Raw genomic sequence first — 244,716 nt, 5'->3', positions numbered from 1 at the left:
GTGGTTCTGCAGGTGGTGACCACAGACCACAGACCACTTCTCAGTTCCTATGCTTCCTGGCTGATGTTTTGGTCACTTTTGAATGCTGGCGGTGCTTTCACTCTAGTGGTAGCATGAGACGGAGTCTACAACCCACACAAGTGGCTCAGGTAGTGCAGCTCATCCAGGATGGCACATCAATGCGAGCTGTGGCAAGAAGGTTTGCTGTGTCTGTCAGTGTAGTGTCCAGAACATGGAGGCGCTACCAGGAGACAGGCCAGTACATCAGGAGACATGGAGGAGGCCGTAGGAGGGCAACAACCCAGCAGCAGGACCGCTACCGCCGCCTTTGTGCAAGGAGGAGCAGGAGGAGCACTGCCAGAGCCCTGCAAAATGACCTCCAGCATGTGTCTGCTCAAACGGACTCCATGAGGGTGGTATGAGGGCCCGACGTCCACAGGTGTGGGTTGTGCTTACAGCCCAACACCATGCAGGACGTTTGGCATTTGCCAGAGAACACCAAGATTGGCAAATTCGCCACTGGCGCCCTGTGCTCTTCACAGATGAAAGCAGGTTCACACTGAGCACATGTGACAGACGTGACAGAGGCTGGAGACGCCGTGGAGAACGTTCTGCTGCCTGCAACATCCTCCAGCATGACCGGTTTGGCGGTGGGTCAGTCATGGTGTGGGGTGGCATTTCTTTGGGGGGATGCACAGCCCTCCATGTGCTCGCCAGAGGTAGCCTGACTGCCATTAGGTACCGAGATGAGATCCTCAGACCCCTTGTGAGACCATATGCTGGTGCGGTTGGCCCTGGGTTCCTCCTAATGCAAGACAATGCTAGACCTCATGTGGCTGGAGTGTGTCAGCAGTTCCTGCAAGAGGAAGGCATTGATGCTATGGACCGCCCGTTCCCCAGACCTGAATCCAATTGAGCACATCTGGGACATTACATTTAAATTTTTGTCATTTAGCAGACGCTCTTATCCAGAGCGACTTACAGTTAGTGAATACATATATATATTTTTATTTATACTGGCCCCCCGTGGGAATCAAACCCACAACCCTGGCGTTGTAAACGCCATGCTCTATCAACTGAGCTACATCCCTGCCGGCCATTCCCTCCCCTACCCTGGACGACGCTGGGCCAATTGTGCGCCGCCCATGAGTCTCCCGGTCGCGGCCGGCTGCGACAGAGCCTGGATTCGAACCAGGATCTCTAGTGGCACAGTTAGCACTGCGATGCAGTGCCTTAGACCACTGCGCCACTCAGGACATCATGTTTCGCTCCAACCACCAACGCCACGTTGCACCACAGACTGTCCAGGAGTTGGCGGATGCTTTAGTCCAGGTCTGGGAGGAGATCCCTCAGGAGACCATCCGCCACCTCATCAGGAGCATGCCCAGGCGTTGTAGGGAGGTCATACAGGCACGTGGAGGCCACACACACTACTGAGCCTCATTTTGACTTGTTTTAAGGACATTACATCAAAGTTGGATCAGCCTGTAGTGTGGTTTTCCACTTTAATTTTGAGGGTGACTCCAAATCCAGACCTCCATGGGTTGAAACATTTGATTTCCATTGATAATTTTTGTTTGATTTTGTTGTCAGCACATTCAACTATGTAAAGAAAAATGTATTTAATAAGATATTTTTGAGACATGTTCAATGTATTTTATTCATTTCTGCTACTTCCATTGTTTTTTTCTGCTATTAATATGAGTGTAATATGTATATGATATGATTGAGAGGTGGGCGTAAAAACTGTTCGTTTTTATTAAAATTAGAAGATTCATGGAGGTCAAGTAATTTATGATTAAGGGGAAAGGTAAGACCGAGAAGGACAACATGTTACTTTATGCATGTCTTGCTCACATGCCATCTTCAAAAGGTAATGTGTGTAATTGAGCAGGCAAGGCTATCATGGATGTTCACTTTAAGGCAGCTGTTCAATCATTGGGGTAATTGAATCCTACAATCTGATGCATAGATTACATCAGGTCCCTGTCTATTTAGTTGAACAATTGACACTCAGAGCAGACCACAGTTTCTACACCTGCAAAATCTCACTTTAATCCCTGTGGAGAGGATCAAACAGACTGTTTAGCATAAGAGTCATGACAGCACTGGATGTAGGACTAGATGTAAACAAAAGCAATGCATGCACTTGCTCTGACCCTTTCCCCCATCATACCCAGGTATTAAATCTGACAGCGCTGATTAACACACTGCCTCCAGTTATTATTCATGTAACTGCGCCTAAAATTACCCTCTTTCAACCGACCTCAAAACAGGGTCCGAACCGTAACCCTAGCCCTCTCCAGAGGTTTAGGTCTCCGAGCTCTGCAATACTGCTCACGCTAAATTTATATTCATCTTACACCTAGCTTTCATGAGGACTGGTTAGATTTGTGGTTGTTACCAGGGAGGGCTGGAAAGGGGTCTGCGATGCTGTATAGTCTCGTGCTTAGTTTTGTAATTCATTTTCTTCTGAGGTAGGATAAGCAGGATGTCAGGAGTAGTACCACTGAAAGTGGGAATTGTGTGTTGAAAGCACATTTGAGATGCTGTGTTGTGTCTCACTTTTCCCTCTCAAGGGGCCTCTGACTGTCAATCCCATGTCTCTGACTTTGTAAGTTCCACGCCACACTCCATTACCACATTACGCACTTGTTGAGGTGGACTCAGCACAAACTCACTTACAGAAACATTTCAGAATCCTGATGTCATCCCCAGTACCGCTCACTGCACTGTAGATACTTTGTTACTGTTCTGTTGTCTGAGGTCAACAGCACTATGTTTTGTTACAGGACACTGCCATTGTAAAAAGGCAGAGCATGGTCATTATTGGGCAAGTACAAGTGCACAAGAGGACTATAAAATGTCATCATCTCTGTCAGGGATACAAAAAATAACATTATGTGCGGTTGAACTTACGTTCAGCTCAAATGATCCGTGGACTTGTAATTTTCAAGTCTGCACATGGCAGTCAGTTGATATGTGGTCGGGTTTTTGCTGGAAACGAAAATACTGAGGCGACCACATTAAAACAAGCAAACACTGTCCTTCGGGGTAACGGGCTTTCCCTTCTCTGCCAGGGTACTGTTAAAGGCCAGGGCCCTGCTCTCTTCCCGAACCTGCACCAACAACCAGAAAAGACGTTGGGGCCTGACTCAGAGGATGAGAGGCCATGATGGTAAAGGCCCTCTGTACTGTGCACAGGTTTAACAAGCTGTCTTTAACGTTGTCAGCATGAGATGCAGCTGTATCTGGAGGTAGTGAAAAAGAGAGGGTCACTCAGCTAGAATGAGTAGAGATCAATAGCAACCGTCCTGAAAACCCAAATTGTGCTCGACTGCTGCTTACTTAGGTTTTCATGCTCCGAGAGCCCCACAAATGGCACGTGGGACAGGCAATTCACAGTGTACAAAACCTTAAGAACAACTTCCTAATATTGAGTTGCAACCCAAACCGGTGTGCCTGGCACCTACTACCATACCCCTTTCAAAGGCACTTAAATATTTTGTCTTGCCCATTCACCGTCTGAATGGCACACATACACAATCCATGTCTCAATTGTCTCAAGGCTTAAAAATCCTTCCTTAACCTGTTTCCTCGCCTTAATCTACACTGATTGAAGTGGATTTAACAAGTGACATCAATAAGGGATCATAGCTTTCACCTAGATTCACCTGGTCAGTCTATGTCATGGAAAGAGAAGTTGTTCATAATGTTTTGTCCTCTGTATATATATATATATATATATATATATATATATATATATATATATATATATATTTCCTTTCAGTCTCCTTTCCTTGTCTTCAAAAAGACAAGCTTACAGTAGAAACACTGCACAGGCATTATATTTTGATTTCTGACAGAAGCAATCAGAGTTGGCAATCACTAAAATGAACAGTTACGGCCTGAAAATTGATGTGGAGTTTAGGTGCTCTGCGGTTTTGAAACAGTTCCTGTTAGTTTCCAGCCTTTTCTTTTTCACTGGTGTCATACGGTTGTGGAAAATGAAGACAGATGCAATTAGCAACAATGTTTGGGCTAAACCCTCTGGAGCCAGCTGTGCTGTGTTTGCTTTGAAAGCTGACTACGACCCCTGTCTGACCAAGTTGCTTTCAGCTCACCGCGAATCACTCTCTACAGATGACTTCAGCACACGTTGCCTCTGATGATCTTCTCTCCGTAGCACCCTTTGACCTCACCCTTAGCCTGCGTGAGAGGCCCAGAGCGGGAAAACTGTGGCCCATCACAATTTAGCTACCTCACTCTCTCACTCCCTCTCCCTAGGTTTCAATGCCAAGAACAATATTCAGCTCAATGTCAGCCCCGCACAAGTAATTAACGTTACTCACACAGTTAGAAGCTCAGGATGTATGGCTCCCCTGACACCTAGTGTAGTAGCGTGATTGCTCATAGTGGAGTAGTGTATTACCACATACAGTACATTATGTGTTGCTGGATTGGATTCAATGTCCACCGTTCTTTCTCATTAAATTCATTTTAAACAAGTTTAACATCACCAAGCAAGAGAAGACTCTCAAAAGACTCATTCCCCATGTGTGTTCAGATGTGTTCACCCACAAGTAACCCACTGCAATTTAGGCAGGTATGAAATGTCCCATCATGATATGGGTTGAGGTACAAAATCAACTACATCCCTGACTAAGTATTAGGCTTGAAGCTGAATTCAGATTTCCTTGACTTTATCCTAGTAGTTGAGCACTCTAGCAGAGTTAACAATAGTATGAGAGAAATGTTTTATTATCTTTCAATGCCAACCTGTGGAGAAAAATCACACTTTGTTTGAAATAAAAAAAAGGTGGTTGATATTATGCTGCAACATGGAACATTATTTATTCTATATCAATTACTGTAAACTTAACGAAAGGATACAGATTCACTTTGAATTTTGACTTCTCACGCACACATGATATGCCATACAGTGACCAATCTGTCATCTACTGTAGATGCCCTCTCATGTTTGGACGTTGATTTCCTCATATAACTTTATACTGGCACTGATTAAGATTAGGGAAAAAAGTTTAATCTGAGTAAAGCCTAAATTTGAGTCTCCCTTAAGAGCTAGCCTCACAGATGGTGGCCCTTCTCAGTAACGGTATCCCGAGCAGTAGTGGTCTGACCTTTAACCCCAAGCTATTGTTACAGCTTGAAACATAGAACACTTCTACATCCTCCCGGGGGTCCGAGTTGAGGTTTACCATTTAGAGAAGTTATGGCCCTTGTTCACTCTCATAATTACTTTCCTCCAATTGTTTTGAGAGTGGTTTTCTTCAGAGCCTTCAACTAAGTTACATAAATATATGCAACTGCAATCATTCCAAAAATTCTGAATCCAGATGAAGAAGTATAAACAAATCCCATCCCTTCTTCGGCGGAAGCCATTGCTAAATAGCATGATCATGGAGTTATTGGATTTCACATTTATTTTCCAGTAAGAATGTCCATGACCAGCCTCCCGAGTGTCACGGTGGTCTAAGGCACTGCATCTCAGTGCTAGAGGCGTCACTACAGACCCGGGTTCGATCCCGGTCGTTATCACAACCTGCCGTGATCGGGAGTCCCATAGGGCGGTGCACAATTGGCCCAGCGTCGTCCGGGTTAGGGGAGGGTTTGGCCGGGGGGGCTTTACTTGGCTCATCGTGCTCTAGCGACTCCTTGTGGCGGGCCCGGGGCCTGCAGGCTGACCTCGGTCATCAGTTGAACAGTGTTTCCTCCGACACGTTGGTGTGGCTGGCGGGCGGTGTTAAGCAGCGCGGTTAGGCAGGTCATGTTTCAGAGGACGCATGACTCGACATTCGCCTCCCGAGCCCGTTGGAGAGTTGCAGCGATGAGACAAGATCGAAATTGGGGAGAAAAAGGGGGTAAAATACAAAATAATGTATTGTCCATGACCACATATTTTGAGATAACACTGTATTCCCTGTAATGTCATGTTTTCAGAGAAAATTGCAGAGGGGAAATCAAGCTATGCATATCATGAGGAGTGAGCATGTAGGGTTGGGGCCAAGGGGGGTCAAATATTCTCTCTCTGTTTGCTTAACTCTTTTTTTTTTTGTGGATAATATTACTGAAGTGTACTAACTACAGGATTACAGCATCACATGAACACACATATACACTTCTCCTCTATGTTTCCTAAGACATAATATGACACGTGGCCATGTGAGGATTCTCCGGGGTTAGAAGGACTCTTGGTGTAAAATGTTGACATGTGCTGTGCAGATGTTCTGCCATGCTTGATGCAACTGGGTGCCTTGCCTGTGAGTTTGTATTGTTTTCTGGCCCCCTGGCTCGGTTGATAACCCCGATCCCACTGCCATCGAATCGGACACTGCTGATGTCAGCATTGGGCTCTGGATCAGGAGTGTGGGCTGCTGATTTATAACCTGAGGTGATGCATATCTAAAAGAATAATTGAAATTCATATGAGATACTGGCATTCAGATTGAGAGGAGATGCTAGGCTTTGCAACATCCAGCACAGAGGCATTTGTCTTCAGATCGTTTTGATGTATTTTTTGACAGATATTAGAGAGAACAGAGGCTGGTGGTGGGTGTCTTTGGCAGTGTCTGTCTTCATCCCTCTCTTGGAATCGTTGACGGAGGAGGCTTTCAGAGAACTAGAGAGCTGAGGTTTTTCATGGAATCCCTGGTTTATCACTATTGGCCCTTTAAGTTGATCCAGTTAGGAAAAGCTGAAAAGTATTTATCCTCTGAAAGACACACACATCAAGAGATGGATCCTTTTTCTGCATGCTGAAATATGTTTATGTTTCTGACAGCATCCTTTTATTGGACTGGGATATACTGACAGATGGATCATGTGTGGCCACAAACCCACACAGTCTCCAAAGGCCTCCGCCTATAGCGTTCACAACATTTTAATTTTAATTCAAGGAAACAGAAATGAGCAAGTGGGTCTGTGTATTTACGCCAGTTATCGGTATAGTGTTTTACAAGGCTCCACTCTGGATCACTTTCTTCATTAGCATGACTGTGTGATGTTTCTGGGTCTTGCTGGGATCTCCTCATTAGTTGTGTGTTTTTGCCTTTCCAACATGGTTTGGTTGACCGAGAAGAACCTTGGCAGTGGTCGACTAGACTAAGGTACAGTCAGAAATATATCCCAGCCGCCATAGCTAATTTGGAGACCACCCTGCCTCCCCCACAGAGATTGAGTGTGATGCAGAACAATGGGGAGGGGGAGGTTCAACTTTGTGGTTAAACAATAACTCCCCACAGCTACAGACTGAACTGAGGCGCATGCAGTGGGGTCTTGCAATACACAGACAGAGAGTGTGGTGTCAGGCCCTCCAGCTGGAAAGGTCTGATTTGGGTTGACCCAAACCTCCTGGTGCGGTCTCCAGTCTGGCTCCAAGGTTCCAGTGTCTATTCTAGTCTGTCAAGAACTTGGACTAGGCCCTCCGGTTCTGGACGGTCCAGACTGGAACCCATCTAATGAGAGAACAAAATAAAATCAGGGGTAAATTGTGTGTCCATGTTTATGTATGCTAACACCTCTCAGTGTCAAAAAGGGGCAGAGTGCGTAGGCGTGCATTCTGCATTCACAAGTACATTCTGAGGAGTAGTAAAAAAGTAGCAACATCCGGAACTACCAGGGCTACTATTGAAAACAGTTCTGCCTTCCGCAATCATGTTACCACCCATTTCCATACACAGTGAGTAAACACAACATTCAAGAAGATTCCAATATGATAGGCAAGACCACCTTAGTTTTGGGTAGTACAGCACTTTAAACCATTGTCGCAGCAATCCCGCCAGTGAGGGCATATATCTTTGGATGACAACTGTGCACACATGAGCATGGGCTGTGAGCTATGAGCTCACTCAGCGCATCAGTAAAGTACAGTAGCCCTATAAAAGAATAACATTCAAAATGGGGTCTGCCCTGAAGTCTATAGACCTCAGAGCGGTGTTCAGGTCCAAGAAAGGGTCAGGTTCAGTAACCTCAAATGACTAACGCGGGCAGGTCCCCTATTTACTGTGTAAGTGTTTCCCTCCAGTTGGAACCTCGATGTGTTAATCACTTTAGCTCTCACAGTTTCCTAAAACTTCCACCAAGCCACAATTAGGTATGATTCACCGTAAAACACATAGGCCTAATTCTGCTTTTCAGAGTAGGGAAATAACCAGCTGAAAGGATCCAGCAAGGGAAGGTGATCACAGCTTTTAGTGTGACTCTGAAACCTGATAGATGTTTATTTGGGGTAAATTGTGTAGTTCGTGTGATGACTTTTATCAAATGAAATTTGCATAATTCAAATACAACACAGTAGCCCCTTAGAGTCCTACTAGGGGGAAATGTAAATAGCTCCTGAAATAAATAAAAATCCCATCAACCGAAAACGAATTCCATCTTAAGAGGAGAGAGTATTCCCATGCTTGGATTTTTCCAACATACTCCCCAGGGCACCTTCATTAAAAACACTGGCTGGATGAAATAAGAGAAACCAAAACAATTTGGCCTTTGAATCAATCTTTCAAACACAATATTCTTTGTCAATTATAATTTAGCTTGTGGTATTTAACCCATGGTTGAAAAATATTTATTGGCTGTTTTGCAAATGTTAGGTTTTGCCTTCTCCAGATTAGTTTGTACATTTCTGTACCATGGTGTGTTTTGTTGTTGGAATCTGCTATCAAAGTTGGAAGAGAAGCACCAATCCTATCAGGATTTGTTGTCATAATATTTACACTTTCACTTGGCAAAAATATATCCCCATATCTTATGATTTAAAAAAACTGAGGAAGACAAATCTCAACAGAAAAAAATATTAAAGACTAAACAGTGCACTTCTTCTGGATAAAACCAAACCACTTAGTAATAGCTGGTAATTTCTTAATAATAAACCATGAATAATCGTTTCACAGGCATTTTCATGGACGGACTCCCAAGTAGTAAAACTGCCAAATAAGTGAATATGCCAAATTTGTCAAAGCAGTAAGCAAAAGTAATTTGGCGCCATTTTCACAAAAGGAATGCTGTTCAGTCAGTGGTGATCCAAATGCTAACAAAGGGTAGGCTATATCATAAAACAAAAAAAGCAATTTCCAGAGTGAAGTCACTGCTAGGCCTACAAGTACAGTGGGGAGAACAAGTATTTGATACACTGCCGATTTTGCAGGTTTTTCTACTTACAAAGCATGTAGAGGTCTGTAATTTTTATCATAGGTACACTTCAACTGTGAGAGACGGAATCTAAAACAAAAATCCAGAAAATCACATTTTAAGTAATTAAATTTGCATTTTATTGCATGACATAAGTATTTGATACATCAGAAAAGCAGAACTTAATATTTGGTACAGAAACCTTTGTTTGCAATTACAGAGATCATACGTTTCCTGTAGGTCTTGACCAGGTATACACACACTGCAGCAGGGATTTTGGCCCACTCCTCCATACAGACCTTCTCCAGATCCTTCAGGTTTCGGGGGCTGTCGCTGGGCAATACGGACTTTCAGCTCCCTCCAAAGATTTCTATTGGGTTCAGGTCTGGAGACTGGCTAGGCCACTCCAGGACCTTTAGATGCTTCTTACGGAGCCACTCCTTAGTTGCCCTGGCTGTGTGTTTCGGGTCGTTGTCATGCTGGAAGACCCAGCCACGACCCCATCTTCAATGCTCTTACTGAGGGAAGGAGGTTGTTGGCCAAGATCTCACGATACATGGCCCCATCCATCCTTCCCTCAATACGGTGCAGTCGTCCTGTCCCCTTTGCAGAAAAGCATCCCCAAAGAATGATGTTTCCACCTCCATGTTTCACGGTTGGGATGGTGTTCTTGGGGTTGTACTCATCCTTCTTCTTCCTCCAAACACGGCAAGTGGAGTTTAGAACAAAAAGCTCTATTTTTGTCTCATCAGACCACATGACCTTCTCCCATTCCTCCTCTGGATCATCCAGATGGTAATTGGCTAACTTCAGACAGGTCTGGACATGCGCTGGCTTGAGCAGGGGGACCTTGCATGCACTGCAGGATTTTAATCCATGACGGCGTAGTGTGTTACTAATGGTTTTCTTTGAGACTGTGGTCCCAGCTCTCTTCAGGTCATTGACCAGGTCCTGCCGTGTAGTTCTGGGCTGATCCCTCACCTTCCTCATGATCATTGATGCCCCACGAGGTGAGATCTTGCATGGAGCCCCAGACCGAGGGTGATTGACCGTCATCTTGAACTTCTTCCATTTTCTAATAATTGCGCCAACAGTTGTTGCCTTCTCACCAAGCTGCTTGCCTATTGTCCTGTAGCCCATCCCAGCCTTGTGCAGGTCTACAATTTTATCCCTCATGTCCTTACACAGCTCTCTGGTCTTGGCCATTGTGGAGAGGTTGGAGTCTGTTTGATTGAGTGTGTGGACAGGTGCTTTTTATACAGGTAAGAAGTTCAAACAGGTGCAATTAATACAGGTAATGAGTGGAGAACAGGAGGGCTTCTTAAAGAAAAACTAACAGGTCTGTGAGAGCCGGAATTCTTACTGGTTGGTAGGTGATCAAATACTTATGTCATGCAATAAAATGCAAATGAATTACTTAAAAATCATACAATGTGATTTTCTGGATTTTTGTTTTAGATTCCGTCTCTCACAGTTGAAGTGTACCTATGATAAAAATTACAGACCTCTACATGCTTTGTAAGTAGGAAAACCTGCAAAATCGGCAGTGTATCAAATACTTGTTCTCCCCACTGTATGTGGGCCAAATGGAGGCATGTTTGTCTTTTTGAAAGATGGGTCTATTCTTTGGCAAATATTTTATCCACCTCAGAACTGGCTGGGTAAATATAGTTTACCATTGGCCAAAATATTGCTAAATGATCTGTGTGTCAGTTATTGATGATTGTGAGAGCTCAACATAAAATGTTGAAGGAAATTAAAGGTTTAAATCACTCTCTGAACAAAATAACAAACTAGCGAGCATCTAGAGATCAAAATATAGGGACATTTGTGAAATTAGTGCAACAACAATAAAATTAACAATACAATTAAAAGATCTGAAAGATCCTTTACTCAAAAAACCTTACTCAAAACTCTTGGGCAGAGGACACAAAGGAGCAGTTCTGGTGTTTTTCTCCAACTTTTTTTGATTCTTCCTCGAGTTTTAAAGAGCACAGACTTTAAGCCAGGGCTGGCTGTGTCTGAAGCACCCAGTAAAACAGCATCGGCCACGGTGAGTGGTGTCTGTTTATGACTCATTTCTACCTGCAGTCAGAGGGCAGAGAGAAAGAGAGAGAGCTTCACAGTAACAAGGGGCAATTGTTTGGGGCTATAGGACAGTGCCATGTGGTTGTCAAGCAAACACGGTAGTAGTGAAACCTATTAGAGATGGACCATTTAATATCTGATATTGGCTCTTCACTGCTGGGTATGGCCAACACATGGGCATCTTTATGAGGCATCTACTGAAGTGAGGAAAAAAGGGTTTGCTTTTGCTGGGTAGTCAAGACCCTAATAACTTTGTAGGCAGGCAAAATGTTGAATTAGCCTTATTATTATTTTAATAATTAAAGGGAATAATTAATCATGTCTATGTTTATTTAAATCTCTGTATTTTCCCATGTGCTTTATTCCATTGTGAAGAGTCACAGTCTTTGAGCTTGGTGAACTCTATTAGATACTTCTCTGTTGGAGAAATATTGATGGGTTCTGAGGAGGCCCAATGTTTTAAATTTCATCTAGTTCACTTGGCAAATAACTCCCTCTTCATAAATGAAATGTTTCATTGTATCAACACTACAGTGAAATTATGGGAGTCTTGAAAGGTTTACTACATAGTCATGCTTCCCTTTGAGTGGCCTATGCAGGAGAAAAGCTGAATATACATTTCCATTTGAGCGTGCACATAGTGCACTCCACATTATAAAATATCTTAAATGAGACAGCCCTGCGAGTCACAAGAGAAGGACTTGTACACTCACAACAAAAGTTAAACAATATTAACTAATTGGTTGCCAAAGGGATAACTTAATAATACTCTAATTGCAAAGTCTACTTAGAAGAAAATGCCTTTATGCACATGCCATTATCAGGAACAATTAAAAATAAATAAACTAAATTAGGACTGGAAAATTGTGAGACAGTGTTTGCACTTCCCATGAGGTACTTTATCAGTGTTGTACATTTGTTTTATTAGTTGAAGGCTACTCAATCCACTCATTTATAAAAAAAATAAAATAAAATAAAATGTATGCACTAACTGTAAGTCACTCTGGATAAGAGCGTCTGCTAAAATGACTAAAATGTAAAAATGTGTTTTATCTTGTCTACAAAAATGTCTAAGAAAAAATTACATCTTGAATATGAATCTTGAATGCTACAATGAATCTTGAATTCTACAATGTGCCTCCAATTCGCTTTGTTGGAACAGCCAGGTAAGATAATGTACAGTATAATTAGACATGGTCATTATCGTCGTTATCTTCATTAAAATAGTGAATAATCAGTAGTAGTTAATATTTGTTAATAATCAATATGGCCAATCCGTGCAGGTACTGATGCTGAAAGTGACGCTGATTGGTCATTTACGTAACACGTTCTCACTTCCTCCTCTCTCGCGGTGAAAATGGCTGAGTACGACCTCACCACCAAAATTGCCCATTTTTTGGACCGACATCTCGTCTTTCCTTTGCTGGAATTCCTTTCTGTCAAAGAGGTAAATGCGTGTGATATGTTAAATTGTAAATACAATCTAGGTTTTCGGTAGAAGTGTGTAAATAACCCATATAAAAAATTTAAACGCCACGTGCGTGAGTCGATATAGCTAGCTTGCTAACTAGCATATGCGTCTTCTGTTAGCTAGGTGACTAGCTAGCTATATTGGTGATTTAGTAAACACTATGTTGGTGTCAGTTTGATTTTATATTAACGTATTGCATAACGTTAACGGCAGCACGCTAAGTAAACTAGGTAACCTTAGCTAACTTTATTTTTAAACCTAGCCTAGGATGGTTAGTTAGCTAACTTCATTTTTAAACCTAGCCTAGGCTAGTTAGTTAGCTAACTAACCGGTAACTGTTACTGGCGGCTGCTGCTTCCCTAAATTAAACTAGTTAACGTTCTGGCTAGCCTAGTGAACAAACATTTGCTACATGTATTGAGCTTTTATTTTTCAACATTAATATCTACAGATCTTGGTGACATGACTCCTAGATGCTAGCTAGATGTTCGTCTCGATAATGTATTTAACTAGTCTGTCCTTGTCAACTAGCAAACGCGTTAACTGTTATTAGTTAGCTAGCTAGTAGTTAGAAAGGTTGATAACTAGTTACCGATAAACACTAGATATGCATTAAAGTAACGTTACCACAAAGCAATAACAGAAATTCACGATGCCCAGAGTTTACCCATGACGTTGCACAACGATTGAAGTGAATAAAGGGCCATCCACACCAAGGACGATAACTATAAACCATCCACACCAGCGGATCATTGTGCAGGACACCTGCCAATCAATCAACGCATCCTACTACAAGCTGTAGGCCTATTAATAAGGTGTTAACACGACCATTCAGTGCTTCAGGGTGTATTCAATGTCCATAGTGACAACTGCACATAATACTTCAATGTACATGTAATATAGAAATTTAAATGTAGTAATTCAAAAACAACATGCTGTTTAGCCTACGCAACTTTAAAATCATGACATTGCTTGCCTGTCTCTCGTGGTTTGCAAGTGATTTCCATTTTTCTAATGATTGTCAATTTGTTTGTATATTTTTCGCTGTGCTCATGTCTGACCTGTGTGACAGATCATTTGGCCTAGGACTATTTTACATTTAGCGGTTAGAAAGAGCAAGCCTCCTTCTCTCCAGGAAAATAATATTAGGCCTAGTATAAAAAATTCTAAACATAAATATCCTATAGCTTTTCCTGGGATTTCACGTGAAGAGGAATAGCGGAGAGGCTCGCATAGCCTATTGCGCACAGAAACAGCTGGAAGAGAGGCTAGATATGTGTAGCCGAAGTAAGAAGCTAGATATTAGGCCGTTCATTAGCTAAATAAATAGTAGGGATATAAATATTTACCTGTCAAAGTGCAAGAAAAAAAAGTTTACAGATGGCAGTTCTGTGCATTCAACCAGGCTGCGCTCTGCAGTCCTGGAATCTCAAAGCTCCACTATTGATTAGGCCTACGTTTTTAGACAGTAAAATTATTCTACCTAGGCTACAACAACACAGTGGAATGTATTATTGTTATCAAGTGAATGCACAATTGTCTAGGGCTGTAAACTGCAGTGATGTAGGCTAATTTGAATAACCGCTCAAACATCCTGTTTTGAATGCTTCATGATGAAATAACTGCGTACAGCCTAGGCCTGATTATGCAACCATTTAGATCAGTTATTGGTTTATTCTCCACAGTTTAAAGGAATACTTATTTTGGCAATGAGGTCCTTTACCTACTTCCCCAGAGTCAGATGAACTCGTGGATACCATTTTTAGGTCTCTGTGTGCAGTTTGAAGGAAGTTTCTAGCGCAATTGCTAACTAGCGTTAGCGCAACGACTGGAAGTCTATGGGTATCTGCTAGCATGCTTCCTCATACTGGTCACAGACATAACAATGGTGTTCATCTGACCCTGGGGAAGTAGATAAAGGGCCTCATTGCCAAAATCCCAAAGTATCCTTTTAAGGTCCAGAAAGGTACATCAGCAAGCTACTCATATGGTGTATTTTGGTCACACCATCACTCACACTCTCTCTCTCCCCTTTCAAACTCCCCTATTCTACATTCAGTAAGCAAGAGCAAGCTGGAATCACTCCTAGATAGGCTAGTAGTAGTAAATAAAATGCTTGAATTAAGTATACTACAAGCTATTGTAGTCTAGCTTTTCCTGGGACTCCAAGAACATCTCTAGTCTAAGTTAGAAACGGATGCAACCCAGCACTCATTAGCTTTTACTATTATGAGTTTATTAGTCACATGCACAGGGTTGCACACGTACAGTGAGGGCAGAAAAGTATTTGATCCCCTGCTGATTTTGTACGTTTGCCCACTGACAAAGAAATGATCAGTCTATCATTTTAATGGTAGGTTTATTTGAACAGTGAGTCAGAATAACAACAACAAAATCCAGAAACGCATGTAAAAAATGTTATAAATTGATTTGCATTTTAATGAGGGAAATAAGTATTTGACCCCCTCTCAATCAGAAAGATTTCTGGCTCCCAGGTGTCTTTTTATACAGGTAACGAGCTGAGATTAGGAGCACACTCTTAAAGGGAGTGCTCCTAATCTCAGCTTGTTACCTGTATAAAAGACACCTGTCCACAGAAGCAATCAATCAGATTCCAAACTCTCCACCATGGCCAAGACCAAAGAGCTCTCCAAGGATGTCAGGGACAAGATTGTAGACCTACACAAGGCTGGAATGGGCTACCAGACCATCGCCAAGCAGCTTGGTGAGAAGGTGACAACAGTTGGTGTGATTATTCACAAATGGAAGAAACACAAAATAACTGTCAATCTCCCTCGGCCTGGGGCTCCATGCAAGATCTCACCTCGTGGAGTTGCAATGATCATGAGAACGGTGAGGAATCAGCCCAGAACTACACGGGAGGATCTTGTCAATGATCTCAAGGCAGCTGGGACCATAGTCACCAAGAAAACAATTGGTAAAACACTACGCCGTGAAGGACTGAAATCCTGCAATGCCCGCAAGGTCCCCCTGCTCAAGAAAGCACATATACATGCCCGTCTGAAGTTTTCCAATGAACATCTGAATGATTCAGAGGAGAACTGGGTGAAAGTGTTGTGGTCAGATGAGACCAAAATCGAGCTCTTTGGCATCAACTCAACTCGCAGCGTTTGGAGGAGGAGGAATGCTGCCTATGACCCCAAGAACACCATCCCCACCGTCAAACATGGAGGTGGAAACATTATGCTTTGGGGGTGTTTTTCTGCTAAGGGGACAGGACAACTTCACCGCATCAAAGGGACGATGGACGGGGCCATGTACCGTCAAATCTTGGGTGAGAACCTCCTTCCCTCAGCCAGGGCATTGGAAATGGGTCGTGGATGGGTATTCCAGCATGACAATGACCCAAAACACACGGCCAAGGCAACAAAGGAGTGGCTCAAGAAGAAGCACATTAAGGTCCTGGAGTGGCCTAGCCAGTCTCCAGACCTTAATCCCATAGAAAATCTGTGGAGGGAGCTGAAGGTTAGAGTTGCCAAACGTCAGCCTCGAAACCTTAATGACTTGGAGAAGATCAGCAAAGAGGAGTGGAACAAAATCCCTCCTGAGATGTGTGCAAACCTGGTGGCCAACTACAAGAAACGTCTGACCTCTGTGATTGCCAACAAGGGTTTTGCCACCAAGTACTAAGTAATGTTTTGCAGAGGGGTCAAATACTTATTTCCCTCATTAAAATGCAAATGAATTTATAAAATTTTTGACATGCGTTTTTCAGGATTTTTTTGTTATTCTGTCTCACTGTTCAAATAAACCCACCATTAAAATGATAGACTGATCATGTCTTTGTCAGTGGGCAAACGTACAAAATCAGCAGGGGATCAAATACTTTTTTCCCTCACTGTAATCGCAGGGTACAGTGAAATTATTATGTTCCAACAGTGCAGGTCACAAAAAGGAAGTGAATGAGACTAATACGGTCCAGAAAGGCATATTAGCAGGACAGTCATGGTGTGTATTTTGTCAGGCTGTATCAGTGTTAACAGATGGGGTTACCATCGGCAAATCTGGCCTTCTGTTTGTTGTGGCTCATCATTTTTTTGAAGTCGTCCTATAATTAATCTGGCCACAAATATGCTCACACATGCTTAGTTATTCAGGAACGCTTACCGTGCGCTCTGCCTTATCTCCTCTCGGGGCAGCCTCGTGCAGCTAGAACCAAGAACGCTGCAATAGAACGCATTTTTGATTGGTTGTCATTGTTTTATCGTCTGAGGAACAGGGAAAAAGTCGCTCTGAAAGTGATCCCAAAAATAGCTCTCGTTATCGTTCTCCGCTGTTTTTGTAGTTATCGTTAGTTTGAACGCTCCTGTTCATTTGAATTATAACTTACATTTTTTGATAATTATGGTCCTTGGTGTGGATGGCTCTTAATAAGTCATAATTTTTTAGTCAAAGTATGATGTATTTGGGCTTGAAGTGGGAAATCCGCAGTGAGGACTTAGGATGTTTTCCGTGTGTTTCCTCATGATATGATGTGCTAATATTTTTCAGTCCATGTTTCTTTCCATGGTATTGTTATATTAATCAGAAACACCTGCAAAGTTCTTAGTCGTCGCAACTGAGCAAACAGCTTTTTGTAGTAGCAAAAAGCAGAGCCATGTAGCAAATTAAAATAGGGGGTTCATACTTGTTTTAGCACTTCCACTTTTTTTTTACCAGATTTTACATAATTCATTGGATATTTTATCCACTTAAAACATTTTTTGCTAGTCTGTATTTAGAAAAAAGACACATTACCATTTTGTAAATGTGTGATATGATTGCATTTTACAACCCTGCTCCCCCCATCGCCCTAAGATGAATGATTTTGACCACTAAAGTATTGCTTCAATGCTTTAATTGGTGCAGCTAAACCACAAGTGTCTATCCTATAATGAACACGCACCCACAGTTGTCAGTTCTACTATTTGTTGATGTTTCTCCACTCTACGTGGAAATCACCACGGCGTTCTTTCCCACCTCCAATTCGTGAATATGTGCAAGTAGCTAGCATCATTCTTCGGAGGTGTAAACAAAACAAGCATTTCCGCTCTAGGGCAGGAGTTACGTAAAAATGAGTGTGGCATTGCCCTCTGGTGGGCGCCTTTAACAACCAGGCATCCATTACAGCTAAACACGTTTTCTTCTAACTTTGTTAGTCAGGTTAGTAGCTGAACTCCTTACATCTGTCATTGTCAGCTGTTCTCTTAAACTGTGTAGTCCAAGTTAAGGATTTGAGACTGTATATTCCACAATAACCCAATTTCCCACCTTTTAACCATTTCTACTTTTAGATCTACAATGAGAAGGAACTGCTTCATGGAAAATTGGATCTCCTTAGCGAGACCAACATGGTGGACTTCGCCATGGATGTTCACAAAAACCTTTTCCCTGAGAAAGAGATTCCCGCCAGTAAGTAGACTGCACACTGCGTAGTCTACCTCCTAAAATGTTGTTCAAGAAACCTGTACAGTGATATAGATTATGCATGGTTCTGTATTGTTTACACTTATTGATGAAACAATCACAAGATGGCGGCAGAACTGATTGCACACCATCCCCCTCACATTTGACAGTCATGACTAATACAATCCTCACTGTCCCAAAAACGAGTATAAACAGACAAATCTTTTCACATTAAATGTAGCATATAATCGTATTCTCCTGGGTATTGCCTTGGTCAAAGCCTCTGTTTTCTCTCTGTCCATGTGAAGCCCTGAGGGAGAAGAGGATCACTGTGGTGGCTCAGCTGAAGCAGCTGCAGGGTGAGACCGAGCCCATTGTGAAGATGTTTGAGGACCCAGAGACCACGAAGCAGATGCAGTCAACCAGGTGAGTTAGAACCTCCTGCCCACCATTTGACTGACGGATGTTTTAGGAGTTGTCATTTGCATTTATAGATGGTCCATCATTGGCTTTTTATGACATGAATACGGCCTATAGCAATTCTTGAGGTCCCAGAGTAGTGGTCTTGCTGTCTGTGTAAGATTCTCTAACTTTGCAGGCTTAACGAATGAAGTTCAAGTGGCATTTAATTGAGATAATGTTAATCAAAACATTGCTATGCCTTGACAGTGACCATTTCAGTAGACTGATTAATTATTGTACAGTATCTTAACTCTAGAGCAATCCTTGTACATATTGCACATGTTTAAAAACCACAAAGGGACAAATGTGAATAAAACAAAATTTGATGTACATGTGCGTATCACATTTGTTATGAAATGGACTCTAATGTGGTATAAATGTGCCTGTGCCAATTCTATTAAAAGTTGCTTCAGGCAATGATGGCTGGTTGGAGCTTCAGGCTCCTCAGCCTATTTAGGTCAGGAGCCTACAATTGCATTTATCGAACCTACTGTCATGGAGAACTCATGAGGTTGTGGGTTCGATTCCCACGGGGGGGCCATTATGGAAGAAAAAAAAGTGTATGCACTCACTAACTGTAAGTCGCTCTGGATAAGAGCGTCTGCTAAATGACTAAAATGTAAATGTACATTTTGGATACAATTATTTCCCTAGAGTGGCTTTAGGGGGTTACATCTTGCAAACTCAAACGAGGAGACCGATACATGATGCTGCGGTCAATGTTAAGGACATTTAGTCTGCGCTGACTTTAACCAAACTATTTTAATCACGGCAAACTCAAGTCCTCATTCTTTACTTGGCTTCTTGGCAGGAGTGAGTTCAGTTCATCAAAGGACACTTCATCCACTTGCCAATCTTGAATTCTTTGTTTAAAGGTTTTGGTTTGAGACATGTTTGTTTATCAAAGCAGGCATCTTATACTGACCATTACACCATTGTAATGGGAGTTTTGAAGCCTCGTGAATGTAACTTAAAACTTTTTGGAGTGTAGTCTGTTGTACTGCTATTTTCTATTCAGATTTACGTTCTGAGTAATCTCTCTTTGTAGGCAGAATCATGTTTCTCTCTCGTTATGCGGGGATTCGTTTTTGATACCATTTGGATTTGTAAAACAATACAAGACTTGTCCCGGGTCACCAAAAAACTGTCTTCACAAAACCAAAAGGGCAAGCCATGCCAATTTTCGCGTACCACGCAAATATCATTAAAGTTACTCTGGATGGGGTAGTGTGTTTTTGATATGATTTTGGATTTATATAGCGGATCATCCCTGACTGGAAATGGCAGAGGTTCAATATTTGAATCCCCTAGTCCTCTTGGGATAATACTGTGTGATGTAGAGATAATGATTTGTGTTGGAGAGTGTCTTTTTGCCAACATGCCTCATAGGAGGCCTGCCCTCAACTTACTATCTCTAGGAAGCAAATCCAATATAGACTAGGCCTAGCCAATACATCCTTCAAATGATCTGTCATTCACTTTCTGAATTATTATTCCCGTCATGTTTCTCGTCCATGTTGATAGGTTGAGGAAATTAAACAATTCTATGGATCTTGAGTTTGTCAACATCCATTGCTTCTTTGCTCTTTTTGGTGCAGAAGGGGGCGTAACAGCCCTAGTCTCCAAGACCTGCCCCAGGTTCTAACATCCACAACTGCCTTTCAAGCCACAGGGACAACAGCAAGATACCCCACATACCTTTTGAAAGGGTATTCAAGGCACAATGTAGACCTCTACATTTTGGTATGTGGGGTATCTTGCTGTTGTCCCTGTGGCTTGAAAGGCAGTTGTGGATGTTAGAACCTGGGGCAGGTCTTGGAGACTAGGGCTGTTACGGTGATCATATTACCGCCACACCGGCGGTCACAAGTCGTGAAGGCAGTCAAATTCCGTTTAGTCACGGTAATTAGGCTTCTCCAAGCTCTGTTGCATTTACATTTAAGTCATTTAGCGGACGCTCTTATCCAGAGCGACTTACAGTTAGTGAGTGCATACATTATTTTTTATACTGGCCCCCGGTGCGAATCAAACCCACAACCCTGGCGTTGCAAACGCCATGCTCTACTGAGCTACATCCCTGCCGGCCAGTCCCTCCCCTACCCTGGACGATGCTGGGCCAATTGTGCGCCGCCCCATGGGTCTCCCGGTCACGGCCGGCTACGACAGAGCCTGGATTCAAACCAGGATCTCTAGTGGCACAGCTAGCACTGCGATGCAGTGCCTTAGACCACTGTGCCACTCGGGGTTGCTGCTGATGGTCATTAGTAGCCTACCAAACTTGCTAACTGCCTGGTACTCAGCACTCTATTGTCCCTCTAATCACTCTGACACCAATGCAAATGTGATCAAACACTTCATGAGAGCTCATGTTGCGCAACATTTCTATAGGCTATCCCTCTGCCACTGTTTCGATACAGGTGTATAATAATGGTCCATTCTAAATCAAAACAAATGTCACACATATATGTAAAGATTTAATCAAGAATAGTCTGATTGGTGAAAATATTAGCCTATCACTTGTGAATTATATATTATCAGTTGTGAATGATGCCCAGGGTAAGGCAAGAAACAATGCATACCTTTTTTTTACTTTTTCAAATCATAGTCGCACACCTATCCCATAGGCCTATATGTTTTGTTAAGGTTTGTATCTCAACTAAAGTGGCCAAATAACTTCTTAAAATTAAGCACATTAATCCGCTTTACCAAGGGTGTAGAGCCTAACTAGCATACATATGCAGCGCGTGAGTTTGGGGAAGAGAATTTTCATAAAAGCGTTACATGCATAATTGCATTTGCGGTCACTTTTGGTAATGGTGTTTTCCAGCTAATGGAACATTGGCGCTTATAGCCTACTGCCGTGTGCGCTTTCTAATGTGAAGAAATAGCCTAATGTAAACTTCTGACCCACTGGGAATGTGACGAAATTAATAAAAGCTTAAATAAATCAGTCTCTCTACTATTATTCTGACATTTCACATTCTTAAAATAAAGTGGTAATCCTAACTGACCTAAGACAGATTTTTTACTAGGATTAAATATCAGGAATTGTGAAACTGAGTTTAAATGTATTTGGCTAAGGTGTATGTAAACTTCCGACTTCAACTGTACATACATACAGTACCAGTCAAAAGTTTGGACACCTACTCATTCAAGGAGTTTTTGTTATTTTTTTTCTCCCTATTTTCTACATTGTAGAATAATAGTGAAGACATCAAAACTATGAAATAACACATGGAATCATGTAGTAACCAAAAAAGTGTTAAACAAATACAAATATATATTCAAATAGCCACCCTTTGCCTTGATGACAGCTTTGCACACTCTCGGCATTCTCTTAACCAGCTTCACCTGGAATGCTTTTCCAACAGGAGTTCCCAAATATGCTGAGCACTTGTTGGCTGCTATTCCTTCACTTTGCTGTCCAACTCATCCCAAACCATCTCAATTTGGTTGAGGTCGGGGGATTGTGGAGGCCAGGTCATCTAATGCAGCACTCCATCACTCTCCTTGGTCAAATAGCCCTTACACAGCCTGGAGGTGTGTTGGGTCATTGTCCTGTTGAAAAACAAATGATAGTCCCACTAAGCCCAAACCAGATGGGATGGCGTATCGCTGCAGAAATTCTGTGGTAGCGATGCTGGTTAAGTGTGCCTTGAATTCTAAATAAATCACAGACAGTGTCATCAGCAAAGCACCCCCACACCATAACACCACCTCCTCCATGCTTTACGGTGGGAACTACACATGCAGACTGCACTTGAAGAAACGTTCAAAGTTCTTGATGTTCCGTATTGACTGTCTTAAAGTAATGATGGACTGTCGTTTTTTCTTTTCTTATTTGAGCTGTTCTTTCCATAAAATGGACTTGGTCTTTTACCAAATAGGGCTATCTTCTGTATACTCCCCCTACCTTGTCACAACACAACTGATTGGCTCAAACGCATTAAGAAGGAAAGAAATTCCACAAATTAACTTTTAAGAAGGCATACCTGTTAAATGAAATGCATTCCAGGTGACTACCTCATGAAGCTGGTTGAGAGAATGCCAAGAGTGTGCAATGCTGTCAATGGTGGCTATTTTGAAGAATCTCAAATATATTTTTGATTTGTTTAACACTTTCTTTGGTTACTACATGATTCCATATGTGTTATTTCATAGTTTTGATGTCTTCACTATTATTCTACAATGTAAAATATAGAAAAACCCTTGAATGAGTAGGTGTGTCCAAACTTTTGACTGGTGGTGTGTATACACACGCACACACGGTACCAGTCAAAAGTTGCTTTTGAAGTACAAAGGAGCAGCTCGAACTGTTTTGAAAATGAAAGACCCTTGATTTGCCCGCAACTCTAGATCTGCTACAGTCCAGGAATTGAAAAATTACATTTACATTTTAGTCATTTAGCAGACGCTCTTATCCACAGCGACTTAGTTAGTAAATTAGAGCTGAATGGGGCTTAAAACACCCAACATGCATCAGCCAACTGGTTACTCCAATGAAACAAGGCCACTAACTGAAATTCTCTTGCTCTTTTTCAGGGATGGACAGGCCCTTTTTAACTATCTGGCGGAGAAACACAGCGTAAGTTTGGGCCGCTTTGCTGACGTTTCACTTCTAAACTGCATTTCCCATGACCCCTGTGTGAACCCGCTGTTTGGGGGGGGCCCAAGCAGGGAGACTTCCCAAAAACCTTAACTCATTTTTTGGGGGGTTTCGGCTTGCAGAAAATTCTGTGGACATTTGCATTCTGTGGTGAATTGTTAAGAATAGACAGCTCGGGACACATGGGTCTGGCCGCAAGAATGCTGGGGAGTCTATATTTGGCGTGACACCCCCCCGGTTGTAACCATCCCACCCCGGCATCCCGCTGACCTGCACCCTGTCCTCAGTGCGCCTCCACAGCCCATAGGCCACTCGGCTGTGGGAAAGGGCGGTCTCCCTCCGCATCGCAGCGGCTAGTAACCACTGCCTGTCAAAGCCACACTGCATCTGTGAGACTGGCCTCGGTTCAAAAACTGACATCAGCACGCTGTGAGATGTCAGGAGTTAGCAGGAGTGTACCGTTCAGGGTTCCGTTAAGAGATATTCTACCCCCCCATGATCATTTACCCTGACCCCACCCCACATGGCCATTTATCATTGCTACAGTGTGTGTGTACTGATCATAAATATAAATATAAACACAACATGCAACAATTTCAAAGATTTGACTGAGTTACAGTTCATATAAGGAAATAAGTCAATTGAAATTAATTAATTAGGCCCTAACCTATGTATTTCATTGACTGGGAATACAGATATGCATCTGGTCACAGATACCTTAAAAAAAAGTAGTATCTGGTATGACCCCCGTTTGCCTCATGCAGCGCGACACATCCCCTTCACATAGTTGATCATGTTGTTGATTGTGGAATGTTGTCCCACGCCTATTCAATGGCTGTGTGAAGTTGCTGGATATTGGTGGGAACTGGAACACGCTGTCGTACACGTCGATCCAGAGCATCCCAAACATGCTCAATGGGTGACATGTCTGGTGAGTATGCAGGCCATGGAAGAACTGGGACATTTTCAGCTTCCAGGAATTGTGTAAAGATCCTTGCGGCATTATAATGCTGACACATGAGGTGATGGCGGTGGATGAATGGCCCGGCAATGGGCCTCAGGATCTCATCACGGTATCTCTGTGCATTTAAATTGCCATCGATAAAATGTAATTATGTTCGTTGTCCGTAGCTTATGCTTGCCCATACCCCACGGGACACTCTGTTCATAATGTTGACATCAGCAAACCACTCGCCCACACGATGCCATACACGTGGTCTGCGATTGTGAGGCCGGTTGGACGTACTGCCAAATTCTCTAAAACGATGTTTGAGGCAGCTTATGGTAGAGAAATTAACATGAAATTATCTGGCGACAGCTCTGATGGACATTCCTGCAGTCAGCATGCCAATTGCACGCTCCATTTTGTTGTGACTAAACTGCACATTGTAGTGGTCTTTTATCATCCCCAGCACAAGGTGCACCTGTGTAATCAGCTTCTTGATATGCCACACTTGTCGGGTGGATGGATTATCTTGGCAAAGGAGAAATGCTCACTAACAGGGATGTAAACAAATGTGTGCACATTTGAGAGTAATAAGCTTTTTGTGCGTAGGGAAAATGTCTGGGATTAAATTTTTTTCAGCTGATGAAACATGGGACCAACGCGTTACATGTTTGTTTTTGTTCAGTTTATTGTTCTCCATATTTCGTCTCTTTCACTTCTCATTTTATATATTGTTATTTTGACCTGCACTGTTGGATTTTCACTGTACCCTGTACATGTGACTAATAAACTCAATCTAACGCTTGTAACGGCGTGCTTGTCGCACATGGCTAGTCGAACGCCGGACTCTTCATTGAGACAATGCCGGAACATCAATCCATGGGCAAGTCGGTGCCACATTTTCATTTGTGCTGAGTTCTTGCGTATAAAGCAGGCTATAGTGTGAAATAGAGTTATCGTTAATGGAGTCTTTGTGCTTATCAATGCATGAGCACCTTTTCCCCGTTCCTATCGCTCCTTCTATCTGTGGATTTTTTTTTTGCGTTGTGACCATAGACAATTTGACTTACTCATGGGTGCAATGGCTGCCAGTCTTGACTTCAATGGGAACTGCCTTCTATGGTTTATGTCTATGGTTGGTTGTGGCTGTCAGTTTGCCTTTTGCAAATTTCTAAATACAACCACGTGAAAAACTTAGTTTGGAAAGCAAATAATGTCATTACTAAATGTGTAAATTGATAGGTATTTTAACAATTCTTTTTACACACAAAGCATGTATTAATAAAATATTTAATCAGTTGTCTGTCTCGTCCCCATCATTTTGAGGAAATCTTTGCGAGAGGCAGTGGATCTGACTTCATTGGTCCTCAATTAGTGGCTCAGACACTAGATTCAAGATAAATTGGCCCCGAGTTAGCCTGCCCTGGAGCAGGTTAGTTCTGAAGGATTTGTAGCCATAGAAATATACCTGGCTAAAAGGTGATCCACTTTCATGGTACCGGTTAAACGAAGTTGACTCACTAACTCCTCAGACCTTATTCGTATTACAGGTCTCAGGTCGGTTGTTGAAGGCGTTTCCCAAAAAGCCACAGGTGACAACGTACATGACAAAGTAAATAGGCCTACATGTGGTGATGTTGTAGCATTCCGTATGGGATGTTGACAGAGAGGTCCTTGTACACAGAATTCCACACTTAAATTGCTCAAGGGCGCAACAGTATCTAGGATGATACCAGCAACCCTCTGGTTGACCATGCACTCCGCACCATATTTTCCCATCTGAGCAGGGATTCGAACTGGAAACACTCCCGCTTCTGTTAGCTCTTTTAACTGGTCTTGGCAGCAGCTAACGGGGATCCATAATAAAAACAGATACAAACTGCTAGGCTACCTGCCAACCCCATTGATCAGTGATGGTAATCAAACAGAATGGGCTCTGAAATCGAACATGATTCTAGAATTGCCCTCCTTACTCCAGCCACTCTGTTCCCTGTGGTCTGGCATTGACTGGATATAACACCATGGCTCTAGGACCATAATCTTACATGAGGCTTACGAGAAAGCTGACCAATATGGTCATCAAATAAGTAACTGCTTGTGTCAGGTGTCTATGCTCTGAATAGTTATCGGACAAAACCATTGATCAGCATTTGTTTCTCTTACAGTTCCGTCAGGAGTACCTGGACACTCTGTACAGATATGCCAAGTTCCAGTACGAGTGTGGAAACTACTCCGGGGCTGCCGAGTACCTCTACTTCTTCCGTGTCCTGGTGAGTCTAGTACCCCTCGTTTTCAGTATTAGGCTTATGAAATATCAAACTGGCGACCTTGGATACACAGCAAGTTAATAGACCTAGAGATGTTGTTTTACTATTTAGATTCTTGCGGATTTGTACCCTTGCAACTTCATCAGTAGGTTTTGGGATGACAACTGGACCACTCACAAATGGGCACTTTATTGGGCAGTGCTTTATATTAGCAAGCTCTTTAAGGGCAAACGGTTTGGCGATGATTGAGGCTTCATTAAGAAGTATTAGTTTCTCAGGAACGACTCCCATTTTGTGCATTAATCACTGTCGTTATGTGATTTTTTTCCAGCAGTGGACCGTGCCAAACGCCATAAATTATGAGCAGTATACATCCACTTAACATTGTATTTTTTGAATTAGGCACTGTTTCCGCTGATGTATACTCTTTTGGCTCAACGAGTTTTCTAATGAAAAATTGAATTTCCTACTTCACTGCTCGGTTGTTTGGCCAGGGTTCTTTCATTTTTCAAAGGGCTAGCACAAGAGGAAGAGGGAAAAAACACCCTATCAGTAATTGCATGTGAAAAGCTGCCGTCATTCTCTCCATTCAATTCCCCACACGTCTTCAGTATTAGGATGAGCTGATGTTCAAGGACGTGGGTAGGATATTCTTATTTTATTTACTTTGCCAAGTGTTCAGCAGCAGACTTCATTATCTGTCTTTAGTCCTCTCGCTGGGCGGGCTGCAGTGGACGGCTTATTGATTTGAAGCCAGATAGCTCCGTGTCAGGCTTCAGAGTGCTTATGAGTTACGTAACATGTTCTGGTGGGCTTCGAGAAGTCATATATGCACTCAAATAAAGAATCGACTGTTACTGAGAGCAGGTTTACTAAACAAAGAACTAGCCATCCACTTAGGATATACATTTGCTAAGACCACTCATTTACGCCTATCTTGTTTGAATTAGGGATATACGTTTTGTTCAATTTTGTTGCAGACTAACCAACCCCGGTTAAATTAAATCAAATAAAATGTTATTTATCACATGCGCCGAATACAACAGGTGAAATGCTTACTTACAAGCCCTTAACCTCTTCAACACTAGGCACCTGGCTAAAGTGTCTGCCTCCAAAATGCATGCCCAAATTGAATAGAGTATATCTCCAAAACGACAAGGGCTATAAACATAATCTTGGTAGCAAAAGAAAAGTAACACATGTGAGATGTATCTTGAAGTGAAATAGTTAATGTGGGTATTACTGTGTCAGAGTACATGAAGCTAGAACACAGCATGAATAGGGAGGTTTTGATTCTGCCTGAAAGGAACTTCAGGTTTTATAGGGAATGCTTTATTGGACTTATGCAGCTGCAGCCCCTAAACACTATGGGACCATAGCCCAATATCTGATGAGTACTTATGTGAAGTTTGATGCCAATAAAGTGAAGTAAACCAAAGTTGTAGGGGTTTTAGTTGAAGTATGTTTAGTGACATTTGGGTAGATTTGGGCACCATCAGTGCCATTTGACTTTAATCAGGTACCAGACAGCAAAAGTCATAATTTCACTAACATATCACTATATGTGTACATTCCATCAAAATACAACTGTTTTGATGTTTCCAATGTTCTCCCAGACCTCTATACGTGTTGACTGAAGTGATAATTCAGTGACAAGAAATAATACACATAGCATTCTATTGTCAGTAAACTTGCGTGTGGTCCTCTATTTAGCCAATAAAAGTTTTATCATACAATAAACTGACTCGAGTGTGATCCTTGCAGGACTAGCTAAGCTAGCTAGCTAAACTAAGCTAGCAAGAGAGCTAAGCTAGCTAAGCTAAGCTAGCGCTAACTTACGTTGAGCTTCAGTTACATTCTATAATATCTATTTGAGTATGTTTTGTACTCATACAATAAATTAGTAATAGTAGTATTAGAAGTAATAAACAACAATGGGATTACATACTCTTCTGATTCTTGAGTAGGGCCCTGGACACGATAACCTTCGTTCTCGTCGTTGGGGTCTGGTTCGTCCGGTCATCGTCCGATTCAGAGTCAATTTATTTCAATCAATCAATCAATGGGGATACATGGAGTCCAACTTTCATCTGTTACAATTGCTAACGCCTCTGTAACTGTATATTTCTTACTAGAGCCTGCCATATTTTTATAAACGTTGTGTTTTCCCTCTGAAATTCAAGTGCTGTTGTGCGCTCTGCGTAACCGTGCGTAATGCAGCAAGTCAACTAATGTGATACAATGAGGTGCGCACATGGATATTTCAACAACCGGTTGGTCGATTTTGACATGTGACCCCTCTATCGAAAGTTCTGGATCAGTATAATTAGATTAGCACAATTGCAAGCTACTGGGATTGCATTATATATCCAGAAGATGGTGACTAAACAGTGCCTGTTGTGATTTAAACAAACTACTGACTTCATCTTCAAACACATTCTTGGCCATGTAAAACGATGGAAACTCATTGAAATCGACTCGGAATGAGAGAGACACTAGAGTATCTTTTCAAGTGGTTTTATTCGATCAGACACTACTTTTGGTAACAAAAACAACAAAGGTAAGACCCAGTTTGTTGTGATAAAAAAAATGGAAGTTTGTTATTGACGTTCTTTGATTAATAGTTTAGTGAGTGTTGGTTATAGTGGAACACGGCTATCACTGTTGGAATCTGTGAGGTAGCAGATTATACGGGCATGCACGGTTTCATAATACAGTACTGGTTTTGCTATATGCTTATATATTTGCTTGGAGTCTGAATATTATTTCATTTGGGCAACAACAGTTTAGCTAGATTCACAGTTGAGGCACTTCTCGTTCCAGTAGTGTATAACATTCAGGTATTCACACATGTTTAAAAACCGTACTACGTCATTGTTTGAGATTGCGGGAGGAGTACTCCGGATATGGGGAATCTCGGGATGAAGAGGTTAACCAACAATGCAGTTGGTTAACCCGTTAAATTAGTTCCAAACAGTAAAATGATGTGACCAACAGAAAATACTATGCTGTTTTTTAAGTGGACCTCAACTCTGCACAATGACTGAATTTCACTTCAAGCAGCAACCAGCTGTTTGAGGAGCTGCCTCTAGCTAAACTCTGTATGCGGTACCAATTTAATTCCACTAAATAATGCAAATGAACCTATAGACTGATAAGCATGACCAGTCAAATGTATTTTTGGTTAACCGTTAACATCCCTAGTTTTGAATGTCCTGCAACTAATTCCATTGAGTGTCTCAACCTGTACGGCTACACATAGATTTGTATTGTTTAGGCTAACATATGAGAGACAGAGGTGCATGGAGGAGGGATTAATTAATTTTCACCAGCAGTGAAATACTTTGGAAATCAGATAATACCAAAGAGGGTTGGGGGGGGGTAATTACAGTTCACTGAAAGTACTGGCAGTATCCTCGTTACACATGCGTACTTCTTATTTCCTCTATAAACAAAGGGATCATTGCTCAGGCTCTGGTGTTTATGGCTTCTCTCCCGCTGCCCTCAGAAATTAGTGAAAGATGAACTACACAGAGAATGGCCAAGGTGCAGTAGGACTGTGTGCACTGCTGTCTAGAGAGTGGGAAACCTCTTAGGCCTAGGGGGGTGGTAAACTGACTGAGAGGGGCGGCCAGAGGAGTGTTTTGTGTCACAATAGAGTGGCGTAACACTAGATAAGTCCTGGGAATGGACAGCCTGTGACCCCAGTGGAAGGTGCCACCAGATCTTCAGTGCTGCCTTTTTGTTAGTCACTCTCCAGGACCAGTGGCTTGTAAGGGCTACTCTGGGTCTGAACGCTCGGCTGACCTTTTGTGCTATCGTTGGTTTTAACAAGTTAAGTCACCTAATGTTCTTCAGAAAGCCTATGCGTCAAACCTAATTTCCAAACACAAATAATCTGTTGGCCAATTAGGTTAATTTCTACTGTAGTACCAGTGTTGGTGCTTTTGGTCTAAGGTGTGTTTATATTTCTATGGTCTGACTGTGCACCACCACTACTGCCCCCTTTCAGAAGCCTATTAAGTTTCTTTTTTGGGGAAGTTGTTCACAAATGTGATGAACAAACACTCCTATGTTTTTGGTGGTAGATTTCACCATTTGTTTTTCCAAAGCCAGTGTTTTACCATTTCATCTCTACTATCAGTGTCCTGTAATTCCTCCAACCAAACAAGCACAACCAGTGTTTTCCAAGTCTTATTCAATTGTTTTAGTTTTTCTGTTTGCGTCTGTCCTCCTTTGAGCTCTGCGGTATAGAATGGAAATAATAAAATCAACATTTTACATTAGAATGACAAACATTACGACCAACTTAGGTTTCCCATTTTAAATGACATTTAATACTCTTCCTCTGTCGTGAAGATGTCTGTGATGAGTCATGCACATTGGTGATGCTTGTGTCCTCTCCTGAAAAACCGTCTTGGCAGAGACTCTGAGCAACGAGCCCTACTCTCTGTAAACAGCCTCTTAACCCAAAGCATTTGGGCTCTTCATTTGATTGATTCTATGTGATGCACTCCCATTTAAGTATACTAGCGAGAGACATTGAAGACCAGATGATGGCGACTCTTGATTGAACATGAGCAAATTGATTGAACCCCTGGTTTTTAGCTCAGTTTAAATAAACCCAAATTGCTCAGTTATGTTGCTTAATCTCAGCAATGGGAGTCTTTATACTTAATACCTGCCCCCCTATTTTTCCCCCTATTGTTGTGGACCTCCCATCTCCTCAGACTACCACCGTAAGGTAGAGGTGAGGCTCCATAAGTCATCGAACGTGGGAAAGTCAGTCAATTAAACAGAGGAAGCCAGGCTTGCAAAATCTAGGCCTCGGGTCATGTTACAGTGTAGCCTAGCGCGAAAAGAGCAACTTATTCATATCATCAGTTAATGCAGGTATTGGATGTTGCGAATAAAGATTGAGTGTCCCGACGGCTCTCCAGCACAATAAATGTATTGTTGCTGGTCAGTCAGTGAAAATGTGCCCCGTTTCACCAACCAATGGAAACTCTAGGTAACTGCTGGAAAAACCCAGGTATTGAAACTATTGTTGCGTGGCCACTAGTGAATGCCAGGCAGTGTGTAGAAAGCTGCCATAATGACATGAAGGTCCACCAAACGTATCAGGCAGGGACTTCCAAGGCAGAAAAAACAACAAACAAAACTCCTTTTAGAGATGAAACGACAACCTTTAAATTGGCAGCGTGGCTGGCTTTTCTCCTAAGTTATAATGCTGATCTTTCTTATGAGATCTCATTTTCAAAGTAATTTAAAGCAGTCCTAAGTTTTATGATCAAAGAACCCCACTGCCCCTCTTCGTGTGTTTTACTCTAGAAGACTACCTTGTCGCTGGCCGCTGACTTTCCCCACTTGTTTTTTCCTACCAGAATTTATTTCTACCTGTCATGCTCTCTTTATGTAGCAGTTCTTTTAAAAGTTACTGTGTAGTCTAATAAAGTCTTCATGTAGCCAAGCAGGTAACCTAGCGTTTAGAGCGATGGGCCAGTAACCGGAAGCCGACAAGGTAAAAAGCTATGTGCCTTTGAGCAAGGCACTTAACCATAATTTGCTCCAGGGGCGCTGTACTGCTATGGCTGACCCTGTAAAATGAAGTGCTATGATGAAACCGTCTCTCATGAGGACCACCACAGGAAAGGAAGACCCAGAGTTACTGCTGCTGCAGAGGATAGGTTCATTAGTTAACTGTACCTCGGGTTGCAGCAAAATAAGTGCTTCACAGAGTTCAATTAACAGACACATCTCAACATCAACTGTTCAGAGGAGACTGCGTGAATCAGGCATTCATGGTCGAATTGCTGAAAAAAACACTATTAAAGGACATCAATAAGAAGAAGAGACTTGCTTGGGCCAATCAACATGAGCAATGGACATTAGACTGGTGGAAATCTGTCCTTTGGTCTGGAGTCCAAATTTGAGGTTTTTGGTTCCAACCGCCATGTCTTTGTGAGATGCAGAGTAGGATAGAATTCAAGGCACACTTAACCAGCATGGCTACCACAGCATTCTGCAGCGATACGCCATCCCAACTGGTTTGCACTTAGTGGGACTATCATTTGTTTTTCAACAGGACAATGACCCAAAACACACCTCCAGGCTGTGTAAGGGCTATTTGACCAAGGAGAGTAGTGGATCAGATGACCTGGCATCCACAATCACCCGACCTCAACCCAATTGAGATGGTTTGGGATGAGTCGGACCTCCGAGTGAAGGAAAAGCAGTCAACAAGTGCTCAGCATATGTGGGATCTCCTTCAAGACTGTTGGAAAATAATTCCTCATGAAGCTGGTTGAGAGAATGCCAAGAGTGTGCAAAGCTGTCATTAAGGCAAAGGGTGGCTACTTTGAAGAATATAAAATGTATTTTGATTTGTTTAACACTTTTTTTGGTTACCACATGATTCCATATGTGTTATTTCATAGTGTTGATGTCTTCACTATTATCCTGCAATGTAGAAAATAGGAAAAATTAAGAAAACCCCTTGAATGAGTAGGCGTCAACGTTTCACTGGTACTGTATGTATGTATCCTTTATCGTGATAATCTGCTTTTCTCAATTACTAAGAGATCCCAGCTGTGGCTATACAGCAGACACCCGCCCTCACTTCCTGGTTGACTCTTGTCACTGACTGCGTTTGGTGTTTTCGTGAGCTACTGTGGACCAGAGGTTCCCATGAGCCGTAGGGTGGAGCTCAAGCTTTGATTAAGAACAGCATCTCGTGACCTTTTGAGGATGGCTGTCCCCTCGACTGTTTCTTGTTAGCATCAGTTCATATATCAATGCATTTAGCTTGTGATAATGGAGGAGTTGTGCTAAGACTTTATAGGTAACATGATTCAAAAGGATGTGTTCCTTTTGTGTTAATGGTAGGGGATTATCACAATTATATTTTAACATGCTTAAAACGCTTTAGAAGTTATTGAAACTTTCCTCTCAAAGACATGCAGTTTGTACAGCAAACCAAAATTAAGTGTCCTACTGGCAATGTACCAGACAGACTTTGGAAAAGCGTTTTACCTGGTTAGGACTGTTTTTGAAAAGCTTGATAGCCAATCAGGGACATTTCCTAAGGGCATTAACAGATTTGTCTTTGATGCCCTTTTTCAATCAAGCATCCAAACTGTCATTTATCTAGACTAGACTGATTTACCCTGGCTCGGAGTAAATGATGAACACCTCCAGATGGTGTTGAGAAACCAAGACTGTTGCTGTTCACAGTGCATCTAGGTTTCTGTGGCCAGAGCAGGACCTCCGTTGTTGGTGAACAGTCATTTTGATTACTCTGCCTCTACTGCAGGCTTCTCCTTGTAGCCTTGTTGATCAAAGCTCTCGGACGTTGCACAAAACCACCACCAGAAGTAGTAGCAGCATACACACTTCATTAAAGTCCTTTCAGAGAGGGGCATAAGACCAGACTGTTTTCAGTAAGAGGGGATTGACCGGAGGTCAATGCAGAATCAGAGGAACAGCAATGGGGTTTTCCCTCGAAGATGCTAGGTGTGCCCTGCCCTCCCTCCCCCAATCTACTCTAATTTGCTGGTATAGCTTCAGTGTTCTTTCCAATTGCAACTATTTTACTGCTAAGTTAAATATCCAATTGAGGACAGAAGTTATTTCAAAGGAGTGATCTCGACCCAGAGATGTGAACTCAAGGTATCTTCAACCATAATTTCCTTTTAGATAGAATGACCCATGTAATTGTGGTATAATAATAATATGCCATTTAGCAGACGCTTTTATCCAAAGCTACTTAGTCATGTGTGCATACATTTTTACGTATGACCTTTGACCTGCTGACCGTGCCTAAAAAAAAAAACGTCACAACCACGGGGACTAAGGTGGTAGCTTGAGCTAGGCAGCACTAAATTAAATGATACCTTCCATTCTTAACTCTATAGAGGAGGACCAAAGCTGAAATGCCCTAGGCCTATCTTTAGTAATGTGTGTGTTGTCTTCCCACGGCTGTGTGCCACCCTGCACATTTTAAGAGTTGCAGCATTAAGTAAATAACAGTAACCAAATGTTTTCGCACTAGCACATTGTATGGCGAAGCTCACATATGCTTCAAATGTGCTCCTAGTTACGGTGGTAATCTGAAAGGATCGCAGAACATCTGCAATGCAGAGGTTGCCCTATCAAAAGTGCAGCAAATTAGGTTTTATAAAAAGCTAAACATCCTTTCATGATCCATTTCTCTTTCTGTCAAGCCCCATTCCCTCAAGATGACATAATTTAATCCGTTTATCCAGTATAAATAAGAAAAGTAACTCCACCGAACAGTTTTGCCTGCCAAAGCCAAGCGGCGGTGGCAACGGCCACTCCTTCACTGACTGTCCCGAGCATGCGTGTGTGCAACTGTTTGTACACTGAGGCATTTATCAGGATTAGATCTGCCAGTGCCTGGTCATTTTGCAGATGGGTTGAGTTCTGCTGCTTTGTGATGTGATGCTGTGTTTCAGGTCCCGGCCACAGACAGGAACGCCCTGAACTCCCTGTGGGGGAAGCTGGCCTCTGAGATCCTGATGCAGAACTGGGAGGCTGCGATGGAAGACCTCACCCGCCTGAGGGACACTATCGATAACAACGTAAATGCCCCACTTCTCAGAATTTGACACTGCACTTGGATTCCCTTACATAGATTAGACTCCCATATTGACCACCTGACTCCAGAGGAACTGCAAATTGAGCAGTTATGTGGATCTAGTTTAATTTTTAATTGGATGGATAGCTGGGAAGGGAGCAGGGGTGCGTGCTTTGGCTTGGAAGGAAAACGTTTTGAAGGGAACCGAGAGGGAGAGAGATCTCTTAAGTTCTGAAAGTACTCTCTGAACTTTTTAATTGTCATACAGCATACTGTATTGTCACCTCAATCAGAACTAGTAAATAATGACAACTCTCTCTCTCTCTCCTGTCCAGTCGGTGAGCTCCCCTCTCCAGTCTCTTCAGCAGAGGACCTGGCTGATCCACTGGTCCCTTTTCGTCTTCTTTAACCACCCCAAAGGCAGAGACAACATCATTGAGCTCTTCCTGTATCAGCCCCAGTAAGTACTTTCAGCTCTGACACACTGGATTTCTTTATATTAAAAGACTGTATGCTTATTTAGATCTGATGACTAACCCTCCTTAACATATTGACCTGTAGAAACTGCCACCTCTACAGTCAGGGAGGGGGGATTATCCCTAAAGAAGAGGCACAGTAGAGGGCTGGACCTCATCTGAACCTTGGGCCCCAGGGTTTGCTGCTGGCCCAGGAGAGACCCAAAAGTGGTTCAGCTGGCAGCAGCCTTGGTCAGGTCCTGCTACATGTGGAGAAACTACTCGTTTTTATTAGACTAACTTGATTTTGAAAAAGAAGCCATTTACTCTTAATAACTTTGGGAAGGGGGCCGCTTCAAAATCCTACTCTGGGTATTTTTTAAGTGGTTTCAGTCCGTTTATTTTTGTGTGGTCTATTTACTGTCAAAGCTGCGAGTCAGTCCATGTGTATTGCAGATCGGAAACTCTGCACTACTTAAAATGTACACACCAACTATTATAATGCATCCCCCCTCCCCTCCCCCATTCTGATTGCCAGTTTGTGTAGTTGAACAGATGATTGTAGTCTGAAAGTATGACATGCCACCACCACATAGCAGATAGGGATGTCTGGTTCTCTCTGAGTTTGACTTAGTTTTACATTTTATTGCAGATAATGAAGGAAAGGCTGCCCAATAATTAGTCATGAAAAGCTCACCCAAATATCTGTTTGGACAAACTTGAGGGAGTTTCGTGTGCATTGCAGTTTCACAGTCAAGAAACCACTTAATTCCACAGTGAGGCTTTGCCTCATTCCCTCACCCCTTGACCATTACTTCCTTTGGCCAAAGTTGGTGACCAGTGGCTAGGCCTTATTTTAATGTTTGACCTCTGTTACCCACACAGTCAGCTAAAATTGCACAAGGCCTTCCTTGTTTGTATTAATGAAAACCTGAGTTCAAGGGCACCCATGGTGAGAATATTGTCATGCAATGATGTAGGTGCAACGGGGGAAAATAATACTGTAGTAATGCTATCCAAGCACTCGAAGTCGGTTCAGAGTTTCACTTGCTTTACATTATTCTGTCATTCTCAGATGGGCAATGAAATTGGAACTTCTACCCCTCATCTTCACCCTCCTATCGTGTCTCTCTCCTAGTTACGCTCTCTCTCTTTTTCTCTCACTCACTCACTGGGTCGAAATTGTTTTGATTTTGAAACTAATTCTTGCTTCAATTCTTGTGAAGCATCCTCTGCAGCCAGTACAGCGACGTTGTTGCCTCAAACTCCAAAACGAGTAGGTTCCCTCAGTGGGGTCGGGTGAATGTTACATTTTTTTTGTTTTTTCTCACAGCTAGTCCCAGATATGACTGCATGACTCGTGCAGGATTGCTTGCTATTGGAGACCCCCTGGAGAGAGAGTAGGTGTAAGTTAATCAGGAACTGAGCATGGAGTGTTGTGGTCTACCACTGAGTCAGACAACTACAAAGGGAGAGGAGAGGAGGCTTCTCTAACCGGGTTGATGATCGCTCACCGCCTAGCCCGCCTGCTCTCTGCTGTTTTTAGACCCCAACATCACAAGTGCCACAGGCCCCCTTGTCCCCTTTTTTAATTGTTTCAACTAATTAAACCGTTGTCAGCGGTGCTCCCTCTTTGCTCTGAACAACATTTGTTTCTCCGTCCTAATCTATCAGAGAGCTGAAGGGGCTGGACGTGGCAGGGAAACTCCACTTCCTCTTTTGAAATGTAATTTGGTCGGTGGAGGATTATTGAATGGGATGGATGGGGGGGGGTGTCAATGATAGCTGTTCAGATAAGGATGAAGAGAAGTTATACAATTAACTCAAGTCGAACACTCCTTTTGACAAGTAATGGGGTTGTATGTGTGCAAGTTGTTTTTTCACGGAAACGTGTTGGGAAAGGACTTGAAACACTTGCAGAGTAAGAATGTTGTCTGGGGTTCTAATCGGCTTGTAACAAGGCCCTCTCTCGTGCTCAGCCCTTAGCCAGTTGACCTGTGGCTGAAAAACAAGGCCCTGATGGATAGGGTTTCAGCTACTGGGCAGGTCCCCTTCTCAGTGATCTGTATCTGCTGCAAAAGGCCAGGGTTTCTTTTCCTCCTTCCCTCCGCTCATACAGGGGGTACTGAAAGGGAGTGTTTAACCTATGTCATGCAGAGAATGCGCTATTACGGACTTATCTGTTTGGTCGATAAGGTCAGCCATCCAAAATGCCATGGGCCTAATTGCTAAGTTACTTGCGTACAAAAATAGACCTTTATGCCCTTAAACCTATGCATACACCAACACAAAGTTGATCAACTTTGTATAAAGGGAAAGGGGGATACCTAGTCAGTTGTACAACTGAATGCATTCAACTGAAATGTGTCTTCCACATTTAACCCTGAATCAGAGAGGTGCGGGGGGCTGCCTTAATTGCCTTCACCTCCATAAATATCAACTCGCATCATGTGCCATTGCTTTTTTGCCATGTAGTTCCTCCAGTCCTTAAGACCCCTGATTATGTGTTCTGGTCGTGACCTTTTGTTTTGTCATTTCAGGTACCTCAACGCCATTCAGACCATGTGCCCACACATCCTGCGTTACCTAACCACAGCTGTCATCACAAACAAAGATGTTCGCAAGCGGCGGCAGGTCCTGAAAGATCTTGTCAAGGTCATACAGCAGGTAAAACATTTCTCTAAGCACATTTCCTACAAAGTTTCTCACTGTCTGGACAGTAACATGTTAGCCAACCTTAGTTGTCAGACAGTGTAGGATTGGCCATTTTGAAACAAGATGGCACCAACTATTAAAGGCCAGAGAATCCACACATCTGTGAGGAATGTAAGGCCTTTGCTGATAAACTTGCTGCTCTTACAGAGTATACTTCTATCAGAGATCTGGTCCCGGCTAGAGAGGTCTTGAACCCATTACATTTGATAAATGGCAGCAGAAGGTCTGATTTGTAGTGTACCAATTTTCTTCCCCAACCCCAACATCGGTAGCTTCTTCAGAGATCAAATGGCTCTGAAATCTGAACAAGCGCCATCTCGGTGGCCTCTGTGTAATCACTAAAACATGTGCTCTTTGCGTGTTCCGTCTTCTGGATCTGGGTCTTCTTGGGTCTTCCCCCCCCCAGCATGGTTTGGAACTGTTTAGGTGACTTTTTGAATCTGCTTTTATTCACTGCTGGTTGCCATGGTTCTCCCACATTTATAATTTTTTGGGGGATATTTTTATGGGTTAGGGGGCATGCTGCCTTGCCTGTCGATAACCTGTGCTCTGTCCACTGCTGGAAAAATAAAGAGCTAGCCACGCAGGCATGTGCAAATTGTTAGAAATGTTATTTTCCATTTCCAGGAGTCCTACACCTACAAAGATCCCATCACAGAGTTTGTGGAGTGCCTGTATGTGAACTTTGACTTTGACAGCGCTCAGAAGAAACTGCGGGAATGTGAGTCGGTAAGTCCCAGCTGTCCCCCCCACACACACACACACACCACCAGTCAATGTGCAATAGATTTTGAATAATTTGTCCTTTTCAGACCTCAGTTTAAAATTTGGTAATAGTCGTTCATTGTGTCCCGCTCTTTATATTCCTTGGTTTACAGAGGGATTTGGATTGGCCAACCAGCCCTCCCAATGTTCCCATGTAGCTAGCACAGAAGTAAACACCATTAGTGATCATGCAAGATTGGCCGACCTTTCACACTTTCTCACAGCCATGGACTTTTTACATGTTTTATATACATATATATATTTATTTTACATGGGTCCATACATATTGCCCGATGGTAGAATTGCATTCGGTCATTTGGGTGATACAGAAGAGCTCTGGGAAACCCAATGACTCATGGGTCTGGACAGATTTTTATGATGGCCTGTAATTGTCCATCAGCCTGGTAGTTAACAGTAAAAGCTTTATAAGCAAAGGTCTATGCAGAGATATTCAGACGCTCATTTAAGAGACGTGTGTCATAGACAGCCATTGGGATCATTTATTTCCTTTTTGGTTTGTAATGGCTTGGTGTGTACTACCATTGAAGTAACTGTAGTGCATCAGCTAAAAATAAAGGCTGCACTTTACTTCCAGCGATGCCTTTGTCCAGCTAGGCTTAGTTCTCAGTAACAAAACAAGGTAATAAGAACAAGTCAGCTGTTCGTCAGATGTGTTGGCTCGCGGTGGACTGTGAAGATGACATTTTCAAAACGTACCAAAACGAATCTCTGGCCAACTCCAACCCACCATTTTGTGATAGGTCGAATTAAATGGTGGGAGTGTTACCGGTGGTTGCTGCTTCTAGCAGAACTTTAGTAGGTGGTGGACTTTGGTATGCAGAGATGAACTATCTGAACTCTCTGGTTTATGATCACACAAACAGTTTTCATAATGATTGTTAGCGATCTTCTTTCATGCTAACTGGTTATTTGCCACTATACAGGTAAAAGTCAGTAAATTAGAATATTTTGAAAAACTTGATTTATTTCAGTAATTGCATTCAAAGGTGTAACTTGTACATTATATTTATTCATTGCACACAGACTGATGCATTCAAATGTTTATTTCATTTTAATTTTGATGATTTGAAGTGGCAACAAATGAAAATCCAAAATTCCGTGTGTCACAAAATTAGAATATTGTGTAAGGGTTACATTTTGAAGACACCTGGTGCCACAAACTAATCAGCTGATTAACTCAAAACACCTGCAAAGGGCTTTAAATGGTCTCTCAGTCCAGTTCTGAAGCCTACACAAACATGGGGAAGACTTCAGATTTGACAGCTGTCCAAAAGGCGACCATCGACACATTGCACAAGGAGGGAAAGACACAAAGTTATTGCAGAAGAGGCTGGCTGTTCTCAGAGCTCTGTGTCCAAACACACTTAATAGAGAGGCAAAGGGAAGGAAAAAACTGTGGTCAGAAAAAAGTGTACAAGCGATAGGGATCACCGCGCCTAGTCAAGATTGTGAAAAAAACCCCATTCAAAAATGTGGGGGAGATTCACAAGGGTGGACAGCTGCTGGAGTCAGGCTTCAAGATCCACCACCAAGAGACGCTTGAAAGACATGGGTTTCAACTGCCGCATACCTCGTGTCAAGCCACTGTTGACCAAGAAACAGCGCGCGTCTCACCTGGGCTAAGGAAAAAAGAGCTGGACTGCTGCTGAGTGGTCTAAAGTCATGTTTTCTGACGAAAGCAAATTTTGCATTTCCTTTGGAAATCGAGGTCCCAGAGTCTGGAGGAAGACAGGAGAGGCACAGGATCCACGTTGCCTGAAGTCTAGTGTAAAGTTTCCACCATCAGTGATGGTTTGGGGTGCCATGTCATCTGCTGGTGTCGGTCCACTCTGTTTCCTGAGATCCAGGGTCAACGCAGCCGTCTACCAGCAAGTTTTAGAGCACTTCATGCTTCCTGCTGCTGACCTGCTCTATGGAGATGGAGATTTCAGGTTCCAACAGGACTTGGCGCCTGCACACAGCGCAAAATCTACCCGTGCCTGGTTTACGGACCATGGTATTTCTGTTCTAAATTGGCCAGCCAACTCCCCTGACCTTAGCCCCATAGAAAATCTGTGGGGTATTGTGAAAAAGGAAGATGCAGAATGCCAGACCCAACAACGCAGAAGAGTTGAAGGCCACTATCAGAGCAACCTGGGCTCTCATAACACCTGAGCAGTGCCAGAAACTCATCGACTCCATGCCACGCCGCATTAATGCAGTAATTGAGGCAAAAGGAGCTCCAACCAAGTATTGAGTATTGTACATGCTCATATTTTTTCATTTTCATACTTTTCAGTTGGCCAACATTTCTAAAAAATCCCTTTTTTGTATTAGCCTTAAGTAATATTCTAATTTTGTGACACACGGAATTTTGGATTTTCATTTGTTGCCACTTCAAATCATCAAAATTAAATGAAATAAACATTTGAATGCATCAGTCTGTGTGCAATGAATAAATATAATGTACAAGTTACACCTTTTGAATGCAATTACTGAAATAAATCAAGTTTTTCAAAATATTCTAATTTACTGACTTTTACCTGTATATAGCTAGCTAGCAAATCCAGTTCATTTCTATGATGACACAAACAGTTTTAATAATGATTGTTAGCGATCTTCTTTCATGCTAACTGGTTATTTGTATGGGTGGTCCTCTGTAGCTCAGCTGGTAGAGCACAGCGCTTGTAACGCCAAGGTAGTGGGTTCGATCCCCGGGACCACCCATACACAAAAAATGTATGCACGCATGACTGTAAGTTGCTTTGGATAAAAGCGTCTGCTAAATGGCATATTATTTATTATATTAGATATAGCTAGCAAGCAAATCCAGTTCATTTCTAAGAGTTAGCTTAACAAAACCAAACAAGTCTGGTTGATTTTGTTTATTGCAAGAAATGATTAGATACCATGTTGTAGAAAAGTTGGCTGGTTAGCTAGCTAGTAGTGCTGTCACACATCAACTCTCTCACCAACAGAATCTAACGCATAACACCAATCATTCACAGCGCCATCTACTGTATTGCAGTGTCCCAGACACACTGAACTGGGAGTAGTTCTGTCAAATGTACGATTCAATTCAGAATCCTCGAGTTTAGATGGAAGACTAAAACACTCCGATTTAAATGCTGTAGAATAACACTAGTAATACAACATTGGTATTGATGAGAATTCATAGGTTTTTGAGTGTTGAGAAATGTCCCTGTGAACATATTTACAACTTGTGGTCAGATATTCATCATAATTGTGAGAAACTTAATCAGTCATTTAGGGTAAATTATGTGGCGCTTTGATTGAATATGCCCAGGAGATGGCTCATTTACTGAAGAGGGGCTGGACAGGTTCTGGAGACTCAATCACTGGACAGCAATCAGGTTTAGAGACAGAGCAGGTGTGCTAATTGGTGCAGTGCTCTGGGTATGTTCTCTGAAACCCAATCTCCCAGCCTCATTCTTTGCATACAAGGGTATAATTGAGATTTCCCAAATGATTTGATAATTTGGACCCGCAGAGAAATAAAAGCTAAACTTTGGGCTATTTGGCCCCCTTTTCATCTTTGCTTCTTGACGATAAATGCTCTGAATGAAAAACATCTGGCCTGATCAAATGGCTCTTTCACAGAAGTAAATCATGTCAGCGGTTTACTGAAGGTCCCATTTCATCCTAATCTGTTTTTAAGATATAAAAAGCCTCTAGCTCCCCCAGTCCGCTTCTTAACGAATGAGGAACCTATAGCTAAACTCATTTGTACAGAGAATATTTTCTACTTTGATAGTTTTGCTCTGCCAAATCTGTGCTCTGACAGAAAGTACCCAAAGCACTGCCTTCCGAAAATGAGATATTTCCTGTGCAAATGCCTTGGCGGGGGGCCGCAGCAATCGCTAAATGACGTACTACCAACAATATTGTAACTGCATCCCATTTCAGCGAAGACCTGACACATGCCCTCAATCACCAAGCTCGTTGAACACTCGCACATTTTTAAAGAGCCCTCTAGGTTGGTCTCGACTTCCCTGCTTGGGGTGTTGTTTACAGAGACTCCATGTGGTTGGAGCAGATGCTGCTCCCTGTTACTCCTCAGGTTGGAGACCAGTTCTCCTCGAGGTGCGTTAGCAGCATTGCCTTGGGAGTAGTGTCCTGTCAGTCTTCTCAGTGCAGGCCCAGCACATGCCCTAACCTTTTCGCCTGTGAGTTCCAAATATCTCTAACGGTCGCCCCAGCGTGAGTTCTTTTTTTAATGCGCATGTCAGAATGCACTCACTGTTCCAAAATGTGATTGTTACGCAACAGGACAGTTACCCGCACTGCCCTCAAACCAAGACACGCTGCCTGCTAATTATCTATAGGCTATGTTTCAACTTGTCAATTTTAAATTATTTTCTAACAGTTTGAGTTGAGGTGTGTTAGTTAATTCACAGAAGTAGCCCATTTCATTTTGTTGCAGACAATTTGTTTGTGGCTTTACTGAGCCTGACAAACTTCTCTCTTCAACGAGAGCCCAAGCACTTCCCCAGTATTTCCCCAGATCAAGTATGAAGACATTGTGCATCTCTAGTTACAACAGTCCTTGCACTAACTTTTTCCCCCTGGCACATTTTCTGGCTGGCGCCCGCATTGCCTTCATTGTTGTTTTCCTTACAGATGATAACTTTGGACGTGTGCGTTCCTATCAAAGTGCCTTATTTTCTGTATATCGTGAATGTCGTTTCTACTGTATCATACCGTATGTATGGAGCATAATGCATTTACTGTTTTTATTCACTTGTTTTCAAGTACTGGTGACAAATCATGCATTCCGATTATTGCATAGATTGTAATGTACACATATGATGTGTGTAAAATTACTTTTTTGAAGGTTGTACTGATAATGATAAGCTATTTGACAGCTATCTGTGGCGCCATGTTTGCTGACATCATACAATGCAATCTGGGTGTCACGTAAACGTCTGTCAGACCAAAGATGTTATTAACAAAACAAGGTGAAGAGATGGTTCACTCGACTGACTTATGGTCAGTCGAGTGAACTATTTGGGAACTATAGTTCCCAGTTGTCTTGAACGCTCGGAAGTAGGAGATTTCCAAGTTCCCAGTTGTTTTGAACGCGGCATCAGATTGTAACTATGGTACCTCAGGGTTGCCAGCTCAGATCCCCCTTTCCAGGGGGTTTATTTTTATTTAGTGTATAAACTTCTGTGTTTGCCCCCCATTTATTGAGAAATCCCCACACAATACTTTCCCCCATTTCTACCCCCCATGGACAGACTGCCTGTCTGTTGAGGTGGGTGGCTGTGCAACAGTTGCGCTGCTGCACCTTAAGTGCATTAAGTGTGATGGGTCTGCAAACATTTTCACAAAATGGTGTCATTTGAAAGCAATAAAGGCAGGGGGGTTTTGCAGACGGAGACGCACGCCATGAAAAAGAACATCAGTCAAGGGTTAAAGGATATTTTGTGGAGTGATGGTTGAGAGGTAAAAATATATTCCTTTGTGGATGGGCCTTTGTCTTGATGAGCATGTGTAATGTATTGGTTTGGAGTCATTGAGGAGAGAACAAAGGGACTACATTACTCTGGGTGATACCCACCTATTTACTGATTGCTGTAATAGTCATAGCTGTATTATTTTCCAACTTCTCTGTCTTCACTGCAACCTTCACAACAGTGAGTGGCAATTGATTTGGAAGGTGAAGTGGGGAGTCCAGTCTTATTTGAATGCACCCCCTGTCATGGAAGTAAGCGCCTGTTATTTTTCTGCTTTCAGGGTTTTTGTCCCCCCCCAGCTGGAATCGCTGTCAGATGTTGGCGACTTTTGCATGTTGAAGAAAGTGGGGGAAAACACCTACCTTAAGTTTAGCTCATCAGATTGTGCATAAAAGGCCACTTCAAGCCCTTTCAAAACTTGTTTGAGGATCTTGGGCCGAATCCCAGATGACAGTGATTAGGGCACTTAGCTGTTCAAAGTTGATCATCCCTAGATAAGCATTGTCATAGCTGAAATGTGGTGTTGCCTGATAGCGCCATGTAATTGGGATTTCTTCAAGCAGAAATGGAGGGAGAAAACAGCTCTCTAAGCTTTAAGCCAACAAAGTTGTGAGTTCTTGGAGTACATTTGAAGACCGAGGTCTGTGACGTGAACTAGGAGTCAAGACAGTTGGAACGCCGTAATAACCACAAAGGAATGTAAGCGTTTTGATGCAACGTTTGAGTGCAAAATGGGGCCATGAACACTTCAAGTACAACTGTCTAAGTGCTATTTTATGGCGGCGTAAACTTTTCAATTTAGCTGTAGCCCATCTGTCAGTGTAGCTAGAAAGCCCCTAGCCCATGTGTTCTAACGTTGGGCAGAGGGTGTTCTCGCCCCTATGGTGGCTGTAGAACCCCTGAGAGTGTGGTGGCGTGTAAATTGGTTGCTCCCGCTTGGCACAATTTACCCTGCACCACTGGGCACAGATGAACGGTGATAAGTCACAGTGGCTGGCTCCATTCTTGCCTCCCGTTTTCATGTGGAGGCAGCGGAATTCAAAGATTTGTGGTCGATTTTGGAGCACCCCGAGTGGCCTGGGATTACTTTTTGCAGATGGGGGTTTCTCCTTTTAAGGCTTTTGCCAAAGTAAATCGTTCGGTAACTTAAATGTGGCTAGAGCAAGACCCCCACCCCCCTTTTAGTCTTCATGTATTTAATTTATTTATTTAATTTGACAGTGAATTGGGTTTTCCCACAATTGAATCAGTGCTTCAATCCCAAATAAGGACTGCAAGGGGGAAACCTGTTACTGCTGTACTTTTATGGTTCTCCAGGGCCATTCAGTCAGAAAACCCAATCTTGATTGCAGTAATGAGTTTACGAAAAAGCTCAACTCTCATGAACTGCTTTACTTTCCTGAAACCCTGCGGTGGTCTTTTATAGAAATGCATACACGGATACAAATACTCACTATAATATTTGTATTACTGTTACTTAACTTTTATTTCCCTCCATCTCTTCCAGGTGCTTGTGAATGACTTCTTCCTGGTGGCTTGCCTGGAGGACTTCATAGAGAATGCCCGTCTGTTCATCTTTGAGACTTTCTGCAGGATCCACCAGTGCATCAGCATCAGGTGAGAGCAAGGGAGTGACGTAAAGCACCAGTTGGGGAACTGACAGGAAGGAAAGGCGCTGCAGGACTTAAGGATGGTGAACATTGCAAGAGATCAGTCTTTGCTACACCGCTGTTCGCCCTCACTGTCCAAATGCTAAGATGTGCACCATGCGCTACAGTGGCCAGCTCAGACTAGCTAAAGACGTACACAGGAAGGACATGACAATCTGTCACCAGCCAATGAGCTCGCTAAGCAGACCAGCTGGAGGAAGAGGGTGGATATGTGCAGTGATTACAGGAATGCCCCCCCCCACAGATAAGCATTTATTGCCCCCTTCCCCAGTCAAATAGACTCATATCTCCACATACACATTTTAGGGATTAGGCAATGGGAGCTTTAACTGCTTCCTGGTTGTTCTGCTCACTAAACTTTAAAGACCACCTGAGTGAGAGACCAAACCAGGGACAGGTTTCTCTCAGGGAGAGGTCAGGGTTTAGATGGGCTTTGATGGCTTTAGATTTTGCTAGCTGCTGCTGCAGGGGAGAGGGGAACAGCGTAGCTCCACCTCTGAGTCGTCCTGGGTCAGGGTGGCTGGGGTTCAGAGGGTTCTGAAGTTCTCCTTTTCCCTCCTCTTTCTTTCCCAAGCCTTGTTACATCCACTACAATACATTTACCTTGGATATTCACCAAAACCAATACATGTAGTCAATGCTAATTATGTTGAGCATTAGGGGGGGAAAAGGTAATGGTCCACAATTTAAGAAGGATTTGGCTGCCTCTTGTGCATCAATTCTAGAAAATAACAAATGTATAGCTATACAGATGTAGGCGCATCTAGTGCCCAGTCTACCATTAGACCTCATCTTACTGTGGACTTCGCTCACTCTAGTCTAATATAACAGGTGATATACTACTTTTTTTATTTTAACCTCACTGCTTTTACTGTACAGTGAACACCTGGACTTGTGGAAATGCATTTAGAAAGACATCATATTAACTGTACTGTAGTAAGGAAAAAATGGTTCTACTCAAACTTTGAATGGAATATTTGGAATATGCTGTCATGGACGTTGAATGGAAAAGGTAAATGAATTATAACTTTTGACAGAGAAATTATTGCACTGCCTGTTATACAGAGCTGTGGAGGTATGTAGTCAAGGTTGATCCATAGAACACGATAGGGCTCTGTCGAAATCTCCAGTTGCAGATGGTCTGGAATTGATTAGGAGTCCCGGCTCTTTTTTTTGGCAGACTTGCTGCAATTGGATACATTTACTTGTTAAAGACCACAAAGGTTAGTGGTAACAGTAGGAAGTTGAATTGTGATGTTTCAAATTTTTTTCTCCTGTGTTTGTAGGTCTTTGTTAGCTGAGATTGTAAAGGAAAGGTACACATACAGCAGCGCTCGGCAGTGTCAGGGATTTCCGTGTTTATTTAAAGCCGTTGCGATGACATTGGACAGAACACGTCTATTTTTGACAGACGCTCAAATTCCATGTCATTAGTCTGCTACCCAGAAGCCCTCTGCATCCAAGCATGGACTCAAATGAATCTGATGCCTGTTTTTTAATGAGGACATTTTTACAGCTGTTGGCAATGAAGGTTTCACAGATATTTAGCTTGCTTTTTGCCCACGGCGTGGGACGAAAGTAGACCAGAAGTGCAGGTAATTGAGTTACTTTATGCAGAAAGGCTCATGTAAAAAAGGTGGTGGTGAAAATGTGACCCCACGATTTGAGCTTACACTCGTAATTGCATCCACTTATCTTTTTGTCTGGACTTGGGTATGTTATTTCAATTTTGTTTAACTTTTTGTAGATTCACAAACGTAATACTACCATATTTGACATTCTTTGAATGTTGATAGCCAGTCATATTTCTAACCTTGACCACAGATGGTACACTGTCCAGTGACTTTGTTAGTACGTACAGTGAGGGGAAAAAAGTATTTGATCCCCTGCTGATTTTGTACGTTTGCCCACTAACAAAGAAATGATCAGTCTATAATTTTAATGGTAGGTTTATTTGAACAGTGAGAGACAGAATAACAACAAAAAAAACCAGAAAAACACATGTCAAAAATGTTATAAATTGATTTGCATTTTAATGAGGGAAATAAGTATTTGACCTCCTCTCAATCAGAAAGATTTATGGCTCCCAGGTGTCTTTTATACAGGTAACGAGCTGAGATTAGGAGCACACTCTTAAAGGGAGTGCTCCTAATCTCAGTTTGTTACTTGTATAAAAGACACCTGTCCACAGAAGCAATCAATCAATCAGATTCCAAACTCTCCACCATGGCCAAGACCAAAGAGCTCTCCAAGGATGTCAGGAACAAGATTGTAGACCTACACAAGGCTGGAATGGGCTACAAGACCATCGCCAAGCAGCTTGGTGAGATGTGACAACAGTTGGTGTGATTATTTGCAAATGGAAGAAACACAAAAGAACTGTAAATCTCCCTCGGCCTGGGGCTCCATGCAAGATCTCACCTCGTGGAGTTTCAATGATCATGAGAACGGTGAGGAATCAGCCCAGAACTACACAGGAGGATCTTGTCAATGATCTCAAGGCAGCTGGGACCATAGTCACCAAGAAAACAATTGGTAACACAGTACGCCATGAAGGACTGAAATCCTGCAGCGCCCGCAAGGTCCCCCTGCTCAAGAAAGCACATATACAGGGCCGTCTGAAGTTTGCCAATGAACATCTGAATGATTCAGAGGAGAACTGGGTGAAAGTGTTGTGGTCAGATGAGACCAAAATCGAGATCTTTGGCATTAACTCAACTCGCCGTGTTTGGAGGAGGAGGAATGCTGCCTATGACCCCAAGAACACCATCCCCACCGTCAAACATGGAGGTGGAAACATTATGCTTTGGGGGTGTTTTTCTGCTAAGGGGACAGGACAACTTCACCGCATCAAAGGGACGATGGACGGGGCCATGTATTGTCAAATCTTGGGTGAGAACCTCCTTCCCTCAGCCAGGGCATTGAAAATGGGTCGTGGATGGGTATTCCAGCATGACAATGACCCAAAACACACGGCCAAGGCAACAAAGGAGTGGCTCAAGAAGAAGCACATTAAGGTCCTGGAGTGGCCTAGCCAGTCTCCAGACCTTAATCCCATAGAAAATCTGTGGAGGGAGCTGAAGGTTCGAGTTGACAAACGTCAGCCTCGAAACCTTAATGACTTAGAGAAGATCTGCAAAGAGGAGTGGAACAAAATCCCTCCTGAGATGTGTGCAAACCTGGTGGCCAACTACAAGAAACGTCTGACCTCTGATTGCCAACAAGGGTTTTACCACCAAGTACTAAGTCTTGTTTTACAGAGGGGTCAAATACTTATTTCCCTCATTAAAATGCAAATCAATTTATAACATTTTTGACATGCGTTTTTCTGGATTTTGTTGTTGTTATTCTGTCTCTCACTGTTCAAATAAACCTACCATTTAAAATTATAGACTGATCATGTCTTTGTCAGTGGGCAAACGTACAAAATCAGCAGGGGATCAAATACTTTTTTCCCTCACTGTACAGAAGACAGAGCCTGTCAGCCAACACTGAAATGTGGCAAGGTAGTTGGACAGGTAGTTGGACTTCTTTTCCCATCGCCACATTTTCTTCCTGAACACTTAAGTTCTCTGATAGTTGGAATAGTGTTGTTGTGTACTTGGATGTAAAATGGAAGATCTTTCCACTTCACAATTGAGTCATTAGAAAGACCACACGGTCATTTTCGGTTTGTCTTGAAAAATCTATTTTACCCCAACAAGCCGAAAAATCGGGGGTTGTTCCAAATGGCTCGGAATCTCTTAATGCTATCATATGGTAGTGTTTAACAATGCATTCGTCTGAGCCCGACCACTTTAAGAAGGGGGCACTTCTATGGGAGTTTTCCCTCTCTAACACAGTTATCCTGCCCCCCACACGCCTGGCCTCTCTCCCCGAGTGTGAGGGTGGTTGAGAGACTCGCAGGAGTCCATCCCCCAGCCTGAAATCGAACGCTAAGGAGCCAGAGTAAGTAAGGGGTCGGAATTAAAGCAACCCCACCCCTCAAGGAACAGGGCTATGGCTGTGTAAAACAAAACCAGTCAGGAAGGCTGTCTAGTTGGCTTAAGGGCCAAGGGATATGTCAATAGTTGAGCTTGTAGGTCAACTCCCCCCATCCATCCCCTGGCCCCTCACTCTTTTCTTCCCCTTCCATTCATATCCCCTTCCCCATCTTCCGAAGTTCCAGGTTAAGGTAAAAGTTAAGACCTGGTCTATAAAGGAGATCAAGCAAAGTCCTTTGTAAAATATGATACATGAATGCTCTTCCCCAGGAAAGCATTGCCAGATTTCCCTTTATGAATTCCATTAGAGTAGGTTGTTACCCCTGAAGTCATCCTGGGTGCAGGCAGGGGCACTGCACGTTACTGTGGTATGCTGGGGAGATCACATTCTGGAGGGTGTTTGGGCCGAGGTGAACTCCCTGTGAGGAAACGGGATCATGTTTGTTTTTGATCTCGGATCTGAGTCTGGATTGGCTGACGTGCCCTCCGCTTGATCGGATTGCCAAACAAACACTCTATCCGTACCCCTCTGCAGCAATCACAAATCTCTGGGGTTACAGTTTGAAACGGAACAGTTTGTTTGCCGTGGATCAGTTAATGAAATTGTAGCGAGCTTACTGAAGTGTCAGGACTAGAGTGTTCCGACACTGAAAATGGTTTATCCACCTACACCGTTTCTTGACAATATTTACTATTTTTTTTACTGTCTAGTTTTGCTGAGCAAGGGATTGAAAAGTTGGATAACGCCTACTACCGTTAGACTTTGTTAAACACAGATTGTCTGATGTTTTAATGAATTGGCTTTGGCTGTGAAAAGAGCTGTAATTATCCATCAATGCCAAATTTACGCTTCATGAACATTCGTTATAGACCTACACCACCAAGTGCTCTGCGCCAAGTCATTTTGCCCCAACTGTCGCGCCCCGTGGGTCTCCTTAGTGTTGATTGTGTCACTCCTGGATGGCAGACACATGTTAGCCATCACGACCTAAACTCACGTGAGCAGACAGCTGACAGTTTTCGTGCTCGTTAGGTCCTTCATAATGAGCCATAAGAGCAATTTCGTTTTCCACAGCATTTTGCTGTAATCGGCTGTCCGGCCTGAGGCATGTGGGGCAGAATTTAGTCATTTGGGTGTGAGTGACAGGTTGATCGGCCCCCTCTGTGTCCCCCTCCACTCCTCCAGCCCGTGGGGATTCAACGTTAATCAATCCATAACTAGTGTTTTTCTCTTGTGGTATCCACCTCCTCCATCACTTCTGTGGTGAAAGTGGTGATGGATCATCACGCTCTGTTACTTGGAATGCCCCGAGGCAGTGCCTCTTTATGCTGAGGTAATGCTGTTTATTATTTGTTGGGTTCTTTTTAATGCCCCTTCCAGACACTGATGTAATTTCAACCCCCTCCGTACGTGGTTTTGCTACGTTTTTCAAAAAAGACGACAAGCTGGGTCAAGAGAGTGGCGAGAATGTGTTTTTGCTGTCGGGGCCTTGAGGTAAGGCAAACATTATCCCAAATGAGGTTATTTCCAAATGGGCATTTACGAGGGAGAAAGTCTTAAAGAAGTCAGCGTTTGGGAAGTGACAGTTGAAATGGGCCTGCTGGTATTGGCGACTATTGTGGGCTGGGTCTGATCCCATAGCGTGTGAGGTGGTTTGGGGTGGCGAGGGTCTGGCTTACTCACAGGTCTGTCTCTCTCCGATCCCCGTGGGGGAGAAGAAACATGATTAATGTAGCAGGAAATGATAATTAGTGGGGTGCACTGTTTTCATACAGGCCTCATAACCCCATGGTCCCACACAAAAACACACACACTCTAGTATCTATGTTGGCGAACGAGTGTATTAATGAGGTTTGTTCAAAGTGGAGTGTATTTGAGGTGTGTGTGTGTTAGGTGACTGTGCTGTGGGATGAAAATGAACTAGCTGTACTACTTGCAGTGGTGGAAGAGGAGATGGGTATATTTATAGACCCCTAATATGAAATGGGGGACCAGCAGGAAACGTGGGGGGCGGGGAAAAGGGGGTCTAGATGGTGGTAGTAGTATTAAGGGGGTTTAGATTTTTTTCAAAGCCGCAAGGGAGGCCAGCTGCACTGGAAAAGGCTTTGAATCAAAGGGCGCCAGCCACCCCCCCCACTTCCCTCTTTCCCTCGGTGACACATCCATGTCCTACCGCTCTATCAAAGAGCAACCCGGCAGCAACCTGGCTTTCATTTGGGGACAGTAGCAGGTCCCGCTCTGTCACGGCAGGATCTGGACCAGGTGTTGAGAACGTAAGTGTGTGTCCAGGAGAGGACATCAAAGAGTAAAGTGACTGGCTGGGGAGAGAAACCGGGATTCTCACTGACTACTAATTGAGTTAGCCTGGGGAGTCACTAAATCTTCTGTTCTTGTTCATGTAAGACCATTTGCACATGTTCCCCTGATCGGGTTGCTTTGACATGTCATTGTATTTTACTTTTAGCCTAAGAATGTGTATGACTTGGTAATGTGTTAACATTGTCCTGTTATTAGCTTTGTTACAGGCCTAATGCAGACCATTCATCATATTGAGTAGTGTCACAAATGTAGAGGTATGGCATCAGACCGCCACTGAAAAGGATTGTCATATACACGAAGTGTACAAAACATTAGGAACACTTTCCTAATATACGGTTGCACCCCCTTTTTGCCCTCAACAGCCTCAATCCGTCGGGGCATGGACTCTACAAGGTGTCGAAACCGTTCCACAGGGATGCTGGCACATGTTGACTCCAATGCTTCCCACAGTTGTCAAGTTGGCTGAATGACCTATGGTTGGTGGACCATTCTTGATGCACACAGGAAACTGTTGAGCGTGAAAAACCCAGCAACGTTGCAGTACTTGACATCCTCAAACTGGTGCGCCTGGCACCTGCTACCATTAAAAATCCTTCTTTAACCTCTATGGGATCGGTGTCCCGTATACGGGACGGTTGAGCTAACGTGCGCTAATGTGATTAGCATGACTGTCGTAAATAACAGCAAACTTTCCAGGACATAGACATGTCTTATATGGGCAGAAAGCTTACATGCTTGTTAATCTAACTGCACTGTCTAATTTACAGTAGCTATTACAGTGACAAAATACCATGCTATTGTTTGAGGAGAGTGCACAACAACAAAAAACATATCACGGCAACTGGTTTGATACATTCACCTCTGAAGGTAAATGATGTACTTACATGCAGTAATCTTGCTCTGATTTGTCATCCTAAGGGTCCCAGAGATAAAAATGTAGCATAGTTTTGTTTGATAAAATCCATTTTTATATTCAAATGTAGGAACTGGGTTCTACAGTTTGAACCCCTGCTGTCTCTGGCTCCACACCCACCCCGCCCGGCCATCTAGATGTGTGAAAGTTAGTGTAGAAGCTAATGATCCATCATGTATGACATTCCTGGGAATTTGTATTACCATATAATTTTTGTATGTTCTCTATAGTTATGTACTTGAAAATGTATCAATTGACCAATTCGGCACATTTGGGCAGACTTGATACAAAATAGTCCAGTATTGCAATGCTTCACTGGATCAATCAGAAACTTTGCACACACTGCTGCCACCTAGTGGCCAAAATCTAAATCGCGCCTAAACTGTAATATTATATTGTGGCCTTTCTCTTGCATTTCAAAGATGATTAAACAGAAATAGAAAACGCATGTTTTTTTATTTGAATAATTTTTTGCCAGATCTAATGTGTTATATTCTCCTACATCAATTTATAATAATAATAATAATATGCCATTTAGCAGACTCTTTTATCCAAAGCGACTTACAGTCATGTGTGCATACATTTTTACGTATGGGTGGTCCCGGGGATCGAACCCACTACCCTGGCGTTACAAGCGCCATGCTCTACCAATTGAGCTACAGAGGACCATGGAATTTCACATTTCCACAAACTTCAAAGTGTTTCCTTTCAAATGGTATCAAGAATATGCATATCCTTGTTTCAAGTCCTGAGCTACAGGCAGTTAGATTTGGGTATGTCATTTTAGGCGAAAATTGAAAAAAAGGGTCTGATACTTAAGAGGTTAACATGTCTCCTCCCCTTCATCTACATTGATTAAAGTGGATTTAACAAGTGACTTCAATAAGAGATCATAGCTTTCACCTGGTCAGTCTGTCATGGAAAGAGCATGTTTTGTACACTGTGTATAATCTTGGCTTTTTTCCATGAGTGGATGAGTGTTCTTTTCTGCTGTTTGCTTCAGTACATTAGAGGCTATACTGAACTTTTGCCCCTGGGCAAAATGGCACAAAAAGGGTCCCCTGAATGGACAAATATTGTCCAGAAATGATCTCATTGGACAGAGAGGGGAACACCTTCCCACACCCCAATTGATTAATGGGATATGTGTATATGAACTATATACTATATGTTTCTCCTCAGCATGCTGGCAGACAAGCTGAACATGACACCCGAGGAGGCAGAGAGATGGATCGTCAACCTTATCCGCAACGCCAGGCTGGATGCCAAGATAGACTCCAAACTGGTAAGACTGACGCCCTGTCTGTCTGCCTCGTTAATCAATGACCTCAGCGCCCACGCAATTGATTAGTCAGACTTTTTTTTTTTTTCAACTCTTTCCTAATCGTGGAGCTTATTCTCCGGGGGTACCTCTAGATGCAATATAAGTACATAACTGTAGAATGACTGAGACGAGAATACCAATGCATGGGATTTGTCTGCCATTATCATAATAGGAGGGTATACAACACAGTATGAAGTAAGCAACCACAATACCGTACCCTTTTTAAGTCCTTGTTCTCCTCTGTACAGCTCCATATTGGGTCTTGCATGTTTTGGCGTACCCATCACGGCGCAGAGTTCTCTGTAATCAGCTAATCATACCCTAGCCACTCTGCCTGGAATGACATAGAATTACTTAGATGTGCACTGAGATTTGCATAAATGTGTCCCGAGAGGCTGGCGGTTGGCGAAACGGTGGTGTCTGTGAGACCTGATGTGATTGGTTCTCCCCGCTGTGTGATTAGGCCAAACTGTGCGCCCCTCACCCTGTCCTGTTCTTATCCAGGGTCACGTGGTGATGGGGAACAACGCTGTGTCGCCGTACCAGCAGGTGATTGAGAAGACAAAGAGCCTGTCCTTCAGGAGCCAGATGCTGGCCATGAACATCGAGAAGAAGATGGCCCACGCCAGCAGGAACGAGGTACGGGAGTTGTCACACCACTACCCACCCTCCCACACCCTGTCAAACACTACCTATTCCCTTTTCCAACTGACTGCGTCTCTTACGTGGTTGACACAGTTCAAAGCCCTCTCGAAATGATCAGCTCAGAGAGAACAGGGCTAGAAGAATGTCGAGGAACCAGCTTCAACAAAAAGCTCCTCTTGACACGGAATCGGCCAGTAAGAGCACGTTTTAACGGAGCTAGCTGGCGCTTTCATCATCCCATTGATCTTCATAGGCCTAATGACAAGGTAGATGTCAACGCCGCCGTAAAACAGGGCCTGTGCCCTGTGACTCAGCTACCCCTGCGCAAATAAGGTGGATTCTCACACTAGCCTCACTGAACATTACTCAAACGACGGAGTTCCCTGCACTTAGTACAGGTCCCCACAGATGTTTGGCTTGTGGTCCAAATTTCAGTCTGTTTTGATCTTGACTGTGTGTGAGTGGTATGTAAGACTATTCCACGACGGCAATCCTCAATGATCACACACATCCCTGAGCCCAACCCTCTCTCCCCACGCCATTAAAATAAAAATCACAACGGGGCCAAGTGCCCTTTTAATGTCCCCCTTTTTAACTGTCCAGTTCTGAGTAGGTACAGTGGGGGAAAAAAGTATTTAGTCAGCCACCAATTGTGCAAGTTCTCCCACTTAAAAAGATGAGAGAGGCCTGTAATTTTCATCATAGGTACACGTCAACTATGACAGACAAATTGAGGAAAAAAAATCCAGAAAATCCCATTGTAGGATTTTTAATGAATTTATTTGCAAATTATGGTGGAAAATAAGTATTTGGTCACCTACAAACAAGCAAGATTTCTGGCTCTCACAGACCTGTAACTTCTTCTTTCAGAGGCTCCTCTGTCCTCCACTCGTTACCTGTATTAATGGCACCTGTTTGAACTTGTTATCAGTATAAAATACACCTGTCCACAACCTCAAACAGTCACACTCCAAACTTCACAATGGCCAAGACCAAAGAGCTGTCAAAGGACACCAAAAACAAAATTGTAGACCTGCACCAGGCTGGGAAGACTGAATCTGCAATAGGTAAGCAGCTTGGTTTGAAGAAATCAACTGTGGGAGCAATTATTAGGAAATGGAAGACATACAAGACCACTGATAATCTCCCTCGATCTGGGGCTCCACGCAAGATCTCACCCCGTGGGGTCAAAATGATCACAAGAACGGTGAGCAAAAATCCCAGAACCACACGGGGGGACCTAGTGAATGACCTGCAGAGAGCTGGGACCAAAGTAACAAAGCCAACCATCAGTAACACACTACGCCGCCAGGGACTCAAATCCTGCAGTGCGAGACGTGTCCCCCTGCTTAAGCCAGTACATGTCCAGGCCCGTCTGAAGTGCATTTGGATGATCCAGAAGAGGATTGGGAGAATGTCATATGGTCAGATGAAACCAAAATATAACTTTTTGGTAAAAACTCAACTCGTCATGTTTGGAGGACAAAGAATGCTGAGTTGCATCCAAAGAACACCATACCTACTGTGAAGCATGGGGTTGGAAACATCATGCTTTGGGGCTGTTTTTCTGCAAAGGGACCAGGACGACTGATCCGTGTAAAGGAAAGAATGAATGGGGCCATGTATCGTGAGATTTTGAGTGAAACCCTCCTTCCATCAGCAAGGGCATTGAAGATGAAACGTGGCTGGGTCTTTCAGCATGACAATGATCCCAAACACACCGCCCGGGCAACGAAGGAGTGGCTTCGTAAGAAGCATTTCAAGGTCCTGGAGTGGCCTAGCCAGTCTCCAGATCTCAACCCCATAGAAAATCTTTGGAGCGAGTTGAAAGTCCGTGTTGCCCAGCGACTGCCTCAAAACATCACTGCTCTAGAGGAGATCTGCATGGAGGAATGGGCCAAAATACCAGCAACAGTGTGTGAAAACCTTGTGAAGACTTACAGAAAACGTTTGACCTGTGTCATTGCCAACAAAGGGTATATAACAAAGTATTGAGAAACTTTTGTTATTGACCAAATACTTATTTTCCACCATCATATGCCAATAAATTCATAAAAAATCCTACAATGTGATTTTCTGGAATTTTTTTTCTCATTTTGTCTGTCATAGTTGACGTGTACCTATGATGAAAATTACAGGCCCTCTCATCTTTTTAAGTGGGAGAACTTGCACAATTGGTGGCTGACTAAATACTTTTTTTCCCCACTGTATCTTTTGATGTGTTCAGTTATCACCTCCGTATCGTTTGAATATCTGCAGGAAGAGAGCCGCTATAACTCTGTTCAGTAAAAGCAGAGGCCCTCATTAAGGAATTTCTGTAATAAGACAAAAGAGGCTGCAATCAACAGTGTCATTACATCCTCCTGTCCTCAGGGCTACAAATCACACCTAATACATTTACTGCCTGCCATCTGGATGGGCTGTTGGGGGTGCATGCGTACACACACTTGCGGGCGGACACACACTTGCTCATATTTAAGTCAACTTCAAGTGTACAACTACATACACTCATGGGGATTTCTACGTTTCTAATTCATCACAGAATTGATTTGTAATGTGGACACAGAATTCCTTAAAGCCCGGAAACAAAATACTGTATGTCTGTCAACTGATAGTCTAACCTCTCCTCCCTTTTCTCTCACATTCTTTTCTTCAGACACCCAACTGGGCAGGTCAAGAGACTGGCTTTTAGCGAGACACCATAGAGAATGTTTTAATTCCGGTTTCTACACAGCATTCCCATCCAGCAGCATCATCCTGTTTTTTCTGCTTGTCCCTCAAGGAGCAGAGGATTCTTTTTGTTGCTGTTGGTTCAAGTCATCAGTGATCCAATAAAAGAGGTGCAAAAACCATTTTCACCAATGATTGCTTTATTTCTGGACATTACAAATAGCGGTTGAGGCTTAAGTGGTCTGACTTTTTTTGCATTGGTAATACTTGGAAGTTTTAATGTGCGCATTGAGTCACTGAGTGGGACAGTTAATACTGTTTTGGGTGATGCGGCTCATGTATGCGCTGTGATGATGAATGAGTGTTTAGTCTATCGGGTTTTATGGTGTTTTAGTGGCAAGAAGTGAGAGGAGGGGGCAGACAGAGGTGATGTACAGTTAACAGTGGTCATATTCTCTGCCAGTCATCTTTCCCTCTGAGGACATGAGGGACTCATAAACCTCCATTAGCCAGACTCAATCATTTTAATGTGCCTCTCGCTCTCTACACCTCCTGCTCCCCCACTTCTCTCACCAACTCTTCCTTCAGCTTCTCCTGTGTCTTTCTCACGTAACTTTCTTTCCCTTTACCTCTCAACTTTACCTTGTTCTAGAAGGGGAGATGGTTTCAGGTAGGTGACTGGTGGTCCTTCGGTAGGCTGAAACTTTCATAGGCTGCTGCATCTGGAGAGAAAAGAAGAGGTGCTTCCAGCTGCCATGGCTCGCAGCCAGACGATTCAAACACTGACGTCACCTTGGACCGGGCCAGCGCGAGCGGGGGGGTAAAGTGATTGGTTTACCGGTCCTTCGCCATGACGCATCATGAAAATAAAAGTTATCCTAGCCCTTAATTATCATATTCACCTTACCAGTGCACTCTCCCGTGTTGTTTTGGTAGGATGTCCAGACCAATACCAGACTTGCCGCAAACAGCCCTTTGACCACAATGTCTGTCACCACTCGAATAAAGAAATAAACAGTCAGGCAAAAGGTCACTATCGGTTTTGGCCGGGAAACTTCCATGGTTCTGTTTTTACATATTGTCCGAGGTTTTCCCACCACAAAAGGTTTGCAAGCGGACCCAGTGATGAAATGGAAAACTTGCATTGTGTTTTTATTGCTTGAGGTTAGAATGCTCTCCCTCCTTCTCCTGTGTCTTGTATAAAACCAGTGTGACAACAAAATGTGTAAAATTAAATATGTCATAGAAGGTCTCTGGTTTTCTCTGTGGGGTGGTCCTATATGACACTGCTCCTCCTTCCATTGTCTACAATATTTTTTATCGTGCTCTGTTCCATGGCTATATTTTTATGTTTTCATAACCCCATGCTTGATATTTGTAAATACAAATCATTTTAAATAGTTTTATCACTACAATATGCCTTTAGTAGTGATTTAAAACATTCATTATAAAAAAATATTTTTACCGTCTGGCCTTTTTTCTAAATGTTCTTGTTGACAGGTCAGACTGAATTCACCTCTGGCTTTCCAAAGAATACATCCAAGGTATAGATGTGTGCTTTCTGTACCAGGACTACCTATGGAGCATAACATATGCATTACACCAATCTGTAACCCCTGGGCTTTAGTAATTTCCTAAAACTCTACCTCTTAATGTCTCCGTTTATTTTGAGTGTAGAATATTGCTTCCCGTCTGGGGGCAGACAATTGTGTCCTGATAAGTGCCCGAAACAAACTAATTTCCTAGAATAAATAGAGGATTAAGTGCCACACCTAGTGGTCAACGGGGGTAGAGCATTTACAGCATATTTCTGCCAGAACAGGCAGTGAACACTATGATGGACCTAGTGGTCAAATCACCTTACATTCTCCCAGAGTAAGGCCTTTGCATCTTTGAAGTTGCATGCATTCTTGTTTCTTGGGAGCAAATGACGAGAATGATGGCAACGATGATGAAGGTAAAACATTGATGATGATGGTTATGATCGTTGTCTTCCCAATTTATCCATTGAAATTAGACCATTCAATACATCTGAATCAAGGCCATACTACTCTGTTTCCTTCGAAATCCTAAAATGAGAATAACTTGCACTGTGATTCACTAGCTGAGTCAAGAATACGCCTATTTGTCATATTTAGGAAATAACAGTTTAACCATACAGGTACTATTCCCGACAAGATTTACCGTTGAGAATAAGTTTCCTTTTGGTGTTAAATGTGATCGAAAAGGTGCACGCATGTTGGTAATAGGCCCATTTTGAGTAAGACTTATTCTCATTGGTCAATTGTTCATAATTGAACGACCAATCAAACTCCGTTCCCAAACCCCATAGAAAAACTACTTTTAAAAACGTAAAGTACCGTAATATTTTGATAATTTGGAGTTTGGGAGAGAGTCTGAGTCATTCAACTTCGGGACTAGGGGTGATAGGCTACAACAATACCCCACTCAAACGTCACGTGTTGTGCCTAATTTCACACGAGAATCAAAACGTCTGCGATTGTTTTGTTTCATGCACTAGGACCTTGAGGGAGCCTCGGTGTAGTGTGAGGACCTAGGCAGCTAAATAGCATATGTCATCTTCATAATCTAAAATAATAAGAAAGTACTTCACTCTGGTCAAGGGGCTTCTAATTCTGAGCAGCCCCACATATCTAGAGATCTCCACGTGACAGGAGCAACTATATGAGAATGCAACCAAAGCATCAGGACCAGTAGTAGCCTACCACTTCATCTCAGCTCGACGCGCAGATGCAGACAATCTAGAGGAGAATCTACTGGCTTTGTATCCTTTGCTTTAAACCCCAACGTAAAACGGAACATCCGAATGGTATAGACAAGTTTGTTTTAGTGAAAAGGGACAAGCTTTCACCGGGGAAACAGGTATTATCGGAATAATACTCGCGTGCGTCTCAAGGAGAAGGGAGATCACTCGGACCTCTCTTCAGAATCACTTTTCATACAAGAGGGATGCTGTATGCTCCAAACCCACTGTGGCTTTCTGAAGGAACTTAGAAGTACTGAAGTGGATTTAGACTGTCACATATGCAGGTATGTTTCACATTGTGTTCATTGTTAAACACAGTTTATTGTGCTCCTTATATTGGAAGGTTATTGCTTGTTTGAGGGGCGCAACAGCCACGTTAGAATGTAATGCATTCACTTAATGCCAAGCTCTTTTGTCGAGAATGGAGCGTAAATTAACACGTGGGCAGAATAAAGTTTCATTGTTGCAGTGTATTTAAATACAGTAGGCTTAGCCTCCGAAACTCCTTAGATCAAGTATTCTTCCCATGTTTGGATAGATGTTGATTTCGTCACATTTGTTATCACAATAACCCATATCTTTCTTTTTACAGCACACAAAGGGACACTTGTGAATGAAGGATCCGTGCACTTCATAAAATGATATTATTCAGTGGTGAGATACTATGTTGTCGCTGCTCGTTTAATGTGTGACAAATTGGAATCATTCAAGAAACTGGAGGACACGAACCAGATAATTCATCCCAAACACCATTGGCACTTCTTATTCGAGTCGGAACACCAGCCGTCCAGATGCAGTTTCGACTTTTCTCATTGGCTTTAATCGTGTTGAACTGTATGGAGTACAGCAACTGTCAAACGCAGTCAAATCGCTGGAGGAGGAACAAAAGAGGTAAGGGAAAAATCGTATATCTATGCATATAGCATCCTTGACAGTTGAGAGCGAGATACGTTTTGGATAGTTTCTGAGACAGCAACATTAGAAAAATAAAAATAGACATGGCTGGACAGCCAATATTGAAATCAAATTTTGAGACCAAGAGTTTAATCAACATTTGTTGCCATTGTATATCCTGTTCTGCTTATGATGATGATGTCATCATAAGCATGATCAGATAATTACCTTGCCAATTTATTCAAACATAACTCGTTGGCATGTCGCCTACACATTGACACTATCATCGCCCTGAGCACGGTGTATTGATTAGGATACAGTGAACAACTTAAATTAAATAGGAGCCTACAGTGGTATCGTGCTTTATCTCCTGCATCAATACAGCGGGTCCCGACCGTCCAGCATCCTGTAGACTATGCGTGGCTAGGCTATTTGAGGTGATGCATTTCTGGTAAGTGCGCTCGTGAGTTCCTGGATGACTTCTATGCACTCTGATATTATCAGCCGACAGTCGCTTTAAGATTAAAGGAGCAGTCAAAAAATAGATTTGATCCACCTAATATATCCATCCCCCCAAGACGAAAAACCTACCGAAAATCAAAGTCCCACAGTGGTGTAAAGCAGTAGCCGAGTCTGCCCAGACTTTGGGTATATTTTATGAGTCAACTATTCGGGACTTCAAGAGTTCAAAGAGGAAACATTTTTTCTAAATTGTAACAAATTGGTGAGACTTCACCACGCAAAGACATTGTTAGTTGTATTACTAGATTACACGTAATTCTTGAAGTTATGTTTTGGGGACATTTTGGCAAATGCGCAAAATGTGCATCTTGGACACATAACGGTCATGGTTTGCCAACGCAAAATATGCCTGATAAGATTTGTGATATTGTTATCTGCTTCGTGGTCCTTACACAGTTGCTGTTGTTGAGTCCTTTGGTCAAATAGCCTAGGCTACCCCACATTGCTTCGGGCTCTCTGTGGTTTTACCTGTCAGACTGTCTGTGCCAACAAAGAGAGAGGGCTGTGTCTTTAATTAAATGTGGTACTGCTTAGTAGGATACTGCGACTAGACAGTAAAAAGCTGGTAGTGCGGCTATGTCTATCTATTGTGGAGCGCAGCGGCTTAGGGGGGCCTATTGTGGGAGTTTTAATGAATAGATGCGGAACCCCCTTCCCCTGGCATATTAATACGACCTCTCCAACCTCCTAAGCTGGTTTTAATTGATCTCATAACCACAGAGTTATCTTTGAACAGTTGGTACACGCATAACAATTGCCTCTGGGGATGTGCAGGGATTTAGCCCATTGGTAAATACAGCAGCGCTGAATGAATGAGCAGACGGTGAAAGCAGTGTGCCTGCTGTTAGCAGCACCCCCCTGGATCCGTGACATAAGCAAAGTCCTTACTCCAGTGGTGGCAAGAGAGAGAGAGGGAACACTGCTTAATCTGAAGCGTGTATGCTATTCCTTATTGACCCCGTGGTAAACTGGTTATAGCACAAATACCCTAAACAGAACATGTTAGGTCTATACAGTGTGGTGTTGAGTACAGTAAGAGGATCCTCTTCTCAATGCACATTTTTGGGGGCTTGTAAATTGTAAGGCAATCACAGATTTAATCATATGCCAGGGGGAACCTCCACTCCTGGCTGCAAGCCTTCCACTACCCATCTGCAAATAATCAAGCAATCACTGCGGGATACTGGCACACACACACATTTCTCTGCTCCTCTATTTTTCTCTGGGGATTGGGGTGATCTCAGATGCTCCGTAATATAATGTTCATAATGGGATCAAACATTTTGGCACAGAGTGGAACTGGTTAAGTTTGAGATGTTATAGGGAGAGAGGCAAATTGATAATGGCATAGGTGTGTGTGTTTTGTCTGTGTTTCTGTGTTTGTTGTTGAAGTGGTTGAAATGCTTTTGGCTACCAGTCTAAAGGTGTAACCCTTATGTGTGTGTGTGTGTGTGTGAGAGAGAGAGCGAGAGAGGGGGGGGAGAGAGAGAGAGAGAGATGGGGGTGAGAGAGATGGGGGTGAGAGAGAGAGAGAGGGGGGGGAGAGAGAGGGGGGGGGAGAGAGAGAGATGGGGTGAGAGAGAGAGGGGGTGAGAGAGAGAGATGGGGGTTAAGAGAGAGAGAGGGGGGGTGAGAGAGAGAGAGATGGGGTGAGAGAGAGAGAGGGGGGAGAGAGAGAGAGAGAGATGGGGGTGAGAGAGAGAGAGGTGGGGGTGAGAGAGAGAGAGAGGGGGGTGAGAGAGAGAGATGGGGGTGAGAGAGAGAGAGATGGGGGTGAGAGAGAGAGAGGGGGGTGAGAGCAAGAGGGTAACTCATACATTTGACCATGAGGACGGGATTAGGCTGAGCTGTACACACATTACCGTAAACTCTCTGAACATCTCAAACTGGATGCTCTAGCCCTCAGCCATGTATGGGTTTTATACAGATTGTTTTTTTGAGGGGAAGGTGGAGGATTGGTTCCTGTTGTTTTGGAATGGAACGGTCCAACTGAGGCCAAAAGCGACATTTAGTATACACTGGCAGGCAGCCAAGCTTTAGGTTTTCACTTCCTTCCTTTATTTATTATGGTTATTGAGAGAGAGATCACTGTTCAATAGGCTCTGAGAGTGCTGAATTTGTGTGCCTTGCCCTCAAGGTTCACTATGACAGCTCTACATACAGTATGTCTGGCACGCAGCAGTAACATAGGGAGGTTTCCAAATCAGTCTGGAGTGTTGAGTCCCAGACACATTTTAAAAACTGAATATGGAATTGGCTACGTTATGCTCCCCAGGCATATATATTTTAATGCGTAAAGAAAAGTATCCTGTGCGTAGAGGAACAAATGTCTTTACCTTTAAGGCTGAAATAAGTTCAATTAAGTTGGCTGAAATAAGTAGTAGAGCCTTTGCCGTTGACATACAGTATATTATTGGATTAGCTAGTGAAGTGTATGGGAAGGAGATGGGTGTATAATAAGAGGATGCAAGAGTGAAAAGCTGTTCTAGTCGGCAACAGTCTGTGTTCAACGGCAAACTGTAAGAGAGTCTGGCTAAATTAAGGGAATCTGTGGTGTAAATGGTTTGATCATGTCTTGCAAGCAGCTCCCATACTCTACTACATGACTCAATCCTCTCTTCCACTGTAGTTATTTTCTCTTCATATAAAACAGATGATTTACACCTCCTTAATCCCCCACCCCACCCACTAAAAAAGGGGAAGTCATTACATTTACATTTCAGTCATTTAGCAGACGCTCTTATCTAAAGCGACTTACAGTTAGTGAGTGCATACATTATTTTTATTTTTATTTTTTTCATACTGCCCCCCCCCCCGTGGGAAACGAACCCACAACCCTGCCGTTGCAAACGCCATGCTCTACCAACTGAGCTACATCATGCCAATGAAGCCTGCTATGATATCATTGAGAGACTCAAGGGTATTGGTTTTCATGTTTATTCTCTGGCTAATGATGCCACCTGCTGACTACATAAAAACAGGCTCAAGTACCAATGTTGCCTGGAGGAAGAGATGCACCATGGGTCAGGGGAGTTTGTAAATCCACTACTAGGAAATGGCTATAGTAGTGAAAGACTGTACAGCGCTGAAGAAATTAACCCTTCATGTTTTGTAATCATTCCAAGGTGAACTTTGATTGTGTAGGTCTACTGTGTCAAAAGATAATAGAAGTGATATGGTTTTGAATGTCCCCACAATCAGATTTTTTACAATAATAAAATAATCCGAATCAGATGAATTCAAATAATAATCTTCAGCTATTTTTCCAACGCTGCCCGAGGAAGACTCAAGTAGTCAAAGTGCGTTTTGCAGTTGTGCGTCCTGATGTACAATGCTGATTGCTCCTATATGTATTATTTTGTAAATATATTCTGTTAATAGTTCACTAAAGTTATTTGCAATGTACTGGCCGCCTACTCTTCTTCTTTCTCAAAATGAAACAGATTTTGAGATTAAGATACTTAAAGATGTACTCCAGTATCTTAAGCAAAACAAATTTGTAATATATCATCCATACGAATTGCAAAAAATATATAATAATAATAATATTTGCAGTACGTAACTGGTTCCAATCCCCAAGCCGACTAGGTGAAAAATCTGTCGATGTGTCCTTAAGCAAGGCACTTAACCCTAATTGCTCCTGTAAGTCGCTCTGGATAAGAGCATCTGCTAAATGACTAAAATGTAAAAGTAAAATGTACCCAATTTGATGACATAGTACACAAAAAACAGGAACCACTTTTATCTCATGAGCACTACTTTCTAAACTACTGGCTGAAATTATACAAAAGTTTGAGATTGCATCTTTAAGTAACTTTGTAACCACTAAGTGATAATAAATTATATGAATTGTGTCAAAGTCTACTTGAATATGGAGAGGTTTGGGCTTATTTGAGGAACCAGACTCAATTTATGTGAAATAAGATGAAACACACATTATGCATCTAATGGGAAAAGTTATTTAGAACATCCAATATACAGATCGGTTAGTACTGAAACCTGCTGAAGTCGTGTTCATTAGTCACCAAACAGAAGAAAACGGACTGAAACAGCGAGGGACTACCAATAAGAAACACTCATTTTTGTTTTCCGTTACTAAACATTTTCTGTTGCTTGTAGAATGAACACACACATTCAATACAGATTTTTCACCTAGCTGGCTACTGGCTCAACGCTCTTAACCGCTAGACTACTTGCCGGCCCTGAGAGCACTCAGACCGCACTTGCTAAATCTCTGTATTTTCAGTGAGAGAAATGGATACAAATATCATGACTGTAAGTCGCTTGGGATAAAAGTGCCTGCTAAATGGCATATATTATTATACATTAATAGTTTATGACTGTCTATTAAATAGCTTTATTGTTTGGTGGACATGAAGCCATTTTTAACTGACTGTGTGAGTGAGAGAGATGTGTAGGAGTGAGTCAGAAGGTTTGGAATTTAATTTGGAGATGATTTGGAGAGAATGAGTGTGTGTGTTCGAGTGATACCCCCCCCAACAGGGAGAGGGAATGCTCCACGAGGCCACTCTTAAACCAGCTTTGCCACTCTGCCTTTGGAAAAAGTGAAAAGGGGCCGCAGATGGCATGTCTTTTAACAAGGCTTTTCACATAATGCCACTCTAATCCACGGGATGGGTGCCCTGTATCCTGCAGTGCTAGTGTGTGCGCTCTCTCCTAAGCCAGGAGGACTGTGTGACTTTTTAATTCCACAGCAGCAGTGCGTTTCTCCTGGCTGGTTATGAAGGAGCCCTGTACACTGTGCACCGGCCTGTTCACCGCGCCAAGCGGCGCATGGAACGATAACTTTACGGAAACGCTGAAAAGCGATCCGGGGTTCGTGGTGTGGAATAGCAGTAGCCCCCATCCTCCCAAGTTCTGCTCCTTGCCGAGGGGGCTTTTAAAGATGAGAGGGGGGTGGGGGGACGGGGACGGGAGAGAACATATTTAAGCAGATCAACTGGATGTGGCTGAATGTGAGCAGCATCACCTGAGAGGGATTACTGCTCGCCAAGTCCTGACCTGAGTCCCGGCTACAGCGTCTAAGAGGAACTGTGTTCCCTTTCTCTTCCCATCAGCCAAGCCGTTAATGTGTGTGTGTGTGTGCGTGCGTGCAAGTCTTTATGCAGGTGTGTTTTTGTGTCTGGACAGTGGCAATTTTGTGGAAAATCATGGCAGGTAATTCAAGTTTTCAGCTGCATTCACAAATAAATTCAGTAACAAAAACTAAATCTGTGAACTACAGTAACTGGTGTGGTGAGGTCAGTCTGGTGTGACCCACTAACCCAAGCATGTCCATCCTGTCTGTCTGTAGTGTAGCAAGACCTACTAGGTCTCAGTCACAGCCGTATCAAATGAAGCCAGTGAAAGGGTCCTCAGTCCTCAGTGCACCGATTCCATTCTACACAGGTGGAAATCCCCCCTGAGAAAAAAACAACACAGGTGTCATGAACTTGTAGTCAGGCTCAGAGAGATTCCTCGGGACCCAGGTGTCATTTTCTCTCACCACAAAAAAAACATTGTATATTCACCCTCTGCCTATTCACCCTTCACCCTATAAACTAAATTAGCCCTAATTCATTTAAATTGGCACCAAAACGTTGCTTTCGGATTTGATGGCGGTGCAGTAGGTTTGCGAACTAGAGGGCTTAGGTTTTCCCCCTTTCTCTCTTTTTTTTGTGCGCTGTTTGGTGTCAGAGCGCAGACTGAGGAAGATCCATTTCACACAGAGGAGAAGGCTAGTTTTGTAACACTTCTACACGTCTCCATTTATCACGTCACGGCAGAGAAACAGTCATTGTGTGGATTTGGTCCCTGTTTTTCTTTTTTTCTCAGGGCAATGCACAAGGGGATCTTCTCTTCCACCCTCAATCATTGTCATCAGAGGATCCCATATGTTGGCATCGCTAAATGCCAAACAGATGTTTTTCTTTCAGGCTACATTTTACCACACTGTAAAAGTTCATTTTCGGAAATGTGAAATAAAATGGACTTATTATATAAATCTTATAATACACTCCATATTTCCCAGTGGTGATTGGAAACTCCAGAGCTGCAGACAAAAGGTCCAGTGTCCCTTTCGAGTGCGAGGAACATTTTGTAACCTTCACCTACGTTATTCTCTCAATAGCACGCCTGCCTACAGCAATTACACCTTAATACGTTTTCGTATAAAGCTACTAAATATGGCCAGCCAGTTTGGTTCGATACTCTTGAGTTTATTGGGCCGTAAAAGTCAGAATGTGGGAATCGTTTCTAAGTGGCGCGCATAAAACAACAACACAAAAGAAGCAATTAAACACAAAAGTGAGTCATGCGAGGGCTTCAGAGGTAGGAGAGTGGACCAGAGACAGAGAGAGGGAGGCCCTCGTCAACTAACCTCTCACTATACTCACGTGAAGAACAACACTCAAGCATTTACTCAGCATTTACTGAACATTTACTCAGAACAGTGTATTGATAATAACGTGGTGATAACTGGTGTGATTCTTAAGGTATACTATAAGTGTTGGGATCAGAATAAAAAATGTAGGCATATTTTAAGAGGTTAAACTCGTCGACCAGCAGTTTAGCAGTCGTTGGGCTACAGGTGATTAACATCACCACTCCTAGAGTCATAGCTGGAGACACAAGGGCAGGGAGGGAATAGGGGTGGTCCAGTGTTGTGCTACTGCAGTGAGCCACATATCTGACTCTTGTTTGCCATGTCTGAGTGTGTTCGTCTCTGTGTGCTTGCAGACTACTACCTACTTTGGATCGATCGCTGCAAGGCCCTGGTAACTTGAGATCACTGACACCACACACACACACACACACACACACACACACACACACACACACAGAGGAAGGCAGGCAGGCGTGTGGGGTTGGTTTCTGGCTCTGCAGAGTATTTACATCCACGCCTGCTCTAATGGCTGCTACAACTACAGACAGGGAGGCATGGTGGAGCTGTGTGATCCGGAGAGCAGAGCAGGGCTCCCTCTACCCCCTCCACCCTTTAACACACGACAGATGGACATGCCTTCTTCTTCCCCCTCTCTGCTTTTATTGGACCTCTAATTATGCTTACACGCCACATCAAAATAAGGCTCAGCATGCAATGCCTTTTGTATGGGGAGGAAGTGAGCTGGTCAGATGCAATAAACCATCTCACTGTGTGGAACTCGCCTGTAATTTAGGAATCCGCCGGACATGGATGTACTGTCCTGTAGGTGATGGTGGTGCTCCCGAACCCACCCACCCACTGCGTGCTACCCTGTGTCCGGAGAGTTCATTGTATCATAGAGAGGCTGCTGGATTGATGAGTGCAGCTGGGGATAGGGCTGGGCTGCACCTGTGGCTTGACTGGGGCTGGGGGTAGGGCAGGGGTTGGATCTGAGGCTGGAGATATAGGACTTGGACAGAGGCTTGACTTGGGCTGAAGCTTAGGCTGGGATATTGGGCTTGTGCTGTATGGGGATGGAACTAGGCTGGGACTGGGACTACTCAGCTGGGGCTGAGGCTGGAACCGGGGCTGTATTTGTATTTATTAAGGATCCGGGCACGAGGTTGGATCTAGGACTAGGTCTCGGGCTGGGGCCAAGTGCTGGTAGTCATTACAGGGCCCTGATGCTGAGCTTATTGTCTCTCTCCCTCTGGGGGGGGAGAGAGAGAGAGAGAGAGAGAAATGAGATGCCTCATCAATCATCTAATTAGGCTCACTGTGTTGCTGCTATTAACAATGTTGACAGTTGACAGTCCCATACTGAAAATGACTGTCAACACAGCACCGTCATTCTGCTCTAACAGAAGTGAACAGAGCATTCTAGCCATCCAATGAACTGGCATTACATATAGTATGTAGTTACAGAGTTGTAGATAGAGAGTGAACAGTGCGATATTCTCACCAAGTGCTGAATATGAAATGCCCCATTTAGATGCACCAAGTTACTTTCTCTGGAAGATTATCCTGGCAAGAACCAAACCATGGTTCCTAGTCCTGTGTACTTGGGCCTTCAGATCAGAACAAGCGTTCTCCTCTCCATCAGACCTTGTCAGAGATGGAATGCATCCCGAGTCATTCCACATGGGCCCAGACATAAGACTGTCTGTAATATAGCTTACTGCATGGTTGGGTTCTGGTCAGTGTGTGGTTGTGGTCATTGTTGTTGTTTGTCTTGTTGTCTCTGTTGACTCAAGGCCGTGCACGTTTGTGTGCTTTGCTCTGGCTGCCTGCGACACAGCCAGGATACACAGAACAGACAAAGAGCGAGATATGGAGAGAGATAGAAAGAGAGAGAAAGAATGTGTAATGTAGGGAAATTTACAAGCTGCATTATGTTTTGAATGTCGCGTGTGGCTCCCTCACATTTCCAGCTTGTTTGTTTACTGAATATCCTTTGTTGCGGTACTTTTATGCATTCTCGACTCCATTCAGTTTTTGATTTTTTCGCTAACTTGGTTTAGGGGTTACAGTGGAACAAAACTGCGGTAGGGAAGATTGGATGAAAAAAAAGTGAAAGGAGAAAAAAAAGAAAATTCATTAAACATTTTTCAAATTCCTTTCTTTCTTTTTCTTAAAGTTATGCGCTTGTATTACATCTTGGCTGACTTTATCCTTAACTCAATATTATTATTTTTTGAACACCGCCAGGTCTCATGAGAAGACTGTATAAACAACTGTCACAGACAGGAGCCCTAACTAATAGGTGTAAGTAGGCAGGGGTCACATGTAGTTTACATGTTTACGCACTAATGGGTTTCGAGATGGCACGGCCATGATGCCATAATGGACAGTAGCAAAGTGTAATGGACAATTTAGGGCTGGATATCATCATTAAAGCATAGTCGCTCGTACATGCACAGTACACACGCACACACTGTACAGTATGTGTATGGTTTTAGCAAGCAGTGTTTGGTTGAAAACAACACCATTTTAAATGTAAGAGCCAGAGGAAGGATGATACCTAAAACCCATCAGCTTTTAAGGATGTAGTGAAAGGATGTAGAGAAGGTACACTCTTAGAAAAAAAGGTGCTATCTAGAACCTAAAAGGCTTCTTCGGCTGTCCCCAAAGGAGAACCCTTTGAAGAACCCTTTTTTGGTTCCAGGTTAGGGTTGCAAACCTACCGGCAGGGGCGGCCTGTTCAATAGGGCGATATGGGCGACGCACTGCCAAACGGGAAAAGGAAGGGATTTTTTTTCTAATCAATTATATCACGGCAACAGTAGTTATCAGTGTTGTAATCTAGACGTCTGATCTGCCACAGTGCCACACTGCCACTAAATGTCCAATTGCTTCAAATGGCCACCCCCCCTTTTGGGGCGATTTCAGTCAGGTTGAAAATCGCCCAGAAGTCTGTCATAGACTCCCATGTAAAATCTATTTTTTTCAAATTTCAGAGCTTTCAATACAATCTCTATGGGTGTCTGAGGGCTTGCACTTACGCGCTTTCGTCATACGTAACGTAACCATGAACGTAACAACTCGATTGTGTCTTTGAAAGAAGTTCCTTTTTGTCGGCGAACAAATGAAGATAAATTGGCAACGAAACAATTAGGACCTCCCAGACCAAATTTAATAATTCAACAGGTTTCTACTAAAGGCGGAAAGTCCTACACCCGAGGATTTTCCAAAAATTGGTACGAACGAAAAAAGACATTGCCACTCAACTGGATGAGGGATACAGGCTAGCTGTCCGCCGCCACAACGATGAGGTTAGTGTTGATAATCACAAGTTTACTGGAGAACTGAGACCAAGTAGAGACTTTGGACAGGGTGGATATGGTATAATAAAGGCAGTTTATTCAGAGGTAAAGATATCTGGAATCGCGTGCACGGACCCGTTCGTCAAACTCTTAGGGAGCTATACATTAAGCCCCATTACTTACCATATCAGATAAGAGAAATTGCTGCAGCTACATATATTTTACATCCTGGCCCTACATAGTTCACTATTTGCATCACTTACCAAAATATTACATGTGGTCATATATGCTTGGAAAGTGGAGATGCCATAGAACGTCAAAAAAGTAAACATTGCTGGAGACACATTGCCGTTTTGGAGAAGACATCGCGTTTGCTAGCGAAGAGATTTGTTGTGGCAAATGAACTTGGGCTGGGAATTGCCAGGAACCTCACGATAAGATATATGCATTGCGAGTCTCATGATTCTATACGTATTGCGATTCGATACTGTGATTTTATTGCGCACCATATGTCTGTTGCAGAGGGATCAGAAAGCCATGAGAACGAGTTTTGATCAGTCATGGAAATAAAAGTGCTGAAAACAAATTGGCTCCCAATGTGAAAAGATTGAGAACAAGCTATGAAGGAACAATAATGGTGTTTTGGTGCAGGTACAGCCAACTAGCGCTAAAATATTGCGATATTGTCAATACAGTATATCGTAAAGTATCACTATGTAACTCGATTTCTTTCACCCCAATCCCTCAAATTAATGGTAAATAACTGAATTGTTTGCCCCACATTTAGCTAAGATGATTAGCTAGCCAGCTAAAATGTTTTATTTAGTTAGCAGTCGCATCTACAATAGTTTACTGTCAATAACATGTCTCCAAAAATGACGTGGTGTCTCCAATTGTGTTGACATTTTACAATTGCGATGCGCATCCATGAGTATCCACTTTCTGTAGCTCAGCTGGTAGAGCACGGCGCTTGTAACGCCAAGGTAGTGGGTTCGATCCCCGGGACCACCCATACACAAAAATGTATGCACGCATGACTGTAAGTCGCTTTGGATAAAAGCGTCTGCTAAATGGCATATTATTATTATTATTATTATTATCTGAAGAGAGCCCCGAAACATTGTGTGCAGACATTTTATGCAATAAATGAAGTAGGTTGAATCTAGTAGTTCTGATCTTCTGATTGGTCCTGATGAGTTGGGCGAGGTCCCCTCCAGGCTACTGTCACTGTTGCATTGGCTCTGAGTCGGGTTCTCTGTCTTCAAATGTTCAGCCTAAGAGAGGGATTTTTGTGTGTGTGTGTGTGTGTGTTTAACAGTGATGATGTGTGTGTGTGTGTGTGTGTGTGTTTAACAGTGATGATGTGTGTGTGTGTGTGTGTGTGTGTGTGTGTGTGTGTGTCCTCAGAGCAAGAACTCGTGAGTTGGAAGAACTGAGAGGCCTATGGCGTGGGTGTTGTCCTTGGCCACCTGCTGACAAGGCTGACAAGATAGGACCCTTTTGTCCATTGTTATTGGATAGGAACAGAACTTATAACCAGCTCCTGACCTAAATAGATCTTAGCACAACATTTTACTCAACATATCATATTCCATATTCACTATAACAAATATATTTACTACGACATTAGCAAGAACCGCCACATCCTCAGCCGGCTAATCCAGTGTGTGAAGTTTTGCGGAGTGTTTGAGTTAGCTTTGCGAGGCAAAGATGAAACTGAGGGCTCCACCAACCCTGGTAAGCCAACACTTTTGAGATCAGTCAATAAATGCTTCTGGTATTGACTTATATGCTGCCCCTGTCTTCATGTTGTTGCTGGACATATCTTTTTTAAAATGTGTGTAGGTCACCTAAATCATCAGAAAAATTGCCCCCCCTGAGAATTTTTTCAGGAGCCGCCACTGCCTACCGGTAAGTTAGCGGAATCTTGAGTAATTTTGATAATTAACAGAATCTATGGTAATCTATCATAACTTTGGTAATTTATAAAAATGTATTCATATACAGTATTCATTTATTATATATGTCCATATTTTCCATGAGTTTCTAGTAGATAGACCATATGGTTGAAGAGAAAATAGCCCAATTAATGAAAAAAGCATCTAATCAACAATGGCATTGCTTTCGATTAACTCTGCCAAATCTTCCATCTATTGAATCCACCAGTTTAATGCCAAAACATTGACAACAAATACATATTGACATAGTAAAATATAAATATATATAAAGGATATTTCATGCTAAAACCCTCATATTAAACACCAATGGTATTCACTAAATTGATGGTTTGTATTTAAAATCATCTTATATAATTATTTCATATATTGTACATGTGATAAGGCCACACAGAGGGACAGCGATTATTACAGACACCTGTGATAATCTGAAGTACCCAAAAGGGTCACTAGATGTCTTGTGATAGACATAAAATACTTGAAAGATACCACAATTCTGGTAGTTTACTGGTAAACTTAGAACATTTCCAATAATATACCCTCCCTTTGCAACTCTATTCCAGGTAGAACCCTTTTGGTTCCAGGTACGACCCCTTTGGGTTCCATGTAGAACCCTTACAGAGGGTTCTACATGGCCTATTTACTACAAACTCATGAAAAATATGGAAACAAAAAGGATTCTAACTGGAACTTAAAGGGTTCTCCTATGGAGACAGCAGAATAACCCTTTTTTCTAAGAGTGTAGTTTTCTAACGCCGTATGGTAACTCTACCACAACAGGGCTAGGAATTCCATCAGGCAGGACTGTTTAGACAAGAGAAGAGACTCCTGCGGTTTGAGTTATCATAACTCCTTAGCACGGCCAGTGCCTCGGGGGCTTGGGTAATAGCATAAAAACCAATTTGTTGCTAATTTGTAACAGTAAGTAGTGTGGCATGTTGACACCTGCCAGGTAGGGACTTAGCCTACTCTAGGCTGATGACTTCTTTGTAATGAGACACTTAGGACTTACATACCACCCATGTCATTGGATGGAAGCCACCTCCTAATTCACACGTATCACATGAGCTATCCTATCTGACACGTCTTGTTTTGTTTTGCTTGTTTTTTTTTTTAGGAACTCAGTCGGGGTCTCAACTTACTGTTGAGTTAGAATAGTAGAATACACAAGGTGCAATTTAGATATTTGGTTGTGCATCAGCAGTTTTGTTCTTGTTATGTCAGTCACTGACAGTCACTCAATTAGCCTGTGTCAGCTAACAGTTTTTAGATTGATAAGTTAGTCTAGCCAGCTATCTAAACGTATAGTAGTCATGGTCGAATTACTGACCGATGGGCCCCCATTGATTTTGTTAGTCACTCTCACTCAGATATCATATTCAAAACTGTAAACATTTCTCTTCACCCTATGGCAAAATGTGAAGAATTGCAGGAAATTAGCAGTAAAACTGTAAACATTTTCCACATTTCAAACACATTTCCTTTTCCACTTAGGGCCCTCAAAAGGCATGACTGCATGTGTGGGTACGCAGACCCGCGAGCCACTGCGGCCCCTCATGATGAGTTCAGATTTTTTTTGGGCCTCCACCCCCATCAAAGCTGCCCATCCCTGCTCTAGTATGTGAATTAGACGTACGGTTCACTATCCCAATTGGAACACCTATTGCACATACCATACTGCCCCTAGAAGTGTGGAGGGTTAACACATTTTTCTGTACTTTGCCATCCGCTTTCATTACTTCTATGGGAAATGCTCTCTAGTAGGACTCTTATACACATTTCAAACCCGCCAACTTTTTGCAGAATTTTCATATATACAGAATGAAAGGTATTGCCAGCGATAAAGCCTCTACTTTTATTTCCGGCAACCGACCTAGTCACGATTGCGGTAAAGTTCTGCCTACGGAATGAAATGTAGCCGTAATGCTGAGGTGGCATTGGCACGCACTACGCTCTTAAGCTCTTAATGGTTGCTAGGCAGCGCCCATTACTACCATTCTCCTGCCAGTTCTAAGCTTTGCGAGGCATGTCACTTCACCCATATGTTCTCATAGCCCACCACATGCACTGTTTTCTTAACCACAACTGGATGTATCCATAAAGAAATACTGTTCCAGTAAATATCACTGAATGACGAAAATATTGGAATGAAGTAGGCTAATGCAATTGAAGGCATCAAATAGTTGCTTACTGAAACTGAAACTCAGGATGAAAGTCATCCAATTGTTATAATACATTTGAAGCGATAGCCTACCCACGTGTGTTCAACTATTTCAGCACCGTTTCACGTGTGGGGCCTCGTAAGCGTGGGCCCTTATCTTGATAAATTGATCAATGTCAGATTTTTCTTTTCACTGAATCTACATTTGAATATTGGTTAGGCTACGATTAGGCTGTAGAAATGTTAGCTAAGTTGAGGTGAGGTGAGTGCTGCTCATGATCAACTTGTCCAGTTGGCTCATGTATTAGCACTGGTGATCAGAACATTTGCCAGCATGTTATGTAGCTTAACAAGTGGATTATGTTGCTCTTCACTCGCAGTCGCTTAGTAGCCTAGGCCTTCTCCCGACCAAAAGCCTGTGACTCGTCTTAATCAATGTGATTTTGTTTCACTGAATCTCCGTCTGTAGGCCTATATTTGGTTAATTCTCTGGCTGGGCAAATAAGTGTAGGGGGTTTAGCTCATCTATACTGAACAAAAATATAAACGCAACATGCAACAATTTTAATGGTTTTACTGAGTTACAGTTCATATAAGGAAATCAGTCAATTGAAATAAATTAATTAGGCCCTCATCTATGGATTTTACATGATTGGGCAAGGGTGCAGGCATGGGTGGGCCTTTGAGGGCATAGGCCCACCCACTTGGGAGCCAGGCCCACCCACTGGGGAGCCAGGCCCAGCCAATCAGAATTTTTTTTTTCCCACAAAAGGGCTTTATTACAGACAGAAATACTGGTCCGTTTCATCAGCTGTCCGGGTGGCTGGTCTCAGACGATCCCCAGCAGGTGAAAAAGCCGGATGTGGGTTACACGTGGTCTACGGTTGTGAGGCCAGTTGGACGTACTGCCAAATTCTCTAAAATTAGAGAGAAATTAACATTCAATTATCTGGCGACAGCTCTGGTGGACATTCCTGCAGTCAGTATGCCAGTTGCACGCTCCCTCAAAACTTGAGACATCTGTGTCATTGTGTTGTGTGATAAAACTGCACATTTTAGAGTGGCCTTTTATTGTCCCCAGCACAAGGTGCACCTGTGTAATGTTCATGCTGTTTAATCAGCCTCTTGATGTGCCACACCTGTCAGGTGGATGGATTATCTTGGCAAAGGAGAAATGCTCACTAACAGGGATGTAAACAAATTTGTGCACAACATTTGAGAGAAATACGCTTTTTGTGCGTATGGAACATTTCTGGGATCTTTTATTTCAGCTCATGAAACATGGGACCAACACTTTACATGTTGCATTTATATTTTTGTTCAGGGTATTTGTTTGCCCATCTATCACTGATCAGAAACATTTAGCATGCTATAATGTAGCCTAAATCAAATCAAGTGTAGGCCTATTATTTTGCTTGATTGCATTAAGGCAACTCCAAAAGCTTGCGGAGGTTGTGAAATATGAACACGAGACTCACATCCTTTGAAAATATAGATTGCTATTCTTTTTCTATTATTGATACTCTCGCCTGCTCCCTAACAAAGCAGAGTGAGGGTAGGAAAGAGAAGAAATGTGGATCAAAAAAGCATGGCCTTGCCTTAGGCTCTGTTTCAAAATATCACTTTTTTATATATTTTCATCGGCATTACATTTACATTTTCGTCATTTAGAGCGACTTACAGTTAGTGAGTGCATAATTTTTATACTGGCCCCCCGTGGGAATCGAACCCACAACCCTGGCGTTGCAAACGCCATCCTCTACCAACTGAGCTACATCCCTGCAGGCCATTCGCTCCCCTACCCTGGACAACGCTAGGCCAATTGTGCGCCGCCCCATGGGTCTCCCGGTCGTGGCCGGCTACGACAGAGCCTGGATTTGAACCAGGATCTCTAGTGGCACAGCTAGCACTGCAATGCAGTGCCTTAGACCACTGTGCCACTCGGGAGTCTGAAACTGGCATGAAACTGGTCAGAATTGAAGGAATGCTAAATACAGGGAAATTCTTGAGGGAAACCTGTTTCAGTCTTCCAGAGATTTGAGACTGGGACGGAGGTTCACCTTCCAGTAGGACAATGACCCTAAGCATACTGCTAAAGCAACACTCAAGTGGTTTAAGGGGAAACATTTAAATGTCTTGGAATGGCCTAGTCAAAGCCCAGACCGCAATCCATTTGCGAATCTGTGGTATGACTTAAAGATTGCTGTACACCAGCGGAACCCATCCAACTTGAAGGAGCTGGTGCAGTTTTGCCTTGAAGAATGGGCAAAAATCCCAGTGGCTAGATGTGCCAAGCTTATAGAGATATACCTCAAGAGACTTGCAGCTGTAATTGCTGCAAAAGGTGGCTCTACAAAGTAGGGGGGGTGAATAGTTATGCACGCTCAAGTTTTCTGTTTTTTTTGTCTTATTTCTTGTTTGTTTCACAATGACAAATATTTTGCATCTTCAAAGTGGTAGGCATGTTGTATAAATCCAATAATACAACCCCCCAAAAAATCTATTTTAATTACAGGTTGTTAGACAACAAAATAGGAAAAATGCCAAGGAGGGTGAATACTTTCGCAAGCCACTGTAAAAGGCTTATCTCAGCAAGAATGTGGTAAAAATGGGACTGTATGAATTGGGCTCTAAAAAACATAGCTTTTTTTTTTTTTTACAGGCAATATACCATAAAGTCTATCTGTAAAGGGTATTATCAGAAACAGTCCTCAATTACTGTAGTTTGAAAACCCAAGGTGGTGCAATTCTCACTCTCAAGTGAAAGGTGGTGGTGGGATTGGAGATATTGGAGCCAGCCAAAGTCTCAGGGAACGATGCTTTGAAGTTGGCTTTTTGTGGCGTGGACCATGTGTGAAAGTAAGACCGTGTCTCAGCCATCGGCCCCCCTGTGGAGCGCTCCACTTTTGACCCTGTGGATCACCTCAGATCTCCCTCCAGGCCGCAGGGCCGAGCGGGGGTGTGAGGTTGTATCTTGTTAAAGGGTTAATGAGGTAGAACTGTGTGGCACGGTTCATGTTCACCCAGTAGAGAGAGGGAGGGCCGTAGTGATAGTCAGTGTGACTATGTATACAGTGTGTGTGCAGGGCTCTATAGTGCGACCATTTTGGTCGCAAATGCTCCTAATTATTTTGCTGTGCGACCTGGAATTTTATTTTGGGAGCACCAGTGCAACAAAAAGAAATCACCCAGAATGATAGTTGTTATGATTAGGATACGCTGTACCACTGCCTCCGAGTGCCATACCCCTCGGGCCGGAGAGCAAATCAAGTGCACCTATAGGCCTACGGCTGGCTAATCGGATAGCTCAGATTACCGTGTCTGCAGCTTCCTCGAGCGCACAGAAAAATTGATACTATGAGATTTAAAAAGTTTAAAAACCATGACTAGAGACCCAACTAGCACATTAGGTTCCTTGGAAGTTGTGGGAACGTACAATTATGGTTTACCATTGGTTCTGGGAAGGAAGCCATACGTTTCCTGAATGATGAAACTGAACGTTTTTTTAAACGTTCTGAGAACGGTAGTGAAAATGTAGGTTGCAGGAAGGTTCTGATAACGTTTTACTCTTGTTCCTTGCAAGTTTTCCTTGGAGGTTTTTAAAATAAAAAATATTTCCATAAAACTTTCACAGAATATTCAACAAGACTTTTAAAAACACTGCTAGCTTATTTTGGGTTAACTTTTTTGAACTCCAAACACAGATAGATTAATTTGCTTAGGCATTAATCATGGAAACATAACATTTGTATTGTGACACGGCATCAGAGATTCAAACCTACAGTGGGGGAAAAAAGTATTTAGTCAGCCACCAATTGTGCAAGTTCTCCCACTTAAAAAGATGAGAGAGGCCTGTAATTTTCATCATAGGTACACGTCAACTATGACAGACAAATTGAGGGGAAAAAATCCAGAAAATCACATTGTAGGATTTTTAATGAATTTATTTGCAAATTATGGTGGAAAATAAGTATTTGGTCACCTACAAACAAGCAAGATTTCTGGCTCTCACAGACCTGTAACTTCTTCTTTAAGAGGCTCCTCTGTCCGCCACTCGTTACCTGTATTAATGGCACCTGTTTGAACTTGTTATCAGTATAAAAGACACCTGTCCACAACCTCAAACAGTCACACTCCAAACTCCACTATGGCCAAGACCAAAGAGCTATCAAAGGACACCAGAAACTAAATTGTAGACCTGCACCAGGCTGGAAAGACTGAATCTGCAATAGGTAAGCAGCTTGGTTTGAAGAAATCAACTGTGGGAGCAATTATTAGGAAATGGAAGACATACAAGACCACTGATAATCTCCCTCGATCTGGGGCTCCACGCAAGATCTCACCCCGTGGGGTCAAAATTATCACAAGAACGGTGAGCAAAAATCCCAGAACCACACGGGGGGGATCTAGTGAATGACCTGCAGAGAGCTGGGACCAAAGTAACAAAGCCTACCATCAGTAACACACTACGCCGCCAGGGACTCAAATCCTGCAGTGCCAGACGTGTCCCCCTGCTTAAGCCAGTACATGTCCAGGCCCGTCTGAAGTTTGCTAGAGTGCATTTGGATGATCCAGAAGAGGATTGGGAGAATGTCATATGGTCAGATGAAACCAAAATATAACTTTTTTGGTAAAATCTCAACTCGTCGTGTTTGGAGGACAAAGAATGCTGAGTTGCATCCAAAGAACACCATACCTACTGTGAAGCATGGGGGTGGAAACATCATGCTTTGGCGCTATTTTTCTGCAAAGGGACCAGGACGACTGATCCGTGTAAAGGAAAGAATGAATGGGGCCATGTATCTTGAGATTTTGAGTGAAAACCTCCTTCCATCAGCAAGGGCATTGAAGATGAAACGTGGCTGGGTCTTTCAGCATGACAATGATCCCAAACACACCACCCGGGCAACGAAGGAGTGGCTTCGTAAGAAGCATTTCAAGGTCCTGGAGTGGCCTAGCCAGTCTCCAGATCTCAACCCCATAGAAATTCTTTGGAGGGAGTTGAAAGTCTGTGTTGCCCAGCGACAGCCCCAAAACATCACTGCTCTAGAGGAGATCTGCATGGAGGAATGGGCCAAAATACCAGCAACAGTGTGTGAAAACCTTGTGAAGACTTACAGAAAACATTTGACCTGTGTCATTGCCAACAAAGGGTATATAACAAAGTATTGAGAAACTTTTGTTATTGACCAAATACTTATTTTCACCATCATTTGCAAATAAATTCATTAAAGATCCTACAATGTGATTTTCTGGATTTTTTTTCCCTCATTTTGTCTGTCATAGTTGACGTGTACCTATGATGAAAATTACAGGCCTCTCTCATCTTTTTAAGTGGTAGAACATGCACAATTGGTGGCTGACTAAATACTTTTTTCTCCCACTGTATAATCCTCTCTATTCATGGAAGTAGTCCACTGCACCACAAGGATGGCGCTAGCAGGCCATGTTTTTTTACGCATACAAAGCTGTTCATTTTAGTCTATTCAAACAGACCACATTTCAAAGGAAACAAGCACTCATTAAGATCAGGTGTGGCCGATTAGTGGGTGAGGCCAACACACCTGAACACACTTAACAAGATAGAGGATAGGGAGAGTTTTGTTGATGCACAGAACGGAATGTATATGTTTTTAAATAATATTCTTAAAACGTTCTCTGAACGTCACTAAAGTTTTCTTGTGGTTTTTATGGAACGTTTTCTTAACGTTCTCGGAACAATTTGAGAACATGAATTTAAATAGAACCATGAGGAAACCTGTAGGAAACGTAATGCTGAAGTACTGAAATTCCCACAGAAGAACATTGTTTCTTTACATTCTCTGAACTATTTGAGAATATTCTCAATGTCAAACAAGTTGGAGAACTTTCCTAGAACATTACCAAAATTGAAATGAAATGTAACTATGTTTGAACTTTTAGGAAACATTCTGTTAAAGGAATGAAATACCAAGAAAATATCTATTCCCAGAAAGTTGTGGAAAGGTAAATATGCAAAATCATCATAGGACAACCACGCTCTCACCAAGTTCTAAGAAACATATGGTTCTCAGAATGTTATGTACTAAGTGTGGAGAGACTGTCATGAATACAGCAAAGAGCTGCTGTTTTTAAGAGCAGTTCATGTTTACGTTTTTATTCAGCACTGTCAACACTTTTTAGTTAACACTTTTATAAGCCATAAAATGAGCTTCTCCCTTCTTCCACTCGCACTTTAACCAGCACTGCAGCTGCTGCAATGAACGAATAGCAATGTGTATCAAAAGTCTTGCATTGATATTATTAGCGCATGAGGCTGAAATAATGGGGTGCGACTCGAGTTTCGCCATCAGCTGGAAGAGGGTGCTCACTGGGCACAGATGTCAATTCAACGTCTATTCCACATTGGTTCAATGTAATTTCATTGAAATTACGTGGAAATAACGTTGATTCAACCGGTCAGTCTCTGCGGAGGGATGGTGAGAGCTCCCTCTGCTGAAACTGCAGACAACATCAGTCCAGTAAAATTAAAAAAGCAAATTATTTAAATGTATGCTCACTCAGCTGTGCCTCACGATTAATACAACAACTGATCTATTACCAGTCTGATCATATACGGTAACTGACAAAATAAAGGAAACACTTGAATAAATGAGGGATACAAAGTATATTAAAATCAGGTGCTTCCACACAGGTGTGATTCCTGAGTTAATCAAGCAATTAACATCACATCGTTAATTGCTTCACAGTTGCCCATTATTTTGGCTACCATGGCTAGAAGAAGAGGTCTCAGTTACTTTGAAAGAGGGGTCTTAAAGGAGCGTGCGCACGTGTGTGTGTCACCAGATCTCAACCCAATTGAAAACTTATGGGAGATTCTGGAGCGTTTTTCACCACCATCAACAAAACATCACATTATGGAATTTCTCATGGAGGAATGATGTCACATCCCTCCAATAGAGTTCCAGACACTTGTAGAATCTATGCCAAGGCTCAAGCTGTTCTGGCGGCTCGTGGTGGCCCAACGACCTATTAAGATGCTTTATGTTGGTGTTTCCTTTATTTTGGCAATTACCTGTATCCTAAGTTTTGAAATATAATTTAAATGGTCTGAGACAAACAACATTGGCAGGGCAAATCAAGCATAGCCAATATGCAGTGATAATGTATTGGGCCTATAGCTTACTGCACAAACCTCATTGCTACAGAACTGTTTTTAATAGGTTAATGTTGCATAGGCTTAAATATTTGTAGATTTTTTGTTGTTGTTGGTATTTTACCCTCTTTTTCTCCCCAATTTTGTGATATCCAATTGCGATCTTGTCTCATCGCTGCAACTCCCCAACGGGCTCAGGAGAGGCAAAGGTCGAGTCATGCGTCCTCCGAAACATGACCCGCCAAACCGCACTTCTGAACACCCGCCCGCTTAACCCAGAAGCCAGCTGCACCAATGTGTCGGAGGACACACCGCTCAACTGACGAGCGAAGTCAGCCTGGAGTTGCTAGAGCGCGATGAGCTAAGTAAAGCCCCTCCGGCCAAACCCTCCCCTATCCCGGACGATACTGGGCCAATTGTGCGCCGCCCTATGGGACTCCCGGTCACGGCCGGTTGTGACACAGCTTGGGATCGAACTCGGGTCTGTAGTGACGCCTCAAGCACTGCGATGCAGTGCCTTAGACCGCTGCGCCACTCGGGAGGCCTACATTTTTAAAGTCATGTAAAAAAAAAAAATCTGCAGTAAATCTCGGCTTGCAGGTATTTGTATGAACGTTTTAGCTTTTTATAATTAACATTTACATTACATTTTAGTCATTTAGCAGACGCTCTTATCCAGAGCGACTTACATGAGCAATTAGGGTTAAGTGCCTTGCTTAAGGGCACATCGACAGATTTTTCACCTAGTCGGCTCGGGGATTAGAACCAGCGACCTTTCGGTTACTGGCACAACGCTCTTACCCACTAAGCTACCTGCCGCCCAATTAACAATGTCTTTAAAGGGTTATTAGTGTCTAGGGCACATCATGTGCTTCAGAAGTAGCTAGAATTCATATAGGCTTTATCTCAATTAAAAAATCAGCTTTTCTGGTGCTCCTACATTTTATGTTGTGCTCCTAAATTTTTTAGGTTGGAAGCATCAGTGCTACCACTGAAAAATGTTAATGTAAAGCCCTGCGTGTGTGTGTGAGAGAGAGTGTAGTGTGTGTTAATTTGTGTGGATGTTTTTGTTTGTTTGGGACGCCTCAAATAGACCCGAGCCCTAAGGGATGTTTATTTTGGTGCTACATAGCAGGAAGAAGCTTGGTATCCATCCACCTTTTCTTTCAGATGTGAAGAACCTAAAGTATCCATGGCTGGTAGAGTAAAAGCAATAAGAGCAAAGGAGGGGGCGGGCAGGGGATGGAAGAGGCCAGACTGAGCCCATGCTACATGTGGTGCAAAAATGCCAAGCACGCAGGCCCTTGTCCACTCTTCACAGGCTGTCATGTCCCCTCTCCTCTCATTCCGAGCCGGGCGTTGCGGGGAAACCCAGGACTCAGCCACACAATGTGAGAGGGAATTACTGGGACTCACAGCACATTGAGCTACAGGTGTGAAAATTAGGTGTGAGGTTTATGTGTGATAAATGACCAACAGGTGTGCTATTTTGAGCCACTCAACTTCACCTCCATCCACCCTTTCTCTAATTCTAACCCTTTTCAGAGAGAGGAAAACACATTTCACTCGCAGCTTGAGAGGAATTCGGGGAGTGGAAAATACCAAATATAAAAAATTCCCCCCAAAAAAGAAGGGAGAAAAGAGAGAGAAACATAAACCACAGGGCAGAAACATAAACCACATGTTTGTGCCTTCGAGCATTGCCAGGGAGTGATAAGATCCATTGTGTTGAGTCACCCATTAACTCTTTCTGTGATCCTGCACTGGAGAGTAGGACACCCTGTAGCACCTGCTCAGACCTATTGGCCACACTGGCATCTAAACAGCATAGCAACATGACAACCAGAGAGATATATAGACAAGAGTCAGTAGCTGGAAGATCATTCAGAGTGATAGTAGAAGTAGATCACAGAGCATGCTTTAGAGGAGATGTGCCACAGAGGGACAACTATACACAGTTATAAATGCATCATGTAATGAAATTAGTTTAATCGAGTTAGTAAATTATGCTATCAAAACAGTCATGCTTTTTAATGGGATGTTTAAGTAATGTGATTAATGATGGTAAATAGTGTTGCTGTTTTTTCTACTTTTCTCTCCTGAATGCACTATAAAGGATTTGATGGGACCTCATGTAGAGATGACACTGACTTGTCAACTGCACATCAAGGCAGTTCTCACTGCTTTTCCTGTGCAGTTCAGTTCAAATGTTGCTATGAGAGTTTCCAGTCCTTTCCAGTTCTTTAAAGGCACAATCCTTAATTCATTTTCTTTATTATGCTAGAGGTATTATTTTGTAGCAATACATTGTTAGTTTACAACGACTGTTAACAATTGAGTAAAAAAACTAAAACATTTTTGGTTATGTTGGGGTAAGACAATTATACTAAGTTAATGGGGCTTTATAAGTTATATTCTTCAAGAGTTTGGGGTCACTTAGAAATGTCCTTGTTTTCCATGAAAACATACATGAAATGAGTATGAATAGGAAATATAGCAAAATGCATAGGAAATGTAGTCATTGACAAGGTTAGAAATAATGATTTTTAATAGATATAATAATTGTGTCCTTCAAACTTTGCTTTCGTCAAATAATCCTCCATTTGCAGTAATTACAGCCTTGCAGACCTTTGGCATTCTAGTTGTCAATTTGTTGAGGTAATTTGAAGAGATTTTACCCCATGCTTCCTGAAGCACCTCCCACAAGTTGGATTGGCTTGATGGGCACTTTTTACGTACCATACGGTCAAACTGCTCCCACAACAGCTCAATAGGGTTGAGATCCGGTGACTGTGCTGGCCACTCCATTATAGACAGAATACCAGCTGACTGCTTCTTCTCTAAATAGTTATTGCATAGTTTGGAGCTGTGCTTTGGGTCATTGTCCTGTTGTAGGAGGAAATTGGCTCCAATCAAGCACCGTCCACAGGGTATGGCATGGCGTTGCAAAATGGAGTGATAGCCTTCCTTCTTCAAGATCCCTTTTACCCTGTACAAATCTCCCACTTTACCACCATCAAAGCTCCCCCAGACCATCACATTGCCTCCACCATGCTTGACAGATGGCATCAAGCACTCCTCCAGCATCTTTTCATTTGGTCTGCGTCTCACAAATGTTCTTCTTTGTGATCCGAACACCTCAAACTTCGATTCGTCTGTCCATAACATTTACATTTAGCAGATGCTCTTATCCAGAGCGACTTACAAATTGGTGCATTCACCTTATAGCCAGTGGGATAACCACTTTACAATATGTATTTATTTATTTATTTATTTATTTATTTTTTGGGGGGGGTGGGGTAGAAGGATTACTTTATCCTATCCCAGGTATTCCTTAAAGAGGTGGGGTTTCAAGTGTCTCCAGAAGGTGGTGAGTGACTCCGCTGTCCTGGCGTCGTGAGGGAGCTTGTTCCACCATTGGGGTGCCAGAGCAGCGAACAGTTTTGACTGGGCTGAGCGAGAACTGTGCTTCTGCAGAGGTAGGGGGGCCAGCAGGCCAGAGGTGGATGAACGCAATGCCCTCGTTTGGGTGTAGGGACTGATCAGAGCCTGAAGGTACGGAGGTGCCATTCCCCTCACAGCTCCGTAGGCAAGCACCATGGTCTTGTAGCAGATGCGAGCTTCAACTGGAAGCCAGTGGAGTGTGCGGAGGAGCGGGGTGATGTGAGAGAACTTGGGAAAGTTGAACACCAGACGGGCTGCGGCATTCTGGATGAGTTGTAGGGGTTTAATGGCACAGGCAGGGAGCCCAGCCAACAGCGAGTTGCATAACACTTTTTTCCAATCTTCCTCTGTCCAGTGTCTGTGTTCTTCTGCCCATCTTAATCTTTTCTTTTTAATGGCCAGTCTGAGATATGGCTTTTTCTTTGCAACGCTGCCTAGAAGGTCAGCATCCCGGAGTCGCCTCTTCACTGTTGAGGTTGTGACTGGTGTTTTGCAGGTACTATTTAATGAAGCTGCCAGTTAAGAACCTGTGAGGCGTCTGTTTCTCAAACTAGACACTCTAATGTATTTGTCCTCTTGCTCAGTTGTGCACTGGGGCCTCCCACTCCTCTTTCTATTCTGGTTAGTTTGCGCTGTTCTGTGAAGGGAGTAGTACACAGCGTTGTACGAGATCTTCAGTTTCTTGGCAATTTCTCAGAACAAGAATAGACTGACGAGTTTCAGAAGAAAGTTATTTGTTTCTGGCCATTTTGATTCTGTAATCGAACACACAATTGCTGATGCTCCAGATACTCAACTAGGCCTGTTTTATTGCTTCTTTAATCAGCACAACAGTTTTCAGCTGTGCTAACATAATTGCAAACTGGTTTTCTAATGATCAATTAGCCTTTTAAAATGATAAACTTGGATTAGCAAACACAACGTTCCATTGGAACACAGGAACACAGTTGCTGATAATGGGCCTCTGTACGCCTATGTAGATATTCCATAAAAAATCTGCCATTTCCGGCTACAATAGCCATTTACAACATTAACAATGTCTACACTGTAATTCTGATCAATTTGATGTTATTTTAATGGACAAAAAATGTGCTTTTCTTTCGAAAACAAGGACATTTCTAAGTGACCCCAAACTTTTGAACGGTAGTGTATTATTCATTTATTGAAATGACCACAGCTGGAGGATATTGCAGATTGTACCTTTAATGTGACACTTCCACCATACAGCAGGATCTCAACCAACTACTGGTTGAGATCCAACTGACTGGTACCTGTCGCTGACGAAGATGGCGGCCTCATGACTAGCTCTTTGAGGTATTTTGTTTTTTTATGTATTATTTCTTACATTATTAGCTCAGAAAGTGTTTTGTATCATTACATACAGCCGGGAAAAACTATTGGATATCAGAGCGGCGGTAACTCACCAGCATTATGACCAGGAATATGACTTTCCCGAAGCAGATCCTTTGTTTGCTCTCCCCAGGGCAAATTAACTGATTCCAGCGGCTAACCCAAAACATCACAGGCGGAGGAGAGGCACTCGGAGTAGCCTGCTGGTTCGACTTAGAAGGCGCGCACACCACCCACCGCTTCCAAGTATATTACTCGCTAATGTTCAGTCTTTGGATAACAAAGTCGACGAGCTCAGGGCAAGGATTTCTTTCCAGAGAGACATCAGGGCCTGTAACATACTTTGTTTCATGGAAACATGGCTCTCTCTGGATATTCTGTCGAAATCGGTCCAGCCAGATGGGTTCTCAGTTCATCGCTCAGACAGAAATAAATATCTCTCCGGGAAGCAGAAGGGCGGAGGTGTGTGTTTCATGATTAACGACTCATGGTGTAATTGTAGTAACATACAGGAACTCAAGTCCTTCTGTTCACCCGACCTAGAATACCTCACAATCAAATGCCGACCGTATTATCTCCCAAGATAATTTTCTTCGGTTATAGTCACGGCCGTGTATATCCCCCCTCGAGCCGATACCACGACGGCCCTCAAAGAACGTCACTGGACTTTATGCAAACTGGAAACCACATATCCTGAGGTTGCATTTATTGTAGCCAGGGATTTTAACACAGCAAATTTGAGGACTAGGCTGCCGAAGATCTATCAACATATCGACTCTTGTACTCAGGCTGCTAAAATTCTCGACCATTGCTATTCGAACTTCCGGGATGGTTGTAAGGCCCTCCCCCGCCCTCCTTTCGGCAAATCTGACCACGACTCCATTTTGCTCCTCCCTTCCTATAGGCAGAAACTCAAACAGGAAGTACCCGTGCTAAGGACTATTCAACGCTGGTCTGACCAATCGGAATCCACGCTTCAAGATTGTTTTGATCACGCACATTGAGATATGTTTGCGAAAATAATTTAGACGAATACACTGAAACGGTGACTGAGTTTATCAAGAAGTGTATGGGAGATGTTGTGCCCACTGTGACTATTAAAACCTACCCTAACCAGAAACCATGGATAGATGGCAGCATTCACGCAAAACTGAAAGCGCGAACCACCGCATTTTATCCATGGCAAGGTGACTGGGAATATGGCGGAATACAAACAGTGTAGCTACTCACTCTGCAAAGGCAATTAAACAGGCAAAACATCAGTATAGAGGAAAAGTGGAGTCGCAATTCAACGGCTCAGACACAAGACATATGTGGCAGGGTGTAAAGACAATCACGGACTACAAAAGGAAAACCAGCCACATCGCCGACACCGACGTCTCGCTTCCGGACAAGCTAAACTCTTTCTTTGCCCACTTCGAGGATAACACAGTGCCACCGACGCGGCCCACTACCAAGGACTGTGGGCTCTCCTTCTCCGTGGCCGACGTGAGTAAGATATTTAAGCATGTTAACCCCCGCAAGGCTGCTGGCCCAGACGGCATCCCTAGCCGCATCCTCAGAGCATGCGCAGACCAGCTGGCTGGTGTGTTTACGGACATATTCAATCTCTCCCTATCCCAGTCTGCTGTCTCCACATGCTTCAAGATGGCCACCATTGTTCCTGTACCCAAGAAAGTAAAGGTAACTGAACTAAATGACTGTCGCCCCGTAGCACTCACCTCTGTCATCATGCTTTGAGAGACTAGTCAAGTCAACTGGGTCCTGGACTTCCTTACGGGCCGCCCCCAGGTGGTGAAGGTAGGAAACAACATGTCCACTTCGCTGATCCTCAACACTGGGGCCCCACAAGGGTGCATGCTCAGCCCCCTCCTGTACTCCCTGTTCACCCATGACTGCGTAGCCAAGCACGCCTCCAACTTAATCATCAAGTTTGCAGATGACACAACAGTAGTAGGCTTAATTACCAACAATGACGAGACAGCCTACAGGGAGGAGGTGAGGGCTCTGGGAGTGTGGTGCCAGGAAAATAACCCCACACTCAACGTCAACAAAATAAAGGAGATGATTGTGGACTTCAGGAAACAGCAGAGGGTGCACCCCCCTATCCACATCGACGGGACCGCAGTGGAGAAAGTGGAAAGCTTCAACTTCCTTGGCATACACATCACTGACAAACTGAAATGGTCCACCCACGCAGACAGTGTGGTGAAGAAGGTGCAACAGAGCCTCTTCAACCTCAGGAAGCACCTACACTACCAGTCAAAAGTTTTAGAACACCTACTCATTCAAGGGTTTTTCTTTATTTTTACTATTTTCTACATTGTAGAATAATAGTGAAGACATCAAAACTATGAAATAACACATATGGAATCATGTAGTAAGCAAAAAAGTGTTTAACAAATCAAAATATATTTTGTATTTGAGATTAGCCACCCTTTGCCTTGATGACAGCTTTGCACACTCTTGGCATTCTCTCAACCAGCTTCATGAGGTAGACACCTGGAATGTATTTCGATTAACAGGTGTGCCTTCTTAAAAGTTAATTTGTGGAATTACTTTCCTTCTTAATGCGTTTGAGCCAATCAGTTGTGTTGTGACAAGGTAGGAGGGGTATACAGAAGATAGCCGTATTTGTTAAAAGACCAAGTCCATATTATGGCAAGAACAGCTCAAATAAGCAAAGAGAAACGACTGTCCATCATTACTTTAAGACATGAAGGTCAGTCAATGCAGAACATTTCAAGAACTTTGAAAGTTTTTTCAACTGCAGTTGCAAAAACCATCAAACGCTATGATGAAACTGGCTCTCATGAGGACCGCCACAGGAATGGAAGACCCAGAGTTACCTCTGTTGCAGATGATAAGGTCATTAGAGTTACCAGCCTCAGAAATTGCAGCCCAAATAAATGCTTCACAGAGTTCAAGTAACAGACACATCTCAACATCAACTGTTCAGAGGAGACTGTGTGAATCAGTCATTCATGGTCGAATTGCTGCAAACGAACCACTACTAAAGGACACCAATAATAAGAAGAGACTTGCTTGGGCCAAGAAACGAGCAATGGACATTAGACCAGTGGAAATGTGTCCTTTGGTCTGGAGTCCAAATTGGACATTTATGGTTCCAACCGCCGTGTCTTTGTGAGACACGGTGTGGGTGAACGGATGATCTCTGCATGTGTATTTCCCACCGTAAAGCATGGAGGAGGAGGTGTTATGGTGTGGGGGTGCTTTTCTGGTGACACTGTCTGTGATTTATTTAGAATTCAAGGCACACTTAACCAGCATGGCTACCACAGCATTCTGCAGCGATACGCCATCCTATCTGGTTTGGGCTTAGTGGGACTATCATTTGTTTTTCAACAGGACAATGACCCAACACACCTCCAGGCTGTGTAAGGGCTATTTGACCAAGAAGGAGAGTGATGGAGTGCTGCATCAGATGACCTGGCCGCCACAATCCCCCGACCTCAACCAAATTGAGATGGTTTGGGATGAGTCAGACCGCAGAGTGAAGGAAAAGCAGCCAACAAGTGCACAGCATATGTGGGAACTCCAAGACTGTTTTGAAAAGCATTCCAGGTGAAGCTGGTTGAGAGAATGCCAAGAGTGTGCAATTCTGTCATCAAGGCAAAGGATGGCTATTTGAAGAATCTCAAATCTAAAATATATTTTGAACACTTTTTTGGTTACTACATGATTCCAAATGTGTTATTTCATAGTTTTGATGTCTTCACTATTATTCTACAATGTAGAAAATAGTGAAAATAAAGAAAAACCCTTGAATGAGTAGGTGTTCTAAAACATTTGACCGGTTGTGTAAAACTCTCACAAACTTTTACAGATGCACAATTGAGAGCATCCTGTTGGGCTGTATCACCTCCTGGTATGGCAACTGCACCGCCCGCAACCGCAGGGCTCTCCAGAGGGTGGTGCGGTCTGCCGAGCGCATTACCGGGGGCAAACTACCCGCCCTCCAGGACACCTACAGCAACCGATGTCACAGGAAGGCCAAAAAGATCATCAAGGACATCAACCACCCGAGCCACTGCCTGTTCACCCCGCTATCATCCAGAAGGCGAGGTCAGTACAGGTGCATCAAAGCTGGGACCGAGAGAATGAAAAACAGCTTCTATCTCAAGGCCATCAGACTGTTAAATAGCCATCACTAGCACATTAGAGGCTGCTGCTGCCTATTGAAATCACTGGCCACTTTAAGAAATGGAACACTAGTCACTTTAATAATGTTTACATATCTTGCATTACTCATCTCATATGTATATACTGTATTCTATAATATTTTACTGTATCTTAGTCCATGCCGCTCTGTCATTGCTCGTCCATATATGTATATATTCTTAATTCCATTCCTTACTTAGATTTGTGTGTATTGGGTATATGTTGTGAAATTGTTAGATATTACTTGTTAGATATTATTGCACTGTCGGAGCTAGAAGCACAAGCATTTCGCTACACCCGCAATAACATCTGCTAAACACGTTTATGTGACAAATACAATTTGATTTGATTTGATTTGAACTAGCTGACTGTTTAGAACAAAACAAAATGAAGCTCAACCCAACAAAGTGCAAAGTCATGTACACCTGTTTCAGCCACAATCCTGACCCACCTCCGCCATTAGGATCCTGACCCACCTCCGCCATTACCATCTCCGGCCACCCACTTGAGGTGGTGTCTAGTGCCAAAGCGCTCGGTGTGACATTCCAATCCAACCTAAAATGGGACACACACATCTCCGACATTAACACCAAAGGGAACCGAAGGCTCTTCATGATGAACCATCTTCGCCACTTCAACCCCCCCCAACCTCCCCCCATGGAGACCTTCTGACAGTCTACACCTGCTTTGTCCGTCCAGTACTCGAGTACGCCGCACCAGTATGGCAATATATAAATATTAATGGCCAAGGTTATTCTCATTTGGTTGTCCATAACTTGGATGAAACGTGGGAACAGACCGCAGCACATACTACCATGCCATTGGGTCAGTCACCTTATAATATATATATAATATATCATTATACCAAAATAATGAGGTTTCTTTCACATGAGAAAATCCAGATGTGGGATCTCACATATGTACATGGGACTTTAGTCAGAATCCATCATAAAGAAATTAATAAGATTGTGAACCAACCTGGATTCTTCATATAGATGTGGAAAGAGGGCATAGGGTGAGAGCAATGAGGAACCCCTCACTGAGTTGTAGAGTTAGATGGGTGAAAGGTTCTCAGAGTGTTTCCAGATTGTGTCTGAAACGCACTAAGTTCCACTACAACCTGATGCAATAATATGGACCTGGATTGCAGAGAGAGAGAAACCTTGGTATTATGGTCATAGACTGACTGGGTTCTCATTTCCAGGTGAGGAGTTATTTTCAATCTGAGAAACCAACTGCCTATGTATCTGAGCAGTTCGTTTTTACTATATCTCTGCTATGCTTGACCTCTTGACAGGTCGACATTGCAAATAAGAATCTGTTGTTAACTGACTTACAAAAGTTAAAAAATAAAAGTATAGGATTGAATATGAGTCAAGCCTTGAGTAACATATGCTTTTCATTAATGAAGACCAAGGGCCTCTTTATGAAGAGTATGTTAATAAAATCTTGACAGTTGTGTTGTGACACAGTTTGAATTCTAAAAGGGAAAGGGCTTTTAAGGACTGAGTGGACATGGTCAAGGGAGTGGCTTCTGAGAGAGGAGAGTATATGAATGACTCATGGTTTGTTTGAGTAATTGATTGATTGATTGAGTGAGGGAGGCCAATGCCAGAAAGAAGCTGTCCGGAGGCCTACTGTAGGCCAGGAGTCTTCAACTTGTGGCCTGCAGGCCAAATCTGCCCCATGAGCAGATTTATTGTGGCCTGCCAAGGATGTCATTTTTCTCTGCATGGAAATGGGCACACATGCAAGGTACAGGCTGTGCCACAACTCTTTACTGCCCACCCTCCTATTCCCTATTATAAGCTGCAGGTTCCTACGCATATAGCTGCCTGTTTTCCCCATTGCTTTGGAGATCTCTAGCTCCTTGCAAGTGATGTGATCAAATCTCTCCGCGCCTGCTTGCCTGCCTGCCTTGTCTTGCCTTGCATGGTGGGTCTGTGTCACAGGAACACTTTGGCTAAAATAATAAGTCTGAAAACAACAAATGTGTTTGCTCAGACACATGCTGCAAAATCATTATAAGCAGCAGAATTGTCCTAAATTATAAACATGTGCATACAGAACGATCTGTTAAAGTAAACTCTGTGAAAAAAACATAGATCCTAAATCCTGACTGCTTCCAGCTGGAAAGGAGTCGGAGCCGAGTCCAACATATTTTCTGCTAAATTGGAACAGAAATGTGCCTTCAGCGCATAGGGCTGGTGTCCGTCCCCCCACCCCTTCAGATTTTTTTCCCTAATTTTGAGCGAAGTGTGATTTCCAGAACCGTGATAAATAAAGTAATATGCTTAAAATGTGGGTGGTTTGATGTCCTTTTCCATGTACCGACTTTAACAAGCTAGAACAATGTGTAACCGTTCCGGGGGTTGGTTAACATTGGGTGGACGGTCTGAGAGTTTTACAGTGTGGAATTGGCTGTTCAGCCTCTCGCTGCTACAGCGTATGCTTCAAGGGTTCCGTGGTTTGAAGAGGGATACAGCGAGCGGTCGTGTCTCCAAGTTCGATACGAGGCCAGCCTGTGGTTGTGATGGTGTCCCGCACATCTCTCGCCCAGGGGTGGCACATCCAGATCCACCCTCTCTCTCTCTTTGACTGAATAACAGTAAGCTTATACCATCATTGAGGGTAAAAAAAATACAATAATCGCCTCGATGCTATGAAGAAAAGTCCACATATACAGTTCTGTTGGCGAATGTTGTTCTCACCACATAAGAAGAGAGAACCTCCTAACCAGGCTGCGGCTTTGTAACTTACGAGGCCTGAGGTTTCCCTGCACCAATATGAATGGATCCATACATTAATGTAGACTAGAGCTCTTTCAAAACTCTGGTTAGCTACTAGGGATATAACTAGCCTAGTGTTATTAGATTGACATACCAGGTCCCTCTTGGAGTAGCTAAGGAGACGTATAAGGATAGATCCTCTTGTATTACGTTTGGTGCATTTGACCCTGAATCTCCTGTACTGTGTCATTAGCACAAGCCTCCCAGTCAGAACAGTTTGAGTAAGAGTTTCCCCCCTCTACAGAGAAACATTAGTCATTAATCAGGCCCTGAGTGAGTTTTGATGTGTAGCAGCGTTCATTGCTCACTTAGGGAAATCCCGATGATGAGAGAGAATGGACCCTGGCACCCGGCAACCCTCCTCCTCTGCCCTCTCATGACATCCCATCTATCCCTGCCTCACACAACTTCAACAAATGGGATCAACAGTAAATGAGCTCTAGGCGGGATGCTCCCTTTTACTTTTCCATCCCGGGCGGTGGATGGATCGAGGGGCGACTCAGTGTGTGATTCCTACAGGGAACAATCAAAGTTCTCACATAAAACAAACACCAAAAACTGATCTGCAATTTGCCTTTTTATGGTTTAAAAGTTGCAGAAAGTTGTAATGAGTCAGTGTGGTTGATGATGTCATGGAGAGTGGTAGGTGCGTGAGAGGCAGGAGGTGATTGGCTCAGACCAGGCCCGGCTAGCTCCCCTGCCTGCATGTGGGGCTTTGGCAGCTGCCGGCGATGCCCATTACGCTTGTTTCAGAGTCGTTAAACGTACCTGAGACAGACTGTGTTCCTGCTGGATCTCACCGTGGGCCTAATTGCTCCTGAGCTGCGTTCAAAACAAACCACCCAGCAACAGCACCGCTGCCCTGCTGAATGAAACTGCTACACTCCAAACATCTAACTCATATTATGGGCCTGTGTTTTGCATGAATGGAGGACCAACACTTTGTGTTCGCCTGAATGAACTAGAATATCTCTCTCCAAACTGGGCAGTGCAACTGGAACTCTGTTGGAGGAACATGTTGCCTCTCAGTTTAAATTAGATTAGATTTGATTTCATAGTCTGGAGACTAAAAACATTGTTGAATGTCGTAGATATTGTTCTCATTCATAGATCAAATTGCACAGTTTGTTCTACCAGAACTGCTTGTAAAATGGAGTCTCATGGAAGCCCAGAGAGAGAGTCAAATGAAGAATGATTATTACTCAACCCAAGCAATTGATTTGTAGAAACATTTCAGGACTTCCCAGCAACACAAAAACACAGCACATATTGGTTCAGTTGAGAAACTTAGTGTAGTAGAATTGAGGGTGTCAATACAGTGGAGGACTTCAGATATATGTAAAATTGCTTCCTGCATATCTCACACTGGCACATACAAGGAGAACCCTCAAACCCACTACCGCAAAGAGTTAGATGTCTGTGGCTGGGTGAAGGTTTCTCACATTATCTACTGTATGTGGTGCCAGTAGAAGACCAATATTAACTAGCAGCTATATGTCAGTCCCACTTCACTATACAACCGTTACACAATGATTTGTAATATGTATCTTGTCAGCTTGGTTAGCTTGCTGTGCTAAGGAACCATTGTGGTGGTGTCTTCTCCAGTGATGTTCAAAGGGGCCCTGGTTTTTGTAAATACAATACAGAGGGATCATTAGATAACCATCAGAAGTGGGGACTGCAGAGATGTTTTGTTTTAAGTTCTATTTATTCTGTGGTTGAAACTGTAAACTATGTTGGTTGATCATGGGGAGGGAGTGGCATTTTTAATGGTGTGTTCACTGCTCACATTCTCTCTCTCCACAGTTAAAAAAACAGGGTGTGCTATGGCATCCATAATCTCATGATGACCATTTCAGCTAGGCCTATGTTCTGGTGATGAAAGATGAAATGAAAGAGAAAAGAACTGAGCTACTACAGATGCCTTGAAAAAGTCTAGCATGTGAACATGTCAAAATATGGTTTGCATAGTTGATTGGTTGGTTTCAAATGTATCTGCTGTTCGGAAAACTATTTATGTACAATGTCAACTGCTGCCTATAACTTAGAGCGTTGCAAGTTCACACAACATACCATCGCTGTGTGTTTAAAAGCGCACATGGGTGCCAAATTAGGTTAAGATGCTGTAATTTTCAGAGAGCCCGAAATTCCTCCAGACCGATGCACTTTGATCGTCTCCTCTCTAGTGTGACTTGAAAACATGGCTATAGATTCTGTTTACACATCAGAGCAGCATGGCTTTCACAGTTTCGGTTGGAGGCACTGTAGCATGCGAGCTAAGGGAGTAGAGGCTTCTCTTTTGATATCTATCTGATCGCTTCGCCATGGATCTATCTCCTCATTGGCCTGCTGTCTCTCTCTGCAATGCACTGAACTGGTGGTGGTGGATGCCATATTCCCCTAGAAAACCCCCAAATTGTTGATTTTCTAAACTTTTTTTATTGGGATTTTTCAAGGATATTGTTGGTTTTCTGCACAAATATTGTGAGAGGTTTGTATCTTAAACATACATTCCTTATAAATGTCCAGGTCTATGTAGGCATGAAATTGGAGAGAACTCGTTTGGACACCTTGTTGTCCTTAGAAAGCAAAACCATTTTCCTTTCTTGAGCTTGTTTCATATTTGGTTCACATCGATGTGTCTGAGAATTGATGAATGACTGAAACCAGCTGGCAATGTTGATGTTTGAATGTGCTTGACACCGTAGGTCTAGTTGAGTTGGACAGGGCCACTCCAAACAGGCAGACGGACAGACTGACGGACAGACGGACAAACGGACAGACTTAATCATTTCCTCCCCTCTGACATACCTGTGGGCTGTGCTTCGAATGCACTCCAGACTTCGACCTCATCCAAAGAAGTCTCCAAAGAACAGTTACCAAAGGATTGTCTCACTCGCCTGGTTTCCTTCCTTCTTTCCATTCATAACTGTAGGATGTGGGATCTGCACCGGATCCAAACAGTGCATGCATGGCTGTTGTTATCCTTAATCAGCATGTGTTGCAAGATTAGCAACGAGACAACATTTATTTCAACAGGATCAAACAGGAATGGCATGGAGTGGTGAGTCAGAGATGTGATGAAGCGATTCACTGATGACGTTCTCGCTGATTGATTGACCAGTGGGCTGAGGTGATCAGAAATAATGAACGCACAGTTAACTGCCGGCTAATAGGAGGCAGCATATTAGTTATCGACCACAAAAAAGAGGTGAGCCACAGGCGCCGCTGGTCAGATCAAATGAGTAACTAACCTGCCCAGATGACGAAAGATAGGGACACACTTTGTGATAGTAGTGCCCCGCCTTCGCCACTGTTAGAACCCAGAACCCCTTCTCTCCCAATGGGTGGGAAATGAACTCGCAAACTTCTCACAATTTCCGTCTTCGTGCCAAGCCCGGTTTTCCCTTCTGTCAACGTTGTGTGTTAGCAATCATGTTTGGATGGGTTTTGGGAAAGGGGAGTACATTTGGCCAATTTACAGTGGATGTCAGGTCAATGTAAACATGCCCAGAGTGTATATTCTACATTAATGTATGGCTGCGTGAAGCGATGAGGAAGAAAAAATGCCCGTTTATTTTCTCTTTATGGAGAGATTGACAGCATGAAGCCAGAAATACAGTGAGCTCCAAAAGTATTGGGACAGTGACAATTTCTGTTGTTGTTTTGTCTCTGTACTCCAGCACTTTGGATTGGTTAAAGTGCAGACTGTCAGCTTTAATTTGAGGGTATTTTTCATCCATATCGGGTGAACCGTTTGGAAATTACAGCACTTTTTGTACATAGTCCCCCCATTTTAGGGGACCAAAAGTATTGGGACAAATTCACTTATGTGTATTAAAGTCAAAAGTTTAGTATTTGGTCCCATATTCCAAGCACGCAATGATTACATCAAGCTTGTGACTCTTCAAATGTTTTGGTCGCATTTGCTGTTTGTTTTGGTTGTGTTTCAGATTATTTTGTGCCCAATAGGAATGAATGGTAAATAATATATTGTGTCATTTTGGAGTAACTTTTCTTGTAATTAAGAATATAATATGTTTCTAAACACTTCTACATGAATGGATACTACCATGATTACGGATATTCCTGAATGAATCGTGAATAATGATGAGTGAGAAAGTTAGAGGCATACATTTCATACCCCCCAAAAAAATGCTAACCTCCCCTGTTATTTTAATGGTGAGAGGTTAGCATGTTGTGCTTCTGTAACTATCTCACTCATCTAGCACAGACTGGAATATGTTCTGGGATTCTTCTGATGGCATTGAGGAGTACACCACATCAGTCACTGGCTTCATCAATAAGTGCATCGATGACATCGTCCCCACAGTGACCCTACATACATACCCACCCCAACCAAAAGCCAAGGATTACAGGCAACATCCACACTGAGCTAAAGGGTAGAGCTGCCGCTTTCAAGGAGCGGCACTCTAACCCGGAAGCTTATAAGAAATCCTGCTATGCCCTCCGACGAACCATCAAACAGGCAAAGCGTCAATACAGGACTAAGATTGAATCGTACTACACCGGCTCCGATGCTCGTCCGATGTGGCAGGGCATGCAAACTATTACGGACTACAAAGGGAAGCACAGCCGCGAGCTGCCCAGTGACACGAGCCTACCAGAAAAATTACTTCTATGCTCGCTTCGAGGCAAGTAACACTGAAACATGCATGAGAGCATCAGCTGTTCCGGACGACTGTGTGATCACGCTCTCCGTAGCCGATGTGAGTAAGACCTTTAAACAGGTCAACATTCACAAGGCCGCAGGGCCAGACGGATTACCAGAACGTGTTCTCCGAGCATGCGCTGACCAACTGGCAAGTGTCTTCACTGACATTTTCAACCTGTCCCTGACTGAGTCTGTAATACCAACATGTTTCAAGCAGACCACCATAGTCCCTGTGCCCAGGAACACTAAGGTAACCTGCCTAAATGACTACAGACCCGTAGCACTCACGTCTGTAGACATGAAGTGCTTTGAAAGGCTGGTCATGGCTCACATCAACACAATTATCCCAGAAACCCTGGACCCACTCCAATTTGCATACCGCCCCAACAGATCCACAGATGATGCAATCTCTATTGCACTCCACACTGCCCTTTCCCACCTGGACAAAAGGAACACCTACGTGAGAATGATATTAATTGACTACAGCTCAGCGTTCAACACCATAGTGCCCTCAAAGCTCATCACTTAGCTAAGGACCCTGGGACTAAACACCTCCCTCTGCAACTGGATCCTGGACTTCCTGACGGGCCGCCCCAGATGGTAAGGGTAGGTAACAACACATCTGCCACGCTGATCCTCAACACGGGGGAACCTCAGGGGTGCGTGCTCAGTCCCCTCCTGTATTCCCTGTTCACCTATGACTGCATGGCCAAGCACGACTCCAACACCATCATTAAGTTTGCCGACGACACAACAGTGGTAGGCCTGATCACCGACAACGATGAGACAGCCTATAGGGAGGAGGTCAGAGACCTGGCCGTGTGGTGCCAGGATAACAACATCCAGGACCTCTGTACCAGGCGGTGTCAGAGGAAGGCCCTAAGAATTGCCAAAGACTCCCAGCCACCCTAGTCATAGACTGTTTTTTCTGCTACCGCACGGCAAGCGGTACCGGAGCGCTAAGTCTAGGTCCAAAAGGATTCTTAACAGCTTCTACCCCCAAGCCTTAAGACTCCTGAACAGCTAATCAAATGGCTACCCGGACCATTTGCATTGTCACCCCCCCACCCCCTCTTTTTACGCTGCTGCACCTCTCTGTTTGTTATCTATGCATAGTCACTTTACCTCTACCCACATGTACATATTACGTCAATTACCTCAACTAACCTGTGCCCCCGCACATTGACTCTGTACCGGTACCCCCTTTATATAGCCTCGCTACTGTTATTTTACTGCTGCTCTTTAATTATTTGATATCTTTCTATTTTTTACTTAACACATATTTTTTTTTAAACTGAATTGTTGGTTAAGGGCTTATAAGTAAGCATTTCACTGTAAGTTCTACAGCTGTTGTATTCGGCGCATGTGACAAATAACATTTTATTTGATTTATGATTCATTCAGGACACCCAAAAAAATCCAGTGCTGAAGTACAGAGTCAAAACAACAACAAAAATGTTCTCTGTCTGTCACGCCCTGGCTCTGGGACTCTTATATGTTGAGCCAGGGTGTGTAGATTCTATGTGTTTGTGTTTCTATGTTAGGATCTAGTTCATGTGTATCTATGTTGGCCGGGGTGGTTCTCAATCAGAGGCAACGAGAATCAGCTGTTGCTTGTTGTCTCTGATTGGGAACCATACTTAGGCAGCCTGTTTGGCACAGTGTATTGTGGGATCTTGTTCCGTGTATGGTTTGTGTTTTGTTACCAAGGACTTCACGTATCGTTTTGTTGTTTTGTTCGTATGGTGAATATTTAATAAAGTATGTTCGCATTCCACGCTGCGCATTGGTCCAATCCTTTTGACGATCGTGACACTGTCCCAATACTTTTGGAGCTCACTGTATATTGTCACTGTATATTGTCCAAGAATATCATTACTTTGTGACATTTTTATCTTTGAAAATGAAATGGCATCAACTCCCCATATAATTTCTCTGTCAGAGTAGACCGAAGCAGGTTGGGTTTGACGTCCTGAAGCGAAAGAAGAAAAAGAGGATGGTCTGTTTAGATTTGGATGTTACAGTACGTGGCTGCAATGAATCCGATGTTCTCACAGTTCGGAAATATCTTGAAATGTGTTATCTGTCTGACGTATTGAGGTCTCTGTTCATTGCAGAGTGAGTAGTCGTGCAGTATGGAGATGAGCAATCACCAGGCCCCAGTGATGAATAGGCCACGGAGTACAGAGGGTGCTAATCTGGACATGATAGACGAGGTGTCGGGTTGAATTTAATTCCTGGAGACGATCACAGACACACTCAGATTAACACTAAATCTCACTCTCTCTACTCTCTCTACTCTCTCTCCATCTCGCCACTCCCCAACACAGATTGTGTGTGCACGTGTGTAGTCTGGCGGTTCTTCTCCTCTGTAAATCCTCAGTACTCTGCTTCAGTCTTCAACACCGTGGGGAAGAGTGAACCCCATGTCAAGCACTGACATCTCCTTGCTGCTGCTTCTCACATGATTACAAACTGCTGTTATAGTTCCACTTAGCAAATTTCTTGTTGTCTTTAAACGGGTTGGAGAAATGTAATATGCGAATTCATGGCCAATGGAGAAACATGCTCTGTTCAGTCTCCCACAGTTGACTTCTCCTCTATGATGTTTTAATAAGCACTGTGGTAGGTTGCCCAGTCGGTGGGACCTGTTACCCTATCTCCGCCTGTGATATTTAGAACTTGGCTCCGATCGATAGCAGTATCTCTCGTTTGCAGCTATTGTGTTTTCCCAAGGACATTTTCTTGTAAACGGGATCGCTAAGGAGTTTATATTAAGAGACGCTTATTGTGGAATGGACTGGCTGTTACTGGCTCCTTTGTCCTCCGCCAGCAACTCGATCCGGGCCCGGAGTCACTGCGGTTTGGCACTTTCATCGGCTGTCTCAACACAGCATCAACACAGCGTTCATGAGGGCCAGTTCTGACCAGAATTAATGCAATATTCAGATTCAAAACCAATCAGCATTCAAAGTAGCAGAGGGGAACCAAAGTTTGCATGAATGACAAATTGCATAATCAGACAAATTTCCTACAAATTAGAAAATATCTTCGATACATATCTGTTACTATTGTTTGGCTTATACTGTGTGATGGACTTTTCAACTGCTGACTTTTTCCTCAGGTTCAGTCTGTTGCCTCAAGTGTACCTTTGTCCTCAGCTCTGAGGCCATCCACAGTTCTGTCTTACCACCGTGACAGGAACATGTTGTTGTTAGGCCCAGTGAACTCCGCTGCACTATCACATGTTAGTTACAGTGTAAAATACTACCAAAGACAGTTATCATTCATACTGACGGTGTCTGTATTCCACACTCTCAAACTCAAGCATTTTTCCAGGGAGTTTTTCCTTGCCACTGTGCTTCTCCCTGCTTTTTGGGGTCTAAACCGAGTTACTGTAAGGTACTTTCTGACCACTGCTGATGTAAAAAGATTTTCAAAGTAAATTTGATTGACTGATTGATTGAATTGCTTGATTGGATTGCTTTACATGTAGTTGAAACTAATCATACTTCCTGTTTGTGCCCTCTGTCTCTCGTCTCTCTCCTGCAGCTAGCTATGGAGTGTACCCCATCTGCAAGGGCTGCTCGGTGTGCTCCAAGGACAATGGCTGCGTGAACTGCCAGCCCAAGCTCTTCCTGTTCCTGCGGAGGGAGAGGATGAGGCAGTACGGCGAGTGTCTCCACGCATGTCCGACGGGATACTATGGCGTTCGAGCTCCGGAGATCAACACGTGCTCTCGTAAGGCCTCCCCTCCTCCTCCCTCCTTCATCCCTCCATCATCCCCCCGCTCTCTCTTTTCTCTCTCCTCGCTCCTCTCTTATCACATGATTTATTGTCTTGTCCCATGCTCCTTATGCAGCCAAGAGGGAGAAACACATGCTTCACATTTTGAATGGCTGATCCATTAGCACAGGTGGATGTTAGTGCCGAGACAAGTCTTTATTAAGAAGGGCCTTTCCTCCAGGGGATAACAGTATAGGCCTGGATGTGGGATCTGAGGATCTGAGGCTGTAGATGTCTGATTAATCCGGCTTCTCAACCAACAGTCCCACTTGGTGAACATTTAGAGGCTTGCTTGAGGGTGTTGTGGATGGGCTTCAGAACGAAGGCTTGGAAGGCTATTCAGACGTACTTAAATGGGCTGTTATTCAAGTTCTAGGCATACCTTGGTGCTTTGTTTTGTGGAAGATTAGTAACGCTTACCAATAGTTTGTAGACTTTGTACAAACGGAACACTGCCATGTGCAGATTAAAGTGAGTGGAATAGGATAAGGCACTCGCAGAGGGCTTGGTGATGTCATGAGGAAAGACTATCCTGATGATGATGATGTAAGGAAAAAACAATAATCATATTAAATATTTCCATGAATCCATGTCATAAATGTATATCATTTTGTGTGGGATTAATGTGCTCATGTGTTCAACGTGTTTTCTGTGTGTAGTCAGCTGTATTCAATATCAGGATTGTTTTGGTCTCATGACAACCTAAAAAAGACAACACCTTTAGACACACATCTTTTGAATTATGTTTTCTATTTCAAAAACTGAAAGGGGAAAAACTAAAACCCAACAATGGCTCTCAGCAAAATAAAATAAAAATGTACAATAATTATAAAAAAATCAAATTAATTAAATGTCTCCCTCTCCTCTCCTATTGGACCAGGCTGCTCCCCCATCTCATAACCTTATTTTAACATGGAGTCTGGCTTGAGAGAGGCCGGCTTTATAGGTTTAGAGAGAGCCTGAGGTGTTGGCTGAGTGTTTCATGTGAAAACTGAGAAAGAACTTGAACCCATTGGGTTCTGTTAGCCAAACTCCTGACAGACATGCTGAAATGAGGCCCCAGAAGAGCGTGTCAGGACCTCTAGGCCCAATAATCCAGACGCGCAGCAGACACCGGAGGAGAAACCATTTTGCTGCTTACTCGCTCGCTCTCTCCAAACCTCCATGCAAATGTGTCCGTGGTTTTGTCAGTCAGAAAAATAGAGCAAATTGACGACTGAAATGCCTGGCTTGTCGTAAACTGCTGGTATCAATTGGATTTTCCCCTCCCCGAGACACTCACTTCCCCTGCACAGCACACACATGCTCATCTCTCCATTCCCCACAATAAAAGAGGAGAAGGAAGGGCCTGCAGTCATTTCACCCTATCTTCACAAGTCAGGGAAAATCAGAGGAGAAAGACATTTTCTTCTTCAGCGGATAGTAATTCTTCCCCATTTCTCCCCCCACTGTCTCTCTGTCCTGCGTGAAGTTTGATTTTAAGCGGTACCGACGTGCGCCACCAATGTGTGGCAAGTTCATCTGAGTCCTTTTCCGAACAAACTGCTCCCAGAACAAAAATCTTACCATTGTCAAGTAGCATCAAATCTCGGCGGCCAGGCCTACTTTGATGTGATCGCAATTGGAGTCGTGACTTCGTAATCCCACTTCGCATTTGACCTTCCTCCTTAAGTTGCACTCTTTATGTCATTTCCACTAAACAGTTTGGGCCTGTAGGCCATAACGGCCCATTCTCTCAGGGCGGCTCTACGAAGCTAATTGTCGGGTCACTGGGAACGATTTGTGGGCTGACAAGGCAGCTGGGTTCTCCTCTGAGCTCAAAGACATCGGGGTTCCTCCCCGCCACCAGTGCCCCAGACCCAGAGCCAGTGCCCCTGCTCTCTAAGAGGCCTGGAAGGTGGCATTACGTCTCAGTTATCATGGTCTTTCAAAACAGCCTCTGAAATCACTTAAGGAGCAGCTGCTTATTATTACACAAGAGTTTGTCTGTGTGATCTTATCTCATTCAAGAATGTTTTGTGGACTGCCTGGGTAAAGGAAAACCAGGTTTACACACTCACTCTCAGGCCCAGCTGTGATGAGGCTGGAACCCCAGGGCTAAGTTCCTCACTCTCTCTCAGCCGCCACTTGATAGCTTGGCATTAGGAGAAGAAAGAGTGTAGCCACACACTTTAACCTGTGTGCCAATGTGCGGTAAGGCTAGGTGACTGAAGCTAACCAGTCAACTGAACCAGCCGGTAGCTGAATTTAAAAGAGAGAGGGGGAAAGTTAAAGCTTGGGAAATGTGAGGGCAGGAAGATGACAGAGCACTAGTAGGTCCCTATAGATATCAGTTAAATCTTTTGCCTGATTCCGCTTAGTTTCTTCTCAAATTCCGTTTTCTCCGTTTAGTTTTTCCAGGTTTCATTTTTTTCCCCCTAATTGGATGTTCAAAGTCCACAACAATGCTTTTACCACACCAGGAGACCACTTTTGAGGTCTGGGAAAAATCTAAGAAATATAGCATTTTTGGTGTAGTTACCCTTTAATGCAAGTGAGCACCAGCCAGAGACTATTGTTTGGTTAGCAGTGTTTCTGTAGCGCTCATGTGATTGCAGAGTTTGCAAAACAAATGGCCACTGGATTGATACAAATCATCATGATATCATTTTGACAGGTAGGCATAGGCTACATTATAGTTAACATTCTGTTTAGAAGGTTTTGGTGAAAGCCTTTCCATCTACCAGCAGATAGTTATCATTAGCATTATCGCTAATGGCTACACAAAGTGTAGACTAGACATATGCGCACTGCACACAACACACAGACAGGGGCATTCCAGTGCCGTTTCAGAAAGTTGCGAATCACTGATGCATTTTGTTCATGGATTAACTTGGTAAAATTAATGAATTTTCTATAAGTCCAATAAATGTAGTTAATTTCCTACTAAGATCAATGAATGTTTGAAGATTGCTGAATTCTTTTTTAATGTCTGGCTTATGTGATTCTGTCCGCGTTTTCCGCATCTCTCTCTCTCTCTCTCTCTCTCTCTCTCTCTCTCTCTCTCTCTCTCTCTCTCTCTCTCTCTCTCTCTCTCTCTCTCTCTCTCTCTCTCTCTCTCTCTCTCTCTCTCTCTCTCTCTCTCTCTCTCTCTCTCTCTCTCTCTCTCTCTCTCTCTCTCTCTCTCTCTCTCTCTCTCTCTCTCTCTCTCTCTCTCTCTCTCTTCATCTCTCTCTCTGTTGCTCTCTGTCTCTCACATACACAAGCACACACACACACACACATACACACAAATACACACCTTTCAGCAGCTAATGGTGAAGAGTTTGGTATGAGCCATAATTCCAGATGCAGTCATGGAGGCACTTATCAGCTCAACAGACTAGTACTGCTCTATGCTCATCTGTCTCTATGTCAACCTCTACCTCTACCAGGGAGATTTCTAAGGATAGAGATTCACATATGGTTTATATACAGCCCAGTCCTGGTAAGTGCACATATATACTGTAAGTGATGTGTAAGTTAGCAAACTATGTGTAAGTTCGTTGCAGTTGCACCAGTGCTAATACAAACTAATCTGTCTACTTGCCTGGGACATCTATCTGCATGCTTTAGGTTTAGCGCCTGCTTTTATAACATTATTTCATTCCCAAGCTATGGCATAGACTGTATCAGGCATCAACTGTATTTTCATATGGGTTCAAAATATTAGGAGGAGGAGGTGAATGGTGGATAACAGTGTGCTGAGTTTAACGGGAGGGAAAGTGTTGACAGGGACAGCATGAGAGTAATACTCTGAGCAAAATTTCCTCCCAGGGGCTGTATAATGGTTTTAAACACTGCTGAGGAGGTGGGGGGAAGCGGTTTGGAGGGTATCCTGGTGGACAAGGCTTTAAGTCTGGGATAGATTGTCCCTATATGCACCCCCTTCAACAAACACACGTCCCTTAGCCACACGCACCCGTGCATGCATGCACGCACAAACAAACACACACAAACACAGCTCTCCCTCAGCCACAGCGCTCCCTCAGCCACAGCATGCTGTAATGCTCACAGAAACCCCAGCAGCGAGCATCCCCCTGCCAGGATGGAAACCCTGTCAAGCTGAGCTCATAGATATGGCCAATATCCTGGAAATGTGGTTCAAATATCACAGCTCGTACAGTGCCACTCGAAACTCCCCGTGATTTTTAAAACTCAATTTCTGATTTTATTTTATTGCCCCTCTCGTACTAACAATTGGTTACTGATAATCACTGTTGCATTTTGTTTCTGGTTTGTCCCGTTTTATGTATTTAATTCAATGCCAGAGTTTTGGATGATTGGTTACACCTTTGTAAGATAGTTCATTTTTAAAGTGCATCATGGGAGTTTGGTGGGTTCTGAGGTGGACAGTAGCCACACATCAGTTCTCCAGGCCAAATGAGGACTGAAGAATGAAGCACTGTAAAGGAACTAACTCATAATACCATGAGTTACGTTGGCAGCACAGACAGAAACAGGCTACTCTGCATCTCTGTCTTCCTGTGGGTATTTCCATTGCACATTTTAACCAGAAAAATACCAGTTGCTTTTGGCCTTTGCGCCTTATCAAGGGACAGTTAATCATCACAGCTTTTACAAACCACAGTTTAGACACACTGCCAGACAACACAATGGACACAACCAACTGACAGGCGTGTTGTGTCTCCTCTCCACTGGCCCATTCTGACTGACAGGAACACCGGCACTGTCTCGCCCAGCAGCCCCTTGCCAGTGTGTTGAAGAGCATCCACGTGGAAAGAAAAGAGAATGTCAGAGGGGAGAACATGCAGCCTTGCCCTGTGCCATGAACTCCTGCCATCCATCAATCCACATGACATGGCTGGGTGGCAGCTAGCAAGCCAAGGGTTAAATGTCAGCCAAGCCTTCTGATTTAGAGAGTAGATCAGAGCGCTATTAGGCTAGCACTAGGCTAGCTGCTTCCCTCAGACCCGCTTGGAGAGGAAGGCTGGAAAAATGGGGGTTGTTTTCCCTCGCTTCAGTGCCAGAGCTTCTTTCTGTCTGATCGTGGACATGGACACTGCCGCTGCCTGCCTGTTCAACAGCAGGCCTGGTTAGCATCCTGGAAGACTTTGTGACTTTTCATTAGACTGATGATTGGCTTGACAACCTAACCCCCATAGCTTACAAGAAAGGCCCTCTCTGGGCTCCCAACAGATTCTCCATCTTATGAAAAATGATTTACAGTATTTTTAACATGAATATTCATATAAATAAATCAAGTGATGGCATATGTCCCATGTCAACCCAATCTCAGACAGAGCACCTCTGAAATTGACAATTGCTTTGAGTGTCCCTGATCAAATTAGCAGATTTTCGATCCAGACCACAGCAGAGAGAGAGGGGAGAGTCGCTGCCAGCTAGACTCGCAGGATTAGATCACGCTTTTAAAGCTCTATGATTCAACTCCAAATGCAGTTGACATGAAAACCACAAACTGAAAAAACAAAAAATGGAAACAGTCACATTCATACAAGTGCAACCATGACTTTCCTTTAAAATATGTTGACCCCTCAGCTCTGCCACTGTCTATACTCGGTGACTTTGAATTCCTATCTTAGCAGAAACATATTTTTCTTTATTTTTACATCTTGTATTAAAGGTCCAGTGCAGTCAAAAACTAGATTTGCCTGTGTTTTATGGTATATTTCCACATTATGTTGATGGAATAATACTGTGAAATTGTGAAAATTATAATAATGCCCTTTTAGTGTAAAAGCTGTTTGAATAGAGCGCCTGAAATTTCAGCCTGTTTTGGTGGGATGGAGTTTTGGCCTAATAGACCAATAAGAAAGAGAGTTCCAAACCTCTCTGCCAATAACAACTAGTTTTCAGTTTTCCTCTCCTCACTCAGACCATTCCAAGACAGTCCTAACAAAATTCTGGCTTGAGAAATTGCACTTTACTAAGAAGCTATTTATTTTTATTTTTGACCATTTTAATTAAAAACAATCACAGTACGGTACTTAATTGTTACCTAGAAATGATTTGATATTGAGTTACAAACTGAGAAACAAGGCTAAGAGGAGAGAATGTGTTTTAAGCCTCAAGAAGAACATTAAGCCTTCCTTCCATCGGATTCCTGCCAGATCTGATGACCTCATTATTTCTTATTAGTCTCCCAGAGTCACCTAGACGAGACATTGGAGGTGGCACAGAGGTTAATCCCAAAGAGGGTTATAACCTGCTCCTATGCATCTGAGGGCCATGGGCCCCTGGGGGCCTCATCTGGGGCTCTGATTTGGGACCCTGGCCACCGCGAGGCAGACAAGTAGCCGGGCAGATGCAGCACCCTGTGGGAACTTCCCTCATATCCATCCAACTCTGATCACAGACCCATATACAGTGGGGAGAACAAGTATTTGATACACTGCCGATTTTGCAGGTTTTCCTACTTACAAAGCATGTAGAGGTCTGTAATTTTTATCATAGGTACACTTCAACTGTGAGAGACTGAATCTAAAACAAAAATCCAGAAAATCACATTGTATGATTTTTAAGTAATGAATTTGCATTTTATTGCATGGCATAAGTATTTGATACATCAGAAAAGCAGAACTTAATATTTGGTACAGAAACCTTTGTTTGCAATTACAGAGATCATACATTTCCTGTAGGTCTTGACCAGGTTTGCACACACTGCAGCAGGGATTTTGGCCCACTCCTCCATACAGACCTTCTCCAGATCCTTCAGGTTTCGGGGCTGTCGCTGGGCAATATGGACTTTCAGCTCCCTCCAAAGATTTTCTATTGGGTTCAGGTCTGGAGACTGGCTAGGCCACTCCAGGACCTTGAGATGCTTCTTACGGAGCCACTCCTTAGTTGCCCTGGCTTTGTGTTTCGGGTCGTTGTCATGCTGGAAGACCCAGCTACGACCCATCTTCAATGCTCTTACTGAGGGAAGGAGGTTGTTGGCCAAGATCTCGCGATACATGGCCCCATCCATCCTCCCCTCAATACGGTGCAGTCGTCCTGTACCCTTTGCAGAAAAGCATCCCCAAAGAATGATGTTTCCACCTCCATGCTTCACGGTTGGGATGGTGTTCTTGGGGTTGTACTCATCCTTCTTCTTCCTCCAAACACGGCGAGTGGAGTTTAGACCAAAAAGCTCTATTTTTGTCTCATCAGACCACATGACCTTCTCCCATTCCTCCTCTGGATCATCCAGATGGTCATTGGCAAACTTCAGACGGGCCTGGACATGCGCTGGCTTGAGCAGGGGGGACCTTGCGTGTGCTGCAGGATTTTAATCCATGACGGCGTAGTGTGTTACTAATGGTTTTCTTTGAGACTGTGGTCCCAGCTCTCTTCAGATCATTGACCAGGTCCTGCCGTGTAGTTCTGGGCTGATCCCTCACCTTCCTCATAATCATTGATGCCCCACGAGGTGAGATCTTGCATGGAGCCCCAGACCGAGGTTGATTGACCGTCATCTTGAACTTCTTCCATTTTCTAATAATTGCGCCAACAGTTGTTGCCTTCTCACCAAGCTGCTTGCCTATTGTCCTGTAGCCCATCCCAGCCTTGTGCAGGTCAACAATTTTATCCCTGATGTCCTTACACAGCTCTCTGGTCTTGGCCATTGTGGAGAGGTTGGAGTCTGTTTGATTGAGTGTGTGGACAGGTGTCTTTTATACAGGTAACGAGTTCAAACAGGTGCAGTTAATACAGGTAATGAGTGGAGAACAGGAGGGCTTCTTGAAGAAAAACTAACAGGTCTGTGAGAGCCGGAATTCTTACTGGTTGGTAGGTGATCAAATACTTATGTCATGCAATAAAATGCAAATTAATTACTTAAAAATCATACAATTGGATTTTTGTTTTAGATTCCGTCTCTCACAGTTGAAGTGTACCTATGATAAAAATTACAGACCTCTACATGCTTTGTAAGTAGGAAAACCTGCAAAATCGGCAGTGTATCAAATACTTGTTCTCCCCACTGTATATATATAGGCTATCTATGGCTCTGTCTGATCTTAGATAGCCTCTCTGTTCCCTATCTTGATAGAGAGATGTCTGTCTGTCGTGGCGTCTCCCCCCACGTACTTCTTCTTCCGATGATCTTTGACCTCGATCGCTGACTAAGAGGAAGGTCTTCATCTTGGGAGTCTCTCCCTTGTCCCTTCGCTCTGAAGAAATAAAAGAAAAAAGAACATCTGGCGCTACTACACTCTCAAGCACCGGCTTGTTGTGCAACCTGCTGTTATTGACAACAAACAGGAGTGGAGATGCTGGTACACCGAAACACACATGACTAACGAGTGCCACAACGTTAAAGTTCACCTTACAATATAGATGTCAAAAACAAGCTTATAGTCAAATTTATTAGCAAACACTGGTGGTAGCGATTCCTGTCCTACTCCTTATCAGATAAGTTGGAAGATACGTCATTTATTTACAGATATTCGACATATGCATATAGCTCTGACAAGGGAGAGACTCCCAAGATGAAGACCTTCCTCTTAGTCAGCGATCGAGGTCAAAGATCATCGGAAGAAGAAGTACGTGGGGGAGACGCCACGACAGACAGACATCTCTCTATCAAGATAGGGAACAGAGAGGCTATCTAAGATCAGACAGAGCCATAGATAGCCTATATATATCAGTGAGGGAGAAAAAGTATTTGATCCACTGCCGATTTTGTACGTTTGCCCACTTACAAAGACATGTAGAGGTCTGTAATTTTTATCGTAGGTATACTTCGAACTGTGAGAGACGGAATAACTAAAACAAAAATCCAAAGAATTGTATGATTTTATAAAATTGATTTGCATTTTAATGCATGACATAAGTATTTGATCACCTACCAACCAGTAAGAATTCCGGCTCTCACAGACCTGTTAGTTTTTCTTCAAGAAGCCCTCCTGTTCTCCACTCATTACCTGTATTAACTGCACCTGTTTGAACTCGTTACCTGTATAAAAGACACCTGTCCACACACTCAATCAAACAGACTCCAACCTCTCCACAATGGCCAAGACCAGAGAGCTGTGTAAGGACATCAGGGATAAAATTGTTGACCTGCACAAGGCTGGGATGGGCTACAGGACAATAGGCAAGCAGCTTGGTGAGAAGGCAACAACTGTTGGCGCAATTATTAGAAAATGGAAGAAGTTCAAGATGACGGTCAATCAACCTCGGTCTGGGGCTCCATGCAAGATCTCACCTCGTGGGGCATCAATGATTATGAGGAAGGTGAGGGATCAGCCCAGAACTACACGGCAGGACCTGGTCAATGATCTGAAGAGAGCTGGGACCACAGTCTCAAAGAAAACCATTAGTAACACACTACGCCGTCATGGATTAAAATCCTGCAGCACACGCAAGGTCCCCCTGCTCAAGCCAGCGCATGTCCAGGCCCGTCTGAAGTTTGCCAATGACCATCTGGATGATCCAGAGGAGGAATGGGAGAAGGTCATGTGGTCTGATGAGACAAAAATAGAGCTTTTTGGTCTAAACTCCACTCGCCGTGTTTGGAGGAAGAAGAAGGATGAGTACAACCCCAAGAACACCATCCCAACCGTGAAGCATGGAGGTGGAAACATCATTCTTTGGGGATGCTTTTCTGCAAAGGGTACAGGACGACTGCACCGTATTGAGGGGAGGATGGATGGGGCCATGTATCGCGAGATCTTGGCCAACAACCTCCTTCCCTCAGTAAGAGCATTGAAGATGGGTCGTAGCTGGGTCTTCCAGCATGACAACGACCCGAAACACAAAGCCAGGGCAACTAAGGAGTGGCTCCGTAGAAGCATCTCAAGGTCCTGGAGTGGCCTAGCCAGTCTCCAGACCTGAACCCAATAGAAAATCTTTGGAGGGAGCTGAAAGTCCATATTGCCCAGCGACAGCCCCCGAAACCTGAAGGATCTGGAGAAGGTCTGTATGGAGGAGTGGGCCAAAATCCCTGCTGCAGTGTGTGCAAACCTGGTCAAGACCTACAGGAAATGTATGATCTCTGTAATTGCAAACAAAGGTTTCTGTACCAAATATTAAGTTCTGCTTTTCTGATGTATCAAATACTTATGCCATGCAATAAAATGCAAATTCATTACTTAAAAATCATACAATGTGATTTTCTGGATTTTTGTTTTAGATTCAGTCTCTCACAGTTGAAGTGTACCTATGATAAAAATTACAGACCTCTACATGCTTTGTAAGTAGGAAAACCTGCAAAATCGGCAGTGTATCAAATACTTGTTCTCCCCACTGTATATATATAGGCTATCTATGGCTCTGTCTGATCTTAGATAGCCTCTCTGTTCCCTATCTTGATAGAGAGATGTCTGTCTGTCGTGGCGTCTCCCCCCACGTACTTCTTCTTCCGATGATCTTTGACCTCGATCGCTGACTAAGAGGAAGGTCTTCATCTTGGGAGTCTCTCCCTTGTCAGAGCTATATGCATATGTCGAATATCTGTAAATAAATGACGTATCTTCCAACTTATCTGATAAGGAGTAGGACAGGAATCGCTACCACCAGTGTTTGCTAATAAATTTGACTATAAGCTTGTTTTTGACATCTATATTGTAAGGTGAACTTTAACGTTGTGGCACTCGTTAGTCATGTGTGTTTCGGTGTACCAGCATCTCCACTCCTGTTTGTTGTCAATAACAGCAGGTTGCACAACAAGCCGGTGCTTGAGAGTGTAGTAGCGCCAGATTTTCTTTTTTCTTTTATTTCTTCAGAGCGAAAGGAAGAAAGAGACTCAGGTGATGACAGGCCTGGGAAGGCTTGTGTTTGAGGGTTAAAGAAGAGCGCTGCGTTCCATTTTACTCCTCTGATTTATTGTCTGTTGGGTCCCTGTCTTGGGCCTGACGTGTATTGACACCGAGCCCCACTGCTATCTCATTTCAGCGGGAATGAAGAGGAGAGGAGAGAGAGATGAGAGCTAAGAAAGTAGGGAGGAGGGAGGGGAGAGCGAGCGCATCCTGCCTTTGTGTGGGCCTCTGCCTTACCTCCCCTGTTTCACTCATTCCATGCCAAAATCTCTACAGCACTGCGTAACACTAGTGGCCCAGTGTGTTTATCAAACAAGAGATAAGCAAGTGTGTGCATGATATGCTGGACCTGGGATGAGAGCAGGCATGGTAGTGAGAAGGCAGAAATGTCTATATTGTAAATGTTGGCTGCCTTCCATGTGTAGTTTGTTCTATCTATCTAGGTCATCTTCAATTGGCACGAAATGGAAGAAAACTATTTGTACTTGTCCAGTGTAGGGCAATTCCATGGTAACAGAGTGATGCTGAGACTCAGATTTTTCACTTTAAAATGTACAGGATATCCAACAAAAACCAAAGATTTCAAAGTTAAACACACAGAATGTCGGTTTGTGCTGTTTGTGGCGTCATTCTGTTACCAAACTTTGCATCAGCACTGTTCTTCAAGTAAATTTGTTTTTGTAAAATGCTCAGTGGAAATTGCTAAAAGTAGTCATTGTGCGTAGAGTTGTATTGTCAAACTTTGCAATCAATCATTGGTTTTTGTTGGATATACATTTTAAAGCATCACTCTGTTACAGTGGAATTGCCCTACAGTGTGCCCTAATGAACACGACCCAGGAGTGCAGTGAGGTCCTACAGGCTGCCTCAGACCACCTCTTGAATCTGAGTGTCTGTTGAATGCCTCCATATACCACATCCACACATCCGTTCCAGTAGCACTGGATTTACACAGTTTCTACTCCAACATCCCGTTTTTGCAAATCACATCTGGTTGTCACATATGGTTGTCACCTTCGGAGAGTTTCTCTCTTTTCCTTACGATATAAGCGTATGTTAAATTACATTATTGTGCCCTAGGTTGCACTGTGCTTTTACCATTAGATAATTTAGGCTGTAGCTGATTTTATTAATGTCCCAAAGGATTATTATTATTTTTTAGCTTTTTTGTTACATATACATTTTACATAATACATACATGGTACTTTTATAAATATATTATTTATACAGACAGTACATACAGTTCTGCTTGAAAGTACGTGAACCCTACAGGGCTGGTCATTATTTTGCTATAAAATATTAAAATAAACATAATATCTAAACCCCAATTCGAAATAAAGACATTCCAAGTAAATGACAGAAACAAAATAATGTGATATTTTCATTGTTTATTTAACAAAAGTGGTTTATTTAACAGAAACTCAGATTTGATGTGTGCAAAAATGTGTGAACCCCTTCAGTCAATAGCTTGTGGCACCTCCATTAGCAACGATAACTTGGACTAAACATCTCCCATAGCCAGTAATCAGTCTCTGACATCTATTTTGAGTATTTTAGTGTATGGGTGGTCCCGGGGATCGAACCCACTACCTTGGCGTTACAAGCGCCGTGCTCTACCAGCTGAGCTACAGAGGACCACATGCAGCAAGGATGCAGCAAGGAAGGTCTGCAAATCTCTAGATGTTATGTTTGGGTTTGCTTTTACCTCATTTATTATTGTTCTTGGGGATATTTTGGAAGGGCGTCCACTTCTAGGCCGAGTTGCTGTCATGTTAAATGCTCTCCATTTTTAAATTATTTACCTCACGGTGGACTGATGGAGCTCAAATCTTTATGAGATGATTTTATAGCCTTCCCCAGACTGATGTGCTCTCCCTATCCTCATCCTGATGTCTTCTGAGATCTCCTTTCCTCTCGGCATGGTGTGCTTTGCATTCACCTGGATGGGTACCACCAAACTGATTAAGTTTCTTATCTTTATTTATCAAAGTCCCGCCCAAACTCTTTCCTAACGATCTCTCCTTTGATTGGTTCATTTGGTAGCTAATTATTTCCCCACCTGATTCTACTTATCTACTTGATTTAACCAATGCAACTTGGGGTTCACTTATTTTTGCACCTGCCCTAATTCCTTTTTAATTTTGTTTTTCTACTACACGCATGATTTCCTCTACACCAACATATGGTATTGGTAAATATAAACCTGTTATGTCAGATCAAAAATACTGGTTCTGATTACATTTACATTTTAGTCATTTAGCAGACACTAAATTAAGATTTCATGGTAGAAACTGAAAAAATCTGTAATTGCACAAGGGGTTCACATACTTTCAAGCAGCACTGTACATACATACATATACATACATACACACATACACACATGCATACATACACACATACATATATACACATATATATATATATACATACATACATTAGATTTGACTCTGGTATACATTATATTATATGTACACTACCGGTCAAAAGTTTTAGAACACCTACTCATTGAAGGGTTTTTCTTGTAGAATAATAGTGAAGACATCAAAACTATGAAATAACATATATGGAATCATGTAGTAACCACAAAAGTGTTAAACAAATCAAAATATATTTTATATTTGAGATTCTTCAAATAGCCACCCTTTGCCTTGATGACAGCTTTGCACACTCTTGGCATTCTCTCAACCAGCTTCACCTGGAATGCTTTTCCAACAGTCTTAAAGGAGTTCCCACATATGCTGAGCACTTTTGGCTGCTTTTCCTTCTCTCTGCGTTCTGACTAATCCCAAACCATCTCAATTTAGTTGAGGTCGGGGGATTGTGGAGGCCAGGTCATCTGATGCAGCACTCCATCACTCTCCTTCTTGGTAAAATAGCCTTTACACAGCCTGGAGGTGTGTTGGGTCATTGTCCTGTTGAAAAACAAATGATAGTCCCACTAAGCCCAAACCAGATGGGATGGAGTATCGCTGCAGAATGCTGTGGTAGCCATGCTGGTTAATAATAATAAAATATGCCATTTAGCAGATGTTTTTATCCAAAGCGACTTACAGTCATGTGTGCATATATTTTTACGTATGGGTGGTCCCGGGGATCGAACCCACTACCTTGGCGTTACAAGCGCCGTGCTCTACCAGCTGAGCTACAGAGTGTGCTTGAATTCTAAATAAATCACAGACAGTGTCAACAGCAAAGCACCCCCACACCATAACACCTCTTCCTCCATGCTTTACGGTGGGAACTACACATGCAGAAATCATCCATTCACCCACACGCATCTCACAAAGACATGGCGGTTGGAACCAAAAATCTCAAATTTGGACTCCAGACCAAAGGACAAATTTCCACCAGTCTAATGTCCATTGCTCATGTTTCTTGGCCCATGCAAGTCTCTTCTTTTTATTGGTGTCCTTTAGTAGTGGTTTCTTTGCAGCAATTCGACCATGAAGGCCTGATTCACACAGTCTCCTCTGAACAGTTGATGTCTGTTACTTGAACTCTGTGAAGCATTTATTTGGGCTGCAATTTCTGAGGCTGGTAACTCTAATGAACTTATCCTCTGCAGCAGAGGTAACTCTGGGTCTTCCATTCCTGTGGCAGTCCTCATGAGAGCCAGTTTCAGCATAGCGCTTGATGGTTTTTGCGACTACACTTGAAGAAACTTTCCAAGTTCTTGAAATGTTCCGAATTGATTGACCTTCATGTCTTAAAGTAATGATGGACTGTCATTTATCTTTGCTTATTTTAGCTGTTCTTGCCATAATATGGACTTGGTCTTTTACCAAATAGGGCTATCTTCTGTAAACCCCCCCTACCTTGTCACAACACAACTGATTGGCTCAACCACATTAAGAAGGAAAGAAATTCCACAAATTAACTTTTAAGAAGGCACACCTGTTAATTGAAATGCATTCCAGGCGACTACCTCATGAAGCTGGTTGAGAGAATGCCAAGAGTGTGCAAAGCTGTCATCAAGGCAAAGGGTGGCTATTTGAAGAATCTCAAATATAAAATATACTTTTGGTTACTACATGATTCCATATGTGTTATTTCATAGTATTGATGTCTTCACTATTATTCTACAATGTAGAAAATAGTGAAAATAAAGAAAAACCCTTGAATGAGTAGGTGTTCTAAAACTTTTGACAAGTAATGTAGTGTTTTCAATAATACCATTACCAATCATGAGCTCTTTAATCCCACCCCTCAGCTAAGAGTAGGTAAATACCCTTAATGTAATCTCCATTGAACCTCACAGGATATAGGCCTACAGTAGGCCTATACATATCGTGTCAGGAACATCAATCATTCAACTTTCTTTGATAATCAAGCATTATGCCAATGACCAGCCAGAGAGCCACTAGATACTGTATCTAGGTAAAGAATCAAGAAGGGTGTGGAGGCTGGTATTCGAACGTCTTGTCATCCTGTCATCTTTTCAGAAGGTAGGCGACAGGAGCGACAGCGTGACGGGTGTGTCCCCAACCAACTCTGATTTGAGTGTGGTTAGTGTATGTGATGTGTTTGTGTGTGTGTCTGTTTGCATATATGTGTGTGTGAAAATGTGTGTATACAGTATGTGTATGTGTGTGTGTAAGGTTTTGTGTTTCCATTATGTGTGTGTGTTTATGTGTACACGTGTATATGTTTGTGTGTGTACATGACGTGACGTGTGTGTATGTGTGTACTAATGTGTGTGTGTGTGTGTGTGTGTGTTCGCGGTGGGTTTGTTTAGACTGGTCGGGATTGGAAAAGCGTGAGAGACAGAGTGAGTGGGAAGAGGCCATACTTAGGGGTTCAAAGTGAAAAAGGGGAGGGACCTCCGTCGTTGCGGAGGAATGCAGAGCGAGCAGAGGAGGCCTGATGGTTAGCTGGAGATGGTGTAATTAAGGGGCGTGATTGTGAGAACCTTCTCTGGGCCCGCAAAAGGGTCCTAGATAAAAGAGTCTCGGGCCTTATCTGTATCTGTTACATGTGGATAATTACTTCAACACACAATCACACACTCACATGCACACATGGTGACTCTCCGTGAGACACAGAGAAGACCAGATGCCACCACCATACCTGAGAAAGCCTAGTAGAGCGAGTGATAGAGATGGCTGCTGCTAGTTGGCTGGCCTATAGATCAGTGGAGGCAGGTGGGAGGAGCTATAGAAGGACTGGCTCATTGTAATGGCTGAAATGGAATTAATGGAACAGAGTCAAACATGTGGTTTCCATATGTTTGATATGCTTGATACGTTCCATTTATTCCATTCCAGCCATTACAATTAGCCCGTCCTCCTATAGCTCCTCCTACCAGCCTCCTCCGCTATAGATTGTGGTTAGCCGACCAATCAGGCCACTTCGGAATTCTGAGGAGTGTCATAAATTAGACAGCTCGGGTGAGGGCTTCCTTTTAATCATGCAGCCCAGTGCGTCGCCCCGTCGGTGCGGCTCGTATAATTTGGGCCCCTGCCTGAACGTGCTATTTGCAGAGTAAAAGGCTTGATGACATGTCGCCCTCGCCGCACAGTGCTGCGTTTCAGCCCGGCAGGGTGGGGCGTGAGACGATAAGTGTGGCGTTGTGTTTCTCACCAAAGACATCAGCGTTGGTTAGTTAGTTTGGCAGGGGCTCGCAATGTTTTTGTTCCCCAACCCAAACTAACACAAAACCGAGGATTCTATCACAGCTGAATGCTAGCTTCCTAATCACAAAAAGTTCATTCTTACCCCGATCAATTATGCAATGTCTGATAACACTAAGCTTAGAATAAGCCATATCAAACATAAGTTGGAGGCACGGGTAACACTAACTTGCTTAAAAATTGTATTTAAAACCAAAACAAAATAGAATCCCCCCACAAAAACAAAATGGAATCCCTCAAACCCATTCGTGGCTAGGACATGAGAACCAGGCTCCAGACTGTTGGATGTCAGGCTAGTGATCTGTTTTCCTGCCTGTGTTGAAAGGGGTCACAGTGAGGGAATGTTTCACTAACTTTACTGTTGTCATTTCACAGTTCACACTCTTCACCCGCTCACACTGAAAACCGAGTGTGCTGAAATATAGCATAGCCCTGGAGATATATGATTATATGATTCACAGGACATCAACACAGAGGCTTTCTTTTGGAAGGGGGCGGTAATCCTTTCAAGAACTCCATCTCCTTCCCCAAACCCCCTTAGTCTTCTATCAACTCCAGATGATATAAGTGTATACTGTACTGTTCCGCTGCCTAGCCCTGGCCTTGCCGAGACCTCTTCTCTCCTCTCCTCTCTTCACTTCCCCTCCTCTCCCCGCATCGCCTCTCATCTCATCTCCTCTTCCTCCCACAGGGTGCAGGATAGATAACTGTGAGTCCTGCTTCAGTAAAGACTTCTGCACCAAGTGCAAGGCAGGGTTTTACCTGCACAAAGGGCGCTGCTCCGAGAAGTGCCCTGAGGGCTTTGCGGCCATGGAGGACACCATGGAGTGTGGAGGTAAGAAGGAAAACAGCACAGACATATGTGCGTCTGAAATAGCTCCCTATTCCCTATGTAGTGCACTACTGGGCTATGGTTCAAAGTAGTGCACTATATAGGGAATACGATGCCTTTTTGGAGTCATTCATATTGTGTTTGAAATATGGAAAGTCGACAATGTGGATCACATTGAGGCAGGATCTCCTCGAACTGATTGACTTTACCCAACAGTCTTTAACCTTCTAACCTCTAGTATATGTTTTTGAATGAAACAGTAGAAGGATGGAAAGGACCACACACCAAGAGGTTATGGCCATCCTATAGTCTTTTCACTATGTACTGTAGTAAACCTTTGTTTGGGCCCTCCATCGAGTCTCCCTGGTGCTACCCTTTAAATACTCATGTCTCTCCCCACACAGAGGGCTGCGAGGTGGGCCAGTGGAGCGAGTGGGGGTCCTGCACCAGGAGAAACAAAACCTGTGGCTTCAAGTGGGGTCTGGAGACCCGGACGCGGCACATCGTGAAGAAGCCGCCCAAGGACACGATACCCTGCCCCACCATCGCCGAGTCCAAGAGATGCAAAATGGCCATTAGGCACTGCAGGAGAGGTAAGACATATCACCGTATTGGCAGACAGCTGTTTGGGTGGGGAGATGGATAGTGTGTGTCATCCATCTCTATCTTTATGGTGTGTCTGTCATGTGCAAGTCTCTCCTCAAGGATTATAGTGATTTAGAGCAGGGGTGTCAAACTCATTCCATGGAGGGCCTAGTTTCTGTAGGTTTTTGTTTTTTTCCTTTCAATTAAGACCTAGACAACCAGGTGAGGGGAGTTCCTTACTAATTAGTGACCTTAATTAATCAATCAAGTACAAGGGAGGAGTGAAAACCCGCAGATACTCGGCCCTCTGTGGAATGAGTTTGACACCTGTGCTTTAGAGACTTGTATCTAGGGTAAGGGGATAAGAGGCCAGAACCCCCTCTTGGGAGAACCCATTTCCCCTCTCTGGTCTCAAGAGTCCCACCAGGTATGTCTGCTGCTCTAGCCCACATTAACCCTGTGTGTCCCTCAAACACAAACCCACCACTTTCTGCCTTTTATTTAACCTTTTGGTTTTTAGGTGCACAGTGGCGTTTTCATGCATGAAATATCTGTATTTTTCCATGGCCGCCCCATTCAAGCCAGCTCACCAGGTTTTTCTGGGGTATATATCTTTTTTTTTCTCTCTCTCGCTCTCTCTCTTCAGTGGAATTCTTCAAAGTATGAACTGCAGGTTTCCTCAATGGCACTCTCTGTTTCCTCCCGTCCATTTGAAAGTTATTTGCGGTACGCACAGCATGTACGTCGACCATTAAATGAGATGTCAGATCTGGAAATATTTTTTGTGTAAATACAGCTAGGAAAATATTTTTCCTGAAGGTATTCAGTTCTTCACAGATGATCCAAACACACCATTTAGAGTGATGGCCTCGTACAAGTGTGCTTATTGACGAGGTGATGACAGAAAAGCTGTCCCTAACTCAAATATGTCCCTAACTCAGTCGATGTGATTTTGGATTAGGATATGCTGTGCTTCCTTAGGCAAAACAAGGAGATATAGGAGTTATAGTGGCAAATTTGATTCAAGCCTTCCGAAAAATGATGAAAAAGAACATTGTTCAACAAAACCAGGAAAATATCCTACTCTCTCCAGGATTTTCCTAAATTTTTGGTATTGTATGTTAAATCCAAGTACCATTTATTGAGGTGGTGAGAGAGTAAATAAACTTCAAATAAACCATGATCGTCTCTCATATTCCAGCAATATTGAGGCACACAGTGCTTTCTGGCTTGGAAACTGTCCCACTGGGCACAGACGTTAATTCAATGTCTATTCCACGTTGGTTCCACGTCATTCAGTGTGTGCCCAGTGGGGTGATTATGTGGCACATTTCGTTCCTATCCCTTGTCCTGGTTTCTTCTTTAGGAATCCCCCCCCCCCTAATTTAGCACTGCTTGCTTGACCTTTTCCAAAGTATTTTATGGTCTTCTTTAATTAAAACCTGGCATTGTTGGGCCTGTGTTACTGGCATAAATTATTTAGTATGAGGTCAGTGATGGGGAGTTATTGTGAAAAGTCTAAATTGAATGCATAGCAAAGCTAATTTTCTGCTAGCCTGTAGAAACCAAATGTGGGGGCCTCTAACGTCGACCTCGCTTATCACTCCTGTCTCATGGTTGACACGGTCATTGTCAGTATTAGTGTCTTCACCCCATTCAATGTCTCTGGGAATGGTCCATGGCTTCAATTTAGTTGTGTAGTTAAAGTTGTCTGTAGTTGTTGCAGTGTGCTCTTTTTGGTTACAAAAATGGCAGAGGTGGCTCGTATCATAAAGTTGTGTTTTGTACTTAAACAGCACTGTTAACTCCCCGACCCTCAAGCCGCTCAACCCTAAGTGGTAGTGAGAAATCCTACCCCACCAAAACAAAGCCTGTGAAACTAAAGACTCGTCAATGTCAAGCTGTTTAAATAACTACTATGTAAAATGGAAGCCATTTAAGTCGAGCGGGATAAGGGAATGCCAAGAAAGCAAAGAAGAAGAAGTACTCAGGGTTCCACACAGCCCAGAGATTCATTTAAGGCAGGCAGCATGGACCCAGTCCCAGTTCCAGACTGACTGACATTGTAAAATAATCACTTCCCATAAGTGATAATAAAGAGTAATCCAACGGGAGGAATGTCTGTCTTTCCCTTTGGTGTGCAGGTGACCAGGAAGTGGTCCAAGCCGGTGGATGAAGATCAAGAGGTTCATGGAAAGGCCTCATTACGCCCGGGTTCATTATGAAATACCTCCCATTTGACCTCATAAATTACAACAGATTCCAGGGACTTTGGGCATTAAGGCCCTCCAATGCTATCTAATACACCACGGCTTTGCTCCGCAATATAACAAATTACGTCTTAAGAAGTGAATAGGATTATGCCCAGGCTATAACCACAATGTATGTTTTTTCTTCTAAATATACCGTTACAACAATACAACCCAACAAGAAAATAAGTTAGTGTGTGAACTAGAGTAGAATCCCGAGTGACACGAAAGAAAGAAAGGCTGGGTTAAGAAAATATAATTTGGACTGCATGTAATTTCTTCCCACTGAACACCAGTATTTGGGATAAGTATTGGATTAGATTGCTGTCGATTAAATGAGACAGGAAATATATATATATACACACTGCTCAAAAAAATTAAGGGAACACTAAAATAACACATCCTAGATCTGAATGAATGAAATAATCTTATTAAATACTTTTTTCTTTACATAGTTGAATGTGCTGACAACAAAATCACACAAAAATTATCAATGGAAATCAAATGTATCAACCCATGGAGGTCTGGATTTGGAGTCACCCTCAAAATTAAAGTGGAAAACCACACTACAGGCTGATCCAACTTTGATGTAATGTCCTTAAAACAAGTCCAAATGAGGCTCAGTAGTGTGTGTGGCCTCCACGTGCCTGTATGACCTCCCTACAATGCCTGGGCATGCTCCTGATGAGGTGGCGGATGGTCTCCTGAGGGATCTCCTCCCAGACCTGGACTAAAGCATCCGCCAACTCCTGGACAGTCTGTGGTGCAACGTGGCGTTGGTGGATGGAGCGAGACATGATGTCCCAGATGTGCTCAATTGGATTCAGGTCTGGGGAACGGGCGGGCCAGTCCATAGCATCAATGCCTTCCTCTTGCAGGAACTGCTGACACACTCCAGCCACGAGGTCTAGCATTGTCTTGCATTAGGAGGAACCCAGGGCCAACCGCACCAGCATATGGTCTCACAAGGGGTCTGAGGATCTCATCTCGGTACCTAATGGCAGTCAGGCTACCTCTGGCGAGCACATGGAGGGCTGTGCGGCCCCCCAAAGAAATGCCACCCCACACCATGACTGACCCACCGCCAAACCGGTCATGCTGGAGAATGTTGCAGGCAGCAGAACGTTCTCCACGGCGTCTCCAGACTCTGTCACGTCTGTCACATGTGCTCAGTGTGAACCTGCTTTCATCTGTGAAGAGCACAGGGCGCCAGTGGCGAATTTGCCAATCTTGGTGTTCTCTGGCAAATGCCAAACGTCCTGCATGGTGTTGGGCTGTAAGCACAACCCCCACCTGTGGACGTCGGGCCCTCATACCACCCTCATGGAGTCTGTTTCTGACCGTTTGAGCAGACACGTGCACATGTGTGGCCTGCTGGAGGTCATTTTGCAGGGCTCTGGCAGTGCTCCTCCTGCTCCTCCTTGCACAAAGGCGGAGGTAGCAGTCCTGCTGCTGGGTTGTTGTCCTCCTACGGCCTCCTCCACGTCTCCTGATGTACTGGCCTGTCTCCTGGTAGCACCTCCATGCTCTGGACACTACGCTGACAGACACAGCAAACCTTCTTGCCACAGCTCGCATTGATGTGCCATCCTGGATGAGCTGCACTACCTGAGCCACTTGTGTGGGTTGTAGACTCCGTCTCATGCTACCACTAGAGTGAAAGCACCGCCAGCATTCAAAAGTGACCAAAACATCAGCCAGGAAGTATAGGAACTGAGAAGTGGTCTGTGATCACCAACTGCAAAACCAGTCCTTTATTGGGGGTGTCTTGCTAATTGCCTATAATTTCCACCTGACATAATCCCTCATCAAGAAAATATACATGGAGAGAGATAGTCAAAGCCCAGATAATGTCAAGGACGTCAAGGAACAAAGCATTTCTCACCGAAACGCGAGGATACGTCTAAAGCGTGTCTGATATATTCATGACATCTCACCGTACTGTATAAACAATATGATATAGTTTTCCCTTCCACCACCATGTTTCAATTTATTTTCTCTACTGGTATTGACATAATAGCTTGCCACTGGGCACAAACTGGCTGGATTAACATTGTTTCAATGTAATTTGTCAACGTATTGTGACTTGGAATCTACGTGGAAAATACATTGGATTTGAAAAAGTAATCAAAGCTGTTGTTTTGAGGGTGAAACTTAAACCACAGGATTATGTCATCATAGTAACCACATTTCAACATAGACAAACCTTGTATAAAATATGTTGAATTTGTACCTTTAAAACAACGTCAGATCTTCAATGTAATATCCAGTATCAGAAAACAAAATAGATTCACTGTTGCTGTCAAAGTCATTCCAAAGGGTACAGTGAGGGAAAAAAGTATTTGATCCCCTGCTGATTTTGTACGTTTGCCCACTGACAAAGACATGATCAGTCTATACTTTTAATGGTAGGTTTATTTGAACAGTGAGAGACAGAATAACAACAAAAAAATCCAGAAAAACGCATGTCAAAGATGTTATAAATTGAATTGCATTTTAATGAGGGTAATAAGTATTTGACCCCTCTGCAAAACATGACTTAGTACTTGGTGGCAAAACCCTTGTTGGCAATCACAGAGGTCAGACGTTTCTTCTCCAGGTTTGCACACATCTCAGGAGGAATTTTGTTCCACTCCTCTTTGCAGATCTTCTCCAAGTCATTAAGGTTTCGAGGCTGATGTTTGACAACTCGAACCTTCAGCTCCCTCCACAGATTTTCTATGGGATTAAGGTCTGGAGACTGGCTAGGCCACTCCTTAATGTGCTTCTTCTTGAGCCACTCCTTTGTTGCCTTGGCCGTGTGTTTTGGGTCATTGTCATGCTGGAATACCCATCCACAACCAATTTTCAATGCCCTGGCTGAGAGAAGGAGGTTCTCACCCAAGATTTGACGGTACATGGCCCCGTCCATCTTCCCTTTGATGCGGTGAAGTCGTCCTGTCCCCTTAGCAGAAAAACACCCCCAAAGCATAATGTTTCCACCTCCATGTTTGATGGTGGGGATGGTGTTCTTGGGGTCATAGGCAGCATTCCCCCCTCCTCCAAACACGGCGAGTTGAGTTGATGCCAAAGAGCTCGATTTTGGTCTCATCTGACCACAACACTTTCACCCAGTTCTCCTCTGAATCATTCAGATGTTCATTGGCAAACTTCAGACGGCCCTGTATATGTGCTTTCTTGAGCAGGGGGACCTTGCGGGTGCTGCAGTATTTCAGTCCTTCACGGCGTAGTGTGTTACCAATTGTTTTCTTGGTGACTATGGTCCCAGCTGCCTTGAGATCATTGACAAGATCCTCCCGTGTAGTTCTGGGCTGATTCCTCACCGTTCTCATGATCATTGCAACTCTACGAGTTGAGATCTTGCATGGAGCCCCAGGCCGAGGAAGATTGACAGTTCTTTTGTGTTTCTTCCATTTGCGAATAATCGCACCAACTGTTGTCACCTTCTCACCAAGCTGCTTGCCGATGGTCTTGTAGCCCATTCCAGCCTTGTGTAGGTCTACAATCTTGTCCCTGACATCCATGGAGAGCTCTTTGGTCTTGGCCATGGTGGAGAGTTGATTGATTGCTTCTGTGCACAGGTGTCTTTTATACAGGTAACAAACTGAGATTAGGAGCACTCCCTTTAAGAGTGTGCTCCTAATCTCAGCTCGTTACCTGTATAAAAGACACCTGGGAGCCAGAAATCTTTCTGATTGAGAGGGGGTCAAATACTTATTTCCCTCAAATCAATTCATAACATTTTTGACATGCGTTTTTCTGGATTTTTTTGTTGTTATTCTGTCTCTCACTGTTCAAATAAACCTACCATTAAAATTATAGACTAATCATTTCTTTGTCAGTGGGCAAATGTACAAAATCAGCAGGGGATCAAATACTTTTTTCCCCTCACTGTAGATTTAATAGACAATAGACAAGAACAACATAAGATATTACATTAAATTCAAAATAGAAAATTCACCAAGAGACAACAAAAATACTATTTACACACTATTCATATATACATATTCATATTCTTATATACAGTACAGTTAAATTAGATCTTTAGAAAGAGGAGATACAAGATGTTTTTTATCTATTTTTTTTTAAGCTAAACTTGCTTTTTGCCTGAGTAACCTCTGATGGCAGAGCATTCCACGATGACAAGGCTCTATACATAACTGAGCGACGCATTAAATCTGTTTTTGGTTTGGGTACCGTGAAGAAACCCATAGTGGCGTGTCTGGTGGCGTATGTATGTCTGTTTACCAAAAGTGTAAGTTAAAGAATAGGACTGAATCAAATCAACAAAATTACATGATGGATTCACGTCTCCAACTCAACCAAAAATAAATGTTGTAGAATGGGATTAAGCCAGAGGCTCAGATGGAACTATCCAAGCAGTAGATACATCTCCTTTAAACGTATATATTTTGTTGCGTTGTCAACCAAACACAATTCAATATTACTTTTACAGTAAATAGCCTAAAGTTAAGGCTATCTGACATTGTATTCCTATTTGAACCTTGCCATGCTTTTAAAATGATTGAAAGCACTGTGATAGACATTGGGTGACAACTACGGTAAACCAAAAATCAGACATTGTTTTTGCATTGGAATTAGGTTGTGCTTTTAGATGGTTGAAATCATAGTGATAGGACATTGGAAATTCAACTTTTGGCTGTCTTTTTGAGCGGGTTAATATAGGTTGTAGTCTCGTTGTCAACCAAATATGACCCAATTGTCCACGTTGAAATTAGGTGGTGTACCCAGTGGGTATATTCTGAATCAGCTAGCATGGCGTCTCTGCAACCTGGACTCAGGGGTAGACATAACACCCTCCTTTCGTTTTTGCTTTCTGTAACATTCTGTCTTATGTAACCATACCAAACATAACATATCATACTAATTTGAGTGTCTCAGATTTCCATTTACTATGTTATGTCTGGTCTATGAGACCAGCCTGGTCTCTGTAGTTACCAGACAACCAGAGAGTTGGTCTTGTTGCTTGGCTGCTTTTCCCTGTTGGGCAGTGGTGTAAAATATTTAAGTAAAAATACTTTAAAGTACTACTTAAGTCATTTTGTTTAGGTATCTGTACTTTATTTTTTTTTACAACTTATACTTTTACTTCACTACATTCCTAAAGGAAATCATGTACTTTTTACTCCATACATTTTCCCTGACACCCAAAAGTACTTGTTACATTTTGAATGAAGGACTGAAAAATAGTCCCTGGTCATCCCTACTGCCTCTGATCTGGCAGACTCACTAAACACATATGCTTAGTTTGTAAATGATGTCTGTGTTGGAGTGTGCCCTTGGCTAAAATAAAAAAACATAAGTAAAAATAAGGAATTTGAAATTATTTATACTTTTACTTTTGATACTTAAGTATATTTTAGCAATTACATTTACTTTTGATACTTAAGTATATTTAAAACCAAATACTTTTAGACCTTTACTCAAGTAGTGTTTTCCTGGGTGACTTTCACTTTTACTTGAGTCATTTTCTATTAAGATATCTTTACTTTTACTCAAGTATGACAACTGGGTACTTTTTCCACCACTGCTGTTGGGTGCCAGTCTTCTTCTCCTCACCTCTTCCCTCCTTCAGGGCAAGTAGACAGACTGCTGTTCTGTTCCTTCCATCCTCTCCTCTCCCTCTCTCCCCAGGGTGGTCCACTGAAAGGGCCATAAACATGCCTTATTAATAGCTGCTCCATTGGCCTCTGTTTTCTCTCTCTCTCTCTCTCTCTCTCTCTCTCTCTCTCTCTCTCTCTCTCTCTCTCTCTCTCTCTCTCTCTCTCTCTCTCTCTCTCTCTCTCTCTCTCTCTCTCTCTCTCTCTCTCTCTCTCTCTCTCTCTCTCTCTCTTAAATTCATTATGCTTTAATGGCATGATGACAAGTTCAATGTTGGCAAAGCAAAGTGATACCCATAACAATTAGGAAAACAACAGTGACAACAATAAGAATTGTAGCTATGAGAAGAAAAAAATATAACAATAAATATCCAATACAAAAATGTAATAATGGTCAACTGTTCAGAAATCTAATTCAAGAAACAAAATGGTCTATTATAATACATGGAGAAATTAGTAAAAAATATATGTTTCTTCCCTTAGCTTGTGGCAAGCTGTGACATATTGTGCTGCCAACTCATACATATCAGACCTTTCCCCCAAAAGTAAAGAGTATAAGTTTCTCTTTGTTTGATTGTTCTGTGAATGTGTGTGAGAATGTGATTTGAAGGAGTCAGGCGCAGGAGGGTAAGTCACCGAATACAGAGTTTATTCCGTATGACACAGTTACGCTGGATAGCGTCAACAAAATACAGGCACACGGGGAACAATATCCCCGGAAATACAAGGTACGGGTAGCTCAATCGAGCTACACTCAACTCACAAATAACAATCACCCACAAGGACAAGGTGGGTAGAGGGAACACTTATACATGTACTAATGAGGGGATATGAACCAGGTGAGTGTAATTGACAAGACAAATGGAATGATGAGATATGGAGCGGCATTAGCTAGAAGGCCGGTGACGACAAACGCCAAAGCCTGCCCGAACAAGGAGTGGAGGCAGCTTCGGAGGAAGTCGTGACAGTACCCTCCCCCTTGACGCGCAGCTCCAGCAGCGCGCCGACCCCGACCTCGGGGACAGCCAGGAGGACGCGGAGCAGGGCGAGCCGGATGGCGACGGTGGAAATCCCGCAACAGGGAGGATCGAGGATATCCCTCACCGGTACCCAGCACCGTTCCTCCGGACCGTACCCCTCCCACTCCACAAGGTACTGAAGGCCCCCCACCCGACGCCTTGAATTCAGGATGGAACGGACGGAGTACGCCGGGGCCCCCTCGATGTCCAGAGGAGGCGGAGGGACCTCCTGCATCTCAGACTCCTGGAGCAGACCAGCCACCACCGGCCTGAGGAGAGACACATGAAACAAGGGGTTAATACGGTAATCGGGGGGAAATATAGGTGACCTCGTTGATTCTCCTCAGGACTTTAAACGGCCCCACAAACCGCGGGCTCAGCTTCCGGCAGGGCAGGCGGAAGGGCAGATTCCGGGTCGAGAGCCAGACCCGATCACCCGGTACGAAGACTGGGGCCTCACTGCGGTGGCAGTCAGCGTTGGCCTTCTGATAACGCCCGGCGCGTTGGAGGTGGACGTGGGCAGCGTCCCACGTCTCCTCTGCGCGCCGAAATCAGTCATCCACCACAGGAGCCTCAGTCTGGCTCTGGTGCCACGGTGCCAGAACCGGTTGGTAACCCAACACACATTGAAATGGGGTTAGGTTAGTGGAGGAGTGCCGGAGAGAGTTCTGGGCATATTCAGCCCATGGCAAGAACACCGACCAATCCCCTGGCCGGTCCTGGCAGGAACATACCCACATCCTGATTTACCCGTTCCACCTGCCCATTAGACTCGGGGTGGAACCCAGAGGTCAGGCTGACGAGACCCCCAGACGATCCATGAACGCCTTCCAGACCTTGGATGTGAACTGGGGACCTCGGTCAGACACTATATCCTCTGGTACCCCGTAGTGCCGGAAGATGTGTGTAAACAGGGCCTCCGCAGTTTGCAGGGCCGTGGGGAGACCGGGCAGAGGAAAGAGGCGGCAGGCCTTGGAAAAGCGGTCTACAATGACCAGGATGGTGGTGTTACCTTGGGAAAGGGGAAGATCAGTCAGGAAATCAACACTTAGGTGAGACCATGGTCGTTGTGGAATTGGTAAAGGTTGTAACTTACCCGCTGGGAGGTGCCTAGTTGCCTTACTCTGGGCGCACACCGAGCAGGAGGAGACATACACCCTCACGTCCTTAGCCAAGGTAGGCCATCAGTATTTTCCGGTCAGGCAGCGCACTGTACGACCGATACCTGGGTGACCAGAGGAGGGTGACGTGTGTGCCCAGTAGATCAGACGATCACGTACAAGAGCAGGCACCTACTGCAGCCCAGCTGGACACTGAGGTGTAGATGGATCTGTGCGTAATGCCTGCTCTATATCCGCGTCCATCGCCCATACTACCGGCGCCACAATGCAGGAAGACGGGAGTATGGGGGTGTTGTCTCTGGGCCTCTCCTCTGTATCATACAGCCGTGACAATGCGTCTGCCTTCACGTTCTTCGTACCCGGGATGTATGACAGTGTAAAATCGAACTGGGTGAAGAATAGGGCCCACCTGGCCTGGCGAGGATTCAGCCTCCTCACTGCCCGGATGTACTCCAGGATACGGTGGTCCGTCCAGACGAGGAAAGGGTGTTTCGCCCCTTCGAGCCAATGCCTCCACACGGTCAAAGCTCGGACAACAGCCAACATCTCCCGATCACCAAAGTCGTAGTTCTGTTCCACCAGGCTGAGCATCTTAGAGAAGAAGGCACAGGGGCGGAGCTTGGGTGGCGTGCCTGAGCGTTGAGATAGGACAGCGCCTATCCCTACCTCGGACGCATCCACCTCCACTACGAACAGTAGTGATGGATCGGGGTGGACCAGTACCGGGGCTGAGGTGAACAGACCCCTCAGTTTCCTTAAGGCCAGGTCAGCCTCAGCAGACCAGCGGAGCCGGGACGGCATACCCTTCAACAGAGATGTAATGGGAGCTGCGACCTTGCCTAAGCCCTGGATAAACCTCTGATAGAAGTTGGCAAAGCCCAGAAAGCGCTGCATCTCCTTAACCGTGGTGGGAGTCGGCCAATTGCGCACGGCTGAAATGTAATCCCCCTCCATCTCCACCCCTGAGGTGGTAATGCGGTATCAGAGGAAGGAGACGGACTGCTGGAAAAAACAAACACTTTTCTGCCTTGGCATAAAGGTCATTTTCCAACAGCCGGGCCAGCACTTTGCGAACCAGGGACACATGCTCGGCGCGCGTAGCGGAATACACCAGAATGTAATCGATGTAGACCACTACACCGCAACCAAGCATGTCCCGAAACACCTTGTTCACAAAGGACTGGAAGACAGATGGAGCATTCATCAAACCGTACGGCATCACCAGGTATTCGTAATGCCCCGTGGTTGTGCTGAATGCTGGCTTCCATTCATCCCCCTCCCGAACACACACCAGGTTGTACGCACTCCTGAGATCTAATTAGGTGAAGAAGCGCACCCCATGCATTGACTCGATCACTGACGGAATGAGGGGGAGAGGATAACTAAACCTGATCGTCTCCTTGTTCAGTGGTCAATAATCAATGCACGGGCGCAGACCGCCGTCTTTCTTCTTCACAAAGAGGAAACTCGAGGAGGTGGGTGAAGTGTAGGGGCATATATACCCCTGGCTCAGGGACTCATGACGTATGTTTCCATAGCCGCCGTTTCAGCCTGCGACAGGGGGTACACATTACTCCTGGGAGGTACAGCGTGTACCCGGAGGTTTATCGCGCAATCCCCCGCCCGATGAGGTGGTAACTTGGTAGCCTGCGTCTTTGAAAACGCGTGCGCCAAATCAAGGTATTCGGGGGGAATGCGCACGGTGGAGGTACTGTCTGGACTTTCCACCGTGGTTGCACCAATGGAAACACCTAGACACCTACCCTGACACTCTCGCAACCTCCCCGTGAGAACCCTCTGCGGCCATGAGAAGGTGGGGTTGTGGAGTGCTAACCAAGGGATACCTAATACCACAGGGAAAGCAGGGTACTCAATAATAAAAAAAGTGATCTACTCACAATGAGTCTCCTGGGTAATCATGGTGACTGGTGCAGTAACTTCCTGAACAAACCGGGACCCTAATGGTCGACTATCAAGTGCTCTGATGGGGAGTGGAATGGATAGGGGAACCAATGAAATACCTAGACGGCGTGAGAATGCCCTGACCATAAAGTTCCCAGCTGCGCCTGAATCGACTAGCGCCTTACACTGGGGAACTACCATGTGATCGGGAAAGTAGATGGGTAGGGTACAGTGCGCAGCAGAGGGCTCTGAACGAGTGTGGGTGTTCGATACCTGGGGTGATGCGAGAGTGCCCTGCCTGCCACCTCTAGACCCAAAAGAGCGTTTACTGTCGCTGTCGTCCTCCGCTCTCTCGGATGGCGGCTCCACCCAGCTCCATCAGCTCGGGAGCCGAGTCGGCCGGGGTGGGAACGAGCAGACCCCTTCCAGGACGTCCTCTGGCTGCCTGCAGGTTGTCCAAACGGATGGCCATGTCCACCAGTTGCGTGAAAGACAACATGGTGTCCCGGCAAGCTAGCTCCCGTTGGACGTCCTCCCGCAGATGGCATCGGAAATGGTCGATAAGGGCCCGCTCGTTCCACCCGGATCCCGCTGCCAGAGTCCGAAACTCCAAAGCGAAGTCCTGCGTGGTCCTCGTCCCCTGCCTCAGGTGGACCAGCCGCTCGCTCACCTCTCGACCTTCGGGCGGGTGATCGAAGACCGCCCGAAAGAGGCAAGCGAACTCCCCGTAGTTCTCCAACGTGGCTCCACCTTTGTTCCACACCACGTTGGCCCACTCCAGGGCTTTCCCCGAGAGGCAGGAGACGAGGGCGGACACCTTCTCCCGCTCCGATGGGGCCGGCCTGATGCTGGAGAAATAGAGCTCCAGTTGGAGGAGGAATCCCTGGCAGAGCGCCGCTGTCCCGTCTAACTCCCGTGGTCGGGATATCTGGATCCCTCCGGGTGCTGGGGTGTGGGTGGCTGGATCCAGTTGACCAGCTGGTCTCGACAGATCGGGTCCTCCCCTCTCCTGGCATTGGACGACCTGAAGAACCCGATCCATTGCTTCCCCCAAGCTGGCCAGCATCGTGGAATGCTCCTGGACCCGTGCCACGACTCCAGGCATGCGCTCCTCTCCCGCTGACTCCATAGTGGAGGTGGGTGATTCTGTGAGAATGTGATTTGAAGGAGTCAGGCGCAGGAGGGTAAATCACCGAATACAGAATTTATTCCGTAGGACACAGTTACGCTGGATAGCGTCAACAAAATACAGGCACACGGGGAACAATATCCCCGGAAATACAAGATAGGGGTAGCTCAACCGAGCTACACTCAATTCACAAGTAACAATCACCCACAAGGACAAGGGGAACAGAGGGAACACTTATACGTGTACTAATGAGGGGATATGAACCAGGTGTGTGTAATTGACAAGACAAGACAAATGGAATGATGAGATATGGAACGGCAGTAGCTAGTAGGCCGGTGACGACGAACGCCGAAGCCTGCCCGAACAAGGAGGGGAGGCAGCTTTGGAGGAAGTCGTGACAATGTGGACATTTTCATTTTTCATTTGGGGAAGAAGGAATCTGTAACCAATATGTATTTGGGGCAGAAGATTAGAAAGTGTTCTTCATGTTCTATTTCTCCCAACCCACAGTGATGACATAATCGCTCTGGCCAGCCATGTTTTTTTGATGGCGTCCTGTTTCAATTGCCAGGCTAGGATCACTAATTATGTATTTAGTTAAAGATTAAATCTGCATTAGGCGGAAACAGCACCCACCACCATTGTTATTGTTTTTGTTGCCAAGCTGAAGAGATGTCGCGCAGCATGGTAAAACAATTGCAGTACATATTGTGCTCTTGCAATGATGTCAGAGGGGAAAAAACAGTGTTTGTTGTTTGCAGTAACTTCTTTGTTGTTGTAATATTGCAGACGGACTTGGCAGTTTCACCATTTAAGGTTTTTCTTTGTTTGGGGTCTTTTAAACGGGTTAAGTATTCAGTGAAGTCTCTTTCCAATGCTCGATGGAATGGGGAATGGCCCCTTTCTCCTAACCTCCGAGCGACGGGTTATTCCATTTTAATACTATTAGATGTTGTGTAAACAACTTAAAATCTTTAAGCTCTAGAAACACCTACTTAATCTTTATGTAATCCCTGGTTTTGGAATTTAGGCTGGGTAGTAAGGTCTTACACAAACACGCCATTGAAACTCATTGGCTAATTTTCTACTGCTCGGCAAATCCTCTTTCAGATTCACAGACGGCTCCAAAGTCACTAGTTGTCATTGACAAGCAGGACATTTGTGTAACTCTTGTTTGCATTTTCTGTGTAAATAGGCCAAGTAATGATTAGTCAACCCAGAGTGGATAATATCTATCCACACAAAGACAGAGAGATGAGATGAGCCAGGCACCATGGTGACAGGGGAGGGAGAGTGTAAGGCAGACTGAGAGAGAAAGAGAGACCCCATAATGATTATCTATGGTCATTGGATTAGGTACCTGTGCTGGGAGCAGAGAGGAGCAGCAGTAGTAGGCCAGTGTGGTGGGGAGCTAATGATCTCCCCTGTGTGTAAGAGGAGAAACCTTCTCTGCTGTAGAGCTCATCTGAGGCCAAGCCCTCCATCGCACTGTCATCAATCATACACTTAGCTAAACTTCTCAGAACAGGCTGCGAGCACTTGCCTTAGCCAGGCAGCAAATGCTTCTCATTGGAAAACCACTTGTGTGTGTGTCCGTGTCTGTACAAGTGTGCAGTGCATACTGTATGTGTACTGTACCTTTTTTCCGTAGAGAAATCATCACAGCCTATGAAAAAAGTTGAATGTATTGGTAACTTGTAACTTGTTATACAGTATTAGTATTTCAGTATTAGTAGTATTTCAGTATTTCAGTTTCCATATAAAGTTACATGGCTAGATGAAAGCTAGAAGGCCTGTGAGGTCTTCGTCAGCCGTTCAAGAGCTATGGAATCTGACAGAGTGACTGGCAGCAGCTTTGTGCTCAGCAGTCACCTCATTGTGTCCACAGGCTCTGTCTCACCCGGTGTGGTTATGAAGTGAACACACAGGGCTGTGGACCAGGTTCTGTCTAAGTCTAAGTGTGGGTCTGTAGATTCTGTCTACCCCAGTGTGGTTCTGCAGTGTGGTTCTGTAGGGAACACAGAGCTCTGTGGACCTCCTTGACGTCTCCGTCTGGGAACCATGTGTGGCGGTCGGTTTGGTCCTCCTGTAAAACGATGCACTGAGAACTGTGACTGCCCCAAATCCGTTTGGGAGGAAGCGCGGCCGCCTGTCTGTAACACACACCGTCCGTGACACCAACTAGCTCAAGCTAGGATTCGCTTGATGTGTGTGTGTTTGTGTGTCTGTGCCAAATCAAATCAAAGTTTATTTGTCACATGACAAAATACAACGGGTGTAAGCCATACAGTGAAATGCTTACATACAAGCTCTTACTTAGAAGCTCTAGTGTGTGTGTGTGTGTGTGTGTGTGTGTGTGTGTGTGTGTACTGTGTCACACAGAATTTGCCTGTTTACGGTAAGAAAACCAAGCGATTTAGGCACTGGCGAAGGCTATCCGCTGATCGCATCTGACTCCAGCTCATTTCTGGATGTCTGTGTGTCTGTCAGACGTACCCCGCTCCCTCTCCTGCTGCCATCATCATGCCAGTTTGCGGAACACAGACTGACGGACTTTCACTGAAGAGCTAACTCCTCTCTTATGGAGCGCGCTCCTCTCCTTTTCCTACACAGAGAAGTTCATGGGACAGGCCTCGTCCAAACCAAACAGCAAGTGCTTTGCCTTTGCCACCGCACTTAACCAAACCTCTATTCCTATTCATCCTGTCCTTTCTGTGAGGCTTTAAAAGGACATTATTTGTAGATGATGATTCCTGAGTCCTGATGATTCCACGGCAGATCCGGAATGGGGCGGATCTCAGGCGAACTCCGGCCTTAGTAATATCGTGGAAAATCCAGATAAATGTATTTCCCGCCAGCGGGAGTGGGCCGCCAAGTGTTTTCCCAGGGCAGACGGAGAGCACTAATTGGCTGCTGGCCTGTCAGAGTGATTATGCGCGCCCCACGCAGCAGTCTGTTGTGACTGCGAGAGCCATGGCCTAATCTTCATTTAATTAGCCCGCTCGGCTCGGCCGACACGGTAGCCACTAAGTGGGGCCTCAGAAGTGCCGCGCCCTGATGCTCCCCGCCTCTCCCCGCAGCCACAGGGGCAGCTCTCTCCCCCCTCTGACATCTACCATCCACTGCTGTTCTCAAGAGCTGGTGACATGGTGACATGCATTAACTATGTAATGTATCTGAAATGAGTCATTAAGATGTGATGAGTCAGGATATTCATGAACAGGTAGCTCTCGATGATAATGAGGACGTCGTTGAGCATTGTGTGACATTCATTTCACCTCTGAGTTTGAGATTTGGAATATATTAGAATGGCGAGGTAGAGAGATTGGAGAGCGTTTACTGCCGTGTTTCTGAGACTCAGATAGAGGATCACGGGTCAGAAGGAAAGACATCAACCTGTCATTGGATTGGCCAGGACCTCTGCAGCCCTGGGCCAATGGCAGTTATAGCCACTGCTACCTCTGCGGTCGCACTCACAAATTAACACACAAGTTCTGTTTCAGTCACGCTCAGTCCCCACCAGTCGCTGCCTTAGATCATTTATTTTCCTATAAGCACTTATTATATTCTTCTTTGCATCTCCTAACCGGATGGAAATTGATTATCCAAGCGCATGTCTGGACAGCCAATCAACACTTGATTTATGCTGACGGTTCCCTGACCAATCTTTGGGTTTATTTTTCTGCCTCTCAAGCGTTTTCGCTGTGTTAAATCTTCCGCAGGAGGAGAAAGTCATTACCAGTAGTCTCCGGTCCTTCACTGCCGTGGTTGCATTCCTCGGAAGAAGGGTGGGAGAAGGGAGTCGGGAGTCTCTGATTAACTCCCCACAAAGTGCCCTGCTCCCTGACCAAAATAAATATGGCCGCTGTCATTTTGTCAGCAACTGTCTTCGGAGAGCAATATTTGAAACACCCCATGATCCTTGCTGGCTTTTATATGGAGAATCCATCGTCATACCACAGGCATGAGCCATAAACATGTGGAGGCCTTTCAAAGACCAGGGGGGTGGAGGAGAAGGGAGGAGGAGGGGGTGTATTAGTGCTCACTGGGGCTCCATACTCCACATTATTGTCATCTGGTCGGTTCCAAGCAGGAAGAACGAGGGGGGGACCGGGGCTTTTTTCTCCCACTCTTTGGCCCGACAAACTAGTCGTTTTACCGAACGGCCTCTCTAGACACATGTAGTCACATTACAACGTGGAAATCCCAGGCATTTTTTTCATTCATTTTTAACGGCGATGACCATATTAATTATTGCTTGATTTTCTGACATACGGCGATAACGTTTAGGGCCGTGTTAAGATTAAATCTGATACGTTAGATGATGAAACATCCATGGAACAACAGACTATTAGTGGGTTTAATCAAGATGATTTGTATGTCCCAAAGTAGCCCAACCAGGTGTCTGACTGTTAGTCTGTTTGTGACAGTGTGTATGTATGCAAGTGTGTGTGTGTACATGACAGTGTGCGTAGAGCGAACACTGTTCAGGAAAGCCTCCCTGGCTGAGGTTCTGCCTGGGAGGAAATGAGGCAGCATATGCTCAAACAGCAACAGCCCCATCAAATACAGACGTACACAAACAAACAAAGTGGCAGCACACTGGAGGGGGAGCAGAGCAGAAGGAAAACGTTTCAAGTCCCCTTCAACATGTTTCACAAATGGGAGAAATGTACTGTCACAGTGTGATATTGTCCATGACATGGTAAGGGCTGGAAAGCCAGGTTCTCTGCTGAGGGTTCATTGGAGGTTTTAGGGCTTTGATGGTTTGTCAGTGGTTTCTGTAGGTGCTTCAACAGACTCACATTGAGTTGATGAGTTCAAATGTATTTTATTTTTATAATATGTTTATTATTTTCCAATAAAAATAAAGTAAAAGAGACAGCAATACAAACAATGACATTCATTGTACTGTTGGATGGGATGGCCAGTTTAGAGGACAAAACAAAAGTTAACTCACACATACACAAAATAAAACAAAATCCTATTAGGTGGTACGTGTATAAGAAGACAGCATATAGTCATTACAAGCAGTGTAGTTCAGCCAAAAATAAATATTGAGTGGAGTACAGCACAGAGTAGCAGCAGATCGTCAGCCCAGTTATGAAGCGGGACTAGACCATTTATCCAGTATCGGCTGCCATATTTTGTAAAACAATGGACTTCTATTGGAGGTGTTGTATCGAATCTTTTCCATATGGATTACATTCCCTAAATCCCGTAACCACATTTCAAAGGTAGGTACAGTCTCCAATTTCCAAAATTGCAATATGAGCCTTTTGGCTAATAGAGTACAAAGAGAGACAGCTTTCCCCTCCTGGTTATTCCCATCAACTGTACCAAACAGAGCGATCAATGGGTCTGGGGCTAGAACTCTATCAAAGGCCTTAGATAAGTAATCAAAAATGAGAGCCCAGTAAGCCTGTAATTTAGGGCATGTCCAGAATAAGTGGGACAACGTCCCCTCCTCCTGCTTGCACCTCTCACACAGTGGTGAGGTGTCCGGGAATATTTTATGCAGTTTTACTTTTGAGTAGTGTAACCTGTGTATCACCTTAAACTGTACAAGGTTGTGTCTGGCATTCACTGAACTGTGGTTTATATTCCTGAGAGCTTCTATCCAGTCCTCATTTGAGATTTCTGAACCAAGTTCTTGTTCCCAAGCCCTTTTAATGGTGTCTGTGGATACCTCTATGTGGGCCTGTAGCACATCATACAGTCTGGAGACCGACCCTTTTGAATGGGGTTTGACAAGGATCAAGCTATCTAATGTAGGACTATTTGGCTTCATGCCATACTGTGGGATGTGTGTCCTTAAGAAATTCCTGATTTGGAGGTATCTGAAAAAATGTGTTGTTGGCATGTTGAACTTTGCCTGTAGTTGTTGAAATGAAGCTAACTGACCATCTATGTATAGATTACCAATTGTTGTGAGCCCCTTCTCCCTCCACTGTGAAAACACCACATCATCCATTGCAGGGTGGAAAGCATGATTCCGGCTAATCGGGCTGTCTATGTACACAGTGGGTATGTTAAGAAAATCCCTAATCTGTTTCCAGATCCTAAGAGTATGACAAATGACTGGATTGGAGTCATAAGTGGCTTTTTTCACATATGATGGGCTATTAACAAGTGCAGGGAGTGAGGAACGTTGACAGGAGGCCTGCTCAATCAAAAGCCATGAAGGCATATCCTTCCGTCTCATCTCAGGTAAACTTTCCCTCCAGAAAGACACAATGTTCAGATTAGCAGCCCAATAATACAGTTTGAAGTGAGGAAGGCCAAAGCCCCCCTCTATCTTGTACTTGCATAAATGCTTCTTTGCAATTCTGGCTGCCTTGTTATCCCATAAAAATGGAGTTACTATTGAATCCAGTTTCTTAAAATAGCTTTGTGGTATGAAATTGGGTAGACATTGGAAGAGGTAAAGAAACCTGGGTAGGACAACCATTTTAATAGCGTTTATACGACCAACCAAGGAAATAGGCAGAGTTTTCCAGAACTCTATATTTTGTTTAAGCTGATATATTTTCATGTCCCAATTCACTTTCAATAGCTGGTCAAGGTCTCTTGTCACTACAATGCCAAGGCTTGTGAACTTGTCCCTCACTGTTCTAAGCGGGGTAGATTGCAGAAATTGCATATCCACAGGCCGTGATATTGGCATCATCTCACTTTTTTGCCAGTTTATCTTGTAGCCAGAGAAGGAGCCGAATGTGTTTATCAAGTTAAGTAATGGTGGAATAGACGTTTTAGGCTTGGACAAAAACAAAAGAACATCGTCTGCATATAGGGAAATTTTGTGCTGTGTGTCTTTTATTTTAACAGAAGCTATATCGGCACATGCCCGAATGCGCGTAGCAAGGGGTTCCATGGCTATAGCGAAGAGAGCAGGCGAAATAGGGCACCCCTGTCGGCACCCCTTGAACAGGCGGAATGACTGCGACATTTCCTGATTGGTCACCACGGACGCCATTGGGTGTGCATAAATAATTCTTATCCAATTAATAAATTCCTTTCCAAATCCGAAATGTTCCAGAACCGACATCATATACTTCCACTCAATCTGATCAAACGCCTTCTCTGCATCAAGAGCTATTACCACTGCCTCAACTTTATGATCATGATACATTACGTTGAAAAGGCGTCTCAAATTGTAGTATATATGTCGGCCCGGGATAAAACCTGTCTGGTCAGGGTGTATGATGTCGGAAATATATTTTTTCAATCGGTTTGCCAATATCTTTGTCAACACCTTGTTTTCTATGGGGAGTAACGACACGGGGCGATACGACGACATCTCCATGGAATCTCTATCTTTTTTCAAGATCAGGGCTATTGTAGCCTCATACAGTGTTTGCGGGAGTTTGGTATTTTCTTTGGATTGTTGAAACATTCGCAGCATAAGTGGAGATAGACTAGCGCAGTACTTCTTATAGAATTCTATTACATATCCATCGGGCCCAGGGGCCTTGCTGTTTGGAAATTGTGCTATCGCTGTGTTAATTTCATCTAAGGTTATCCCTGCATCGAGTGCGGCAGCTGCCCCCTGTCTAGTTTAGGAAGTTCACAATCAGCGAGAAAGCGTTCCATAGTTTGTGGATCAGTAGCATCGCATTTTGATTGGTATAGCTCTGAGTAAAACTGTGCAAAGCATTTATTAATGTCCTGCGGATCTGTTACTATTTTACCCTTCTTGTCTTTTATTTTGTGAATAGCTCTAGATGCTTGTACATGCCTTAGCTGTCTTGCTAATAATTTATGTGGTTTGTCCCCCAGTTCAAAATAACTTTGTTGCGTTCTAGCAAGTAAAGAGCCCACCCGTTTCGAAAGGATGGTATTGTATTCATACTTTAACTTTGTGATCTTCTCAAGGACTGTATACGAGGAATTTGTCCTAAAAACGTTCTCCTGTTCCCCTAACTCTCTTTCAATTTCTCTCAGCCTAGTATTGGCACGTTTCTTCCTCTCTGATGTATAAGAAATAATGTAACCTCTAATCACAGCCTTTAGAGATTCCCAAAGGGTGGAGTCGTCAACATCCCCCGTGTCGTTAGTACTGAGGAAAAAGGCAATCTGCTCCTCCAAATACTGACAAAAAGCCTCATCTTTCAACAGGTATGCGTCTAAGCGCCACGGTCGCCGACCTGTCGACATATTGTCGAGTTTCAGCACCATGGACAGAGGAGAGTGGTCCGTAATTAGAATGGGGTGATAGGTAACCGACTCAGCTGCTGAGATTAGTTTGGAGTCCAACAAAAAATAGTCAATTCTGGAATATGATTTATGAACTGATGAGAAGAAAGAATAATCCCTGTCTGTTGGGTGCGTCAGTCTCCAAATATCGACAATGTTAAGGTTTGTCATCAATGTATTTAGACAGACACTGGCATTTGATTGTTGAAGTGACCTTGATAGCTGTTTATCTAAAAGAGGGTCTAACGTACAGTTAAAGTCACCTCCAACAATAACACTTGTATCCGAGATATTTGGTATGGCCTTAAATACCCTTTGAAAAAATAATGGATCATCGAAGTTGGGTCCATATAAATTGACCAAGGTTATTGGTTTTGAATTCAGTGTACCAGCCACAATAATATACCGACCATTAGGATCTGAAATCGAGGTTGAGTAAACAAAAGGAATGTTTTTCCTTATCAGGATTGCTACCCCTCTCGCTTTTGCATCAAAGTTAGACTGGTATATCTGACCGATCCAGCCGACTCGTAGCTTGGCCTGCGCGGGCGTTTAATATGAGTTTCTTGAAGAAGCACTATGTCAGCACCCAGTGATTTAAGATGAGAAAAAACCTTAGCTCGTTTCACGACATGCCCTAATCCATTACAGTTCCAGCTGACTATCTTTATTCCACCTGGTCTACTCTGTGCTCGGTCACTATGTGGCATTTCTTATTTTAAAGCAAATTGCTGCTGTCATACAAAACCCAGAAGAAAAACGTCCCGCCGTGCGGGAGCTTGTCATGCCACCTGTACTAATAAACGTGAACATAAAACACAGACCCCAACCCCCCTCCCGTCCCTTTACTGAGTGACTTCCCCAAACGAAGCACTCCTTGGCTAACACACAAACGTTAGGGTGTCTAGACATAAAGCTTGAACTAACTCGTCGTCTATAGATGCTCCGCATATAAACTAATATTAAATAACACTTAACTTAACTCTCATGTTAGGGGGTGAGTGGCGCTAAAACATGACATGCCAAACAATGCTATATTAGCCACAACATCTCACCTATCCTATAAGTCCCAATTTCTGATCTTCTGATCGAAAAGACATAGGCCGGAAATTCAATTCACACACATTCCTGGCCTGTATTTGGCCATTTAGCCTGCTGGCACAGCCGTTCTGTATCCTCAGCCGGGGAGCTTGCTTGTCAAGAACAGATCTGCCTCTTTTGCGTTGTCAAACGTACGTGTTGATCCCTCGACTGTCACCTTAAACCGGGCTGGGAAGAGGAATCCATATCGGATGTTGGCCGCCCTGCATTTGTTGCGTACCTCATCATACTCTTTCCGTTGGTTCCTCACCTCCAAGGTAAGATCTGGGTAGAAAGACACCCTGGCTCCGTTGTAGTTAAGGGGGAACTTTTGACTAGCCAGCTTGAGGATGAGGTCCCTGGTGTGGGGATAGTGCAGCCTTACAATGAATGGCCTTGGTGGCCCGCCCTTGGCCGGCTTCGTTGCCTGTGCTCTGTGTGCGCGGTCGATCAGGATGGCCGTTTTGAAGTGTTCACTCCCCAGCAATGCCGGTATCAGCTCCGAGACAAATTCAGTGGGTTTCCCTTTCTCCGTGTCCTCCTGGATCCCACATATTCGGATGTTCTGGCGTCTTGAATGCGACTCGAGCATTTCCAGTCGGGCCTTCAGGGTTTTGTTGTCATTTTTGAACGTTGCGCACTGTTTCTCTATGTCCTGTAGCCTGGCCTCGTGATCGATTGTCGTCTGCTCAACCTCGTGCACCCTTCCCTTAGTTGCCTTCACAGTTTCGGCCAAAGTCCCAATACTCTTTGAGATATCAGCCAACCTTGTGTCCACCTTCTTGCTTAGTGCGTTTATGGCAGCCAGTATGTCACTTTGAGTAGGATCTGTGGGGAACTCTTGGAAGCTAGCCTCTTCAGCTAGCTCCTCGTGGGTCGGCGACGTTGAAATTGGTTCGTTGTCTATCTCATTCCAATTATCTTGTTTAGCGCCCCCTTTTTTGTTGCCTTTTCCCTTTGTCATATTTGTTTGAAGTTATAGGTTGTGAGAGGTTAAGATAAATATTAATTTGTTTCAAAATTGAGCGGAGCTCTAGCAATGCACGTCTACTCCATAGCACGCTCTCTAGCGCCCCCCCCCATGAGTTCAAATGTAAGTAACCTTCTCCATGGCCCCTGTGAGGGCCCTGAAGGCCCCAGTGTGGCCCCTGCCCGGGCTGCAGCTCTGCCTACCAGACCTCCAGCTCTCTGACTGTGGCCCGCACACACTTTCATCTCCACATACAGACCACACATAGCATACCAACACACACACACACACACGTATTAACGCACATGCAAACACACACACATGCAAGCACTATATGATAAAGCCAATCGGAATGACAGAGAATGTGCAGTGCACACAACACAGGATGACATTTTGGCATGGTGGTAGTGGCGCACATTTTCGAGGGGAACATCGGTGTGCCTGCGTCCCCTTGAGTGTGCTGGCTGTAAGGAGAAGGGAGGAGAAGGGAAGGGGGCCGGCTGGGAACATCTGGGACACAGTTGTACTGGCTCAGCCACCAGAAGCCCCTCTACCTCCCCCCTCCCATTCTCTCCCCTCTTTCTCTCTCTCTCTTACTCCCCCCCCTCTCTGTCTCTCTCTCTCTCTCTCTCTCTCTCTCTCTCTCTCTCTCTCTCTCCCCTCTTTCTCTCTCTCTCTCTTACTCCCCCTTCTCTCTGTGTCTCTCTCTCTCTCTCTCTGTCTCCCTCTCTCTCTCTCTCTCTCTCTCTCTCTCTTTCTCTCTCTCTTTCTCTCTCTCTCTCTCTCTCTCTCTCTCTCTCTCTCTCTCTCTCTCTCTCTCTCTCTCTCTCTCTCTCTCTCTCTCTCTCTCTCTCTCTCTCTCTCTCTCTCTCTCGCTCTCTCTCCCCCCTGCCCTCCCTCCCTCACTCCATCCATCTCTGGCGGGCCTGGTCTTTATAGAGACATCACAGCTTTTAATTAGAGCCTGATGATTCACAGAGAGAGGCTGTGGCTTTTGACCCACTCATGTCCAGGAGCTTGGACCCAGGGAACAGACACACAGACACAACAAAGCAACAAGTACAGGCCTGCCAGATGCTGCTCAGTGTCTTTGTGTGTGTGTGTGCGAGCATACATGTGTGTGTGTGTCAATGTTTGTGAACACAGACAAATACAGGGAAGGAGAAGCAGAGCACTTAAGTAGAGGCCCACTCATAAAGGTTGTACTCAACTCAACACACGAAAGCAATGTGCCATGGGCTCTGAGGAGACAGCAACAGTTTGGCCTGTCTGTAACTGTAATACGTGTTTTATTACATGGCTGAGGTGAGAGGGTGGCTGCCGTTTTACAGGCTCCAAACCAAATGTGCTATTTTGTGTGTTTTTTCACATTGTTTGTAACTTATTTTGTACACAATGTTTCTGCAACCGTCTCTTATGACCGAAAAGAGCTTACCGGTACCCCCTGTATATAGCCTCGTTATTGTTATTTTATTGTGTTACTTTTTTTTACTTTAGTTTATTTAGTAAATATTTTCTTAACTCTTATTTTCTTAAAACTAGATTGTTGGTTAAGGGCTTGTAAGTTGGCGTTTCACGGTAAGGTCTGCATCTGTTGTATTCGGTGCATGTGACAAATCAAATTTGATTAGATTTTATTTGAAATGTGATTGTGTGTATACAAAAGGGAAAAACTTGAGAAACCATAGATTCTTCTATGGCTCATCCAACCTCTCAGACTTCTATGTGAATTACTCAAAGGGGAGTTTGACCAATCCCAGGTGCCCTATGGTTGACGTTTTAAATCCCCTGTAAAGTGCACCTAGTTTGCTTAATTGGTGGCAGGCTTTGGGATCATAACCCCACCTCACTGGGCCTTGAGACTGGGTATTGAGCTTGAATGGGATCACGAGTCACTATGAGCAACCGTCATACCTCTCTGGAAGGATGTTGTTACCTGAAATACACAACTCTCTCTCTTATTCGACCCTGAAACGGCCGTCAAAATGGAAATTGCACTGTAATCAAAGGAGGCCAAAGAACAAACCCATCAAATGTTTTCCATATGTCAAGACGTCAGGAAAGCCCCTGTTTGTGTTTGAGTGAGTGGGTATTGGAGGATTATTGACAGACAGGGATATGGCTGGTGCCTGGGTAGGAGAGGAGAGGAGACTACAGCAGCAGCCTATAGCTGGATGATACAGGATCTGTAGGATCTGTCAGCTTCACTCAGCTGTCTGACAGGCTTCTGATCGAGCGCAGGCCTTAGTGAGGATCAGGGACTACTGAGAACTGACTGCTCTGGGTCTCTAACGAAAACACACACACAACAGGAGCTCTGCTAGGACATCAAACAGACTGAGACCTCAAGGCTCAAATTAGACTTTGTCTAGTCGAAAATAACTCTTTTTACAAAATGGTTTGTTGTGTTTTCACGCTTTGTGAGTGCATTGTCGAAGGAGATGGGGTGAAAACCGTCCAGAGTTACCCCAATCCAAGAAGATAAAAACACAAAAACAAGGTTATATCCTTGAGTCCCTTGTCATCCGCTATAGTATGGGGATTGTGCCGTGATCCCCACAGCCCCTCTCTCTGGTTTAGCGTCTAAGCCCATCGGACTTAGCATGGCTCCCTCTTCGTTAGGGCCTAGTTCCTCTTTACGGGACAATTGTGCTCCTTGTCCAGACATGGGGGGGGATTTCCTCCACTCCGTTTTCCCAGAGGAGCAGGGGATGAAGGGACTTGGTGGAGAAATGAGGTATAAAGCAGTGAATCATGCCGGACAATTTCCTCCTAGATCCCTCCAAGCCCCCCAGGCCCCCAGAGGGGCTGTTGTAGGCCAGGGAGTCAGGGAGAGGAGAGCGCACACACATGCCCCAGACACCAGACAGACAGGCTGTGTGTGGCAGACTCTGGGTCGCCCCTTGGCATCCTCACAATGCAGACATGATGTTCTATATGTACTGTATGTATGATGCACTGTTGACACAGCCTTGATATTTCAGTGTATGTGAGCCCCTCTGTCTGGAAGAGGATACACTCCATCGTGTGTGGGTGTGGGTGCATGCATGCTTGTGTGTGTTTGCACTATACATACAGTACCTGTGTATGCACTACACATACAGTACATATGGAATCATGTAGTAACCAAGAAAGTGTTAAACAAATCAAAATATATGTTATATTTGAGATTCTTCAAATAGCCACCCTTTGCCTTGATGACAGCTTTACACACTTGGCATTCTCTCAACCAGCTTCACCTGGAATGCTTTTCCAACAGTCTTGAAGGAGTTCCCACATATGCTTAGCACTTGTTGGCTGCTTTTCCTTCACTCTGCCATCCGACTCATCCCAAACCATCTCAATTGGGTTGATGTCGGGGGATTTTGGAGGCCAGGTCATATGATGCAGCACTCCATCACTCTCCTTTATGGTAAAATAGCCCTTACACAGCCTGGAGGTGCATTGGGTCATTGTCCTGTTGAAAAACAAATGATAGTCCCACTAAGCCCAAACCAGATGGGATGGCGTATCGCTGCAGAATGCTGTGGTAGCCGTGCTGGTTAGGTGTGCCTTGAATTCTAAATAAATCACAGACAGTGTCACCAGCAAAGCACCCCCAAACCATAACACTTCCTCCTCCATGCTTTACGGTGGAAACCACACATGCAGAGATCATCCGTTCACCCACACCGCGTCACACAAAGACACAGCGGTTGGAACCAGAAATCTACAATTTGGACTCCAGACCAAAGGATACATTTCCACCGGTCTAATGTCCATTGCTCGTGTTTCTTGGCACAAGCAGGTCTCTTCTTCTTATTGGAGTCCTTTAGTAGTGGTTTCTTTACAGCAATTCGACCATGAAGGCCTGATTCACACAGTCCCCTCTGAACAGTTGATGTTGAGATGTGTCTGACTTGAAGCATTTATTTGGGCTGCAATTTCTGAGGCTGGTAACTTTAATGAACTTATCCTCTGCAGCAGAAGTAACTCTGGGTCTTCCATTCCTGTGGCAGTCCTCATGAGAGCCAGTTTCATCATAGCGCTTGATGGTTTTTGTGACTGCACTTGAAGAAACGTTCAAAGTTCTTGAAATGTTCCGTATTGACTGACCTTCCTGTCTTAAAGTAATGATGGACTGTCGTTTCTCCTTGATTATTTAAGCTGTTCTTGCCATAATATGGACTTGGCCTTTTACCAAATAGGGCTATCTTCTGTATTACCCCCCTACCTTGTCACAACACAACTGATTGGTTCAAACGCATTAAGAAAGAAAGAAATTCCACAAACTAACTTTTAAGAATGCACACCCGTTACTTGAAATGCATTCCAGGTGACTACCTCATGAAGCTGGTTGAGAGAATGCCAAGAGTGTGCAAAGCTGTCATCAAGGCGAAGGGTGGCTATTTGAATAATCTCAAATATAAAATATATTTGATTTGTTTAACACTTTTTTGGTTACTACATGATTCTATTTGTGTTATTTCATAGTTTTGATATCTTCACTATTATTCTACAATGTAAAAAAATAGTAAAAAATAAATAAAAAACCCTTGAATGGGTACGTGTGGCCAAACTTTTGACTGGTAGTGTACATACTCAGCAGGACTCATGATAGTGTGAGTACAGTATATATTACACCATTTATGTGTGTGTGCATGTTAGGAAAGGTCTTCCAGACAGAACCGTGAGCGTTAGCAGAATAACCCTCCTCCTTGTGGCCCCACAAAAGGGTCCAGAGGTCCAGAGAACCCCCCTCCACCCAGAACACTTATTGCCTGCCCCCTCCCTGCTCTGCTCCCCACTTTGGGCCCCGGCCCACGACCCAGGCCCACTCAACACCCCCAGCAGACAGCAGGAAATGCATCTTCACCACCCTGAAATGAAAAACAAATGTTCCATCCAATAATTTGTTTAATCCTTGGTGTGAGGAGGTTACCTCCTTGGCAGGACTACGTATGTTTTTTCTCTCGGTGCTAGCGAGCGTGCTTTTAAAAGTGTACAGATAAGACTGGGAAGGTGGGGTTTTACGGAGGGAGAGAGTTGGGGTGCTCTGGAGTGGGAGTTCTTCATTCTCTTTAGTTAAAGGGTGCCAAGGCTGGTTTTAAAAGGCAAAGGCAGAGTGTGTAAAAATGTACTGCCAAGTCCTGTTTTTATTAGATTTTACTGTTTAATGGCATGGCGTAAGATAATGAATCACAGAGGCAATCAATGTACTTCTACTCCAAACAAAGGGAGAGTCAAGAATGCAACCAAGTCAGAACCACGTTTCCCTGTTTAAAATGGTTCATTTCATTAGGGAATTACCCTGCATCTAACAATTGATATGTAAATTGTGCGATGGAACGAAGATCAATGATTCTGTTTCTACCCCCCAAGGCACCTTTCTAAGGCATGCAAGAAATATTTACATAAAATTGATTCAATTAAATGAATGAGTGAGATCAAATAATATATTGTGATCTGATTATGGAAGACACCCCACAATGAAAGCATGAGAATGACAGCCCCACCCTCTCCTCTGCTATGTGACTGAAGTGGAACGTAATTGACATCTGCCCTATAATTCCAGCCAGGATGATAAATGTGTAATATTCCACCCATAGTCCCCTTGATCTTTTAATTGGATGCCCGGTCCCCTTTTATACCACCCCCTGGTTTGCAACAGCTATCCACAGCTCTCTAACATTCACACACACACCCGCTCGCACCAGCACACACACTAGCGGAGCCACACACACTGAGAAACACGCACACATACACGCATGCATGCAAGCAAGCATGTACACACACACACACTCATAGTCATACACACAGATCCCCACCATTGGCCATGCTGGAGAAACAGTGGCGAGGGGGGCCCCCTTTGATAACGACAGAGCTTTTTATTTTGCTCGTCAGAAATGAAACACAACGTTTAGCCATTCATTACAGTTAACTAAAGCAAATTATTCCTCCTTTTCCGAGGGTTCTGTAGGGCAGCAGCTCAATGTATTTAGGCCCAGATGTGTGTGTGATTCAGATAGCAGACCGCAGATGATGTTGTGCAGCTCTCTCTGAGTTTCAGGCTTATCAGACACAGCAGCCTAGTCATCACGCCTGCACTCTGCGTGACCCTCTGACATTGCCGTGGTGACGCCATCCATAAAGTATAGCCAGAGTTGGTGAGCAACCGCCAATTTAACCTGGAGAGGGGTACCATTCAGGGGAGCAGAGTTGTGAGTGACTCTCCGGAGGTTGCCAATTTTGATTTCCAAAATTGGGGCCTGGTCTGCTGGCTTGACTATATTAAGGTAGTTAGCGGTGTGGCGTTAGCGGTTAGCCAAATATTGACCAAATATTTACAGGTAGCACTCTCATTAGCAAAGTATACCTGCTCAGAGTTGACAGATCAGAAACTGTTGACTGAAAGTTCACTGAATGTTTTCATCGTCAGACAGTGCCCTTCCCTCAACACTGGACCATTCCTCGATATCGGACCATTCCTGATACCGTTCCTGGGGAATGTTCCATTGTCTTTGTCACAGTCATTCAGCAGCTCGAAGGAGGAAAAAACCCAACTCCATATTACCCATCGGGCAGATTAATCACTGTGTCAGTCATGCATGTTTTGCCGGGGCTTCTCCTCGCTAAAGACGCTAATCTCTGAGTTGGGTTTTCGATTTGACTTATTGTCAGCGAAATGGAGCTTCAAAGGCGGGACCGGTGGACTAACCTGCTGCTTAATCTCCCGACAGAGCCTCCGCCGCATAGATGAGAAAATAATGACCCACCTAATCCCAACATTAGCTTTTTAAATCGGAATGCATATGTTTTAAATCATCCCTGCTAAGCAGGATTGGTGATTGTAAGCAGAGCACTGGGGGAAAGAGAATGAGAAAGAGAAGAGTGAGCGAGAGAGAAAGTACGATTCAGAGTAATCTTGTTAGGCTAAATGACGCTGTGCAGAGAGGCTCTTGTCATCCGGTTGGCAAGATGGACATGTTCTCATAAAAGATTGTCCTCTCTGGACAGAGGCATTTTTTCTTTCTCTTTTTTCGCTGGCACATCTCTGTGTATCTTTCCCAATTCCCAACTATTTCCCCTTTTTTCAAATTTCTCTCCATCTCTGTCTCTCTCTCCCCCTTCTCTCACCCTCTTTCCTACCTCTCGCTCGCCTACACTGTCACTCAAAAGCCCCCACTAAGTTCTTCCTTTTCTTCATTATCATCCTCCTCCTCTTCCCCCTCTTCTCTATTACTCACTCTCTAAACTCTCTGTCACTTTTAGGTCATATCTTTTCATGTGAACATCTGTAGACCTTGGCTCACCATATGTCCTTACCATTTTACATATTAACACACACATACTGTCCATGGAGTGTATCTTCTTCCAGACAGAAGAGCTCATCGGTGTGAGTGAGAGGAGCTGGCTACAGATACATTCCCCTTCACGGAATTATAAATGTATGTGTGAGGAGGCCTTTAATGGCTGCTAATCCAATTTCTGCCACTGAAATCAAATCTCGCTGGCGCCAGTAGTCCCCTCCTTCCTTCACAAATAATGGCTTTCGCTTTGGCATGTTTATGAAGAAGATGAGCCTCCAAAAATTCCGGCTTTACCGTACTAAATCCACCAGAATCTTCTTCGGAATAGTTTTGATCCCCTATCCTCAACTCCCCTTCTCTTAAGAAACATATTAATTGATGGTCTCGGGACGGTGGCGGCGTTTACTGGCGGGATGAGGTAACAAAAGGAGTGGAGAGGGTTCACTTCAGAGGAGGAACCCATTTACCGTTCGTCTTAATGCCTTCTCGAGGTTGGGCCCATCGATTTCCTCCAACCGCAAGCGGAGCGGATAAGATTAGGCCTTCGATTGGTGCACTGCCTGCTGGAGCCTGAGCACTGGGTGGATGAAGTCACTTGGCCATGCCGCCAGTCAGTCAGTACACACACACACACACACACACACACACACACACACACACACAGTGGTCATGGCCTCAGTGATTATAGATTTGCATGCAGGTACACACTCCCACAGTGGCAGCCACCAGGTCCGTATCGAAATAATCATCCTTGTTCTTTTCTCTCTCTATCGAGGTCTGTTTTTGTCAATGTCCTCATTGAACTGAGCCCATTCTTGGCAACGGGAAGAACACAACATTAACCTAATTATGGAAAAATTTAACATTATTTATTCCATAATTCAAACACTCACTCATCGTAAGGGATATATTTTCTCCGGTTTATTTGGTTCTCCAAAAGAAAGATATTGGATGAAGGGAGTTTTGGCTCCATCTTTCTCCCCTGTGTAAAATGCTATTGAATGATTACCTGTGATTCAATTAGACAAGTTGAATGGACCGCAACTCAGAGTGCCGTGTTATTGTTACTATACAATAGACCTACAGCACAGCATTCCTGTTGGGATATCTAGCTATGTCTCAACCACCGAGAGAAGAGAGAGAGAGAGAGAGAGAGAGAGAGAGAGAGAGAGAGAGAGAGAGAAATATGGATCTCAACCGGACTGGTCCTGGAATGTCCCGGTCAGCAGAGGTCAGGGTGAAACTCCCACCCCAGTGCATGTAGGGAAGTCTAATCTGCCTCTGCCAGGTGCTTTGGCAGCTGATAAGATTGTATGTGACATTAGAGGGTCCAAGAGACATTTCTCAAAGACCTTGAGCTGATATGGAAGAGCGTACACACCCACCTACTTTTAGACAAACACACACAAAACAGGCTTGGAGCGCACTCCAGGGCTTTCTTCAGGTAGCAAGCACTTTACCAGAACCAGACTCAGAAACCTGGCTCCTGCAGTGAGACCAAGATTGGGCTTACTCAAACACAGGCACAAATACAGTCGTGGTCAAAAGTTTTGAGAATGACACAAGTATTGGTCTTCACAAAGTTTGCTGCTTCAGTGTTTTTAGATATTTTTGTCAGATGTTACTATGGTATACTGAAGTATAATTACAAGCATTCCATAAGTGTCAAAAGCTTTTATTGACAATTACATTAAGTTTATGCAAAGAGTCAATATTTGCAGTGTTGACCCTTCTTTTTCAAGACCTCTACAATCCGCCCTGCATGCTGTCAATTAACTTTTGGGCCACATCCTGACTGATGGCAGCCATTCTTGCATAATCAATGCTTGGAGTTTGTCTGAATTTGTGGGTTTTTGTTTGTCCACCCGCCTCTTGAGGATTGACCACAAGTTCTCAATGGGATTAAGGTCTGGGGAGTTTCCTGGCCATGGACCCAAAATGTCGATGTTTTGTTCCCCGAGCCACTTAGTTATCACTTTTGCATTATGGCAAGGTGCTCCATCATGCTGGAAAAGGCCTTGTTCGTCACCAAACTGTTCTTGGATGGTTGGGAGAAGTTGCTCTCGGAGGATGTGTTGGTACCATTCTTTATTCATGGCTGTGTTCTTAGGCAAAATTGTGAGTGAGCCCACTCCCTTGGCTGAGAAGCAACCCCACACATGAATGGTCTCAGGATGCTTTACTGTTGGCATGACACAGGACTGATGGTAGCGCTCACCTTGTCTTCTCCGGACAAGCTTTTTTCCCAAACAATCGGAAAGGGGATTCATCAGAGAAAATGACTTTACCCCAGTCCTCAGCAGTCCAATCCCTGTACCTTTTGCAGAATATCAGTCTGTCCCTGATGTTTTTCCTGGAGAGAAGTTGCTTCCTCGCTGCCCTTCTTGACACCAGACCATCCTCCAAAAGTCTTCGCCTCCCTGTGCGTGCAGATGCACTCACACCTGCCTGCTGCCATTCCTGAGCAAACTCTGCACTGGTGGTGCCCCGATCCTGCAGCTGAATCAACTTTAGGAGATGGTCCTGGCGCTTGCTGGACTTTCTTGGGCGCCCTGGCGCCTTCTTCACAACAATTGAACCTCTCTCCTTGAAGTTCTTGATGATTCGATAAATGGTTGATTTAGGTGCAATCTTACTAGCAGCAATATCCATGCCTGTGAAGCCCTTTTTGTGCAAAGCAATGATGACGGCACGTGTTTCCTTGCAGGTAACCATGGTTAACAGAGGAAGAACAATGATTTCAAGCACCACCCTCCTTTTAAAACTTCTAGTCTGTTATTCTAACTCAATCAGCATGACAGAGTGATCTCCAGCCTTGTCCTCGTCAACACTCTCACATGTGTTAACGAGAGAATCACTGACATGATGTCAGCTGGTCCTTTTGTGGCAGGGCTGAAATGCAGTGGAAATGTTTTTTGGGGATTAAGTTCATTTTCATGGCAAAGAGGGACTTTGCAATTAATTGCAATTCATCTGATCACTCTTCATAACATTCTGGAGGATATGCAAATTGCCATCATAAAAACTGAGGCAGCAGACTTTGTGAAAATTAATATTTGTGTCATTCTCAAAACTTTTGACCACGACTGTACTCATGTACACACACACCATGTCTATAATACACACACAGTGGTAATGGTGGGGTCATCCTCTGCCACCACAACAGCTTCTGATTCAAAACTACAAAACATTTTGAATTGCTTATAAATGTTTCGTTTTTTTGTTCAATTTACTCTATGAACCCATCCACATGCAAAGCTTTAGTTGGCAGATTTTATCTACAAAAAAAACCCCAAACATTATGCAATTAAGGATTGCAGAAGTGATGCGAAATGTGGCCAAAACTGAAAAGAAAATTGGAGAAAATATAGTAAAATTATTTTCTGAAATGAAAGCCATTCTTCAATTTTGGCAGCAAGTTTTAATTCTGGGTCAGTGTGGGGTAAAACAAAAATAGGAAAAAATGATTTGATTATTTCTGTTCCTTCCAAGACAAATGATCTGTTCTCGCTCAAAGATTTATGAATTTGTTCCTTGTTTGGAAAGTAATCGAGTTGACTTCTTAATCATCTTTTTCCTGCTAAATTAAACGTTTTTTTTTTTCTTCTACGAAACTCTGGGTTGCATATAATCATCTTAAGTGATTACATTGGTTGTAAATATGATATCATAACGGCCTTGTGTATTCATTCTGTGTTACGCCCTTGGAAATGCTCAATGTGAAAGAGACAGACCCTGATATGATGTGCCATCTCACAAGCCTTATATCAGATCCAAAGAGGGGAAGATCTAAGTTCTCTTGGTATTGGTTGCCCTCTAGCTGTCAGGCTAGAGAACTCTGGTTATGAAATATAACCCTGCGTAGTCCATGCTCTCATGGACACAGTGGTCAAACAGAAACAGAAAAGTTCATCAGCTCACTTGGACAGCTCTGATGATAATCCAGTTGTTTGGTTTTCACAGTTCACATTGTCCTGGAATAAATGAGATATTTTGAGATATGAGAAGTATAATAATGACCTCAGACCTGGGACAAATACATAATATGTCAAGGTAATACTTTGAGGGGTGCTCGATTTAGTTTGGACTTTTGGACTATTCCTTCTTTTTTTATCCATTGGTTACATTGTACTGGGGCAAACCAAATGAAGCACAGCTCAAGCTTTTGAATGTGTTTGACTAAGTGTGTGTATTTGACCCAGGTCTGGAGGCAGCCTTGACTTACTTACACAACTTACTTACATCTTATGACATGAGCAGTACTGTGACATAGAATCATGGTCTATATAATGTCATGGAGATGTGTAATCCCTTGTTTTTCCAAGAACATGCTTGAATCATGTTTGTGTGTGTTGTAAGAGAAGTGTTATGTAGTTCACAAACATCTTAAAGCCGTGTGGATCATATCCGTCCTGTGTTCTTGACTATCCAGGAAAGCTATACTGTAGGTCTTAAAGTGAGATCTCACACATTTATTTGCACTACACGCAAACTCGCACTACACGCAAACAGCCTATTTATTTATAAGACAGGATATTGTTCTAATGGCTCCAAGGAATGGCCCACATGGACCTAGCCCAGCTACGGAGGCCTTTTTAATACAGCAATGTGTGCTTTATTGTCATCGAATGTAATTTGTCTTGAGTTGATTGTATTGAAGGCCGTGTTTATGAAGTGACCTCTTTAAATGGCAATTAGGAAAATAAACCTATGGTCCAGATTGAATTGAGTGTTAATGCGTGCACTAACAGTCGTAACTATACTGTAACTCACCCAAAGCATCTAAAGCGACATTTACTAAACAAGCATAGCAACTTTGCTGTTCATGTTTTTCAATTGGAAGTCATGGAAAGTTTAGAGCAAGATGTATGTTTTCCCCATGAGATGTGATTTTAAAGACTTTATGCTCTGAAGAGGGGATTCTTTTTCACCCTCGGAATGGCCGATGTGACCAAAAAATAGCAAGCTAGATTGAATTAATTGCAGGAAATGGCTCTGAAATGTCGAAGTGAAATTGTTTGATACAGTGGGGAGAACAAGTATTTGATACACTGCCGATTTTGCAGGTTTTCCTACTTACAAAGCATGTAGAGGTCTGTAATTTCTATCATAGGTACACTTCAACTGTGAGAGACGGAATCTAAAACAAAAATCCAGAAAATCACATTGTATGATTTTTAAGTAATTAATTTGCATTTTATTGCATGACATAAGTATTTGATACATCAGAAAAGCAGAACGTAATATTTGGTACAGAAACCTTTGTTTGCAATTACAGAGATCATACGTTTCCTGTAGGTCTTGACCAGGTTTGCACACACTGCAGCAGGGATTTTGGCCCACTCCTCCATACAGACCTTCTCCAGATCCTTCAGGTTTCGGGGCTGTCGCTGGGCAATACGGACTTTCAGCTCCCTCCAAAGATTTTCTATTGGGTTCAGGTCTGGAGACTGGCTAGGCCACTCTAGGACCTTGAGATGCTTCTTACGGAGCCACTCCTTAGTTGCCCTAGCTTTGTGTTTCGGGTCGTTGTCATGCTTGAAGACCCAACCACGACCCATCTTCAATGCTCTTACTGAGGGAAGGAGGTTGTTGGCCAAGATCTCGCGATACATGGCCCCATCCATCCTCCCCTCAATACGGTGCAGTTGTCCTGTCCCCTTTGCAGAAAAGCATCCCCAAAGAATGATGTTTCCACCTCCATGCTTCACGGTTGGGATGGTGTTCTTGGGGTTGTACTCATCCTTCTTCTTCCTCCAAACAAGGCGAGTGGAGTTTAGACCAAAAAGCTCTATTTTCGTCTCATCAGACCACATGACCTTCTCCCATTCCTCCTCTGGATCATCCAGATGGTCATTGGCAAACTTCAGACGGGCCTGGACATGCGCTGGCTTGAGCAGGGGGACCTTGCGTGCGCTGCAGGATTTTAATCCATGACGGCGTAGTGTGTTACTAATGGTTTTCTTTGAGACTGTGGTCCTGACAGGTCCTGCCGTGTAGTTCTGGGCTGATCCCTCACCTTCCTCATGAGCATTGATGTCCCACGAGGTGAGATCTTGCATGGAGCCCCAGACCGAGGGTGATTGACCGTCATCTTGAACTTCTTCCATTTTCTAATAATTGCGCCAACAGTTGTTGCCTTCTCACCAAGCTGCTTGCCTATTGTCCTGTAGCCCATCCCAGCCTTGTGCAGGTCTACAATTGTATCCCTGATGTCCTTACACAGCTCTCTGGTCTTGGCCATTGTGGAGAGGTTGGAGTCTGTTTGATTGAGTGTGTGGACAGGTGTCTTTTATACAGGTAACGAGTTCAAACAGGTACAGTTAATACAGGTAATGAGTGGAGAACAGGAGGGCTTCTTAAAGAAAAACTAACAGGTCTGTGAGAGCCGGAATTCTTACTGGTTGGTAGGTGATCAAATACTTATGTCATGCAATATAATGCAAATTAATTACTTAAAAATCATACAATGTGATTTTCTGGATTTTTGTTTTCGATTCCGTCTCTCACAGTTGAAGTGTACCTATGATAAAAATTACAGACCTCTACATGCTTTGTAAGTAGGAAAACCTGCAAAATCGGCAGTGTATCAAATACTTGTTCTCCCCACTGTATATGTGCAACTGTAACATTGCTCTCGTTAAAATATATTTTTTTATATCTCGTTTCCTCAAGCGTGTCTCTATTGATAGGAAATAATATTTTCTAATATATTTTACAGTGTGGTGCTGAGATGTTCAATTGAACCAGACTTTTTTTGGGCGGCTTTAAATGGCCGGCGTTTGGCCAGGCCATATAAGAAGGCAATTAGAGGTACAGTGGGGGAAAAAAGTATTTAGTCAGCCACCAATTGTGCAAGTTCTCCCACTTAAAAAGATGAGAGAGGCCTGTAATTTTCATCATAGGTACATGTCAACTATGACAGACAAAATGAGGAAAAAAAATCCAGAAAATCACATTGTAGGATTTTTAATGAATTTATTTGCAAATTATGGTGGAAAATAAGTATTTGGTCAATAACAAAAGTTTCTCAATACTTTGTTATATACCCTTTGTTGGCAATGACACAGGTCAAACGTTTTCTGTAAGTCTTCACAAGGTTTTCACACACTGTTGCTGGTATTTTGGCCCATTCCTCCATGCAGATCTCCTCTAGAGCAGTGATGTTTTGGGGCTGTCGCTGGGCAACACAGACTTTCAACTCCCTCCAAAGATTTTCTATGGGGTTGAGATCTGGAGACTGGCTAGGCCACTCCAGGACCTTGAAATGCTTCTCACGAAGCCACTCCTTCGTTGCCCGGGCGGTGTGTTTGGGATCATTGTCATGCTGAAAGACCCAGCCACGTTTCATCTTCAATGCCCTTGCTGATGGAAGGAGGTTTTCACTCAAAATCTCACGATACATGGCCCCATTCATTCTTTCCTTTACACGGATCAGTCGTCCTGGTCCCTTTGCAGAAAAACAGCCCCAAAGCATGATGTTTCCACCCCCATGCTTCACAGTAGGCATGGTGTTCTTTGGATGCAACTCAGCATTCTTTGTCCTCCAAACACGACGAGTTGAGTTTTTACCAAAAAGTTCTATTTTGGTTTCATCTGACCATATGACATTCTCCCAATCCTCTTCTGGATCATCCAAATGCACTCTAGCAAACTTCAGACGGGCCTGGACATGTACTGGCTTAAGCAGGGGGACACGTCTGGCACTGCAGGATTTGAGTCCCTGGCGGCTTAGTGTGTTACTGATGGTAGGCTTTGTTACTTTGGTCCCAGCTCTCTGCAGGTCATTCACTAGGTCCCCCGTGTGGTTCTGGGATTTTTGCTCACCGTTCTTGTGATCATTTTGACCCCACGGGATGAGATCTTGCGTGGAGCCCCAGATCGAGGGAGATTATCAGTGGTCTTGTATGTCTTCCATTTCCTAATAATTGCTCCCACAGTTGATTTCTTCAAACCAAGCTGCTTACCTATTGCAGATTCAGTCTTCCCAGCCTGGTGCAGGTCTACAATTTTGTTTCTGGTGTCCTTTGACAGCTCTTTGGTCTTGGCCATAGTGGAGTTTGGAGTGTGACTGTTTGAGGTTGTGGACAGGTGTCTTTTATACTGATAACAAGTTCAAACAGGTGCCATTAATACAGGTAACGAGTGGAGGACAGAGGAGCCTCTTAAAGAAGAAGTTACAGGTCTGTGAGAGCCAGAAATCTTGCTTGTTTGTAGGTGACCAAATACTTATTTTCCACCATAATTTGCAAATAAATTCATTAAAAATCCTACAATGTGATTTTCTGGAAAAAAAATTCTCAATTCGTCTGTCATAGTTGACATGTACCTATGATGAAAATTACAGGCCTCTCATCTTTTTAAGTGGGAGAACTTGCACAATTGGTGGCTGACTAAATACTTTTTACCCCCACTGTAATTCTGCCACATATTACACACTTTAGCCTTATTTTCCTTAGTGAAATGGCATGAACAAGTGCAATAATAGGACACGGAGCCAGGTTTTGAAAACCTACCGTTGAGACATCCATTTATGTAGCATTTTTCTGTATTTTCCCCCCTCGGCGAACCATAGCATGCCTTGCTGTGCCAGATCAGGATCCAGATAGCATCTCATCATCCACGCCTGACTCTAGTTTCTCCCCCATCAGATTTTATTTTTCTTCAGATCAGTTACCCACTCAAAACCAGCAGAGCTATGCCACTGCGCAGAGGGGTTGGCAGCAGGATTTTGCCCCCACCACCACCCAAAGCCAACCTATAGGATTTTGCCCCCATCAGTTCTCTCTCTCTCTCTCTCTCTCTCTCTCTCTCTCTCTCTCTCTCTCTCTCTCTCTCTCTCTCTCTCTCTCTCTCTCTCTCTCTCTCTCTCTCTCTCTCTCTCTCTCTCTCTCTCTCTCTCTCCTCTCTCTCTCTCACTCTCACTCACTCACACTCACACACACACACACTTCATTATATTATTTGTGTCTTTTGGCAGCCAAACTGTTGCCTTTTGGTTCAGTAGCCTCTGTCATAGCGAACCAGGGTTACCGAGGTACCGCCACACACGGTTCCATTAGCACAGATTCCCAACATGCTTTGCCCACACCAATGACACCTGGGATACATTAAGATACATTAACCCTGGGCTTGCGAACGAGGACCTTTCCAGTTCGGAAAGAGTGTTATGCAATTTCCCCTTCTCTCCCCTCTGTGTACCCTAGCAGAGTGAGTGGAAGTGATCGAGAGAGAGAGAGAGAGTGATGGGGCTGAATAAAGGTTGGCTTTGGGTGGTGGTGGTGGTAGGGGCAAAATCCTGCTGCCAACCCCTCTGCCCAGTGGCATAGCGCTGCTGGTTTTGAGTGGGTAAGGAGGGGACCAAGATATATGGTATATACAGTTGAACTCGGAAGTTTACATACACTTAGGTTGGAGTCATTAAAACGTGTTTTTCAACCACTCCACAAATGTCTTGTCAACAAACTATAGTTTTGGCAAGTCGGTTAGGACATCTACTTTGTGCATGACACAAGTAATTTTTCCAACAATTGTTTACAGACAGATTATTTCACTTATAATTCACTGTATCACAATTCCAGTGGGTCAGAAGTTTACATACACTAAGTTGACTGTGCCTTTAAACAGCTTGGAAAATTCCAGAAAACGATGTTATGGCTTTAGAAGCTTCTGATAGGCTAATTGACATCATTTGAGTCAATTGGAGGTGTACCTGTGGATGTATTTCAAGGCCTACCTTCAAACTCAGTGCCTCTTTGCTTGACATCATGGGAAAATCAAAAGAAATCAGCCAAGACCTCAGAAAAAAATTGTAGACATCCACAAGTCCGGTTCATCCTTGGGAACAATTTCCAAACGCCTGAAGGTACCACGTTCATCTGTACAAACAATAGTACACAAGTATAAACACCATGGGACCACACAGCCATCATACCGCTCAGGAAGGAGACACGTTCTGTCTCTTAGAGATTAACCTACTTTGGTGCGAAAAGTGCAAATCAATCCCAGAACAACAGCAAAGGACCTTGTGAAGATGCTGGAGGAAACAGGTACAAAAGTATCTATATCCACAGTAAAACGAGTCCTATATCGTCATAACCTGAAAGGCCGCTCAGCAAGGAAGAAGCCACTGCTCCAAAACTTCCATAAAAAAGCCAGACTACGGTTTGCAACTGCACATGTGGACAAAGATCGTACTTTTTTGAGAAATGTCCTCAGTTCTGATGAAACAAAAATAGAACTGTTTGGCCATAATGACCATTGTTACAGTGGGGGAAAAAAGTATTTAGTCAGCCACCAATTGTGCAAGTTCTCCCACTTAAAAAGATGAGAGAGGCCTGTAATTTTCATCATAGGTACACGTCAACTATGACAGACAAATTGAGAAAAAGAAATCCAGAAAATCACATTGTAGGATTTTTAATGAATTTATTTGCAAATTATGGTGGAAAATAAGTATTTGGTCACCTACAAACAAGCAAGATTTCTGGCTCTCACAGAGCTGTAACTTCTTCTTTAAGAGGCTCCACTGTCCTCCACTCGTTACCTGTATTAATGGCACCTGTTTGAACTTGTTATCAGTATAAAAGACACCTGTCCACAACCTCAAACAGTCACACTCCAAACTCCACTATGGCCAAGACCAAAGAGCTGTCAAAGGACACCAGAAACAAAATTGTAGACCTGCACCAGGCTGGGAAGACTGCATCTGCAATAGGTAAGCAGCTTGGTTTGAAGAAATCAACTGTGGGAGCAATTATTAGGAAATGGAAGACATACAAGACCACTGATAATCTCCCTCGATCTGGGGCTCCACGCAAGATCTCACCCCGTGGGGTCAAAATGATCACAAGAACGGTGAGCAAAAATCCCAGAACCACACAGGGGGGACCTAGTGAATGACCTGCAGAGAGCTGGGACCAAAGTAACAAAGCCTACCATCAGTAACACACTAAGCCGCCAGGGACTCAAATCCTGCAGTGCCAGACGTGTCCCCCTGCTTAAGCCAGTACATGTCCAGGCCCGTCTGAAGTTTGCTAGAGTGCATTTGGATGATCCAGAAGAGGATTGGGAGAATGTCATATGGTCAGATGAAACCAAAATATAACTTTTTGGTAAAAACTCAACTCGTCGTGTTTGGAGGACAAAGAATGCTGAGTTGCATCCAAAGAACACCATGCCTACTGTGAAGCATGGGGGTGGAAACATCATGCTTTGGGGCTGTTTTTCTGCAACGGGACCAGGACGACTGATCCGTGTAAAGGAAAGAATGAATGGGGCCATGTATCGTGAGATTTTGAGTGAAAACCTCCTTCCATCAGCAAGGGCATTGAAGATGAAACGTGGCTGGGTCTTTTAGCATGACAATGATCCCAACACACCGCCCGGGCAACGAAGGAGTGGCTTCGTAAGAAGCATTTCAAGGTCCTGGAGTGGCCTAGTCAGTGTCCAGATCTCAACCCCATAGAAAATCTTTGGAGGGAGTTGAAAGTCTGTGTTGCCCAGAGACAGCCCCAAAACATTACTGCTCTAGAGGAGATCTGCATGGAGGAATGGGCCAAAATACCAGCAACAGTGTGTGAAAACCTTGTGAAGACTTACAGAAAACGTTTGACCTGTGTCATTGCCAACAAAGGGTATATAACAAAGTATTGAGAAACTTTTGTTATTGACCAAATACTTATTTTCCACCATAATTTGCAAATAAATTCATTAAAAATCCTACAATGTGATTTTCTGGAGAAAAAAAATCTCATTTTGTCTGTCATAGTTGACGTGTACCTATGATGAAAATTACAGGCCTCTCTCATCTTTTTAAGTGGGAGAACTTGCACAATTTGTGGCTGACTAAATACTTTTTTCCCCCACTGTATGTTTAGAGGAAAAAAGGGGGACTTGCAAGCCGAAGAATACCATCCCAACTGGGAAGCACGGGGTTGGCAGCTTCATGCTGTGGGGGTGCTTTGCTGCAGGAGGGACTGGTGCACTTCACAAAATAGATGGCATCATGAGGAAGGAAAATTATGTGGATATATTGAAGCAACATCTCAAGACAGCAGAGCTATGCCATCGTCAGGAAGTTAAAGCTTGGTCGCAAATGGGTCTTCCAAATGTACAATGATCCCAAGCATACTTCCAAAGTTGTGGCAAAATGGCTTAAGGATAACAAAGTCAAGGTATTGTAGTGGCCATCACAAAGCCCTTACCTGAATCCTCTAGGAAATTTGTGGGCAGAACTGAAAAAGCGGGTGCGAGCATGGAGGCCTACAAACCTGACTCAGTTACACCAGCTCTGTCAGGAGGAATGAGCCAAAATTCACCCAACTCATTGTGGGAAGCTTGTGGAAGGCTACCTGAAACATTTGACCCAAGTTAAACAATTTGAAGGCAATGCTACCAAATACTAATTGAGTGTATGTAAACTTCTGACCCACTGGGAATGTGATGAAAGATATAAAAGCTGAAATAAATCATTTTCTCTACTATTATTCTGACATTTCACATTCTTAAAATAAAGTGGTGATCCTAACTGACCTAAGACAGTGCATTTTTACTAGGATTAAATGTCAGGAATTGTTAAAAACTGAGTTTAAATATATTTGGCTAAGGTGTATGTTAACTTCTGACTTCAACTGTATGCATTAGCTGGTTTTAGAGAGACACCAAAGGGATGGAATAAATGTTCATTTTTTACATTGATGCACTGCTTTTCTAATAGGCTCTCTTCTCCTTCTTGTCTTTCTGCTTCAGGAGGATCAGGGAAGCACCGACCCAAAGAACCAAAGAAGAAGTCTAACAAGCAGAGGCTCCGGTTCCAGGCCCAGAACCAGCACAGTGACCACCTGGCCTCCATGCGCTCCAGCCAGTAGAGGACTGAGTCGTCGTCGTCCCCCCCACCCCCACCCCATTGGAACCTAAACAACACAAAGCTGCTAGCTGCTGCTCCACACACCTCCACCCTCCACTCCCCCCCCCCCACCCCCCAGCACACAGTCACACTACACCCTATTACTGTCCCTACACATGTCTATGGTTGTAGTAAAGTACACATATGCCCTCTGTCCCTGTCTCCCTCTGCCTTCTGCTGCTTCCCTCGTACCGTAGAGTACCGCATCATAGTGTACCGCTGACAGATCAGCTCCCCCCTTAAACCCCACTGTGACATCATAGAACTCATAGAAACACTCGTTCCCTTTGCTCACACGTCATGTACGTCGGGGGAGAACAAACCAACACAGACAGACTGACAGACTGAGGACGCGAAAGAGCAGAAGGAGACTGAGGAATGAGATGGATGTTGATAATAGTGATGACGGTCCAGCTAAGGGGGCAATGGAAGACGTCAAAACGATGATTCTGACGGAGAGAGGAAGAACGTGCAAAGAGATAGAATGAGAGGATGATCAAGAGAAGTGGAGAGATTTGCAGAAGCAACGAGGGTGACGGCTATAAGTGACGTCTTGAAATAATTGAGACTTTTCTGTATTTATTTCAAAGCAAACTCTTATTTTCCCCCAATGGAGGCGGATTGTTCCATGTATGGCCTTTTTGTTCATTATGTACATTTTTGAGAGTCATGTTAAGAAATACCATGCATAGTTGCAAAGTATTTTATTCTCAGCACAAAATGTTTACGTCCAGAACCGCTTTAATGCTCTAACTGTATAGTGTGGATAAAGACATGTAGTTGTTCGACTTAGCATGGCAACAAACTCATGTGTGCATAGTTGAGTTTATCTAATTATAAAACCTATTACAGTATTTTGAGTATTGACTCCTTCACCGTTCTAAATGTTTTAGAGAAAAGGTTGTAATACCAAGCTACAGATTCAAAAAGATTGAAAACTAAATAATAAACATAGCCACCACATAGCTATTACATTTATATGGTATATATTTGATTTATTTATTGATTCTATTTTGTACTTTTATGTTCGGTGACAATTTTGTCTCATACTGTTGCTCCTCTGTGCTGAAATATTATTTGAATCCCACAATACAGATATCTTTAAAAGAGCCTCTTGTTTGTGTCTGGTCGTGCGAAACAGTTTGAGTGTTGTATCGTATTCATTTGACCTCATCTACTGATTTCAATGTTTCAAAAACGACAAAATAAAATGCATACTTTGTTTGACATTCTTTAGGTTTGATATTCAGGATTCAACAAATATATGGTCATAGGACTACACATTGTGTTTTATTAAAATAAATGTCATGTGACTGTTGATGTAGCTTTTCAGTCTTATGTTGCTCATGAACAGCTAAGAGCACTAGCTTTAGCTTGTCCCTCCCACATTAGTATATAATTATGTAATTTGAAAAACATTTGTGATATCAATCATGCAATGTGCACTGCATGACACAAGCTGCCTTTAAGCCAGGGGGATTCGATATGGTCAATTGAACCATGACAGCATGATGTCGCTGTGAACGGGCCTGTAAGTCATCTTGACTTGACGTGTCCTCACGGGTGGTGCAATGCCACATTGTGATGTCACCACCAGATCATTAATTTCCACCCTCATTATCTTACACATGACTAACTGTGCTTCCTTCACACACACACACACACACACACACGTGAGCACGCACATATATACACACACACACACACACCCATTCACCCCCTCTTTATTTGAGCACACATCAGATCTCATTCATTTTCAGGGTTTCAAAACATCAAATAAATAAATGTAAAAATCTCCCTTCTGGCAAAATGTGCTGGCTTGCCAAGAAAGGTTTTAACGCCAGTCACGGCTAATTAACCTAGTGATGCATACTGTATAATCATTTTCCCTTAAAAAATGTGAAGCCGTATCTGCCAGACAGCTTATGGACGCACAGTAGCGAATGAATCAACGTTGTGTCCTATATCATCCTGGGAGACACCCACCGCATGCTTCCTGTTCCTAGTAAACCTCTGAAGTCACGCATGATATTTCCAGAGGGAAAGAGGCGACGGTGTTGATGCTCAAATAACCCATAATACCCGGTTCTCCCATGTAGCCTTCTCTGAAGAGGAGTGAAACAAACCTCTTACAGGGAAACAGTAGCCTCAGCATGGCGAATGCCTCAAAATACAGTAAGGTCTTTCACAGGTGTTGGAAAGGGGCATGGAGAAGGATGCTTGACATTTTTACAGCTTAACACTTCACTTAACCTTCCCATTGATTAAATGTATGGGTACTCTTTGTCATAAAAGGGGAATATCCTCTTTGATGCGCCTTATAGCAATTAGAGATATCCATAAAGCCTACAGTGCAGAACAGTGAGTGAAGAGTGAATGGAAATGTAAAAGTAGTACTAAGTGTTTTAAAAGACATCTGCTGCTGGTTAAAAGTTAATGAACGATTTACAGATGTCATCCCCAGGGCCAGACTGTCACTGCATCAGACTGGGAATTAAGTGCACTGAAGTGGATACATTAAGGAGAAGACCACCAACACCACTGAAACACTACACAATGTCTAATGGGGGGAAACCAAGTGCGCGCTGGAGAATCACCACAATACATAATTCTAAATGTCTTGTTTCCCTTACCTTTCCGCTTCCAATTATTCCTCTGTCTGTCATCCATTCTAGGTGTATTTGTGTCGTCGGTGAGAAACAGCATTCAGGGTTTCTTTAATGTTGGTTAGGGCATCAACGTTCACCCAGACATCAGAAGGTAGCCCTGCTAATCCCCTTTTATTAGTGAAACCACTTCTGTAAACTTTTAGGCAGCTTAAAGGAAGCGTCTGTGTTTCTCACTGTGTGTGTATGTGTGTGTGTGTGTGTGTGTGTGTGTGTGTGTGTGTGTGCGTATGTGCGTGTACTTTATATGGTTGAAGGACATAGTTAGGTGGTTCAGGCTGACGCTCCCTTTTAATGTGACTGGGTGCATTTTCATTAGTTCAGTTCAGTCCTATTATTAAAGCCCACTTCAAAGGCCCAACAAGTGAAACCACAAACAGGAAATGTCCCAGTGGGCTCTGCAGTCTAGAGATCCATACTGTAATACAGGAAGAGCACAGTGAAGTAGTGTTAAAGGGATAGTTCACCTAAATTGTATACTAATATCGAGATTTGACAGCGGCCAGGTCACCCAAATGCCCAAATTATATAATTTAGTAAATTTGGTGACTATCCCTTTAAGAACTGTGTATCTTGCAGGTAACAAGGGTAAAAGCCAATTTATGCTTGATCCGAAAATGTGCATGGTGTCACGGTTTCGGCCGAGGCTGCTCCTCCTCCTTGTTCGGGCAGGCTTCGGCGGTCGTCGTCCCCGGAGTACTAGCTATCACCGTTTGATGTTTTCGCTGTCTGTTGGTTTTGTCTGATTGTGTACACCTGTGTCCTGTTTAGTTGATTATGTCCTCTATAAGTTTCCCGTTTGGTTAGTTTTGTGTTGTGTGTTATTGTTCGCCTGTCATCAGGTCGGCTCGTTGTTTGTTTGTTGTTTTCCCTGTCGTCGCACTGTACTGTTTTCTTGCGCCTTGGAATACTAGCCTTTTGCGCATTGTTGCGCATCGTCCGCCTCTTGTTTGTTTTGAGGCCAGTGTTTTGTATATTTTTGGTCGTGTTCAGTAAAGTATTGGACTGAGCTTCTGTGTCTGCGTTTGACTCCTTCACCAGCCGTTGTGACACATGGAGGCTATGTATGGAGGTTGCTGAGCCTCCAGAGGCATGAAGAGGCCAAATTGAGCTCTGTACTGCGTCGCCGTGCGCCTCCCAAATGTTGTAACAATGTGGAGGGCTCCGTATAGCTCCGCATTGACATGATTGGTTGACGGTAGGTGGGGTTGGGAGGTTCTGTATGAACACAAACTCACTTCCTTGACAGCTTCCTTCACAACAGCTCTGCTGAACAGCTCTGCGCTGCTCCACGAAGCGCAAGTAGTATGAATGCCCCGACTTAAATGCTGCACGGCCAGTGCAGATGTCGGATTGACCATGCAGCGCCTTTAAGGTTTTCAAGCATACATATATTGCAGTCCCTCTCTTCAGCTACTTCAAATCTGCAGCAGCACTTTGTGAGTGACACATTCGTTCCAACCCCAGATGGCAGAAGTGGAAGTTATGACATCGGCGGGTTAATAACATTGCCCGGGACATTAAACGTTGAAATAATTAGCTGTGTTTAATAACTATATAATTGGGCATCGGTTGCCCTTTGAGCTGAAGGAAATCTGGAACTATTAGCGTTCACGTGGGCTATGATGACGCTTGGCACGACCTGTTGTAGGCAGCACAGAGTAGGTACAATGAAACCAGTCTAAGACTTTCTACAAGTTTACCATATGTCAGCTATCATATGCAAGGGTCCTGAGTGGAGGCATAAACGACATGTCTTTCATCCACCAAATTCGGACAAATTCATAATTGCAAAATGGTATCCGGAATTCACTTCCTTTTGAAATGCAGATTGGCTTCATTAAGAAAAAGTTGCTAAGTAACACGTTTATTACAGGCATAAATAAATATGTCAATAAAAGGTAATTGTCTGTGAACCTCTCGCTGCGTTCTTGGGAGACAAATCGGATGGGAAATTGAAAGGGACCAGGCCCGGTAATGGGACTCCATAGCTAATGCTGGTGTGTTCTGCCTGAGTGCAGCTGAAGTGAGGCTTTGAAGGTGGCTATCTGAGGCAGTGCTGGTGATTATAGTCGTCTGACCTCTTATACATCACCTGCTGGAGAGAGATGGACCAACCTAATGACTCCTACTGAAGTCAGTTGTTTCCTGTTGCACAACATCATGTTCTGTTCGATTCTTTCAAATGTCCAGCCTTCGACTTTGTCAAGCAGGGGGATATTTATGATGTCCAGACTTCGACTTTGTCAAGTAGGGGGATATTTATGACTCATTTCCTTGGGCTGTGTTTCTTTGGTTACATTTCAACAGGTGCAGAAGTGGGGCCATGGGGTTCCCCGGAAGGGCAAATCTATATTATATTCCTAACCTGGTATGAGGTTTCCTTTGGGGCTTGGCAGTCGTTTTCAGCCTGTTTCACCCAACATTCCTATTCTCCTTTCAAATGACTCATTTTACTGATGGTGAACCACCACCAGCAGCACCATGGAGAGAGTGATGCTATTTTCTCAAGTTCAATAAACCAACAGTGAGGCCCAGACAATGAAAACACACAACCATTGTCCCTTACCTCCACCTACCTCCACCTGAGGGAAATAAGCACAGGGACCCTGTCCCTCCATTCAGGATGTGACACACATGGTCTTTATGACCCCAGCTGAATCATACTGTGCACTTAAAAAACATTAGTGATTACCTAACGGAGCAAACAATTCCCCTTACTGGCAGACAGAGAGCCATGGGCATAACTAACTGTTGCATTTAGCTCGGAAGCCAGCTGGTAAGGACGTCCACAAAGACTACTATTTTCCCCCCTTTTTTGGCAGCCCTTCTCCATTCATTGACTTTTTATATGTGCCTAGTAGCCGCATTACCACTGGTTTCAAGGGAGAATTAATCAAAAACAGCTCTTATTAAACCATATTAAGACCACTCGTGTTGGCTATAATGTGACCAGCAAAGGCCCAAAAGGGCCATATCTGTTCCACGGAGCTGACACAAGTGGCCCCTGAAGAAGGGGCTGTCCGCTATCATGTAGGGGAGCACAGGTTCCTGGGGGGTCATTTGGGCATTAGAGCCAAGTGTCCTGCATTCATGGTAAGATGGGGTAAGGGTGGTTAGGAGGGTATAAGTACAGTAGGGGGTAAGAGGGTCTCATTGTCCTGGAATGTTTACCCCACCTTCCCCCATGCCTTCATTGAGAGGGGATTATGCAGCGCCATGCTTCATAGTCAACCTCTGCCTCGACTTGGAGGGTCTTGAGTGGAAATATTAATCCAGACACACAACACACGCACACACACACACACGTACATGCACGCACACATATAGGCACGCGCGCACACACACACACACACACACAAACACCACACATAATCTACACCACAATAAGGAGCCTGTTGTTTCCTGCTTCCAGCCAGCGATGGGGGTCTCCTCTTAGAGGTGGTAGGTATGGGTCTGGTCTGGTCTGGTCTGGGCTGGAGCCGGGCCAGGCTGCAGCAGGGTGTCATGGCTGCTGTCTCTCCTGACTCCTCTGTTGTCTGGAGCCATGGAGCCAGCCATAGAACACCCTCCACTCCATCAGCCTCCCTCAGACTCCCGCCTGCCCGTCATTCCTCCTCAGCAGCCAGCGCCAGCTTTTATTGGCTGCATTGTGCGGTGTGTCTCAGAAATGTGTTTAATCAACTAACCATAGGGGAGGTCGTGACCTCATGTCAATGGTTCCCAGGCCTGGGTGTGAAGTGTGATCTGTGGTTCAGCCACTAGTTCACACTCAGGACTCTTTGTTGGTAAAAGTGATAAATTGTAAGAAAGTAATGACTAATGTGGCATTAAAAAGATTCTTAATCACACTATGGGAGGTAGCCTGACAGACAGCGCAATCCATATACAGTGGGGGAAAAAAAGTATTTAGTCAGCCCCCAATTGTGTAAGATCTCCCACTTAAAAAGATGAGAGAGGCCTGTAATTTTCATCATAGGTACACGTCAACTATGACAGACAAAATGAGGAAAAAAAATCCAGAAAATCACATTGTAGGATTTTTAATGAATTTATTTGCAAATTATGGTGGAAAATAAGTATTTGGTCAATAACAAAAGTTTCTCAATACTTTGTTATATACCCTTTGTTGGCAATGACACAGGTCAAACGTTTTCTGTAAGTCTTCACAAGGTTTTCACACACTGTTGCTGGTATTTTGGCCCATTCCTCCATGCAGATCTCCTCTAGAGCAGTGATGTTTTGGGGCTGTCGCTGGGCAACTCCCTCCAAAGATTTTCTATGGGGTTGAGATCTGGAGACTGGCTAGGCCACTCCAGGACCTTGAAATGCTTCTTACGAAGCCACTCCTTCGTTGCCCGGGCGGTGTGTTTGGGATCATTGTCATGCTGAAAGACCCAGCCACGTTTCATCTTCAATGCCCTTGCTGATGGAAGGAGGTTTTCACTCAAAATCTCACGATACATGGCCCCATTCATTCTTTCCTTTACACGGATCAGTCGTCCTGGTCCCTTTGCAGAAAAAGAGCCCCAAAGCAAGATGTTTCCACCCACATGCTTCACAGTAGGTATGGTGTTCTTTGGATGCAACTCAGTATTCTTTGTCCTCCAAACACGACGAGTTGAGTTTTTACCAAAAAGTTCTATTTTGGTTTTATCTGACCATATGACATTCTCCCAATCCTCTTCTGGATCATCCAAATGCACTCTAGCAAACTTCAGACGGGCCTGGACATGTACTGGCTTAAGCAGGGGGACACGTCTGCCACTGCAGGATTTGAGTCCCTGGCGGCGTAGTGTGTTACTGATGGTAGGCTTTGTTACTTTGGTCCCAGCTCTCTGCAGGTCATTCACTAGGTCCCCCGTGTGGTTCTGGTATTTTTGCTCACTGTTCTTGTGATCATTTTGACCCCACGGGGTGAGATCTTGCGTGGAGCCCCAGATCGAGGGAGATTATCAGTGGTCTTGTATGTCTTCCATTTCCTAATAATTGCTCCCACAGTTGATTTCTTCAAACCAAGCTGCTTACCTATTGCAGATTCAGTCTTCCCAGCCTGGTGCAGGTCTACAATTTTGTTTCTGGTGTCCTTTGACAGCTCTTTGGTCTTGGCCATAGTGGAGTTTGGAGTGTGACTGTTTGAGGTTGTGGACAGGTGTCTTTTATACTGATAACAAGTTCAAACAGGTGCCATTAATACAGGTAACGAGTGGAGGACAGAGGAGCCTCTTAAAGAAGAAGTTACAGGTCTGTGAGAGCCAGAAATCTTGCTTGTTTGTAGGTGACCAAATACTTATTTTCCACCATAATTTGCAAATAAATTCATAAAAAATCCTACAATGTGATTTTCAGGATTTTTTTTCCTCAATTTGTCTGTCATAGTTGACGTGTACCTATGATGAAAATTACAGGCCTCTCTCATCTTTTTAAGTGGGAGAACTTGCACAATTGGTGGCTGACTAAATACTTTTTTTCCCCACTGTAACTGCACATTATCCACAACAATCAATTTAAATGAAATGCTAATAATGACCTCAAGGCACTGGTTATCTCAAGGCACTATAGTTCCTCTGCTTCCAGAACAGTGAAAGATTGCAGATGCATGTAAACTCTAATCCAGGGGTGTCAAACTCATTTTAGCTCAGGGGCCACATGGAGGAAAATCTATTCCCAAGTGGGCCGGACCGGAAAAATCATGGTATATATAACTTAAAAACAACAACTTCAGATTGTTTTCTTTGTTTTAATACGATCAACATACAACATAAAGCTGGAGCCTGAGGACAGTGTGTCCAAAATAGTACAAGCACAACATCACTATTAATCATAAAACACGTCAAGTTTATTTGAAAATTCTAAAGAAAAAGAACACACAAACACACAATGCCTCAGTGATTAACAGAACTGTTTCACAGATCACAGAACTATATCAGGGTGTCATTTCTCAGGCAGAAATGTAGATAAAAAATAATGAAATCCTGTTCCCCAAACAAGTGCAAGAACCACAAAGTCAAGAATAGGTTAAATATACAAATAAAATAAAATCAATTAAAAACAATAGCACATCAACATAAAAACATATAAACATAAATCTGAAAGCGTTGCTCAAACTCCCGTAACAGTCCAGTTATTTTATCTTTGAACCGCTTCATGTCTGCCACATGTTGGGTCGCGCACACATTTTTCAGACAGGGGAAGTGAGCTGCATCACCACCGGCAAGTTGCGTCTCCCACAATGACAGCTTCAACAAAGAACGTATGCTGTCATAATACTGCGTGACAACTTTGTTGCGCCCTTGCAGCTGTTTGTTCAAGTTATTCAGGTGCTCTGTAACATCCACCATAAATGCAAGGTCCGGCATCCATTCTGCGGAATGAAATTCTAACACTGGTTTGCCCTTTTCTTCCATGAACTGTTCAATTTCTTCTCGTAAATCAAAGAAACGCCTCAGCACAGCACCTCGGCTTAACCATCTTACCTCAGTGTGGTATGGCAGGCCATAGATGTGGTCTTTCTCTCTGAGAAGGCTGTCAAACTGACGGTTATTCAGGCTTCTGGATCGGATGAAATTAACAGTTTGGATGACCACCTTCATGACGTTATCCATCTTTAATGACTTGCAACACAAAGCCTCCTGGTGCAAAATACAGTGAAAAGTCAAAAAATCACGTCCTCCATTTGCAGATTGCACTTTCTCTCTGAACTTTGTCACAACGCCTGCTTTTTTCCCGATCATTGAGGGCGCACCATCTGTAGCCAGGCTGACAGCGCGGGACCAGTCCACTCCGACCCTGTCCAGCGCGCCCGACGAGTGCGGTAAAAATATCAGCTGCTGTCGTTGTATCTGTCATCGGCACCAACTCCACGAACTCCTCGGTGACGGTCAATGTGTCATCAACTCCGCGGATGAAAAAATGGCCAGTTGTGCAACATCTGTAATGTCCGTGCTTTCATCAATTGCAACCGAAAACGCAATAAATGACTTTACTTTTTGGTTCAACTGGCTGTCCAAATCCACTGAAAGATCGGAAATCCTGTCTGCAACTGTGTTTCTTGTCAGGCTGATATTTGCAAAAGCCTGCCGCTTTTCAGGGCACACAATCTCCGCTGCCTTCATCATGCATGTTTTTACAAATTCACCCTCACTAAATGGTTTTGAAGCCACTGCGATTTCATTAGCAATGAGGTAGCTAGCTTTCACTGCAGCGTCACTGATGTCTCGGCTGTGAGTAAACACAGACTGCTGTTTCTTCAGACCCGCCAACAGTTCATTCACCTTCTCTCATCTCCGCTGTCCTTGAAAGTTGTCATATTTGTCGGCATGAAGACTCACATAGTGGCGACGAAGGTTATATTCTTTCAGCACTGCAACATGCTCTGAACACACCAAACATACAGCTTTCCCATTCAATTCCGTGATTAAATAGGATGACCATTTTTCTTGGAACACTCTGCACTCTGCGACCACTTTTCTCTTTTTTGACAGAGACATATTGGGGCAATGAGGGTGCCAAAGCACATAATGTTAAAAGTAGAAGCCGTAATAAATATCGCGGGCAAAACAAAGTAGCTCATTGGCTGCACGTGCTTGACCTACTTGCTCTGCCCCGGTATAAACAGTTTGCTTGCTTAACACAATTAATATTGCGCCATCCAGTGGACGCAATTGGAACAGCAGTTTATTTTATTGAAAAATTGAAGCGCATTTTTATACTAATAAAAAAAAACAATTTTTTTATTTTTTTATTTTATTTTTTTGAAATCATCTCGCGGGCCGGATTAAACCCGTTTGCGGGCCTGATCTGGCCCGCGGGCCGTACGTTTGACACCCCTGCTCTAATCTATAAGTGTGTGTGTGTAAACAGAACAGGCAATGGTTCAGTACATGTACAAGCTACATCCCTCTGGTGTGTGTGTGTGTGTGTGTGTCCATTTTAAGGTGGTCGTCTAATTATCACAGTGATTTGTTTTTACACTAGGCTGAACAAATCCACCTCCTACCAAGTCTCACGTTACCAAACAAACATACAGTAGGTTTTCTGGGATATAAATCCATAGCATGTACTTATTAGCTGGGAGAGTGGAGGAAGTAGCAGTTCATCCATTGGAGCAGAGAATATAAGGCTATAGCCAGGCTGTACTATCAAATCCTCACTAAAGTACTTCAGCAGGACCCTCAGTAGCATTTAGCAGGTTTTGTAAAGCATCCAGCGAAGAGTGGCTGCTAATCAAATGACTAACAATGGTAGCGTCCTGTGGGATCCTCAGTTTACCGCCCTGCGTGGAAATCTCTGCACTTTAAAACACTACCGTGAAGATTTATAGAGCCAGTATACTGGAGCAAACCAATGAGACAGACATTTAATTGCTGTTGCCTGCCTGGCTTGTATGCATTGTATGAAATAAAATAAACCACATGGTCTGTGTGTGTGTGTGCGTGCATGCCTGTTTGTGCATTCCCGCGAGTGTGTGTGCGTGAGACAGCTGCCGGACCTAGCTCTCTGCCTCCATTGTCTGTCTCCCTGTGTGGCTCAGCTTGGCAGCGGTTGTGCTGGTACGGGGGCGTACAGCGGGCATCTGTCTGGTGCGCGAAGCATGGCAGTGTACTGCTCAACCCCCTGCAATGGTTGGCTGCTCAGAGGTCTGTCTATGAGAGTGGGAGTCTAGCAGGCAGGCTCCAGTCTCTGTGGTGGGGTTAAGACCCAATCTAACAGGCTTATGGAGACCATGGGTTTACTAGTGCCCACACACATACATCATTGACATCCACTCACAATCACACAGATCACACATATGCCACAGCAACTGGTAGCTGATTACAACGTGTGAACACACAATGCCTTGACCTCTCTGGCCTATGTCCGTGTCCCGCATCTGTTTGCGTGGCCATGCTACTGAATGTGTTTTTATATAAATGTTTTCACTAAATTAACACCATGCCATTAACGACCTTAGTGGTCATTGTAACTGTTAGCTGCGATCCATCCATGCTTAACATAATACAATAGCACACATATCACCCTGGCTAACAGCCATACCTTCCTGTACCTCTCTGTTGGTAAACAGATGAAGCGGAGTGGGGCTGTGCTTGGTTAGCACTTGGATGGAAGACCACCATAGGAAAATCACATTGCCTCTAGAATGGTTGTTTGTTGAGCCAGTAGACAAGCTTTTTCCTATGTAGGTTAGTGGAAATTCTAGGCTGGAAAGAGGTAGGCTCAAAGTCTTAACTGTTTTGTATAGGTCCTGTTTCCCTGTGATCATTCTTGAACCTATATTTAACCAGGAAAGACCCGAGGTTAGAAACCTCTTTGGCAAGGCCGACCTAACAAGAGATCAGAAGGATAATATGAACAACATACATTTGTATGCAACTTGACCACAAAGATTGGAGCGTTAACCCTGATGTTCTGGTAAACATGTTTAATACACAACCATTCATTACCCACATTGACTAAAAGTTGATCTTCCTGAAATAACTCAAAAAGGTTCTAGAAGGTGGGAGCAATTCATTGACGATGGTTGATATGGTAAGTCACCATCAGGCTATGAAGAGAGTCGACAAAGCACTAGGTCAATGCAGGGCTCATGGTTGTGGGCCCAACACAACTGGGTAACACGGCTCAAACTGTCTACCATTTCCAGACTTGAGTCCACCAGTAATGAGTTCTAGACAAACAGCAATGACTGAAGGTATGTCAAGTGGTGGAAAAGTGACAGATTCTTTTGGATCTGGGTTGAGCAGGCAGAGTGAAGTAGAGACCAAACAACGTTTAAAAAAATAAAATAATAATATTATTTAATAGAGAATGTGGCTCAGGTAAGGTACATCTCACGTGAAAATGCTTGCTGCATTAGCTGTATGAAAAGGGGCCATTAGTCACACCTGTGACAGTTACTCCTCACATCCAACATGGTCTCATTAGAATATGTCATCTTGAGGCATGAGGTCTTGATCCAGGAATACATATCTCCAGGGATTATTTAGTTTTGAGGAGAGTTTTCAAAAAGGTAACCATTAGAGCAGGGTTCCCCAACTGGCGGCCCGCGGGGCCGAATTTGGCCCACGGGTGGTTTTATTTGGCCCCCCAAGTTTTCTGAGCTAAAAAAAATTAAAATGTGTTTTTATTATTTTTCATTTTCATTGTTGGACATAAAATACTGTAAAAATCAGATCCAAGTGTCACGATCGTTACAGGAAGCGGACCAAGGTGCAGCGTGATAACCATACATCTTTATTACGTACTTAACACACGATCAAAACAACAAACGATACGTGAAGTCCTAGGTTATACACCAAAACAAACCTTACGGAACAAGATCCCACAATAAACAGTGCCAAACAGGCTGCCTAAGTATGGTCCCCAATCAAAGACAACAAGCAACAGCTGCCTCTGATTGGGAACCACCCTGGCCAACATAGAAATACATGAACTAGAACAAAACATAGAAAATAACACATAGAAAATCCACACCCTGGCTCAACATATAAGAGTCCCCAGAGCCAGGGCGTGACAGTACCCCCCCCCAAAGGCGCGGACTGCGACCGCGCCAACCAAACACAAGAGGGTAGGGGCCGGGTGGGCATTCCGCCTCGGAGGCGGATCCGGCTCCGGGCGTGACCACCACTCTCTCTACCCCCGTAGCGCCCCTGGTCTGGTCCCGCTGGCCGGAGCTGGACTGGACATCGGTGGAGCGGATTGCTCTGGCTCCGGTGTGGAGCAGCTGACCGGTGCCGGACCAGGCACCGGTGGAACAGGCACGGACCGTGCCGGACTGACGACGCGCACCACTGGCTTGGTGCGGGGAGCAGGAACGGGCCGGACCGGGCTGACGACGCGCACCACTGGCTTGGTGCGGGGAGCAGGAACAGGCCGGACCGGGCTGGCGACGCGCACCACTGGCTTGGTGCGGGGAGCAGGAACAGGCCGGACCGGGCTGGCGACGCGCACCACTGGCTTGGTGCGGGGAGCAGGAACAGGCCGGACCGGGCTGGCGACGCGCACCACTGGCTTGGTGCGGGGAGCAGGAACAGGCCGGACCGGGCTGGCGACGCGCACCACTGGCTTGGTGCGGGGGTCAGGAACAGGCCGGGCTGGACTGTGGAGATGGACTGGAGGTCTGGAACGGAGAGCTGACACAACCCGTCCTGGCTGAATGCCTATTTCCACACACTCTGTGTGAGGCATCAGCACAGGACGTACAGGGCTGTGCACTCGTACTGACACTACAGCACGTGGCACTGGCGCAGGATATCCGGGCCCGAGGAGGGGTACTGGAGGCCACGAGCGTTGAGCCGGCACACTCCGTCCTGGCTGCATGCCCACCTTAGCACGACACGTGCGTGGTGCTATCACAGGACGTACAGGACTGTGCCGGAACACTCGCGGCACAGTACGTAGCTCCGCATAACTCGGAACCTGCCCAGTCTCACGCTGCCTAGCTCTGCTCTACCTCTAGGCTCCGCCAACCACCCTTCCAGCCCCCCAAACCTGGTGGCCTCCTCTCCTAAATCGCCTATGCGCCCTGTAGCTGCCTCCAGCTAACTGTAAGTCGCTCTGGATAAGAGCGTCTGCTAAATGACAAAAAAATAAAAAAATAAAAAAATGCCGTGTGCCCCCCCCAAAAGATTTCTTGGGGTTGCCTCTCACGTGTCCGTCGTCGGCACGGTTGGTGTCGTTTCTCCTCTCTTGCCAGGGCCTGTACCTTTGCCCAGGGCCCTCTGCCCGTGAATATGTCCTCCCAAGACCACCATTCGCCCATCTGGGACATCGCCAACTCCTCCTGCTTGGCACGCTGCTTGGTCCTTTTATGGTGGGATCTTCTGTCACGATCGTTACAGGAAGCGGACCAAGGCGCAGCGTGATAACCGTACATCTTTATTACGTACTTAACACACAATCAAAACAACAAACTATACGTGAAGTCCTAGGTTATACACCAAAACAAACCTTACGGAACAAGATCCCACAATAAACAGTGCCAAACAGGTTGCCTAAGTATGGTCCCCAATCAGAGACAACAAGCAACAGCTGCCTCTGATTGGGAACCACCTTGGCCAACATAGAAATACATGAACTAGAACAAAACATAGAAAATAACACATAGAAAATCCACACCCTGGCTCAACATATAAGAGTCCCCAGAGCCAGGGCGTGACACCAAGTGATTTACATTTTGGAAATCTGTTTTCCCACGCATAATACAAATGTAAGCAAGGTTTGAAATTATTATGTTTTAGTCAAATATTATATCTCTTTGGGCTTCTTGCATTAAATTTGCAGTCTATAAATTTTATTGTTTGTAATTATGATCCGGCCCCCACAACCATCCGCTCAATAAAAAAATTGGCCTGCGGCTGAATCTACATATAGTTGGATGATCCCTGCATTAGGGGATGTGCAAGTCAAAGTAATCTTGGAAGAGGGGGTGGGGTTATTCCATCTATGTTTTTTCATTGGTTGAAGCAGCCTCTTCCTTGTTACAAAAGTCACTCTCTCACTCACACACATGCATGCATACACGCATGTATGGTATACTGTATTTCCTCAAAAATCAGAACCACAAATCCATCTTTTCATGCAGTGAATATAGTGACATTTAATATATATAGTGACACCTAAACTGACCTATTTGCTACAGTATATCACTTACAGTGTATGGTGGGTGACATGTCACATCTGATTGAACAAAGGGCAACCAGGGCGAACTTCTCTCCATAATTCACACTGTAGGCTAATGTTCTTCTTTCCTTCCTTCCTCTGGCAATGTGCACGGCCACGAATAAAAAGACATTGTGACATGGGAACTCTGCCAAGGCATCTGTAACACAGGAAGAAAATTCAATGGGAGACCGGTGTAATTAGTCTAATAAATGTTTTAACGTGGATGTATTGGAAACAAAGCAGAGCTTATTGCGGCGCGCATGGCTTTTATTGTGAGACCTTGTAAGCGGATGATGTTTTCTGCTCCGAGTCAAAGGGCTCTCTCATTCGGTGGCAATGAAACTAGTTAACGGGAGCACTTGCACTAACAAAACCGGTTTTCTACTACTGAGGAAGCAAAATGTGGAACTGCTCTCCTTTTTTATAATACGAGGATGCAATAAAAATGTGCGTATGGATTTTGTTTTAATTCAAAATCTTTTTTTATGATCGCATTAACCCCGATAAAAGATATATGAATGAACGTGGATGAGGGATTACATAAGGAGAGCATGCTGATTTAATTATGTTTTTTAATTATGTGCTAAGTAACATGGATGCTTGTTTGGAGCATCCATTAAAAAAGCCATGTGAGACTGTATGAATGGTGGTATATAGAGCTACTAAGGTACTGAGCAGGGTGACATGTTTCTGGTTTAATACTGTTACAATAGGCTGCCATGCTCATTACTGAGAAGGCGGCTGTACTGGTTAAAAACAGCTTGCCCAGAGCCTCTGGATAGGACCTGCACACACACCAGACTGCCCTCCTTTAATGGGCTGGGGCTGCCAGTTAGTGCTTTGCTGGTTTCTGCCCTATAGATGTGGCTTTTCAGAGGGTGTCGGGGGGTTTGGAGGGGCCAGAGAGGGGGTCAGGCACGCTCTCTACTGGGTGTCAGCCGGCCAAATTGCTGCCACATGAACGCCTTGTGTACTTGTGATTGGGAAACGAAGGAAAATAACACTTTTTTGAAAATGGGTTCCTATGGTGCATAATTGAGCCCTAAAGGGACACGGCCGAACTTGAACGCATCTTTAGCATCTACACAATCCAAGCTTGAGGGATGAACAGTGTGTAGACACAACACAACCATCTAAGCATGGGGAGCTCTGAGCATGGAAGAGGGAGGGTGAAGGACGTGAGAGGAGCTGGTCACATCATGGCCGCCATGTGGAACCATCCAGTTGTGTTGGTCTCTTATTTGCTATCTCCTGTGCAGTGTTGGGGAGGAGTGAACGACACGTCATTCAACTAGTCATTTAGCTCCATTTTGCAGTAGCTTGGTGGTAGTTGAATACATTTAAATATTGGTAGTGTTTTCAGTAGTTAATAACTTTTTTGCCATGTAGCTAACTACTAGAACAACACACTACTTTTTTTGCAAAGAGAAAATAAAATATGCGTGAAGTAGGCCAGAATTTGCTTTCCTTTTCGGCATCAGACCTGCCTAAACATTGTTTTTGTGTTTGATGGGATGAATTACACATTCTGTTAACATCTGACTACAGAGTGATTCGTTCATGCAATTTGTATTCTATGACATTTCAGATTTCTATATGATTATTTTTCATGAAGTAGTTTGGGTGTAGTGAACTACTTTTTAAAAGTAGCTTTAGTTAAGTAAACTATATTTTTCTTAAGGGTAGCTTTAGTGTAGCTTAACTTCTTCTAGTGTGAAGTAATTGGTAGCTTGGTAAACTATATTTTCAGAGTAGCTTCCCCAACACTGGTCCTGTACTGCTTAATTTACCCCCGATAGGCTAACTTCTAAACCAGAAGTTAACCCGTCGTCAGGCTCAACTGTTTTATGTATTCCTTTCTTGATGTAGGAAGATATATTTAGCCGTCTAGTGTGGCGCTGCGGGGTGGCTGTTTAGAGGAGGTCGCTGTGCGCCGTGGCCTTCTCGGTCATAGATTACAGTCGAAGTTGTAAAAATGTTTGTGAAGTGTAAACCTCTGAGCGCTGTGGTGCTCATGCCAAAAAATAGTCTTCACACACACATACAGTAGTAGGGCGTAATGAAAGAGCAAAACGAATCCACAGGTCACAGTCAGTCAATATAGGTCCCATGGATGTCAGCTAAGTGAAGCCACAGCAGCCCTCAAGTTTGTTCAGCTGTCTATCTACCCAAGGGAATTACACACAAACCTGTTCTTATTTTAGCTGTCAACGAACACAAGTATTAAACCTTTTCACTACTAAAGCACCTAAAAACCATGTCTACAAAATAATGCTGTAAAGTAAGAAGCTAAACCACAGGCAAGCCAATTAACATCCTATAGTCATTCAATGTCTCTCCAGTGGTGGAAATAGCTTGTTGTGGAATCTCCATCCTCTGTCTACATCTCATTAGCTTACTACTGTAGGCATAGCCTAGCCTACCTACTAGACTAGACTACAATTAGCCTGAAATCTGAAAACAGACTCGTAAAGACATACTCTAGCACTCGTATTACATTATGGAGACATTCACAATGGAAATGCTTAGTCTTGTCTTGCAGCCACCCAGGACCACTTAGTAAGCAAAATGGCCTTTTCAACACCACGTTATGTCCTCCTTTCATTGGTTTCTTGCCCACCATTTCTTCCAGCGGCAGTCTAATTTTATCCATGTTGCTTTACACCCAGCTTTTATAACGTAACGTGGCAAGTATTACATGGTAAGGGACAAATGATATATTTTCTCAGCTGGAACGTGGGAATCACACCGCGGACCCGGAGCAGTGTCGGGTCTCATTAAATTAGTGCGTGCTGCTAAGTGAAAAGCGAGCCGCTTGCCAGCCCAGCGCCGTGCTGGCTTGTGATCCGTGGGGAACCCACTGCCCACATGATATGAGAAGAAGGGAGTCGCGGGGAATAGAGAGAACCTATACGGAAATGAAGTCCTCTTTCACTGGAGAGACACTTTCAAAACCCAGACCCTCTGACAGCTCGGAAATATCCATTTTAATATGGGGGAAAAGTGGATTTGGCCAGACAGTTTCGTTCTTCATGTGGAAACTCATCTGTCCCGACTCTCGTCTCTCTCTGATGTCAGGCGACACCCAGTGACTTTAGGGAGAGGAGAGCATATTCGGGCAAGCACAGAGTTAGGTCACACAAATGATGGTTCTTCTGAGGTCTGGTAATATAGGGTCTGGGTCAGAGGCCATAGAGGGAGCTGGAGACACATTTGACAGGAAGGTTTGAGTGGCTCGCTTATCACAGCCTTCAGCATTCTACACTATCCTGCTCTGATGTGTACCTTCCAAACGTATGCCTCTCTATTGGTCTTTATTTAATCAAACCCTGAGTTTCTGGGATCTACTGTAAGAATGCAGATGTCATTCTCTGGAGTGATGAATTATGCTTCACCATCTGGGTTTGGCGGATGCCAGGAGAACGCTACCTGCTCAAATGCATAGTGCCAACTGTAAAGTTTGGTGGAGGAGGAATAATGGTCTGGGGCTATTTTTCATGGTTCGGGCTAGACCCCTTAGTTCCAGTGAAGGGAAATCTTAACTCTACAGCATACTGACATTCTAGATGATTCTATGCTTCCAACTTTGTGGCAACAGTTTGGGGAAGGCCCTTTCCTGTTTCAGCATGACAATACCTCCGTGCACAAAGCGAGGTCCATACAGAAATGGTTTGTCGAGATCGGTGTGGAAGAACTTGACTGGCCTGCACAGAGCCCTGACCTTAACCCCATCGAACACCTTTGGGATGAATTGGAATGCCGACTGTGAACCACGCCTAATCGCCCAACATCAGTGTCCGACCTCACTAATGCTCTTATGGCTGAATGGAAGCAAGTCCCTGCAGAAATGTTCCAACATCTAGTGGAAAGCCTTCCTAGAAGAGTGGAGGCCGTTATAGCAGCAAAGGGGGGACTAACTCCATAATATTACCCATGATTTTGGAATGAGATGTAGTGTATATTGAAAACCCGGTTACCTGTTTGGATTTAATAAGGCCCTACTTCTATACTTAAGTTGAATTTACTGATTAAACGTTTTGGATAAGAGCGTGTGTAATCATGTGGGGGTCAATTTCATACACAGCCTTGTTTTCTTTTCTCCATAGTATGTTATTGTCAATTGTTTGTTACATGATATTCTGAAAACTCAAGGTTTGATTAGGAAAAGGTCTACCTAAACTGTGAAAACTGAGCACAAGAACAAGGCGCACTCAAGTGTAAGAATCATCTGTACCCAGATAAGAATTAGGCTCACAAAATGTACACACTTTACCTTGTACCTATGATTGCTGCTGAAGCTGTTTTCCTTGAAGTTATTAAATTAACTACTAAAAATATATGAACTTTGTGTTTTGATTATAATGGCGCCTTATTTAAAACACATGCTGCGCAACACTGCCTCCAGGGCATTCTTTGTTTTTCACTAAAGAGAAGAGAAGAGAAAGGAAAATAAAAACTTCCACATGCTAACATTTATACAGTGATTTCTTTTAATTGCACTCTACTTTTTAATTTGCCTTGGACTAATGCTTTTAAAAGCGGTGCTGGAGCTATTTTATTGAAGTCATGCCTAACGCAGGACAGAGTTTTCCTAATTGCTGTGGCCTCATAGCCGCCCAGCTCCTTCCTACCTGACAACCTGCGTTATTCGTTTCATTCCCAATGTCAAACATGCCACATAGCATTGAGAGTTGGAACAGCGAGGGGAACACTGTGAGTGAGTGAGCTTCCTCCAGGTCGAAGCTTCAAAGGATTACCATGAATTAACATGCCTCGATTCTGGGCGCACGGTAAAGTCCAAAAGGAATCACGTTAAAATTGAAAAGTCAGGTTGACTTTTTCGGTTGGACTTTAAACGCAAATGGCCTAATAGATAGATGTTGCTGTGAAGGGAAAAGAAAAGAGAATGTTTTATAGATTTCAATCTAAAGTGATATTTAGTTAAAGACTTCCAGTGATAATATAGCTTCTGTCAAAACAGTGAACATAAACTCTACTTGACGAGCTAAGTCCCTACTCAGCCTCTCTGACATCTTGGATGTCTTGATTCTGCGAGGGGAATATACGTACATTATTAAAATAAATATCACACAAAGTGACATTGACTATGGCTCCATCCAACAGCTTTCAGTTTAATGCCTCAATAGAACAAGCTATGACGTTTACTCTTTCTGTCTTGATGGAAAACACTTCTGCCCTGATGAGAAAAGCAACAAAGTAAATATCCTCCTAATATTTATGATTATGAGCTTCCAGTTCCTGTGCTGTCCAGAGGCCCTATTTTTTCCCCCAATGGCTGTGTCAGCTACACACTCAGGGTGTTAGGAAGGCCAGCCAGGCCCCACATCTGCAGTAAACTAACTCTGCACTGCCACACTTGACAGCTCCATCGTCTGTTAGCTACGCTAGCATCCTGCTCCAACAGAAAAAAGAGAGAAGAACTAGAGAGTGAGAGAGAAAATGGAGAGTCAGTCTGGATGTTAGGAGAGAAAAAGGGCGAAAATGAGTGTTATGCCGAGGAATTACGACTGGGGTTTGACCCCTTGTGCCTTCTGAGCCACAGTGCTACTGTATCTCATCCTCACTGCTGTAAAGACCTCTGTTTTATGGTCTCAATTTCCCATGTGAAAAACTAAGGAGCAGTCCCAGCCAGCAGATGTTCTGTTCTATGTCCCAGTGTTTCTTCGTCTGCTTCTCACACTCTGTGTGTGTGTGTGTGTGTGCATGTGTGTGTGTGTGTGCGTGTGTGTGCGTGTGCGTGTGTGTGTGTGTGTGTGTGTGTGTGTGTGTGTGTGTGTGTGCGTGCGTGCCTGCATGCATGTGTTTGCCTGCACGGGGGAAATGTGTTTTGCATCCTGGTATGTGCATGTGTGTGCAAATGTTCAGGAACGGTAAGGTGAGAGGTGTTACGAGTTCTACTGATCAAATCTTATTGGTGGTAAGAACTTCATAAAGAGAACTTAAGTGGCGGCAGTATTTTTGATGAATTCGTGCTCTCAAAATAAACATGAACGCTTCATTAGAGGGGTAAATGGAAAGTGAGTGTTTATGGTCTCAATTACCACCTTTGCTTTAGTGCCTGCTTTAATCACAGCCATATCCCTCTAACACTCACCAGAATGCAATCTCCCACTGCAACACACATCAACACGGAGACTGGGTAGTTAGAGTTACTAAATGGCCATGAATTTGTCAGTAAGAGAATAGAACATTGTGTAATGTGACTGCATACACCTTGGCCCACAGTGGACGTTGCACCATACGCATAGTACTGAAAACATCTATACTTTCAACAAAGAAATATATACACTGAGTATACAAAACATTAAGAACACCTGCTCTTTCCATGACATAGACTGACCACGTGAAACCAGATGAAAGCTATGATCCCTTATTGATGTCACTTGTTAAATCCACTTCAATCAGTGTAGATGAAGGGGATGAGACATGTTAAAGAGGGATTACTAAGCCTTGAGACAGTTGAGACATTTATTGTGTACACTACCGGTCAAAAGTTTTAGAACACCTACTCATTCAAGGGTTTTTCATTATTTCTACATTGTAGAATAATAGTGAGGACATCAAAACTATGAAATAACACATATGGAATCATGTAGTAACCAAAATAAATAAATCAAAATATATTTTATATTTGAGATTCTTCAAATAGCCACCCTTTGCCTTGATGACAGCTTTGCACACTCTTGGCATTCTCTCAACCAGCTTCACCTGGAATGCTTTTCCAACAGTCTTGAAGGAGTTCCCACATTTGCTGAGCACTTGTTGGCTGCTTTTCCTTCACTCTGCGGTCCGACTCATCCCAAACCATCTCAATTTGGTTGAGGTCGGGGGATTGTGGAGGCCAGGTCATCTGATGCAGCACTCCATCACTCTCCTTCTTGGTCAAATAGCCCTTACACAGCCTGGAGGTGTGTTTGGTCATTGCACTGTTGAAAAACAAATGATAGTCCCACTAAGCGCAAACCAGATGTGATGGCGTATCGCTGCAGAATGATGTGGTAGCCATGCTGGTTAAGTGTGCCTTGAATTCTAAATAAATCACAGACAGTGTCACCAGCAAAGCACCCCCACACCATAACACCTCCTCCTCCATGCTTTACGGTGGGAAATACACATGCGGACATCATCTGTTCACCCACACCGCGTCTCACAAAGACACGGCGGTTGGAACCAAAAATCTCCAATTTGGACTCCAGACCAAAGGACAAATTTACACCGGTCTAATGTCGATTGCTCGTGTTTCTTGGCCCAAGCAAGTCTCTTCTTCTTATTGGTGTCCTTTAGTATTGGTTTCTTAGCAGCAATTCGACCATGACGGGCTGATTCACACAGTTTCCTCTGAACAGTTGATGTAGAGATGTGTCTGTTACTTGAACTCTGTGAAGCATTTATTTGGGCTGCAATTTCAGAGGTAAATCTGGGTCTTCCATTCCTGTGGCAGTACTCATGAGAGCCAGTTTCATCATAGCGCTTGATGGTTTTTGCGACTGCACTTGAAGAAACGTTCAGAGTTCTTGAAATGTTCGGCATTGACTGACCTTCATGTCTTAAAGTAATGATGGACTGTCGTTTCTCTTTGCATATTTGAGCTGTTCTTGCCATAATATGGACTTGGTCTTTTACCAAATAGGGCTATCTTCTGTATACCCTTGTCACAACACAACTGATTGGCTCAAACGCATTAAGTAGGAAATAAATTCCACAAATTAACTTTTAAGAAGGCACACCTGTTAATTGAAATGCATTCCAGGTGACTACCTCATGAAGCTGGTTGAGAGAATGCCAAGACTGTGCAAAGCTGTCATCAAGGCAAAGGGTGGCTATTTGAAGAATCTCAAATATAAAATATATTTTGATTTGTTTAACCGTTTTTTTGGTTACTATATGATTCCATATGTGTTATTTCATAGTTGTGATGTCTTCACTATTATGCTACAATGTAGAAAATAGTAAAAATGAAGAAAAACCCTTGAATGAGTAAGTGTTCTAAAACTTTTGACCATTAGTGTATGTGTGCCATTCAGAGGGTGAATTGGGATGACAAAATATGTAATTTCCTTTGAACAGGGTATGGTAGTAGGTGGGTGCAACTCAATGTTAGGAAGGTGTTTCTAATGTTTGGTATACTCAGTATATATCATAATATTTGGTGTTTGTTTTTTGGTTGGTTGAAATGCCTTTCAGAAATGGAATCAGAACAATTCGGTATGTCAAAAAAATATGTTGAAATCACCAGTAAAATCAATTGAGAAAATATCAAATGTTCTTTGGCACTCAACACTTCATGTACACCCTGTAGTTCATCATACTTAATCACCGTTCATTTCCAGTTTCACAAGAACCCACAAGATCAAACTTGGGTAGAAAATGTTTTGAGGTTCCTATCGCATGGTCTTAAACAACAATTCAGTGAAATTGAAACAATATGTGCCATATCAACACTTGCGGTCACTGAACCATCACCACATAATGGGGTCATTTATTTTCTGTTTCTGGCTGCCACAAGAGTCAGGCATTATGGTTCATGCTCATACATGCTCATACCAGTGACCCCATCTTGTGGACATACTGTAGTAGGTAACCTCATGCTCTACAAATGGGAATTTACAGTGCAGTCGGAATGTATTCAGACCCCTTGACTTTTTCCACATTTTGTTACGTTACAGCCTTATTCTAAAATTGATTAAATAGTTTTTTTCCCCCCATCAATCTACACACAATACCCCATAATAAAAAAGCTAAAACAAGTGTTAAGAAATCTTTGCACATTTATTACAAATAAAAAACTGAAATATGACATTTACATAAGTATTCAGACCCTTTACTCAGTACTTTGTTGAAGCACCTTTGGCAGCGATTACAGCCTCAAGTCTTCTTGGCTATGACGCTACAAACTTGGTACACCTGTATTTGGGGAGTTTCTCCCATTCTTCTCTGCAGATCCTCTCAAGCTCTGTCAGGTTGGATGTGGAGCGTCGCTGCACAGCTATTTTCAGGTGTCTCCAGAGATGTTAGATCGGGTTCAAGTCCAAGCTCTGGCTGGGCCACTCAAGGACATTCAGAGACTTGTCTCGAAGCCACTCCTGCGTTGTCTTGGCTGTGTGCTTAGGGTCATTGTCCTGTTGGACGGTGAACCTTCGCCCCAGTCTGAGGTCCTGAGTGCTCTGGAGCAGATTTTCATCAAGGATCTCTCTGTACTTTGCTCCGTTCATCTTTCCCTCGATCCTGACTAGTCTCCCAGTCCCTGTCCCTGAAAAACATCCACCCAGCATGATGCTGCCACCACCATGCTTCACCGTAGAGATGGTGCCAGGTTTCCTCCAGACGTGACGCTTGGCATTCAGGCCAAATAGTTCCAATCTTGGTTTCATCAGACCAGATAATCTTGTTTCTCATGAGTCCTTTAGGTGTCTTTTGGCAAACTCCAAGCGGGCTGTCATGTGCCTTTTACTGAGGAGTGGCTTCCATCTGGCCACTCTACCATAAAGGCCTGATTGGTGGAGTTCTGCATAGATGGTTGACCTACTGGAAGGTTCTCCCATCTCCACAGAGGAACTATGGAGCTCTGTCAAAATGACCATCAGGTTCTTGGCCACCTCCCTGACCAAGGCCCTTCTCCCCCAATTGCTCAGTTTGGCAGGGCGGCCAGCTCTAGAAAGAGTCTGGGTGGTTCCAAACTTCTTCCATTTAAGAATGATGGAGGCCGCTGTGTTTTTGGGGACCTTCAATGCTGCAGAAGTTTGTTGGGACCCTTCCCCAGATCGGTGCCTCGACACAATCCTGTCTCAGAGCTCTACGGAGAATTCCTTTGACCTCATGGCTTGATTTTTGCTCTGACATGCACTGTAAACTGTGGGACCTTATATAGACAGGTGTGTGCCTTTCCAAATCATGTCCAATCAATTGAATTTACCACAAGTGTACTCCAATGAAGTTGTAGAAACATCTGCAAAAATGGTGTAGATTGATGGGGGAAAAAAGTGCTTTATCCATTTTAAAATAAGGCTGTAACGTAAGAACATTTGGAAAAAGTGAAGGGGTCTGAAGACTTTCTGAATGCACTGTATATGCAGCTGTATTGCTAAACAGTATTATGAGTCTACCACAGGAATAAACTTTAACTATTGTTTTGTCCATATCCTTTGTCTGAGGTCACATCAAAGTTACTGTATGATGAGAACGATTCTCTAGACTAGATGCCTCTAAATTTAGATATAGTCCTCATGCCTGTGTTTGGGATTAAAACCAGGCTTAAGAATACACAACTGAAGGCATTCTTTATTGTTATTGTTATACAGTTGTGGTCTTTTTTTCAACAACTACATTTCCCAGATTTAATTTCAAGCTTTCGTATTTTTCTTATTTAAATCTGCACATTCCTTTTCATGTTGTGCATGCCAGTGAGTAGGGTTGCCCTGTAACATGGTGAGATGTGATAGTTCAAATACACTGTGGTCAATAAGGCATACTGTGCGACCACAGAGAGGCAAGGCCCAATGAAACTCCTGCTCCAGAAGAGTGCCCTCTAAACCCACACTGGGCCCACCACATCAGTGGCTAAGGGGTGAAATCACAGGACGACCGTGGTAGCCACGCTCACAATACCGTTTCCATCTTGTCATTTTTCCTCCCACTCGTGCTCAGTCCTCTTTACCACTTGTGACCGCAAGGCAACCGTAGGACCCATGACGTTGACATCAGCCAGTCAGACCCATGACGTCCTGTCATCCTTAATGTCAGGTTTTATTGCAACAGGGATGAAGGACACAGTGGTCACAGCAGAACCTTAAGCACTGATGAATTACACTCTAAGTATACTTTACACAATGCCGTATATCTACTTAACGAGACAGATTGTGTTCAAAGTCAATCTAATAAGAGGGAACAGCAGTGTAACTGAGACACAGCACTAATGACATTCAGGGGGACACAGCAGAATTTGGGGCCTTAGCAGTAAGCGGAGAAGGAGGGCTTTGGCTTTCACAAGGTCATGTTTTAGAAATAAGTTAAGAACCCAGTTCAGCTGATACATAGTAAATAAGTCAACTGCTTTGGTTGGATCAGAAAGTGCTGGGTTGGTGAGGGCAAGTCAAGAAAAACACCTCCAGAATCCCCCTCACTAAGCCTGGGTTGTTTGAGAGATCAGGGAATGCACTGTAGCCCCTTGGTTAGAGAGGTAACCTGTGAAATTGAATTAAATTCATTTTATTAAAAGACAGTTATACCAGTCATTATATATCAATTTCCTAAGCTGTGACTTTCAGTAAGTATGGTAAATCTAACGATTAACTAACTGAGACCTGTTCTGGTCAGTGCACTGTAGTATGTAATCAATTTATCCCCCTGGATGGCAATAAGCTCAATAGCAGTAGCTAGTACATGGTGAGTGTGACATGGGAACACCTACTTTTGTGTTGTGTGTATTCCACTTCAGACCTGGAGGGCAGACACACTTCTTATCTGGCTTTCATTCATTCCATCTAATCATGGACTGATTCAGACCTGAGACACCAGGTAAGTGGACTCTCTGGCCAATCAATTAACTAGGTATAAAGAACCAGAACTTTGGCCCTCCAGGACCCCTGGACTATGCTCACAAAAGTGTGTGTGTGTGTGTGGGGGGGTGCATGTGTGTGTGTACATGTATGTTTGTGTGTGCAAGCGTGTGTTTCAATAGCTGTGTACTTAGGGCTCTGATCCAAACAGCTGGTGCCCATCTGTTGCTGCTCTTGCCCCTGTCGCCTGTGGCTCCCTGTGTGAGGTGCACTGGCACGCGGTGTCTGGGTCTGGGTCTGCAACACAGAGAGGGAGGATGTTTCTGGTGTGTGTGTGTTTGTGTGTGTGTTTGTGTGTGTGTGTGTGTTTGTGTGTGTGTTTGTGTGTGTATTTGTGTGTGTGTGTGTGTGTGTGTGTGTGTTTGTGTGTGTGTTTGTGTGTGTGTGTGTGTATGTATGTGTGTTTGTGTAAAAAGGGTTCCAAATGGGTTCTTCGGCTGTCCCCATAGGATAACCCTTTGTGGTTCTGCATGGATTCTACATGGAACCACAAAGGGTTCTACCTGCAACCAAAAAAGTGTATTCAAACGGTTATCCTATAGGGACAGCCGAAGAACCCTTTAAAGTTCCAGATAGCATCTTTTTTTTCTAAGCGTGTACGTATACAGTATGTATGTGTGTGTGATTGTGGGAGGGGTATCTCCAACTTAACATTAAAATCTCAGTGAATAGAATCCAAATAAAGCACTCTGCTGCCCTCCAGGGCCCACATGCTAATGCAAACCTTACCATATCAGTCTTGCTATCCCTTCCAAAACAGTGAGTCATTGTAGCGATCCATTTATGGTTTATATAAATCATACTGTCTGAATACTTTTCCCCATTTTGCCAGGTTTCCATCCGTGCATTATGTAAAATGTGGTCGTCTTGGCGTGATTACTCTCTGAAACTAAGTACATTTCAACACACACTCATAATGTTTTAAATGTAAAAAGCATTTCTAGCAGCAAGGGTGACATTAGGTATTGGCTATGGAAGTAAATGCCTTGAGAGTGTGCTACTTGTCAAACAGATCTCATTTCAAAATGCTCTGGCTGATGTGTAAATTGTGATTGGGGATGACCTTGGGAATGTTTGAGCAAAATGCTGCATGAACGCTTTATCTTGTGGCCATGACCATCCATCACTGCCACTCTCTGGCTCCATCTTCGTGACTAAAATACGACCACAACAAGGGTATCACAGCTCTTTGTCCAATCATATCTATCATATTTGTTATCATTACTTGATATACAGGTGGAATATTAGACAATAAAAAGATGAGAGACCGCGGAACAGCTCTGTGTAATGTAGTTCCTCTTCTGTCCTCTGGAGGACAGTGTAAGTCTGATAATAACAATGCCCATGGTCTGCAATCATCTCCTCCCTGCTTCCCAATATCCTCTGTGTGTATCCCACTGCCTTAACCCTTCCCTCTCCAAGAAAATGACCACTCCTGTCCTGACCACTAAACTGTCTCCTCAAAATATGATGTTATACTTTTGATTACGAAATGTCAATATCCTACGGAAATATGTGAGAGACAACTGCAAATATTACAGTATATGTGAAACAAAAAAGAACATGAGCTCAAACACCCATGTCAAATGATTAGCTAAGTAATTACACAATATTATGTTGAGTGAATGTTGAATAGTCAACCTATTTCAGAGTGGTATAGAGGGGATTTAGGTCAGGTCTGGGGACTTTTGGACTGGACTGACTCCTCTTGGCAGCTGTGGAAGCCTTGCTGGACAAGCCAAGCACTTTACGATGACTCAGCTCCCTGTGAAAGTGGGCCTGCTTGGACTCCTGACAAGTGGGCTGTTTCTGGATTGGTCTTAGGGACAGAGAGTGACCAGGAGTTAGTGTCCGTGCTGTTTCTCTGAAGCTCACACTAAGAGCCCAGCCAGAGTGGGGTGAGAGGGCTGGATGAGTGAGGCTCCAGACAGTCTGTGACACAGGGTCTGTGCTACTGAATGGACTGTCGCAATAGCAGCACCACCACACAAGCAGAGGGGCAGCAGCAGCCTATACGCTCACAGAGCATAGCTTTGTTCAGTTATTCTGATGCTTTGGCTGCATGGCCAAATCGAGGGGTTTTATAGTGAGGGTTTGGATCCAAACAAAGACTTCAGAGAGATTGAAGAGAGGACTGAGTGAGCTGAATGTTAGAGGAGCCCAAAGAAAGAGAGAAGTTTGGTGGAAATTACTGACAGAGGATATAGTTAGATTGCTGTGACTTTAGCCTAGAGTGGCTCCATTGAGATCTGCTCTGAATGATGCCATACATACAATTGGTTATTATTGAGACCATCGCCCTAAAATACAGTATCCATCAAATAGCTGTGCTTCATGGAGCTATAGTGATGAAACATCGGCTGAGAAGTACATTATTTGATCTCTCAAATGCACAGCCAAGGGCTAATCTTTTCAAGGAGCAAACTAATCTTGTTTTCACTTTCTGTTTTAATTACTAGTGTTCCCAGAAATCAGGGGGCCTACTGGGTTTGTCTCTCTCTGGCTCTATAAGTATCATTACAGCAGCTATAGATAATTATATCTCTGGGTGAGTTTCATTTCAGGGTGGCTGGCTGCCTGAAAGGATTTTGTTTTTCTTTCATGAATAAAGCTTGCCAAGGGCCTTTCTTGTCCAGAACTAATTTGTAAAAATGCCTTTGATCATTATCATTATTGGCCTTATTGGCATTCCTACCCTAAAAGACTCAACCTCCCACAATTCCTGGCTGCAGCTCAGGAAACAGCTGCGGTGGCCAATTTGTAATTCCAAAGGTGTTCTCTACCAGAGATGGAAGAGGAAGCGAGACACCCCACTCACTGGATTTTTTTGTTTTTTTTCTGGTTCAATGAAAGACAATGAACTAAGTAGACCAGACCCAGCTGCTATTGCATTACTGTCTATGGGAGACACACCCAGTTGACTGGAACTTACAAATGTTTTCAATGGTAAAAGGCCTTCATTTATCCACCATCTTTGTTCTCTACTAAAGCACAAGGAAGACAACTCCACAGGACACCAAGGGAGAATCTCAATTGCATACTCCTCGTGTAAAAAAAATAAAAGCTAACATATGGAATTGTTTTAAGATGGTCGTACCATGGATCATTTAGCTATTTAATTAGGAATTTTAGGACGCCTTTAGGTATTTATATATTTTTTTAAATTGGCAGCTTGTATTCCTGATCGCTGCCAAAGTCTTTTAAGACATGTTCGCTCTCTGGCGGATATTATCATCAGGACAAGTTAATCCTACTTTTTGGGGCAGACTAAGGGGGATTAATCTATTTTACAATCATTCCATATAACTGAAATAAAGTATTTCCTAATTTACCACGGCAAATCTACTGTGATCATTTACATTTATGTTGTTTGAATGGAAAACTCATATTGGTGCAGCCACTTATAGATTTTTCGTTGATAAGGGGGGAAGAAATATCCCTGCACTGTGCACATTTGCAATGTGTAACTAAATCAATTCAAATCAAATCATATACAACAGGTGTAGACCTTACCGTGAAATGTACAAGCCCTTAACCAACAATGCAGTTAAAGAAATAGAGTTTAAAAAATATTTACAAAAAAAATAAATACAAAATAAATAAAAGTAACACAAAAAAAAGTATAATAACGAGGCTATATACAGGGGGTACCGGTACCGAGTCAATGTGTGGGGGTACAGGTTAGTCGAGGTAATTTGTACTTGTAGGTAGGGTTAAAGTGATTATGCATTGATAATAAAAAGAGAGTAGCAGCAGTGTAAAAACAAAAAGGGGGGGTCAATGTAAATAGTCATTTGATTAATTGTTCAGCAGTCTTATGGCTTGGGGGTAGAAGCTGTTAAGGAGCCTTTTGGACCTAGACTTGGCGCTTGCTGTGCGGTAGCAGAGAGAAGAAGTCTATGACTTGGGTGACTGGAGTCTTTGACAATTTTTTGGGCCTTCCTCTGACACCGCCTGGTATATAGGTCCTGGATGGCAGGAAGCTTGGCCCCATCGATGGTGCAGCTGTAGAACTATATCAAGTCAATCATGAGTTACACTACCGGTCAAAGGTTTGGACACACCTACTCACTCAAGGGTTTTTCTTTATTTTTTACTATTTTCTACATTGTAGAATAATAGTGAAGACATCAAAACTATGAAATAACACATATGGAATCATGTAGTAACAAAAAAAGTGTTAAACAAATCAAAATATATTTGAGATTTGAGATTCTTCAAATAGCCACCCTTTGCCTTGATGACAGCTTTGCACACTCTTGGCATTCTCTCAACCAGCTTCATGAGGTAGTCACCTGGAATGCATTTCAATTAAAAGGTATAGTTAATTTCTTAATAGTTAATTTGTGGAATTTCTTTCCTTCTTAATGCGTTTGAGCCAATCAGTTGTGTTGCGACAAGGTAGGGGGGGTATACAGAAGATAGCCCTATTTGGTAAAAGACCAAGTCCATATTATGGCAAGAACAGCTCAAATAAGCAAAGAGAAACGACAGTCCATCATTACTTTAAGACATGCAGGTCAGTCAATGCCAAACATTTCAAGAACTTTGAAAGTTTCTTCAAGTGCAGTCGCAAAAACCATCAAGTGCTATTATGAAACTGGCTCTCATGAGTACCGCCAAAGGAATGGAAGACCCTCATTTGCCTCTGCTGCAGAGGATAGGTTCATTAGAGTTACCAGCCTCAGAAATTGCAGCCCAAGTTCAAGTAACAGACACATCTCTACATCAACTGTTCAGAGGGGACTGTGTGAATCAGCCCTTCGTGGTCGAATTGCTGCTAAGAAACCAATACTAAAGGACACCAATAAGAAGAAGAGACTTGCTTGGGCCAAGCAACATGAGCAATGGACATTAGACCGGTGGAAATTTGTCCTTTTTGAGATTTTTGGTTCCAACTGCCGTGGCTTTGTGAGACGCAGTGTGGTTGAACAGATGATCTCCGCATGTGTATTTCCCACCGTAAAGCATGGAGGAGGAAGTGTTATGGTGTGGGGTGCTTTGCTGGTGACACTGTCTGTGATTGATTTTGAATCAATCAAGGCACACTTATTTTTGTATTTTTTTTGTATTTTTCTCATTTATCTCCCCAATTTCGTGGCATCCAATTGGTAGTTACAGTCTTGTCCCATCGCTGCAACTCCCGTACGGACACGGGAGAGGCGAAGGTCGAGAGCCGTGCATCCTCCGAAACACAACGCACTGCTTCTTGACACAATGCCAGCTTCACCCAGAAGCCAGCCGCACCAATGTGTCAGAGGAAACACCATACACCTGGCGCCTGTGTCAGCGTGCACTGCGCCCGGCCCGCCACAGCAGTCGCTAGTACGCGATGGGACAAGAACATCCCTGCCGGCCAAACCCTCCCCTAACCTGGATGATGCTGGGCCAATTGTGCGCCACCCCATGGGTCTCCCGGTCGCGGCCTGCTGCTACAGAGCCTTGACTCGAACCAGGATCTCTAGTGGCACAGCTAGCACTGCGATGCAGTGCCTTAGACCACTGCGCCACTCGGGAGGCCAATTCAAGGCACACTTGAACCACAGCATTCTGCAGCGATACACCAGCCCATCTGGTTTGGGCTTAGTGCGACTATCATTTGTTTTTCAACAGGACAATGACCCAACACACCTCCAGGCTGTGTAAGGGCTATTTGACCAAGAAGGAGAGTGATGGAGTGTTGCATCAGATGACCTGGCCTCCACAATCCCCCGACCTCAACCCAATTGAGATGGTTTGGGATGAGTCGAATGGCAGAGTGAAGGAAAAACAGCCAACAAGTCCTAAGCATACAGTGAGGGAAAAAAGTATTTGATCCCCTGCTGATTTTGTACGTTTGCCCACTGACAAAGAAATGATCAGTCTATAATTTTAATGGTAGGTTTATTTGAACAGTGAGAGACAGAATAACAACAACAAAATCCAGAAAAACGCATGTCAAAAATGTTATAAATTGATTTGCATTTTAATGAGGGAAATAAGTATTTGACCCCCTCTCAATCAGAAAGATTTCTGGCTCCCAGGTGTCTTTTATACAGGTAACGAGCTGAGATTAGGAGCACACTCTTAAAGGGAGTGCTCCTAATCTCAGCTTGTTACCTGTATGAAAGACACCTGTCCACATAAGCAATCAATCAAACTCTCCACCATGGCCAAGACCAAAGAGCTCTCCAAGGATGTCAGGGACAAGATTGTAGACCTACACAAGGCTGGAATGGGCTACAAGACAATTGCCAAGCAGCTTGGTGAGAAGGTGACAACAGTTGGTGCGATTATTCGCAAATGGAAGAAACACAATCTCCCTCGGCCTGGGGCTCCATGCAAGATCTCACCTCGTGGAGTTGCAATGATCATGAGAACGGTGAGGAATCAGCCCAGAACTACACGGGAGGATCTTGTCAATGATCTCAAGGCAGCTGGGACCATAGTCACCAAGAAAACAATTGGTAACACACTACGCCGTGAAGGACTGAAATCCTGCAGTGCCCGCAAGGTCCCCCTGCTCAAGAAAGCACATATACAGGGCCGTCTGAAGTTTGCCAATGAACATCTGAATGATTCAGAGGAGAACTGGGTGAAAGTGTTGTGGTCAGATGAGACCAAAATCAAACTCTTTGGCATCAACTCAACTCGCCGTGTTTGGAGGAGGAGGAATGCTGCCTATGACCCCAAGAACACCATATCCACCATCAAACATGGAGGTGGAAACATTATGCTTTGGGTGTATTTTTCTGCTAAGGGGACAGGACAACTTCAGCGCATCAAAGGGACGATGGACGGGGCCATGTACTGTGAAATCTTGGGTGAGAACCTCCTTCCCTCAGCCAGGGCATTGAAAATGGGTCGTGGATGGGTATTCCAGCATGACAATGACCCAAAACTCACGGTCATGGCAACAAAGGAGTGGCTCAAGAAGAAGCACATTAAGGTCCTGGAGTGGCCTAGCCAGTCTCCAGACCTTAATCCCATAGAAAATATGTGGAGGGAGCTGAAGGTTCGAGTTGCCAAACGTCAGCCTCGAAACTTTAATGACTTGGAGAAGATCTGCAAAGAGGATTGGAACAAAATCCCTCCTGAGATGTGTGCAAACCTGGTGGCCAACGACAAGAAACGTCTGACCTCTGTGATTGCCAACAAAGGTAAGGTTATTCTTTCTCTCACTGTTCAAATAAACCTACCATTAAAATTATAGACTGATCATGTCTTTGTCAGTGGGCAAACGTACAAAATCAGCAGGGGATCAAATACTTTTTTCCCTCACTGTATGTGGGAACTCCATCAAGACTGTTGGAAAAGCATTCCAGGTGAAGCTGTTTGAGAGAATGCCAAGAGTGTGCAAAGCCGTCATCAAGGCAAAGGGTGGCTATTTGAAGAATCTCAAATTTAAATTATAGTTTGATTTGTTTAACACTTTTTTGAATACTACATGATTCCATATGTGTTATTTCATAGTTTTGATGTCTTCACTATTATTCTACAATGTAAAAAATAGTAAAAATAAAGAAAACCCTTCAATGAGTAGGTGTGTCCAAACTTTTGACTGGTACTGTATATCATCTATACATTTTATCAAATGAATTTGTAGTCTAATAAAGTTATTTCAAATGGCACATTTTATTGTGACATTAAAGATGAAATGATTGAATGAAGTATATCCCTACTAAGGTTCTTATAATAAGTATTTTACATCCATCAGCCTTATGGTATCCTATTCTCCTGATAGGTCATTATTTAATTGAGGGCGGGAACAGAACCAAGACAGCGAAAGTTGCAGCTGTCTGGTATGAAGGTAAAATCAGCTAAATCACTGGTTTATTTTAGCGCACAGGTGCATGCAATCTCCTGTTAGTTTAGTTTTAAGAAAACCGTCACCGCTGACAAAGGTTGACATTCTCAATAAAGGCCTTATTTACAGCTCTCTACACATATTTCCTGCTGTACTGTTTAAACTATAGAAGTTGTCACCAATAAAAATTGGGGTGTTTTGGAATTCCCAGACTCTTTACTAATAGGATTCAGTGTCGTGTCGTACCATGAACATTTGCATCATTCTACACTTTTTTTGGGGGGGAAAGCTATTGTCGCCTGTTACCATACCATTTTTTAATTATATATTTTTTATTTATTTAACCTTTATTTAACCCGGTTAGTCTCATTGAAATAAACATCTATTTTTCTAGAGAGACCTGGACCAAGACAGCAGCATCAACACATCCGTTTCAGAAAAATAGGCACTTGACATCAAGACACAAGTACACTATATATACAAAAGTATGTGGACCCTTTAAATTACTGGATTTGGCTATTTCAGCCACAACCGTTGCTGACAGGTGTATAAAACCGAGCACACCGCCATGCAATCTCCATAGACAAACATTGGCAGTGGAATTGCCTTACTGAAGAGCTCAGTGACTTTCAACGTGGCACCGTCATAGGATGCCACCTTTCCAACAAATCAGTTTGTCCAATTTCTGCCCTGCTAGAGCTGCCCAGGTCAACTGTAAGTGATGTTATTGTGAAGTGGAAACGTCTAGGAGCAACAACACTCAGCCATGAAGTGGTAGGCCACACAAGCTCACAGAATAGGACCACCGAGTGCTGAAGCACATAGGGCGTAGAAATCGTCTTTCCTCAGTTGCAACACTCACTACCGAGTTCCAAACTGCCTCTGGGAGCAACTTCAGCACAATAACTGTTCGTTGGGAGCTTCATGAAATGGGTTTCCATGGCCGAGCAGCCGCACAGATCACCATGCGCAATGCCAAGTGTCAGCTGGAGTGGTGTAAAGCTCGCCTCCATTGGACTCTGGAGCAGTGGAAACGCATTCTCTGGAGTGATGAATCACGCTTCACCATCTGGCAAGTCCAACGGACAAATCTGGGTTTGGCGGATGCCAGGAGAACGCTACAAAGTTGCTGCTTTGAGAAAATAAATGAAGCTTCCCTGACTGTCAAATGTAACAATAAACACATATGCATCCGCCACAATTCATGGTCTTTTTTAATCTATTCCCAACCACATTTGAGTCATATAAATATTGATACAAGCAATACATGTGTAACGGTTTACATCCAAAGTACAGACTGATCATTGCAAAAAAATCAGAGTGCTTGATTTTCTTAAAGGTTTTAAGACGAACGGTCACAACCAAAATGATCGGTACCCTTGATAAAGATGAGCACAAGACTGTATGAAATAAATAATACAAATACTGAGCATTTTTAATACGCCGACACCCTCCCCTTGTGAGGATGACAGCATTGAACCTTTTCTAAAATGTTTTATGAGATTGGAGAACACATTGGGAGAGATCTTAGACCGTTCCTCCATACAGAGTCCTTCCAGATCCTTGATATCCTTCGTCTGTGCTAATGGACCGCCCTCTTCAATTCAAACCGCAGGTTTTCAATGGGGTTCATGTCCGGAGACTGAGATGGCCGTTAGCAAAAAGTAGATTTTGTGTTAATTAACCATTTCTTTGTGGTTTGTGATGTGTGCTTGGAGTTATTGTCTTGATTGAAGATCCACTTGCAGTCAATTTTCAGCCTCCTTAGTATCGTTTTAAGAAAACCGTCACCGCTGACATAAATTGACATGCTCAATAAAGGCCTTATTTACAGCTCTCTACACATATTTGCTACTGTATTGTTTAAACTATAGAAGTTGTCACCAATAAAAAGGGGGGTGTTTTGGAATTCCCAGATCCTTTAATAATATCATGAAGATTTGCGTCATTAGGCTTTTTCTTTGGGGGAAAGCTACTATCACCTGTAACCAAAACGTATTTTATTTTATATTATAGCTCTCCAAACCTATTTGCCACTGTACCATTTTAACTACAGAAATTGTCACCAGTAAAGGGGTTGGATTGTAATCCTCAGACATTTACATTTTAGTCATTTAGCAGACGCTCTTATCCAGAGCGACTTACAGTTAGTGAGTGCATACATTACTTTTTTTATTTTACATACTGGCCCCCCGTGGGAATCGAACCCATAACCCTGGCATTGCAAACGCCATGCTCTACCAACTGAGCTACATCCCTGCCGGCCATTCCCTACCCTACCCTGGACGACGCTGGGCCAATTGTGCGCCGCCCCATGGGTCTCCCGGTCGCGGCCGGCTACGACAGACCCTCTACTGTTAGGATCCAGTGTCATATCATGAAGATTTGCATCATTAGGCAGTTTGTTTTTACATTACTTAAATATAAGTAACTTTCAACTATAGTTTTTGTGATTCTTAATCAGAAAAAAGTCCAGTAAAAGTAAAAACTTTTCAGGGGGACTTTTACTTTTACCATTTTTATTAGCTGCATGATCACGTGACCTTAATGCCGCTAGCTTCACAATGCTCATCGGTATATTGTGTCGGACCAGTAGTGCTTTGAAAACTGCATTTGAGCTTCGCAGCTACGGTATCAAGCTTCCCATCACTACATGGAAGTGGACATGACAACTTTGAGGGCCTGAACCTCTTCGGCTGACCAGTGATATAACATTTTGCTTGTTGAAAATCTCTGTTGAAATGTAAAAGGCTAAAAGAAGCTGAGTTGGACTTGTGCACCTTTTACGTTTTAAAGAAAACAAGTGGGGTATCTGCGCTTATAAACGCAGGGTCGCTGCACAACTCCCTCTTTTCAAAGAGCGCTTCCTCACACTAGCCTTAACAGAACCATGCCTTTCAGGAACACGCTCAGCGGCCGAGCACACATACGTTTGTGGATGACTTCCGACACCAGTGTAATGAAACAGGCAGGGAACACCTAACTCTCGAAGTGCTCCTGACTTCTGAGTTTGGAATGGCTCTTTGATGTTGTCAGCACAATGTGTCAATAATGAAGGGAGCTGTGCTTTTACTGGTTGTCTCTCCTCAGTGTCTTTCTCACTCAAACACCCTCACGCACAGCCACACACAGCCCCCGAGCACTGCCCCTCTTCCACTACAACGAGAGGTCAACCCCCAAGAAAAAAAATTAACATTTGAGAGAACCAATCAAACAATTTCTGAGTGAATATTGCATTAACGGCCTCCTTTCCAGACCAGTTTGGTCACAGCTCTCCCTGCACTTTGAGTCACATGGATTGCGTCAGCCAGCCTAGGAACGAGCTTGTCCGCAGTGGTATTTCAACCCCCAACCTTCTGGCCTGTAGCCCAACGTGCCATAGACTGTGCCACAAAAGCATGCTCATGTGGAAGAGTCGATCCGCGCTTATAAACACAGGGTTGCTACAATACTGTAGAGGTGGAAACAAATATGACTGTACCTTTGGGCCAAACACTTGTGCAAATCCTGCCTATGGAAATGTACCATAATTGAGTTGTCCTCTTGTCAAGTAGAGGTGAGTCGGCCCAGTGACAAAAAGTGTCCAAGTCTTTAGTAAGACAGTCATGTCTGTGCACTGTTTATGAGTGAGTTTGGATCATATCGATTGCAGTGAGTCAAACACAATGTCAATCAACATGATGATAGTCAGACACAAAGAAAGTCAACCCTGTTAGTGTGAGTGAAAATCAAGTGTAGTCTCGTTGGGTGTAGCCCAGCTCTCGTTCACAAAAGTGGGCTTCCTCCTTGGTTCTCAGTTGAAGCGTTGATGAAGGCACAGGAATGTGTACAACAGTCCCGACCGACGCTCTGTCTACACGTTAATAATCCTTGCTTGCGATAGGATTCTGGAAACCTTTGGAATTTTACGTTCTTATGATCGAGAAGTACACACCTTTTTAACATGATTCCCACACGGCCATATTTCCATGTTACAGTTTGTTTACAGAAGAGAGAGACGACCACCTGTTCTAACTAGCTATCTGGCTCTCCAAGCACCTGTGTGTAATGGAAGAAGGACGCCAGAAAAGTGTTGTAACTGAGAAAAACTGTCCGCTGCAATTGTGTTAAAACAGTGTACAGTAAGTGTATATTTTGCCTTTGTTAAATTATTCTGATGTGATATAAAAGGAGGGCTTTATGTTTCTAGAACCGTATCGCAATTGAGAATCGATTCACGTTTAGATGGAGTATTTGGATGTTTTGGCTGCCAGAGCCAATTTACGTCTAAACAAAACATACAGTGAGGGAAGAAATTATTTGATCCCCTGCTGATTTTGTACGTTTGCCCACTGGCAAAGACATGATCAGTCTATAATTTTAATGATAGGCTTGGGCGGGAGGTAGCTTAGCGGTTAACAGCGTTGTGCCAGTAACCGAAAGGTCACTTGTTCTAATCCCTGAGCTGACTAGGTGAAAAATCTGTTGATGTGCCCTTGAGCAAGGCACTTAACCCTAATTGCTCATGTAAGTCGCTCTGGATAAGAGCGTCTGCTAAATTACTAAAATGTATTTGAACAGTGAGAGATAGAATAACAACAACAAAAATCCAGAAAAACACATGTCAAATGACGGAAAAAAGTATTTGACCCCTCTGCAAAACATGACTTAGTACTTGGTGGCAAAACCCTTGTTGGTAATCACAGAGGCCAGATGTTTCTTGTAGTTGGCCACCAGGTTTGCACACATCTCAGGAAGGATTTTGTTCCAATCCTCTTTGCAGATCTTCTCCAAGTCATTAAGGTTTCGAGGCTGACGTTTGGCAACTCGAACCTTCAGCTCCCTCCACAGATTTTCTATGGGAATAAGGTCTGGAGACTGGCTAGGCCACTCCAGGACCTTAATGTGCTTCTTCTCGAGCCACTCCTTTGTTGCCCTGGATGTGTGTTTTGGGTCATTGTCATGCTGGAATACCCATCCACGACCCATTTTCAATGCCCTGGCTGAGGGAAGGAGGTTCTCACCCAATATTTGATGGTACATGGCCCCGTCCATCGTCCCTTTGATGCGGTGAAGTTGTCCTGTCCCCTTAGCAGAAAAAACACCCCCAAAGCATAATGTTTCCACCTCCATGTTTGATGGTGGATATGGTGTTCTTGGGGTCATAGGCAGCATTCCTCCAGTTGAGTTGTTGCCAAAGAGCACGATTTTGGTCTCATCTGACCACAACACTTTCACCCAGTTCTCCTCTGAATCATTCAGATGTTCATTGGCAAACTTCAGACGGTCCTGTATATGTGCTTTCTTGAGCAGGGGGACCTTGCGGGCACTGCAGGATTTCAGTCCTTCACAGCGTAGTGTGTTACCAATTGTTTTCTTGGTGACTATGGTCCCAGCTGCCTTGAGATCATTGACAAGATCCTCCCGTGTAGTTCTGGGCTGATTCCTCACCGTTCTCATGATCATTGCAACTCCACGAGGTGAGATCTTGCATGGAGCCCCAGGACGAGGGAGATTGACAGTTCTTTTGTGTTTCTTCCATTTGCGAATAATCGCACCAACTGTTGTCACCTTCTCACCAAGCTGCTTGGCGATGGTCTTGTAGCCCATTCCAGCCCTGTGTAGGTCTACAATCTTGTCCCTGACATCCTTGGAGAGCTCTTTGGTCTTGGCCATGGTGGAGAGTTTGGAATCTGATTGATTGATTGCTTCTGTGGACAGGTGTCTTTTATACAGGTAACAAGCTGAGATTAGGAGCACTCCCTTTAAGAGTGTGCTCCTAATCTCAGCTCGTTACCTGTATAAAAGACACCTGGGAGCCAGAAATCTTTCTGATTGAGAGGGGGTCAAATACGTATTTCCCTCATTAAAATGCAAATTAATTTATAACATTTTTGAAATGTGTTTTTCTGGATTTTTTTGTTGTTATTCTGTCTCTCACTGTTCAAATAAACCTACCATTAAAATTATAGACTGATCATTTCTTTGTCAGTGGGCAAACATATAAAATCAGCAGGGGATCAAATACTTTTTTCCCTCACTGTATACAGTCGTGGTCAACATTTTTGAGAATGACACAAGTATTGGTCTTCACAAAGTTTGCTGCTTCAGTGATTTTAGATATTTTTGTCAGATGTTACTATGGTATACTGAAGTATAATTACAAGCATTCCATAAGTGTCAAAGGCTTTTATTGACAATTACATTAAGTTTATGCAATGAGTCAATATTTGCAGTGTTGACCCTTCTTTTTCAAGTCCTCTGTAATCCGCCCTGGCATGCTGTCAATTAACTTCTGGGCCACATCCTGACTGATGGCAGCCCATTCTTGCATAATCAATGCTTGGAGTTTGTCAGAATTTGTGGGTTTTTGTTTGTCCACCCGCCTCTTGAGGATTGACCACAAGTTCTCAATGGGATTAATGTCTGGGGAGTTTCCTGGCCATGGACCCAAAATGTTGATGTTTTGTTCCCCAAGCCACTTAGTTATCACTTTTGCCTTATGGCAAGGTGCTCCATCATGCTGGAAAAGGCATTGTTCGTCACCAAACTGTTCTTGGATGGTTGGGAGAAGTTGCTCTATGAGGATGTGTTGGTACCATTTTTTATTCATGGCTGTGTTATTCGGCAAAATTGTGAGTGAGCCCACTCCCTTGGCTGAGAAGCAACCCCACACATGAATGGTCTCAGGATGCTTTACTGTTGGCATGACACAGGACTGATGGTAGCGCTCACCTTGTCTTCTCCGGACAAGCTTTTTTCCGGATGCCCCAAACAATCGGAAAGGGGATTCATCAGAGAAAATGACTTTACCCCAGTCCTCAGCAGGCCAATCCCTGTACCTTTTGCAGAATATCAGTCTGTCCCTGATGTTTTTCCTGGAGAGAAGTGGCTTCCTCGCTGCCTTCTTGACACCAGGCCATCTTCCAAAAGTCTTCGCCTCACTGTGCGTGCAGATGCACTCACACCTGCCTGCTGCCATTCCTGAGCAAGCTCTGCACTGGTGGTGCCCCAATCCCGCAGCTGAATCAACTTTAGGAGACGGTCCTGGTGCTTGCTGGACTTTCCTGGGCGCCCTGAAGCCTTCTTCACAACAATTGAACCTCTCTCCTTGAAGTTCTTGATGATCCGATAAATGGTTGATTTAGGTGCAATCTTACTAGCAGCAATATCCTTGCCTGTGAAGCCCTTTTTGTGCAAAGCAATGATGACGGGACGTGTTTCCTTGCAGGTAACCATGATTAACAGAGGAAGAACAATGATTTCCAGCACCACCCTCCTTTTAAAGCTTCCAGTCTGTTATTCTAACTCAATCAGCATGACAGAGTGATCTCCAGCCTTGTCCTCGTCAACACTCTGACCTGTGTTAACGAGAGAATCACTGACATGATGTCAGCTGGTCCTTTTGTGGCAGGGCTGAAATGCAGTGGAAATGTTTTTTTGGGATTAAGTTCATTTTCATGGCAAGGAAGGACTTTGCAATTAATTGCAATTAATCTGAGCACTCTTCATAACATTCTGGAGCATATGCAAATTGACATCATAAAAACTGAGGCAGCAGACTTTGTGAAAATTAATATTTGTGTCATTCTCAAAACTTTTACCCACGACTGTAAGGTCCTTAAAGGGGTAGGCTAGCCTAGACTCCTTAAAGGCGCTGCATGGTCAAAATGACGTCTGCATTGGCCGTGCAGCATTAACGGTGATAAGGCCTCTCCAGAAGTTAGGGCATTCATATTTCTTGTGCCTCGCGGAGCAGCGCAGAGCTGTTGTGAAGGAAGTTGTGTTTATACAGGACCTCCCGCCCCCACCTACCATCAACCAATCATGTCCAAAATGTGTAACAATGCGGAGGGCTCTGTAAATCTCTGCATTGTTACACATTTTGGAAGGCGCACAGCAATGCGGTACGGAGCTAAATTTGGCCTCTGCATGCCTCCGTAGGTACCGCAATTGCATCACACCCTCCATACAGAGCCTCCGACCACATTTTCGGATCAAGCATAAATTGTCTCTTAAAGGCCCAGTGCAGACAAAAATGTGATTTTTCTTTGTTTTGTATACAGTTGAAGTCGGAAGTTTACATACACCTTAGCCAAATAAATTTAAACTCAGTCTTTCACAATTCCTGACACTTAATCCTAGTAAAAATTACCTGTTTTAGGTCAGTTAGGATCACCACTTTATTTTAAGAATGTGAAATGTCAGAATAATAGTAGAGAAAATGATTTATTTCAGCTTTTATTTCTTTCATCACATTCCCAATGGGTCAGAAGTACAATACAATCAATTAGTATTTGGTAGCATTGCCTTTAAATTGTTTAACTTGGGTCAAACATTTTGGGTAGCCTTCCACAAGCTTCCCACAATAAGTTGGGTGAATTTTGGCCCATTCCTCCTGACAGAGCTGGTGTAACTGAGTCAGGTTTGTAGGCCTCCTTGCTTGCACACGCCTTTTCAGTTCTGCCCACAGATTTGCTGTAGGATTGAGGTCAGGGCTTTGTGATGGCCACTCCAATACCTTGACTTTGTTGTCCTTAAGCCATTTTGCCACAACTTTGGAAGTATACTTGGGGTTATTGTCCATTTGGAAGACCCATTTGCGACCAAGCTTTAACTTCCTGACTGATGTCTTGAGATGTTGCTTCAATATATCCACATAATTTTCCTTCCTCATGATGCCATCTATTTTGTGAAGTGCACCAGTCCCTCCTGCAGCAAAGCACCCCCACAGCATGATGCTGCCACCCCCGTGCTTCATGGTTGGGATGGTGTTCTTCGGCTTGCAAGTCACCCCCATTTTCCTCCAAACATAACAATGGTCATTATGGCCAAACAGTTCTATTTTTGTTTCATCAGACCAGAGGACATTTCTCCAAAAAGTACGATCTTTGTCCCCATGTGCAGTTGCAAACCGTAGTCTGGCTTTTTATGGCGGTTTTGGAGCAGTGGCTTCTTCCTTACTGAGCGGCCTTTCAGGTTATGTCGATATAGGACTTGTTTTACTGTGGATATAGATACTTTTATACCTGTTTCCTCCAGCATCTTCACAAGATCCTTTGCTGTTGTTCTGGGATTGATTTGCATTTTTCGCACCAAAGTACGTTCATCTCTAGGAGACAGAACGCGTCTCCTTCCTGAGCGGTATAACGGCTGCGTGGTCCCATGGTGTTTATACTTGCTTACTATTGTTTGTATAGATGAACGTGGCACCTTCAGGCGTTTGGAAATTGCTCCCAAGGATGAACCAGACTTGTGGAGGTCTACAATTGCTTTTTTTTAGGTCTTGGCTGATTTCTTTTGATTTTCCCATGATGTCAAGCAAAGAGGCACTGAGTTTGAAGGTAGGCCTTGAAATACATCCACAGGTACACCTCCAATTGACTCAAATGATGTCAATTAGCCTATCAGAAGCTTCTAAAGCCATGACATCATTTTCTGGAATTTTCCAAGCTGTTTAAAGGCACAGTCAACTTAGTGTATGTAAACTTCTGACCCACTGGAATTGTGATACAGTGAAATAATCTGTCTGTAAACAATTGTTGGAAAAATTACTTGTGTCATGCACAAAGTAGATGTCCTAACCGACTCGCCAAAACTATAGTTTGTTAACAAGACATTTGTGGAGTGATTGAAAGACGAGTTTTAATGACTCCAACCTAAGTGTATGTAAACTTCCGACTTCAACTGTATATTTCCACAAAATGAGGTTGGAATAATACTGTGAAATTGTGAAAATTATAATAGTGCCATTTTAGTGGAAGAGCTGTTTGAAAAGGCCGCCTAAAATATCTGCCTGTTTTGGTGACATCACCAGTCGGTAAATTTGTTAAGAGACCAATAGAAAAGAGAGTTCCAAACCTCTCTGCCAAAAACAGCGAGTTTTTCAATTTCCCCCTCCCCACTCAGACCAGTCTCAAACAATCCTAGCAAAATTCTTGCTTGAGAAATTGCTCTTTGCTAAGAAGCTATTTTTGTTTCTTGTTGACCATTTTAATTGAAAACAAACCTAGTAATGTAAATAATTGTGACCCAGAAATGATTTGATATTGAGATAGAAATGGCTCCATTAGACCTTTAACAGTACATCTTGGGCTAGGTGTAGCCTAGCACATGTTGTGCTGTTCGTTAGAGAGAATGATGTGTGAAGTTTATGCCAGTGTGTGATAGTGATGTATAATCTGGTTGGGCTGTGTGTTTAAAGGAGTGCTTTCTTGAGGAATAATTCAGAGCTCTCCAACACCTTGATAGCGAGATCATTTAGTCAGCAATACATTGTACATCATCTCTGGATGACTCAGTTGCCGAAGACATCTGGCTTTGTCAAGCAGTCCTATTACCCATAGAGCCTACCTATTTATCACTTCAGTGCAGTATGAGACTTCTCCTCCCCTGTGTCTCAATTTCTCTATGAGAGTACAGCCATGGATGAAACTAAATGAACTGCAGGCTTACGGTTTTCCAAGCTAAAGACTGTACTTTATGTATGTACAACTTCATGTAAAAATGAGGATGTGGCAAGCAAAGGATGGCATGTTCACTAGATTTATTCTCCATTACACAGCTGTGCAGGGTGGTATTATGATACATGTGCTTGGGGGACCCAGTGGTTGATGCTTATGGGCTCAGCCCTTGCAGCTATGCTCTCTTCTGCGCACTACTCTCACTTTCCCCTGTTTCCATGGCAGATGACCTGAGCTCAGAAATAGAGAGAAATCAATAATTCCATTGTGAATTGTTTCCACCTGGATTTTCTAAATCATAGCCTACCCCACATAATTGTTTTTGGAATTAGAAAAATAAAAACGAAGTATTATATGGGATAGTCATATGCATGTAATAATTTATAACGTATAATAACAGCCATGCAGTAACATCCATGCTACTGATGACGAGGAAGATGATAATGATGATCATAATGATGACGAAGGCATAATGTGTCCTGTCAAATAGACAAATGGGCTATCACTTTATTTGACTAATAAGGATTTCAGGTTACTCTTCTGATTTCAGAAACATTAATCAAGAGCATCTCTCTATCCTTGACTTGGCTCTCCTCAGGACCAGGATAACTAATCGAACAACGAAGCACGTGCTCGGAGTTAAATTCACCGCATCAGGTTCCCCAAGCAGACCCAGCACATGAAAGCACCATCAATTGCTCTCGAGCGTTTTGTCGGGCATGGGTCGAGCCCCCACGCAATGACGTGTGATATTCTGACGTTTAGATCCAACCACAGATGGCGGAGGGGATGGTGAGTGAGACTGCAAAGGAGACGTTCACATTCACAAATGCGCCGAGGGAACATAGCAAAGGACTGCAGATTCAGCAATTCGGCTCGTCTCTCAAACCCTGCCTCCTGAAAAGGAGTGGCTATTTAAACATTACGCAAGCACGGTTGCGGACAGGGAGCAAGTTTAGGTTGCAGCCATAGCCATTGCAGCGAAGTCGTATGGACACCCGCATTCATGGCCTGTAAAGCAGTAAGTTGAACCAACATAGGCTACGGTAAGGCTTTTTTGTCACTCACAACTACACACTACTGTACTTTAATATTCAGTTTGTGTATCACTATATAATGCAATGTCGAGTAACCTAGACTACAGCTTATCAATACTGTAGGTTCCATGGTCGATTCACTTATCCACTAGGGGAAATGATGGGCTCCATTTGCAGCAGGTGCTCAATACTTTCATTATGCCACATTGTTGACTTTTTTTCAATAGTGAAGTAGTAGTTCCATAGATATTTACTCGCTTTGAAATGCACACAATAATTAGAATTTTAGGCTTAAAGGTGTAATGCAATTATACTTTTACATAGCATCATTGCCTTCATGTAAGGGACAGTAATTGGTCAATAGTTTGGTAGGAACCCATCAGTGGCGGTTGGTGCTGTTTTAAGATTAGGGAGGATGATTTTTTTTAAATGAGCATGGATTTATTTATATTAAAGCATATTGGATGCCTGTCATTCATATTCCATTCACCCAGCTCAATGTAACATCAATAGGTTTAGGCTACGACATAATACTCACATTTTCCCTATACCCATCATGAGGTTGCTACAACCTAGCCTATGAATAAAAGTTTATAATGTAGGTGCACAGGTCGAGAGACAAATTGGAGTAATCAAAGTGACAAACAGTGACACATTCGATACCGCCTTGCACACTCTTGCCAGCATCCAGCTGATCTAGGGCATAATCATTATTCCAAACAGTTGCAAACAAGAGTTTCTATTGGACAAATTCAGGAAGGTTTATGACCGCTTCATTCCGTTTGCTTCTGTTTAAGAAACATTTTTCTACAGTATCGGCTGAATGAATACACCCCTGATCACCCGCAAACACAGTTCACTTTCATAGCAGCCACATACAAACAGCATGATCACTTTGCTCGTTGTATAATTCCTTCTCGCAGCTACGCGCTCTCCTCCACTCACCTTTTCCCTTCACTAGTGGACTACAACAGCTGTCTGTGACCAGGCAAAAAAAACGTTACAAGCTAAACCTTCATACCATAACCGCCAGTGCTTGATTTGGACTGAAATAGGTGCCAGTACTCATTTTGGGTGCTGGTACTGATTATATTTAGGTGCAGGAGTTCCACAATACTTTTGAGCTAATATTCTATTAGAGGAACAGGAGATCAAGCAATATAAAACTTGAGGTGCCAGTACTCAGCCCTGATGAGCTCCTGCCCAAGTCAGTCTACATCGTTGTCACCATATTAGCTAACATCATAGTCAACATACTGTAGCTACTAGAACTAAACCCACTACATGGAACAATCCTTGGATAGCTTTTCAAGGCATAGAAACCGTAAATGACTTGGTAACAGGAAATACATGTATTAATTTTGGACTGACCAATGTAAATATACTGAACAAAAATATAAACGCAAAATGTAAAATGTTGGTCCCATGTTTCATGAGCTGAAATAAAAGATCCCAGAAATCTTCCATATGCACAAAAAGCTTATTTCTCTCAAAATGTTGTGCACAAATTAGTTTACATCCCTGTTAGTGAGCATTTCTCCTTTGCCAAGATAATCCATCCACCTGGCAGGTGTGGCATATCAAGAGGCTGATTAAACAGCATGATCATTACACAGGTGCACCTTGTGCTGGGGACTATAAAAGTCCACTCTAAAATGTTCAGTTTTGTCACACAACACAATGCCACAGATGTCTACAATTTTGAGGGAGCATGCAATTGGCATGCTGACTGCAGAAATGTCCAACAGAGCTGTTTCCAAATAATTTAATGTTCATTTCTCTACCATAAGCCGCCTCCAACGTCGTTTTAGAGAATTTGGCAGTACATCCAACCACGTGTAACCATGCCAGTCCAGGACCTCCACATCCGGTTTCTTCACCTGCGGGATTGTCTGGGAGGGCATAGGCCCACCCACTTGGGAGCCAGGCCCACCTGGACAGCTGATGAAACTGAGGAGTATTTCTGTCTGCAATAATGCCCTTTTGTGGAGAAAAACTCATTCTGATTGGCTGGGCCTGGCTCCCCAGTGGGTGGGCCTGGCTCCCAAGTGGGTGGGCCTATGCCCTCCTAGGCCCACACATGGCTGCACCCCTGCCCAGACATGTGAAATCTATAGATTAGGGCCTAATGAATTTATTTCAATTGACTGATTTCCTTATATGAGCTGTAACTCGTTGAAATTGTTGCATGTTGCAACACTTTCTGAAGTATTTAGACACCTTGACTTTTTCCACGTTTAGTTACGTTACAGCCTTATTCTAGAATTGATTAAATAAAACAAATTCCTCAGCAATCTACACACAATACCCCATAATGACAAAGCGAAAACAGGTTTTTAGAATGTTTTGCAAATTTATTAAAAACAGAAATACCTTATTTACATAAGTATTCAGACCCTTTGCTATGAGGCTCGAAATTGAGCTCAAGTGCATGCTGTTTCCATTGATCATCCTTGAGATGTTTCTACAACTTCATTGGAGTCCACCTGTGGTAAATTCAATTGATTGGACATGATTTGGAAAGGCACACACCTGTCTATAAAGGTCCCGCAGTTGAGAGTGCATGTCAGAGCAAAAACCAAGCCATGAGGTCGAAGGAATTGTCCGTAGAGCTCAGAGACAGGATTGTGTCGAGGCACAGATCTGGGGAAGGGTACCAAAACGTTTCTGCAGCATTGAAGGTCCCCAAGCTCACAGTGGCCTCCATCATTCATAATGGAAGAAGTTTGGAACCACCAAGACTCTTCCTAGAGCTGGCCGCCCGGCCAAACTGAGCAATCAGGGGAAAAGGGCCTTGGTCAGGGAGATGACCAAGAACCCGATGGTCACTCTGACAGAACTCTAGAGATCCTCTGTGGAGATGGGAGAACCTTCCAGAAGGACAACCATCTCTGCAGCACTCCACCAATTAGACCTTTATGGTAGCGTGGCCAGATGGAAGCCACTCCTCAATAAAAGGCACATGACAGCCCGCTTGGAGTTTGCCAAAAGGCACCTAAAGATTCTCAGACCATGAGAAACAAGACTCTCTAGTCTGATGAAACCAAGCTTGAACTCTTTGGCCTGAATGCCAAGCGTCATGTCTGGAGGAAACCTGGCACCATCCCTACGGTGAAAAATGGTGGTGGCAGCATCATGCTGTGGGGATGTTTTTCAGAGGCAGGGAGACTAGTCAGGATTGAGGAAAATATGAATGGAGCAAAGTACAGAGAGATCCTTGATGAAAACCTGCTCCAGAGCGCTCAGGACCTCAGACTGGGGCGATGTTTCACCTTCCAACAGGACAACCACCCTAAGCACACAGCCAAGACAACGCAGGAGTGGCTTAGGGACAAGTCTCTGAATGTCCTTGAGTGGCCCAGCCAGAGCCCGGACTTGAATCCAATTGAACATCTCTGGAGAGACCTGAAAATAGCTGTGCAGCAACGCTCCCCATCCAACCTGACAGAGCTTTAGAGGATCTGCAAAGAAGAATGGGAGAAACTCCCTAAATACAGGTGTGCCAAGCTTGTAGCGTCATACCCAAGAAGACTTGAGGCTGTAATCACTGCCAAAGGTGCTTCAACAAAGTACTGAGTAAAGGGAATACTTATGTAAATATGATTTTTTTATGTGTCTTTCTAATAAATTAGCAAAAACATAAAAATAAAAAGTCATTATGGGGTATTGTGTGTAGATTGATGAGGAAAAAAAACAATTTAATAAATTTTAGGCTGTAACCTAACAAAATTTGGAAAAAGTAAAGGGGTCTGAATACGTTCCGAAGGCACTGTAGTTATGGTCTTTGATGTCGATTTAAAGGCCTGTATTGTGTGGCTTTAATATTTCATTTCAAGCTTTCAAGATGTTTATGCATCTAAAGAGGATTTCTTTGAGCTGAGACACTTTTCGTAGCTGTGTAAATTTTCAGACTAATCGTTTCACTTCCTAAAAACATTTAAATATATGCAATTAATTTGTGGGCCTAATGTAGGCTCAGTCTGGTCACTAGATCACCCAGCGCTCATGAGGCTCGGAGTGCGCTGCTTAGACCACTGCGCTACGGCAGTTCACAATGCTCTAGCAAGCACAAAAAATACTATGAATAGACTTGTGATGATACATAAGCACGCCGTTTTTAATTATTTTGTTTTAAGCCTTCCCAAAACCATAGCCCAAACCTTAAGCACTTGGATTAATGCCTAAACTGTTAACCTTTGAGTTGTTTCTGTTTTAACCCTGTAACCACGCGGAATTAATGAGTAAAAAATAGACGTTCATCCATGATTCAAAGGGCAGTGAGCCGGATTCGAACCCATGCCGACTCCGGCGTATGTGTGCTGGTGTCAGTGGCTGTAACCGCAAGACCACACATGCACTGAGGCAACCCAAAAAATTTATTCTGCATATTGCTTGCCTTCAACATATAATAAAACAATTGATCTAAAAAAAGAAAAAAAAAACTACAATTTTGTCCATTTATTACAATATACATAAGAATTCACAAGAAACGTGCTGTAGCCTGCACGTAGCCTACATAAGGTAGCCTACGATGTAGGTACGGTACTGCATTGTATACAATCACCGCTTCCAGCTGCCCCCTGGCGGTGATTTTAAATATTTATTCAGATATTAAAATCCTCCTGCTGCAGGATTATTTTCCTCCTGCGACGAAAGGGGTCAAATTAAGATCCGACATCTGTACAGTACATTGTCCATGCTCATTTCCAGGTGTCAAAGGTACAGTAAGAGGGTGTCAGTAAAGTACATATTTCTCAAGGAAACCTAGACATACTGGGCTGAATGGAATAGAACAGAAGAATATAATTGTACTTTATTAGTCCATCAGAGATGGGAATTCTTCTGCTCTGCTCCCAACAGCCCACCAGACAACACACATTGAATGGAGCACAGAGCATCCGCAGTGCCCCTTGAGCTATGTAGGGGCTAAATTCCTTGCTCAATGGCATAATGGCCGGAGATGGTAGAGAGGATCTGAAACCAGCAACCTTCCAGCTACTGGTCTGCGTTTCTAACATCTGGGCACTATGTCTCTCTATGAAGCACTCATTTGCACTCAGTCCAGGTTGACACTTCAGAGTAGCATGTCTCTGGGATAGTCCTTCACTGTCTAGGACCTTGGAGCCACAGGACTGCTTTACACTGCTTTACACTCATATGCTCTGTGTCACAGTAGGAGTGTCACTGTGCCATTGGTACCAGTCATTTGCAACTCAAATATGCAATATGCATGCCTATTAAGATACCACGGTTCTTCTCTACATCAGCTACAGTTGGTCTTTGTTGTGGCATTGACCTCACACCACCTTGCTGAGTGCCACATTTAATGAGGTGATAGCGAGACACTAGTTAACACTAGTCATCCATGATGTTTTTCTGGAAACACAGTTGAATTAACAGAAACAACTCTTGTTCCATTGGCTATAATGAGGCCTAGTCTGACCCTGGGGGGGGGGTGCGTGCATAGTGTGGTGGGTGTGTGTGTGTGCATCCACGTGTGTGTGGGGGGTTAGGGTTAGGGGCTGATGGGGAGGGGTCTAGTCTAGCTGGGTATGACATCATGTGTAGCGTGGTGTGACATTCCACTAGCCTGGCAGACGCGGCCCACGTGACCACACAGTGAGGAAGAGCTGTGACTCACTGGTCTGGAAAGGAGGCCATTTGTTAATGCAATATTTGCTCAGTAATTGAGCGGCTGCGTTGATTGGTTATCTCAAATGTTGTTGTTTTTCTGGGGGGGTTGTTTTCATGTTTTCTAGCTTCAACATTTCTAATTGAAATGTACAGCCTGACGACTTTGAATCTATGTGGCTGTTTTCTGTGCTCTGTGTTTCACCATTTACATATAGATTTGGAACTGCAACTCCTCCAGGTCCCTTTAATTTTGGATTAACACAATTTCAAAAATACCATATTGGAAGCAAATGCCATAGTATCTCATGAAAGATGTGAGATTTGGTTTTGGGTGCAGAGATTAAGGCCATTTTCTTTGATGAACTACAGTGCAGTGACAATGCATTAGACATAAAAAATATAGTTGACTATATAGTCCCTTGTCCACCAAAATAAACACACCCAACAAAACAGGAAATCATAATTTCAGGGACTGTCAATTAAAACAAATCCTTACCATGCACAGGGAAGAACAATGCTGATGTAATTATGTAATCGGAGGCAGAGATAGTGTATTAATTATGTTTACTTGTAAACATCATAAATTGAAGCCGCAAAACGTGCTCCCACATGGGTTGGTTGTCATAGCAACACAACTTCAAGATGAGAGACTTTACATCACGCTAATTTCTTATTTACTTTACAACAAATACATGTTTTCTATGACACATGATTTGGATAGTCCATTTGTAGATGCTCTACAGACTGTCAGTAACATTTCAACTAACTATCTACTAACACTAACCCTAACCTTAACCCTTACCCTAACCCTTATTCTAAACCTAACCCTAACCTTAGCAAGCAGCTGCTTATCAACAGATAGTTTGCTGTTAGTATGACCATCTGTAGAGCATCTACAGACTATCCAAATACAGTAAATATTTTTTAAATCTTCAACAGAAATGCTACCAAACATAATTTACTGAAACTGGTTAGAAATGACGGAGTCACCCATGATTCACCAAATTATATTTTGAAGGAGGAAGCAAAGTACTTTAAGCATATGTTTTCGTTTCAGTCGCCTCCGTGTCCTCTAACTGAAGCTAATCGTAGGGATTTTTTTTCTATTGATAATGTAAAATTAACAGCCATACAGAAAGACGCATGTGAAGGTGAAATTACAGAGGAGGAACTTCTGGATGCAATTAAAGACTTTAAGTCCGGGAAAACTCCAGGGTTGGATGGCATACCAGTCGAGGTATACGAAACCTTTTTTGAAATACTCAGAGGACCGTTATTAGCATGTTTTAACCACTCCTGTGTAAATGGTAGATTATCAGACACTCAAGAAGAAGGTCTGATTTCATTATTACTGAAACAGGAAAGAAGTGGGAAATATAAAGATCCAGTCCATAAAAAAAATTGGAGGCCCCTTACACTTCAGTGTTGTGATGCAAAAATTCTAGCAAAATGTATAGCGCATAGTATTAAAAAGGTATTGTCGGACATTATTCATTCTAATCAGACAGGTTTTTTACATGGACGATACATTGGAGATAATATAAGACAAGTACTGGAAACAATAGAACACTATGAAAAATCTGGGAAACCAGGCCTGAAATTCATAGCAGACTTTGAAAAGGCATTTGATAAAGTACGACTGGAGTTTATATATAAATGCCTGGAGCATTTCAATATTGGAGAATCTCTTATAAAATGGGTTAAAATCATGTATAGTAACCCTAGGTGTAAAATAGTAAATAATGGCTATTTCTCAGAAAGTTTTAAACTGTCAAGAGGAGTAAAACAAGGTTGTTCACTATCAGCATATCTATTTATTATGGCCATCGAAATGTTAGCTATTAAAATCAGATCCAACAATAATATCAAGGGATTAGAAATCCAGGGCTTAAAAACAAAGGTGTCATTGTACACTGATGATTCATATTTTCTTTTAAATCCACAACTTGAATCCCTCCACAGCCTCATAGAGGATCTAGATACATTTTCTAACCTCTCTGGATTATAACCAAATTATGATAAATGTACTATATTACGTATTGGATCACAAAAAAATACAATTTTTACATTACCATGTAGTTTAACAATACAATGGTCTGATGGTGATGTGGATATACTCAGAATACATATCCCAAATGAAATAAATTATCTCACTCCAATACATTTTAATAGAAAGTTAGCAAAAATAGATAAGAGAACGTTCTGCTGCCTGCAACATCCTCCAGCATGACCGGTTTGGCGGTGGGTCAGTCATTGTGTGGGGTGGCATTTCTTTGGGGGGCCGCACAGCCCTCCATGTGCTCGCCAGAGGTAGCCTGACTGCCATTAGGTACCGAGATGAGATCCTCAGACCCCTTGTGAGACCATATGCTGGTGCGGTTGGCCCTGGGTTCCTCCTAATGCAAGACAATGCTAGACCTCATGTGGCTGGAGTGTGTCAGCAGTTCCTGCAAGAGGAAGGCATTGATGCTATGGACTGGCCCGCCCATTCCCCAGACCTGAATCCAATTGAGCACATCTGGGACATCATGTCTAACTCCATCCACCAACGCCACGTTGCACCACAGACTGTTCAGAAGTTGGCGAATGCTTTTGTCCAGTTCTGGTAGGAGATCCCTCAGGAGACCATCCGCCACCTCATCAGGAGCATGCCCAGGCGTTGTAGGGAGGTCATACAGGCACGTGGAGGCCACACACACTACAGAGCCTCATTTTTACTTGTTTTAAGGACATTACAAGTTGGATCAGCCTGTAGTGTGGTTTTCCACTTTAATTTTGAGGGTGACTCCAAATCCAGACCTCCATGGGTTGATAAATTTGATTTCCATTGATAATGTTTTTGTGTGATTTTGTTGTCAGCACATTCAACTATGTAAAGAAAAAGATTATTTCATCATTCAGATCTAGGTTGTGTTATTTTAGTGTTCCCTTAATTTTTTTGAGCAGTGTAGTATGTATAAGCTGGAAGTAGAGGCCTAAGCGTTGTTGTTCACTAGTTTACTCCAATTAGGGAAGGGGTGGTGGGGTTGGAAAAGGATATGTATATCTATGTATGTATGTATGTGTGTGTATATGTGTGTGTGTGTGTATGTATGTGTATATATATATATATATATATATATATATATATATTTTTGCGAGAAAAAAACAACATATGGGAGATTGGAAGTGATGCAGACAATTACATTGATGGAAGTTACAATCTATCTGCAATATTAAAGCTGATCTACCCCCCCAAAAAACGCATTGTGCATCGTCTAAAAACCGATGCACAATGCCTTATGCTTTGGTCTTCATCTTGTTACAGTATAATCTAATCATTTGATTACAAATATTAGCAGATTCGGTACAGCTCACATGTTGTTACCCCCCAAAAACAAAGACATTAGTGCATTGTTATTGTGTAACAGCAGCAGAGCTGGTTTTTGCATTCTAAGCAGAGGTTAAGGTCCATCACTTACCGATAGTGACCACTTAGTCGTACTTTATCCAGGAAACTCAATACTTCATAGTCAGCCTCGTCTCGTTTTCCTATCAAGTGCCCAAGTCTACGGTCAGTAAGAGATGCAAATGGTCATTTGCACTTTGTTTCACTGTATGACTGTAATATGGAAATAGTGTTCTTTACATTTATCTTGGCTGCATATTTTCATGGTGGTTAATCATCAACTGGGAGTTGGGTCTCAGCGAAAGTCTCCCTCCTTTTAACACGTGGAAATTGCCAGCCTGACTCTAACTGAGCTACAAATTTTGTTTTGTTTTTTGACACCTTGACTGGCAGCAGCTATTGCTCTCCTGCTGTGTTGGCTAAGGCTTGCCATTTATCATGTGGCAAGCAGATCATATAATGTTGTAGTCATTATCCTACTGATATCTGAATACCAGTCTGGAAATCTTTTTAGTTAACATGGATGCATACTCTGTCATTGGTGGATTAAGTTTTTTGATGAGCGACTTGACTGAGTTGTGGGAAATGGCATGCCGCATGACATGCCAGGCGATTCCAGAGAGTCACACTGTGAACCACAATAGTTCCAGTGTATCCACTTGACCCATGTTAAGCAGGGCTTCCAACTGAACCTGTTATAGACATTGCCAGTGTGTGTACCTGTGTCTGTGTATATTTGTATAATGTGGACTGTATGCAATATTCAATTGTGGATCTCAAAGTATTCAAATATGAACAATGTATGTTTCCAATATGCATAGGCCTATACACGTGCAATGTCTCACTGCTGCTCTCCCCCATGTCGTTGTACTGTACTGTAGGTGATGGCGTCGGGGCGTAAGGACAGACAGAAGGACAGGGACCGGGAGAGGGAGAGGGCCCTGCTAGACAGCTATGGAGAGAGGAGCTTCCCTGCCCCCTGCCCTGGGGACACACTTCCCTGGAACCTGGCCAAACACCAGAGGGTCAAACGCTCTAAGTCTGCCTCGGGCTCCGGGGACGTCCTGGACCCAGCTGAGAGGGCCGTCATCCGCATCGCAGGTAGGCAGTCTGCTGTCTGCAGCCCGACGACACTCCTCCTGCCACCTCTCACACATGCTACTTTGCTATGCTACTGTTCCCACCAGGCCTCACATTAGGAAATTGGGTCTGAACTAGCTTTGTCTGAATGGGGCTAATGACACACTCTGTGTATGAGTGTGTTTATCATACCAGCCATTGAAGTAGTTGATTTCTGTAGAATTTTGTTGATTGTTTCCATTGGCAGTAGCCTACTGTGTGTGAGTGTGTGTGTGTGTGTGTGTACTGTGTGGGAGACTCCCCAAACATATGAAAGAAGGTTCTCTGGTCAGATGAGACTAAAATTGAACTTTTTGGCCATCAAGGAAAACACTATGTCTGGCGCAAACCCAACACCTCTCATCACCCCGAGAACACCATCCCCACAGGGAAGCATGGTGGTGGCAGCATCATGCTGTGGGGATGTTTTACATCGGCAGGGACTGGGAAACTGGTCAGAATTGAAGGAATGATGGATGCCGCTAAATACAGGGAAATTCTTGAAGGAAACACGTTTCAGTCTTCCAGAGATTTGAGACTTGGACGGAGGTTCACCTTCCAGCAGGACAATGACCCTAAGCAGACTGCTAAAGCAACACTCGAGTGGTTTAATGGGAAACATTTAAATGTCTTGGAATGGCCTAGTCAAAGCCCAGACCTCAATCCAATTGAGAATCTGTGGTATGACTTAAAGATTGCTGTACACCAGCAGAATCCATCCAACTTGAAGGAGCTGGAGCAGTTTTGCCTTGAAGAATGGGCAAAAATCCCAGTGGCTAGATGTGCCAAGCTTATAGAGACATACCCTAAGAGACTTGCAGCTGTAATTGCTGCAAAACGTGGCTCTACAAAGTATTGACTTTGGGGGGGATGAATAGTTATGCACGCTCAAGTTTTCAGTTTTTTTGGCTTATTTCTTGTTTGTTTCACAATAACAAATAAGTGGTAGGCATGTTGTGTAAATCAAATGATACAACCCCCCCAAAAATCAATTTTAATTCCAGGTTGTAAAGCAACAAAATAGGAAAAATGCCAATGGGGGTGAATACCTTCGCAAGCCACTGTAGTCTTCATTAGAAGCTTGGAGGAAATTCATGTTCCTTCCCCTCATTCTGTAGCATAATTAGAAGAAGATCAATGTCATTGTCCACACACCATGTGAAAATGTGCCTTTGCTTCACTATAACATTTTTGACATCAAACACAAACAACATTAATACATCAGGATCATTATCGTCATCTAGCTAATTTCAATGAAACTATTCAGTGTTTTGCTGGTCTCCTCTCTGGTCTAAGTAAGGTTAGATCTACCCAGCCTTTTCTGATGAAGGCTTTGAGGCCTAAACGCATCCATTGCGTCTGCTGAGATTGAAAATAAGTCTAAGTAATAGCCTACTTTACTTGCGAGTGCTGGCCATCTTTTTCATTATATGTATCCTGTCCCCTGTCTCCTGTGCTCTTCCTCTGTCATAAGACCTGGTGGGGCTGTGTCAGCACACATGGGGCAGCCTTTGTTCTATTCTCTGCTGACATGCTGCCCAGCGTAGGCTATAATCCCTGACAGTAAGGGGAATCATGCATATATCTCAGCCGCTAGCTCTCCAACAGCCAGGGGCATTAAGCTAGGTCTGGGGTGTGCACATTTCAAATGGCAAGTGGACTGCCTCTGCGGCTGCATCTGTGGGTGCATTGCACAGGTACATTATGTACAAAGCCTTTGCTGAGGTGCATCCCAATTTTCTATACTTCTCCCAAAGTGTGCACTTGCACGTTCCCCATCATGGATTTAACGATGGAGGAAAGTGCTAATGCGTGTGGAGAATTGGGACCCACATCAGTCATGTTTGTCAGTCACAGGTGTATGGCATCAATTAGAGCCAGGTATGTGTGGCACAGGAGGCTGCTGAGGGGAGGACGGCTCATTATAATGTTCGGAACGGAGCAAATGGAATGGCATCAAACACCTGGAGACTATGTTTTGATGTATTTGATACAATTCCACTGATTCCCCTCCAGTCATTAACACGAGCAAGTTCTCCCCAATTAAGGTGCTACCAACCTCCCGTGCTATGTGGGACAGGTGTTAATGAGTAGGCTTTGCTCTGAGTGCAGCAGTGTTCGCTAGAGGCAGGTGTGTATGTGCAGGCTGGCAGGAACCAGAGAACTGTGCCTTCTGCAGAAACAGTGCATTTGGAAAGTATTCTGACCCCTTGACTATATCCACATTTTGTTACTTTACAGCCTTATTCTAAAATTGATTAAATAATTTTTTTTTCTTCTCATCAATCTACACACAATACCCCATAATGACAAAGCAAAAACAGGTTTTTAGAAGTATCACATTTACATAAGTATTCAGACCCTTTACTCATTACTTTGTTGAAGCACCTTTGGCAGCGATTACAGCCTCAAGTCTTCTTGGGTATGACGCTACAAGCTTGGCACACCAGTATTTGGGGAGGTTCTCCCATTCTTCTCTGCAGATCCTCTCAAGCTCTGTCAGGATGGATGGGGAGCATTGCTGCACAGCTACAGTTAAAGTCGGAAGTTTACATACACTTTAGCCAAATACATTTAAACTCAGTTTTTCACAATTCCTGACATTTAATCCTAGTAAAGATCCCCTGTCTTAGGTCAGTTAGGATCACCACTTGATTTTAAGAATGTGAAATGTCAGAATAATAGTAGAGAGAATTATTTATTTCAGCTTTTCTTTATTTCATCACATTCCCAGTGGGTCAGAAGTTTACATACACCCAGTTAGTATTTGGTAGCATTGCCTTTAAATTGTTTAACTTGGGTCAAACGTTTCGTGTAGCCTTCCACAAGCTTCCCACAATAAGTTGGGTGAATTTTGGCCCATTCCTCCTGACAGAGCTGGTGTAACTGAGTCAGGTTTGTAGGCCTCCTTGCTCGCACACGCTTTTTCAGTTCTGCCCACAGATTTTCTATAGGATTGAGGTCAGGGCTTTATGATGGTCACTCCAATACCTTGACTTTGGAAGTTTACTTGGGGTCATTGTCCATTTGGAAGACCCATTTGCGACCAAGCATTAACTTCCTGACTGATGTCTTGAGATGTTGCTTCAATATATCCACATCATTTTCCTTCCTCATGATGCCATCTATTTTGTGAAGTGCACCAGTCCCTCCTGCAGCAAAGCACCTCCACGGCATTATGCTGCCACCCCCGTGCTTCATGGTTGGGATGGTGTTCTTCGGCTTGCAAGTCCCCCCTTTTTCCTCCAAACATAAAGATGGTAATTATGGCCAAACAGTTCTATTTTTGTTTCATCAAACCAGAAGTACGATCTTTGTCCCCATGTGCAGTTGCAAACCGTAGTCTGGCATTTTTATGATGGTTTTGGAGCAGTGGTTTCTTCCTTGCTGAGCGGCCTTTCAGGTTATGTCGATATAGGACTCGTTTTACTGTGGATATAGATACTTTTGTACCTGTTTCCTCCAGCATCTTCACAAGGTCATTTGCTGTTGTTCTGGGATTGATTTGCACTTTTCGCACCAAAGTACATTCATCTCTAGGAGACAGAACGCGTCTCCTTCCTGAGCAGTATGACGGCGGCGTGGTCCCATGGTGTTTACAGTTGCGTACTATTGTTTGAACAGATTGAACATGGTACCTTCAGGCATTTGGAAATTGCTCCCAAGGATGAACCAGACTTGTGGAGGTCTACAATTGCTTTTTTTTAGGTCTTGGCTGATTTATTTTGATTTTTCCCATGATGTCAAGCAAAGAGGCACTGAGTTTGAAGGTAGGCCTTGAAATACATCCACAGGTACACCTCCAATTGACTCAAATGAGCCTATCAGAAGCTTCTAAAGCCATGACATCATTTTCTGGAATTTTCCAAGCTCTTTAAAGGCACAGTCAACTTAGTGTATGTAAACTTCTGACCCACTGGAATTGTGATACAGTGAATTATAAGTGAAATAATCTGTCTGTAAACAATTGTTGGAAAAATTACTTGTGTCATGCACAAAGTAGATGTCCTAAACGACTTGCCAAAACTATAGTTTGTTAACAAGAAATTTGTGGAGTGGTTGAAAAACTAGTTTTAATGACTCCAACCTAAGTTTACGTAAACTTCCGACTTCAACTGTATTTTCAGGTCTCTCCAGAGATGTTAGTTCGGGTTCAAGTCCGGGCTCTGGCCGGGCCACTCAAGGACATTCATAGACTTGTCCCAAAGCCACTCCTGCGTTGTCTTGGCTGTGTGCTTAGGGTCATTGTTCTGTTGGAAGGTGAACCTTTGCCCCACTCTGAGGCCCTGAGCACTCTGGAGCAGGTTTTCATCAAGGATCTCTCTGTACTTTGCTCCGTTCATCTTTGCCTCGATCCTGACTAGTCTCCCAGTCCATGCCGCTGAAAAACATCCCCACAGCCTGATGCTGCCACCACCGTGCTTCACCGTAGGGATGATGTCAGGTTTCTTCCAGATGTGACACTTGGCATTCAGGCCAAAGAGTTCAATCTTGGTTTCATCAGACCAGAGAATCTTGTTTCTCATGGTCTGAGAGTCTTTAGGTGCTGTTTGGCAAACTCCAAGCGGGCTGTCATGTGCCTTTTACTGAGGAGTGGCTTCCATCTGGTCACTCTACCATAAAGGCCTGATTGGTGGAGTGCTGCGGAGATGGTTGTCCTTCTGGAAGGTTCTCCCATCTCCACAGAGGAACTCTGGAGCTCTGTCAGAGTGACCATCGGATTCTTGGTCACCTCCCTGACCAAGGCCCTTCTACCCCGATTGCTCAGTTTGGCCGGGCGGTGAGCTCTAGGAATAGTCTTGGTGGTTCCAAACTTCTTCCATTTATGAATGACTTGGTTATTGCTCTGACGTGCACTGTCAACTGTGGGACCTTTATAGACAAGTGTGTGCCTTTCCAAATCATGTCCAATCAATTGAATTTCCCACAGGTGGCCTCCAATCAAGTTGTAGAAACATCTCAAGGATAATCAATGGAAACAAGATGCATCTGAGCTCAATTTCGAGTCTCATAGCAAAGGCTCTGAATACTTATGTAATTATTTTTTATTTTTTAGCAAATATTCTAAAAACCTGTTTTCGCTTTGTCATTATGGGGTATTGTGTGTAGATTACTGAGGATTTTTTAAATATAATTTTAGATGAAGGCTGTAATGTAACAAAATGTGGAAAAAGTCAAGGGGTCTGAATACTTTCTGAAGGCACTGTAGTTAGTTCTCTCTTAAACACATGTATCCACTAACCTCCCACTCGTGTGGTGAGTCTTAGACAGACAGGTTTTAAAATATACTACTATGAATCTAATTACTTAATAGAAGCTGATTGGAATCACTTATGGGAGCTCTCTGGCTCAGAGGAAGGAGCTGGAGAGTTGTTGGGCTCATCTAGCATGTGTTAGGTTATAAATGAAATGCCATGAAGCTGTATCACCTAGCAGTGACGTGGGGTATTGGCTATTAATCATATAACACTCTACTTTGGCACACTTGGAACAGTTGGGAATGGCTCAATCTGTCTCATTTACACTCTAGTGTCAAAAGGCAATTGTTGAGTTCAACTTAATTCTTCCAGAGGGAGTTCTTCTCAGCTCTTCTACCAGTGTTCTTGAAAAGGGTCAAAGTGAGGTCAAACTAGGGAACAGGGAGGTGAAAGGTCATGTAAGCGCAGGGCAGAGGAATGTGTGGCATCCTTAATGTGTCCTCTGGGACCTGAACTCCAGAGCGGTGTCCACACTTCTCAGTCACACACACCAAAGGTCAAGGGAGAGGAAGAGACTCAGGACAGCCACCCAGTGTTTGAGTGAAGTTACACCATTCACAATGTACAGCCTTGGCAGAACTAGTGTATACCCCTACCAGAGAATTCACTGTGGATTACAATACAGTAGACATTTTGAACGCCATCCAACACCATTAGATATACTAGCCTTGATTTTGGAGGGCTGAAGAAAATCATTCAATGATTTCACCTCAGACAGGAGTTATGAATAAATATGTTGACATTTTTGACACATATTCATGACACATAAAAAATGCAAAAATGTATTACAACATCATGCTAGTTGGACACTTTGACGGCCCTGTTGTGTTCAGAGCTGTAATGTGTGTGAATGGTTTCTGTTTCTGACAGGGCCCTCCTGAGGTAAGGGTTTACTTAACCGGCTAACATCCCTACTGAGTGCCTGTCTATTATTCATAACAGAGCTGCTATGATCTAAAGCTGTCAAAGTCACGGCGCCGTGCATGCATGCACGCACTCAAGCAAGCATGTGTACACGCACGCACGCGCACTCACACACACACACACACACACAGAGCAGATTTTAGTGTGGAAAAGAGCCATTTGATAAATAGGCCCATGTGATTCTGCACTGGCTGTATATTGATGACTGTATGAGTCATAAGTCCTCTCTGTTCCTCTCAGAGTGTGTTCACTGTGCTGTAAACCGAGTGAAAGAGAGTCTCTTCAATCAGTGTAATAAATAATCCACCATTCACACGCAGTGGTACTGTCTCAGTCACTGAGGGACTTAGGGTTGAACCAATGCCTGAGGGCTGCCATCAGTAGAATCACTAAAAATAACAGGCTGTCTGTCATTACACACTGTGGTACAGCATGTGACTTATTTGTCTCTCACAGATCTCCAAACACCTCAGGTATTTGCTTGACAGGGGCCCGTAGTGTGTCAGTGGACCCATTTCTCCATCCCTCGAAAAGCCTCCAGACTGCAGTAGCTGTATTGACCATCAGGTGTCAGTCCGCATGGGAACGTTTCCGACCCAGTCCTGGAGTAGCAATGGAAACATTTTACATTTAGCAGACACTCTTATCCAGAGCGACTTACAGTTAGTGAGTGCATACATTTTTCATACTGGCCCCCCGTGGGAAACAAACCCACAACCCTGGCGTTGCAAACGCCATGCTCTACCAACTGAGCTACACGAAACCCATTTGAGCCTCTGGAAAATGTGCCTCATTCTCTATCGTTTTAAATAGAATTACATAGAATATTCCGCTGATCTTATTGGCACAATGGCTCTCCTTTCATTTCACAGAGGATAAGTTTCATACTTATTGAAAAGTCAGTCAGAGGGGTTCAATTTCCTTTTTATGTGTGGAAATGACTTTTTGGACACAGCATAAAACGGCTCACTGACAAAAAGCTCCATTGCATGCTCACGCAACTGAATTACTAAAACATGTTACTAGTATGAAGAGTAGAAGGTGGGGTATTACAGTGGTGCATGATGGTGACTAGATAGAGGCAAGGTAAGGTAGAGCATGGGATGACTAGATAGGCATGTCCCTGACGTCACCAAGATAGAATATCAGACTGAACGACTTGTCAGTAACCAGAGGGTGGCACCAGCCTGTTTCCCTGGCATTCTCCTGTACTGTCACTGTCAACATCATTACACAGTCCTTACACAATCATTAGACATGTAGCACACTGCTCAGAAAAACTCCATACAAGCTGGAGGCTACCTAATGCATAGAGATTCTACATGTAATTATATATGAGCCTAAGCCATGTTTTGAGACTTCTGTCCTGGCTGTAACTGATTAGCATAAAGATGTGTTGTCAGAGGTAGGAGTGAGAGAGGGAGTGATCGATAAACTGAGAGATGGGCTTTAAGAGGCCTCTGACTGTCAGACACTCTGTAGCCCTCCTTACCACACACATACACACACACATACACATACACACACACACACACACACACACACACACACACACACACACTCTCAGGGCACTAAGGGACAGCTGGCAGGAAGGTCACTTTGAGATAGGAGGAACACACACAGACCAGTGACACATTTATGTGGGTGCGTAGTAGCCTGACATTTTCTTAGTGTCAGCCATCTTGGTCATCACATACATGTTGGTCTGTGACACAGATTAGATTTGTTACAAATAAATCTAACTTGAAACAAGCAGAGTGCCCAGCCCAGTGCAAACGCAAGGCCAAAAAAGCTGATATTGTTTCTCTACGACCTTCAATTCCTGATTCATTTCTCACTTGCCATATTAATTTCCTCCCCATTGCAAAGGACTATAAATCATAGCGTGCATAAATAAAGACCCACACACGTATTCGTAGTTATGGCTTTAGAATTACAGCTCAGGAGTCTGTTATCTCCCCTGAGATAGGCTTTCTCTGGCCCGCCCTTACTGCCAAGATGAGCGCCTTTTTGCATGTGTGTTTGTGTTTGTGCTTAACTGTGTGTGTGTGTGTGTGTGTGCACACGCATCTGTGTTTACGTGTGTGTGTTTGCGTGCATACTGTATCTTTGTGTGTGTGTGTGCCTGTACTTGCAATCTGCAGCTTCCCTGTATCCGTTCTGCTTACAGTAAATGCGCTCATCGCCACCATCCTCCAGCAGAGTATTCATGAATCCCTTAGACATACATTTATAAAAGCTGCTGTGATTTGTGTGGGCTGTCTGATTAATGACACTTCACTCTCAGGATGTACAACACTGAGAGAAACATTAATGAACACTGATGGATGCTTAAAGCACACTGGCTGTTTGAGCCATACATAAAAAATAAAAAAACGGTTCATAAAGGGTTCTACGGCTGTTCCTGTAGGAGAACTGTCCTTGTTTTTAGAACACTTTTTGGGTTCCATGTAGAACCCTTTCACCCAATCAAGAAACCTCAAATAAAAGGTTCTACTTGGAACCAAAAATATTTCTACCTGGAACCAAAAAGGGCTCTCCCTACAGGGACAGCCCAAGAACCCTTTATGGTTCTAGGAAGCACCTTTTTTTTCAAGGATAGGCCTACTTGAATATCAAACAACAGGGCAGATCTCTGTGCTTCCTGCAGAACAAAGGAGAGTGCAGAGACCTAGAGGTGTGAGGTTACTGAGGTGGCATGTTTCAAGCCTGTGTACCTTCATCAATGGCATTACACACATGGGAAAGCTATGAAGGACTCACAAGCCACCTGGGTCAAAGCAAAGGGCACAGGTCACAGTTCAAGTTGGGCATGTTTAATTCCGTGTTTGTGCCAGCTGTGTTTACATGTTAACGTGTTCATGCAGTGTCATATTACTCACCTCATAGGCCGAAGCGGACATATTGAATTTCACACCCATGTTAGTTGTGTTTGTGCAGGGTCATACATCCCCAGGTGCTGTCAGCATGCACAGTATCATACATCACACACATGCACACTAGGGATGTGATAAAAATGTTCTTAAGATTTAAACTGACATTTCTTTACCATTTAAACTAAAAAATTCGTAAAATTACATGTGAATTCACAATGCAGATATGGTCCTGCATACAGTGAGGGAAAAAAGTATTTGATCCCCTGCTGAATTTGTACGTTTGCCCACTGACAAAGACATGATCAGTCTATATGTCACGAATGTCAGTGTAATGCGGTGGAAGAAGTCAGGCGCAGGTCACAGAACTCTAAGAAACGTACTTTACTAAACGAAGTAAAGAACACAACACAGAAAACCTCCACACAGGGAGGAACTAACCCGCTCATCAACGACACACGTAACAATAAACAATAACACACAAATTCCAAATGAGAGACAGGGGTAAATATAGGGAATACAATCAAACATAATGGGGAACAGGTGTAAACAATAAAGACTAAACTAGACAAACACCGAAACATCGATCGGCAGCAGCTAGTACTCCGGGGACGACGAACGCCGAAGCCTGCCCGAGCAAGGAGGAGGAGCAGCCTCGGCTGAATCCGTGACACTATAATTTTAATGGTAGGTTTATTTGAACAGTAAGAGACAGAATAACAACAAAAAAATCCAGAAAAACGCATGTCAAAAATGTTATAAATTCATTTGCATTTTAATGAGGGAAATAAGTATTTGACCCCCTCTCAATCAGAAAGATTTCTGGATCCCAGGTGTCTTTTATACAGGTAACGAGCTGAGATTAGGAGCACACTCATTCTCACATGCTCCTAATCTCAGCTTGTTACCTGTATAAAAGACACCTGTCCACAGAAGCATTCAATCAATCAGATTCCAAACTCTCCACCATGGCCAAGACCAAAGAGCTCTCCAAAGATGTCAGGGACAAGATTGTAGTCCTACACAAGGCTGGAATGGGCTACAAGACCATCGCCAAGCAGCTTGGTGAGAAGGTGACAACAGTTGGTGCGATTATTCGCAAATGGAAGAAACACAAAAGAACTGTCAATCTCCCTCGGCCTGGGGCTCCATGCAAGATCTCACCTCGTGGAGTTGCAATGATCATGAGAACGGTGAGGAATCAGCCCAGAACTACACGGAAGGATCTTGTCAATGATCTCAAGGCAGCTGGGACCATAGTCACCAATAAAACAATTGGTAACACACTACGCCGTGAAGGACTGAAATCCTGCAGCGCTCGCAAGGTCCCCCTGCTCAAGAAAGCACATACACAGGCCCGTCTGAAGTTTGCCAATGAACATCTGTATGATTCAGAGGAGAACTGAGTGAAAGTGTTGTGGTCAGATGATACCAAAATGGAGCTCTTTGGCATCAACTCAACTCGCCTTGTTTGGAGGAGGAGGAATGCTGCCTATGACCCCAAGAACACCATCCCCACCATCAAACATGGCGGTGGAAACATTATGCTTTGGGGGTGTTTTTCTGCTAAGGGGACAGGACAACTTCACCGCATCAAAGGGACGATGGACGGCGCCATGTACCGTCAAATCTTGGGTGAGAACCTCCTTCCCTCAACCAGGGCATTGAAAATGGGTCGTGGATGGGTATTTCAGCATGACAACGACCCAAAACACACGGCCAAGGCAACAAAGGAGTGGCTCAAGAATAAGCACATTAATGTCCTGGAGTGGCCTAGCCAGTCTCCAGACCTTAATCCCATAGAAAATCTTTGGAGGGAGCTGAAGGTTCGAGTTGCCAAACGTCAGGCTCGAAACCTTAATGACTTGGAGAAGATCTGCAAAGAGGAGTGGAACAAAATCCCTCCTGAGATGTGTGCAAACCTGGTGGCCAACTACAAGAAACGTCTGACCTCTGATTGCCAACAAGGGTTTTGCCACCAAGTACTAAGTCATGTTTTGCAGAGGGGTCAAATACTTATTTCCCTCATTAAAATGCAAATCAATTTCTAACATTTTTGACATGCGTTTTTCTGGATTTTTTTGTTGTTATTCTGTCTCTCACTGTTAAAATAAACCTACCATTAAAATTATAGACTGATCATGTCTTTGTCAGTGGGCAAACGTACAAAATCAGCAGGGGATCAAATAGTTTTTTCCCTCACTGTATGACCGCTAGGGGGCAATTCAGTTCAATCTACCGCAGTCTTGGCTACTGTACGGCGCTCACCTTACTACTGTCCCACACCCACTCAGCAACGATGGTAGTAAATGCCGTTTTTAGGTTCTCTGCTGTGTACCTCTCCTCCGTTTTCTCAGTGGTCATGTCCCACTTCTCATCAATGGCTCGTTGCAGTGATGTATGACAGTGTGTTCATAGACGTCCAACAATCTGTTGTTAATGCCACGTATGGGGTGTTTGAGAGCTTGCGCTTTGTACTTGCAAAGCAATCATTATACAATTTCTTCATCCGGGCTGTCACGGTTTTTTGACATGGCATCTTGTAGTCTGGTTCTAGACATGCCATTCGAGTATTGAAGCTGACATCTTCTACCATTGACAATGGCTGCATATCAACTGCAATCATTTCTGTAGTGATTTTCTCACTCCATCCCTTATCGCTCTTATTTTGTGTGAAGAGCCTGTCTAATGTCTGTTGTTGGGGGCCTGCACAGCTGCCAGCAAAGGTTTGGGTCTCACTGTGCCTCCCTTTCAAGCATTGCACCTGTACTGCCACTGTAGCTCAATTCCACCTCGCAATTTGCATTTCACAACCTTTTTATTTAACTTCTCAAAGTATTGCCTTACAGGACTTCGCTGCTGTCACTTCCCTGTCTCACTCTCTGCCATTTTTCCAACTGTTAACGACGATGACGTGCGTAGCACTTTATACCCATGGGAAATCATTTGAAAGATGCATATCTCCTCCTACTAGGGTTGGGCAGTATACAGATTTTCATACCGTCATACCGTTTCTGTACCATACCGGGGCATACGGTATTACCGAAAGTGCACACAAGGGGCGCTATTTTAAAATATATATATCCAGGAGTGGATTGAACTATAAGAAAGATGTAAACAATAAGTTTGATCTAGACATCTAGCCACTTAGCTAGCAAGTTAGCAAACCATATGCACAGCTGGAGCCCTGGGCTGGATATCATTTATTTGACACATCTTAGATTTCTTATAGTTATACTTAAGCAGTAGCGTTCTTATAGTTATAAGCAGTGGCGTAGCACGCACCCACCCCGCCCCCACCAGCCCCCAACCACAAAATAAAAAAAAATCATACCTTTGGTATTTCAAAGTACCCCGGTATCAGTGGAGGCTGGTGGGAGGAGCTATAGGAGGACAGGGTCATTGTAATGGCTAGAATGGAATCAATGGAATGATATCAAACGCATCAAACATATGGAAACCACGTTTGACTCCGTTCCAATATTCCATTCCAGCATTTACAATGATCCCATCCTCCTATAGCTCCTCCCACCAGCCTCCGCTGCCCGGTATATGGTATAACCGGTATATTGCCCAAGCCTACCTCCTAGTAACATTACAGCATTGTTGCGATTAGTATTTGTAAAAAATAAAAATCTCCCTTTATGATGATGATCATAGTTTTGTGAAGATTCTTTTTTCTTTTTCTAAATGATAACGATCCCAATTTCGTTTAAACGTTCACACCCCTAATGCACACACTCACGTGGACACACACACACACACACACACACACACAAACCCTCTCGAACCCTCTCATGTGGACAGCGTGTGTGAGTAACTTAAGCCCCATGCAAACTGCCTCATGCCTAGGGAAACACAGTGTAGCACACCTGTTGTCTGTTATGTTGGTAACTGGGAAACTGCAAACAATCATCTCAGATTGTGGTGACACAAAGTTAGATATACATAGACACACATTCAAATACACACTTAGTAACGCACGCACCCACACACACACACTGGTCATCTTTCACCTCATTCAGACAACTGGGGAGTCATCAAAGATGTCGTTAACTTGTATCTGGTTAACAACTCACCTATTTTTAGGGGGCTAGCTGAAGTGTCGAAGCACGGAAAAAAGCAAGACATTTAAATATTTCTAAAGGGCCTGTTGCTGAAACACCAGTAACAAGTACGAATGTGTGACGTGACGTGTGTGTGTGTGGTGTGTGTGTGTGTGTGTGAGTATATACGTGTGTATACATCATCAGGTGGGGTGTAGAGGAATGGGGTGAATGGGGTTGTACAGGAACACACCACTCCACTCCCATCTGTTAAGCCACAGTACAGTCTTCTAATACCCTCAGCTCTTTAACCATTGTCAACACAGCAAATGTCCCTCTCCTTGCATTGAGAGACTTGCCACACTGAACTGGAGTATGTTACCTGTCTAAATCCAGCCCCATACCCATACTGTATATAGATGCTGTAAAGGAGTCAATTGAACACACAACGTTTCATTGACCAGTTTGGAGCACATTCAACAAATCTGATCTAACAAAGTGGATATTCGTCAAATCCGTCATGATTTATGTATTGTAACAGGCCCACAATGTGGTTACTTATGTCCAATTTGGAATTATTTGGCTGTTTTCGCTGCATAACATTTAGAAGTTGTCCCTTTTCAGTCCCTTTTCAGGTTTAGAAGTGACTGCTAAATGCTATAAGATGGTTAGCATAGCTAGCATACAGAAATCGGTGGTGGTAGTCAAAGTCATTTTTTAACAGTAATGCAGTTGATTGGTAACGATGACATGAACATGTGTTGGGGTTGACATCCATACAAGCATTATACTCTGATTTTTACCTCAACATAGTGTGAAATACACATATAAACAGTAGCCTAAATGTGGGCAAATTTTGCTGGGGGGCAATGAGGAGACTCGCTTTCGTTCCCCCATGGCCCTTTCTCTCACTCGTTTCCATGGCAATTTCATTGTTTTGGTCATGTTCGATTGACCTCTTTACCACATGTACCGTATGCTGAAGGTTACTCTTATTGTTATGGCACATGGCAATGACAGAATTCTAGAGTTGGCTTCAGCACAGTACATACGGTACAGTCAAGTATGGATGCAAGGCTACTTAGGCTAGTCTAAAGCAGAACAAGCTTGGTCCCAGATCTGTTTGTGCTATCTTGGCAATGTTTGGCTTGACAATAATAATAATCATTTATCAAATTTATATTTTACACTTTTCATAACAATCTGAAAGTGCTTCAAAAGCTAAACGAAACAAGCAATACATCATTATGAGTAGCCTAGCTATAGTTAGGCAAACCAATAGAGGCCAAGTCTTTGAGTGCGTGCATCCTCCAAAGATGGAGAGGGGCAGTTCATGGCTTGATCAGAGGAATGACCAACAATAGCCATAGGAGTTGGCAAGACAGCTTAAACAGATCTGGGACCAGGCTAGATGAAAATGTGGTGAACCACCAGGTCTGTGTTGTTCTGACCTGTGCCTGTAGTGAAACAGTTTCCATTTCCTGTCGGAGTGGGTGTTTGTCTGGAACGGCAACAACGGCTGCTTTTCCAGCGGCAAGTGAGGCGTTTGGACTTATCGTGTTTCCTCACAGGAAAGCCTCCTGGCTGATGTCAGGGACTGGCCTTGGTCATGAGAAACTCGCTGATAGATCGGCCAGGACAGAAATGAAACAACGAGGGGAGATTTTCCTTCGGGACTGTCTCTACTCCCTGCCAGTGTGCTGCTGAGGGGATCTGACGTTTAAAGACACGGAAATATAACAGACTATAATTGGAGAAGTTAACATTAGAACCGCTGGGCCTCGACGGACCCCCTTTCAATCTAATGAGCAGTCATTCTGACTGCAACATTCTAACAGTGTAATTAATGCATTTCATATATGCTATTGCAAAAATAATCCGTTGGTAGTGTTTATGAAGGCCGTTGGTAACATTACAATACTTGTTTTATTCAATATTCTGTAACACAATAGCATTTGTATTAGTTTATGTTACTGAAGGCTATAAGTAAAAACCCCCAAAACTAAAAAATGCAAGTGTTTAATCAATTGTATTAGTGTTATCTTATAACTATGAAACAGAAAGCATTTGTGTTGGAACATGGTACACCAACCACCAAGACGCACGGTCAAGATGCGCGGTCAAATTATGAAAACATCAGTAGCCTTAATGTCATCATAAGCGCCAAACGCAATAATGACATTATAATGAATATAAGTGTCGATATGACAGCAGTCAAAAATAGTCCATTATTGTCAGCCTGTGCTTGTGTGGGGCTTCACACAATGGCATCAATTCATCCCTTGTCCTAACAGTTGACACAATTTTCCTAACTTTCACTTGCTTGAAACACTTTGACATACCTTTGTTTGATTGTAGTGCGTAATAATCTCCGGTTTTCTCTTTATAGGTGCCTTATTTTGCGCAGAGGGAGGGAGCTCCCGTCTCACTTTGTTCATGGTGCCTGCCAGACTTGTTTTCTTTGCAAGCGACTTGTTCACCAATTACAGTGAAGTGACGAAATTGGCCATATTGACATTTCTCCCCTTGCCAACGTAAGGTTCCACAAGCGTCATCAGCACATTCTCCAACACTCGCTCACCTGCTGCCCGTAGTGGATATTTTCTCAGATATTGAAAGCCGTTCAGCATGTACAATTACACATGCTCTCACTGTGTAACCTACTTCAAGTAGACTGATAGGACTGCTTTGATTCGTTGGACTGTTATAGGGTACATACCATTTTAAGATTATAATTAGAACGGATCAATACAATAGAATGGGCCGCCCTGTTCATGATTCACAATGGCTGATTACATCATTTTGCATCGTTTGCTTCCCCTCGCTCATCAACTCATCCATTTCATGCCCTCTAAAACTGGTTATAACTCCAGTTCTGTTTGTGATATTAAGATTCTAACACCGACAGTGTGTTATATAGACGTACAGTATTTAGGAAAAGTCAAGGACAGAGGGGGGCATGACTTTAACAATGGCAGAGTAATAATACAAATGAAAATCATGAGCAGTCAAAATGACTACTTTAGCGCTTCTAGTGTTGTTAATGCATGTCAAGGATGTCAAGGGCATATCTGCACTGTAACTCGTTTTTAAACGTATTCATCAATTGAGAGGCAAAACATTTACTTCCACTGCCTGTTGAATGACCCGGACACGACAGCTAGGCAGCAACAGCATAGCGCGTTGGCATAATCTGGGGAAAGGAGGGAAAAATATCCTTGATCATTAGATTTAGTTGCTTTTATTTGGTTTCTGTGATTAGGATTGCAAATACTGTACATTCGAGTAGTTTTTTTTTTCTACCAAACTGTTTGTGTTTGGGTCTTGCATCTAATAATGAGAATGTTTTCTTCCTTTTTTAACACCAAGTCAGATGGGAATTGGGCCAGCAGTAGAAATGCGGTAGCAGCTTGTTTGTGTGTATCTTGCTTGTGGAGGAGTTGATACAGGGTGTGAGTGAGTTTTGTTTGGAAAGTATATGCTAAACCCTTGTGGTGCTTTACTACTGTGCTATAGTTTAATGGTGTGCCTGCCTGACAAGTCCTGCAGGTATGCCCAATGCTGCTCTCTCACACTCTCTCTCTGTGTGCTTCCCCTGCCATGTGTCTTTAAGAGGAGGGGCCTGGCATTCATATTGAGTATTTATCTGCTACGGGAGGGGGGTGGGGCCGGGTGCTGGCCACTGGAATGAAGTTGAGAGCTGTGGAGAGCTCATACACTACTGGGAGAACTACAGAGAGGACAGACAGACAGCAGAGGTTGTCACTAACAGGGAAAGAGAGAGAGGGAGCCACTGACCTCAAAAGAAGAAGGAAGAGGAGGACAACAAAAAGAGGAGAAGAGGGTGACCCCATTGACAGACAGCGCCGGCCATGGCCATGTATGAACCCGCCTGCCTGCCCCCCAACGCAGAGGAGCAGGACTTCATCCAGGCATACGAGAACGTCAGGGAGAAGTACAAAGGTACATGCCAGCTAGGGCCCACACACTCACATAGAGGGGTGACTGCTGCTACTGCCAGTGATGACAGGATCGAGTGAGTGAGTGAGTGTGTGTTTGTGTGTGACTGAGGAGGTGTGTTAACAGCACATGTATGAGCCTGTGTACCTTCATCTGTCTTTCTGCATGTTCTACACCATTGTGTGTGTGTGTGTGTGTGTGTGTGTCTCTCTCTCTCTCTCTATGTCCTTATGTTTGTGTGTGTGTGTGCAACAGGGAGTGCAGCCAGCCAGCCACACGCTGCTCCTCCAGAGTGCTGAGTGATGTATTGATTGGATCACATGTTTGCTGTCACTCTGTCGGTCTCTCTCTCTGTGGAGGTTGTCAAAGTTCACTGTGGATTTACTCCACTGCTTTACTTTGATATGTGACCATAGCCAACTGGGTCTACCATTCTAACCTTTGACCTTAATGAAATGGAGAGGAGAGGGGCTTACATGTACTGTAAGTGCTCATCTGACTGTGTTATCTTTTGTCCAGCTACAGTGTATGGGACGTGGACAGATGTTGCTTCTCTACAATGAAGTATACTGTCCATCAATATACCGGAGCATATTATCACATTATGTGTAATCTACCTCAATTATATAAATTTTCTCCTTAATTGTCTCTTTTGAGCTACTTATCCTTTGGCTAATGTTCCTGGGAAAGAATGTTCCTCTTCTCCCTCCTTGACCGCATCTTCTGTCTAACTGATTAATATTCTGTCGTTCATAGTCTGTCACATCCACTGGTGTTAGTATCAATATCTTCTTTTGGTTCATGATGTTCATATTGTATATAGGCTGGATTTCAATGAACAGTCTTTGTTTAGAAATGTCACCCTGCGTCCACACATCTGAAAAGTGAAGGCATACCTGTGAGGGGAGTCTACCTGGTAGTTTGTATAGGGCTTTATACAGTACCCAAGACTAGTCTGTGATTTTATATCACCGTGGAGGTAAATAGCTAATGTGTAAATGCATACTGTAATGTGGACTTGATTGAATTGAGCCCACAGTCAGAAGATAGTGGGTTGGGGATGCACAGGTGATTATGCACTACCTCAATCATAGACTATCATACTTCATCCATTGACGATCAGGCCTCATCCACTATCCTCATCCACAAATAACACCATCCACGCCCCGAAACCCCTCCATTGCTATTTCACATCTGTATTAGTGTGTCTTTGTACCCATAACTCCTCCTCTCCATATCCCCGTCTCTCTCCATGTCATCCCTTATTCCCTTACTGTTCTATACATCCAAAGCTCTAACTCCCTCCATCTCTCTCATCCTGGTGTTCCTTCTCTCTCCTTCTCCCTACATTCTGCTCCCCTTTACGTATCCCCATTCTGCTTTCCCCTAGTACGTAGTCCTTCCAGCTGATCCTTGCTTCAGGAAACCGAGAGCTCTTCTATAAATATCGCCCCAGTTTTTTTTGTCTCAGAGAGAATCTGGAGAATGAGCCCATGTGCTGAATCAATTTCGCTGTTTAAGGGTGGATCTGTACGTTCTGTTTGTGCACTATATGGGCGTGTGTGTGTATGGGCGCATGCATACACGTGTGTTTTGTTTATTTCAAGCTTAGTTCACTGTGTGTGTGTGTGTGTGTGTGTGTTTTAGGGGGGTTATGGGACGCATGGCCAAGAACGGTGGCAGCCAGGCAGGTGTTTATATTTGAGACGTTCCTCTGTGTTCTGTATTCACAGTCTCTGTCCTACAGGAAAGGAATGTAAAACTGGCAGACTGTCCTGCTCTGCTCTCCTCGTCCTTATTAAGGCACAGAAGTCAGGGAGGCAATGAGCTGCTCATCTGTCTCTCTCCATCTCTCTCTGTCTCAGCCCCCCTCTCTCACTCTCTCTCCATCCGTCTTTGTATCTCTCTCTGTCTGTCTCTTTCTCGCTCTCTCTCGCTCTCCATCCCTCCCAGTCTCTGTCTCTCTCTCTGTCTCTCTCTCTGTCTCTCTCTGTCTCTCTCTGTCTCTCTCTGTCTCTCTCTGTCTCTCTCTGTCTCTCTCTCTCTCTCTCTCTCTCTCTCTCTCTCTCTCTCTCTCTCTCTCTCTCTCTCTCTCTCTCTCTCTCTCTCTCTCTCTCTCTCTCTCTCTCTCTGTGTCTCTCGCCATCCCTCCCAGTATCTCCGTCTCTCTCACCTCTATCTCTCTTTCTCTCTCTGTATCTCTCCATCTCTCCCAGTATGTCTCATTCTCCGTCTCTCGGCTCTCAACTCTCTCTCCTTCCTTTCTCTTCAGTGTGTCTGATTGTTGCTTGAGTTAATAGTTTGTCTGTGAACCTGTGTTATTTTCAGTGATGTCAGTGTTATTTCCACGCTACCATGCACAGGTGAATCTAAGGCCATGACTCATCAGACTTATTGTAAACACCCTTGCCTTCAACTCTTGTTCTTGTTCTTCTCTGTGTATCTCTTCTGTATATAGTAGGATGTGTGTATTTCAGTGTACCTACTGATGTCCAATTAATAGAAAGTATTTAGTCTGTAAACGTCGCTAGGTGGCTCGCAGTTCACGGGTCTGGTTGTTCTTCCGCTATGTGACAGTATTGGAGTTTCACTGGGAGATTTCATTTCATTGTCCACACTCACCACTCACCAGAGGATCCCCCATTTAGTTTTCAGCTGTAGCGTGCTTCTTGCCTCACTGTTAGAAGTAGGAGCAGTTGCCATAGAAGTGTTGGATTACGGAACACTTGAATGACTGCGCTCGAAATCTGGGGTGGAGTTGTCAGCCGACGATTGAGAAATTATTATATTCAATGAGAGAAGAAAGTCGGTGATGCATATTATGTGAGAAGAGATAAATATATCTGAATATAGTAATAAGTCGTTGCTCTGGTACTTTGTACTGATACTCCATTGCGTTAGTCAGAGTTTATATACGGTAGAAGACGTATCCCCCTGGGTGATGAAACAACTATTTGAGAATTCTCACGACACTACGGTCTTACATTCATCACAGTCTGTACATTAAATAGAATGTGTTCCTCTCTAGGAGTTACTCAGCCTGTGTTCTTTAATCCATTGTCATATCAGGAAGACGGACAACATTAATGGATAACAATACTGTCATACGTTTGTCAGTGTTTATGTAAGACGTATCCCTCTGTAGGAGTTTGTCAAACATTGCTCTTTGGTTCATTTTCAGATCGGGAGACAACATGACACTGTCTTACATTCGTCAGAGTTTGTATATAGAACATATGCCTCCTTTAGGAGTTAGTCAGCCTGTGTTCTGCCTATTTCATTCTCTTGTGATGTGTCATTGTCCCAGCATGGCAGAGGGAGGGAGGGAGGGAGGCAGGCAGGCTAGCTGGCTGGCTGTCTTCCCAGGGTCCTCTAATGCAATTTCTGACAGCAGGTGATGTGGGCGGGTCGTCACTGGGCCACCGGTGAGGGGGATTGCCCCGGTCTGGATGGACGTGCCGAGTGGACGGGCGGACTACCTTTGGCATCCACGCTCTCTCCCACCGCCAACTTCCATGGCGCCCTCTTACGCCCCGCGGGGGCTTAAAATAACCCCCAAATATAGCCTCAGCCTTGTTCGGCCGGCCAATTAAACATTTATTTTTGGCCCAGGGGCAGACTTTGATTGTACCATCTTATTCTGGGGTATTAAACAAATAAATGTATGGACTATAGTTAATAATCTAGTCGAGGCTCTGATTTAGAGATACAGCTGCTGGGGCTGTGATAAGGATTTTGTCGGAATGGTGTAGATTTGATTATGTTACGGAAAGATGGAATCATTTCTCATGCTACTTTAAAAAAAGGATTCAAAGAATGTTATTTTAGACAAAGGTTTCAGGTTGTAGAAACTGAGGGGTACACCCACAAGAAAAGACTGGTGAGTCTTGACAAGCCGAACTTGATCAATCAAGAATATATCAGTGGCTGACTTAAGTTATATTTAGTATTGTGTGAGGTACTATAAGTCCTTTGGGAAGTGGTCAGTCACCCAGCTTTATGAATGAACAAACTATTTAAAACCAGTGGTGTCTATTCTAGCTGTATAGTGTGCAAGTGTAGTGAATTTGTCTGTTTAAAGCAGTGAGTGATTGTGTATATGTATGTGTGTGTGTGTGTGTGTGTGTATGTATATATGTGTATATATATATATACACTACCATTCAAAAGTTTGGACACACCTACTCATTCAAGGGTTTTTCTTTATTTTTTACATTGTAGAATAATAGTGAAGACATCAAAACTATGAAATCACACATATGGAATCATGTAGTAACCAAAAAAGTGTTAAACAAATCAAAATATATTTTATATTTGAGATTTTTAAAATAGCCACCCTTTGCCTTGATGACAGCTTTGACAACATACCTGTGATATTTCAGTAGTACCCTCAGTGCATGTGTCTACTAGTAAATTGCCCCTAACCCACTGCAGAATTGTCCTACTGTGGATCCTATGGCTGTAGCTCTGTGAATCACACACGTGCACATTCATGCACACTCACGCAGAGGTCAACTGGCACAAATGCTACATGAAGTCATGAAAAATTGTGCCTAGGTAGAAAATCTAAGTGTGTGTGCTGTCTGCTGTGTGAAATCTGTGACATTATAAGGACATTTTCCTTAATCGAGTAGCTGCCAAAAAGTTCCCTTTCAAAGAGCTAAAGCTGGCAGTTTTCTGTAGCAAAGATTTATAAGGAAAATCTCAGTAATGGAACTTTTCTGTACAGTAGGTCTGTGAAATCGTTGCAGCAGAATTGCAGCGGGCTCAGAGAGTGTGAGAGTGAAAAAAGAGAGAGCGAGGGAGAGTGTTAGTTACAGAAAGAGAGGGGGAGAGATATAGGGAAAGTATGAGTGGGAGAGAAAGAGAGTGCTTTGTTCCGTCTGACTTAACTCTGAGAGGTGTCAGAACCATGCTGAGGGAAAGACGGCGGGTTATTCCGGGTCTTTTCCCGGCCTCTGTGTTTCTGTATTCCTGTCATGTCAGCGTTCTTAGGGCCGGTGGCAGCAGCCTGGGATAGATCAGCACTGACACACAGCTCAGGTCAGAGGTCACTTCAGGGCCAGAAGGGTCATGGCTAGAAGGGATCCAGCTTTTGTCAAATTAACGTCAGATTTGACTTTTCGTAGCAGGTTAGGAGAACTTACGCAGCAGCTTAGGATAATTAACGTAGCAGGTTAGGATAATTAGGTTAAGGTTAGGAAAAGGGTTAGGGTTATTTAAAATGCTAAAAATGTCAACTTTTGACTTTAATTTGACAGAAGCTGGAATCCCTCCTGGCCAGTCATGGCTACATTTACATGTTTCACATCATGGCCGGTCTAGCCATGAGCGGCCAGGAGGTATGATAATAGATGCATTGCAGAGATTCCTCTGGCCTTATATGGACTGGAGGGTCCGCTGCGAGGCTTCCCAATTATTTTCTGTCCGTTTCCTGTCAGAGAGGCATAGTTGTGCAGAAGCTACTGTTCTGTTTGCTTTGATTACAGCAAGTGCAGAATCACATATGGGCTTATTCATCAAATGGCTCTTTTCAACTGTAAAGTCTGCTCTGTGTCTGTGTGAGCACTCCCTCACACGTAATGTGTCTGTTTAAACTCCGTTTTTAACAATGTTGTCAAACATTACACATGAGGGAGTGTAATGTACACACACACACTCCATCTGAGACTGAACATGCTGAACAGACCGATTTTGCAGTCTGCTGATAAAGTTGGTGAAATGCTGAGCCGTCCCATTCGCATCCTCATCTCTTCTCCTCATCCTACATGAAGTGACATCTTGTTTGATGTTTCTCAGCCAGCTTTGTTCGAAAGCAGCATGATTGACAGTTTAGTTGAGTGAAAGGTGTCAGCATTTGATGGAGTGACAGCTCAGCATACCGGAAAACCTTTCAGATCTCCTTCACCCCTGCTTTAGTTTCAACCTCATGGGTCGATTATAGCAGGAGGGCTGCGTAAAAGCAGGAGTCACTGCATCATTTTTGCAAGGGTTCCTTTTAGCTTTTTATGGAGACACATGACTTTCATTCAACTGTGGTTGGGAATTATGTGGAAAACACTGTTTGCACCTGGACTGTGTTTGACACAATGGCTCTCTCTTTCTTCCTCCATCTCGCTGTTCCCCTGTTCCTCTGCCTCTGTCTAGGGCTACTAGGGATAGGCTCTGGCACTTTATTTACTGCAGTATGTGTCTGGGACCGCTGCCCCAAGGCATCAGTAAGCAATTAAAACACATGGGAGTAATCTTATTGCTCCTGCAGATGCGCGCACACACACAGATGCATGCAACCACATACACATGCACTCACACTCACGCAGGCACACTCACCGGGGGCTGGGACATGGAAGGAATGGGCCGTTTAAGCGGCATTCTGAGTCATCTCCAGTCAGTGCTCTGAGAATCTTCTCTCCCCCTCATTCTCATTTCCCAACCCTCCATTCTCACATGCTCATTATAACCATAGTGAGGATGGTGTGTGTTTGTGTGTGTGTCTGAAAGGAGTAATAGGTATGTGTGTGTTTGAACATTGACATGTATGTTAATGTGTGTTGCAACATGCTAGGGAAGTGTCAATTAGTGCACAAGTTTGTAGAAGAAAGTGGAGTTCAGTTTCGTAAGCCACTTATCCGTCAAGCTTTCAATACCTCAACTAGTAAGAGTCCTAAAACACACACACACACACAAACTCAGACGCGCACGCACACACACACATAGCACAGCATGCATAGAAGATAAAGGGTATCAGGATGGAATGGATTTAGTGTGAATAGCCACAGTGTGTTATTTTCCATGG

At 43.6% G+C, this 244,716-nt stretch overlaps 2 protein-coding genes across 2 annotated transcripts; both read left to right on the top strand.

Annotated features, from left to right (window-relative positions):
• The first annotated feature begins 12,577 nt into the window (after window positions 1-12,577).
• LOC121585967 (eukaryotic translation initiation factor 3 subunit E) lies at window positions 12,578-58,114 on the top strand. Its single transcript, XM_045215362.1, has 13 exons — window positions 12,578-12,685; window positions 18,004-18,121; window positions 18,424-18,541; window positions 23,120-23,162; window positions 26,295-26,399; window positions 34,871-34,996; window positions 35,328-35,452; window positions 37,988-38,114; window positions 38,790-38,891; window positions 45,915-46,024; window positions 54,476-54,578; window positions 55,122-55,256; window positions 57,919-58,114. The coding sequence occupies exons 1-13, from the start codon at window positions 12,596-12,598 to the stop codon at window positions 57,952-57,954; spliced, it is 1,338 nt and encodes a 445-aa protein (XP_045071297.1). The 5' UTR covers window positions 12,578-12,595; the 3' UTR covers window positions 57,955-58,114.
• Window positions 58,115-60,525: 2,411 nt separating this feature from the next.
• LOC121561934 (R-spondin-2-like) lies at window positions 60,526-164,608 on the top strand. The gene is made up of 6 exons (XM_045215361.1): window positions 60,526-60,983; window positions 61,292-61,590; window positions 103,046-103,234; window positions 120,340-120,483; window positions 120,885-121,073; window positions 164,392-164,608. Exons 2-6 carry the CDS (start codon window positions 61,491-61,493, stop codon window positions 164,508-164,510), a joined length of 741 nt encoding a protein of 246 aa, XP_045071296.1. The 5' UTR covers window positions 60,526-60,983; window positions 61,292-61,490; the 3' UTR covers window positions 164,511-164,608.
• The last annotated feature ends 80,108 nt before the right edge of the window (window positions 164,609-244,716 follow it).

The sequence above is a fragment of the Coregonus clupeaformis genome, unplaced genomic scaffold (assembly GCF_020615455.1).
Source record: "Coregonus clupeaformis isolate EN_2021a unplaced genomic scaffold, ASM2061545v1 scaf0429, whole genome shotgun sequence".
Lineage (NCBI taxonomy): Eukaryota > Metazoa > Chordata > Actinopteri > Salmoniformes > Salmonidae > Coregonus > Coregonus clupeaformis.
This window is presented reverse-complemented; position numbering and strand designations above follow the sequence as displayed.

Bases quoted from the DNA above. Each gene is read 5' to 3' on its own strand.
- LOC121561934 (XM_045215361.1), top strand. From the start codon at position 61,491: ATGCAGTTTCGACTTTTCTCATTGGCTTTAATCGTGTTGAACTGTATG. The intron at 120,484-120,884 runs GTAAGAAGGAAA...CTCCCCACACAG, and splicing joins GGACACCATGGAGTGTGGAG to AGGGCTGCGAGGTGGGCCAG. The intron at 121,074-164,391 runs GTAAGACATATC...TTTCTGCTTCAG, and splicing joins CATTAGGCACTGCAGGAGAG to GAGGATCAGGGAAGCACCGA.
- LOC121585967 (XM_045215362.1), top strand. From the start codon at position 12,596: ATGGCTGAGTACGACCTCACCACCAAAATTGCCCATTTTTTGGACCGA. The intron at 38,892-45,914 runs GTAAGTCCCAGC...CATCTCTTCCAG, and splicing joins AACTGCGGGAATGTGAGTCG to GTGCTTGTGAATGACTTCTT. The intron at 55,257-57,918 runs GTACGGGAGTTG...TCTTTTCTTCAG, and splicing joins CCCACGCCAGCAGGAACGAG to ACACCCAACTGGGCAGGTCA.